The sequence below is a fragment of the Polyodon spathula genome, chromosome 2 (assembly GCF_017654505.1).
Source record: "Polyodon spathula isolate WHYD16114869_AA chromosome 2, ASM1765450v1, whole genome shotgun sequence".
NCBI lineage: Eukaryota > Metazoa > Chordata > Actinopteri > Acipenseriformes > Polyodontidae > Polyodon > Polyodon spathula.
In genome coordinates this window covers 45,651,768-45,872,837 of record NC_054535.1, presented here as the reverse complement: position 1 = coordinate 45,872,837, position 221,070 = coordinate 45,651,768, and the positions used below count along the sequence as shown (strand labels likewise).

Sequence of the window (221,070 nt, the reverse complement as noted above, 5' to 3'; positions counted from 1 at the left end):
GAAAGCCAGTCGTTTCTAGGAATGGTTATTATTGTTTATGTTTGTTTTGTTTCGGCCAATGTGCCCTTTCTCTTGTGTTTTGTATAAGTGTTTTTGTTTTATTCTTTAATAAATATACGGCTGTGGCCGTTTTAGCCCAGTACCACCATCTGTCTATATACTGCTTCCCTGGTCTGACGTCACCACCAACGCCACACAAAGCCATCTTTATGACATCTGTATACAGCACTTTTGACTGTTTGTGGTATATGTGCTCAGCAATAGTTTTTCCACCTCGAACAGACATTTGTGGCATCCACCAATCAGGAAGCTTTATTAGCAGGCAATAGCCCACAGCAGATGGGCTCTAAAACATTAAAACAGCATGCGCTGCCTAAACGATATAACAATTGAATGTGTGCGTGTTGTTTTAGTAACATTTGCTCTGACTGCTGAAGACCTTCCCTCTGGAGCTTTCTCCACTGAAGCAACAGATTTATCACCAAAAAAACACACACCGCATTTGTTCAGTTGACAGTTATTTTTTCAAAGTCTTGCTTTATTAAAGGAGTCTGCTAGATAATGAAATCTCACCTGTGCTTCAGTTACAGCTTGAGAAAGAGTGGAGGAAAGCCAAGCTCAAATTGCTCTGTTGGTAAGTGTGAACTCCCTGGACAGTCAAAGAATTTACATGGACCCGTGGTTGTGGCAGTCTGTTGAGGATGCAGTGTGGGATCTTGTTTGCTCTGCTGCAGCGCTACAATAATCAATCACACAGCAGACCAGAGTCTTTACGACTAAGAGGCTTGTTGCTCTGCAGTCACAGGTTTTGCACCATTGCGTCTGTATTAATCAACCCAACAGCACTCCTCCATACCCTCCTGTGGCAGGATAACAGAGGGCTGACGCTCAGAGACAATGTAAAGTCAAAAATAAAGTTATTTATTAAATAATCAAATAAACAGGCACAAGGGCCAACAAAAAGAGGTTCAAAAATAAATAATCAAAGTGAACTTACAAAATAAATGGTCAGAATCCAAGTCTTTTAAAACAAGGCACGCCTTTCTTCTAAACAAAAATAGAAAAACTCTCCAACATAAAGCAAACTCCCAAACAGAAAAAAACCCTCTCAGCCAGGGCCTCTCCCCTGGCTTTTATCCCCTGTGGCTGGAGCCCAATTAATCAATAATTACTAATCATTCAATTAGAGCTCCAGCCACATTCTCACATGTTTTCCTGGCAGGGAGGAATTTAATCCCCTCCCTGCCAGTTCCAAACACATTCATATAGACGGGGCAGTTCCCTGTCACATCCCCTTACCCCCCTACTCTGGTGTCAAACCGTTTGTGCATGTGTTACATGTAGGTGAACTGAAACGGGACTGTTATTATTTCAGGGACAACCCGCGGATTACAAATCAGCAATACAGGCCGCTGTATTGCTTCATTACCATTGTTATTATTTACTGTTGTTTTGCCATCAGGCCATTGGATTTTAAAACCATTAAACAACCTGGATTATAATTGTCTGTCTGTTTATTAATCACTGCTGCATTACCTTCACCTGCACACAGTTAACCACTTTGCCACACCTGCATATCGATTTGAACCCTAACTAGTCATACTTTCACTCCAACTACATAACCTCTACGCTACACAGATTCACATCTTAACCCTTTCAACAGACCAGGCTACTATTTACATTAATCCTACCCAAACGGCAATACATTGTCTCAATATAGGTTGAACAATTTTGCTATTCCTGTAATGTGTGTGTGTGTGTGCTACTATCCATTAAGTGAAAACAGAAGTGATATCTGAAGCAAAATCACATTGGAAATGTGAAAAAGTGTCAAGTTATCAAAAGTGCCCAGCCATTCAAAATGGAGATATCAAAAACACAAGCTAAGTTAAAAGAAATAATTGGGGCAGCCTTGCCCAGCACAAAGCAGATAGGCACAACTATAAAAGCTGTGGTATGTTGATAGTTGCAGGAGATGTAGTTGAATAAAGAAGGCTTATTAGAAATTGGGGGATTTGTAAAAAAAATTACAATCAACACACGTCAAAGCCATGTGAATGCCGTTCATTCACAATTGAGGCATTTGTGAATACTCTTAAAATAAAGGCAAGCATTCCCAGTACTCTCCAAGGTATCTGCATGGCGACGGCGGCCCGGCTCCCTCTGGTGGCGGAGGCGGACGACGGCGGGCCGGCTCCCTCTGGTGGCGGAGGCGGAAGCAACCAAAAAAAAACCAACCTGCTTCCCCAGCTCCCTCCCTCCAAATGGCCCGGCTGGGCGCTGAATGATCGTTAATCCCTAATCAACTCTGGCGGCGGCGGGAGCCACCACCGGCGGCTGTTATGGGGGTGGGGTTGAGCTCCGGTCTGGTGTCGGAGCCCCCTGCAGCCGGGCGAGGAGGCCCCGAAGCCAGCCTCCGCCGGGCGGCACGGCTACTCTGGGCGGCGGCGAGGGAGAAGGCGCGGCGGCGGCGGCGGCGGCCCGGCTCCCTCTGGCGGCGGAGGCGGCGGCGGCGGCCCGGCTCCCTCTGGCGGCGGAGGCGGCGGCGGCGGCCCGGCTCCCTCTGGCGGCGGAGGCGGCGGCGGCCCGGCTCCCTCTGGCGGCTGAGGCGGCGGCGGCGGCCCGGCTCCCTCTGGCGGCGGAGGCGGCCCCTCCTCCCTCTCGGGCTCTGAGAGCGGCGGCGGCTCCTCCTCCCTCTCTGGCTCTGGGAGTGACGGAGGCTCCTCCTCCCTCTCTGGCTCTGGGAGCGACGGCAGATCCTCCTCCCTCTCTGGCTCTGGGAGCGACGGCAGATCCTCCTCCCTCTCTGGCTCTGGGAGCGACGGCAGATCCTCCTCCCTCTCTGGCTCTGGGAGCGACGGCAGCTCCTCCTCCCTCTCTGGCTCTGGGAGCGACGGCAGCTCCTCCTCCCTCTCTGGCTCTGGGAGCGACGGCAGCTCCTCCTCCCCTCTCTGGCTCTGGGAGCGACGGCAGCTCCTCACCCCTCTCTGGCTCTGGGAGCGACGGCAGCTCCTCACCCCTCTCTGGCTCTGGGCGCGACGGCAGCTCCTCACCCCCTCTCTGGCTCTGGGGAGCGACGGCAGCTCCTCACCCCTCTCTGGCTCTGGGAGCGACGGCAGCTCCTCACCCCTCTCTGGCTCTGGGAGCGACGGCAGATCCTCCTCCCTCTCTGGCTCTGGGGACGACGGCAGCTCCTCACCCCTCTCTGGCTCTGGGGACGACGGCAGCTCCTCACCCCTCTCTGGCTCTGGGGACGACGGCGGCAGCTCCTTCACCCCTTGGAGTGGAGGGTTATCTCCCATGTCTACCGCCAGGTAATTAACCACCATGAGGGCAACCTCTGGGAAGGAGGCCGGGTGGTGTTGTTCCTCCCACTGTTCCCACCTCTCCCCATCTCGACGCCACAGCGTGTTGATAACTATGGGGAGATCGTGGACGAGGTCTGCCTCAGGGTGCATCAACCAGTCCCAGATCTCCTGGGACGGTGGTGAAGGTGGTGGTGCTGGAGGTAGTGGGGTGGCCCCTGATGCCCGGGGTGAACACGACACCTCTTCCTGGGCCTGGTTGTAGGGGCATCCTGCCCAGTTGTGGCCGTCCTCCTCACACCGGCCACACCAGTTTGCCGGTGGCACGTCTGGGCAGGACCGCCAACGATGGTCCTCCTTCCCACACCAGGAACACCAGGGGAAGAGGCTGGCCGGGTCCTCCAGCGGTGGCTGCAGCAGCTTACATTTCTTCAGCTGCTGCTGCTTTTCCTGCCTTTGCCGCTGTCTGCTCTTCTTTCCCATTTTTTTTTTTTTTTTCAAAAAAAAAAAAAAAATTATCCCAAAAATTCCACAAAACAAAAAAAAAAAAAATACTGCTCTGAGCCTCTAGGTGGCGCTATCCCACTTCTGACACCAAATGTGGCAGGCTGGCGAGTGGATAGAGGCCCAGAGACAGACTGCAGTTCAAAAAAAATAACTATTTTATTATAAATAAACAAAAATGAAAGGGCACAAGGGCAAAAACAAAGCAATTTAAACACAAAGAAAGACAAAAAGCAAAACTTTACAAAAATAACAATTTCCAGGCTGGGCAATGCCTTCACTGGATTCAAGTTTTCCAAAACAACCAAAAAAAAAAAACAACCTGCTTCCTCAGCTCCCTCTCTCCAAATGAGAAGCAGAGGCCTCCTTTTATATCAGGTGGCTGGGCGCTGATTGATCGTTAATCAACCTAATCAACTAATCAACCCCAGCCACCTGAACATAATAAACCCAGGCAGGTAGGGGAAGTTAACCCCATCCCTGCCAATTTAAAGGGCAGAGCTTTGCTCTGCCACAGAAACTTTAACAATTTATGCCATTATTTGCATGTGTGTATTGACTAGCATGGTTTGATCATTCAGACTTGTAAAACACATTGTTATGGTACACTGTTTTGTATTATATATTTTCTCCATGTCTTTTTAAAAATAGTGTTTAGTTGCCATTATAAACTTAAAATAACTTTAAACTAAAACTGACAGTTAAAACTTAGAAATCTAAATATAAGACAGTCAAATTAATATAAAAATGATTTACCTTTTTTCCTGAACAACGTAGAACGTAATAAAAATATTCTCTTATTACTTGTGGTCTGTGACTGCTTAATTTTTTTTGCAATTTATAGTGAACTTGGAAAAATCAAGAACCAATCAGATCACAGTTATTGTATAGTCTTATGATTCACATATTGTGAATGATAATTATTCAGTGGGATGCAACAGGTTCATTACAATCATAACAAACCTTGTAAAATCTGAAAATGTGTTGCTTAAACATTACATAGCAATTAGTTTAAATCCACTGATCTATGATATTAGTCAATATCATCTATATATTTCTCAATTACCTACAGGTACATTCATTGATGACAATAACACATTTAGTGAAAGCCTACTTTGAAGATTTCAATTTAGTTTTTCAGCTTCAGAATTCAGCAGTGTCTAGAAGTTGGAATAATGGCAGGATGTACCGTTTCTCCACTGGCTTTTACCATGACAATGGAAGTAATTATTAGGGCATCAAAATGGGTAGTGGGAGGAGAGCGCTTGGCTTCTGGAATGCGACTACCACCAATTCGAGCATACATGGATGACATGACAACAATGACTACAACAGTAGCCTGCACTAATCAGTTATTGGGCAAATTAACCAATAACATTGAATGGGCACGAATGCAGTTCAAGCCCACCAAATCAATAATTAAAGGTAAAGTAGTAGATAAAAGGTTCTACATTAATGGTGAGGCAATACCAACAGTGTCCAAGAAGCCAGTGAAAAGTCTTGGGAGATGGTACGACAGGGATCTAAAGGACACAGTTTGTGTGAGACAAGTTAGACAACAAGCAGTGGAAGGGTTGAAGAGCATAGACAGCAGCGCTTTACCAGGCAAACTGAAACTCTGGTGCTTTCAGTTTGGTCTACTGCCAACACTGATGTGGCCACTGACTGTGTACGAGGTTTCCTTGACAACAGTTGAGAAGCTGGAAGCTTTAATCAGTTCATACATCAGGAAATGATTGGGAGTTCCATGCTGCCTCAGCAGAGTGGGACTTTATGGTAAAGGAATACTGCAGCTACCAGTCTCTGCTCTAATTGAGGAGTTTAAGTGCTCCAGGGTCTGACTGGAAATGAAATTAGTAGATTCACGTGACAGATGTGTAAGGGAGGCAACACCTGTGTTGAAAACTGGAAGGAAGTGGGTGGCAAAGAAAGCTGTGGAAGATGCTAAGTCTGTCTAAGTCTAAGTCTAAGTAAGTCTTAGCTAAGATGCTAAGTCTGAATCGGTGATAGTATGGGGCAAGTTCAGCATGGAAGAGAGTGTCTTGGTCTCAGTTTAGCTCCTCCTACATGGCACAAGGCAACCCCAGCTCAACAGAGGAAGGTGGTAGTCAATGAGGTGCAAAAGCAGGAGGAGAAGATGAGGTGTGTAAAGGCCATTTCCCAGGCCAAGCAGGGAGAATGGATGAGATGGGAAAATGTGGAACAATGCAAGATCGGCCGACAAGACCTATGGACAATGGAACAGAGCAGGATCAGTTTCCTCATCAGATCAACATATGATCTTCTCCCATCACCACAGAACCTAAACCTCTGGGTGGGTGAGGATCCCTCATGCCCTTTGTGTTCATTACCTGAAACATTAAGGCACATTTTGACAGGATGTAAGGTGGGTCTTGGCCAAGGGTGGTTTACGTGGTGCCATGACCAGGTGCTGTGATGTTTGGCCTTAACACTGGAAGATAACCTTAATCGGACCAATAAGTTGCCATCATTTCCATCAAAACATTACACACAAAAGACAATATTCCTCTGTCAAGGAGAGCAACTGCCAAGAAAAGGTGTTAAAACCAAGCCTCACCCAGGACAACTGGAAGCTGCTAGAGACTGGAAAATGCTGGCAAATATTGGTGAACGGCTTATTTTTCCACCTGAGATTGCCACCACTAACCTTCGATCAGACATTGTCTTGTGGTCTGGATCAGCACGCCTTGTTCATATGGTAGAGCTAACAGTGTCATGGGAGGAGGCTGTGGATGAGGCGTATGAGATGAAGAAACTTCGGTATGCTCAACTAGCTGCTTAAGCAGAACAGCGAGGATGGAGAGTCTGGGTTTACCCAGTGGAGGTGAGTTGTCGAGGATTTGTGGCACACTCTACAATCCGGTTTCTCAGAGATGGCCAAGTGTTGCATCACACAGTGAAGAACTTATCTGAAGCAGCAGAAAGGAGCAGCAACTGGCTGTGGTTGAGATGAAATGATTCTGTCTGGGGATCTCAAGCACAATAGGAAGAAAGCTATGCTGATGTACAGGTAAGTAAGCTGGGCTGAGTTGAGTGGGGGATGGAGGGGGGTCATGCAGGGATGCCAGAATCACTGTTAGGCCCTCTTGAGGTGTCATGGGCTAGTCAACGAAACACAGAGGATGGAAGGTGCCCACATGAAGACCCCAGAGATGTACCCTACTTAACTCAATCCAAACGGTTGTCATACTGATGCGGTGGGAAGATCTCACTGGGTTGATTCCCAGAGCCCACATTGTGGCCGTTGTGTGTGCTGATGCGATGGGAAATAAACTGATCCCTGGAGCCAGCATTAAACTTCAGCAATCAAAACCAGACAGATGGAAAGCAACGCAAATGGATGGAGATGCAGATGGATCACATTAATTTACTGTAAAGCTACAGGCTGTATATAAGCCATATAGGCCGTAAGCATGCTCATCGTGTTTGACAGGCGAGTTGCCAAGTCACCCTACATTGAGGGTTCGTTTATGCCAGGTCTCTAGCCAACCCACCCACCGACAGGACCTTAACCAGACCTGTGATGGCGGAGTTTACTGGGGGGAACCCTGCTAGGCCCAGCTTTTCCGCGCCTTCTAGAGAGGCAAGTGGTGTGGCCTGTTTTAGCATGCTAGGGCCTGAGGCCGGACGATACCAGGAGGCATAAACCTCCCCCATGAAGTCCAGGAAGGCCAAGAACTTTTGAGGGCGAGGAGCCATCGCCTGCGTCTGGAAAAAGGACCAGCGTGGTTCTGCCGCTGGCATCCAGAGGACCTGCAAGAAGGCTGCAGTGCGTCCCATCAGTGCCAAAACTGAGCTAGATAACGGGGGAGCACTGGATTCCGAGGCTAACTTGAAGCCAGATTCTTCCTCAGCAGGGGGTTTGAGCTCCCCTCCTACCTGCATGTCAGAGGAGAAGGAGGCCCCATCCCCAGAGGCCGCTATAGAAAGCATGTCCTCTTGCAGCTGGTACTGCAGCTGGGGCTGCAGGTGCCTGTTTCGCCAAGCGCGCCAGGACGTGGTCCATCTGGGCTTTCAGGTCCATAATGTCCCTCGCCTGCCTTGGATGCTTCACCCTTCTTGCCTGCAGAGATGGGGAGTGACTACAGGGGGAGCATCAGGGATGTCTAGCAGGGGGTCCTGGGACGGCTCATGGAGGAATGGCTATGGGGCTCCAAGAGCCACCGTCGGTCCTTCACCCGGGGCTGAAAAGCCGCACAGATGCTGCAGGCCACCTCCCTCTCGAGGGCCAAGGTGGCATGTTGGACGCCCAACCACTGAGTACTGTGGGCACCATGTGCACCGCGTACCATGCAGCACAGTATGGCCATGCAGCACCGTATGCCTTGCATTAGTGTAGAGGTCAGCACTGTGCATCGTGTGCACCATGCGTACCGGGTACCGTAAGCACTGTGTGCACTGGGTACCATGCAGCACCATGCGCTCATGCACTGGCGCTGTCGCAATCAGCTGATCATTGTGTGCAACATGTGCACTGTGCGAACCAAGCACCGTGCACACCGAGTACCGAAGCACTATGTACATTGAGTACCGTGCAGCACGGTGGACTCTTGCAATAGCTCTGTAGCAGCGGGCACCAAGCACAGTGTGCACTGTGACTACCGTGCACCGATTGCCGTGCAGCACTGTGCGTTCCTGCACTAGCACAGTAGCAGTGGGCACCAAGGACCATGTGCACCGTGTACCGTGCGGCGCTGTGTCTGTGCACTGACGTTGTAGTGCTGGGCACCATGTATCGTGTGCAATTGTGTTATGCAATTGTGCCTACCTTCACCGCATGGTCAGCGCATAGTATGCACCAGGGGGACCCAAGGGCCAAAGCTGGGGTGGACGAGTCGGAGCGGACAGAGAAAACTGCGGTGGAATGGATAGGGGTGAGCACACTGTTTACAAGCCTATGCGGCCGGTGTATATACTTAACTTTAAGATTAAACTGGTAATTAGTTAATATCTACTGTTAATCTGCCTTTTGTACACTCACTGTAAAATCCTCGAGAAATTATTGCCACTGTGCCCTAAGATATTCATAATGGATAAGACTGTTTAGCAAAAATTAGCTGGCCTCATTTTTTCACATCTTGCAAGATTGGCGCAAGATTGCACCATGACAAGCCTGCCCTGTAATTAAAAATTGTTACCTAAGCAAATGCTCACAAATGGACTAATACTGAATCAATTATGTTCTGGCCAAAGATTTCCCATTAACTTCTGAAAACCATGTAAACTTTCAGGTTAAACACCCAAAATATATATTGCAAATTGTAAAGTTAAACTAGCTATCAAAAGGGCTTTCGAGTTGATAAAATCCATGTTTTTTTTTTTTATAACAGGTTTTCTGGTTTAGCCTTTGTTTTGTTTGTTTATCTAAACTGTATTTTTTTTTTTTTTGCAACATTTGGAATCCCAGTGAAAACAAATGCCATAGAGATTCCAAAACACTAAAATCGAATGTGACAGACCTGCAACACCCCCCCAAACAGGAGCATACAGAAATGGGTTAAAAGATTGAAGACACAAAGGAATTATTTTTAGTATGTAACCAGACTAAGATCAGTTCAGCGCGATAATGGACAGAACAAAATATTAATTTAATAACATATCAGGTTCTTTATATTTTGAGGGTTCAGCAAGACAGAATGAAAAAATAACTCAACAATGAACTAACTGAAAGTTTACAGCAGTTTATTAAAAAAAAATGGGGGGGGGGGAGTAAAATTTCAAAATATTCATACACTAAGATTAAAACCTTTCAACTAAAACTCCCCTTTAAAGCCTCTACCGCACATTGGAATGGATGAAGGTAAATACGCTACCCCTCCCGCTTAACTTAAGTGCATACTGATTACAAACTGACTACTAACTCAACTGCTAAGGCAACAGGCTTCCAATGCACGTAACATATATATATACACACACCCAGCCCTCCCAACAATGTTTTCCCCCAAAGTCCAGTGATGAGTAGTCTGTTGCAGCAGCTCCAGCGGCAGTTCCGTGCTTTTTCTTTAAATCACTAGCGGTTTGCTGCGGTCAGCTGGACGAAGGGCCCTCAGACTCATTAAGATCATAGTGCTAATAAAATAAAGACAAACAAAAGAGAAATGTAACTACCCAGACACAGCTTGTTTTTACAGAAATCACTAAGCAGCAGACAAGCAGGTTAGATTGCTAATAATAATACCGTAACAGATTCCGGACGTGGAGGAAAGAATGAGTAAGAGTGTAAAAATGAACAGGTGCTTTTACTCAGAATGCACACAGGTCAGGAACTGATGACACACTGTGTGTCGCTCCTGTTGTCTTCTGTCTGGGTCTGTGTGTGCCTCGCTCCTTTTCCTCTGGCTAGCTAGATAACGCCTTGTGACTGGACAGAGGCCCTACACCGTTAAATATGTGTTTTTGTAGCTGGCAGCCATCTTGGCTCAGTAGAGGAACAGCCTGGAGCCAAGATGACCACTCTCTTCACAACCACATGTTAATTAATTTAAATTGATTTGGTGTGGTATCTTTCTGAGGAGGCTAATGGACCGATTGATCAATTAGCCACCTGGAGAAGAAACCACAGTATTTAAGAACAAAAGAATGTGTGTTTGGTTGCTGAGATGGTTCAGGGAAGGCATGCCAGCCCTAAACAGTAAGAGAGGTTAGTTCAGAAGCCGAGATATCCGTGCTTGGGTGCTGTTTTTTCTTAAATTATTTGTTTGTTTAAATTTTTTGTTTTGTTTGTGAAAGAATAAAAGTGCTCAAAGCACTGAACTGCAGCTTTCCGGGTTTGTGTTTTGCTATTGTTGCCCTTGACCAGCCTTGACCGCACACATCTATGCCACATACCTGTTTTATATGCTTGGGTTAAACAATTCCATGTGCAAATGTAGTTAATTCATTGTCAGTCTGATAATTGCAAATGATATACACAGTGAGGAAAGGCAAATGCAAAAGAAAAACAAATCTTATTGATTAAATAAATCAACTCAATACTAAAAACATACACTGGTAACATAATATGAAATAAGTGCAATCAAACAAAAGCTTTAATACATAGTGCAAAATAAGTCAAGTGAATAGTGCACACAAACAATAAGTAACATATAAATCAAATAAATAGTGTATACAAATAAAAAATATAAAACAACATGTGTACAACATCAGCCTGACCACACTGGCACCTGCGTGTTTCCATTAATCGGGAAGGGGGGGGTTAAGCATTTAGTGCCAGAAAACTGCAGCAGGAAAAACGTTACAGGCACTGGAGCACAAGCCTAGATTCATACACTTTTCTATGAGTGGGACACATTCTTGATTTAGTATTTAATTTGTTTGGGCTTGTGGCAAAGTGGTTAACTGTGTGCAGGTGCAGGAATGCAGCAGTGATTAATGAACAGACAGACAACAATAATCCAGGTGCCATGTTATTTTATTTTTAAACCCAATTGTCTGATGACACACAAACACAGTCAATAATAATGGTGATAAGCAATAGTGGCGTGTATTGCTTTATTGTAATCAACATGTTTGTCCCGAAATAATAACAGTTCCGTTCTTAAGCACCCACACGAAACACAAAACAAATACACAAGTCCACAGTGCATGCTAAAGTGCGAATGGTGTAGGTACAGTTCTTTGTGAAACAAAGTGCAGTGATGTCCAGTTAAGTTCTGGCCTGTAGTGACAGCTCCGGATCATGTTAACCGTCTAATACATAACAAACAGTACAATTAGACTTGATAAAACAAACAAACACTAAACACTCCCGGTTATTTTACTTTCGTCCTTCAGCAATTCTCTTAATCATAAATAAAGGAACAGATCACCAAGCTATGTTCCCTATTTGTACCTTCAGTCATGCCCTCTTGGTTAGGGAGTGCAGCTGTTTCTCCTCTAATCCGCAGTTGCCACATCGCTTTCCGTCTGGGGCAATGAGTTAATGTACCGCAGCTGAGCCCGCTTTCTAGATGGACGACTTCCACCTAACCCATGCAGTCCAGGGCACTCTGTTCACTTTACACTGTGTCCTTACAAGTCGTCAGGGAGATGTATCACCAAGAATCATTTTGTCTCTGTTACATATCCCACTGCTCAGAGTGGAGCCAAAGGAACACTCATCTGAATCTACCTTTACCATTACTCCCCCCTACCGGAAAAATAAACCACATTTTGGTGTTCTTTCCCTGCATGGTGAATCATATGGTACATGAAGGGCTGCAATCCCAGATACCACTGAGTTATCTGGGCATTGCTGTCCTTCATTGTGCTTAACCACTTGAGTGGGATGTTTAATGACCAAACACTCATTTTCGAACGTGGAGCAGTTGCGCTCCCAAGGGAGCATCTTTTTGCTGTGGTACAATATCGGGTGTTCTACTCCATCTACCTTTTGGGACAAGAACACACCAAAACCAACATCCGACGCATCGGTGTGGAGGATGAATCTCTTGGTAAAATCTGGTGTGATGAGGGTGGGGCCTGGCAGAGTCTATTCTTAATAGTATCAAACTCCCCCCTGGCATTCTACTGACATCTTAATCGAATTTGGTGAGGTCAACTAAGGGATTGTCCACTTTGGCATACTCGTGGATGAATCTATGCTAATAACCAGCTAATCCCAGAGAGACCTCATCCTACCCTTGGTTTTGGTGATTGCCGTGTCCACCAAAACCTGGACCTTGGTGACAATGGGTTTCACCCTTCCATTCCCATTACAAATCCCAAATATTGTGTCTCTGATTTGGCAAACACACATTTTCTCAAGTTGGCTGTCAGCTGGGCTACCCTTAGAGACTGAAGGACGTTCGTGATCCTAGCCAATGCTCTAGCCAGGTGGAGCTGTAAATAACTACATCATAAATATATGCTGCTGCATATTCACAAAGTGGGTGTAAAACCTAGTCCATCGGTCTCTGAAGGGCAGCACAAACAACATGGTTGTGAAATAGAAGAACCCTTCAGAAGTTTAAAGTATGTTTTTCTATCTAGAAGTACAGGTTAAGGCGATCTGTCAGTATTCCTTCTTCAGGTTCAGAGTGGAGATAAACCTAGCCATTCCCAGTCTATTGAGAAGCTTGTTGAACCGAGGCATGGGGTAGGCATCAAACCTGGCAATAGCGTTTACCTCACAAAAATCAACACAGAAGTGGTTGGTGCCATCCTTTTTGGCCACTATCACAATTGGACTGTACCACTTGCTCCTGGAAGGCTCAATCACCTCAAGTTTGAACATCGCCCATACCACTTTGCTAACACTACTTCGTTGACTTTCTGTGATCCAGTAAGGTCTCTCTTGCATCGTGAGACCTAGGGGAGAGATAATGGCATATTCTACTGGGCAAATCAGAAAAAACATCATTGAACTCCTCAATTAACTTACGCAGCTCTCGTTGCTGATCTGGAAGTAACTGTTCCCCCATCAAAATGGTTTAGTGCTAGAGGTCTCTAGACCGGGGCCTAAATCATCCTGTACTTCACCTAGGGCTATAAATAAGGCCTCCCTTACTTGCCAGGGCTTTAAGAAATTTACATGATAAATTTCTCGTTCATTACGGTGAAAGGGCTGTCTAATTTCCTAATTCATCTTTCCTATAGCCCAAATCACCTCAGGGAAGGAGCAGCATTACTTTGGCTCCTGAGCCGATTTGAGATTTTCCTGGGCCAAACGTCTGACCAAATCCAAAACCTATCTCTCAGTAGGAGCACATGCTACACTACATTTTTGGATGAGCCTTTGTGCTCTTCCCACACCTCTCTCAACAGATTGAGGATGCTGCAAGGCTGTCGGCCGTACAAGAGCTCGAATGGGGAGAACCCTATCGAGCTCTGCGGCACCTCTATCACTGCAAAAGGGAGGTAGGGGAGAACAATGCCCAGTGCTTTTGCTCTTGGTTCACAAATCGTCTCAGCATCTGCTTTAAGGTCTGATTGAAACGTTCCACCAAGCTATCCATCTGTGGATGATAAACAGATATCCTGATGGGACTTGTTTTTAATATTTTTTACACTTGCTGTAACATGTTAGACAAAAAGTTCATTCCATGATCAGTCAGGATTTTCTTGGGTATCCCTACTCTAGCCATAATGCTTCCGGGTATCACATTGGATAATCTACCACCACTAATATATGTGTATACCCAGAATCAGAAGGTAGCAAAGGGACAACTATGTCCATTGCAATGCGTTCAAAGGGGGTGGAAATAATCGGCAGTGGGACCAAAGGGGTTGGGCGCACTCAACCCGGCGCTACTCTCTGGCAGTCTGGGCATTTGGCTACATATTTCGTCACTTCTTTATGAAGCCCTACCCAATACAATCAAGTCAATATCCGTTCCCTTGTTTTATCAGCTCCGAGGTGCCGCGCAAATGGGATATCATGCGACAGTCTCATGATCTCAAGACGACAAGATGGGGGAACCATCAATTGTGTTACAGGCTGTCCTGTGCCCGTGGCTAGGTTTACCTTATACAATAATTGCCTTAATAATGAAGTTTGGAAATACTACCACCCCAGCGCCTTCAACATCCTTACCTTCAATAGACTGGACCTGTCCCCACGTTTGCACGAGCAAGGGGTCATTATTTTGGCCCACACTATGTCCGCACTTGAGTGCCAGATGTCCGGTATATTGAGAGGGACTGGAGTAGCTCCTGCCCTAGATGGCCCAGTAACCTTGCCCTGGTCACACTGCGTTCCAACCTCCCTTGATTGGCATTTGCTACCCTTCGAGACTTCTCCCACCAGACCCCATCCTCATCTCATTGATGCTCCCTTCCATTTTTTGGTCCTTCTCTTTATTTGTTTTTCTAAGACAGAAAACAGAAGAAAACATTTGTAAGCCTGTAAGGGGAAAATATCACCAATCATTTCTCATTTTACATTTTCTGCCACATTTACACACGTGGCTGAGACTGCCATTAATTTCATTAATTCTTTAAGGTGTGGTAACCTTTCCGCCACCCCTACTACTAGGTGACGTTTTATCGGTCCTACTGATAAACATACTTTTAAGGTGGGGTATGCTGCCTTGTCTCCATGAATAAAGGAGATAGCTACCTGACCTTGTGGCTGCCACGACACACCACCCAAGAGAGCTGTCCGAATTAAGGTCTGCTCAAACCCTATGTCCACTAATGCGTGGGCTTTCACTTTCCATAAAACTACATCAACAATACAAGGCCCCTCCCGACCATTTTCGCCTCACTTACCCACTTCTGACGCCAACTTGCATGTCGCCATTTCACACTCCATCACAGATTGGCATGGCTTGGCGTGATGTCCCAGCTGGTGGCATCTAAAACAGGTAGAGGGGAAAGGAGGGAGCAGAGCAAACATCTGTCCCATTACTGTTATGGCAATGGGATAGGAGCAGCAACTCTACCCCAGCTGGGGGTCAATGTTGGCCTCCATGTAGGGGAGTCAAGGTTGCCCATTGGGGTCAGTGGCCTAGGAGGTCTCGGAACTGGTCCCAGTGATGGTGGAGTGAAGCGAGGAGGTGGTACTGGGTGGCTCTGTTGTGCTGGAACGGTGAGTAGGCCGGCCTGGGGAGAAACCAGGGAGTGCTCGAAGTCCTTGGTTAGCTTGACAGCCTCTTCCAGGTTGTCAGATTTGTGACACTGTGTCCACGTCTGGGTTTCGGCGCCAACCACATGACAGAACTGATCAACCACAATCGCCTCGCCCATCTCCAAGCTCATTTTCTGGGCGGGGTTGAGCCAGTGCACCATGTGATTACACAACTTCTGTGCAACAACCCTAGTGCGTGTATCCGGGGACCTCTTGTACTCAAGGAGCCATACAAGGTTTGTTTCCCCCATGATGTTCAGGCGGTGCAGAATCGCTTGCTTTACTAGGTCATACTGAGCAACTTTGGCATCCGTAATGTCCTGGTAGGCTGCCTGAGCCTCCCTGATCAGGCAGGGTCCCAGCTGGCTTGCCCAGAATTCCTTGAGCCATGATGCAGTGGTAGTCAGCCACTCAAAAACGACCAGGTAAGCCTCTGGGTCATCCTCTGCCATCATCTTTTGTGCCCTGGCATTAGGAGCTGTCATCTTGGGTCCTATCAGTGCAGCGGGCAGTATTGCCAGCCTGATGCTTTCAATCAGCACCGTGTACCACTCCTCTCTCCATCTTTCCTCTACCTCCCATCTGCTGTCCAGCGCCTCCAGCAGCGCTGCAAGTGAAACATGATCCATCCCACAGTTCACGCCATGTGTGGCAAAGTGGTTAACTGTGTGCAGATGCAGTAATGCAGCAGTGATTAATGAACAGACAGATAACGATAAACCAGGTGCAATGTTATTTTATTTTTTAAATCCAATTGTCTGATGACTCACAAACACAATCAAGGATGATAAGCAATACAGTGACATGTATTGCTTTATTGTAATCCACGGGTTGGTCCCAAAATAATAACAGTCACGTTCTTAAACATCCAAATGAAACAAAAAACACATACAGAGTCCACAGTGTGTGCTAAAGTGCTTGTGTAAATACAGTGCTTTTTTAAACAAGGTGCAGTGATGTGTGCTGGCCTGTAGTGTCAGCTCTGGATCGTGTGAGCCGTCTAATAAATAACAAACAGGACAGTTAGACTTGACAAAACAAACAAACACTAAACACTCCCGGTTATTTTGCTTTCATCCTTCAGCGTTTCTCTTAACGATAAACAAAGGAACAGATCACCGAGCTACGTCCCCTATTTAAACCTTCAATCAGGCCCCTTGGATAGCAAGTGCAGCGGTTTCTCCTCCAATCTGTGGTTGCCACATCGCTTTCCCTCTGAGGCAATGACTTAATGTACTGCAGCTGAGCCCCTTCCTAGATGGCTGACTTCCACCTAACCCTAGGAATGAATTGTCAGGCCATGCAGTCCAGGGCACTCTGTTCCCTTTACATTTCGTCCTCACAGCTTGGGAGGGAGAGGTATCACTAAGAATCATTTTATCTCTGTCACAGGGTTACATACAGATATCTAATCCATATATTTGATCTTAATGCATAATAGATTTGGTTTGTGTTTTTTTTTTTTTCTAACAGAACTAAATATACTCCCATGTATTGTACCATCCTGTTGACTTTTTATATGGATGATATATCCTCCTACAGTATTTCATCTCGTTACCAACTTGGTGGTGGTGGTGGTGGTGGTTTTGTATGGTGGATTTTAGTAAATTCAATGGCTGAATGTTTCTCTTGTCTTTCATATTGTTACTTTATAAAATAATGATAATTTGTTGTTATTTACTCCAACAAATTATCATGGGTGTAGCTGAATTATATTTTTTGTTAAAGTAAACATGATTATGGAACACTGCAGCTTTAAAATGAGTTTAGTAAATGTTCACCTTCCGCTTCAGTTTTTCGGGTTTTATTAATTGTATTTTTCGATGCTTATTTTTTAGCTATGTTCAAGTTTTATGTAAAGCATTTTTTTTCATGGCTTACATTTTTGATATACTGGATGAAATTAGTGTTTCGAAAATGCTTGAGCATTTTTTTTTTCCTGTCAAAATATGTATAGTATTAACTTGACGGTACTTGCACACTTAAGTTGTACCTTCTTTCCTTTGCTGTCTTCCACAACGAAATCCCTACGGTCACTGGCACATTCTTCTTGGTTTTTGTGTGCAGGCATTTTTGTACATTTCAGCACAATTCTGTTTTTTGAATACTCCATATCTTAACTGTAATACAGCTTTAAATTCTGCTAACAAGCCTCCATCCTGATTGTAATCTCATTTTAAATCTCGCAAGCAGAGTCTATAATAGAAATGTAGGAATGTGTTGTCACTCAGTAGTTGGGGCAGGTTTAAAGTATTCAGAACGAATCAATTATAGATGCAAGTCAGGAAGGTGGGACATTGCCCAGGAGCACTGAGGAATGTATTTAATATTATTTTTGTAGTAGGTTTTATTTTTTAATGGGAAAAGGGTAAAGTCAACGTGAATTGATTAACCTTTTTCCGGTGTTTATTGGCTTTCCACCGATTTAATTTTTTTTGCATCAGGTTTTATCAGGTTTTATCAGTGAAAACCGAAAATTAGAAGCCCTAATCATATATGACATTGCCTAAACTAGTGTTTTCTGTGAGAGACCTTTACACTAGATTACACTGTAAGTGGCCTTTCCAGTGCTATTATACTCATTCAACATTTTCTTTAAAAAAACACCTTAAAACATACAAACATATAAATAGCAATTATTTTTTCATATAGGAAATGTAACACAGAAAGACATAACACAAGGATTTTGCTGTGATAAATGTATTTATTTTAATAAATTGACAGTCTGAACAGAGTCTGTCTTGACAAAATACAATTTAAGATAATTCAAACTGTTCTGATCACGTTAACCTCCTCTTGGAGCTGGAGTGGGGGCTGGAGCGGGGGCTGGAGCAGGAGTCAGAAGAGGAAGCAATCGAAGGAGAGTAAGTAAGGAAATCAGATCATTCCCTTGTGGTGGATTAGATGGATAGGATGGATAGGATGGATAGGATGGAATGGATGGATTGAAAGGAGGTTGGTATGGTCTGAATCTGAAGCTCTGTGGAAGAAAAAGAAGAAATAAGTAGCATGTCATCAACTTTGTAGCAGAAGAAGGAGCAAAGCCATCAGGTGTAAAAGATGAGAATTGGGGAAGGTGGGGTTTGAGGAGGGAGAAAAAGGTGGGAAAAAAGTCAATGGGGTTTGTTAGAGGAGGACAGAATGATAGCTTGATAGTAAGAGTGTTTGGCAGCGGTGAGGGCTGTTGAGAAGGAGGAGAGGAGGGAGCAGTAATGGACTAAATCAGAGGGTAGCTTGGATATTCTGTTATATAGTGAGTGTTCATACATCTGCACTTTCATTCAAAAGAGGAAAAAGGTTGTAATTTGTAAGTTGCTATGTAACTGACTGATACATCAAACCCTTTAAGACTGTTACACTAACCTGGCAAAATAAGCATTCAAACGCATTATTGATAATTCTGTTCTGATCTGTGGACCTAAAATACAGCACTAGGCATAGCTTTGATTAGAACTGTGTCCAATAATAATAAACCTATATCAGAAAATCTACTAGAGTACACATTGTAAAAATTAAAAACATAAAAAAACTAGAAATATGCCCATTTCAGTGTTCTGTATACTGTATTGTGTTTGTGTCTAAAAATGTCAGCACTGTAGACCAACCTAGAGTTCTTACATCTGTGACTGGAAAATGTGATTGATATTTACCACTGTGAGAAGAAAGCAATAACACGTGATATAGTCAATTATTATAGTCCTGTGTATTTTTAACCATCTTTGAACACCCTGAATTGAACACCCCTCCCAAAGTGAATTGGTTGTCACGACAATCAGGCGGAATAGTTCCAGTTCCAAGCTGTACTGGTACGGTGACGCATCTGCACAGGTTGGAGCACATGTTAGCCAATGAGATTGCTACACTGATTATTGCCATTTTCTATTAACCAAAGTGATTATCATGAATTTGTCATACTGAATTCCATTATAATATATCTGTGACAGAGAGATTATTATTAAATGGGTTTTACTGTAAAAAGCCTCTGGTGTGTTGAGTGTAAAACATTGGTAAGAAGTAATACTGTATTGCACTCACTTCATCACTTGCTGACCGCTCTTCAATGTGGTGGTCCTCAGAAACCTTTTAAATAGAAAAAGATCTTCATGAACAGCAATTCACAAGTCATTTCACCATGTCATTGCAATTTGCTGTGGCTGGACTAATCTAGATAACAAACGTCTTTTTAATTTATGCATTAGTAACTTGAATGAAGATATTAAAATGTCTAATTTCTTAATTTTCGGTATGTTGATAGCTGTAGGAAATGTAATTTATAAAGAAGGCTTGTAAAAATGATTGTAAAAAATTACAATCACACTGGTTAAAATCATGTGAATGCCATTCACTTCATTCACAATTGAAGCATTTGTGAATACTCTTAAAATAAAGGCAAGCATTTCCAGTACTGTATATATATATATATATATATTGATATTTTATATATATTATATATATATATATATATATATATATATATATATAGTCCTCATTGTGCAAAACGTTCCTGGAAGACAAACAACAAAGACCCACCAGGCCGATCACCAGAATCAGAGTCCTCATTGTGCAAAACGTTTCTGTTGGATTAAACAAAATTTATAAAAGAAAGTCAGCCCTGGCAATAAACCTGATTATTATGGGATACTGTTTATTATGATATATTTTCTCTATTTTTTTTTAATAACATTTAGTTGCCATTATAAACTTTAAATAACTTTAAACGACAACTGACAGTTAAAAGTTAGAAATCTAAATACAAAACAATCAAATTAATACAAAAATGATTTACCTTTTATCCCGAACAAGGTAGAACGTAATAAAATATTCTCTTACTACTTGTGATCTGTGACTGCTTCAATTTTTTTGTAATTTATACTTAGCTTAGAAAAATCAAGAACCAATCAGATCACAGTTATTGTACAGTCTTGAGTCACATATTGTGAATGATAATTATTCAGTCAGATGCAACAGATTCATTACAATCATAAACCTTATGAAATCTGAAAATGTGTTGCATAAACATTAAATAGCAATTAGTTTAAATCCGCTGATTTGTGATATTAGTCAATATCATCCATATATTTCTCAATTACCTACAGGTACATTCATTGTAATTATCTATTACAAAACATGAAACTTCCCATCTGCACTTCTAAAACAACTAATGGAAAACTCAGCTAAGTCTAATGTTCTCTTCAACCCTCCACATACTGTACTGTACTGTATGTTGTTAAAAGTGAACCATGTTCAACACCATTTATTTGGCCCAAATGAAGTCTTTAGCAAAGTCAGAGTCGCTGGAGAGGTATGAGAGGCCAATGTTGTCTATGCCATCTTTTAAATCACTAAAAAAGGACCTTCCCAGTTATTTCTGCTATGTCCCTGTCCACAAGCTGAGGTCCTGTGACTCAGGCCTGCTGGTTATACCCAAGCAAAAGCGTGCCACACTCGTAGAGCGCTCTTTAACTTCATGACCGACTCTGTGGAACTCTGTCCCAGCTTTAGCGTGTGCAGCTCCCACTATCGCTCGCTTCAAATCAACTCTCAAGACTCACTTGTTCTCTTGCTTTTAATGCTCTCTAAGCCTGGTATCTGTTATTAGCTGTTGTCTAAATTGCTACTTGAGGTTTTTTACTCCATATGATTCTGCTTGACGCACGCATCCACAGTGTTTAGAATTCACATCCTAGCCTTTTATTTAATATGCTATGCCTATATATATTTAATGTATTTGCATTGTTTTTTAATGTTGTATTTAATGTACTATACTCTGTATTTCACTGTATTTAATCTATTTTGCATTGTTCCTCACTATCTTGTAAAGCGCTTTGTGATGGTGGTCCATTATAAAAGACGCTATATAAAATAATTATTGATTGATTGATTGATTGATTTATCATATCTTCACTGATAGATCAGGGGTACATGGTCAATGCTGATCCTGGTGGACCAATCCATTCTAGGATTGGTCTGGATGGAGATATAATTCTTTAAAAAAAATGGGTTTGATTGAATAGAACTGATTGTACAAACAGCTTTCTTGTTGGAAGTGAGGCAGAGAGATCAGCAGAGGGTGAGTTCAGAAGTCCACAGACGTTTATCCAGACGCCAGTGATGACAGAAAGAAGCTCCTACCAGCTGGTACACCAGAGTGTAAGCATTAAACTGTCCCTCTGCAACAAATACATCAATAAGAAACATCACATAGAACTTAATACGGTATTTCTTACATCTATCAGGGGAAGACTGTTGCTGGTTACTTTGAGACCTGTATTGAGGCCATATTGATATTTTAAAAAGTTTTAAAAAGTCACCGGCATGTGGTGACTGAAACAGAAAATGATATACAAAGTGAATATAAATAACAAGCAGGATACCTTAGAAGTGATGCTTTATACTCTTTCCCAACTGCTGTTTTAAAACATGATTGTGGGTTACTGCAGCATTAAGATTAAAATGGTAATTAGTTAATATCCACTGCTAATCTGCCTTTTGTACACTCACCTTAAAAATCTTGAGAAATTACCACCACTGTGAAATATTCATAATGGATAAGACTGTGTTTAGCACAAATTGTCTGGCCTCATTATTTCACATCTTGCAAATTGCACAAGATTGCACCATGACAACCCTGCTCTGTATTTAGAAATAGAAAAACTGTTTGTTACCTAAACAAATGCTCAGAATGGGGCTAATATTTATGTTCTGGCCAAAGATCTGCCATTCACTTGTTAAAACCATGTCAACTTTCAGCTTAGACATAGACTTCTAAAGTTTAACACCCAAAATATATATTGCAAATTGTAAAGTTAAACTAGCTATCAAAGGGGCTTTCGAGTGGATAAAATCCATGGGTTTTTTTTGTATATAACAGCTTTACTGATTGAGCCTTTGTGATGTTTGTTTATTCAAACTGTACTATTTTATTTATTGCAAGATAACGCATTTGGAATCTCAGTGAATACAAATGCCACAGATTCCAAAACTGTAAAATCAAACGTGACAGAATTGCAACACCCCCTCAAACAGGAGCATACAGAAATTAGTTAAAAGATTGACGACACTAAGGAATTATTTTTAATATGTAACCAGACTAAGCTAGTTCAGTGCGATAATGGACAGAACAAAATATTCATTTAATAACATATCAGGTTCATTCTATTTTGAGGGTACAGCAAGACAGAATGAAAAAATAATTAAAGGATGACAAAACTGAAAGTTTAAAGCAATTTATTTAAAAAAAAAAATGGGGGAGTGTAAATTTTCAAAGTATTCAAACACTCAGATTAAAACCTTTCAACTAAAACTCCCCTTTAAAGCCTCTACAGCACATTGGAAATGATGAAGAGAAAGAAATAAGCTCTCCCTTCCCGCTTAACTTAAGTGCATACTGATAACAAACTGACTACTAACTCAACTGCTAAGGCTGCTGCCGTCCAAAGCACGTAACATCTCTGTAATTGTGACGGGGGTGCAATGGGTCGGAGCTGTGCTCGATCCTCCCGATAGCTGGTGGCGTTGAGCAAAACGGGACGAGACCGGCGGAAAGGCAAAGGTCGAGCCACCCGGGAACTCACCCGCCCCGTCCGAACGCGGAAGTCCGCGGCCGCCGCGCTACGTACCCTAGTCAGGGTTACTATGTACGCCGATTGGGTACAGCGGCGACCTGCCCCCTAGAGGCCAGCACAGGAGTGCCAATAGAAAACATTGTTCTTTTATAGTTATTGCTTGAGTGTGTGTGGGCGACTGTTAATTTTTACGTTTTTATTTTCGTCTCCTCCTTTATCATTGTTGATACTGGTGGAGACTTATTTAGATTATTTTCTTTTTTTTTTTTTTTTGTTCAATTTTGGTCGGTGGCCTCCTTCGGCCAGATAAATAAAAAACCCTGCTGCAGGGAAACCATACAAGTCCTGAGTATTTTTTGCCGGTCCCACAACCACCACCTGACTCAGCCCACCAACCTCCCACAGTAAGGTATAAACCACTATGTATATACGATACATATATACAATGCCTATAGAAAGCCTACACCCCTTTCAAAATGTTCATCTTTTGTTGCCTTATAGCCTGGAATTAAAATGCATTAAAATAGTTTTTTTTTTTTTTTTTTTTTTTTTTTTTAATTATCTACAAATCCTACCCCACAACTTCCAAATGAAAATAATATTCTAGAAATTTGTAGAAAATTAATTAAAAATAAAAACTGAAATAGCTTGATTGGATAAGTGCCCACCCATTTTGTAATAGCAATCCTAAATTAGCTCAGGTGTAACCAGTCGCCTTCAAAATCACACACACAGTTAAGTGGCCTCCACCTGTGTTAAATTGTAGTGATTAACATGATTTCAAGATAAATTCATCAGTTCCTGTAAGTTCCCTCTGCTGGGTAGTGCATTTCAAAGCAAAGATTCAACCATGAGCACCAAGGCGCTTTCAAAAGAACTCCGGGACAAAGTTGTTGAAAGTCACAGATCAGGGGATGAGTATAAAAAAATATAAAAGTCCTTGAATATCCCTTGGAGCAGTGTCAAGATGATTATTAAGAAGTGGAAGGTGTATGGCACCATAAAGATCCTGCCTAGATCAGGCTGTCCCTCCAAACTGGATGACAGACCAAGAAGGAGACTGATCAGAAAGGCTATCAAGAGGCCAATAGCAACTTTGCAAGAGCTACAGGCTTTTATGGCCAAGACTGGTCAAAGTGTGCATGTGACAACAATATCCCAAGCACTCCACAAATCTGGCCTGTTTGGTAGGGTGGCAAGAATGAAGCCATTACTCAAGAAAGCCCACCTTGAATACCGTTTGAAGTATGCAAAAAAAAAAAAAAAAAAAAAAACACTCAGGAGATTCTGTAGCCATGTGGCAAAAACTTTGTGGTCTGATGAAACTAAAATGGAAATTTTGGCCTAAATGCAAAGCGTTATGTTTGGCACAAGCCCAACACAACGCATCACCTAAAGAACACCATCCCTACTGTGAAGCATGGTGGTGGCAGCATCATGTTATGGGGATATTACTCATCAGCTGGGACTGGGGCACTTGTCACGATAGAATGAAAAATGTATGGAGCAAAGTACAGAGACGTCCTTGAGGAAAACCTGCTGCCCTCTGCAAGAAAGCTGAAACTGGGACGGAAGTTCACCTTTCAGCATGACAACGACCCAAAGCACACAGCCAAAGCTACACTGGAGTGGCTAAGGAACAAAAAGGTAAATGTCCTTGAGTGGCCCAGTCAGAGCCCCAACCTAAACCCAATCAAAAATATGTGGCATGACTTGAAGATTGCTGTCCATCAAGGCTTCCCAAGGACCTTGACAGAGCTTGAACCGTTTTGTAAAGAAGAATGCTCAAATTTTGCCAAATCTAGGTATAACACAATGAATGAGAACTAACACACTCAGTCCACAGTCCAGGGACAACGCCCACATTCCTGCTGCAGCTGCTGCCTCTGATTGCACAGCACTTAACGGTCCTGCCGCCACTCTGTTACAATACTCACATGCAAACACAGTCAGTAATACTGTTAACACAAAACCCAGCTTCTATGAAGCAGCACAGCTCTCAGTTGTACACCATCTCTGAGCCCTCTCCTTAACCATGCAAACCTGTGCCAATCAGCCTAGGTCTCTGGTCAGTATCTCTCTCTTTTGGGTTGCTTCTGTAATTTGTCCAGTCACCATATCGTCTCCCTGGGGCTAAAACCTCTTTTTACCAACCTTGCTTGCCTTGCTCCCATTACGTCTGGGGCTGTGTGTCTTACTCCATTGTCTTCTGCCTAGGAGCTGTGTGCGTTGCTCCTGTTGTCGTCTGTCTGGGTCTGTGTGTGCATCGCTCCATTTCCTCTGGCTAACTAGATAACACCTTGTGACAGGGCAGAGGCCCTGCACAGTTAAATATGTGTTTTTGCAGCTGGAAGCCATCTTGGCTCAGTAGAGGAACAGCAAGGAGCCAAGATGACCACCCTTTTCACAGCCACATGTTAATTAATTTAAATTGATTTGGTGTGGTGTCTTTCTGGGGAGGCTAATGGACTGACTGATTAGCCACCTAGAGAAGACACCGCAGAATTTAAGAACAAAGGACTGTGTGCTTAGGAGCTGAGATGGTTCAGGGAAGGCATTGCAAGCCCTAAACAGTAAGAGAGGTTAGTTCAGGTGCCGAGATATCCGTGCTTGGGTGTTGTTTTTTCTTAAATTATTTGTTTGTTTAAAGTTGTTGTTTTGTTTATGAAAGAGTAAAAGTGTGCAAAAGCACTGAACTGCAGCTTTCTGGGTCTGTGTTTTGCTATTGTTGCCCTTGACCAGCCTTGACCGCACACCTCTATGCCACATACCTGTTTTATATGCTTGGGCTAAATGATTCCACGTTCAAATGTAGTTTCATTAATTGTCAATCTGATAATTGCAAGTGATATACACAGCAACAAAAGGGGAATGAAAAAGAAAAACAAATCTTAGTAAGTAATCAAATCAGCTCAATACTAAAAACATACACCAGTAACATGATATAAACTAAGTGCAATCAAACTAAAATTTTAAAACGTAGTGGAAAATAAGTCAAGTGAATAGTGCTCACAAACAATACATAGTGTATACAAATAATAAAAATAAAACAACATGTGTACAACATCATCCTGACCACACCGGCACCTGCGTGTTTCTGTTAATCGGGGGGGGGGAGGGGGGGTTAAGAATTTAGCGCCAGAAAGCTGCAGCAGGAAAAAGGTTACAGGCACTGGAGCACAAACCTAGATTCAGACTTTTTTCTCTGAGTGGGACACATTCTTGATTTAGTATTTAATTTGTTTGGGCTTGTGGCAAAGTGGTTAACTGTGTGCAGGTGCAGGAATGCAGCAGTGATTAATGAACAGACAGACAACAATAATCCAGGTGCCATGTTATTTTATTTTTAATCTAATTGTCTGATGACACACAAACATACTCAATAGTAACGCTGATAAGTAATACAGTGGCATGTATTGCTTTATTGTAATCCATGTGTTGGTCCCGAAATAATAACAGTCCCGTTCTTAAACACCCAAACGAAACACAAAACACATACACTTGTCCACAGTGCGTGCTAAAGTGCTCATGGTGTAAGTACAGTTCTTTGTGAAACAAAATGCAGGGATGTCCAGGTAGATGCTGGCCTGTAGTGACAGCTCCGGATCATGTTAACCGTCTAATAAATAACAAACAGTACAATTAGACTTGACAAAACAAACAAACAATAAACACTCATGGTTATTTTACTTTCATCCTTCAGCATTTTTCTTAACCATAAAGAAACAGAGCTACCAAGCTACGTCCCCTATTTGTACCTTCAGTCAGGCCCCCTTGGTTAGCGAGTGCAGCCGTTTCTCCTCCAATCCCCGGTTGCCACATCGCTTTCCCCCTGGGGTAATAACTTAATGTACCGCATCTGAGCCCCCTTTGTAGATGGCCGCCTACTACCTAACCCTGGGAATGAATTGTCAGGCCATCCAGTCCAAAGCACTCTGTTCCTTCTACACTGCATCCTCACAGGTCGGGAGGGAGAGGTATCAGTAAGAATCATTCACAGGGCTACATACAGATATGTAATCCATATATTTTATTTTAATGCATAATAGATTTGGTTTGTGTTTTTTTTTCTGAGCAACAGAACTAAATATACTTCCATGTATTGAACCATGCTGTTGGCTTTCCATATGGATGATATATCCTCCTACCGTATTTCATCTCCATACCAACTTGGTGGTGGTTTTTTATGGCGGATTTTAATAAATTCAATGGCTGAATGGTTCTCTTGTCCTTGATATTGTTACTTTATAAAAGAATGATAATTTACGATACATATATACAATGCCTATAATTTGTTGTTATTTACTACAACAAATTCTCAAAGGGTGTAGCTGAATTATATTTTTGTTAAAGTAAACATGATAGTGGAACACTGGAACTTTAAAATGAGTTGGGTAAATAGTTCTCCTGTATCATGTAGAGCTTCTGTTTTTCGGGTTATATTAATCGTATTTTTCGATGCTTATTTTTTAGCTATTTTCGAGCTTTATGTAAATCGTTTTTTTCGTTGCTTTCATTTTTGATATATTGTATGAAATTAGTGTTTTCACTTATTTCCAAAATGCTTGAGCATTTCTTTTTTCTGTCAAAATATGTATAGTAGTAATTCGACAGTACTTGCACACTTAAGTTGTACCTTCTTTCCTTTGCTGTCTTCCACAGTGAAATCCCTATGGTCATGGGTACATTCTTCTAGGGTTTTTGTGTGTAGGCATTTTTGTACATTTCACCACAATTCTGTTTTAAATCCTCTGTATCTTAACTGTAATACAGCTTTAAATCCCACGAACAAGCCTCCATCTTGATTGTAATCACATTTTAAATCTCACAAGCAGAGTCTCCAATGGAAATGTAGGAATGTGCTGTCATTCAGTAGTTGGGGCGGGTTTAAAGTACTCAGAACGAATCAATGATACAGGCAAGTCAGGAAGGCGGGTCATTACCCAGCAGCACTGGGAAATGTATTTATTGTTTTTTTTGTAGTTGGTTTTATTTTTTAATGGGAAAAGGGAAAGTCAACATGAATTGAGTAACTGTTTCCACATTTTTATTGGTGTTTTCTGGTGTTTATTGGCTATCAACCGATTTAATTTTTTTTGTATCGGGGCTGTTTTATCGGGTTTTATTGGAGAAAACTGAAAATTAGAAGCTCTAATCATATGTAATGCTGCCTAAAACTAGTGTTTTCTGTGAGAGACCTGTTACTCTAGATTACACTGTAAGTGGCCTTTCCAATGCTATCACCCTTGTTCATCATTTTCTTTGAAAAAAACCTTGAAAGATACTAAAATTTATATAGCAATTATTTTTTTCATATAGGAAATGTAATACAGAATAACTTAACATGAGGATTTTGCTGTTGATAGATCTATTTATTTTAATAAATTCACACTCTGAACAGAGTCTAGACAAAACACAATTTAAGATAATTCAGACCGTTCCGATCACGTTAACCTCCTCCTGTAGCTGAAGCGGGGGCTGGGGCAGGAGTCAGAAGAGGAAGCAATCGAAGGAGAGTAAGTAAGGAAATCAGATTATTCCCTTGTGATGGGTTGGATGGATAGAATGGATTGAATGGAATGGATGGATTGTAAGGAGGTGGATATGGTCTGAATCTGAAGCCCTGTGGAAGAAAAATAAGAAATAAGAAGCAGACATGAATAAAATATTATTATTATTATTATTATTATTATTATTATTATTATTATTATTATTATTATTATTTATCATATCTTTACTGATTTATCAGGGTTACATGGTCAATGCTGATCCTGGTGGACCAATCCATTCTAGGATTAATATAAAAAAATACTAAAAAAATGAAAGCTACTTTAGAACATGGATGCAGATTTAATTGTTTTATGAAAAAAAAGGGTTTGATTGAATAGAACTGATTGTACAAACAGCTTTCATGTTGTAAGTGAGGCAGAGAGATCAACAGAATGTGAGTTCAGAAGTTGACAGACATTTATCCAGACACCAGTGATGACAGAAAGAAGCTCCTACCAGCTGGTACACCAGGGTGTAACCATTAAACTGCCCCTCTGCAACAAATATGGAAATTATCAGACTAAAAAAGTATTCATACCCTTTGTAATCGCAAGCCTAAGTTTGCTCAGGTGCAATATATTACCTCAACAAGTCACACAATTTGTTGATGGTCTCCACCTGTGTAAGAAATTAGTAGATCACCTGCTTTAAATTAATCTGTGAGGATAAATACTGCTCTCTCTGTATGGTCCCACAGTATGGTAGAGACTTTCAAAAGAAAGAATCAAAATTAGACGAAAGAGCATTGTAAACAAGTTAGGGATGTGATTATAGAGAAGCACAAACAAACAAAGGCATTGAACATCCCTCTGAGCTCAGTGCAGTCTGTAGTACAGAAGTGGGAAAAATACAAAACTACCATCACACTGCCTAGATCAGGCTGCCCCTCTAAACTTAGTTGCTGGACAAGAAGGGCACCTCTTAGGGAAGCTACTGTGATGCCAACTGTGACTCTGAATGAGTTACAGAAGTCAGTGGCTGCGATGGACGATGATGTTCATGTATCAACAATCTCCAAGGCATTCCACAAAAAGGGCCTTTATGGGAGAGTAGCAAGGAAGAAACCCTGGCTGAAAAAAACCCATATCCTTGCCCGCAAAGAGGTCGCAGAACGTCACCTAGAAGATACTGCAGTTATGTGGCAGAACATCTTGTGGTGTGATAAGACTAAAGTGGAACTTTTTGGCCTGAACGCTAAGTGGTATCAAACACTGCCCACCAGCTAGGTAACACCATCCCCACCGTAAAGTATGGCGGTGGTAGCATCATGTTATGGGGATGCTTTTCAGCAGCAGGGACTGGCAATATTGGCAGGATTGATGGGAGGCTGAATGGCGGACAATACAGAGAAATCCTGCATAAAAACCTGCGCCCCTCTGCCAAATAACTCAAGCTGCGGAAGTTTGTCTTTCAGCAGGACAATGAGTCAAAGCACACTGCCAGAGCAACACTGGTATGGCTTAAAATGAAGAAAATAAAATCCTTGAGTGACCCAGTCAGAGTCCTGACCTTAATCCCATCGAAAATCAGTGGCAAAACCTCAAAATTGCTGTCCATCACTGTTCCCCAACTAACCTGACACAGCTTGAGCAATTTAGCAAGGAGAAATTGGCAAATATTGCTCCATAATGGTGTGCAAAGTTAATAGAGACTTATCCGAAAAGACTACTGGCTGTAACAGCTGCCAGAGGTGGTTCAACCAAGTATTGACCCACGGGGATAAATACTTAAAAAATGATGACATTTCAGTTTTTTAATTTTTATTATTTATTGTTTACTATTTTCTTTCTTTTTGGGTGAGGCTCTGTGAAGAAGAATGTGTGACTAACAAATAAAAATCAATCTAATCTAATGCATCAAAATCCCAGGCTGTGAGACTCTTTAATGAGAAAAAAGGGATGGGGGCTGAATACTTTTTCAAGGCACTGTATATACCATGCCTGGGGTGGTGATAAGGCCCAAGGCGTCACCTCAGAAGTGGTATATATCATCGGAACCACACTGGCGCGAAGTGGTTTATACCTCTTATAACACGGCTACCTGTCATTTGTGGGAAGAAAAATAATAAAAAATAATTAAAACACATTTAAATTAAGACAAAACCAGAAACTTTTATTGTGTATACATTTGCAGTGTAATATAATCCCAAATTTTATAAAATTTAATTATTTGTTCGCTTATTAAAAATAAATTGCACATGTTCGTTTATTGTGAATTTCTGCATCAAAAGTGCCATCTCACTAGAAACTAGAGGGATGAGTACAACTGGATAATGGGCAGTTTCAAATGACACTAAGGAAGTAAGAAGAGCAGCTGCGATGGAGACTGAAGCCGGATCTTGAAGTGAGTTTGTGAACTGGTTATATGCGAGGCACACATATTCTAGTACATTTTCATCCTTTTGGATCAAAAAATATGTTTGTTATTTGTAGGACACCCTCGCATCAAAGTCGTGCCAGATTAAGTTGACGATCGAACCAGACTTTACGCATCAATCCAACCGTGGTGTCACGGGACAGTACTTCAGTTTCCCACAGATGTTTAAAATCCAGGCCAGTAATTCAGGGCGTCATGTCTGGCCTTGTCATTACCTGCTTTTGTAAGAGTTTTCTTGACTGACATGAATATATTATTGCTGTCAGCAGAGATCTTAAAACGTCTGTTAAAATATGTATTTAGTCTAGCTCAGCATTATAAAACTGGAGACTGAATACTGGTCCTCAGTTGAACTTCTGCCACTGGCATAAAATTCCCTTATATTGTTGAGATTTTTTTGATTTATTTCCATAAAATGAATGTCCATATTTTTTTTAATTCAAGTACATTAACCAACCCATGCTGTAGTTTTTTTTTTTTTTTTTAATTGTGTGTTTTTTAATCTTTGTTTTCTTCTATTTCATTTAGCTGTTCCTCATCTACTGTTATGTGTCTACTCTTGCTGGTGCACTTATTTTATTTATTTTTTTATTTATTTCAGATGGACTGCTGTCTTCACTCAGAAAGTTGGTGTTGTACCAGTTATGTGGATTTTCACCAAATATATTAAAGGAAATAGGTGAAACGCCACTCATTTTTGGCAGTTTGTCATGGAATTTAGAATGTAGTGATGTATTCAGCGTGAAGCGGCTCATTAGTATGCAAGCCATCACATACGCTGTAGATACACATGGTCATGTGATGCTGTTTAACGAATCAGAGGTGGTTATTTTTCCAAGCCATGTTTTTTATATATATATATATATATATATATATATAAAAAAAAAAACATCACCCAGCCCTCCCAACAATGTTTTCCCCCAAAGTCCAGTGATGAGTAGTCTGTTGCAGCAGCTCCAGCGGCAGTTCCGTGCTTTTTGTCTGATGACACACAAACGTCTCAATAGTAATGCTGATAAGCAATACAGTGGCATGTATTGCCTTATTGTAATCCATGTGTTGGTCCCGAAATAAAACAGTCCCGTTCACATACACTTGTCCAACACAAAACACATACACTTGTGCTCATGGTGTAAGTACAGTTCTTTGTGAAACAAAATGCAGGGATGTCCAGGTAGATGCTGACCTGTAGTGACAGCTCCGGATCATGTTAACTGTGTAATAAATAACAAACAGTGCAATTAGACTTGGCAAAACAAACAAACACTAAACACTCCCCGTTATTTTACTTTCATCCTTCAGGGTTTCTCTTAACCATAAACAAAGAAACAGATCACCAAGCTACGTTCCCTATTTGTACCTTCAGTCAGGCCCCCTTGGTTAGCGCTGTCAAAGGGCTACATACAAATATGTAATCCATATATTTTATCTTAATGCATAATACATTTGTTTTGTATTTTTTTCTAAGCAACAGAACTAAATATACTCCCTGTATTGTGCCATGCTACTGGCTTTTCATATGGATGATATATCCTCCTATTGTATTTCATCTCCATACAAACTTGGTAGTGGTGGTGGTTTTGTATGGTGGATTTTAGTAAATTCAATGGCTGAATGCTTCTCTTGTCTTTGATAATGATAACACCTTGTAACAATTTTTTTTTTTTTTTGTTCCTGGGTAGTAAGTGTTATTTTCTAATTGCTTATGCCTCAAAAGTATAGAAAATGGCTATTATTCCCCACAAACTTTGCTTTTGTGACCAGGGCAGTGATATTTTGAAATTTACCTATTTTCCAGAACATTGCAGATAGATTCAGTGCTGAGTAAACTTGGAGTAACTTCTAGAACTTTCCAGTAATATAAATAGTAGTATAAATACAGGGGCCTTAAGCCCTCCAGTTCAGTTTAATTCCAGCTGCCTAAGTGGATACATATCTGCATTTTTTTGAGATGGCATAAAGAGGCTGCAAGCATCCGGCAGACGCATTTTGCTATGTCTGCGGCCAATTTATCAAGACAATAGCGAAAAAGTACTCCGTGGAAGCATCTGCTAAGATGTGTGAGGCCTACAAGACATATTTCGGCATGCCTGTCGAGGATCAAGACAAACCCTGGGCACCTCATTTCACCTGCGAGCACTGCAAAAAAACCATGGAAGGTAAGATGGACAATTGTTGTTCGGAATTTTATGTTATAAAATTTGTTAATTTTTAAAATTGTAAAAGTTTTTAATTTTAAAATGTTTTACAATTTTCAATGTTATTGAAAAAATATATCATATATGAAAAATGTTGCGAGAATCTCTTACACATTAGTCAATCTCTTACACATGGGTTAAATAAATGTATTTTTGTAGGATGGTACAGAGGGGAAAAGAGAGCCATGAAGTTCGCTATCCCAAGAATTTGGCGGGAACCCACTGACCACTCAAGCAACTGCTACTTCTGCATGGTGGACCCTTCCAAACGTCAGACTGGCAAGAATGCACCTGCTATCACGTATCCAGACCTTCCTTCATCCATCGCCCCGGTGCCACACTGCCATGAGCTCCCCGTACCCACTCCTCCGGAGAGAGAGCAGCCGTCTTTAGAAGAGAGCAGCAAGTCAGAGAGCGAGGAAGACATTGTAGATCCAGATGACAATTTCAGAGGTGGAGCTGAGGAGAGAAACCCATACTACCTCAACCAAAAATACCTCAACGACTTGATTAGAGATCTTGGTCTCACCAAGTCCAATGCCGAGCTTTTGACATCTAGGCTCAAGCAGTGGAACTTGTTGGATGAAAGTGTGCAAGTCGCAGATCAGAGGAAGCGTCACCAACCTTTTTCCAGCTTCTTCACCCGTCAAGATGGGCTCTGCTTCTGCCACAATGTGACCAGTCTGTTCGAGGCAATCGGAATCGCCTGTAACCAGAATGAGTGGCGCCTCTTCATTGACAGCTCATCCAGGAGCCTCAAAGCCGTGCTGCTCCATAATGGTAACAAGTACCCATCTCTTCCCCTGGCTCACTCGGTGCACCTCAAAGAGGATTACAACAGCATCAAGACCTTGCTGGACGCCTTGAAGTATGATGAGTACGGCTGGGAGGTCATAGGAGACTTCAAAATGGTGGCATTCCTGATGGGTCTCCAAGGCGGTTTTACCAAGTTTCCCTGCTATCTTTGCCTTTGGGACAGCAGGGACACCAAGGCGCACTACCACAGGCGGGACTGGCCACAGCGGACCAAGTTCTCTGTGGGGAGGAACAACGTCAAGTGGGAGCCACTGGTGGACCCCCGGAAGGTGCTGATGCCACCACTGCACATCAAATTGGGCCTTATGAAACAATTTGTCAGAGCTCTAGATAAGGAGTCGGCAGCCTTCAAGTACCTTCAAGACTTCTTCCCTAAGCTGTCTGAGGCAAAGGTCAAAGCCGGTGTCTTTGTCGGACCACAGATAAAGAAGATCCTGGAGTGCAATGAATTCCCCAAGAAGCTCACTAGTAAGGAGAAAGTGGCTTGGAACAGCTTTGTCGCAGTGGTTCGGGGCTTCCTGGGCAATCACAAGGCCAAAAACTATGTGGAGCTGGTTGAGACTCTGGTGAAGAACTATGGCACAATGGGCTGTAGGATGTCCCTCAAAGTCCATATCCTTGATGCTCATCTTGATAAATTCAAGGAGAACATGGGAGCGTACTCGGAGGAGCAAGGCGAGCGCTTCCACCAGGATATACTGGAATTTGAACACCACTGCCAAGGACAGTATAACGAGAACATGATGGGAGACTACATTTGGGGGCTGATTCGTGAAAGTGATTTACAGTATAATCGTAAATCTCGAAAAACTACTCACTTCTAAATCTTTTGTAGTCATTTTTGTATTACTTATTATAAATACATGTTAATTTGGATTCATATGTTGTTTTTTTCTGACTTTATGTGAACGAAAAGACACAAATTCGCTCGTTTTCTCATTGGAAATAGGTAAATTTCAAAATATCACTGTCCTGGTCACAAAAGTAAAGTTTGTGGGGAATAATAGCCATTTTCTATACTTTTGAGGCATAAGCAATTTGGAAATAACACTTACTACCCAGGAACAAAAATTGTGTTACATAGTGTAATTGTTGTTATTCTCTACAACAAATTCTCAAAGGGTGTAGCTGAATTATATTTTTTGTTAAAGTAAACATGATTGTGGAACACTGCAGCTTTAAAATGAGTTTGGTAAATAGTTCACCTTCAGCTTCTGTTTCTCGGGTTTTATTAATGGTATTTCGGTGCTTATTTTTTTTAGCTATTTTCGAGTTTTATGTAAATAATTTTTTTTTTTTTTTTTTTTGTGTGGCTTTTGTTTTTGATATACTGTATGAAATTAATGTTTTTGCTTATTTCCAAAATGCTTGAACGTTTTTTTTTTTCTGTCAAAATATGTATAGTAGCAATTCGACAGTACTTAAATTGTACCTTCTTTCCTTTGCTGTCTTCCACAACGAAATCCCTATGGCCACAGGCTCATTCTTCTGAGGTTTTTGTGTGTAGGCATTTTTGTACATTTTGCCACACTTCTGTTTTAAATCATCCGTATCTTAACTGTAATATAGCTTTAAATCCTGGTAACAAGGCTCCATCTTGCTTATAATCTCGTTTTAAATCTCGCAAGCAGAGTCTCCCATAGACATGGAGGAATGTGCTGTCACTCAGTAGCTGGGGTGGGTTTAGAGTACTCAGAACAAATCAATGATAGATGCAAGTCAGGAAGGTGGGACATTGCCCAGCAGCACTGGGGAATGTGTTTATTATTATTTTTGTAGTAGTTTTTATTTTTTAAAGGGAAAAGGGTAACGTCAACGTGAATTGAGTAAACATTTCCAAAGTTTTTCCGGGTGTTTTATCAGTTTTTATTGGTGAAAAACGAAAATTAGAAGCCCAAATTATATGTAAGGCCGTCTAAAACTAGTGTTTTCTGTGAGAGACCTGTTACACTAGATTACATTGTAAGTGGCCTTTCCAATGCTATTACCCTTGTTCATCATTTTCTTTGAAAAAAAAAACCTTAAAACCCACAAAAACATATATAGGAAATGTAATACAGAATGACTTAACACGAGGATTCTGCTGTTGATAAATGTATTTATTTTAATAAATTGACAGTCTGAACAGAGTCTGTCTTGACAAAACACAATTTAAGATAATTCAAACTGTTCCGATCGCGTTAACCTCCTGCTGGTGTTGGAGCTGGAGCGGGAGCCGGAGCGGGAGCCGGAGCCGGAGCCGGAGCAGGTGCGGGAGTCAGAAGAGGAAGCAATCGAAGGAGAGTAAGTAAAGAAATCAGATCATTCCCTTGTGGTGGATAGGATGGATAAGATGGATAGTACGGAATGGATGGATTGAAAGGAGGTGGATATGGTCTGAATCTGAAGCCCTATGGAAGAAAAATAAGAAGCATATATGCATAAAATATTATTATTATTATTATTATTATTATTATTATTATTATTATTATTATTATTAGATGGTTTGGAGAATAGCTTCTGAATGTCATCTACTTTGTAGCATAAGAAGGAGCAAAGTCATCAGTTGTAAAGGATGAGAATTGGGGAGGGTGGGGTTTGAGGAGGGAGAAAAAGATGGAAAAATAGTCAACGGGGGTTGTTAGAGGAGGACAGGATGATAGATTGATAGTAAGAGTGTTTGGCAGCGGTGAGGGCTGTTGAGAAGGAGGAGAGGAGGGAGCAGTAATGGACTAAATCAGAGGGTGAAAAAGCTTGGATATTCTGTTATATGTGAGTGTTCATACATCTGCACTTTCATTCAAAAGAGGAAAATGGTTGGAATTTGTAAGTTGCTATGTAACTGACTGATACATCAAACCCTTTAAGACTGTTATACTAACCTGGTAAAATAAGCATTCAAACGCACATAAAAACTAAAACCATAAAAAACTAGAAATATGCCCATTCCAGTGTTCTGTATACTGTATTGTGTTTGTGTCTAAACATGTGAACACCAATCTACAGTTCTTACATCTGTGACTGAAAAATGTGATTGATATTAATCACAGTGTGAGAAGAAAGCAAAAACACGAGATATAGTCAATTATTATAGTCCTGTGTATTTTTAACCATCTTTGAACACCCTGAATTGTACTATTGTACTTATAAAACTCCAGCCCCCACCCCTCCCAAAGTGAATTGGTTGTCACGACAATCAGGCGGAATGGTTCCAGTTCCGAGCTGTGCTGTACGGTGACGCTGATCTGCACAGGTTGGAGCACGTGTTAGCCAATGAGATTGCTACATTATTGCTCAAATTTATACATATTAGCCAAAGTGATTATCATGAATTTCCCATATTGAATCCCATTATATTCTGTCTGTGACAGAGAGTATTATTAAGCATGTTTTAAATTAAAAGCCTCTTGTGTGTTGAGTGTAAAGCATTGGTAAGAAGTAATACTGTATTGCACTCACCTCATGACTTGCTGACCGCTCTTCAATGTGGTGGTCCTCAGAAACCTTTTAAACAGAAAACAATGTTCATGAACAGCAAGTCACAAGTCACTTCACCATGTCATTGCAATTTGCTGTGGCTGGACTAATCTAGATAACAAATGTCTTTTTTTTGTATGCATTAGTAACTTGAATGAAGATATTAAAGTGTCTAATTTCTTAATTGTTGGTATCTTGATAACTGCAGGAAATGTAATTGAATAAAGAAGGCTTGTAAAAAGGATTGAACAAAATTACAATCACGCTGGTTAAAACCATGTGAATGCCATTCACTTCATTCACAACTGAAGCATTTGTGAATACTCTTAAAATAAAGGTAAGCATTTCCAGTACTGTCTCTCTCTATCTTATATATATTGAATCTCTCTCTCTCTACCGGAAGACAGGAACAAAGACCCACCAGGCCGATCACCAGAATCAGAGTCCTCATTGTGCAAAACGTTCCTGTAGGATTAAACAAAATTAATAAAAATAAAGTCGGTCCTGCGAACAACATATTACTGTATTGAGTATCTGAAACTTTAACAAGTTAGGCCATTATTTGCATGTGAGTATTGACTAGCATGGTTTGATCGTTCAGACTTTTAAACCTCATTGTTATGGTACACTGTTTTATATTATATATTTTCTCCATGTTTTTTTTTTAATAGTATTTACTTGCCGTTATACACTTTAAATAACTTTAAACAAAAGCTGACAATTAAAACTTAGAAATCTAAATACAAGACAGTCAAATTAATGCAAAAATGATTTACCTTTTATCCCGAACAATGTAGAACGTAATAAAATATTCTCTTATTACTTGTGATCTGTGACTGCTTCAATTTTTTTGCAATTTATACTTGGCTTAGAAAAATAAAGAACCAATCAGATCACAGTTATTGTACAGTCTTGAGTCACATATTGTGAATGATAATTATTCAGTGAGATGCAACAGATTCATTACAATCATAAACCTTATGAAATCTGAAAATGTGTTGCTTAAACAATAAATAACAATTAGTTTAAATCCACTGATCTATGATATTAGTCAATATCATCTATATGTTTCTCAATTACCTACAGGTACATTCATTGTAATTATCTATTACAAAACATGAAACTTCCCATCTGCACTTCTAAAACAACTAATGGCAAACTTAGTTAAGTCTAATGTTCTCGTCAACCCTCCACATACTGTACTGTACTGTATGTTGTTAAAAGTGAACCATATTCAACACCATTTATTTGGCCCAGATGAAGTCTTTAGCAAAGTCAGAGTTGCTGGAGAGGTATGAGAGGCCAGTGTTGTCTATGCCATCTTTTAAATCACTAAAAAAGCACCTTCACAATTATTTCCGCTATGTCCCTGACTGCAAGCTGAGGTCCTGTGACTCAAGCCTGCTGGTTATACCCAAGCAAAAGCGTGCCACACTCGAAGAGCGCTCTTTTAGCTTCATGGCCCCGACTCTCTGGAACTCTCTCCCAGCTTTAGTGCGTGCAGCTCCCACTATCGCTCGCTTCAAATCAACTCTCAAGACCCACTTGTTCTCTCTTGCTTTTAATGCTCTCTAAGCCTGGTATCTGTTATTAGCTGTTGTCTAAATTGCTATTTCAGGATTTTCACTCCATCTTATTGGTATGATTCTGCTTGACACACGCATCCACAATGTTTAGAATTCACATCCTAGCCTTTTATTTAATGTATTATGCCTATATTTAATGTATTTGCATTGTTTTTTTGTTGTATTTAATGTACTATGCCCTGTATTTCACTGTATTTAATGTATTATGCATTGTTCCTCACTATCTTGTAAAGCGCTTTGTGATGGTGGTCCGCTATGAAAGGCGCTATATAAAATAAATATTGATTGATTGATTTATCATATCTTTACTGATAGATCAGGGTTACATGGTTAGCGTTACATGGACCAATCTTTTCTAGGATTAATATGAAAAAAAAAAAAGAGCTATTGCAGGACCTGGATGGAGATATAATTCTTTAAAAAAATGGGTTTGATTGAATAGAACTGATTGTACAAAGAGCTTTCGAGTTGGAAGTGAGGCAGAGAGATCAACAGAGGGTGAGTTCAGAAGTCGACAGACATTTATCCAGGTGCCAGTGATGACAGAAAGAAGCTCCTACCAGCTGGTACACCAGGGTGTAACCATTAAACTGTCCCTCTGCAACAAATACATCAATAAGAAACATAACATAGAACTTAACATGGTATTTCTTACATCTATCAGGGGAAGACTGTTGCTAGTTACTTTGAGACCTGTATTGAGGCCTGTAACAGGGCGAGCAGCCATCTACACTACTTATTTTTAGAACGGGGTCTCCCCCTCCGCCCCTGTGTTATTTTGTATTTGTTTATTTGCTTTTCGTATTGTTTATTGTATTTGTTTATACATAGATGATGGCGAACCACTGTGTGTTTTGTTTATTTATTATTTATTGTATGACAGCATAGCTGTGGGCCCCCACTCTCATCACACCAGATTTCACCAAGAGATTCATCCTCCACACCGATGCGTCGGATGTTGGTTTTGGTGTGTTCTTGTCCCAAAAGGTAGACGGAGTAGAACACCCGATATTGTACCACAGCAAAAAGATGCTCCCTTGGGAGCGCAACTACTCCACGTTCGAAAATGAGTGTTTGGTCATTAAACGTCCCACTCAAGTGGTTAAACACAATGAAGGACAGCAATGCCCAGATAACTCAGTGGTATCTGGCATTGCAGCCTTTCATGTATCATATGATTCACTGTGCAGGGAAAGAACACCAAAATGTGGTTTATTTTTCCGGTAGGGGGGAGTAATGGTAAAGGTAGATTCAGATGAGTGTTCCTTTGGCTCCACTCTGAGCAGTGGGATATGTGACAGAGACAGAATGATTCTTGGTGATACATCTCCCTTCTGACCTGTGAGGGTGCAGTGTAAAGTGAACAGAGTGCCCTGGACTGCATGGGTTAGGTGGAAGTCGTCCATCTAGAAAGCGGGCTCAGCTGCGGTACATTAACTCATTGCCCCAGACGGAAAGCGATGTGGCAACTGCGGATTAGAGGAGAAACAGCTGCACTCCCTAACCAAGAGGGCATGACTGAAGGTACAAATAGGGAACATAGCTTGGTGATCTGTTCCTTTATTTATGATTAAGAGAATTGCTGAAGGACGAAAGTAAAATAACCGGGAGTGTTTAGTGTTTGTTTGTTTTATCAAGTCTAATTGTACTGTTTGTTATGTATTAGATGGCTAACATGATCCGGAGCTGTCACTACAGGCCAGAACTTAACTGGACATCACTGCACTTTGTTTCACAAATAACTGTATCTACACCATTCGCACTTTAGCACGCACTGTGGACTTGTGTATTTGTTTTGTGTTTCGTGTGGGTGCTTAAGAACGGAACTGTTATTATTTCGGGACAAACATGTTGATTACAATAAAGCAATACACGCCACTATTGCTTATCACCATTATTATTGACTGTGTTTGTGTGTCATCAGACAGTTGGGTTTAAAAATAAAATAACATGGCACCTGGATTATTGTTGTCTGTCTGTTCATTAATCACTGCTGCATTCCTGCACCTGCACACAGTTAATCACTTTGCCACAAGCCCAAACAAATTAAATACTAAATCAACAATGTGTCCCACTCAGAGAAAAGTGTATGAATCTAGGCTTGTGCTCCAGTGCCTGTAACGTTTTTCCTGCTGCAGTTTTCTGGCACTAAATGCTTAACCCCCCCCCCCCTTCCCGATTAATGGAAACACGCAGGTGCCAGTGTGGTCAGGCTGATGTTGTACACATGTTGTTTTATATTTTTTATTTGTATACACTATTTATTTGATTTATATGTTACTTATTGTTTGTGTGCACTATTCACTTGACTTATTTTGCACTATGTATTAAAGCTTTTGTTTGATTGCACTTATTTCATATTATGTCACTAGTGTATGTTTTTAGTATTGAGTTGATTTATTTAATCACTAAGATTTGTTTTTCTTTTGCATTTGCCTTTCCTCACTGTGTATATCATTTGCAATTATCAGACTGACAATGAATTAACTACATTTGCACATGGAATTGTTTAACCCAAGCATATAAAACAGGTATGTGGCATAGATGTGTGCGGTCAAGGCTGGTCAAGGGCAACAATAGCAAAACACAAACCCGGAAAGCTGCAGTTCAGTGCTTTGAGCACTTTTATTCTTTCACAAACAAAACAAAAAATTTAAACAAACAAATAATTTAAGAAAAACCAGCACCCAAGCACGGATATCTCGGCTTCTGAATTAACCTCTCTTACTGTTTAGGGCTGGCATGCCTTCCCTGAACCATCTCAGCAACCAAACACACATTCTTTTGTTCTTAAATACTGTGGTTTCTTCTCCAGGTGGCTAATTGATCAATCGGTCCATTAGCCTCCTCAGAAAGATACCACACCAAATCAATTTAAATTAATTAACATGTGGCTGTGAAGAGAGTGGTCATCTTGGCTCCAGGCTGTTCCTCTACTGAGCCAAGATGGCTGCCAGCTACAAAAACACATATTTAACGGTGTAGGGCCTCTGTCCAGTCACAAGGCGTTATCTAGCTAGCCAGATGAAAAGGAGCGAGGCACACACAGACCCAGACAGAAGACAACAGGAGCGACACACAGTGTGTCATCAGTTCCTGACCTGTGTGCATTCCGAGTAAAAGCACCTGTTCATTTTTACACTCTGACTCATTCTTTCCCTCCACGTCCGGAATCTGTTACAGTATTATTATTAGCAATCTAACCTGCTTGTCTGCTGCTTAGTGATTTCTGTAAAAACAAGCTGTGTCTGGGTAGTTACATTTCTCTTTTGTTTGTCTTTATTTTATTAGCACTATGATCTTAATGAGCCTGAGGGCCCTTCGTCCAGCTGACCGCAGCAAACCGCTAGTGATTTAAAGAAAAAGCACGGAACTGCCGCTGGAGCTGCTGCAACAGACTACTCATCACTGGACTTTGGGGGAAAACATTGTTGGGAGGGCTGGGTGTGTGTATATATATATGTTACGTGCATTGGAAGCCTGTTGCCTTAGCAGTTGAGTTAGTAGTCAGTTTGTAATCAGTATGCACTTAAGTTAAGCGGGAGGGGTAGCGTATTTACCTTCATCCATTCCAATGTGCGGTAGAGGCTTTAAAGGGGAGTTTTAGTTGAAAGGTTTTAATCTTAGTGTATGAATATTTTGAAATTTTACCCCCCCCCCCCCATTTTTTTTTAATAAACTGCTGTAAACTTTCAGTTAGTTCATTGTTGAGTTATTTTTTCATTCTGTCTTGCTGAACCCTCAAAATATAAAGAACCTGATATGTTATTAAATTAATATTTTGTTCAGTCCATTATCGCGCTGAACTGATCTTAGTCTGGTTACATACTAAAAATAATTCCTTTGTGTCTTCAATCTTTTAACCCATTTCTGTATGCTCCTGTTTGGGGGGGTGTTGCAGGTCTGTCACATTCGATTTTAGTGTTTTGGAATCTCTATGGTATTTGTTTTCACTGGGATTCCAAATGTTGCAAAAAAAAAAAAAATACAGTTTAGATAAACAAACAAAACAAAGGCTAAACCAGAAAACCTGTTATAAAAAAAAAAACATGGATTTTATCAACTCGAAAGCCCTTTTGATAGCTAGTTTAACTTTACAATTTGCAATATATATTTTGGGTGTTTAACCTGAAAGTTTACATGGTTTTCAGAAGTTAATGGGAAATCTTTGACCAGAACATAATTGATTCAGTATTAGTCCATTTGTGAGCATTTGCTTAGGTAACAATTTTTAATTACAGGGCAGGCTTGTCATGGTGCAATCTTGCGCCAATCTTGCAAGATGTGAAAAAATGAGGCCAGCTAATTTTTGCTAAACAGTCTTATCCATTATGAATATCTTAGGGCACAGTGGCAATAATTTCTCGAGGATTTTACAGTGAGTGTACAAAAGGCAGATTAACAGTAGATATTAACTAATTACCAGTTTAATCTTAAAGTTAAGTATATACACCGGCCGCATAGGCTTGTAAACAGTGTGCTCACCCCTATCCATTCCACCGCAGTTTTCTCTGTCCGCTCCGACTCGCCCACCCCAGCTTTGGCCCTTGGGTCCCCCTGGTGCATACTATGCGCTGACCATGCGGTGAAGGTAGGCACAATTGCATAACACAATTGCACACGATACATGGTGCCCAGCACTACAACGTCAGTGCACAGACACAGCGCCGCACGGTACACGGTGCACATGGTCCTTGGTACCCACTGCTACTGTGCTAGTGCAGGAACGCACAGTGCTGCACGGCAATCGGTGCACGGTAGTCACAGTGCACACTGTGCTTGGTGCCCGCTGCTACAGAGCTATTGCAAGAGTCCACCGTGCTGCACGGTACTCAATGTACATAGTGCTTCGGTACTCGGTGTGCACGGTGCTTGGTTCGCACAGTGCACATGTTGCACACAATGATCAGCTGATTGCGACAGCGCCAGTGCATGAGCGCATGGTGCTGCATGGTACCCAGTGCACACAGTGCTTACGGTACCCGGTACGCATGGTGCACACGATGCACAGTGCTGACCTCTACACTAATGCAAGGCATACGGTGCTGCATGGCCATACTGTGCTGCATGGTACGCGGTGCACATGGTGCCCACAGTACTCAGTGGTTGGGCGTCCAACATGCCACCTTGGCCCTCGAGAGGTGGGTGGCCTGCAGCATCTATGCGGCTTTTCAGCCCCGGGTGAAGGACCGACGGTGGCTCTTGGAGCCCCATAGCCATTCCTCCATGAGCCGTCCCAGGACCCCCTGCTAGACATCCCTGATGCGCCCCCTGTAGTCACTCCCCATCTCTGCAGGCAAGAAGGGTGAAGCATCCAAGGCAGGCGAGGGACATTATGGACCTGAAAGCCCAGATGGACCACGTCCTGGCGCGCTTGGCGAAACAGGCACCTGCAGCCCCAGCTGCAGTACCAGCTCCGTCGCAGCTCCGTGGAGATGGGGCCTCCTTCTCCTCTGACATGCAGGTAGGAGGGGAGCTCAAACCCCCTGCTGAGGAAGAATCTGGCTTCAAGTTAGCCTCGGAATCCAGTGCTCCCCCGTTATCTAGCTCAGTTTTGGCACTGATGGGACGCACTGCAGCCTTCTTGCAGGTCCTCTGGATGCCAGCGGCAGAACCACGCTGGTCCTTTTTCCAGGCGCAGGCGATGGCTCCTCGCCCTCAAAAGTTCTTGGCCTTCCTGGACTTCATGGGGGAGGTTTATGCCTCCTGGTATCGTCCGGCCTCAGGCCCTAGCATGCTAAAACAGGCCACACCACTTGCCTCTCTAGAAGGCGCGGAAAAGCTGGGCCTAGCAGGGTTCCCCCCAGTAAACTCCGCCATCACAGGTCTGGTTAAGGTCCTGTCGGTGGGTGGGTTGGCTAGAGACCTGGCATAAACGAACCCTCAATGTAGTGGGTGGGTGGCATAAACGAACCCTCAATGTGGTGACTTGGCAACTCGCCTGTCAAACACGATGAGCATGCTTACGGCCTATATGGCTTATATACAGCCTGTAGCTTTACAGTAAATTAATGTGATCCATCTGCATCTCCATCCATTTGCGTTGCTTTCCATCTGTCTGGTTTTGATTGCTGAAGTTTAATGCTGGCTCCAGGGATCAGTTTATTTCCCATCGCATCAGCACACACAACGGCCACAATGTGGGCTCTGGGAATCAACCCAGTGAGATCTTCCCACCGCATCAGTATGACAACCGTTTGGATTGAGTTAAGTAGGGTACATCTCTGGGGTCTTCATGTGGGCACCTTCCATCCTCTGTGTTTCGTTGACTAGCCCATGACACCTCAAGAGGGCTCAACAGTGATTCTGGCATCCCTGCATGACCCCCCTCCATCCCCCACTCAACTCAGCCCAGCTTACTTACCTGTACATCAGCATAGCTTTCTTCCTATTGTGCTTGAGATCCCCAGACAGAATCATTTCATCTCAACCACAGCCAGTTGCTGCTCCTTTCTGCTGCTTCAGATAAGTTCTTCACTGTGTGATGCAACACTTGGCCATCTCTGAGAAACCGGATTGTAGAGTGTGCCACAAATCCTCGACAACCCACCTCCACTGGGTAAACCCAGACTCTCCATCCTCGCTGTTCTGCTTAAGCAGCTAGTTGAGCATACCGAAGTTTCTTCATCTCATACGCCTCATCCACAGCCTCCTCCCATGGCACTGTTAACTCTACCATATGAACAAGGCGTGCTGATCCAGACCACAAGACAATGTCTGATCGAAGGTTAGTGGTGGCAATCTCAGGTGGAAAAATAAGCCGTTCACCAATATTTGCCAGCATTTTCCAGTCTCTAGCAGCTTCCAGTTGTCCTGGGTGAGGCTTGGTTTTAACACCTTTTCTTGGCAGTTGCTCTCCTTGACAGAGGAATATTGTCTTTTGTGTGTAATGTTTTGATGGAACTGGTGGCAACTTATTGGTCCGATTAAGGTTGTCTTCCAGTGTTAAGGCCAAACATCACAGCACCTGGTCATGGCGCCAAGTAAACCATCCTTGGCTAAGACCCACCTTACATCCTGTCAAAATGTGCCTTAATGTTGCAGGTGATGAACACAAAGGACATGAGGGATCCTCACCCACCCAGAGGTTTAGGTTCTGTGGTGATGGGAGAAGATCATATGTTGATCTGATGAGGAAACTGATCCTGCTCTGTTCCATTGTCCATAGGACTTGCCGGCTGATCTTGCATTGTTCCACATTTTCCCATCTCATCCATTCTCCCTGCTTGGCCTGGGAAATGGCCTTTACACACCTCATCTTCTCCTCCTGCTTTTGCACCTCATTGACTACCACCTTCCTCTGTTGAGCTGGGGTTGCCTTGTGCCATGTAGGAGGAGCTAAACTGAGACCAAGACACTCTCTTCCATGCTGAACTTGCCCCATACTATCACCGATTCAGACTTAGCATCTTAGCTAAGACTTACTTAGACTTAGACTTAGACAGACTTAGCATCTTCCACAGCTTTCTTTGCCACCCACTTCCTTCCAGTTTTCAACACAGGTGTTGCCTCCCTTACACATCTGTCACGTGAATCTACTAATTTCATTTCCAGTCAGACCCTGGAGCACTTAAACTCCTCAATTAGAGCAGAGACTGGTAGCTGCAGTATTCCTTTACCATAAAGTCCCACTCTGCTGAGGCAGCATGGAACTCCCAATCATTTCCTGATGTATGAACTGATTAAAGCTTCCAGCTTCTCAACTGTTGTCAAGGAAACCTCATACACAGTCAGTGGCCACATCAGTGTTGGCAGTAGACCAAAATGAAAGCACCAGAGTTTCAGTTTTCCCGGTAAAGCGCTGCTGTGTATGCTCTTCAACCCTTCCACTGCTTGTTGTCTAACTTCTCCCACACGAACTGTGTCCTTTAGATCCCCGTCGTACCATCTCCCAAGACTTTTCACTGGCTTCTGGGACACTGTTGGTATTGCCTCACCGTTAATGTAAAACCTTTTATCTACTACTTTACTTTTAATTATTGATTTCGTGGGCTTGAATTGCATTCGTGCTCATTCAATGTTATTGGTTAATTTGCCCAATAACTGATTAGTGCAGGCTACTGTTGTAGTCATGGTTCTCATGTCATCGATGTATGCTGGAATTGGTAGTAGTCGCCTTCCAGAAGCCAAGCGCTCTCCTCCCACTACCCATTTTGATGCCCTAATAATTAATTCCATTGTCAAGGTAAAAGCCAGTGGAGAAACGGTACATCCTGCCATTATTCCAACTTCTAGACACTGCTGAATTCTGAAGCTGAAAAACTAAATTGAAATCTTCAAAGTAGGCTTTCACTAAATGTGTTATTGTCATCAATGAATGTACCTGTAGGTAATTGAGAAATATATAGATGATATTGACTAATATCATAGATCAGTGGATTTAAACTAATTGCTATGTAATGTTTAAGCAACACATTTTCAGATTTTACAAGGTTTGTTATGATTGTAATGAACCTGTTGCATCCCACTGAATAATTATCATTCACAATATGTGAATCATAAGACTATACAATAACTGTGATCTGATTGGTTCTTGATTTTTCCAAGTTCACTATAAATTGCAAAAAAAATTAAGCAGTCACAGACCACAAGTAATAAGAGAATATTTTTATTACGTTCTACGTTGTTCAGGAAAAAAGGTAAATCATTTTTATATTAATTTGACTGTCTTATATTTAGATTTCTAAGTTTTAACTGTCAGTTTTAGTTTAAAGTTATTTTAAGTTTATAATGGCAACTAAACACTATTTTTAAAAAGACATGGAGAAAATATATAATACAAAACAGTGTACCATAACAATGTGTTTTACAAGTCTGAATGATCAAACCATGCTAGTCAATACACACATGCAAATAATGGCATAAATTGTTAAAGTTTCTGTGGCAGAGCAAAGCTCTGCCCTTTAAATTGGCAGGGATGGGGTTAACTTCCCCTACCTGCCTGGGTTTATTATGTTCAGGTGGCTGGGGTTGATTAGTTGATTAGGTTGATTAACGATCAATCAGCGCCCAGCCACCTGATATAAAAGGAGGCCTCTGCTTCTCATTTGGAGAGAGGGAGCTGAGGAAGCAGGTTGGTTTTTTTTGGTTGTTTGGAAAACTTGAATCCAGTGAAGGCATTGCCCAGCCTGGAAACTGTTATTTTTGTAAATTTTGCTTTTTGTCTTTCTTTGTGTTTAAATTGTTTTGTTTTGGCCCTTGTGCCCTTTCATTTTGTGTTTATTTATAATAAAATAGTTATTTTTTTGAACTGCAGTCTGTCTCTGGGCCTCTATCCACTCGCCAGCCTGCCACAGTTTCAAATACTGAATCGGCCTGCTGGGTCTTTGTTCCTGTCTTCCGGTCATTTTAAAAACATTGAAAACAGATACAGTATATAGAGTACTGGGAATGCTTGCCTTTATTTTAAGAGTATTCACAAATGCCTCAATTGTGAATGAACGGCATTCACATGGCTTTGACGTGTGTTGATTGTAATTTTTTTTACAAATCCCCCAATTTCTAATAAGCCTTCTTTATTCAACTACATCTCCTGCAACTATCAACATACCACAGCTTTTATAGTTGTGCCTATCTGCTTTGTGCTGGGCAAGGTTGCCCCAGTGATTTCTTGAAACTTGGCTTGTGTTTTTGATATCTCTACTTTAAATGGCAGGGCACTTTTAATGTATTGCCATTTGGATAGGGTAAATTTAAATAGTAGTTTAGTCTGTTGAAAGGGTTAAGATGTGAATCTGTGTACCGTAGCGGTTGTGCAGTTGGAGTGAAAGTCTACACCCGTTTTCAAAACTTTCACCTTTTGTTGCCTTATAGCCTGGAATTAAAATGCATTAAGATTTTTTTTCATTTATCTACACATCCTACCCCACAACTTCCAAGTGAAAAAAATATACTAGAAATTTTTAGAAAATTAATTAAAAATAAAAGCTGAAATAGCTTGGTTGAATATGTCTCCCCCCCCCCCCCTTGTAATAGCATTCCTAAATTTGCTCAGGTGTAACCAATCGCCTTCAAAATCACACACCAAGTTAAGTGGCCTCCACCAGTGTTATATTGTAGTGATTCACATGATTTCAGGATAAATTCATCAGTTCCTGTAGGTTCCTTCTGTTGGGTAATGCATTTCAAAGCAAAGACTCAACCATGAGCACCAAGGAGCTTTCAAAAAAACTCTGGGACAAAGTTGTTGAAAGGCACAGATCAGGGGATGTGTATAAAAATATCAAAGGCTGTGAATATCCCTGGAGCATGGTCAAGACGGTTATTAAGATGTGAAAGGTGTATGGCACCACCAAAACCCTGCCTAGATCACTCCGTCCCTCTAAACTGGATGACTCAGCAAGAAGGAGACTGATCAGAGAGGCTACCAAGAGGCCAATGACAACTTTACAAGAGCTACAGGCTTTTATGGCCAAGACCGGTCAAAGTGTGCATGTGACAAAAATATCCCAAGCACTCCACAAATCTGGCCTGTATTTTACTCAAGAAAGCCCACCTTGAATCCTGTTTGAAGTATTAAAAAAAACACTCAGGAGATTCTGTAGCCATGTGGCAAAAAGTTTTGTGGTCTGACGAAACTAAAATGAAACTGTTTGGACTAAATGCAAAGCGTTATGTTTGGCGCAAACCCAACACAGTGCATTACCCAAAGAACACCATCCCTGCTGTGAAGCATGGCGGTGGCAGCATCATGTTATTGGGGTGTTTCTCATTGGCAGGGACTGGGGCACTTGTCAGGATAGAAGGGAAAATGAATGGAGCATAGCACTGAGAAGTCCTTGAGGAAAGCCTGCTGTCCTCTGCAAGAAAGCTGGAACTGAGACAGAATTTCATCTTTCAGCATGACAACGACCCAAAGCACACAGCCAAAGCTACACTGGAGTGGCTAAGGAACAAAAAGGTAAATGTCCCTCAGTGGCCCAGTCACAGCCCTTAAATCCAATCAAAAATTTGTGGCATGACTTGAGGATTGTTGTTCATCAACCCTCCCCAGAGCTTGAACAGTTTTGTAAAGAAGATTGGTCAAATATTGCCAAATCTAGGTGTGCAAAGTTGGTAGAGACCTATCCCAACAGACTCACAGCTGTAAGTCTTGCCAAATGTGCTTCCATCTTTAAAAATAATACTTGGCCCAACTAATCGTGTAGTGCTGTTTACACAATATGCTTGCAAACTAAAGATTGTAAGTTCAATTCCCATGTAGACCAGACTTTTTTTATTATTTGTCTTTTTTTGCAGGCAAATATTCCATTTTAAAACAAAAATAAGTCATTAAATATAAATGTTAAAGACGTCACTATAAGTGTGTTCCCTAGTATATTTCCATGTTGACAAAATATGTTAATTGTCATTAAACTTGGATGTCCTGTAATATACATATGTGTGGATAAAAGTGCTTGGGGTCTGCAAAAATCTGCAAAAAAATTACGTCTGGAGAAAAAGGAGATGGACATTTTTACCTTCCTTTGGCAACTTATTTCTCTTACTGTATGACAGGTATTTACTTTTTTTCTACATTTCACATAAGAGTATTGGGAACTATGAATTAAAAGTGAAATGGTGCTTTTGGCTGATTTACTTTTATTGATGTCCCTTGATTGCGACATTTAGGTAGTGAAAAGACTAAGGAACGAATACTGGCTCAATTTTATTGGCTGATGAGGTGATGAAATATGTGGCTGAATGTCCAGAATGTTAACAAGTCATGCCATGGCGGGTTCGCTCGGCCCTGCTGGTCCCACTGCCCCTGATTAATGTCCCCTTTGAGAGAATTGCAATGGACATAGTGAGCCTATTGAGCTCGTCTGACTATAGATGTACACATATTTTAATAGTGTTGGACTACGCGACTAGATATCAAGAAGCAGTACCATTGAGATCCACGAGTGCATTAGCAATTACCAAGAGTTACTCCAGATCATAGTGAGAGTAGGGATCTCCAAAGAAATCCTGACTGATAAGGGAACTAACTTCACGTCCAAATGTTTAAATTAACTGTATAAATTGTTGCAAATTTGGTGCTTTCAGAGCTCCGATTATCACCGCAGACGGACACACTGGTAGAAAGCGTTATTCAGACATTGAAACAAATGCTGAGGTGGTTTGTCAACCAAGAGCAAAAAATTGTGGTAAAACTCCTTCCCTACCTAATGTTTGCAGTGAGAGAAGTGCCTCAGAGTTCAACCATGTTTTTTCCCTTCAAGCTGCTGTAACGGAGGCAACCTCGAGGTATAAAGACCAAACTAAGAAAATATAGTAAAATGTGTAATGATGTTGAGAGACCGTCTGGAATTGGTTGTTTGTTTGGTGCAGTTAAAACTGGCTCAGCATCGGCAGGAGCAACAAACAAGCATGGATTCGGACCTTTTGACCAGGAGATAAGGTACCTTATGAGATGAAATGGAAACTGGTAAAGTAAATTATGAAATTAGACAATCCGATAACCTGAATGACTTGCAAATGTACCATATTAATTGATTAAAACCCTGGAAAGAGTATGTTGATAGACTTTCGGCTGTCCTACAGTCCCTAAGGGACGCGGGGCTGACAGCTAATCTCAGCAAGTGTGCATTTGGCAAACAATATCTTGGCTACATCATGGGTAATGGTCAGGTAAAGCTGGTTGCCTCTAAAGTCCAGGCTCTGGTGGAGACGGCGATCCCAAAAACCAAGTCTGAGGTGAGATTGCTACTGGGGTTAGCAGGCTATTACCGCTGCTGTATCCCCTAGTACTCCACTATAGTTAACCCCTTGGTGGATCTCACCAAGAACCTTAGATAACTCTGTGGTATCTGGCGCTGCAAACCTTCCACTCTGAGGGGTGCGTAAGGTTGGTGGTATGCTTTCCCATAGACAGGGAGACACAATGGTCGGCCATTTTGGAGGAAGAGAGTTTTCTAAACAAATCCATTGAGGGCCAGGCAATGATTGAATAGATCGTGGGGAAGAGTTGGGCAGTACAATGGGGACACAACTACATGAGAACAACATCTTACGCTGGAGTTACTCACGCACCAGAGTGCTGTGTTTTGTTTTGTTTTTGTGAATTGTAGAGTATGAACAAGACGTTAGCTGCAGCCACGAAGCCAGTACACACCCCTGAGCACGACCATCACGGCACAACATAACCAAGCACCACCATCCCCAGTTTTGAAGAGCACAGTTTCGTGCATCAAGGGGATTAGAAAGTGTGTTTTATATTTTCTGTTTGGGATGGTAAACCACCTTTTCCAGCCCCAGCTGCAGCTCCGGTCTCCCCACCTCCAGCACCTGCACAAGATCCTACTGCTGCTGCAGACTCACCAAGAGGGGATGAAGGATAGAGTTGTATACTTTAAAGGCTGTGGAATGAATGCAAAACATCCAGTAGTATTCCACCTCCACTGCACAGCTTCATTATCTGGTTCAGCACAAGGAAGTCCCAAATCTGAGCAGTGACTTTATTTTGAACCACACAGTTAATGCATTAAAATGTGAACTGTTATGAATATTAAGTTAAGGTAATTTTTAAGAAAATTGATATTTTTTAAGAAAATGGATAATAACACGTGAGCTATCACGTGTTATTGCTTTCTTCTCACACTCTGGTTAAATATCAATCACATTTTTCAATCACAGATGTAAGAACTATAGGTTGGTGTACAGTGTTGACATGTTTAGACACAAACACAATACAGTATACAGAACTCTGAAATGGGCACAGTTATAGTTTTTTATGGTTTAATTTTTACAATGAATTGTACTCTAGTAGATTTTCTGGTATAGGTTTATTATTATTGGATCAAAACAGAATTATCAATAATGATGCATTTGAATGCTTATTTTGCCAGGTCAGTGTAACCATCTTCAGGGTTTGACTGAATATGATTAAGATAAAATAATTCATGTAACATGTTATGTACTATATCAGTCAGTTACAGAGCAACTTATCAGAATTCCAACCTTTCCCCTCTTTTGAATGAAAGTGCAGGTGGTCTGTATAAAATAAACACTTCTAGTTGGATTTTGAAACTTGAGTATCAACAATATAACAGTAGATCCAAGCTACCCTCTGATTTCGTCCACTACTGCTCCCTCCTCTCCTCCTTCTCAACAGCCCTCACCGCTGCCAAACATTCTTACTATCAATCTATCATTCTGTCCTCCTCTGATAACCTCCACTGACTATATATAATGTGGGCTCTATCTTTCTCTATCTTTCAGTTCAATTAAAATATGGATTCATTAAGTTAATTCATTGGTGTATCAATCAGCGTTTTCAAGTTACATTTTTACAAAACAACAATGTGTGGGTTGCCATCAGCTTTAGAAAATATGATTGAAATTTCATGTTGTGAAAATAAATATTTTTTAAAAAAATACACCACTCACTCGATATATCGCGGGTGTCGGGGTCCAATATAAATCTGCTATATATCAAGGGCTGCAATATAGTGAGAGACCCATAGAAAAACAAATAGGCTAACAAATAAATACTGTACAACCACTCCCTCATTTTATTGGGAGCGTCAGGCTCCAATATAAATCCTCTACACAAACTGCCTTTTTTGTATAAAAAGCAGCATGCCATTTTAATTTGCACCACGGAGGGTAATTGATTCTCATGAACTTAAGTCTCCAATTAATTTCTCTCCTTTCTCAAATTACCAAACCCTCTGCATTGAATGAATCCATTCCCAACATAGGAGGCTTGTTGCTAGGGAGCTGACATCACTGCCCTGTGACTTTGACAAGAATATTGCTGCCACAAATGAATACCTTGTTAGCTAAAATAAAAAGTCGCTTTAGCAAGTCGATATTTAATTTGCTTTGTGTTATTGTGCAATGTGTGTGCATATGAGAACAGTATGATATTAATGTTTTGTTTCAATTATTTTGTATATTTTGTTTGTGATGTGCAGTACAAAATAAAAAGCAGCAATTCTAAGTGAAATTGCCTATGTATGTATATTGCAGCTAAGGCATGCTCAGTTAGACTAAAATGGGGAGCCAACTCCAGGACCATGATATATCCGAACTACAAGAGAAAACAACTTGACTAATGCATTTGTATTATACAGGAGCTTGTTCATGCAAAAAGTGTATTATGTGCAAGTTATTGTCCATAAAAATTATTAAAACTCTTCAAAACATTTATAATATCGGTAATAGTGTTAATTTCCTCTTTTACAATTATAGGGTCTGTCATGAATATTTGCTGATTAGCTTGATACTTCAGACTAGCCTTTTTAGCAGACTGTTAAGAGGGCAACATTGTTACATTAGTAATCTGTTATAAATCCAAAGGCTTGCTGAACAAATAAAGACTAGGGTTTTTTTTTTTTTGTTTTGTTTTGTTTTTTGTTTTTTTTAGTCAGTGTTACATTTGAGTGAAGGAAAAAATGCAGAAATCTATAAACATTGACTACAAATGGAAATGTAGTTTACTTTGTTTTTCTACTTATCTGAAGAATAAAAACTACAGTTTTAGCAGTTACAGGTCTTGAGATTATGTTTTCTATGATCTTAAAGTGCAATGCCCATAATATACTTGGTGGTTTCTAATTCAGCTCTGATATCTCTCACAACAGAAAAAGCAAGTGTTTGTACAAGAATTAACCTGTATCCAAGTACATTATTTAATATTACATTGTATCAAGTTTGCAACAATTATTTTCACTTTGAAAAGCCAATAAGGTGTTTTTATACAAATGGTGATAGAAAATAACATGTAATTCAAATCATAATTGGTCATAGAAGTGTGTTTTTTTTTTTTTTTTTTTTTTTTTTTTTGTATGAATAACGTATACATGCATTATTCATAATATAGCGATTTATATTGTATCCAATTTTGTACTAGACGTTATCACATTAGAAAGCTTTATCCCCTTGGTCACAGCAACAAGCTTAGTCATTACCTGGTATTTTTTTATTTCTGCTGAGTATTTTTGTCTGCTTTTACCTTCCAGTAAAGATTAAAACATTTGTGTGAGTACTAGACAGGTAGTTAACAAAACCCTAACAAAATTGACCTCTTCACTGAAAAAAGACTTGCTTCGTATGATTACTCCATAGCATGAGCTAAGCTATCCAAAATTTTGTAAATCTAATATTTGTTTTTGTGTAAAAACAGGTTAAAGAAAAGCAATATCCAATGCACATGCTTTACAAGTTGATGCACATTGAAATGCTCCTACAATGAAATTAGATTCAATATCAAGTCAGGTTTTGTCTATGTTATGAACATTGTAATTTGACAGCTTTACATAATGATGTGTTATTTAGCATAATAACACCTACAGTACAGTATTTGTGTCTGGAAAGCTATAATAATACATGTAAAAGTCAACCTGGTCATAAACCGTTGGGAAACTTGGTTCTGATTGGATGCTTTCCAGAAGAAGCACAGTTTAAATTCTTGCAGAAAAAGGTGAAGATTTCAAACAAGTATTAAGAGAAGATACAACTTGTATCCTGAACTTTTTACTTTGTACCTGATTGTTGAAGGTAACTTAAACAAATTAATAATGTCATTTTAAGTTACAAATATATTTTAGGAATTTAACACAGAATGTATTTTGCTGCAGGAATCCTCTTAACATCATGAAGGCTGTAACTCTGCTGATGTGCCTTGTGGGCACCGCTTATACAAGACCAGTAAGTATCTGCCAGCTTGAATCATGGTTAAGAAAGTTATTCATGTTAAGCTTAAGACTTAGTGCACAAAACACAGCCTGATGGCAACTGTATTATTGTTTTCTTTAAGTTGTTTCAAAATGGAAGAATAATAGGATGTATGAGTGCAGTGGTGAAACCCAATATGCTGTTAAACTGTTTGCATGTCTCTTAAAAGACAATGCCAAAGGAAAAAAAAAAAAAAAAAAAAAACCTTAGATAAGTGGTAATGAATTAATCTTTAAAATTCACACAGGCTTAGTTTGTCAGTTCTGTTTCTGTAATTGCAGTCTGCAATCATGTTCTATTTATTGTAAAATGAGATTTCTGGACAGCTATTTAAAACTTCCATAACTCTGCTTCAACAAATAACAGACCTTGTTGGCTGTTCATTTTGCTTACCTTCAATTTGTTATAGTCTCAGGCATGTGCTTTCATCGATCCTAGAAACTTTTAAACCAAGGTCATTCAGTGAAGATATGCATGTTGCAGGAGCCTATTAATGTCATGTTTTTTTTTTTTTTCCAGTATTTCTATCTTGAAACATTATTGGTTACGATGAGTGATAATTAATAGAAGCACTGGAGATGCTTCTCGATCTTCAGAATTCAAATAGACAAAGCATTATAAATATTTGCACAAAGGTTCTTTAAATATGTATTTATTTTTTTTATTTTTATTTTTGGTTTTGATATGTATATTGAATCAAAAATCAGCAGTAACCTTTTGAATAAAAGAAAGTGCACTGTTTACTCAGCTGACCTGGGTAAACTCTTTTGGAATGGCCTCGATGCAGCCTGCATTTCCCATGCGCTATCAAGACCAGCTTGCACAGCAGCCACAACCTCAAATACCACCACAGCTCTACTCACAGGTCAGTCTTTATCTCTCTTTCAGAAAAACCATATTGGTGACTATTGATATATTAATGATGCACTATTTTAATTATAGTGATTATAATTATGTGAAGGGAAATCCACATTGTTTCATTAAATGTTTCAGTAAAACATGTTAAGCGACTGATTCAAATATGTACTGTATTAAATAGGAATCAACTCAAGGTAGGTTGTTAATAGGAAGAGAAAATAGGCACCAGACATCTAGTAGATGTATTATCCTTTTGATTTTAAATGATTTATATAACAGAATGTATTTCTGAAAATTCAACAAAACTATTAAACTGACTTCAACATAGATTTTAGTTTCGTTCATTATTATTATTATTATTATTATTATTATTATTATTATTATTATTATTATTATTATTATTATATAATAATAATAATATAATAATAATAATAATAATAATAATAATAATAATAATAATAATAATAATAATAATAATAATAATAATAATAAAAATTGAACATTACTGAAGTTCTTGCCAATCATATACTGCAATGTATCTTCTTTCTTCTCTGATAGTTTTTCCCAGCAATTAATTATCTACCACCTTCACAAGTAAGTATTGTTACACATTTTGTAATAACATGTATTAATAGAGAGTGAATGTGTACACATTAAATATATGGTTTATAAATTGTATGTATTTATTTTTAACAACTAAAATGTGAGCACATAATACCATTTCAAAGCCTCCAGTGTACAATTAGGATGTTATTATTAACAGTATGTATTGTTTCTATGATGCCACTCAAAACCCAATGTTACTCACTTTAGCAAACTGTACCCTCATACCTTCCTGAATCACAACTGTTAAGTCCGCTGCCTGACACAGATGTTCAACCACAAGTAAGTTAGCACCATTTTTTGTATTCAAAATACGTTATGTATATAACATTTTATTGTGTTATGATCTATTCATTATACTTGTTTCATTATGCTTGTTTCAACTATTTTACAACAAATATTGATTGCCTATTTCTTTAAACAGATGTATGCAGTATTTATTCAACAACCACAAATAGTAAGATTGTATTTTTTATTATGCTTAACATACAAACTTAAATATAATTATTTGTGATAAATGATCAGTAAAAATGTCATCATTTTAACATTTACAACAGCATGGAGACTATAAATAAGAATACTATTACAGCTAATACACTACTACACTGCTACTACTAACCCTTTCTGTTCGCGGACAGCCATCATGGTGTTCAAACGTTGCGTCGAGATTAGCTGCATTGCCTACGTTTCTTTTGGCCCACATGCTGGCAAGCTGGTAGCCATCATTGACGCTATTGACCAAAACAGGGCTCTGATGGATGGTCCCTTCTCTGGTGTAAAGAGACAGGCCATGCCCTTCAAGTGCATGCAGCTTACTGACTTAGTTATTAAGTGCCCACACAGTGTAGGTCAGAAGGCAGTGAGAAAGGCATGGGAAAAGGCAGAAGTTGACAGACTTCGAACGCTACAAGGTTATAAAGGCCAAGAAAGTGAGGAACAAGATCATCAAACGTGAAGTAAAGAAACTCCAAAAAGAGGCTCTCAAAGCATTAAAAAACTGTAAAATGGACAATAAAGTATTGGTTAAAAAAATAAAAAATATATTGCTACTACTAATACTATAATAATAATAATAATAATAATAATAATAATAATAATAATAATAATAATAATAATAATAATATTTTTGTATTACAATAAATATTGTTTGGTATGAATATTTTGTTTTAATGTTGTATTATTTTATTCCCAGGCTGGCTCAGTAAGCTCAGAGGAAGCACAGCAACAAAGGGTAAGTCAAAATATCTGCAAAACAAATATATAAAATGTCATAACCCATGTAATGAAGAAATGTGGGTTCACTGTCTGAGATGCATCAAAAACAAAATAGGGCTGGCTGCTATTAGAAGTATTAAATATATATAGAAGTGAATTTGGACTCACTCTGTGTCTCTTGATGCAGGTCGTGTACACTGGATTTTACCTGCCAGTGGTTCCTGGAGGTACAGGTGTGGGTATCACTCAAAACCAGGGAGGCGGTCTACCTGAAGTTCAAGAGATGCCACTTCCTGAGGGCATTTTACCAAACCTAGGAAATCCTATAAATCCATTCATTTCAGACAATACAGTTGTTCAAAGGGGGGATACTGCTCAAGGAAGCAGCCATCCAATTGAAATGCCAGCAGTCCAACGAGATAATAGACCGATCTTTGAAAGTACAGATCTCCCTGCCAGAGGTACAGACCTAGCTGGAGTACAGCAAGCAACCACAGGTCCTGCTCAGAGCAGTGGAGGAGGAGAAACACCTGCTGGATTTAGCAAAACATCTTCTTTTAACCCACCTTATGTGACCGAAGCCCATTTTGTTGAACCAGTTGCAGAAGCCTTTACAATAAGACCCAAAGACCTCAGAAAAAGGGGCACCAGCAGCAGCTAACGTTAACACATCAATTGAGATTTTATTTACTGGTTTTCAAACGCATGTTATCCATAAACCAAAAGTATGGATGATGTGTTTCTAGCAAATAATCAGGCAGGTCAGATTTTCATTTATTGTACCAGTAAAAGGGGCTTTTGTAAAAATAAAAAAAAAGTAGGGATTGAGTTGTGCTGGGCTATTTAGTAGAGGTCAATAGGAGTAATTGCGTTTTTCTATATTTCAATTATTTTAACATTGCTTTAATTAATTCTGTTTTTTAGATTAATGATTCACTAGTTACATGGAGAGAACTTCAGGATTTAGTAGCACCAGGACTGATTATGTAGTAAATTTTACAGTAAATATTCTAGGTGTCTCTTACCATTATCATGTAATATGTTGGACCACGAGATTGCCATAATGTTAGTGAGCTGTTTTCACTGTTTTACTATAGTGTATCTGCTCATGCTGTTCATACACTGGATCTTGTGAACTGTTTGTGAACTGCAGTTGCAAGGCTATGACTCCTGAAATATATGGGTGGCTGCAGTATTAAGTTGCATCTGAGGCTTGTGTATGAGGCACAATGTCATGGTTATTCACATTTAAAATATACTACCATGGCACACACTAGCCTCTTAGAAATCTACAAAACATTCAAAGGACAAATTTGTACTGTACCATTCCCAGCAATATATATTGCAGCTATGGCAAGTCCTTACCTTATTTTAGTTTCCTTTACTTGTTTTGCATTATTTAAAAATAATGAGTACTCTGAAGAAAAGCTTCTATCTTCAGTAAAATAAACTGTCTGAAAACGTGTGTGCATCTAACAACATGCTAAAAAACATTCACGTTGCAGCATGTATTTTAACCATGGTGTCTACCGCAATTGATGTTTCGATGTAGTAAATTTCAACAGTGTAAAACAGAAAGCTTGCTTTGGGACCTAATCGTCAAGCACCCTTTACAAACTGTGGTAAAAGTCATACTTCAAGTGTACTTCAAATTGTAACATTGTTTTGCATGGTGTGAACCAAAAAAAATCACCTTTGGTAACCATATATGTTATCATGTTTCTAGTATATTGCCTTATTCAAGCAGGTGAAAATCTGTTTGTTTACTTGTAAGTACAACAAATAAATAACTGCAAAAAATCAAAACATCACAATGGGTGAGTTTATAACACAAACTGTGTTGTCTTTAATGTAATAAATAATTTTGATAACAATCATAAATGCAACTTGGCCCCAATTTACTTGTTTTGCAAAGTGTGAGCCATTGTGTTTTCTGAGATAAAAAAACAGCTTGTAACAAAGCTAGCAAGAAACAACCCAACCATATTTTTAGACATGTTGTTTGGAATTCTAAAGCTACTCAACACTGAAAGCAGGTTGACAAGGATTTTCAACAAAAAAGGCGCTTCACACTGTAACATTTATTGAATGGTTGATTTTATTAATATACAGTTTAACCTGTCAAATATCATGCATAATAAAAATGTATTTAATAAAGAGTCACTGACTGTGTTTTTGAACACAATTATCACCTTCTATGACTGCCACGAGACAATACAACACCTGCACATCCCACTAATCAGATACTGTACACATTGATGTTGGAGCTGGGCCCATTCTTGGATAAGGGCATGTTGGAGCTCCTGCAGAGTGCTTGGTTGCACTGGACGGACTGCTATTGCTCTCTTTAGCATGTCCCAAGCATGCTCAATAGGGTTCACATCAGATGATCTCACTGGCCAATTCATCCTCTCTATTGATTCAATTTGAATATGGTGATATTCCCAAGGGGTTGTGACTCTTCTGCAGCCCCACACCATGCTGCCTCCTAACAGTGCCGCTAGTTTGGTATTGACTCCACATACAGGAGACCACACTTTGGGACACATTCAGTAATTTAGCGGCATGACGTTGTCCCTGTCCATGTTGTCCTCATTACTGAACCGATGTCTAATTTGACTCTGAGCCATTACACTTAAATATATGACAGTTTTAACCAAACACTGTCACATGGACCACCTTTTGTGGGTACACCAATCTGCTTTCAGAATTGAAAATGCAGAGTCATGCCATCTATACCTATAGCTCACACACAGAGCAACAAAAAACAGGTGCATTGTGTGCTGACAGGTGAAAAGAATAACTCTCCGTCAATATCAGTCAAACAGGAATTTAATGAACCAGTAATGTTTTCAATTTGACCAAAAAGTTTGACTCTTAGCAAAAGCTGAGTAGTATATTTTAAGTGACACTACATTGTGAAGTTCACATTTTCTTTCACAGAGCAAGCAATAAACCATGTACTTATGTATAAAGCAAGTGGCACAGGGTGAAGCTGATCCAAAAAAGGCTTAGTCACTCTCTAAAGAATTTGGCATTGGACAAATATACATAGTTTTGTTCATTTTCATCAAGACACATTTTTTACCAAAATTCAAAGATGAAACTTGAGTCCTTGCCTCAGTATCTTCCACTTCAATAAGAACGGGCATTTTATGGACTAATTTTGCCACCTTCCACTGATTTTCTTTACAACCTGTAAAAACTTTAGGACAACAGCAACATCTGTTCTATCTGGAAAGTGGACTTGTAAGACACCACTAATGAAAGCAAATCTTCCATGGAAACATACTGTATAATTTGCCTTTCTCGTCTGCCTTGCACAGCTTATTGATTAATAATCCACATTACATAGATTCAATCTACTCTTCGAAATTATTTCTGATAAATACAGTTAAAGAATGAATCAGCCGTTATCCGATGAGAAATGGGAACAGGGTTAGGTCGACCAAAACATTTAATTTGTGTAAAATTTGCCAAATTGTGCTTGGGAATAAAATAAAAGTGACTATTATATTGCACATCACTCAACAGGCAAACATTTTGAAATATTTGCATAGATGCTCCTTTGGCACCATGGCAGAACCACATTAGGTGATGACTGTAAAATTTCAAAGAAAAAGCAAACCATGCCCAAAGAGGTCCCCAATTACACACTTCGACAAATGTGCAACAAAAGGTGCACATTAAAGGACACGTTTCCATACAATAACTGAAATAATTTTACAGAAGACAAAATAATGAGCAAACAGAGTAAATAGGGTAGTCAGTAAGGTTGGCAGTGTTACATTTTTCTACAAATCAATTAATTCAGTGAAAACATCTTTCTAGTCCTGCTTTTCCCTTTTATGTTGTGAAAGAATAGCCAACACAGATTAAATTGAGTGCACTGTATGGACACATGCTATACAGCTATAGAAAAAAATAAACCAATCTCTTCTGTTCCACTTTTGTTAATAGGTGATATACAGGAAGACCCAACAATTGGCAAACTCCTCCAACATGACAAAAGTATACTTCAATAAACTTTGACATGCTTTTCTATAAAACTAGTTTTATTTAATTAACTTTTAACTGTAAAGCTTTATGAATAGAGGGCTGAATGTGTACTAAATGTGGAATATTTTTATATATTGAATATAAATTCCCCATAACAGTAGTTGTTTTCGATTCCATAATATACAATGTGTGTTTGTGTGTGTGTGTGTGTGTGTGTGGTGCTTGGGTTGGGTTGGAGAGAGAATCACATAGGCACCGATATTCTAAGCAATGCACAACCTCCTCGCAAAAATGAGTGCTTTTGCACAAAAACTGATATTTTCCAACACAGCACAAAGCAGTTGTGCGAAGTTGGAAAATAGCAGTTGTTTGCTCAATTCGCAAATGTGTTTGTGCCTAGCAAATCCACCTGAATTAGAATACTACATAATGGACTGTTAACAATACCCTGCCAAGCAGCTGTCATAGGTGTACGTACATATCAATATTTTTATCATTTTGACCAGCCTACATCTCACCAATCTTCAAACAATAATGCACAGTAGACTGCTTATCAGTGCAAATAGTGGGCAGGGATGGAAATAAGACTCCTATTACATAGCAGTGCCACCCATTCCATGTTTTAATTGGTGCTTGATTAGCCTGGGTGTATAGATAACAAGCTCAGGTGTGTTTTACTAATCTCATAGTAAAACCAGGAATGGATCAGACTGCTATGCAATGAGAGTCGTATTTCCACCCCTGCAGTTGGGATGTACAGTAGTATTATACTACATCCAGCAGAAGGAGGTATATACATAAAAAAAAAAAAAACATAAAATGTTTGTCCATTAAACTTTACGCATTCTTTAGCTTTACAAACAGGCATGATTTTACACTGTTGTAGCCTACAAAAAGTTATTCAGTAACATTTCCAGATGTGTCCCAAACAGCCAGGACGACCTGGAGATCAACTTGAGCACCAGACCCAGAACCACTTCAAGGTGTGCAAATGAGCTACGGATTGTCTCTGGAAAGATGCACACTTTCTCGTGTTTTTGCTTCGAGCTTTACCCACAGGACAGTCAATGCTTCAGTTTACCAGCAGGTGGTGCCAACATACTGTTCTTCAATCTACAGTGCAGACAGCTGAAAAACAAAACAGCAACATTACTGAAAAACACTGTAGATTTTTACTGACAACACAAAGCACATCATATTGCATATTTGTTTAAGTTCCCTGGATACAGTTTTCAATACCTGCTCCATTTCCCACAGCAACAGTAGGTATGTTTTAATAAAGCAGCTAATTCATGGTTAATGCACCTATAGGAATTTAAATGCACAATATTGCCCTAATGACTTTAATCTGAAACCTTCTCATTTGTCGTGCAGACGTACCCAAAACTTGTTTACTTACAGCTTCAGCGTGGAATGGAGGTAAATGTTGCATTTTGTATTTTTATAGTGTAGTACACAGTAACCAAACTGCATGGATGTACATTTACAAAAATACTATAATTATTAATGATAATGTGGCAATAAAGTAATTGTTGTAAGGAGCCCAATAATGAAAATACTGACACCAGTCCTGGGTTATAAATAATTTTTATCCATCCTTTAAAGGATATTAATTAGTTAAGCTGTTTATGTTGGTTCATTTTTAGCAAATAAAATAACTGCAAGCTCTGAAAAGTTACAGGAATTAAAATACAAAATCTATTGTTTGTCAATTTAAACAAGGAATATCTTTATGAAAGCTTGGGATGCAAGAACATGTCAGAGTGTAATCTCATATCAATTCTAAATAACAGGCCAGTCATCCCAGCAGGCCAGGGCAGAGGCCCCACTATCCCTAAGGTTATTCCTACAGGAGGCAGGCAACCAGCCAGCCCCTCAGTCCAGACTGCCTACTGTGGATTGACTACACTAGCTGACGTTAGATTGCTAACACCAGGCAACTCACCAGCTGCAGCAAGGAACCACACAAGCTTCTGCAGAGAAAGAAGTGCCAACCACAGCAGCTGCAGAGCCTTCAGAAAATAAACAGCATGCACCCCTAAGAATTAAACTTTTGTAATCTGCACACCAACACTGCTGCAGTCTTCAAAGTGTGGGGCTTGAAACAGGCCATATAATAATAATAATAATAATAATAATAATAATAATAATAATAATAATAATAATAATAATAATAATAATAATATATATTTATGTATTTAGTATAGTGCATTTCATTAAAATACATAAATATACATTTAAAGAAATACATCAAATACATAAATATACATAAAACAATACAATAAAAACTATGCAGTGCAGTAAGCCAATGTATAAAAGTCTCTGAAAGACCTTGGAAGGGAGTTCCAGAGACAAGGGGACAAAGAGAAAAAGGCACCATCTCCCATAGTTAATAATGTTGTTTTTGGCACGGAAAGGTCACTTTTAGCATCGGGAAATGTTATTCAAGTGTGCAGATATTAAATTACTAGACATCTCAGCACTTAGCAATATTTTCATATTTTCTGTAACATGGTGAAGCTGGTATCTATTAGATGTTAACTTTTACTGATGTGTAATTAAAGTTATTTGTATATCTATGTTAACCTACAGTATGTTACTGTGCTCTTTTTGTATGCATGTAACAGAATTTACCTTGTTTTTTTTAATTTATTTAAATACAATTTCCTGAAAGCACAACTTGATGTGTCATGTTTTGAATTTATTTTCTTCATCAAATAAATAATATTTCACATTATAATAAACTCTAGAAGATGAAAGAACGCATGGAAGCACAAATAATGGTTGGGTTATGTCTTTGCAATAACACATAAGACACAATTCACAGATGACATCATTTTTTTGTTTACACTAGGCCAACTAATGTCATCACTATAATAGCCTTCAATCAGTAAGTATGTAATTGATATTCAATTAACAATTCATTGAAGTTCACATTACGTATTAATAACCCACAGTATGCATGAACCAGCATACAGGTACCAGGATTTACATATTCAGTGGGTTTAAGCTATGGACATTAAAATGTTTATTTAGCTGTATTTACCAATACAGTGCCTAAAGAAAGTCTACACCCCCTTTCAAAATTTTCACCTTTTCTTGCCTTATAGCCTGGAATTAAAATGCATTAAAATGGTTGTTTTATTATTATTATTTATCTACACATCCTACCCCACATCTTCGAAGTGAAAAAAATATTCTAGAAATTTGTAGAAAATTAATTAAAAATAAAAACTGAAATAGCTTGGTTGGATAAGTGTCCACCCCCCTTGTAATAGGGGAGACTTATCCAATTTTGATATTACCTCTGAAAGTTATTCAACCTTAAAAAAAAAAAAAAAAAAAATCCTAAGTAGGGAACACATGCATATAATTATCTGCAATCTCTTGCCATTCCTCTGTTTCAACACCTTGCTGATCCTGATATCAAGACTACAAACGCAGTCGTACTCATCGTATTGCGTGATCCCATCTCTATAAGCCTGTACACAAACGCATTCTACACTAATTCTCTACATACCTAGAGATCAGCCCTTTACAGCACACACAGGTCGTGGGTCACCACTGTTAGCAGTACAGATGGGAAAGAGACAGTGTTTGGTCCAGGTCCAATTATGTAGTGTATGGTAGCAGGCTGTAACATTTATTTGAAGTCTCCTAGGCAACGATGTGTTCTTACCAGTTTGCCAAAATGTTCTGTGACAGATATTGTGTTAAAATGGAAGACCACTGGTTGCAATGATATAGTGCAGGGGTGTCAAACTCCAGTCCTCGAGGGCTGCAGGGTCTTTTGGTTTTCATTCCAACTTAAGCTCTCTATTAACATACTTGATCTAATTATTTGTTCATTTGGACATATTTCATATTTTTTCATAAAGGTCTTTTACAGTTGATGGTTTTAAAAATGCACTTGATTCAAGGTACATGACCTATGAAACATTTTGAGGCTTGACAAGAAGTGTTAAATGTGTCCAGTTAATCAAATAATTAGACCAGTTAAGTAATTGAGAGCTCGGGTGGAACGAAAGCCAGAAGACACTACGGCCCTCCAGGAACTGAGTTTGACAACCCTGCTCTAATGGAAGTGTGGGAGTTTCTAAGCCAAATGGGAGATGTTACACCTACTGACATCATAAACTTATCTTAATAATTGTTTCTTGGGCTGCTGCAGGAGAACCATAAATAATGAGTTCCAGGAATAGGGAAACAAACTAGGTTTTTCTGGAATAAGAGTACTGAAATTGGAATTTCTACTTTCCTTGTAGTAAGTACTATTTATTAATTAAAGTATGTCATTAACGTAATGGTGTGTGTGTGTGGGGGTGTGTGTCTGTGTCTATATATCTATATATATCTATATATATATAGATATATATACACACACACACACACACACACACACATTGTATGATACATGCCTGGTCAGGTATGTAGACAGTGGTGAAACCTTTTTTTTTTTTTTCAGCATGCTGTCACTTTTGTAAATTCATTAATACAAATCTTTAGTAATAAAAATGATAAAGACATCTGTAGTTCATATTCATCGTAAATTATCAAAGTTCTTATAATAATTCCAGATCTGGAATTGTGATTTCTAATGCTGCATTGTGGGAAATGTGTTATTAATATCTTTGCACAGTTCAAGATTATCTTATTAGCCTGAACAGAAATATATTTTTGAGTGTGGTAATGGTGTAATAGCTTTTAAAGAGAAACAATAATACAAAAGAAAATCCTAAAAAGAACTTTGATAAATTCATACTTTTACGATACCCTGTTACATCATCTAGGAAAGATAAGGGCAGCAGCTATAATCTATAATCATTAAAATGTGCATTAATGTGTAACTGGTGTGACTTTGTTATGTACCACCATTTGAAAACAGTGCCATATGTAGCACCTACAAACATCCTTTATGGTGTTTGCGATATTTCATACTCATGTAAATGTCCACAGAAAAAAAGGTGGCATTAGAACTGTGAAACAGTATCTGATTAAATGTATAAGAAGGCTCAATTAAAATTTCAAGCTGTGACCTGATTGGCGCAGACATTTTGAATGGTGTGCGATCTGTGAAAAATGGCAGTTGTATAATTTCGTAATCTAATCAGATTGCAACTTTAATCTCACTGGATATAACGATTGGCTGCCAAAGTAAAACAGTGATGTGGACCAAAAATGCGATCGGCAAAGTTGTAAAACTTCAGCTGTCAACAAACGTCAATAAAAGACCATAAACATATCTCCAATGTTTTGATTTGCCTAATTGAATCTAATGAAAAACATAATTGTTTTACGATTTCTCTTTACAGTGTTGGACAAATAATTCCCAGTACATTTTAGACAGGAAGATTTATGTACTGTGTAAAATGCATGATCATTTGTATAACATGTGTGCTATACATGTATATTCGTTTGTCTAACCCCTGTTTTCAAGTCTGATAGAATATAAGGAAAGAAGATTCTCTTTTTTGCTAACATTAGTGGTATGTTTAAAGCAGGTCCTCCTATGTCTGAACTTTTGATAAAATAGCACCAAAGACTAGGAAAAAGCACAAGTCATGCTTTTGAATCAATCCAGCCAGTTGTCCACCGTCTCAAAATGTAAAAATATATTTGACGCAATTTGCTAAACACTGCAAATAGAATTATAATATCTACTTTGTATTGCAGGATTAACCATTTTAAGATGAAGATTTGGGGTTTATTTATTTTACTTTTGTCCATCCATTTCTCTGTTTCTGTAAGTATTGTAAATTAGTCCTACCATATTGAAATGATGATGAGTTGGATTTTCCATTTCCCCTTAGTAAGTTATGTTAAAAGTGACCCATTGTTTAAGTTTATATATATATATATATATATATATATATATATATATATATATATATATATACACACACACACACACACACACACACACACACACACACACATCAATTTAAGGGACATCCAATTTGAAAATATTGTAATTTAAAAGTAAAAGGAAAATATGACACTGGTGTAATTACAAAAAGTCTGCTTATGGATGCTATTAAAATAAATAAACCATAACTTATTAGACCCTATTCACCAAACGTTAAAAGTCAGTGTTGATTATTAAAATCCAGTTTGCCATTCATGAATCATTTTCAGCTGTTTAAGTGGTTGGAATTGTATTCCCATTTCTAATGCACTGTTTAATCAAAGACAGTATTAAATAAATACAACTTAAAAGAGTCCCCAATTTTGTAAACAATCAAACCACACAAGGTTGACCTATCAAGGTCGACAATATCAGTAGGCATAGCTTTACCCATGGCTTTGCTCCATCACAGAACACACTTTTATTTGTGACATTCAAAATCTACTTTTAATATTGCATTTACCATTACCTAAACTCCTTGAATACATGGTATGTGATTTAATTATGTGAGTCACTACAGTGATAGTCTTTAAATGGTTGAGTACCAAACCCAATTTGTACCCTTAGGCAAATTCCAATTAACCTCTCAAGTCTGGTTGCAAGTACATCGGTGTCAAATATTGTATATCTGTGATTCTTTGTTATACAGTTTGAGCTTGATCATGATTTTAGATTAACTATAATCCAATGTCACAGTTGTTGTTTTTTTAAAGGTATGTAACCATTTTAAAAATGTGTTTGTTATTCTTCTGACATTTTTTTTTTTCTTTTTCAGAATTACTATTATGGAGCAGGGCCAGACAGCTCAAGTGATGAATCTGGGGTAGGTCGTGGTTTGTTACAGACACAGAAATAACACAGAATCCGGTTCACAAAGCAATAGAATGTTTTTCTGGTTATTTTGAGAATAACAAGGACTTGGAAAAAGTTTGAATCAAATTAGTCATTTTGTTTTATTTGAGATACATAAATTCAACAGACTAACTCTTACTGTCAATATACTGCCCCCTACTGGCTTTGTGAAGCATTCAACACCGTTACAGTGCCAGGGCACACAACAGAACAACCACCCTTATTCCTCAGAACACACAACATCCACACCCTGTATTGACCACATAGTGGTCTTAGGGTACCACACAGGTCGATAGCAAACTGTAAATAATGCTTAGGACATTTTCTGTCTGGTTTTGGTTTAACAGATTAGTCAGGAAAAAATATCCATGCAGTACAAACATCTTACAAAATAACTCTGTCCTTTATTGTTTTGCATTTGAAAAATATGTCTAAACACTAATTGTACACTGGTATTCTACCATTTTGACAGATATTACTCACCTACAGGCAACCATACTATGCATACAGGCAAAGACCACAAGTAAGTAAAAACCTCTCGATGTACCCTGTTTGCAAAACTTTAAGGATTATTTTAAGGAATGTTTTTTCAGCTGTTTTAGAGAGGGTTAGGATTGTTTTTTCAAAGCTTTATTTAACCTAAAAGAACAGTCTGTAAAGTTTTGTGAACAGGACCCACATTTCAAATACTGTTAAAAAACGTAATTTATAAAATCATCAAATAATATGTTATTTACCAAAATTATTGCGTGAGTTAATATCAAGTTTTTAATTGTAAATACCTTTTATTTATTTAAAATTATTTATTAACGTACGCTGTGTAATTACCTACATTGTTTGAAAATATATAGCTGATGACTCATACTAAATAACAAATAACCTGTCATAAAAAATACCATACCTCTGAAACAGTGAGTTTCTTATGGTAACTGAAAAATATTAGATATCTAAAGGCAGCAAGGCCTAGATTTCGTACCCAAAATACTGATGGAAATATTAACAAAGCCCGTGCAAATGAAGTTTAAAGTACCACTATTCTTACTATAAAAAGAAAAAAATACCAGTATTTCCAATTAATTTCTGTTCAAGTTCTATAACATAGCATACCGGTATTTGTTTTACATATTTAAATATATGTTTCTTAAAATTTAAAGACACTTAATCTACCTTTATCCAGTATTTTCTTTCTCCTATTTGGCCTCAAACATTGTATCATCCACATAATTTTAGAAATTATCTTAAATAAAGACGCGTTCAAAAAACATCAAAACAAAAATGTAATGATTTATCCCCAACCTTAAAACCACTTCATTCTGGGAACTCATTTGAATACTTTCAGCTTGAGGGAAAACATACTTCCGTACTAGTCACTACTAATCCTATAATGTTGAGCATGTCTTCAAGATTTATTGGATTTCATCTTAGTTTAACTGGACAAACATATACATGAACATACATGAATAAAGTGTCACTGTTTCTTCCATGTACAGATGAGGGACTATCATCCTCTAAATTACTTGATCTGGCTCCGATATTGGCAGCTGTTGGTAGGTTCACCTTAATTTTATAAACTCAAAGTTTTTTTTTAAACATATATATATATATATATATATATATATATATATATATATATATATATATATATATATATATATAGATAGATATAGATAGATAGATAGATAGATAGATAATGGACCTCCTGTTTTGTGAAGAATTGCTTTATAGCAATAATGCAAAATAGTAATATTAAAAGAAACATACATATACAAGCATTGAATGTTTTATAGTTAGGAAGCCATGATAATGCAACACTTACATCAGTATGCTATTTTTTAGGCTTTTAAAGTTCATTACTTTTTTTTTTTAAGTTTTTTTAAAAGTTTTTCCTTAACCTTATCTGGATTAGTTCCCACAGCAGGACTTTGGGGTAAATTCAATAAATGTGAAGTGTCACATGACATGTCCTATTACTGTTTTCACATACAGCTTAACAGAATGAAAACTACAACTGCAGCAACCAGACCTGTTACTATAGCAACATCCACAACTAAAACCACAACCCCCAGAGGAGACAACATTATTCAGGCCACATCCAAAGCAAAAAAGATCACTATTACACAACAAAGAGGAGATAACAACATTGAGCATGGTACACAATTTGAGGGGAAAACCAAAGTCTCAACTACAACTGACCGCTGGGATGAAGGTAACTTTGTGGACGGTCAAGTGGTAACCCAAACAGAAGAGAGGAATGAAGGGCCTGAATCTTGGGAGCATCCTACTCTTGATGGCCAGGCTATTAGTCAAAGTAAAATACTGACTGCAGAATTTATAAAGAAAGGTGATGGTAATGGTGCAGTTAGAGTAGACCCTACAACCACAATGCCATCGGGCCAATGTTTTTATTTCACTCTTACACCTGGGAGAACTCTTGTAAGACCTACTGCTAAAAGGACTGTAGAAGTCAGAGACGATAACTATGCTGAAGTCAAATTTTCCAGAAGCCAATACATTCCTAACAACTTTTTTGACGAAAGTAGAAAAAGATATTTGCACAAATTCTCCACTGTGTTGCCAAAGGTTAGTAACAGTGACATTTATCCCATGCTATAAATTTGTAGCTATGCCAGAAGTTTTGCATTACCCTATAGAATAAATAAAAATTAAACCTGCTGAATAATGTTAAGTTAGCATATTGAATTACATACCGCTTTATAGTTTGTTTGTTTTTTTCCAAAATACCGTACTTAACAAAAAACAGAAAATAATTGAAAAATGTGACATTTCGAAATCTATCATGAAATACTGTCCTACTATTATGGCTTCCAGTAGACCTTTGCATTATCTTTTGTAGTTTCTTTGATTACATGATGTTAACTAAAATTTCTAAATTATATTCATATATGTTCATTTAAAAAAAAAAAAAAAGATGTTTCAATCCTAAAATTCTAGGCGATGCAAAACTTTTGGCCATAACTGTAAAGTGTGTTCATCATAAATGAATGTGTGATTCTATAGATATAAAAATGTGTGACATTTGGACAGACTCCAATCTCCAATAACTTGAGGAGATGCAGTTAAAGTAATGCTGAATATCATATGAATTTGACTAATATTAAATCAGGGGTGCAAACTGGGTGCCATTGCGATAGATTCTAGCGCTAGGTACCTCATGTAGAGCCAACAACATTCAATTCGGACTCTAGTAGATATGTTAAATTTCTTTTTTCTCAGCAACCATAGATGCTGAAAGTTTCTCATTGGGTCTGGACTATTCACATGACCACTGGCTCCTGCAGCTGTATGCACGTTAAGCACTTTGTGTATCATTGGTTTGCAAAATTTCATCTTCATAATTTGGACTTGCATTTAGTCTTGTGTAATCGGTTGGCATAAAACAGAAATTGTAGGCTTATTGAATTGTACTGTTTATGAGTGGTAGTAATAAGCAAACAGAAGCAGATAAGTTTGGCTCAGCCCTTTAAAAATAGTGTCTCTTCTGATGAGCCAGAAAGAATGTCGGGAAAAATAAGTAAAAGCACAGAATCGTGTTTCAGGCACAAATGGCAGTCGAGTTTTAAGGACCAAAAATACCTTGAATGTTAGTACAGTACTACTGCATGATCTGAATTCTGCTGCTCTTCCAGGATTGAGCAGGGTAAGTGCACATTTAAAGTTTCAATTGTATTTTTATTTTATCAGGGTCTTTCTTATACTCAAATTAAATTTAATGTAGCATGTCGGCATGGCAGAAGACAGTGGAGATGCTCTTGGGAAAATGATGCTCTTTCACTGATGCCCCTGTCACATGGCAGATTCCTATCACAGTTCCTCAGAGAATAAATGATTCTTTCTGGTTATTCACCAACAATAGTGAAATAACAATACAGCAAACAATATATAACGTGTTTAGTTATGTGCAGAATCGGTTATAAAATGGTAGGATTGTGGCTCCCGTTTGCTCCATAATGCCATTACAGTAGCCATTACTCTATAAGGCGGAACACAAATAGCACAGTCTTGTAACTATGGCTCACCACTATAGCGTTATAAAGGGTGAGCTATAGATATATATATATATATAATAGCTTAATTCTGAAGAAAGAATGGCAGCTACAACCCAAGGGGCAAGTAAAAAGCAGACTAGGATTCCGAAAACAGGCAGTGCACATTTTGAAAATGCCATGTTTTTTGGATACATTCCTGCAGGATGAATCAACGAGCAAAGACATGTTCATACTGCGTCACAAGATGGAAACTGTTCAGCCACTTCATTCAGATTCAAACAGAAGGGACATATTGAGCAGAAATGGGGCTCTGATAGAATATCTTAAAACCACAGAATCCTTGGAGAGTTCAAACATTAAAGTGGTATGTATTTAATACATTCAGTTATTTTTCCATTTGACCTGTGTGTGGTTATACACTAACCTTCAGTACTCCAGCATTAAGCCCACAGTGAAAAAATATATTTCCCATGGTCCATCACTGAAATGTAGTGTTCTGGAAATTTTAAATGTGTTATTGTTTTTTGCAGTTTGTTTTGTAGTCTCACAACCTATATAGAGTATTATATGCATTGTTTTCTTTCACCTCACACACAGGATCAAGACTATAAAGAGGCTGGTAACCCACGAGAGGAAGATAATGCTGAGGATTCTTGGGAACAACATTTTAATGATCATAATGAGTATCCAGTGGACGAGTATATAGGTATTTTTAATACTCCTTTTAAAAATATTGGATATCTGTACAAACCATAAGTCTGGAATTAGTTTGTGGTATTAAACATGGATGAAACCTAAAACCTTTTGATATATAATATATATATATATATATATATATATATATATATATATATATATATATATATATATATATATACATGCATACTTTTATAAACAGAAACTTCAGGAAAAAAAAAACTGTATACAAATCACAAAGGCTACAACAAGCACGTATAAGAAACATATACTGACTTGAACAAATCACCTAGAAACAAATACTGTACCTGCAATCATACCTAGATGTTTATTTCTTAGTACCATTGTTTTATTTCTTTTACATTCGTTTTGTTTTGTCTAGGGTGTCCTGTGTTCAATTATCATTGTAGTCGTTGTGAATTTGACCCTTTGTGGTCGTTATCTGCATCAGTGATTCATGATTATAAGCAGTGAATATTCACATTTTCCATTGTGCCTGATACAGCAGTCATAGTAAAAAAGAATCTTCAAATCAGCATTTAATATTCATTTGTCTTCAGGGTTAGTAACAGGGGAGTTCAGTTACTGTGTGGGTATCCAGGGTTTGGAGTTGAAAACGCAATTCAGGCATCCAGGTTTTATTAGTTACAGGCAGTCAGGCGCAGTAGTACATGGTCACCACTAGGGTACCAATAATGGTCTCCCATGTGCAGGAGATTATACAGTATACATAATGCAAAAAACAAAAAAAGCAAAATAAAACACAATGAGAGAAAACAGCCATCAAACAAAAGGTGGCCAAGCTCGGGCTGAGCGCTGCTCCCACTAAAATGGAGGTCCTGCTTCAGGAACCTTCTTGCACAAACTATATATATTTATTTGGGGTTAATATCCCTAAAGTAATCCCTACCTATGGTGCTAAGGATCCCAGTTAAACCTATGGTGGGCCTCAGGTTTGGTTCGCTGGTTCACTCTCCATAGTTCCACGCAGGCCTGAATCTTCATGCTGGTACACAAGAACAAGAACAAACAAAGGACTGGCTTTCCAGCCTCTTTTTAAGGCATGTGGCCAGAGTTAACTGATCATTAATTCTAACTAACACAGCAATGCTATTCACAGGGGCAGGCCTCAGCCTTGTCACAGGTTTTTTTGATCAACTTTTCCCTCAGGCGAGATTTTCATATAGTGTTTTATAGTACTGAGGAATCACCTTGGATTTCACCATCCAACTTAGAGGTGACAGTAGGATAGCAAATGTCAGGTGTCTGACACAGTCCCGAGTGATTCCCCAGACCTGTAAAATTCTCCAATAAAATGCAGCAGCAGCTTATCTGGGCGGGGCATAGATTGATGAAATCAGTTAGTCTAAGGATGTTAATTTTGTAAATATCTTAAATGCGTTATGCTAGACCCCTGTGAAAACCACCACTGCCCACGTGGAAAGGTGTGCAATGTCAACACAGAGAATAAGCCAAGGTGTGTTTGCCAGGATCCCAACTCATGTCCTTCAAGCATTGGCAAATCTGACATGGTGAGGTTTATATTTATTTATTTATTTATTTTATATATCATGGTTGTTCTATGTCATTTTATGAGGGCTATAATTTAAGCATTAAGTAATGTAAACTAGATTTATTCTGTGGGTACATAATATGTTTTTTTTTATAAACATATTTGCTGAAATTTATATGTGCTCTTTGCATAACTTGCTAACCAACTTAATTTCTTTCAAAAATAAGGTGAAATGTTGGTGCTGATCCTGATGTATTTGTATTCTTTAGGTTTGTGGCACAGACAACAAAACATATGAAAATTCCTGTCATCTCTTCGCAGCAAAGTGTACTTTTAAAGACGTTTCTCCGGGACAGCGCCTTCATCTGGATTATACTGGAGCCTGCAAATGTAAGTCTTCCATGTTTTGCACAGTTTGAGTTGAAAGATAAGTGTCACTAAATTTCTACATTCACTTTTTTTGGGCCAAGATATCCCTTTAAATCAGGGGTCGGTAACCTTGGCTCTTCCAATCCATTCCATTGCAGGACTTTGTTCCAACCAGATCCTTAATTATTTAATTGACCCTGTTGGAGGTCAATTAAATAATTAAAGGTCTGGTTGGAGCAAAGTCCTGCAGTGGAATTGATTGGAAGAGCCAAGGTTACCTACCCCTGATTTAAAGGGATAAGCTGGTCACACTTGAGTGTTGCCAAACACTGTTTAATACACTAATAAAAACACTGTTTCATACAAACCACACCAGGAGGTTATGTAAAGGCTCTTTTTAAATGTATTTTAGGTTCCAGCACCTAAAAACCTAGTTTATGATTTATACAGAAAATTCAAACATCAATTTTAGTGGATACACGGACTGAGGAGGTTAAAATGTTAGTGGTTTCAAATGTGATTTTAATAGATTTTACATTTCCCTTATTTTGTATTTACCTGGCTTCCTTTGGGCTTGTCTGAATCTTAATTAAATATTAACCCTGAACAGCCTTCATCATTCAATTGAAGTAATTTGACTTTTAGCTGTGCCATCCACACCTACTCTCATTGTGCTTTGAATGGAGTGAAGAAGTCTGGTCAGTGCCGGCCATTAAGACTCTCAGACAAGCTCAAAGCAAAATAAATCATGTGCATGAGAAAAAGAATAATGTCAATACTTCATCAACTTGAAATGATTGAAAACATCAGATAAACCTTTTAAAATCCACTCAAATTATATCTGATGCTAACTTGATCTTTAAGGGTTTTAATACAAATGGGGACAATTATTAAGGTGAATTTTTTTAAATAGCTTAAAAGAAAAGGGTTATTGGCTACAACAAATAAATATTAAGTTAATTATTATAATCATCTGTTCAACGTAATAAAAGGGCATGAATTTTAAATTGACCTTTTTGTTTCATGTAGACGTTGCACCATGTCTAGATAATGAGTTGTCTCAGTTCTCTCTTCTTATTCGGAAGTGGCTGAAAGATGTTCTGGTGCATCTGTATGAATACGATTTAAAGAACCCAGGATTATTGACAAAGAAACAGAAAATAATTGTAAGTATAACAGTTATAAATGAGGTTATTCTGCAAGTAGGCCGGTTTTGTTTTACTTACTTATGAAACAAAAAAGAACTCACTAGAGATGTTTTTTTTTTTTTTGCTTTTAATAATTTAAACAAATTTAACATTGAAATCTACCACTGTTGTTTGTTAACATATAAAAGCGTTATATAACATTTTGCCATAGGTTAAGAAAATCTACAACCTTCAGGCACAAATCAAAGCTAGTGTCTATGGTCGGCAAAGATGCAACTTTAATTACCTCATGAACATATATCCAGTTCACTGGCAGTTTGGTCAACTTGATCGAAAGCCAGCTGATGGGTAAGCAGAAAAAAAATTAATGGTTTTGCTAATATGAACTTTTGAGGCTTAATACCTCTTCCTCCATTTTCTATTTTGTGCACACCAAAGAATGCCATTCCAGTAGAGAAGTCGTTTATGTTAAATTTTGTCCAAATCAACTATTAGCCATATTTGAAATAATTTCTTCCCAGGTATCTCCTTGTAATTACCTAGGGAGTTACTCCAAAAGTTAAATGAATGCTCTGTATTTCAGGTACCTGAGTCACTCTGAGCTTGCTCCTCTTCGGGCTTCAATAATTCCCATGGGTCACTGCACATCTCGTTTCTTTAAACAGTGCGACACCAGCCGAGACAAAAGAGTCTCCCTCAAAGAGTGGTGTTCCTGTTTTGGCATAAAAAATGGTAAGGAGCATTTTCTGTCACCCAAGTGTATTTTTATTTTTATGTAGTAACACAGAAGGCTGGTCTAAAGTCAACTGGGATATACCTAGTTGATAAAAAGGCCACGAGGAGCCACTATGGGGGAACACATGGTGCCATAAAGGATACAATGCTGAATGAATAAGCTGAGTCCACAAACATGCGTACAGCTTTATAGGCAGGTGAGATGGGCTTTCACTGCTTCTCCATATATACATTTTTTTTTTAATTACATCATGTTTCCCATAGCTTGTTCTTTGCCAGTACCAAAATTCAACACTCTATATCGGTTAGAAAAACCACCTTATGTGTGGATAAATCAAAGCTAAGAAATTGTAAACCAGCCCAGAAATAACCTCTTCAGAACACCTGTAGTAACCATATATCTACCCTCCCTTATTGAAAAATGCTTGATGTTTTATTCAAAGAGAACAGAAAAAGAATAACATGTTGTAAATACTACACAGATGTATGACTACCAATTAAAAAATATGTGGTGTATGCTTGGCAAGGGCTCGAAATACATTTTAAAGGTTAACCAGTTGATAAATGTGTTTTTTTCCAGGTGGGATCAATCTTTAATATTGCAACCAACTTGGATTGTAGCGCCAGTGACAGTTTGCTCTGGTTTGAAGACATTGACAGCTTTGCTTATAAAATACACTACCAATACAAAGTTATGTAAACTTGCAGATTGCGAACTGTTTTCCTCCGATATTTATACAAACCACCAGGACAATGTACTGAATATGTAATAGTAGCACCTGAGATCACTTTATATTGGGTCAATTTCTATAGAGCCCTGATTCTACACCCACAAGACAAATATACAATAGAGACAAATAGACAAAGCTGTAGAAACATATGTTGACAGTAATAATATGTGCATTCCTTCTAGTAATATCAACTATGATCTAGATTCAGAGGGCAATATCTTTAGAAATTCGCTAGCTTTTTTATATGTAGATACTTATCGGCTCTAATATTTAATTGTTTCTTTTGGCAACAATATTGCAAAAAAGTTGGAAAATAGGCTAGTGTCTGTATACCTTAGTCTGCCATGTACAATTATTAGTTTATACATTATTTTTCTGAGTGTGACACTGTTAATATCTTTACCACATACCTGGTTTAGTCAAATGGAATGTCACGTGTAAATTAACTGTATATGTTTTGTTATTGGCTCATTTCTGGTTTCATTTTAGGCTCTTTATTGTCTGTTTACAGAAAATAACAGGTCATCATTCTAAATGGCTTATATTGGGATGACACACATTACAAACACCTTCTTAAGCTGTACCTAGATTTCAATTAAACACTTGTGATTTAATTCCTAGACTTGAGTGGTTTCAAAGCATTTTTGATGACTCTGGGAAGAATTACATTAATCAAGGGCATATTTCAACATTTATAACAAATAATACCTTAATACACAGCTTGAGCACAAAACAGACAGTAAGAACATACTTGTGGTTTGAAAACAAAAGCAATGTGCTTGTGTCTAGACGAAGGTTTGTTACCTAATGTAATCAGGAGGGAGCACCTTCCTCCAGTCCAGTGAATCAGCTGGGGAGGATTGTTTGTCAAATATCTATTTTAAAGGATGATTGAAAGTTTGTTATATTTATAGCACAATTCTTGCAGTATAAACAATTCAAATTTAAATCAATGGCAGGTTTATGCCTGTTAAGACTGCAACTTGTGATACTGTTGTTACTTACTTGTTAAACTGTAAAAAAGGGGGCGTATTTTTAAAACATGATTTTGAATACATTTACAGCACTGTTTTGTCATTTTGTAATCTGTAACTGCTTTTATTTAGTATTTTAATTTATAAGTTATTTAGGATGGTTTTTTGGGGGGTTTTTTAAGTAAAGAGGGAGTGGGGGTAGTTTTATTTGTATGTTTTAATGCAGTACACCAGGCAATATCAGTAAGCTGTACAACTTCCTTGTCTGTTCAGTATATCATTATACAAATCTACTGTACCTTGCATGCTGCAAATGATATACCTCGTTTCCATGTCCTACACATTGTGAGGTTTACAAATATTTTAATCAATGAAAGTCCAGCCTCATTTAAAACTGCTTCAGCTAATAATATTTAGAAGGTTGTTTTCAAAAGATACTCATTTTAACAAGATACTCGACTCTGCTGATTTTCAATGGAGACTTCCGTCTCACTGTGCGCAAAGCATTGTGGTATATAGAGAGTTAGGCAAAAAAATTCCATGGAAAGTCAATGCAGGCTTACAAAATGTTGATGGTTTTCGCCATGTTAAAAAAAAATGGCGGTGGTTTGTTTACTGTACTATATTGCTGTGTCTTGATAATATTTTATGTTGTAATGTTATGTATTTCTAGAGTAACCGGTGTTACACTATACTCTTCTTTAGAGCGATGTTTCTGCGCATGCGGCAACTAATGGGACCGTGCTCAGAAAATAGCATTTTTCATAATAACTACATATTGTCATAATTTGCTAATATTGCCGTTTTCTTCAAAAGGCCTTGGGCAAATGTGAAATCTACTTCAAAAGTTTTATGCATTTTTTTTTAACATGGCAAAAACATTTCACACGCCTTCATTGACTCTCCACAAAATTTAATTTCCTAACCCATCTAGCTGTGGGTGAGATTGTGACCAATGCAGTAGATTTTGAATGTTGGCAGACCAATAGTAAAATTGAAAGGAGTCATACCCCCCATTGGTTTTATTCTTTGGAGAAATTCTTTGTTGATTCAGGGAGATTTCTTGTTCTAGATAAAATGAAGAAACTATGCGATCTAGGGTGTTGAAAAACTTTCTGGTAATAAAAACAGGGACATGTTGAAAAATGTAGAGTAACAAGGAGTGTGTTCATCTTGACTGAGTTGATGCAACCTAATTGATATTCCCAGATAGGTGAAACTATTGGACGCAATTTTGAAAGGGAAATTATCAAGAGGACAAAGGAGGACAGTCGAATTAATAGGGAACAGTTCGCTCTTGTGTGGGTTGAATTTATATCCAGAAAACTGGCTAAATTGCTCCAATACAGCTATGGCATGGGGTAGAGAAGAGCTAGGATCAGAAATATATAACAAGGCCATCAGCATAGAGAGATACCTTCTGCTCTCGACTGCCCCGAATTACTCCCCATACATCTTGATTTCCACCCCGGTATTGGAAGAGGTTCAATGGCAATTTCAAAAAGGTTTGGAGAGGGCAACCTTGTCTTGTACTCCAGTGGATAGGGAAGTACTTAGATTGCATGTTATTTGTGCAAATTGAGGCTGATTGGGAGGGATAGAACGGCTTGATCCATGAAATAAAATTAAATTGGGACCAAAGCCAAAGAGTAACACATAGGTAATCCCACTCAACAAGTCAAAAGCCTTTTTCCACATCGAGTGAAACAACTACAGGCAAGGGAGAAGGAGTATATACGATATTGAAGAGACGGGGAAGATTAAAGTAAGAATGTCTGCCCTGCACAAACCCTGTCTGGTCAGAGGAGGTTATGGAGAAGAGAACCGATTAAAGTCTGTGTTAAGAAGCAATATCAGTTGGTACGATGCAGTCAATAACAGTGATGTAGAGGCGTGGTGCAACCGTTGGGGGTAGGGACAGAGAACTAAAAGATTCAGAGAACATAACACTCAACAAGGGTGATAAACAGGAGCTACATTTCTTGTAAAATTTTATGGGAAACCCATCTGGGCCAGGAGATTTTCCACTCGACATTGACCTAATTGCTTAGGTTATTTCATCTGGAGCAAAAGGCTCCTCTAGACAGGCTTTAGATTCTGGGTGAACAGCCAGAACTGGGAGGCTCCCAAAAAAATATTCAATTAAGAAGGGATCCGCGGGCGATTCAGATTTATAAAGAGTGGAATAAAATGTTTTAAATTGAGCAGGATTAAATGTGATGCAGCAGACTGACACAGCTGATGTGCTAAAACGTTGCTTGCTTTGCTACTGTGTTGATTCATTGTATGCTGTGATCTAATTATTAATTGCTCCACCTGTTTAGTGGAGAGAAGGTCAAATTCAAGCGAATTCAATTTGTGAAGTCAAATGTCGTTTGTAGAGATCCAGTTAATTCCGACAGCCGTCCCGGTCGGAGTCTGTTAATTTTAGTGCTGTAGGAGATTATGCTTTTAGGGTTTCCAATAATGGGTTTCCTAGGGTTTCCTGGAATCTAGTTGGTATCAAGAAAAAGGTCGATTTGGGAAGAAATAATCTGGATAAAGTTATGATTTGATACCCCTTCTTCACTGGCACATCAGACCTGTGAGGGCTCAGTATGGTACAGATCCAGGTAATTCTCCACTGGATATCTGTCGAGCCCAGTGAAAACCAACCATGCAACTGTGGCCTCACAAGACATCTGAATCCAGCTGCGAGCCGAGCCAAGCCAGGGGCAGGGTTAAGGATTTTCGTCATTACATTGCATCAGACAGACTCACAGCTGTAATTGCTGCCAAAGGTGTTTGAATTAGCAAATCCCTATATAAAACCTCTGCGTCACAACTCAAGTCATCGCTATGTATCCCGGGGGATGTAGTCCAGAAGCTGATGTCAGCAAAGCACAGGTAACTCCCGTTCATCAGTAAGCGCCTCAAAAGTAGAAAGTAGAATAGTACACAATAATCTGGTTACACATAATGCTTCACTATAAGACTATGCAAATAAGGAAAATAAATAACAGTAAGCATGTAATTAATGTTTTTGGACAGCTTCATATGCCATATTCATCCTGAACAAACAAATGAAGAACTGTGTTTTTATTGAACTTCCTAAATCCTTTAACCTAACCAGAAACTGGAACCTAAGGAAGGTAGTCCAAGATTAGTGCTAAATCTGGGTATGTGAAACCAGATGTTAAACAATCATCAATAAAAAAATAAAAAAAACCCTGATACTACTCAACCAAATTAAACATCTCAGCATTTATTTCTAAAACATTTAATCAATGCCTTAATATTCACATTTGTTTAAGTACAAGTGTATTTTTTTATTTTTGTATTCCTTTTGGCATACAAGCCGATATATTACATAAATGATACAGATTTCTTACTTGGAGACATCTGAGCTGCTATAATAACTTGCAAAAATATTACTCTTGTTTGTAGAATTTCAAACGGAGGCATATCAAAGTTCAGCAGGTAGTTGCAGGCTAGCACACTTCTGTGTATGTTGGCTTTTGACATTATGAGTTAGGCATTGTACAGCCAACTATGTAATGCAGCTTTTTTAAAAGGTGGCACACTTTTTGTACATATTCTCCCAAGAACAGGCAGTGATCTTTATTTTCAATGAGACTGTCAATTCAAGGATCTGGTATAGCCACAGTTACAAATAAAGAATATGTGCTTACAAGCTTTAAAATACTCTTTTCTTGATAGCATTATTTTCATCCAGATTTGCCTTCAAAGTAATTTATTACTGTTGCATTTTAATACCTGTGACATATGCCAAAAAAGAGACATTTTTTTCCAGACAAACATAAAACATCAAATGAGATCTGTAAACAATTTGCTAAAATAAAGGGCAATGGAAAATATTTAGCAGTCGTGCTTTTCCAATCTCATAATAAATGGCTAGATAATTTCTTTCTATTTTGCAAGGTTGTCTAACTCTTATTAAAATAAAATTAAAATAGTGTATTAATGTTGAAGTGGATAACGTGGTGTATTTTGCAACCATTCAACAACTTCAGCTCAAGAACCACCCCTTGATTTTCCTCTTCTTTACTGTGATGGAGTTGTCATTTTTATAAGAATGTATTTCTCTTCTCACACATGCCCTTTTCTTAGAAAGAAATATTAATCATCCTCTTCATCTTCATCGTCATCATATTGGTCTCTACAGTCTAGGTCGTCATCCTCCTCAATCTGTGTACAATAAAAATACTACTCAGGTACACGTAATACCAAATAAATACTCTTCAATATAGCACACTGTTGTTTTTTGTTCGTCACTGGGCAATTCCTGAAAGTCAGCCTGAAATTTGCCTCTTAACTTACTGACAAATTATAACAAATAATTTGCAAAAACAGAAACAAGAAACAAGCTTGTCAAACTGTCACAGGTAAGCACCCTTATAAAACTTGGTAAATGCATAGCAAAATGTAATAAAACCAAAAGTATGGTAAAGCACTGTTTTTAAAAAAACAAAAAAACACCAACACAACTTGTTTAATCATGTTAAAGTATGGTAAACTCTAAAATCTCTCTCTAAATTTACTGAGGGCAATTCTGAATGTAACAGGTGAATCACCTGCATTGTAAATGCTGTGTGTTATTTGTAATTGGTTTGCATTCTTCCCTTCCCCAGGACACTGATCAAGTCATGAAAACCACTCTATTGGAATTGATCCTGGAACCAGGATTTTTTTAACAATGGGAACGAGTTTAAAGCTCCAGCTAAAAGAAAACGTATTTCATCCTTATAAATGCCCTAACTTATCAGGCGTGTGCTGGCAGTCAACTATAGTAAGTTTCGAGACATGAGGGATTAAAAAAAAAAAATTAAATTAGAATTAGAATAAAAAAATTAAATAAAAACACAATAGCATCATACCGGTTCTCCCAATTCTTTTAGCTTTTCCTTTAGTGTTAGAATTTTCTGGTCTTGGTCTGCGAGCAGCATAAGAAGGTCGTCTTGCTCCTTTTTAGATTCTGCTACTTCTTGCTGAAGTTTGCTCTTCTCATTCTGTAGAATAGCTACTGAACGGTTTGCTGTGGCTACTTGCTGCTCCAAAGCCGCTTTTGAGTCAGACCACATCTTTCCTTCATCCTATATGAAAACAGGCATGACAGTATAAATGGAAGTTACTGGAAATGTTGAATATTATTCAAAACCAAATTTAGTTAGCAACAAAAACGTAAAGATTCCTAATGAAATTAAGACAAAGCTCCAAATGAACAAACTGGTTTCATAATCTCAAAATATATTTAAATGATCCTGGAAAATATCCTAAAAATGTTTTTAAAAACACTTTCTCAGATCATTTTGATGAACAAAAAAGTTGGATTCTCATGATAATGTATCTAGACTGTTGTTGGTTTGCATACCGCAAAAAAATGCATTTATGCTTTGTGAAAAGGGCCACATTTGACCCATGTTTAAATGTGTTCTTTGTCAATCCTTTGTTTAGTTCTAAAACAAAGCACAAGTGATTTCACTAGAACCTCTGCATACAAGTCTTACTTAGACAGTTTTCTGCGAGTTATTGTGAACTAACCTTTATTTTTTCTGTCTCGACTGTGACTTCTGAGAGCCTTTTCTCCAGTTCTGTAATTCTGGCTGTTGCTGCAGCACTGTCTGTGTTTCCTGGTGCTGATACTGCCTGAAAAACAATATTGCAACAACGAAACAAATTAAACCTTTAGTCCAGAAATAACCCCAAAATCATAGCAAATACTTTTTTTTTTTTTTTTTTTTTAATTAGTTATTAGATGGTCAATTGCAGGGTCAGACTACATAATACAACAATGGATGAAGCAACAGATAGCAGTCTTGCTTCCTGTATTTAACATTGCACACAGGAAACAAGATTGTTCCAGTCAGGTCACATATTGCTTGAATTGTATGCCCCTGAAGTTTAGGAGTACCAGTTGTTAGAATAGTATACTTGGAATTACAAGAACATATTGGTAACTACTGTCCACACAAACTGCTACTAAAAAAGTGGCTTACCAAAGTTGCTGCCTTTTTCAAAAGCTCCTCTCTCTCAGCTTGCAACTGGCTAATCTCTGCAGACTGGAACTGCACTTGGGCCCTCAAAGTTTCCAGTTCCTGTGGGGTGGGACGGGGGAACGACACGAGGTTTTCAGTACATGGCTCGAGTTTGAATTTAAAAACAAGTTTATCAGAATTTATGCAAATGTGCTGCATCTTTGATTAATTAAATTAATTTGCAGTTTATAAAATAGTTCATGAAATCATTTCAACTGTGTTAGAATGGGTTTGGAGTTTAAAAGCAATGTTTAACCCATGAGGATGTCTACAGATGTTTTTAAAAAGGTATTTAAAGTGAAACTGTAAAGTGTGCAGGTTAAAAAAAATCCTTGGTCAGCACCCCAGACCCCTTCAACAGTTTCTTTCCTGTCATTAACCAATCATGCTATCAGCCACAAGTACTCTTTGATCCAGAAGACACTGCAATGACCTCGGAGGTGCAATATATTCCCTGAGAGTCAGGCATGAAAACTTTCTTTAACTTTAGCTGTGCAGTGCAAGAAATTAAGTTTTTATATCTATGTTTGTGTTTCAAGACTGCCCATTTGAGAGGTATGCGACTAATGAAGGGTAAAACAAGTAAATCTAAGGAACTGTCAGCTACAAACACCTTAAAACATATGGCTCTATAAACCAAGTATGAAATCTAATTTTAGTACTACCGATAAAAGTTTAAAATATTATTTTGTTCTTCCAGTATACGGGTGTTCAAATATGTTGCACCTCAAAAGAAAGCAACTATTAACTAATGAACCTTTCAGCATTTGTTTAAACATTCATCCAACCTCAGGAAACACAACATAATTCACAATCTGAAGAGCTCGGTACCTCCTGTAGCTCTGCATTGTTTTCAGAAGTCCCAGCTATTCTCTCCACAGGGTATGCGCCTTCTGACTTCTATAATAAAACATTTTTATGATTAAAATCCAAAGCCACTTCCTTCATACCTGCTAAAACAGGTAACAAGGAATGCTTGATACTTTAAATGGTATATTCACACACACACACACACACACACACCACACACACACACACACACACACACACACACACATATATAATTTACATCAATGCATACACATGTGTATTCACACACGTAAATGTGTGTGTATATATATATATACACACACACACACACACACACACACACACACACACACACACACAGTTGGATCAATAATCAGGAAGCGGAAGTTGTATCACACCACCCAGGCACTGCCAAGAAAAGGCCGTCCCTTAAAACTCAGCGCTCAAACAAGGAGGAGACTTGTGAGAGAAGCCACAGAGAGGCCAATAATCACTTTGAAGGAGCTACAGAGTTCAGTGGCTGGGAGTGGAGTAATGGTGCACCAGTCAACCATATCAAGAGCTCTGCATAACACTGGCCTGTATGGGAGGGTGGCAAGAAAGGAGCCGTTACTCAAAAAGTACCATCTGAAAGCACGTCTGGAGTTAGCCAGAAAACATGAGAGTGACCCAGCTGCGATGTGGGAAAAAGTTTTGTGGTCAGATGAGACCAAGATAGAGATTTTTGGCCACTGAAAACTGAAGCTTGGGAGGAAATTCACCTTTTCAGCAGGACAATGATCCCAAGCACAAGGCCAAAGCAACATTGGAATGGCTCAAGAACAAAAAGGTGAATGTCCTACAGTGGCCCAGTCAAAGTCCTGATCTCAATCCCATTGAGAATCTGTGGCACTATTTGAAAATTGCGGTCCACAAGCGTCGTCCAACCAACCTGAACAACCTGGAGCAAATCTGCCAAGAAGAATGGGCCAAAATCACTCGACACTGTGTGCAAAGCTGGTACTTACTTATGCAAGCAAGATATTTCAGTTTTTTATTTTTCTTAAAAATATTTCCCCAACATAAAACCAATGTCACCTTACAATAACTGATTTTGAGTTTAAGTGTTTCAAAATAAAATATCAAACAGAACGAAATTTCAATGTACCATATGTAATTCAGTAATATGAGAAAATTGGTCAGGGGTCTGAATACTTTTGCAAGCCACTGTATATATATATATATTCACATACATACATACATACATACATATATTCACATACATCTATTTTTTATTATTATATTTTATTTTTTTCAAATATTGTCGTTACTTCTTGTTACACTTACAAAAATAAAATAGACTTAAGAGTAAATGGCAGGGTTCTAAAAAATACAGCGTTACACGTCCCCACAAGTTGCTAAAACTGTTTAAATAACGTACCTGTAATTTTTATTTTTATTGTTAACATCCTGACGACTGGGGTGTGAGATATGTCCTCTAAAATCACTGCAGGTAGAGCGTCCAAAAAACATAACAAGTGTTCGGGCTTTTCTGTCCTGTGCCACATCATAGATAGCAATTGCTGTGTTACCTGTCTGACAGTGTGGGCATTAATCCTTACACTGTCAGAGCACTAGAGTAGAAATTTTGAAATTATCTTTGAAACAGGCTTTAAAGTTAAGCATAAAAAGTTATCAGGATGTTAACAATGAAAAGAAAAATTACAGGTATGTTATTGAAATAGTTGTAGCAACATGTGGAGATGTGTAACACTATATTTTTTGGAATCCCACTACTTACTCTAAAAAGGGGTCTTTTTAAATAACCTATCTGGTTATCCTGGGATAATGGAATCACAGAGGATTCCTAGATGCTCTAACAAAATCCAGTGGTGGCTTATCCAGTAACATACTGTTTTAACCCTCCTATTATGTTCAGAACTTAGGTACATCTCTTATGTTTTGGGTCATATTAACCTGATGCAATTTCAAACTAATTTAAAACAGCCTTAAATTGATTAAATGTCTTTTATTTGCAAAGATTTTACTCTTTTAGTCCAGGAGCTGTGATAAAACTTCTTTGACTTCCAACCTGGTAGCTCCTCATTTTGGAGTGTCTTTACCAGCGAGATGCTGTTGCAATACTGACAGAGAAAATTAGGCTCTGCCTTGTAGAGATATATGCATATAGATAGATAGATGGATTATATATATATATATATATATATATATATATATATATATATATATAGATATATAGATAGATAGATAGATAGATAGATAGATAGATAGATAGACAGACACACACACACACACAGTGCCTTGCAAAAGTCTCTCATATTACTGAATTACAATTGGTACATTGAAAATTCGTTCTGTTTGATATTTTATTTTGAAACGCTTAAACTCAAAATCAATTATTGTAAGGTGACACTGGTTTTATGTTGGGAAATATTTAAGAAAAATAAAAAACTGAAATATCTTGCTTGCATAAGTATTCAACCCCCACACATTAATATTTGGTAGAGCCATCTTTCGCTGCAATAACAGCTTTAAGTCTTTTGGGGTAAATAAGTACCAGCTTTGCACACAGCGTCGGAGTGATTTTGGCCCATTTTTCTTGGCAGATTTACTCCAGGTTGTTTACTCCAGGTTGGTTGGATGATGCTTGTGGACCACAATTTTCAAATAGTGCCACATATTCTCAATGGGACAGAGATCAGGACTTTGACTGGGTCACTGTAGGACATTCACCTTTTTGTTCTTGAGCCACTCCAATGTTGCTTTGGCATTGCGCTTGGGATCACTGTCCTGCTGAAAGGCAAATTTCCTCCCAAGCTTCAGTTTCTTAGCGGACTGAAGCAGATTCTCTTGCGGTATTTTCCTGTATTTTGCTCCATCCATTCTTCCTTCAATTGTAACAAGATGCCCAGTCCCTGCTTCTAAGAAGCATCCCCACAGCATGATGCTGCCACCACCATACTTCACTGTCTTGAGGTATGGACAGTGTTAGGTTTGCACCACATATAGCGCTTTGAGTTTTGGCCAAAAAGCTCTATCTTGGTCTCATCTGACCACAAAATTTTCCCACATCGCAGCTGGATCACTCTCATGCTTTCTGGCTAACTCCAGACGTGCTTTCAGATGGTACTTTTTGAGTAACGGCTTCTTTCTTGCCACCCTCCCATACAGGCCAGTGTTATGCAGAGCTCTTGATATGGTTGACTGGTGCACCATTACTCCACTCCCAGCCACTGAACTCTGTAGCTCCTTCAAAGTGATTATTGGCCTCTCTGTGGCTTCTCTCACAAGTCTCCTCCTTGTTTGAGCGCTGAGTTTTGAGGGACGGCCTTTTCTTGGCAGTGCCTGGGTGGTGTGATGCAGCTTCCACTTCCTGATTATTGATCCAGCTGTGCTCACTGGGATATTCAAACACTTGGATATTATTTTGTACCCTTTCCCTGATATATGCATTTGTATTACTTTATCTCTAACTTCTGTAGAATGCTCTTTGGTCTTCATTTTCCTTCAGATTCACAGCCTTACCAATGATCCTTCAACAGTGGGGTTTTTATCCAGAAAATGTGACAGCAACTTTTATGGTTCACAGGTGGAGGCCAATGGTAAGGTAATTGTGTCCTCGTTAGGGCAATTTCTTTCATCGGTGCAAACTGGGAGCTTCCACAGCACAGGGGTTGAATACTTATGCAAGCAAAATTTCAGTTTTTTATTTTTCTTAATAAATAAAAAAATATTTCCCAACATAAAACCAATGTCACCTTACAATAATTGATTCTGAGTTTGTGTTTAAAAATAAAATATCAAACAGAGCGAAATTTCAATGTACTAGTTGTAATTCAGTAATATGAGAGAATTGGTCAGGGGTCTGAATGCTTTTGCACCATCCATCTATCCATCCATCCATCCAGAGTTTGTTTTTTGTTTATAAATATCTCCAGACAGGTGCAGCCCTTTCCAGAGATAACAATACAAATATAATAATAATAAAAGAAAAAATTGAAGAAGTTTGTTTTATTCCTGCACACAAATCTACACACATAAATGCCATGGGTCACAGTGACCCGAAACATCTTATTTGTACACATGACCTGTTCTAAAAAAAGAAATAAACATCTTAAAAGGTTCTGTTTTCTGTGTATAAGTTCATGTTCAAGTTCAAGACTCCAACTTAGAAAAAAATCATAAAATATTATACAGAAAATGAAAAGAAAAATAGCATTTAAGCTAATTGGAAACCTAATAGGAGGGTTAACACTTACCATTTTTTCAATGAGAGAGTCCTTCTCTGTCAGCTGGCCTTGTAACAGCCCATGCTGCTTCTTCAACTCTTCTAGCTCTTCCTGCAGCCTGCTCAACTCCTCTGACTGAACCCCATTCACCTGAGCTTCCTCACCAAGGGCATCATGTTGTTGGCTATCCTTCCCTGGAGATCAGGCAGAAAAAAAACTACTTTATACACCTGAATACTAGTCTTTCATTCATATAAGCTGTGTAGATCTCTAAAATCCATTCAACAGACTGCACAACCTTACATCCACACTTCTATTTAGAAATCAGCAAGCCAGCAATACGATGAACAAATTATTAATAAATCCCCATTCATTTAGGCCTGTTTTGTTTTATTTTATGAGATGGGGGTGGGGGGGTAGTTTTTTTTTATTTATTTTTTAAATAAATTATAAATAACATAATTTTCATAAAAAAAACTTGATGTTTTTTGAAGAAAAAAGGAAGTATATGTACTGTACCTAGCTTTATTTTGAGTACATTGTATTGGTCCTTATGCTGTTGTATCTGTGATAACTGCTGTGTCAGTGAAGCTTGCAGCTGTTCATTCTGGGTTTTCATAGAAGAGACCTGCGTCTTGAGCTCATTTATTTGTGCATCCTGTGGGAGGAAAAGAGGTGGTCAACTACTATTCATTGTAAAACACTTCCGTAATTAAAAGGTGTCTCTAATTCTGTATGTAATTCAATATGCTAACATAACATTATTCAGCAGGTTATATTTGACTTGAAGCAAAATCATTCTATAGGGTGATGCAAAACTTTTGGTCATATCTGTACATGTATTTCATTTGGTGAGAGACACTTGGGATTTTATATTACATGTTCATTGTAGTAGACAAAAACTGTACTTCAAAAGAGACCATAAAAAACACATGGTAATTCCAACACAGCCATTTGATTTACAGTACCTGTTCTCTAATGAGTTCCTTGTACTGTGTCACTATACTGTCATGCTGCTCCAGTGTCTTCTTTACTTCTTCCTCTTTCTTCTCCTCCTCACTGGACTTATGCACAGCTTTTGTTATAACAGCTGCAAGCAAATTAATTGCTACGTTTTTGATAATATAAATCAGAAAACCCACAAGAAAATATACACTGATGTGCAGTGCAAGATCAGATGTATGCTAAAATAAGGCTTTATATGCTAATGTATAAAGGAAAACATCTATAACAAACTGTATATTGGGAGGGTAAACCACTAAAAAAGTGTTTAATAATATAAAATACAATATAAAAACGCTTGCAACAATTATAACTTTGGTGTTGTGACACAAAGGTTTTTTTGTAGGTTTCGGGTAAGAGTGCTTCTAGAAATGCTTATCTTTGAAAACTCACCTTCTAGTTCTTTTACCAGTTTGGTAAATTCATGGTCAAACAGCATTTGCTCCGGACTGGAAAAGATTGGCTGTGGCTTCTGAGCTGCCCGCGAATACAGTTCATGCTTGCAGTTGGACCCCAACTTCTCAACAAAGTTCTCCTTCCCGATCCTTTTCTGAATCAGCTGTTTCAGTTTTTCTCTGTGGGGGTTTAGGCAAACATGTACCAATCAATTATCACAAAAATTTATTGATATTAGATGTAAAACACTGTGAAGTAACTTAATTTAAAAACCTTTTGAGTTGTACTACTGTCACACTGAGTTACATAAGCCAATCTTCACCATACTTATATTGCATAGCATTTCCATATTTTTGCCATGTTTCACTATATATATATATATATATATATATATATATATATATATATATATATATATATATATATATATATATATATATATATATATATATACATACATACATACATACATACACATATGACAGGTATAATTCCATATCATATCAGTTTTCTAACATTGGTTATAGAATAAGGAAGCACATACTTGGTATAGTTTTCCAATGAGTTGTCATTGTAGTAGACACAGATGCCCAGCAAGAGAGCACACAAGCCCTGGACCAGCTGTTCATCTTCCCCAAGGTTCTCTGAAATCTGACCGGTTAGCTGAGAAATGCTGTTAAGGAGACACCTCAATTCTAAATCAATACAAAAATACTTTCTGTTAAATTGAAAAGGCTTAATGAACAACAATTACAGTGCGTGAAAGGATACAAAAGGAATATTAGCTTGGTTTAGCAAGAAGTGAGTGACGGCAATTGGGCAGTTATTTATCCAGGTGCAAAGCAGCATAAGCAAACCAATTCTTGTCTGAACCTTGCTGCCCTGAAAAAAAAAAAAAAAAAAAAAAAAACACAATATCAATCTTTGTTTTGTGACCAACATTCGGAATTTCTGGAGACACAGTATTTTAAAAAGGTAAATAAACAAACTATTACATGTTACAAATGAGATTAGATGGACCACTACAATTAGCCTGAGGAATGTATGTATGTGCTATGTCATATTCAAGACACAGAAGAAAGAACTGAGTTTTTAAATTGCATGTAAAACTAATCCCTTGAAAAATGAACGCACCACAAGACATTCGATTTGCTTCGAAAGGAGCAAATCGAATTTAATTTATTAAATTTATATTTAATTTATAGCTAATGAAGTATGCATTAAACAAATACACAAAAAGCATGGCGATAAACCAGATTTGTCTCTGTGGCATACTGCAGCCTTGACAATATACAGTACTTTTAGCTTATCTTTCACTTAATAAACATACATCACATACACATTCAATACAGATCTTTTTGGTGAAATAGTATACTATTTAAAAAGAAAAATCTGGTTCATACTGAAAAACACATTATTAACACCCCATCACACCAGCAGTTGTGCAAGTTATTTTAGAACAACAAATTAGTAGTTAACATGATAAATGTCCTAGTGTGACAAACATGGTGTTCATGTTCGAACATCCGCACAAAATTCAGACAAGTATTCGAATATTCGTTCACTTGCAACTTCATTAAATCCCAGAAGAAAGAACAGGTCTTACTTTACACCACTGAATTAACAAAAAAACATAGGATGCCATATAGTAGTTTTAGTTAAATGTTTTTCTTGTGCGTTTTTTTGATTTACTTTTCCCTGCCATTGCCATTTCTTCGTAAAAAACAGGGACCAATAGGGATGCAAGTTGGTTACGATCGGTTTGATTTTTTTATCAATTCTTTCAGCGGTTTTTGACATCCAATTGGTTTTCTTGCAAATTGTGACAAGGTGGTAAATTGGTATATGCAAAACACATTGTTATACATGTTTTTCATTTATGTAATTTCTGGGAGACATACATAGATGTTTGCCTTCAAGTGCCTAACTGCAGGTACAAATAGGGGACGTAGCTTGGTGATCTGTTCCTTTGTTCATGGTTACGCGAAACACTGAAGGACGAAAGTAAAAAAAACGTGTTTAGCTTTTGTTTGTTTTGACAAGTCTAACTGTACTGTTTATTATTTATTAGATAACACGATCCAGAGCTGTCGCTACAGTCCAGCACTTACCGGACACTGCTGCACTTTGTTTCACAAAGAACTGTATTTACACCATGAGCACTTTAGCATGCACTGTGGACAAGTGTACGTGTTTTGTGTTTCGTTTGGGTGTTTAAGAACAGGCCTGTTATTTCGGGACCAACCCGTGGATTACAATAAAGCAATACATGCCACTGTATTGCTTCTCCCCATTATTATTGACTGTGTTTGTGTGTCATCAGAAAATTGGATTTAAAAAATAAAATAACATGGCACCTGGATTACTGTTGTCTGTCTGTTCATTAATCACTGCTGCATTCCTGCACCTGAACAGTTAACCACTTTGCCACAATCCCCTATTAATGCTGTTTCGTCAGCCCAGGTAGTTTAATCAGTGTAGAAATCAGACAGTTAGATTAAGGTAACATTTTGGTAACATTTATAATTGCATTCGATGACGATTGCAAATAACTTTTCTTCAGTGAGATGTACAAAAGTATAATAAGTATTGTATATAATATATCACAATCTTAACACACAACCTCCCTCATTATTTGAAAGAATATATCTGTAATGTTAATAAAAAACAACATCAATCACATCAACAACATCAAAGGTAAATCACTATCAATTAATTTTTACTGAAATAATAAAAAATAAAAAACACAGGACCAGTTTTCATTTCATATCCATGCCCACTTTTTTTTTGTGCTAAACGGCAATATTTCTGATCTGAAGTAAGATTATTTGTAAGAAAATGTTCTCATGCATCACTGTTGCAAAGCTGTTTCCAGCCAGCCACCTCAGAGGGACATGGCCAGGCCCATAAATGTTATTAAAAGAGAAGTGTTGGTTATTTCAAAAGTATTTTAGATGACAATTAATCTGTTTGGTACAAAGATTATAGGCACCAAAGACTGAAAGACTGGTTGTCAGCCCATCCACAAACACACCAATATCATCTGCTCCAGCAGTACGGAGGTCAGTTCATAGAATGTAAAACAGTCCAAATGTCCTGTAATGCTTAAAATAAAACAGGCTTACTGCGATAAAAGTTTTTCAAATAAAGCCGTATACTTCTCTTTTAATTATGCTAAGCCCATGGAATATAAATGAAACTAAAATATGAAGCTAAACATATATTCCACAATGTTTTAATGGTTTAACCTTGGTGTTCAACTTCTGAATTTATATACGAAAACAGGACTCGATCAAAGCAATAAAACAATGGGAAACACAGGAGCATACAGTCAGCACTCGGATATACGACACTCAGATACACGTCAATTGCGTTTTACCGTCCTTATATTAAGAAACAAATCTAATCCCCATTATATATATATATATATATATATATATATATATATATATATATATATATATATATATATATATATATATATATATATATATAAAAAAACAAAACTTACGTGCATAGTCAGTGTACATGCAAACCACCAGTTTTCTGATACAAAGCCCATCTCTTCAATGTTACAATTTATTTGTCTATCCATCACGGCCCGCATTTAATTATTTTTTTGTTTGTTTGTTTTTTCTCGCATGCCAAATCAGTCTGCCTTTACTGTGCAGTTAAGTGCTTCCTCCAATTTCACATGACGAAAATGAAGCAAAAACAAAGCGAACGAGACAAGCTACGGTAATGTAAAAAAGTTTATCATTAAACAGTGTTGGATATTGTGACGCTTTTTTTTTTTTTTTTTAAATCTGATTTTTTAATTGCTTTTGTGCATTTTCATTTGCAAGTGAACTGTCACATCAGGACCTTATCGAGCACTATAATCTGCGATTTTGAATACTGACTTCAGATATTGCTAATTCTGGAAACTTAAAAAAATAAAATTAATCTTTTGCTAAATGCATTGCCTTTTACATTTGACACATGGATAACATTTAGATTTAAATTTTGCTGATGCGTTGTTAAATCAGAATATTACATACTGCTACAATACATACCAGATTTAAAAGTATGTACTGTATTACAGTACACGTGTCATCTGTTTTGGCAAGTGATATTTTCAAATCATCGTTCTGAATTAAAATATTTCTGTTGAAAGCATAGTATTGTACCAACAAAACCAACTACAGTACATCCAAACGGAAGCCTTCTTATTTTAAAACAAAGACCTTTCAGTCATGTATTTTTGACAATGTATCTTGAAAAAACAGAAAAAATAGACAAGGGTTGGAACGGGCCAAAATTAAATAATCAGATATGCGTCACACTCGTTCAACCGTCACCAGGGTCGGAATACATGAGTGCTAACCGTATATGAGTTAAAGCTTTTTTTCCTCTTTTGCCATAGATTTATAAAGGAAAACGTTTTATAATAACACAGTGCCACCCGATGGCAAGCAGGAAAATACCATTGAGCATTCAGATTCCTCTCCCACTACCCAATGTGCCAATGTGTAAGGATTGAACCAAGTTTGCCTTATCCCCTTGAAGATAAGCCCACAGAGCAGATCAGGTTAGAGTTGAAACCAACTACTGGTAAAAAAAAAAAAAAAAACACAATGAATGAAATCAGTGGACGCACAAAACAACAAAGAAGCCAGAACCAAAACAAAAACAAAGAAAGCAGTGGGCTGATGGCAAGCGAACGTTCACTGTGCTGTCCAAACAATTACTTACCCTCCGGTCAATCTTATCCCCCTGTAAATCATATAGTAAAAAGTTTGAAATTCACAATGCGTTTCATTGATTTATTTCATTTGAATTTAATTGTATTTATTCATTGCTATTTGTCAACTAATTTGAGCTCATGCAAAAGTCAGCAAGTATAAAAAAATAATCTTTAACATATTCAATATCGTGTTTCCTTTTTATTCATATCCAGTTTGGTATACTACATTGGACAATCTACTACTGATGCTTCAACATTGATGTGTAGTCATGATGTCTAAGTCTGCAAATGGCAGATGTGAAAAAAAGTTTCCATGAAATATGATGAAAAATACAACTCAACTTTGTGCTGTAGTCATATTCTGGATCTAGGTAATACTGCAGTCTGCTCTGCCTGACCCCCCCCCCCTTTAAACACAATAAATGCATGTTTCAGGGTAAAAATCTTGTAAACCCCTTTTTCATATTGCATCTGTAAAGCTTTAACATGGTTCTTACTATATTTTAAATCACTGTTCTGAACAAGGTTCAATTGCAGAGGACTACATTCTTTACGAATGTGTTATGATAAACATATGTGGTGTGGTTTTTGCATTAAAGACTATTAAAAAAAAAAATTCTAAATAACATTTACAGTTAAAGAAATAGAACTAGGTTGTAAAATAGTTTTTAAAATCTGTCATGACGTGAATATGCAATGGACAGTGGTCTAAATTATATTTAAAAAATGAGTCACCTATTTTGCCCATGGATACGTGTCGAAACAAGGTATTACAACTCAGTGGATCTCTTCCTGGCTGAACAGCTAACAAACAAGCACTGAAACCACATACAGCTGAGGCACTAGAGAACAGACGGGTAGAAAAGGCATCACTGATGGCGCTGGCTTCTCCCATTGGATGCCAGGTTGCTAAAGCTGGAGCTCAAACTATAATAACTGTTTTGGTAAGAGATTAATGACTTTGGGTGGCTGCTGTGCTAGAATTAAAAGCCACATTCAGCCTTAAGGCAGAAAGGCAGACATTAGGATCAGAATGCAAGTTATAGCAATGATAATTTAACAAAATGCTGCTGGCTCAACATTTGCAGTCTGCCAAGAATTAGCTCACTATAGCGAAAATGCTTTTTGTTAACCAACTTTTTATTTGACACACTTCATAGATAATTCAGCTTTTGCGTGTGTTACACATTTTGCATGGATTAAAATGTCCATCCCCTCCCACCCAAACCCAAGTTTTGGTTTCAAAGTATTAAATGCCCACATGTGAAAGCAGCTAGACATGCACTAATTAACATACATTAATATATACTGTAGGAACTTATGCCATATGTAGCATACACACATTTGCACACATGGGCTACTCCTTCACGTGAAACTCAAGGGCACATTTTTGAAAACACATGGTCGTAGATTTCTACACCCTCATTTCCTGGAAGGAATTGGAGACTGTAAAAACTGAGTAAAAGCAGGTGTTTACTTGTAAGTAGGGCCCACTGTTATGCGTGAAATACAGGTTTAAACCCAGCAAGTCGGGCAAAGGCAGAAATGCAACTTAACTGCCTGCAAATATAATTCATTTAATTTCATTAAAACATCAATCTCTCTTTCCTACTTTCACCTGATGAAGAGACCTTTGAGGTCTTGAAAGCTTATGATTAATTATGGTTTAGCTAGTCCAATAAAATGTATCACCTCTCCTTCTCTTTGTCGATCCTCTGAACTGATACAGCTACCATTTCATCTATCAACTTCGTTTCATTGAAAGAGTTCTGTTTGTATGTGTTTATATTTAGGTCAAAGTTATGCTTTTTCAGTCACATACCTGCGAGAGAATGTTGGTACACTGCTGCAGCAGGGAGACTGGAGGGTTGCCCAGGCTTGTTGCTAGCTGTACCCTCAGCAGCTGTTCTTTCTGTGTCAGGTTGTCCTGCAGAGCATGGGCCAGAGCTACAGCCGCACACCAGTTAGACACCGAGTCGGTGGAAAACAGACCACCACACAGCAGCTGGCCCGCAGATATGGAGTTGGCTTTAAAACAAATTTCAAAAAGGTAAAAGCTCAGTTTTTAATTTGATAGCACACTCCAATAATTTATTTAACTGCCGCAGTTTAAAAGATTAGAAAGATTAAAATCTAATAATGGACTTTAAACATATGGCAAGAGTATGAAGATGCAGATTTTGGTGATATTAGGTAGGTGGTTATCATACTATAGCGTTAAGGTGAAGGGCAGTGGACCCAGACGAATCTAACGATGTTCCACTTCCAGGGGCCCGAGCATTTTAATTAATAATTGGTAGTAACCCCATTTGCTTTAGTTGTTTTTTTTTTTTTTTTTTTCCCCAAGACTGCTTAATAAACTACTTTATATAAACTGATAATGAGATGGACAATAGACTTGTAAAATAAAAGGACTGACTGTTAACATTTTTCAAAGCAGTTACCTACCATCTATAGTTGATGGCAGTAGAGTTGCAACAATCTCTCCTTGTCCCTTCTGATTCTTGTACAAGAAGCACTGGAAGCAGTAGAGAACAGCACAGCGCAGAACAAACGGTTGTTTTTCATTCACCATGGACATTAACAGAACTACTATGGCAGGTCTGTTAAAAAAAAAAAAAAGTTCAAACAATTGATTGATCACTTTGTCTAATACTGGGGTATCAATTGGTTATTTTACAGAAACAATAATAAAAATGGGTCAAAACATTTATTAATTCTCTAAATGGGAATAAACCCATTGCGACTATGGCCTTGTTTAAAATATGGAATTTCAAAAAGAAAGGATATAATTACATTACAGGATATAATGTTTTTTAAAAGAATAAGCAAACCATCCTAGTTATACCTGACATTATAGAAATGAAGCACTGGATTAACATAGTAGCTTCTGTCTGGTGCACATGAGTGTGCGAATATACATTTGTTTGTAAACGAATGACACACTGCACTGTTTTATTTCCAAACACAGAAAGCAATGCCTCACCGTGGGGGGTTGGAAGGAGCGTTTACTGAAGCAAAGTAGTCCTGGTTCACCTGGGAGCCTCGGATGACCTCAGACACAGTGTTAATTGTCTGCAAGGGAAAAGATTTTAATGGTCTAGTGGAAAAATGTTGTGTGTTAAAAGATTCCCCTTCACTACAGATAATATTTGCCAGTAAGTCTAGAATAAACATTGAATATATACCATTAACTCATTCACTCCGTTGCCCCAGATACTGCTGTGAGGCATCCTCTGAGCAGTGACATTCGTCCTGAAGGACGCCTACAGGTTTCTGCACATTTGTGCCGTTTCTCAAGGGCAAAATGTAAAATAAAGAAATAAAAAATACACTTTATTGCACCATGTATAACTAGACTACAAAGACCACACACTAGAAAAACAAAAGAAATACTAAAGTATTACATAAGGTTTTTTATTTTTGTTTTATTTTTTGGAAATAAAATAAAATATTTTGGAAATTAAAAAATTAAACCTTATATCTATAACCTGATTAATTCATTTTGATTATGGTCATGAATTATAATTTTTCTAACAACAAGTGGATAAATCTGGCATCATCCTAAACAAGCCGTCTCACTGCACTAGGTAGACATTTTGATTTCAGTCCGTTCTGTATACATGTCTGAAAATATTGAAAACGACCTCCAGAATTACTTTCATTATTTATAGCATATACCAAGAATGTGATTTTGACTTTCTGTGTACTATAAGTAGTGTTCTGTGTTTCCGGTTTATTACGAATTGTACCCGAAAAATTACAGGATTTCTTGCTGTATATCCTAGGATATAGCAGACGTTTAGATGTCAGATGATCAAATAACATTCAAAACGTGGTTCTCTGACACTTCACAAACATATTAATCACCTGATTATGTTGGCCAAGCAAAGTCCAATTATTGTGGCAATTGCTGGGTGTAGCAACTACAATCTTGATCAAAAAATAAATTGAAATACACGAAAATACAATATTTTAAGTGCATGAATTTATGAATATTCAAAAGAAAACAAATGTTTCGAAGTATGCAAAAACCAAAAATAGCAGGAGTGGGTTAGATGAGGCAGAAGCTGCATATACTGCTGCACTGAGGTACACGTTTGCGCTGACAATAAAAGAACATACTGAAAAAGGTAAGCAACACATTAAACTAAAACAAGAAAGTGAACTGAGAGACAATCAATACATTTATCCTGCTTTTACATGTGCTTTAATTAAAAAAAATGCAGAATGACTGTGTTAATACGTTTGTCAGAGCGCTGTGTTTTGCTGGACAGCCAAGGTTTATTGCATTGAGGGATGTATTGGTGACTTCAAGGCAAATAAACCTGGCTTGTTTGTGCTGAATCATGTTCATACCTTCTGTAGATACTATTTCCAACAGCACAGCGATTGCCCAAATTACCAGCTAACTTGGGAAAATGTAGCTTCGACTTGCACAGATTCTGTTTCATAATACATGCCAGGGATATTAATCAGAAACTTATCATATTCCACATGTAGTGTTTTTTCCTGAGATTTATTCCCCCAATTTTTACCTATGTTTCAATTAAAAACTATTTTGTACCAATTTTATCCCTATTTTAATATATGTATGGTACAATAAAGTTACCTCTGGTTTCAAATTGAAAGAAAACTTCACGGTTGTTTAAAAAACTGAGATACTTTAACATTGTATCTTAAGCTGAGCCACTTCTCTACTGGTGTACTTTATGTTTCTAAAGGTTTCAATGATAAACGAGGGATGATCGTGTGTACAGCCCTTAATATAAAAAACATACCAGCTTTACTTAAGTTAGTTGGGGATTTATCCACTTTAGGCAAGAATGGAAAGCGCGATCTGTGCTCAGAACTGTTCTGTTCATGGTTTTTCTGTAGTGTAAATGCTTCTTTAGATATACTGAGGTAAATAGGATGAGTTCTGCATTGCTCTACACAATTAGAATGTTTAACCGGGAAGCCCATTGAAATGGTATTGGCAGCAACGCTGGCACTCTAAACCCATGTTGCCGGGCTGAAGGAGTTGATAAAGAATACTACTAATAAAATAATTAGGAGTACCTAAAAATACAAAAGAGATTAGTCTTGCCAATAAACTTATTCACTTAATTATGATCATATTTTCCTTATTTCTACTCCAGATATTATTCACCAATCAATTTGTCAGCTTTCCATGGCCCAAGCAATGAAGAAAAGGCACAGTGAAGTGTTTAGCTCACAGTCCAAAATAAAAGCACGGGCATGTTGACTGCACTAAGTTTGGGACCTGAACTAATGTAAATATATATCAGCAGACAATAATAAATAAAACCCTCCTACCTCAGTAAGAATGTCAGCTGGTACACCAGTGGCCATCAGAATGCCACAAAGCTGCTGCAAAAGGCCGCAATGGTACATCGACTTCTGACAGCTGCTTGTAGCACCAGGCGGGTTAACGGGAGAAACCATCACTCGAACAAGCTTAAAAAAAAAAAAAAGACACAGCGATGCAAGTTGTTGTGCATCTTTATCGTAAGACACTAAGTTGCCTGCCTGTATTTATTCATGTTTTATTTTTAAATGTGTTTATAGGGTTTAATTAAAATTTCTTTAAGTTTTTTTTTTTTTTTTTTTTTTTTTTTTTAATAATTACTTCACAATTCAGAGGAAAAAGATGCAGTGTTATGTATCATCCACAAAAGTCAATCAATCTTTTACCTGCAACATCAGATGGAGATTGGTTACTTTCTGTGCCGACCAGCCAGAGTTTTCATCTCCTACTTCAAACCAGGGCTTCATGCGCTGTATGTAGGAGCCCTCCTTGAAGAAGTTCTGATTAGAACTGTTGTTCTTCAACAGATTCAACAACAGTAGAAGACAGTCCTCAACGACAATGCCTATATAGACAAAAAAAAAAACCCTGGAACTTAACTTACATTAAATTTACTTAATTACTCTCGAAATAACATATAATATTAACTCGATATTGGTCCCCTGGGGCAAAGTGCAAGACACCTCTTAAAATATCATATCAAAATAGTTCTATAGCCAGAGTTGGCAACCTTAGCTCGTTTTTGATCAAACCAGGCCATTCAAGTTTTAATTTATATTCAGCATGGCCATTTCAACATTTAAAGAAATGGTTACATTTAAGTCCTGCAATGGAGTGGACTGGGAGAGCCAAGGTTTCCTACCACTGTCAGAGTAGCAAGAAATAACTAAGGTACAGGAAGGAGCTTTTAATTAACCTCATGGATTATCAGTTTGGAGTTTCAAGGTTTTGTTTTCTTATCACTGGGATGAATCACTGATAAACGCCTCTGTCTCATCAAGGTCTGCTCACCTCCATCACTATTCCCTTCTTCTGTAACGATATCTAGCAGTCGCTCAAATGCATTTTCAAAAGCTACTATTTTCTGAATGGCTGCATTGCCTTTAGTCAGATGCTGCAACAATAGCAGACCCTGGGGAGAAGAAAAAACAAGTAGCCTGTGCAATTATTTATTGTTTTCTTAATTAAACGTTATTGTAGCAAAATGTTACTAAACTTGAATTAGGTATTTGTTAAACTTCATTCAGATTTTTTCAGCACTTTGAACTGTTTTATAAACACTTACATCATTACGGATAACTTCTCTGGAGTCTGCTAACAAATCCATCAACCTCGACACACCTGGAAGAGAACGTAGATCCATGAATGGGTAAAGTTCCAGCAGCAACATGGTATTTAATAAAGGCATTTATTGCTACAATTAAGTGACTATGGAATGTACTGTCAGGGATAGCTTGTTATTTCCATACTAAAATAACTAAAAGTTAAAAGAAAAGATATCTCAAAATCTAGAGCATTCCAATTATTTGTTTTTAATTTTGTTTTTCCCCATCAAAGCATATCACACTTGGTTACATAACTGACATGCAAAATAGCATTTCATAACCTTTGTGCTTCTGCAGTGCCTCATTGTAATGTTTGTAATGACAGTGTTTGAAAACAATTAACAAAATTGAGGCAAGACAAATGACTGCGTGCCAAATGCCCTGTTTTACATTAGGTTTATTAATTACCCATTGGGCTCACAAGAATGACTGCCTGGACCTGAGAGCATTGGTTCTTTAAGAGGGCTGTCAGAAGTTTCACTCCTGGCCAACGGACATGGAAATCGAACTCCTGAAATGAAAATGTTCACTTTGTGAATGTGTATTCTTACTTCAGGATGGAAGTAAATCTCCAAATTCTTTAGGGTGGGTTGATAGACTGTTTTAAAATATCGGATGCAATGCCATGGCACCTCACATTAGTTTCTTTGCTACAGAATCAGGTCCCTTTTAATGAATCAATGATTTTGTGTTGAACTTCTCTTTAAATGGCACCACCAAAAACATCTGTGCTGCTACTACTAAAAAATAAAATATCAGCATCTGCCTAAAACGTTGGTTTGTTTACATTAATGCGTCATTTAGCAGATGCTTTTATCCATAGCGACTTACAGAGACTGGGGGTGAACTATGAACCGCCGCATCAGCAGCAGTTGCAAAGTCACTTACAATAGGTCCTCAGTTTTAAGTCTCACCCGAATATTATCTTCTAGAAAACGGTTAATGCTGTGTATACTAAAACAAAATTGGTAAAGAAATTGACTCAGTATGTCCCTCAGGAAAAGTTTAAAGAATCAGGCTGAAGTTAGATTTACACTGTGTGTGTGTCATGGATGCTAGAACGACAGGATGGCATAACAAAAAATAAATAAATAAATGTAGCGCGAGCCAAAAAACTGAAGTGCCTGCTAGTGGCGTGATTTGTAAAATGTATATGAAGATTATCTGTGGGTTCTGCCAGAACTGCATAACAATGAATGGCAGGTATTAAGACTCACCTCTAAAAGACTCAACAGGAGGGTCACATTTTCTTGTTCTTTAATAAAAATCCCTGTAAACTGACAACCTAGGTCATCAGCTTGCTTCTGTCCATTCTCATCTGGAAAAAAGACAGCAAAGAGTCATTACAAACCTGAAGTAATCAATAAGCATACTCAAAAAGTGTTTGACAACTTAAAAACAACAGAATGTCAACCAAAAATAGAAAGGGTTAGTTTGTAAGCAGAACGAACAGCTGAAAACAGTCTGCACCGCATTATAAATGGTGATTAGTTTTGTACACAAGCATGCTTTCAAATGAAAATAAAGAATTTAGAATGTGCCTGACAGAACTGACAGTAACTCTTCACTGTGTGTATACATTTGTTTTAATGTAAACAAAACATCTGTTAGATTTCATTAAAAAAAAAATTAACGTTTTCATCGGTTTTGTAAGTTAATGTTTTCAATCAAAGAAAAGCCAGCTGAGGCAAAATAACAACCAGAGCACTCAGTGCAAATGTCTTTGGTTTTTAATCTGCCAGCCTATATCAGATTTAAAAAGTAGTGTTAATTTGTTTTTGTTTTTTCTTTTGGAGTTAACAGGTGGCGAGGACTGGAGACTGAAACCCTCTTTCAATCTACTGACCATGTGCAGGTTTACTGCTTTGCTTTCCAGAGCTGGAAGGTCCACTATCTGTCAGGATAAAGAAGGATGTTCAGTCCAGGATGGATCTCTTCTGATCCAAGACTGACTTTGCATAAAAACAACTGGACTCCGTGTTGGTGACACCCGAATCATGCTGAAACTGCTAAACCCAGTCACAATAAAACTGGGTCTTTCAGCACTAAAGAAGAGAGTTCAGTTTCCAAATACCCTTGAATGTCAGTCCGAACAAAGGACATTTTCAAAATCTCAATTGAAATAATATTACTTTAAAAAAGCAAAACTTGTGTTACCCTAATCTATTGGAAAAAGTAAAGTGTGTAGAGGCATGCATGCTAGTTTATTATTTTTTAAGCATACATTACCACACTACCTTACTCCCAATCTGATAAAGGGCAAATCTTCCTGAAAAGCCGTACGTTTTAAAGAAATAAATATTGAATTATCACTACAGGTTTGCTACGACTTATTGAATAAGTAAATACTTTCTGGTAAAAAATAAAAATAAAAGTGTATATCCATATTAAAAGAGGACACTTACAATTCTAAGTGGATGTAATACATAAAAAGGTGCCCATAACAGTCACAAAGACACAGACTAACAGGTAGAGGAAAACATGCTTAGCCAAAAAAAATGCAAGTGACAAACTGAAAAGTACTCTCCCCATATATTAATGTATGACAGGTGTTTGTAATTTTATTTTTTTATTTATTTATTTATTTTTTTAAGTGCAACTAGACAAGAAACTGTGGTTATAAAGCATCATGCACAATTAAATGTTTTACCTTCAGATTCATCTGCAAAATTATACATGGAAGAGAAGAAAGAGCAGAGCATAATTGGTCATAAAGAACAAATCAATTTCAGTGGGTTAACAGGTTTAGTAGCTTTTAGCACTAAACCTGTTAACCTGTTAATTATTATATATTGTAACCTACTGTAAAGATTAAAGTCTCAATAAATCAATTTTTTTTTTTTTTCATTTGTAAAAGTCTTCTAGTGGTTCTAGGACAGTTTTAGGGTGGTTTATTGATCACAGGGTTTAACGGCACACATTAGATGTGCAATACTTGATACAAGGGGGATCAGTTAGCATCAATTATAGGGCTGTCACTCGATTACAAATTTTGATCGGTTAATTTGTGGGCATTAGTTGATTAATCAGTAGATTATCCATGCACATTTAAGCGGCTATTCTGCATAATACTTAAATCAATAATATACCCAATGGGAATGTTGTCTTTTTAAAACAATTTTTATTATTATTTTAATTTCAGTAAATGTATCAAATGTTACCTTTCCGTCCTATTACCCTAATAAAACAGCTTTAGGGGCCTCTGATAACTCAAATTATACAAGCCCCAAGCACCTGAGTTATGTGTACTGTTCTGGGGTAACCCCTAAACATCAAAATAATTAACAATGCACAAACTCAGAAACAAAAAACACTCCAAGGTCAAGGTCAAAATCAACAGTTTATGTTATAGTCAGCACTCGGGTATCCAACCCCATAAAATGTTGACTTCAGAAGGTTAAACAAGTGTGATGCGTATCTGATTATTTCATCTGATTTGACGTGTATGTAGGTGAGCACATTGTAACCTGCCCCCTCCCGCCCAAACGACCACATGCCCTGTATACACAGAAACACACATTTCCAACAGAAAGAAAAAATATGACTTGGGTTTAAGGAACTGTATAGGGGAACTTATATCTGACATATCACAAAAGATGGATCATGAGGATGGTAGATCATTCATCGAAGATTTGATTCAGCGGGGTCAAGGAAGGATATTTACAGAAATCTGTCTCAAATGTTTAACAATTTGAAGACAATCCTCCTGTTAGTTTTGTTTCATCTTAAGGGGTCTTGCACTGATTCTTTCATTGAAATTTGTTAGCGCACGAGTTGGGGGAATAACACAGCAATAAAAGACAAATGTATCTTTTTTCAGGGAACACAAATCTGTTCACTTCCAAATGAAAATGCACAAAAGCAACTAAAGATTTTCAAAAATGCATCAGTATCAAAAACTGTTTAATGATTAATTTTACGTTATCATAGCTTGTCTCATTTGCCTTTTGTTTTGGTCCTAATCAATTAAAAGATTTGTTAGGAATCTACAATTCTAACCAATAATCAATACATAGTCAATACTATTGTTGCAACAATAAGTGATTTAATGCATAACAGAGAAATGCAAATACCTTGTTCCTCCTCTTCATCATTAGAGATGATGTTATACAGAGTGTCCAAGGCATAGCCAATTATTTCAGAGTCTGAGCTACAATAAGGGACAGAAAAATATAGTAAACCAATAGCAGTAAACCTTCACTGTTGAAAAAGATCACAGAGCACTGAAAAAGTAGCTGACCTGCAGAAAATGGTGGACCTCACATTACAAGTATCATTTTATTTTTATTATTATACAGAAAAATGTGCATATATATATATTTTTGTTACTTTTTTTTTTTTTTTTTTTTTTTAAATCAGAGCTGTACAGACCTCTGTCCCAATAACACAAGTCTTCCAACCAAAACATAAGGGACCCTTATGCACAGATTGTGTCAAAATCCACAGAGCTAGAATCCAACCTCTATGCAAAAACTGTTGCAATAGTTGACTTTTTTCCTTACCTGTCTGTCTGCAATATATGAATTAAATGACCCATGGCCTGACTGGCAACTTCCAAACGATATTTCTGCAGAAAATTAAATGCAATTAATTTTTTAAAATATAATAATAATAATAATAATAATAATAATAATAATAATAATAGCATTTCGTAAGACAAGTTTGATCTACTTTAGGAAGTCTAAGACATGAAGAAACTGCTGTCATTCTTGGACAGAAAACAATCTGTCATTCTTAATTGCTGCTTTGAAAGTTGTTTCAAAATTGGTATGCAAACGAGGTCTAGTGAGCAGCCTTATTAGAAAGTTACTACAGTTCGAACAACTTAAAAGCTTGTGACTCTTGCAAAAAATATTGTACAAATGTGTGTAAAAAAAAAAAAAAAGTACCATATGAGCCTTCATAATGGTGAGGGAATGGAACATGCGCAATTGCAGACTGCTATAATAAAGCACACCCCCTCTAAAATAATGAAAACTATTAATAAAAGACTGATGATCATAATCAATTTCTTAATGCACATTGCTGCGATTTGCGTAGCAACCACCTCTTTTGTTATTGCAGTCAGCATGGGCACTACAGTCTCTTCTGCTTTTGTCCCGGGAGCCTCCTCTACAGGCAGTTAACAATACTATGGTATTCGAAGGACAGCCATGGAGATAAATACAAATGGCCACAGAATGAACCCCAAGCTTTCCGATGCTACAGGAGAATTACTGCTTATTTCAATAAGGTACATATGTGTCCATAACAGTACTGCTGAACAATTAAAATGTAAGTTGATACTCAAAGCTCCAGGTACTTAGACAAACAAATTAGATCGGCAATGGGTTACTAAGAGTTTACTAAGACTTCTTACAGACATGACGATTAGCTTAAAGACATGTGAATGCTGAGAAACTCAGTTCTTAACTTCCCCTTACTGATTGACGCATAAGCATGTGCAATCTTTGGGGAGACTGGTTTTAAAAAAAAAAAAAAAACACTGTCCATTCAATTTAGAAAGCTGCACCTGTTGTCAGCCAGCACCAGCAGTTTATCAAGTTGGACCCCACTTTGCAGTACTAGTGCAATGCCAGTAGCAAAAGGATTCCTTTAGGAAAGCAGAGAGCAGACGCACATTGTTTTCTCATTCGTTCAGGAATCTTAAGGAATGTAATCCCGATTGAGTGGAATTAACATCTAGCAGTTGGCAGCTTCCTGAAGGTTTGAAGAACAAGGTCAATTCAAGAGCATGTTAATAAAAAATTAAATTAAAAACTGCATATATATTGTTCTTCTCAACATCTTTCCTTACCATGTTGGTCATTAATGGAAAATGTCAAAATGCCCTGTGCATGTTCCTAATGCATGTAAGGCGTTGCTCCTGCAAAGTATGATGGTACACAGAAGCAACAGAAAGATCTCTAAAGCACTGCAGCAAAAAACAGACACATTACTACAACTGCAAAGGAAAGGCAATACAGTAATCCATCGTGTATCCGCCATGATCAACCTCTTCAGCACTGCTAGTTTATTATTGAACAGAGAAGATTAGTTCAGATATTGCAGATACTATGAAAGTGTTTGTACACTGTGTTGTATGTGCTCCTTGCACTGCCATTGCTGGTAGTGTCACATGAGCTGTTCAGTGTGTTGATATGTAAATAAATCCTGTTTGCCTGCGGAGTGTATTGACTTTAACGATCTCAATCTCCTGCCTGTCACTCAGCAGCAAATGCACGCACCCACACGACTACCCTGTCACAAGCATTAATAACGTGTATCTTTGTAAAGAAGGGATTTAGGGTAGCTCCCTAATAAAAGCTAAATCTCAAAACAATAATTGTGTGAATATAGTAATTGTTACAGCTGTGTATAATGGTATTTAAAATAGGATTCATGTATCTGTCTTTTTACATATCCGCCCTTACTCTGGTCCCACTGCAGTCGGATATGCAACTGATTATTGTCTTACCCAGCGAAGCGGTACAATTAACTAAGGAGAAAACTAATAGTTTATTTTTTGTGTGTGTTTCCTAAAAACACCAAGTTAATTCAGCGCTGCACTATAGTACCTATTAAAAACAACATACCTTGGATAAGGCCTTAAGGGCCCGGACTGCATCCCGCCGGTCTTCCAGTAAGGTCGAGGAAGCTACTCTGTCACATAGCTTCTGAATCTGTCAAATCAAGCAGGGAAAAAAAAAGTGAATTGAAAACTGATCTAAAATTCTCCTTTTAGGTATCTTACCCCTCTCCTTGAAACCTTTTAAAAACAGCCATTTCCCATCATGAATATAATAGAAAAGTGTAAACACACAGTTAAAGGAAGTAAAAACTTCAAGCTTAGTATTTCATTTTTTGTTTAAATCAAACATGCCCTGTTTTATGAGGATCTTGCATGGACTTTCATCAATTGCAGTGTCTTGATACACTGTAAACTACTGTAAATAAATGCTCTATGTGTAAAATCAAAATGTCAATACATACAAAAGTAAGTTCTCAAAATCAAGTCTACTTTGTTAATTTACATGATAGTTTAAAAGATAAGGAATTGTAATTTATTATCTAGACTTGCAGCTTTTGAACAGCATGAGGCTAGCATGAAAAACAATCTTATTTACTGTTAATTTAATCTTTTGATAGCTATTTTAGAAGAAGTCTTAAGGCTGGTTTGCAGTGCTGCAATAAATCATATTTGTAGGACTTCTTTTTTAATCAAGTATAGCGCAACCATGAAGTGAAGCAATACTGTATGCAGGGTCTGTCTTTTGCCAGAAACTTAAAATACTGTGTTTGGTTTCCAAGAATTAATAAAGCTTTTAATACAAATAATAGAATTACTAGTTAGTCAATTCCTGGCAGAGCAAGACTTCTAAATAATGTCTATGTGTCTTAAAATGTGCAATTTACAAGGTCGTGACTTCCACATTATCCTTCTATACACAAACAAAATCGTACTCCCGTGTTTACTTTGGGAGATGGTCTAAGATTACAAGTGTACTCTAGGGTTTAAGCATTTAGCAATCACTTGATACTCATTTTTGGCTTGGCTTGAATGTGGCAATGTGCTTTTCAATCTAGAAAGCGACACTATGGATTTTGAAATAATGCGCCGAGAAGATAAGACATATCACCAGCAATTTCCAAAGGAAGCACAACCACTGAAAGAGTTGTCCTTGTACTTTCCAACAGTATGTGTGGTCCTATCTACCGCAGGGACTAAAGTGCCTTAACTTCTGTTCAACAGATATGACATTTGGGTCAAGTCAAGCTGGATAAATAACTGTCAGAAATCTATTTTGTCCTCATATTGAACATTTTTTGTGTTATTACCGCCCTGTCATTTTTTAAAGTAGAAATATGCACTTCTAAATCCAACATGCAAAAAACAAACTACATTTCTGCACTGGACAAGGGTTAACAATGGCAGGCAACTATAACCAGCTCTGTATTCTCCAGCCAAAGAAACAGCTGGCAACTGGAAATAAATGTGCTGCACATTATCTTTCAGATCTTTTTTTTTTTTTTGCTGTAGTCTAAAGAAATCAATTCCAGTGATCAACAACATACATAATGTAAATAAGTATTGTACAAAATAGAGGGGGAAGGAGGTCTAAATTATGGAGTACCAATATCTTTTTTTTTTTTTTTTTTTTAAGCCAATGTAAACACAATTTATGTGCAATATAACAAAATTATGTGCACAAGACTAGCAACCTATTGATCATCCTGCAAACTAATGCTGCAACAATTGTAACATATTCAGCATCCAGTCTGTTTGCCACCTGCTGCAAGTTGTGTCACATATTGGCCGGCAGCTACAAACACAGCTGCAGTCTTAACATGAAATCCTGTTAATATATTTAAATACAGATACTTACTTTAGTCTGGCTCACACTAAGCCAATCAACACACATCGGAATAATTAAAATGCCAGTAGTTTTGATATGTTAAAGATTATACCGTTGTGGCAGAAAAGACAATAGTCCCTTCATTCCAATTTTCACCTTTCCTTACTTCCTTGTAATGTTGGGTGAAAGCTCAACATTGTATATCTAACAATTGCATGGGGGTGTTTGTTTTGTTTTTTTTCCATAGAAATCCGCACGTTGCCAAGCTAGAGAAGAAAGCGTACTTTACGAATTAATTTGAAGCAAACGTCACACATTTTTGTGCAACGTCAACTAGGTGTTAAATCACTATTTCATGGCATGATGAGAATAATACACAGTATGCCATTGACTTTACCATCACATATTTGAATAAGGCAGAAAACACATTAGGGATATCCTACTTTAAAATAAAAGTGCATCTTCTAGCAACACATAAACGCTAGCTGGCCGAGATGCACTCCCATCCCAATATATAATTCCCCAACCCCCTTCTCGGCTCTGTGTCAAGGCAGTGGTCTTAAAAAAACACCCTCCCCTTTCGACTCCTTGAACGAACTGCGTCCCATCCCGTTTTGAAACGCAGGTCACCAGCTACATTAGAATTAGATCGAATCCACTGATAAATCATTCGATACATAAGTTGGGGTTCTTTCAAATACTGTAAAGGTATCCAAGTTAACTAGCCTGCTTGCAAATACTGAATTTGTCAGATACGTTCTCAGCGAGATCGCTCGCCAGTCTTGTTATGAAATGAAAGCTCACCGTCTCTGTTCCAGAGGGTTGTGGCCCCGCGGGCTGCCCTTTCATCACTCCTCTCAGGAAATTCATCTTGCTTTGAGGCTTCTTTTAGTTAATAGAATGTAGTTTGGATACTTATTTGCAATTAGTGATTTCGGTGTTGTTATAATGTGTTCTCCCCTTCCCCTGATCCGACTTTGTTATTGGGCTGTCTGAAGACTCCTGCATCGGCCCCGGAACAGCGCTGTCACTGCGCATGAGCAGAAACGTGGCGCAACGTGGCTGCTCAAAGAGCGAGAAGGCTGTTTTAAAGTGACAGTATAGCAAATAACTTGCATAGTTTTAATCAGGTGTTTAAAAAATAACTACACTATACTATTTCTAAGCAATACATTTAAAAAAAAAAAAAAAAAAAAAAAAAAAAAAAAACAAGGAGCTGTTCTACATAATTTTGTTTCAGCTTACAAATTGACACAGAGTTTACATTTCGTGAGCTTTGTTGATTTAATTTTTTAATACTTCTATGTTGGAGAAAAAAAGCTTTGAAAAATCATGAACCAATGGCGCTTCTGGCTTCTGCATTGTGACAATAGTGGCTCCAGGAAAGTGAAATACATAAAGGTATTGCGTGCCCCAGTTATTACACTGATGGCGACACTAGCTGAAACATTTGTCTTCTTGACAGCTGGATTTTATTGGAGCATTTTACAGCACTGAGAAATCAGGCTGGATTGCATCACCACCTGTCACAGGGTTATCTTTTAAAATAGATGGGCCATTCAATCAAGGGTGTTTCACCAGAGCTGTAAAATGTTCCAGCTATGGCTTATCCTGACAGTGTATAGGCTGGTCAAATTCCCCCATTATTTTTGTATATTTTTAAAGTTTTGAATGTATAGACTGAGTGAAATGATATGCAGTGTAACCAGAAACTGTGATTTTTGATTTGTACTTCTGTGCTTTATTTCATTATGTAAAACAATAGTTTCTGTTAGTTTCTCATGGCTTAACTCTAAAATCTTTTGGCCAAATTGAAGATGGCAAAGTCATTGGATGTTGTTGCCAATTTATTTGTCATTCACTGCAATAACTCATTAGTGACAAATAGTATTCATATGGATCAAGCCCATTCAATCCACTGTTAAAAGTTGTTCATGTAAAATAACACTGTGATGATATTTATTAAGTGAATTATTGTTTTTAATAATAATCATCATCATAAAAAAAGAAAACAATATGTGGATCTACCAGACTGAGATTAATTCTTTGGCAATAGTAGTTTCCATTCAAGTGGTTTTTAATAGCTAAATTTGTCATTTTTTTTTTTTTTTTGTTAACCAGCACTGTGCCTCTACTCTGGATATACCCGAATACAAGGAATGGGTAATACTTTCAGGAAGCATATTGGCAAAGAAACTAATTTTGTGTCTGGAAAAAATCAAAACCCTTCCTTTGTTTCTGATAGAATAAGATAAGAACAAAAAAAAAAAAAGATATGGTAGCAGTCGCCATGTATAAAAAAAAAAAAAAAACTGAGAAGATACTGAGCAAAATGTTTGTGGGTTTTTTCACCGGGCTCAGAGCAGCTCAGTGACTTAACGCACCCAATATACTAAGCAAAAATGCATTGTGATGTCATTGCATTCAACTCACAAGACTTATATTCAAATTACAAGTCCCTGAATCAAGTTCAGCTCATAGCAGCATGCAATGGTGCAGTGACGCTGTAACTGTGGTGTTAGAATGATGTGACGCCATACATTTCATCACAATTGGAAGAGGATTCCCATAGCTAACAGTGGAACATATGTACAATGGCTGTCAAAAGTATTCACCCAGTTTGACTTTTCCACATTTTAATGTGTTACAACCTGGAATCAAAATGGGTTTAATTCGGAGTTTTTGCCACTGATCAACACAAAAAAAGTCCATAATGTCAAAGTGAAAAATAAAATCTACAAATTGTTCCAAATTAATTACAAATATAAAACAGAAAATAATTAATTGCATAAGTATTCACCCCCTTTGCTATGACACATCTAAATAAGCTCTGGTGCAACAATTCTCTTTAGAAGTCACATAATTAGTTGAATGGAGTCCTCCTGTGTGCAATTAAGGTGCTTCACATGATTTCAGGTTAAATACATCTATCTCTGGGAGGTCCCACAGATGGTTAGTACATTTCCTAACAAAAACTACATCATGAAGACGAAGGAACATTCAAAGCAAATCCGGAATAAGGTTCTTCAAAAGCACCAATCAGGGGTAGGATGTAAAAACATTTCCAAGGCATTGACTGTCTCCCAGAGCAAAGTAAAGTCCATTATTAAGAAATGGAGAGAATATGACACAACTGTTAATCTATCTAGAACAGGCCATCCTCAAAAATTGAGTATTCGGGCGAGAAGGGCCAAGAGGTCTATGGCAACTCTAAAGGAGTTACAGTCTTCCACAGCTGAGCTGGGAGACACTGTGCATACGGCAAAAATAGCCCGGGTGTTTCACAAAACTGGCCTTTATGGGAGAGTGGCAAAAAGAAAGACAATGTTGAAAAAAACTCACCTCAAATCAGCTAGAGTTTGCCAGAAAGCATGTGGGAGACTATGAGACTAAGTGGAAGAAGATTCTGTGTTCTGATGAGACCAAAATAGAGCTTTATGGCCTCAACGCTAAGCGATATGTTTGGCGCAAGCCTAACACCGCACATCATCCTGAGAACACCATCCCTACCATGAAGCATGGTGGTGGCAGCATCGTGCTATGGGGATGCTTCTCTGCGTCAGGGCCTGGAAAGCTTGTGAAGATAGAGGGCAAAATGGATCCTGCAAAGTACAGAGAAATCCTAGAGGAAAACCTGATGAAGTCTGCAAGAGACCTGGGACTTGGGAGAAGATTTATTTTCCCAAACATATAGCCAAAGCCACACTGGAGTAGCTTAAAAACAAAAAGGTCAATTTAATAATTGTATTCTAATTGTAATGTTATGAGCTATTTCATGGGCCTTTCTGCACTTTCTCACCTTTCTGCACCTCTCCTATCTCTTTCTGATAATTAAACTCTACATAAGAGCACCGCTAAATCTGGAGTATGTACACCATATGATCCAGGATAACTTGCTGATGCTAGGGGGAATCTGGCTCTAGCTGGGCCACTCACTCAAAAACAACAATAACTTATCCGTCAGACCTGGGGAGACTTATAGAGAAAGTTGATACAGCAATGATATATTGATCGATTAATCATCTACAAAGCAACAAGCAATTAATCACACCTGTTTGGTAGTGATATGAAATTGTATTGAAAGACAATTACAACTAATACAAAGTATTAACATAGCAGAGTTCACTGTAGCACGATGAGAAGAAGCATCCCCTGTCAGTTTTGCCTCCCTAATCCATAGGAGCAGCCTAGCCAATGCAATGCTCCCTTCAGAATCCGCAGCGAAGACCAGCGACTCGGCACAGCCAGGACATGAACCTGCACAACACTTGTCTGTGCTTTTACCAGGTGAGCTGCAAACAACTAATTCAAAGTTAGCCAAAATAAGTAATTTAAAATATTAATTTGTTAATATTAAGTTTCAGACTAAGAACGATAACTTACTGAGTGCTATTTTATTTAGGCTAGCTGAAGAGAAATTTATTCAGTGCTATTTTATTATAGTTATCTGAAGAAAAAGTACAATATAGCTGTTAATTTTCTGATACTGTTTGAAAGTAATGTCGTGAATAATAAGAAAAGAAAAAAAGAAAATCAACTTACTCTTCCTAATCTACATTAATGACTTAGATTCTGGTATAGTAAGCAAACTTGTTAAATTTGCAGACGACACAAAAATAGGAGGGGCAAACAAACACTGTTGCAACAGCAAAGGTCATTAAAAATGATCTCGACAGCATTCAGAACTGGGCAAACACATAGCAAATGACATTTAATATAGAAAAGTTAAGGTATTGCACCCAGGCAATAAAAATGTCCATTATAAATACCATATGGGAGACACTTACAATGCATTAGTAAGACCTCATCTAGAATATTGTGTTCAGTTCTGGTCACCTTGCTACAAAAAGGATATTGCTGCTCTAAAAAGACTGCAAAGAAGAGTGGCCAGAATTATTCCTGGTAAAAGGCATGTCATATGCAGACAGGCTAAAATAATTGCATCCATTCAGAAGCCTACATGGCAATCTGATTGAAGCATTCAAAATTCTAAAAGGTATTGACAATGTCGACACAGAGGACTTTTTTGACCTGAAAAAAGCAACAAGGACCAGAGATCACAAATGGACATTAGAGCTGGTACCCTGGAATCATTCAAGCAGCTGCATGATGAGATTCTGGGATCAATAAGCTACGAACAACCAAACAAGCAAGATGAGCCGAGTGGCCTCCTCTCTTTTGTAACCTTTCTTATGTTCTTATGATAAACTTGTAGTAGCACTGCCATGAAAGGAAAGCACCGATGAGCAAATGTTGCAAGTTGCATTCTTGCTTTCTTCAATCTGAGATATTGTGAAATATTGAGTATATATTTTCAATATTTTGCAACTAGAACCGTAACTGAAATAAGAACCTGCATTTTAAAATGTCATAGAAAGATAAGGTGACCGTGAAACTATAGAAATAAATAAATAAACAAATAAATAAATAAAACCTCTGAAAATCTAATTTGAAGCTACTTCATTATAGTAACACTGTGGAATCTGATTGACAGCCAATTGTGGTCAGCCACTGCAGTATTGGACAAAAACAGAATCAGTGTGATGCTACCGTATTAGGACCACTGTGAAATCCTCATTAATGGTAGTGAGTTGGTCTGTTAATTGTTCTTCTGGGAGTTGATAAAGGTAATCCCAGCAGTCCCAATGTTGTCTGTAAGAGTAGAAACAGGCAAATTAGCATAACCTCCTGTGGCAAAGTGGCTGCTGATTGTGAACAGGTGCAGAGGTGATGCAGTGGAAGAACAAACACAGACAGGAAACTGTAATCCACTTAGGAAGGGGGTCTTTTATTTATACTCCTGGTCTGGTGACCAAACAATAAATCTCTGGCAATAAATACCAATGTATAATGCATGGAGGGTATAACAAAGGATTGCAGCCCAAATAATAAATATACGCTATCCACCCCACAATTGTACTGAACACAATCACCAGTCTGGGTGAGTGCAGCAGTGCTCGTGGTGGGTGATAACTATTTATTAGTGACTGTAGTGAAGTGCGGTTCCAGCTTTGTGCTGGCCCAAGGCGACAGCTTCGGAAAGTATTAGCAGTCTGGTGATTCACAACACAGACAATTACTAACAAGCACAAACAAATAAAACACTCACGAATATCTCTATTAACAGTGGTTACTGCGTCTCTCACGGTCCTTCAAGTTCAAGTGCAAACCAAGCGAAGGAGTAGATTGCGATTCTCCGTTTCCTTTTATGCAGTCACTCATGACCCCTTGGTAAACAAGTGCAGCTGTTTGTACAATCTGCAGCTGCTACGCCGTTTTCTTTCCAGGTCAATACATTCTTGCAACGAAGTCTGGCCTTCTTCCAGATTGACCGACTTCCCAACCCTGGAAATGCACTGTCGGGCCAGCCTGTCCAAAGGACCCTACTTTTGCTGCTTAGCGCCCTCACAGGTAGGGAGGGAGATTTACTACCAAGATTCATTATATTTCTGTCACACCTCCAAACTTAAAACTGGTATAATATACAATCAATTAAGACTTTAATGTTCTTGGTTCATTGGAGGAGTTCAAGGCACATTATTGCTCTGCCTAATCCCCGGACCATGCTGCTGAATACTGTATTTCTGACCCCTCTGTTCTGGGACATATGAAACAGCATACTGCAAAGTGCAATAAATAAAAACTAATAACTGATGGCATATTATTGGCCATTATGGTCTCTTCAGCTTTACATATCTCGCACAACCATAAAATAAAATATTATTATAATTAGTAGCAGTAGTGTTCATATTATTATTATAATAGAATTCTACTCTGCAAAGTTCTGAATTTTTGATTAGAATTATCTGCAATGTATAGATAATTTAATATTGTTAATAATATTGATATTGTAAGCTCTCTATCTCAGTCTCTCTTGATGCTTATCAATCTTTCTCCTTCTGCTAGAAACCTAGTTTGCTTGTTTCTTAGCAACATCCCTTTTCTACCTACTTATTCCACTCAACTGTTCTTGTTCTTTTTAGATTGAATTATTGTAACTCTCTCCTCCTGGTATTCTCCCAACCCTGCTACTATCACACTACCCCTCTGCTTTGCACTCTCCACTGGGTACCTTTCTCTGCTCGTATCCAATTAAGACCCCTTGCTCTTGCCTATTGCTCTATTCATTGTACTGCCTCTTCCTAACTCCAATCACTCATGTCTCATTCCCTCTCTCCTCAACCTCTACTAACCGACTTGTTATGCCTTCTCTTCACCATCCTTCCTCCTGTGCTCGCTCCTTCTCTTCCCTTGCTACAGGTGCAGTGTTAGAAAGTGGTACATCATCAAAATGTGTTACGTGCACCAAAACTTGACCTGTGTAATGTCAGAATGTGATACTTTGTCACATTGAAAGTGGTATGCTGTTAATCAATTGCGATCTGATGGAGGTGTTCAAATTGTAAAACAGAGGTACATTTACCATGAATTATACTTTTTTTTTTTGCAAACAAACTGGAAACAGACAGTCAATTTCTCTAAAATGAAAAAAAAATTCATGACGAACAAGACAAAATGAGAAGTCCTCCGCAAAACTGCACAAGTAAAAAAATGTATTGCATATGATATTTGCATACTATTTTCTTAATGTGATAAATTACATTAACAATGATGTAAAAGACTGGAAAATATGATAAATTCAAGACTGAAAGCAGCATAGTGTACCAGATCTGAATGGGCACTTCACCGCATACCTGAAAACAACACTACACCGGATTATCCTCAGGACTGTTCAGTCTTTACTGCTTTGCCTTCTCAAAACCCATTTATTCAACCTTTATTTGTAAATTCCTATTTATATATGTTTGTGTATGTTCTTTTATTCATATTTAATTTGCTGTATTTGCTTGCTTTGCATTTTATTGCCTGTAACATATAATTTTTATATTTTGTTTATTTTCTGTACGTCGCTTTGGATAAAAGCTGCTAAATAATTAATTATATTAAATGAATAAGCCTGACACCTGTAAAATGTACCTTGAAAACGAGATATCCCCACAAAAGTCGACTAACTGATAACACTGCACTGCCCAAATCCTCCTTGACTCACTAAACAAGTAATACTTCATTATAAATTCGTCTCCGCCTCTGCCTCGTCGCGGTCGTGCAGTGTGGTTTGAAGTGTAGTGAGAGGATATCAGTCAAACAAGCTCAAGAACACTCGCTATGTTAATACATTTATATTTTTGACAAGTTTGTGTTTGTGATGCCATAATCACTGTGGAAACAAAAGCACCGGGCCGGCTCAGGAGGCCGGCGCGGGAAAGGAGTAGCATTGACATCACAATAGGTATTGTCCGATCTCGGGTTGTGATTGGCTATTGTTGTCTGACGGGGATTCCCTACCCTGAAGAGCAGGGGTGAAACAATAAGACTGAATCTATCTCTTTAAATCCCAATCTCTGGTAAAGCAGAGATCACAGAGTCCCAGTGCAAGGTGGGAAAATTTAGAAGTTAAGTCTTTGTAAAGCTGTATGATAGAAAATAGCTAAAGCGTTGCAATTTATGAATATATTGACGTCCCCCTTTTAGAACCGTGTTTGAATAATTTAGGTAGGTATTTTAAACGGTGAGAGTTGCGTTCTTGGTTTTCAATTCTGATAATATGTTGTTACTATCAGATTCTACTATTTTGTATTTATTTGGCTGCAAGGATATACTGTAGGCCTGCGCGTACAGTGTTGTGGTGGTGAGTTTTATTAAGTATTGCTTTGCATATTGATGTTATTATTTTGTCAAGACAGTTAGTAGATTAGCGAAAATGTAGCAACTTTACTAATTGTCACGGCTGTATTGTGTTCTAATATGAAAGGCACGTTTCCTACGTGTGTTATATATATATATATATATATATCTATATATATATATATATATATATATATCATCATCTCCGGTAGTTGCTTGGAAAAAGGCCTTTGTCACTGACTGGTGATGTGATTAAAAAAGAAAATACGACAATTTCTATTGTATTTGCAATTGTGAGGCGCGTTTTTAAAAAATGTAACTGCATTGTCAAATACCAGATTAAAGAATTACAGGTACGTAGTTTATCTTAATAAAATTTTTTAAAAAAATAAGAAAGAAAGAAACGACGCCATAGGAACCTCACTGCCACCCGCACCTTAGTTTCACTATCGCTTTGGTGTTATCTAAACAAAATATATTTGATACAAGTCTGGTGCCTTTTATACATAAATACGTGTACTAAGTAACATAACTTGGTTAAATAAACCCAGGCTGGTTTATTTGAAATACGTGAGTATTGTCATTTTTTGCGAGTAAAAAAAAATCATATTGCGTACTCGCAGTATCTTGTAGTTGGGCCTCTCGGTGATTTTAAAATACCGCGATGTGTCATCCATTTAAAGTAAAATAATAATAAAAAATACGCATCTGTCTCAGTATTCGTACTTTATGTGCAAGTTCATGTAATTGATAAACAGTGCGTTGATAAAGAAAGGCCTTCCGTTGTTATACAACGTCATGTGCTGTTTTGATACTTGGTTACATTTTTACCAAATCAACAATGATTACATAACTTCAAAATGGCTGGAATTTAACACGTGTGTATGTGTGTGTGTATATATATATATATATATATATATATATATATATATATATATATATATAATTTCAGACACCCGCTGAATTGTCACGCTTACTTAAAAAAATAAATAAATCACATTTGGCCGTCGTAGTCGATTTATTTCAATTGGATAAATTACATTACTTGGTGAACGTGCATTAATTTGAGCTAAATGAAAATAATGTAGATTTCGACAAACGTTTGCCTTTAATATAGTATACAGACTATGTTAACACATGTTCCTCCTTTTTATGTAGTAACTGATCTCTGAGAATGACCTAATGGGAGATTACAGTTGGGTAACTAGAAAAATTTGATGCAAGGTTTTATTTTGTAACAAATTTTATAATCCTAATTCAACAGAACCGCCCAACCTTTAGCTTTGTGCACACTTGTTGCTAAAATATTTGACAATGTTATAGTTCAGCTTTTAATTGATGTACACAGTGCTGTAAAGTGTGGGGAAAATAATAACTTTGTCTCATATATAATATAAAATTTAATGTACACGAGAAGGCATTCTGCAAAAAGTTTAGCTGTGTCTGTTTTTTTGTTTTTGTAATCTGGTGGACTAGAAAAAAAACTAATTCTGCAATCTGATGTGTTTGGCATTGCTGGTTAACTACAGAACTGTTAAATTAAGGATTGCCCCTGCACAAATTAATTTATTTTCTTGACATGTTTGATAATACCAAAGCTTATTTGTGTATGTTTCAGCATTTGAAATTGTTTACCAAAGAAATGGTGATGGAGAAGCCAAGTTCCCTGCTTGTAGGGCGGGAGTTTGTGAGGCAGTATTACACCCTGTTAAACAAGGCACCAGACTTTCTGCACAGGTAATGACCAAACCTCCACTCTAATAATAAATACTGAACCAAGGTTAGAGCACAACAAAATTATTTTTTAGCCTTTGTTCTGTATTTGGTTTGTTGCTTTAAGCAGGGGTTCTCAAACTTGGTCCTGAGGACCCCCCTGTGTCTGTTGGTTTTTATTCCGACTGAGCTCTCAATTACTTAACTAGACCCTTCATTAACTAAATTTTCTTAAATTGGACATTTTTTTTTTTTGCTTGTTTTCAGCTCTTAAATAGTTGCAGTTCAAGATACTTATCAAATGTTACTGTTCAAGAGCTGAAAACAACTAAAATGGTCTAATGAAGCAAATGATCAGTTAAATTAAGGGTATAGTTAAGTAACTGAGAGCTCGGTTGGAATGAAAACCAGCAGCCTCAGGGGGTCCCCAGGACAGAGTTTGAGAAGCCCTGCTTTAGAGGACGCTACTATAAAACTATTTTCAGCACATGCTTAAATATGGCGACCTTCTGAAAAATGTAAGCCCATTATTAAAACCTCAATGGGTACTAGACTAGATTCTTTTTTTTTTTTTTTTTTTTTTTTTTTTAAACAAAGAAATTAAAATTACTTCATCCTTACTCTGCATGAGACCATATTTTGGCTGGTTAAGATTGTGTTTGTAAAATAGTTTGAGCAAGGGAATCCAGCATGCAAATTTGTATAAAACACATTCCAAGTTGTCTTGGTAGGCAGTTCAGATTTGTGTTTTTTTTTTCTGTCCCTGTATTTGTCTATTTCGTAAGTAACACACCTGAGATGTTCCCTCATAACTTCTGCATGCGCTTGTCCCTTCAGGTTTTATGGCAGAAACTCCTCTTATGTTCATGGTGGATTAGACACAAGTGGAAAACCAGTGGAAGCTGTGTGTGGTCAAGCTGTAAGTATCAGAATTTAACATGCATGTTCTCACTGAAGCTTGAATATCTACAGTGGCAGTATAATGTCCTTGCCTTAATTAGATAAGAATTTGGATACTGCGTGGTTGGACTTACTTAACAGGTATCTAGTAAGTGCAATGCAAAGCTTTCTGTCTGATACTGCTTTTTGTTTTTAAATCTTGCAGCTGAACTTTATGGTTTGTTGCAGATTTCATTGTTAAATTTGGAAATTTAATTTCAAACTTGTTTAGCGCTTGACCCAGTCCACAATGAAACATGGGCACATTTTCAGTGTGTTTTAAACAGAATCTCCTTCGTTGAACAGATGCAACTTCTGAAGCTCGTTGATGCTGAACTTCTCACCACTCCCAGTTTAGAGATCCCAGAATGGTTATGTAGGGCGAGAATCGGAGCACGTGAGCGGAGTGGAGCTCTCAAACTCGGCTCCTTGCTCTCTTCCTCTTAGAAACCGCTCGCTCCAAGGCGTTTATTTCCCCAGTCTGCTCTGCTCGTGCTCCTGCTTCTGCAGCCAGCTCCGCTCCACTGCTAGTGTAAATCGCTTTCAAAACATAGAAATGTGCAAACCGATTCCTTTGAAATTGGGTAACTGGTTCCTGCTTTTGTACCGACGAACCAGATACAAATATCAGGGTTCCGGTTCCAGTGAGTACTGTTATCTTTTTAGTAAAACAGATTATTAAAACATTAAATTCTGTAAAATACAATTGATAACTATAATTGACACTTTCACACTTGGGGGGGGGGGGGGGGGGGTTGTCTGCAAAAATGTTTATTACAGCAATAAGTTTTTTTTTTTTTTTTTTAAATTATAATATTTATTTCCCTGGAGAAATAAAATTTCACAATTACATGAAGTGATGAAAAATGCTTTGGGTCAAGTGAATCTTCTGCACCTCCTGAGGTCATTCGCAAGACAACCCCAAGCTGAACACAACACAATTTCAGCTATCTAAAAAAGCAATTTAACCCCAAGCCGATGGGGTCGTATTTCGGTTTGGGAGTCTAACATACACTGAACCTTTTGCACTTACCATGTGGTTAAATATTTTTATAGTTATATAAGCTTTGTGAAATTTACAGTTAACATGGTTCATATACAAGCACACAGTGGCTTTCGCTGTTGTAATAACTCTTACTGTGCAAATTAGATATTGATTATTTTAACTTTAATTATCAGGTTTGGCTCATTTAAGTCAGGTCTATTTTAAATAGCTTGATTTTATAAAAAAATATATATATATTTAATTAATTTACTACCTGTTGTGTGTAGTCTTTCAAGGAGAACACATGAAAAGTATTTTTTAAAAACATTAACACAAGCATCTTAAACTCTTAACTGTCTAAACTGAAACGGCTCTTGCCTCCGATTCTGTGGTGCATCAATGGAGCGAACACTAAGGATGTCACGGTATACCGGTTTTACAGTAAACCGTGGTATAAACTGCCACAGTTTTGAAACTGCTACTATTTTTCTATAGTATAATTAAAGTTCACACGGTTTAATGTGATATGGGCGCTTTTTTTTATTCAGTTTCTCCATCAGTGAGACACTGTTCATTAGAACTAACTAATGTTGAACACTGACATCTCAAGTTCTGAAAACTGCCATGCATGAGTATCAGAGTAGACTATTAAATAAGTGACCTCATATTTAATATAAACCGATCTACTAAACAATGATCGCTAGCAAACATAATTGTCAGTAAATGAAACGCAAATACTCAAATATCAGCAAGAACAAGGCACTAACTTTTCATCGCTGCCTTTCTGTTAATTTACCAAACCAGAGTAGTAACAGCAGCTATTGTTTATCGTATCAGTCAAGAGAAACGCAGTAAGCACACACCAGTGCAGATAATCAGTGTATATTTACTACTATAGAACCAAGTCTAAAGATGCTACATGCATTTGTATTTTATTTTAAACAGTATTGTAAAGATGTTGCTGTCTTCTGGAGTTGATAGTGTTGTAGGGATTTTGGTTTTATATATTCAAAAGTTAGTACAATTGTATATCATTAAAAAAAAAAAAAGTCCCCTAGATGCTGCTTAATTTAGCAATGGTGTCATACCCATCTTAACACTACTTCTTTCCTTTATGCTTGTTGCTGTTAACATGCAGTCAAAAAAAAACAAACTTCGCAGGCGCAGTCTCCTCTCTACTGAGAGATCAGTGGGCGGGCACTGCATGTCTTAAAATGCACTCGATTGGCTATTGCTTGGTAACACTTTGCTTCTCTTAACTCAGGGGTTTTTAACCTTTTTTTTGAAACTGTACCTTCTGTCGGGAGGTTTCAGCTAAACTACCCTTTACATTTTTCGTTCAATGAATGGTACCACAGTTGCAATAAAAGGCAGAATAATCTGGTTAACACATTCTTTTTTTTTTTCTCCCGTTTATTTAATATGTGATTTTACACAAGTCTGGGACTGTCAAATTGCTGAGACAGAAAACCAAACAGTAGGCTTCATTCTTAAAACTTAGATGCAAAGTATTAAAAGGTAGTATTTAGGAATCTTTTGCTTTCTATTGGGAAAAGTCATTACACAATACAGAAGTCTGCACTAAGTGTTTGTCACGTTACTATTTACTTCCCACCTCAGCATGATTGTGTGTGCCGTTTAAAATGTTTACAATGTAAAACATTAACCAAGAAAAAAACTAATTACTGACTAAAAATGATCCAAAGGGACACTGTATAACTTTGTCACTTTGCACTTTCTGACTTGTGTTTTCCTTTGTTTTTCTATTGCAAGTAAGAAATGTATCAAACGCCGAACATATATTCAACCAGCCGCTATTGCTGTTTATTACAGCGGCTGCATTTTATTAACAAAAACTGTCAAAGTATGATGACTATTTGTTTACCAGAGCATTTATACTTCTAAAAAATGCAGAAACACTGTGCGTCACTGATACGACAAGTTGAAAACAGCAAAGATCACGAGCAGCACAATCGGCAGACATCTGCTTCACCTATATAGGAAATCCATGCAGTCGAAACCGCGCATGCGTACAGGTGGAAAATGTGGACGTGATTGAGTTTTTTTTTTCCCTCCCTTAGCGATTCACTTTGACCTGCTAAACAAAGGTTAAATAAGTATACATCGTGGATTAGAGAATATATAATACCATTAAATTCAAGAGCATTTATTTCTCTTACTTTCATTTTTATTTGTGCATTTCTGAGTCGTCCTGCGTACCCCTTATGAACCTTAGAAGTACCCCCAGGGGTACGCGTACCCCCGGTTAAAAACCCTTGTCTTAACTAATAGGATGCCGTCCAAACTGATAAAGATGAAGCGGGTATTCAGTTGCAGTGGTCATATCTTTACCCCCTATTGTTCCAGATTGAGCCCAGAAAATGTTAATATGTTGGTGTTTCTCCACAGTAATTTGAAATAAAAAGCAGCATTATTTTGCTGAGCCTGTGTGAGCTGGAGTGAACACTACTTCCAGTTTGGTAGTGCCTGATAGAAGTAGTACCAGTGTGTTGTATTTGTTTTAAACTTTTTTAAATTAGTTATTTTTCTTGTTAAAGAAGTGTGGTATTTTTTGACGGCTGTCATGCCGTCAATTTGATACCGTGACATCCCTAGTGAAGACTTAAAAAAAAAAAAAAATTTAAATGCACTGAAATGGTATTCTGAAGACATGTCTTGCTCCGTTATAGTGTGCCAGCCCCATCATTATGTTTGCCAACGCGATTCAAATGAGAGTGCGGTAGGGTCCCATCCCTAGTGAAGACTTAAAAAAAAAAAAATAAATAAATAAATAAAAAATTTAAATGCACTGAAATCGTATTCTGAAGACATGTCTTGCTCCGTTATAGTGTGCCAGCCCCATCATTATTATGTTTGCCAATGCGATTCTAATGACAGGGTCCCAAATAGACAATTGAGCACTGCGTTAAGACCTGCTGAAACCAGGTTTATGTAGTGGTGCAATCAGGAACTTGGTAAGATTTAAAGTTTCATATATAAAAAAAACGTAATCATTAAATACCCTCTCACCGAGTAGCTTTGTAGACTGGGAGAGCAGGACAAGATTGGGTTCCATTGTAGTTCAAAGGACCCTTTCGTTTTGCCAGTGTTAACAAAGGGTTTATCACACCCAATGAAAGACCAGTTATCGCAAACAAACAACTGGGACAGGGGCCTGCTTCTATCACATATACAAGATAACAAACTGGTTTATTTTATGGCATAGAGAGCGGTTGTTACCTTGAACTGTTGACCCTTGATTATGTATGAATGGCTTAGCTAATTAAAATACTGATTACGATCACAGGTACAAGTAAGTCTCAAGCCTGGGCTGACATGATCTTCAAAGACTTCAGCTGGGTGACTTCCAAGAAGGGGGGCTGGTTTTGCTTTTTATTTAAACCTATGTATTTTCATTTTCAGTATTCTGGATTTTCATCAAGCTCACCTGACAACGCTATAGGGTTCTGTAGGGTCAAACCTACAGTATTGTTTTATTTGAAGATTTGTCTCTGCAGTTTTTATGTCGTTACCTTCTGTACTCTGTATCATTGGTTTTTCCTCTGTTCTGGAATTAAACAGTTTTTATTGAAAATCGCATCAAGAGGACTGGAATTATTATTTTTGAGAAACAAACCTATTCTTACAACTTTAATGAACACAATATAAAAAGCAAAGTAACAACTGTGTGGGTTTGGACTGATACAGAAAAGAAATTGAAGTAAAAAAAAAAAAATGAATGACTGGAATGAGTGAGGGGTATTTTTATGTATTCATTTGAGATTTAGTTTGGTATGTAACTTTATATTTCCAACATCCTTAAATTTTACAGTTTGGAGGTACTGTAGAGCTACAACTATGGTACTACAAAAAAATTCATAATAAAGAAATCTCATTTAAATCAAATCTGATTTGTTTTTTTATCAAATCGCCAACCCTGTTAATTGTACAAGGTGATTTCATAGACTGCACAGTATTGTCGGAACATAGTAAAAGCTGCATCGTTTATGGATCATATCTTACATATGGTGGCATATTACTCCTTTGAAAAATATCTTTTGGAGTGGGTGTGGTGCTAGAGGCTTTTCATGCTCGCACTCCGGCACTTTACCCACTCCACTCCATGCTCCTAGCAAAATGGTCCCGTTCCACTCTGCTCACATGCTCTGGTGAGAATGTGGACTGAGTATATCTTGAACCTGCTACATGTAAATTGAGAGGAGCCTATGTTTAGGTGTGTAAAATGTGTTCTAATTTTACTGGTGTATCAAATTCCCAATGTCACTGGCAATAGCAACTTGTGTGTGTGTGGTTTATATATATATATATATATATATATATATACACACACATACACAATTTATGAACAAACAATTAAGTTAAACTTCCTTTTATTTTGTAGGAAATCCATAAGAAAGTAATGTCCTTACAGTTCAGCGAATGCCATACCAAGATCTGCCATGTGGATGCTCATGCCACCTTGAATGATGGGGTTGTGGTGCAGGTGATGGGTGAGCTTTCCAACAATGGCCAGCCAATGAGGAGGTTTATGCAGACCTTTGTACTCGCTCCTGAAGTAAGCCTCTCCTGGTTAATGGATTCTTTTTAGCAGAGCAGGCCATAGGGTATTTGCAACTGCTACTGTGCCTGATGCATGTTTTTGATTTTTCTGCTGTAAAGCAGATTTGGGCAAAAATTACAGAAACCACATTGACAGTTACATTGTATATGCCCTTGTTTTATAGCAGGTAATTTCTGCTACCAGTCATTTAGTGCCACAGGTGGGTTTCCGTTTTAAGCAGTGCATGGGCTAGTACCTTTTTAAATGGTAGCTATAAAATTGGTGGGGAAAAAACAAGCACATGAAAGTGTTAAGATAAAACAATTGACTGGCCAAATATATTAAAAAAAAAAAAGTGATTATGCAATAAATTCAAAGTCCCATAGCAGCAGGCAGGACAGCTCGTCACTTGAGAAACTATACATATCGAGTTTTCCCAGTAACCACAGTGGCAAATTAGTTTACATGGAGCAAGCACAGTTTGAAACAAGAGAGTAGCATTTGAAACTTAGAATAAAATCATCGGGGGTGGGTATGTCCTGGCTACTTTTGAATCTGATCAGTTTTGTAGATCTGCTTTAATATCAAAACTGTAATTTTCATTTGAGTAACAATAAAAGGAATGACATGAGCTGCTGGTCTAATGCCATTATCAATAGTTAACAATTTGAAGATAAGATTGCCTGGCTGGTGCTTGGTTAATACATACAAAATTATTGTATTTTTTAGGCCTATTATATTTTTCCACTGCAGACCTAACATTTCTGTTGTCCAATGAGAAAAGCTCAGATACATACATTTTTCTGTTAAGTTTTCCAGATATAGTCCTACCGCCCAGCTACAGAAAATTCCAGTGGAGAACCCTTAATGTGCCCTAATAGTGCCAGAAACCATTTGCATTCAGAAATGTTGTGTAAATATTTTATTTACATTTCAATTCAGTATTTTGCGCACAGTCAAATTCATTCCCATTAATTTTGGGCTTCAATATAGTAAATGCTGCAAAAAAAGAAAAAATCTTGCTTTACCTTTTTTTTTTTTTTTTTACCCTCCATAGGGCTCGGTGGCAAATAAATTCTATGTCCACAATGATATCTTCCGTTATGAAGATGAGGTTTTTGGAGATTCTGAAGCTGAGCTTGATGACGGTAAAACGCTGGTTTCAAGGCCCTGATTAGTTTTAATATTCTACCTAATTCTACCTCGTGTAAGATGATCAAATATGTAATGCTAGTCAGAGAAACCAGCTGTAAAACTGTCCAATCTGTTGACCTTGACTCGTGGCTGCCATATTGAGTTCAGATACTTGTTTTTCGAGATGGGACACAGTTATTCTCGTTATATTTGGTACACAACTAGTTATTTAATTTGTTGTCCAGGAAAATGTAACGTTTGCATATTTTAACCTCTTGGTGATGCAGATCACACACTTTGTGTCTTTACAATTGGTGCGCAGCTGTTTTATAGCAGTCTGTCATGCTCCATTACCTGTAAAAACGCATACCTTTTCACTTCCTGGCTATATTAAAAATGCTAAGATTTTTTTTTTGGATATGTATTGTTTAACTTATAAATTATTAGTTCAGATATGCCATTCCTCTGAGATGCTTTGTTGTTCATAAACTCCACTTCTAGATTCTGTTTTCTAAGCAGTGTTTAAATGCATTTCTTTAAGAATCTGAAGAGGAAGTGGAGGAAGAACAGGAAGAAAGACAGCCCTCCCCTGAACCTGCACAAGAGAGTCCTAGTAGCGCCTACTATGAGTCACATCCTGTAATGTGAGTATCTGGAAACACACCATGGATTGCTTCCAGCTGCATCAAACCTAGATTAAGATCATTGTGTGTGTTTTGGTTAATGAAGAAAATGCTCTTTCAAGCAAGGAACAGTTTGGCTACAACTATGTGCTACTTCCACAGCTAGTGATGGAAGAAGAGAAGGATGGGCCCTAGGTTAGGACCTTATTGTGAGGGCCCCCCCCCCCCTAGACTTTAAGACTTGTTTATAAATAGAAAACATGCAAGGTGTTCAATATTTGAATTCTCAGAATGTTGGTATATATGACGTAGCATACAACTGCATCCAATATAAAAGTTTTCTGCTCCTCTACTTGAATTGTATTTTGCATGCTTCTTTACATCCAGCACTGCACTGGTTTTTAATCGCAAGCTAACAAGTTTTATCACCAGTCCTGCACAAGGATGAAGAATTCTGTGCATAGATTCGCAGATATTTTCTCGTAGAAATTTTTTGTTCAATGTTTTAAAATCGGAAATACAGGCATGTTAATTTGCGTTTAGTTTATTTCGGTACCCAGCAGCACCCATTAACAGCTTCTGCCCAAACTACAAGATGAACTGTGCTGCATCCGGAATATAACTGCAAAAAAACAAAGCTCAACAGTACCCGAAAACATGCCATGAAAACAGTGAGAAACTGTCAAGGAGTTTGTAAAAGAGACTCTGATAAAACAGTGCCTAGTACTAGCCTCTCTGCAAAGATAGTTGATGGGGAAGGAAAAAAAAGCTAGAAAACTTAAACTTAAATTCAGTTTAAAAAAAAAAAAAAAAAGTGATGATACCTGTTGAAATGAGGGAGGATAAAAACTGAATTACTAGCACCGGTAGCTAGAATGATACAAATATGAAGGTTGTAACATCTGCACATGTAAATGTGAAGGAAATCGTTAATTTAATCCCCCCCCGTTTGCAAATGCAGCAATGGTTTAGAAGAGCCCCTGGAGGAACCAGAGCCCGAGCCTGAGCCAGAACCAGAACCAGAGCAAAAGAGCGAGGAGCTGCAGCCAGAGATCGAAGAGAAGGTCCTTGAAGAGCTGGAGGAGAAGTCCCCCTCCCCAGTTCCTGTTGAGTCTGCATCCAACACACAGGAACCACCGAAGGTCTGCCACAGGCTTTGTAAATCATTAGTTATACTGGGGCATATAGGCATTTAGTTTTATCAAGGCAACTCCTATATTAAACTATTTTAAATGCAGTTACATATGTAGAAAATATTTCGGTAGCACTCATGCATTTGGTTGACCCCAAAGTTTCTTGCTGTGATCATGACATTTTTGGCTATAACTATCACAGACTTTTAATCAAAGACCTGCCCAATTAGGTAGTATTTGTCTCGGAATGCTGGTACAAGACCGTGCATACAGTGGATGTGTGCTTTTTGGATTAACTAAGCCATTTTATTGAGTGATCTATAGCAGAGAAAAATAATTGTGTGACTTAAAGTCCTTTAAAACAGAAAACTTGTTCCTTGGTATTTGAGGCATGCATTGATTAAGGAAGATTGAGACCTGTGTTCTGCCAACTTTTGCCAAACATTCACCACACTTATGCTTATGTCTTAATTGTCAAAGGTAAAAGCCTTCTCTACAGCATTAATAACTAAGCAGTAATTGTTTACTATTTTACTGAAATCAGTAGTTTAAGGATAATGGTGCTGCTGCATTCAATACTTTTTGCCCATTTTTGAGCAGTATTGATTTTATTAAATATGGTGTTTCAGCTGCACCCATAAAACCAACAAAATACAAAATCTGAACTATTTTCAATTTAAGTGTGAACGGCATGATCTATATTGAGGCAGGAAATGAAATGTCTTGATCTGTAGCAGTTTGTTGCATTTCCTGCAGGCTTTCTCCTGGGCCTCAGTGACCAGTAAAAACTTGCCTCCTAGTGGTACTGTCCCTTCCTCTGGAATTCCACCCCATGTTGTTAAAGCACCAGCCTCACAGGTAATCAATCTGTGAATGGATTGGCCATTTCTATCTGTCTTTTTATTTATTTATTTATTTATTTATTTCCCCACCACCACCACCACATATAGAGTAAATGGTAATTGTTGGTTTGCTTTTTATGAATCTAGCAGTATACATTCTCTTCCAGGGGGCTGCCTTTTAGTTAGAACCTGGAGACTGACGCTGGATGACTCACTTTATTCCAAGGCATGTCTTAATTTAGGGCACAGAGGTGGTGGTTTATTAACCAACAAAAAAAATAAGCTGCTTTCTTTAAGGTAGTTGCTTTCTAAATGGCCATAGTCTGTAATTAACTAGCCTCCCCTTAGTCTTGAAACAGACTGCTGCACCGTTACTGGTTAAGGTGCAGATGTCTAAAATTTCTGGTCACACTGGCGTCTTGTTGCAGCTAGAGACATGCATGCGGTCGACCGGCTGGCAACAATGACATGCAAACCAATCATGATGCACGTTTTTGTCATGAGACGTAAACATGCTGCGAAGGAAGGCTGCTGCCACTGCTTTAATTTTCCTTCTCTCCTCCTCTTCTTTGCTATTAAAGTAGTTTTGGGTTTGACCCTGGGTTATGAATGAAAATATTGTTGTATCACTTTTTAAATTTGCACAAAAAACAAACCTTATGACTTTTTTCCTAAAATGTGAAGTAGGTTTTTTTTTTAAACTGTTACAAAAATGTAACCATTACAATCTTGATTTTTTTCTCGATCGAAAGAGTGTTTTTTATTGGGGGGGGGGGTTGGGGTTTCATTTATTGTTTTTAAAAAAAATAAATTGAAACAAAGGAAACACGAAGTAAGATGGCCTCCATGGGAACCTTTTTATTTTCTTATGTAAATATTTCTCAGACCAAATCATGTGTCCCCATTGCCATTTTATTGTTATGTGACACAACTATTGAATGTGATTGGCTGGTATCGAAAGTGTTGCTCTCGTGTCGCCTGAAAAAGATTGCCCTAAGTAGGGGACTTTGCTGTTGTGTCGACCAGGGTGGTCACACGAGGCAACAAGCCGGCAACAGCTGTCGTCCCCTTGTTGCTGTCAACAAGTTGCCCGTGTGACCAGGCCTTAAGGATGAGTTCAGGTCTGCATTGTCAGATTTTCCTGTACTTATCATGTTAATACTTTCTTCCACTGTGCTGTTTCAGACCAGAATGGAGAACAAATCAGAGGTACAGGGTCAGCCCCCCAGAGTCCGTGATCAGCGTGCCAGAGAGAGACCAGGGTTTGTTCCCAGAGGGCCCAGGCCTGGTAAGTTACCTCCACATATTGAGACTTCAAACCCACAAGTTAATTTCTTTCTTTTTTTTTTTTGTATGGTTGAGCCTGGTATAACCTACAGCTTTATTGGACAGTGGAAACACTACATAACTGGCTTATGTTTTTTGCGGTTTTTTTTAAAGGTGTTTAGGGCTCTAGAGAGGTCATAATTAACCTGGTGATTCTCTCGCTCTCATTGAATTTGTAGGACGAGGAGAGTCTGAGCCGAGTGACATGGAGAACCGAAGAACAGTGCGCTATCCAGATAGCCACCAGCTCTTTGTTGGCAATCTGCCTCATGATATTGATGAGAATGAGCTCAAAGACTTTTTCATGAGTAAGTTGTTTCAATTTTCCCCCCCAGTTGTCTTGTCTTTTTAAAGCCATTGCCTGTTGTGTGTGTTTTTTTGTTTTGTTTTTTAATAACCCTGGCTACACATGTAACTAAGTGAATATGGCAAAATATTGGCTTTATTTTTTTATTTTTTTGTATTTGGTTAATGTGTGTGCATGGAAAAATAAATGAGGTGTGGATGTATATAAAGTCTGAGAAAGGAAGACTGCTGTGTACCAAAATGATCAATTAGAAGTAAAAAACAAAGTATTTTAGGTACTTAACAGTAGAATAGTTGAATACAAGTCATTTATAGGTAGTCAAATGTCCTGAATTGATTTGTAATCAACTTTTCTACTGTTAAGTACCTAAAATAATTATTTTTAATGTGTGTGTATATACACAATATATTAAAATAAAATGAGGAATAGGTCAGTGTAGTCGAATGCACAAAAATAAACTCTTTGAATAGCATATTCCATATTTGAGGTACACGAGAAAAGCCTTATTGGCTACTAGTAAAGCAAATACATCCTTAACGAAGTGTGAATAGCAAGATACTTGGGAAAGGGTTTTTTTTTGTTTTTGTTTTTAAATACTGGACTGTGCAGTTCAATGTAAAACATGTACTGTTGACTTTGTGAATGGATGGTGATGTCAACATTTGCACTGACCATTAAGTACAACCAGGTATGTTCCAGGTTGTTGAATAAACAAAGTAACTTGACTGGTTCATCTGATGTTAGTACTTAATGGCTAGTAGTAATGTTAAAATATTGTACTGTTGAAATGTATTTTCTATCTTGACCAGGTTACAATATTTGCACAATTCAGATTACTTAATGATATTATTTGTTAGAATTAAACAGATGTAGAATATTTACGTTGCAAAAGGAAAAACCTGTGCTTAAGGAATTGGAGTATTGAACAAAAATCTCTTCCTAGATATTGTTTGTACACTTTCTGAACCTGGCTGGCTGCTCTGAAGAGTAAACTTAAGTCCCCATATCAAGTTGCTAACAACTTTTAACAAAATGATAATATAATGTATTTTAGTGCTTTGCTCATTTAAAATGTTCATTTTCAATGTGTAGTTTCTGCAAAATATAATTTTGAATGTCCCTCCGAACGTTAGCAGGAAGACATTTTCCGGCTGTATGACAGTAAGCCGTGTGATGTCATCGGAGGTAGTGGAATCTCACTGTACATTAAGTACAGCAATAGATGTATTTGTGCGAACAATTTAAAGAGATTTAAAGGTTAAGTTCAGCTATGCCTAAACGTTGTATTGCGGCAGGTTGTTCTAATATAGCCGCTGACAGTATAAGCCTCCAGGCGAGAAACTTCGGGCTGAATGGGTTAGGTAAGTCCAACTCTGTACGTTGTGGTGCACATTTCACAGAGTATTGTTTTGACAATCGGCCGGCTGTTAATACGTCATTTGGAATTAATGTGCAACACAAACAGAAACTTAAACTTCAAAGAAAGCGAGTAAGTTCTGTTTATTTACTATTTGTACATATCCTGTAGAAGAATTAAGCCTTCTGTGCATAAGTCATTAACTCTAGGGCCTATAGCAATTAACAGCCAAGGCACAGCTAGTCACTTCATTTAAAGTTCAGTTCGCCAGCGCATCGAAATGCGTTCTTATTAATAATAATAAAAAAACAACTTAAATGTTAGATTCTGAACAGGACAGTTAAACTAAACTCGCCGTCGCTCTCCATTGTTTTCCATACAGTAAAAGAGATACTGCCGACAGCTTACCTCCACTGATGTCATCAGAAATCACTGGGGTTTTGTCAGACGAAGTGTTTACACTGTAATGCCTGATTTGACAGGGATTAAACATTTGAAATGTATTTTTGCATGTCTATCATGACTTGGAATAACACAAAGATCACTTTTCATGAATAGAAAGTGGGGGTCAAATTTGCTATTGGGTCTTTAAACTTTACCGGCTTACCCTGTCTTGCGGTCTGTTTGTGGTACACATATTTGTCTTGGGAGCATAAGAGCAGGGACTAGTTCAGGTAATCAAATACACACATGTTGGACTCCGTTTGAATAGGAAACTATTTGAAACAGCCATCCTATTTATCTCTCTCCCAAATCTAAGTTAATGTGTTTTTAAAGGTTATTGTTATTAGCTTGAAAGAATTAAATACTGTGTCTTTTCCTCCATTTTAGCATTTGGCAATGTGGTTGAACTGCGCATCAACACCAAGGGAGTTAGTGGCAAGCTACCTAACTTTGGGTTTGTGGTTTTTGATGACTCCGATCCTGTACAGAGAATCTTGGGTGCAAAGGTAGGGGGGGCAAGTATTAATGTTTTTTTTCCCTCATCCACGGGTAATAAGGTGGTGACTTAAATAATGCACTATTAGAAAATGGTTCAGATTTCCTTTAGCCGGATTGGTCAGTATGAGGTCCCTAATCTCTGGCAAATGTTCTCTTTCAAACTGTGTAATCACTGTTGCAAATCAAGCTGCTGGAAAATGCATCCATACAGTATTCATGCAATGTTTAGCTTTTGTCTCCACCTTTTAATTAAATGCCCTCTTACATCACACAAATCAAGCAATTCAAACCCCAAAAGAATAACCCAGATTCTTCCCCAAGCTGTCGCAACAATTGAAATTCACGTAGTAACAGTTGCCGTGCTATCTTGGAATGTGATTCTACGAGCAGCTTACACCTACCCCAAGGTATGTGTAAAATTTAAGTAACAACCAAGTCTTACGTTATAACTCTTACCTGGTGCAACCTCTGTAAATTTAGTAGTATGTAAAACCAGTTAGTAAAGACTGCTGAGGTGTAAGATCACGGGAAGAACTTTTTTTTTCAAATTGTATGTTTGAAAAGAAGAGGAAAAGACTGAGAACAGGCTGAAAGGGAACAAAAAAAGATACCAAATGATAAACATTCTTGAACGTTGTTTGTTCCAGAACGTAATAAATTGTTTGGCTTGTTTCTGTTCCATGAGTATTTTATTTATTTTTTTTGTTGGTTCTGTTTTGGAATCCCTGTTTATAAATACAGAATTTTAACCCTTTTGCGACCGTGTCGAACCACATCCGTTACAGTTTTTCTTCATCATAAACGTCACACAGGTCCCTATTTCTTCTTCAATGGCCGAGGAGAGGCCAAGAGATGCTGAGAGAAGCCAAAGAGGCAGATATGAGCAAGAGGCGTAGTTCACCACAGACATAAACAAGATAGCTGCTTCTGCATCCAGTGCTCAGATGATCGTAGACATTTGCCAAGCTTTTTGATATGTTGTAGTAGTAAAATGTCTTGGATAGCATTATTGAGGAGTTTGGTGATAAAACGAGTGATCAGAAGGTCATTTATCAGTATGCACGTCTATAAAGACGTATGTAAAAAAAAAAAAAAAAACTTGTGTGCTACATTACCCAGTTCGACTGTGTGTTTTTATAAATTGCATTACAAATGCTAACTAAAAAAAAAAAGCACATTTTACCTAAATTGGTAAAACAAATTTAATGAAACAAAAAATCACTTAACGAGGCATTTTACATTTTTCAAATAGTTTGTTTTAAAACTGTGATATGTCCAAGATATCTTCTTTACAACACACAATAATGCTCACATAAGCTTTCTCCTACTCCCACCCCTGACCGTAGTGTGCACAAGGTTTGTTGTCTGTGCCCTGAAGATTTGACATCCTGTAACCACATTAGAACCGTCGATAGTGTGCTTGTATGTGTCTCAACCCAACCCCTGAAAAAAAGAACACAATTATAATAATGCTTCATAAGTCTTAAATATCTTTTTTTCTCTTCCTGCCGAGTAGCTTAGTGAGTGAAATACTTACGTATTGTGAACGTTAATTAAACTGCAGAAAGAAATTGTTTGTTTAAAAAAATAATAATAATAATTCCTTTCACTTTCTCTTTAGCCCATAATGTTCCGTGGAGAGGTACGTCTAAATGTGGAAGAAAAGAAAACGCGTGTGTTCAGGGAGAGGGACATGCGAGGCAGTGATGACCGCAGGGACATGCGAGGCAGTGATGACCGCAGGGACATGCGGCGCAATGACAGAGGCCCGGGGGGACCTCGCGGCATCATGGGAGGCGGCATGATGCGAGATCGGGATGGAAGAGGACCGCCACCCAGGGGAGGCATGGCTCAGAAACCAGGGCTTGGCTCAGGAAGAGGAGCTGGCCAGGGAGAGAGCCGCTTTACAGCACTGCGCCGTTGAGAGCGCAACCTGCAGTTTGGAAGTAGTACCATGTTCATCTTTGCGTTCTTGTTAACGAATTCCACATATATAATATATATATATATATTTTTTTTTTGGGGGGGGCTTTGGAATGTGACACAGCCTGTCAACCATTTCTTTTGATGTGAAAAACTGCATTCGTTTACCAACTCTAAGAGCATTAACATTCTTGCCTGTGTTCAACAGGGTTAAAAAAACAATTTATAGTTCAAAGATAAAATTAATCTGAAACATGAAAGGGACTGAAAGACTTAATTTCAATAGTACAGCCCATTTGGAGAAGATATTTAAAAAAAAACAAAAAAACAAATGCTTCAAGTTAAAGGGGAGCTTGTCTTTTGAATCCCTCTACTGCACATTTTGTATAATCGTGATCTGCCCATTACTGTTGGAAACAAATGGTGAAAACGTGCAATTGGAAAACTTGCTTTTTTTTTTTTTTTTTGTTAAAACAAAAACTTGCATTTATGCACTCATCAATATGCACTAATGGGTACTCTTGTAGTTTTACATAGATATCTGTGGAATGAGGCTGGAGAACACCCTACAGTTAGAGCAAGTCAAATTACACAATGGCAGGTCTTAAATCCTGCTTGTTGTGACGAATACACTTTTTTTTTTTTACATATTTAACCCTATCATTGCTTCAATTACAATTGGATAACAAAGTCTTTATTTTCTTGTAAACTAAGAATAATCCTGGACTTCAAAGAAAGAAGGAAAAACAAATACCAACCTGAACAGTAGGAGAGTTTGTGTTTTTTTTTTTTTTCTTAAAAACAAAATTTACCCAAATGCAGTATCAGGATTGGTCCTCCTCGCAGCCCTTCTACTGAAAGTACTGGACAATGCAAATATACAGCAAAAATCATAGCTTACTGTATGCTCTTGTTGTTTTTTTTGTAATGTAAAAAAGCATGATGGTGCCTTCTGTTAAATCATTCCAGTCTCTAGCAACTGCAGTGCGATGCTCTTGTGTCGAACGCCAAAAATGCTGAAAAGTGGTTGCTCTGAAGTTTTGTAAATAGAAGTTGCAGTATCCTTGTAGGAGGAAGGGTATATATATATATATATATATATATATATAATATATATATATATATATATATATATATATAATCTGTTTTCTGATCCATTTGCATCTGTTGATCAGTTTAGGCAGAGTTAAATGAATGTTTACTATGATTTGTCTAATTGGATCCAAAGTCCATTAATTGGATTTCTGCTTTGAAAGGCAACATTGTGTTAAAGCATCTAGCTCAGTAAAAGGTGCCTACAAGTTTATATTCAATTTGTTTGGATGTTTTAATATGTTAAAGTATGAAGTTTTATTTTTTAGGTTTCTTAATTTTGTTTGTAGCATCACAGCCTGGCAAGGATACTGCACCTTTTAATACAAGTAACAGTGGCTTTAAATAGTTATGATTTTACTGAAATACCTAATTTATGATGTATATGGTTACCCAGTCCTCAGTGCAACAGTGTTATAAAGCAGTTCTAGAGGTTTATAAATCAGCACTTCAGACCAAGTGGTTAGGCAGAGGGGGAAAAAAAGGCAGAGTGTAAAAGCGTTGATGTTTTTGAAGCACTGATACAGGGGTCATTGTCTCTACATTCATGGAGTGACCCAGTAGAACATAAGCCGAACAGTTCTAGGGTGAATAAATCAAATGACAAAAAAAAGTTCTAGTCAATCCTGTCACAGACTGAATATCATCATAGCACTTCATGTTACGGACTGGAGTACTTATTTCTGATTCCAAGAGTGAAAGGTGCTGTGGATTTTTTTTTTTTTTTTAATCTCTGAACACTTCACTACTGGTAAAGAACTTTTTTTACTTTTTGCCATCATTTTTTAAATGTTCAAATGCTGTGGCAGCCCTTTTTGTAGTTCTTTGTACAGTTTTACAGAAGGTTATGGCCTTTGTGGGGGGGCCCCCACCATTTATTTTTCCTTTCCCCATTCATGTTTTTCATGCTGATATTCAGCATGCTTAACTGCATTATCTGTCATCCTAGTTTTGAGGCAACTGTCAATTGAACAGATTCTTCTAGTGGTCTGCCAATAAGTATGGAAGCATCTTAAAGCGAGTCTTGGTAACGGAAGACCTGAATAACCTGCAGCTCCTAGGGGATGAAAAAATGCACAAGTAATTTGTTTACACACTGAACTGCAGCTGTTGTTTACCAACCGGTCTTGTGAAGTTTACAGGGAAGTCTACTCTTTTTTTTTTTTTTTTTTTTTTTTTTTTCTTTAATATGGGTCCTTTGTAAATTAGTTTTGAGGTCTTCCTTGTTTTGATGGTAGTCTTGCACTATTTCCAACATTTCTGGGACACGGACATGACTTTGTTTTTTTCATCACGTGAATTATTTTCTTTTATAACTTCATTACTGTTTTGGCCTAGAAGTAAACCTAATTGAAGTTTCCATCGGGCAAGGAAGGTTTTAAGGTGGGAGTCTGAAACTCACTCTCCCCCCCACCCCCCACCCCGATATTTGTTGGTTAGGGACCCTTCAGTTATTTTAAATCATTTTTGGCTGGTCAGTTTAACCAGTTTGTTTGGTCAAACACAGGGGGGGGGAGACCTAATAGTTTGAAAACTTCGACTTGCTGTGACTCCTGTTCACGCTTTTTTTTATTTTAATTCTTTTTTTTTTTTTTTTTTTTTTCCTTAACAAATCATCCTGGACTAAAGACCTAACTAATAAAAACTGAAATAGAGGGGGAGAAAATAGAGCTCTGGCTTGCTTCCGAGATGAATGCTATGAATGAAACTTTACATCAAAGAAGTTTGCGTGATGTTTTGTTTTTTCTCCTTATTTACTATGGTCTCTACTGTTTTCAACCCCCCCCCCCTTTTTAAGTTTTAAGGTACCTCCTAAAGCAAAGTCAGTAAACCTTTCCACTATGGCGAGTGCAGTAGGTGGTTTGTACAAAAGTTGAGAGCAATATGTGTATCATTCCAGTCCTTTTATTTTGTTTTCAAGGGAATTGACTTACCTTCTTGGCTTTGGCAGGTATGGTAAACAGTGGTTTGCCATCTTAATTTTTCTGTGTTAAAGCATCTTTATGCTAGTAGGAAACTAGTTAACGTGTTGAGTATTTTTTTTGGTTTTTTTCCATTTTGAATGTGTTGGACTTGACATACAATAAACTACTGATGTCTGCAAATTCACTGTCCTGTTCTCTTCCAAAGTTGCAGTCTCATGTTGGAAACCACTCTTGGCTGTTAAAAAAAAAAAAAAAAAAAATGTATGGTGCTTATGTAATTTCATCTGAAGTCATTATGGGAATGTTAATTTAAATACAGTGGGGGTGCTGCAAAGCTGAAACTTGGTCAGGTCTGGCCTTTAGGCAAGGCCGCTACCCGGGACCCCCACCCTTTAGGGTGCCCCATGCTCAGCCGGACTGCCGTGAGAGTTAACGTGTTCATTATGTGCACTCAAAACGCTCTGGTGCAGATTTGGGATACCTTGTATAGCGCCAGCAACATTAAAGTCTGGCGCCAGTGGACAAGTTTACTTTTTTATTTTATTATATATTATTCCTTAGCAACCATAGGTGATGGTTTCTCATTTGGTCTGGACTACTCCACATACGCAGGAGGAAATACTAGCATTTGCTGTGGAACTAGCTTTACAATTTTAGTCACCTGCATCTGAAAATCTAAAGATGGCCATGCAGTTGGCAGAAGAAAAAATACAGAAAAAGTTCAACTGCAATCAGCATGTGACACCATTGATACTAACTCTAGAGCTGTGTCAAATGTCATCTCTGCAAGACAGTGTGTTCAAATGAAAACATCATCTCTGAGGACACCCAGACAAAAAAATTAGATATGCCCTTTCCGGGGGCTCTTTATTTGGCACCAGCCTGAAAGATTCCCTGTCTAACTGGTTTGTTTTTATTTTTTTCCAATAGACAAAGGTCATTCATAAACCAGCCACCTCTGCCATGGTTCAACAAGCAGGGCCGTTTTCAGTGTGGCCAGGCGTTCAGACCATTTAGAACCGTACGTGACTTATAAAGAGGGAGACAGACCCCCCCCCCCCCCCCCCCCCCCTGTTCTCTATTAAAGTTCATGTTGCTGCAATCTCCAGTATGTTACCTGGCTGGGATAATCAAAACTTTGGTAATCGGATTGCCACGTTTGATCTGGATTATATTGTGCAATTATGTTTTTCAGAACATAGAAATGTGATCGGAATTACTGTGGTCCGGATTTCGTTTTGGTAATCCGATTGCACTTTTAATCACTTTTTAAATGTTGGATTTTTCAGATTTTAAACAGATCAGGATTACTTTGATCCAAAATACCAGGATTATTGTGATCCTACAGAGGAGGTGGATTTAGCTTTTAAATGATCATAAAACATCAATATTTTGTTAGACTTGTCATAGCAAACACACGCTGTATGTCCAGATAGTGTTAGAATAGAATATTTAAGTTGTGTATCCATGCAAGCAAAAGGAAAACTTATTTAGTTGTGTAGCGTTAATTTAGCTGTACCGATGAGGAAGACGATGAAGATATCCAAAAACACAGATCCTTTTTTTCAAAAAAGTTTTATTTTTATTCAATTTAGATTTAGTTAATTAATTTCTGCTACCTGGGCATAAATAAAATAACTTATTTGCATGTGTTGTGTGCAGTAACATTAAAAGTGGTTTAGATTTAAAAAATAAACAAGGTGTATGAATCATTATTACTACAATCTTATTTCTTTTGTTAAATGAGGTTATACCATAAAAACCCTCCTTTTAAAAAATAAATATATAGTAAGAACTAGCCTACTTCAAAAACTTGATTTTGTCATTGTGATTATTTGTTATCTGGATAAAAGTAATCCAACAGTGAACTTTTCTGAAAAAAACTGATCAAAACGATCCAGATAAAAGTAATCTTGATCACAGAATATAAGATTGCAAAATCACAAAGTGAAAAACCAGCCCCAGATGGGCTCCCATCCGCTGGTTACCAGATTTATCAAGGGAGTGAATCACCTAAAACCCCCAAGGAAACATGGTATTCCACATTGGCGCCTCAGTCTGGTACTTGGTAAACTCTTAATACCACCATGTGAGCCCATGGGAACCTGTGACATGAAGTACTTGACATAGAAAAGGTCATTCCTGATGGCAGTGACATCAACAAGAAGGGTAAGCAAGCTCCAAGCACTGGTTATTGATGCACTGTATTTTCAGTCCTTTAAGGACAGGATTTTTTTCAGAACTAATCCTCAATTCTTGCCAAAGGTGGTAACTGAATTCCATATAAATCAAACCATAACATTTCCAGATTTCTATCCAAAACCTCACAAATAAAAAGATGCTAGACTTCTAATAAATGTTTGAAGAGCCCAAAACTTCTACATCCACAAGACCATCAGTAGCAGACCATCAGGGCAACTTTTTATCTCCTTCAACTCACCAGACAACAGGAAACATGTCTCTAAACAGACGATTTTGCGCTGGATAACATGCATTGAGTTCTGTTAGTCTTGACAGCAAAACAGTTCCAAACCCATCAAAGCCCACTCAGTAAGGGGAGTGACTACTAATTGGGCAAAATTTAAATCTGTTTCGATTCAGGACATCTTCAGGGACGTCACTTGATCATCGTTTGATATTTTTTATCAAACTATAACTGCAATGTGTCTTGCTCTCAACGTAGCTGTGCTCGTTCAGTTTTATCTCTGGTTTCTTCTACCAGCATCTAACCTACCACACTTTAGTCAACATACTTTGGTATAGTTCACGTTGTGTGGAGTATATCAGACTAGGTAAAATGACGAAGATTACCTGGAATATGGTTTCTTCCGTTAGTTAAAAAGAACAGAGCAGAAGCGAGAACAGACTCCCCGTCACCCCCCCCCCGACCCCGACCCCCCCCCCCCCCCCCCCCCGTCACCCCCGTCACTCAACGACGGGGTGGTAAGCTGAGGAACGATGTGCTCCCTGAAGGTGTAGGTTGAAAGACAGCAAATGCACACACCAGTACTGCACAGGCATTCACACTCATACGACGGACAGCCGACAAAAGAGAAAACAAGCGAAGCAGACCGTAAGAAGGAAAATGACTCAAAATTGAGCCGCTGATTCCACGAGAGCGGCAAGCCGGCCCTCAGCACAAATGCAAGGGAATTACAGTCAACTCAGAAGAGCTCTTTTTGAAAACACACTCTGGTTAGTGACACAGAAGCTTACCGTACCAAGGTGAGAGGCAATTTTGTTATGTTAGCCATCGTGCTGGTCTCAATTGCTCCGTAACACGAGTGAATAATTTAGAAGTCACTGCAGTCAAATGGGAGTATCCACACCAGCAACGAGCGACATAGCTTTGAGAAAATTCTGCAAGTGGAATGAGACTGGCCAATCAGAAGCAGGGTTAACACCCTTGACACATGTCAAACACGCACCTCAAAACATGTTATGCCTCAGAACAAGTTAATCGTGGATGGCAAAATGTTGATTTATGAGATGCAGCTGTATCTGTTATTATATGATTGCAAATTGAACGACTGCAAAGGCATCCAGAAGAAAGATAATGCCTGGGTGGCTTGCAGCTGGTGCAGTATGTTAATGCAGTACACGAAAACTCCCATGTAACAAATACATTTTAGACACTCCAAAACTATATATGACAGAGAGTTTAAGACATTTTTGTAACTTGGAGATTTTTTATATCTATACACTGTCTTCCTGCATCTATAGCTTGCTGCTATTTTTGCTGCTAGTATGCTAATGCTTCCTTTCCGTAATTATGTAACCTTTGCTCGGACCACCTGAAAGGAGCCAGAGGACCACCAGTGGTCTGTGAACCACTGAGTTACAATATACTAAATGAACAGATCAAGCTTATTGTGTGTGTCTGTTCATTGATCGGTCTAAAGCTTTTGATACAGTTGATCATTTACTACTTATCAAAAGGTTACTAAATGCTGGTATTGGATCACAAGCGGCTCGGTGGTTTCAAAATTACCTTACTAATTAGTCACAGATTGTTAAATATGGAAATTTGATGCCAAACCCTGTTTTGTTAAACAAGGGTGTTCCTCAAGGATCAATTCTTGGTCCATTACACTGTAACAATTATTTTTTTTTTGTTCCTGGGTAGTAAATGTTATTTCCTAATTGCTTATGCCTCAAAAGTATAGAAAATGGCTATTATTCCCCACAAACTTTGCTTTTGTGACCAGGACAGTGATATTTCAAAATATCACTATTTTCAATGGGAAAACGGGCAAATGTGTGTCTTTTTGTTCACATAAAGTCAGAAAAAAACAACATATGAATCCAAATTAACATGTATTTATACTAAAGTAATACAAAAATGACTACAAAATATTTAGAAGTGAGTAGTTTTTCGAGATTTACGATTATACTGTATTTACAGATAGGAATCTGGATTATAAGGCTCATAATGAACATCTTGCAAAAAAACTGAAATTTAAGTTGGGTTTTTTGTACAGACTGAAATCTTGTTTTTCTATGGAAAAAAAAAGAGGCTTATTGCTTGTATGTTTTTGCTGCAAATTGACTATGGTGATGCAGTATATATGTTTGCATCACCATCAACTTTAAGTAAACTGGACTAGCTATATCATGCAGCATTGAGGTACATTACAAATACAAGATTTAATACTCCTCATTGTATATTGTACGATTTGGTAGGCTGGACTTCTTTGACTTTACGTAGGTTGAAGCACTGGCATATTCTGGTATATAAGGCTATTCAATGTAAATTACCCTCTTATTTAAATGAATACCTTATAGCTTCCCATAGTAGCCATAGCCTCAGATCTCATTCTTTTTTGCATTTTAAAATCCCAAATGTGTGTACTGAGGCTGGTGAAGGATCCTTATTATGCTTGTTATGCCCCATGGTCCTGGAATGAGTTCCAGTCCAAACTAAAGCTGCAGACCCAGATATCTTTATTGCAATTTAAGATTAGACTGCATGATTTCGTGACTGAAAGTTGTAATTGTTTTAAATAGTTGACTACTTTTGTGTATTTTGATTATTGTCTTAGATGTGATTTGCCTGTGTCTTGATTGTATTTTATTGTGTACTTGTTCTTGTTGTCCGATTGACTTGATGCTACCTGCTTGGCTAGGTCTCACTCATAAAAGGGGTTTTAATCTCAATGTGGCTACCTAGTTAAATAAAGGATAATAAATAAATAAATATGATAGTTTGATAAACCAGATGAAAGCTGTCAATACAATCAGGATAATACATAATCATTACTTACAAAATCTTGTTCGCCTTGCTACTTGTTAATAAAAACTATACCTTTACTGCTATATTACTTGCAAATGTTGTGAAATGGAAGTACAAACTTTGTGGTGTGGAAGCTAGAGTGTCTACATGGCAAGCTACATTAGAAGTGTGACTTAGATTCGATTCCCACACAGGGTTTATATTGCAAACTTATAGAAAAAAATAACATATTTTATTCATGTGTAACAAATACATTTTTTATGTGAGAAAAATGTATTTGATATGAATGACACTTTCATTGAACATACATACTTTTGCACACATAACTTTAGAGTGCATATATATATATAAACAGTTGTAGTCAAAAGTTTATATACTCCAATGGAAATTTATAATTTCCCAAAAACAAATAATTATAGGAAAAGTCTTTTATAGCAAAAGTTACAAGAAATAGATGATCTACACATTGTACCCCACAACTTCCAACCGAAAAAAATATTCTAGAAATTTGTAGAAAATTAATTAAAAACAAAAACTGAAATAGCTTGGTTGGATAAGTGTCCACCCCCCTTATAATAGCAATCCTAAATTGGCTCAGATGTAACCAATCACCTTCAAAATCACACACCAAGTGGTCTCCATCGGTGTTAAATTGTAGAGATTCACATGATTTCAGGATAAATTCAGCAGCTACCATGAGTCCAATGGCAACTTTGCAAGAGCTACAGACTTTTATGGCCAAAACTGGTCAGTGTGTTTGTGACAACAATATCCCAAGCACTCCACAAATCTGGCCTATATACAGTGCTTATAGAAAGTCTACACCCCCTTGAACTTTTTTCACATTTTGTTGTGTCAGTGCCTCAGAGTTTCATGCATTTAAATTAGGATTTTTTTTCCACTTATCTACACACCATACTCCACACTGTTAAGGGGAAAAACAGTTTTATTGAGAAAAAAATTATATATTAGAAATATAAAATTGAAAGATCATTGTCTTGTGGGTCGTTGTCATGCTGAAAGGTGAACTTCCGTCCCAATTTCAGCTTTCTTGCAGAGGGAAGCAGGTTTTCCTCAAGGACTTCTCTGTACTTTGCTCCATTCATTTTCCCTTCTATGCTGACAAGTGCCCCAGTCCCTGCCAATGAAAAACATCCCCATAACATGATGCTGCCACCACCATGCTTCACAGTAGGGATGGTGTTCCTTGGGTGATGCACTGTGTTGGGTTTGTGCCAAACATAACGCTTTGCATTTAGGCCAAAAAGTTCAATTTTAGTTTCGTCAGACCACAAAACTTTTTGCCACATGGCTACAGAATCTCCTGAGGGTTTCTTTTGCATACTTCAAACGGGATTCAAGGTGGGCTTTCTTGAATAATGGTTTCCTTCTTGCCACCCTACCATACAGGCCAGATTTGTGGAGTGCTTGGGATATTGTTGTCACATGTACACTTTGACCAGTCATGGTCATAAAAGCCTGTAGCTCTTGTAAAGTTGTCCTTGGCCTCTTGGTAGCCTCTCTGATCAGTCTCCTTCTTGCTTGGTCATCCCGTTTGGAGGGACGGCCTGATCTAGACAGGGTTTTGGTGGTGCCATACACCTTCCACTTCTTAATAATCGTCTTGACCATGCTCCAAGGGATATTCAAGGTCTTTGATATTTTTTTATACCCATCCCCTGATCTGTGCCTTTCAACAACTTTGTCCCGGAGTTCTTTTGAAAGCACTTTGGTGCTCATGGTTAAGTCTTTGCTTTGAAATGCCCTACCCAGCAGAGGGAACCTACAGGAACTGCTGAATTTATCCTGAAATCATGTGATTCACTACAATTTAACACAGGTAGAGCCCACTTAACTTGGTGTGTGATTTTGAAGGCAATTGGTTACACCTGAGCTAATTGATCTATTACAAGGGGGGTGGACTCTTATCCAACCAAGCTATTTCAGTTTTTATTTTTAATTAATTCTCTACAAATTTCTAGAATATTTTTTTCAGAAGGAAGTTGTGGGGTAGGATGTGTAGATAAATGAAAAAAAAAGCTATTTTAATGCATTTTAATTCAAGGCTAGAAGGCAACAAAAGGTGACAATTCTGAAAGGAGGTGTAGACTTTCTATAGATACTGTGTGTGTGTGTATGTGTGTGTGTGTGTGTGTGTGTGTATATATATATATACACACAGTACTGTGCAAAAGTTTTAGGCAGGTGTGAAAAAATGCTGTTAAGTAAGAATGCTTTCAAAAATAGACATGTTAATAGATTATATTTATCAATTAACAAAATGCAAAGTGAGTGAACAGAAGAAAAATCTACATCAAATCCATATTTGGTGTGACCACCCTTTGCCTTCAAAACAGCATCAATTCTTCTAGGTACACTTGCACACAGTTTTTGAAGGAACTCGGCAGGTAGGTTGGCCCAAACATCTTGGAGAACTAACCATAGTTCCTCTGTGGATTTAGGCAGCCTCAGTTGCTTCTCTCTCTTCATGTAATCCCAGACAGACTCGATAAATGTTGAGATCAGGGCTCTGTGGGGGCCATACCATCACTTCCAGGACTCCTTGTTCTTCTTTACGCTGAAGATAGTTCTTAATGACTTTCGCTGTATGTTTGGGGTCGTTGTGATGCTGCAGAATAAATTCAGGGCCAATCAGATGCCTCCCTGATGGTATTGCTTGATGGATAAGTATCTGCCTGTACTTCTCAGCATTGAGGAGACCATTAATTCTGACCAAATCCCCAACTCCATTTTCAGAAATGCAGCCCCAAACTTGCAAAGAACCTCCACCATGCTCCACTGTTGCCTGCAGTCACTCATTCGTGTACCGCTCTCCAGCCCTTTGGCGAACAAACTGCCTTCTGCAACTGCCAAATATTTCAAATTTTGACTCATCAGTTCAGAGCTCCTGCTGCCATTTTTCTGCATCCCAGTTCCTGTGTTTTCGTGCATAGTTGAGTCGCTTGGCCTTGTCTCTACGTCAGAGGTATGGCTTTTTGGCCGCAAGTCTTCCATGAAGGCCACTTCTGACCAGACTTCTCCGGACAGTAGATGGGTGTACCAGGGTCCCACTGTTTTCTCCCAATTCTGAGCTGATGGCATTGCGAAGGGAAGTAAGCATGATGTGTCTTTCATCTGCTGCAGTAAGTTTCCTTGGCTGACCACTGCATCTACAGTCCTCAACGTTGCCCGTTTCTTTGTGCTTCTTCAAAAGAGCTTGGACAGCACATCTGGAAACCCCTGTCTGCCTTGAAATTTCTGCCTGGGAGAGACCTTGCTGAGGCAGTATAACTACCTTGTGTCTTGTTGCTGTGCTCAGTCTTGCCATGGTATATGACTTTTGACAGTAAACTGTCTTCAGCAACCTCACCTTGTTAGCTGAGTTTGGCTGTTCCTCACCCAGTTTTATTCCCCCTACACAGCTGTTTCTGTTTCAGTTAATGATTGTGTTTCAACCTACATATTAAATTGATGATCATTAGCACCTGTTTGGTATAATTGTTTAATCATACACCAGACTATATGCCTACAAAATCCTTGATTTTATGCAAGTGTACCTAGAAGAATTGATGCTGTTTTGAAGGCAAAGGGTGGTCATACCAAATATTGATTTGATGTAGATTTTTCTTCTGTTCACTTACTTTGCATTTTGTTAATTGATAAATATAATCTATTAACATTTCTATTTTTGAAAGCATTCTTACTTTACAGCATTTTTTCACACCTGCCTAACGAGCTGTAAGTATGTTCATATAACCTTTATTTAATCGAAAAGAAAGACACTCAAGACTCATTCATTTTAAGTTTTACGAATCAGAGCAATGCTCTTTCGCTTTATTAAAATGCTTTTAATATTTGGAAAAAGGTAGGTTGATCAGGCCTCCAAATTCCAACACATGAGGTCTACAAGCACCCACTCCTATATTTCAGTTTCATTCAATATAACACTCTCTTAATACCAAAACATAGTATATTTTATAGCAATACAACCAATACATGTAAGACATAATAATGTTAGTAATATGCTTACCTCCTATTATAAGGAAAAGCAGCGTGAACAAAGGAATCAGTCTTGTGGAGATCTGCAAGTGATGGACCACTTCACCCTGTCAAGCAAAAGTCTTAAATGTGGTACCCTTTTGCAAAAAGTGTGAGTTTTTATAGGATTCTTCTCCATAGGAATACATGGAGAATCTTTATCAAGTCCAATTCTTATCTCTTTGGCACACAACAGCCTAAAAATTTAGACCCTTGTGCCAACAATTAATAAAAATATAACACCTGGTCTGCACATCCAATCATGATCTCACCCACTCATTTCTCGACCCCTCCTCTATCTAAAAAGCTAGGTGAAACAAAGAAAATAATATTATTTTGAATATGAGTGTTGTCTGAAATATATACAACACTATTAGTTATGATTATATTGATTATATGTATTAATGTCTAATAATATATTCCCTAATGCCATTCTATTCTTCAAATTAGTTTTCCTTCTCTCTTTACAGGCGTGTGCTTAAAGATATTATAGGGAACTTCCATCTTATGTTTTTCCCAATATAGAGTTTCTCTCCATGGATAATCTATTTGTTTTTTATTTAAGTGTAAGATTGTAATGTCTCTGTCCTATGAGTTTCCTAACAGCACGAATTCAGCTGAACTGCGGACGACCTCCTATTTTTTTCAGCTGCACAAAAACCAGCTAAAACCAGTTTTCTAGTTGTGCGCTTAGCTTTCCAATTTCCAGCGATAATCAAGGTTTTTTCCAATTTTTCTATGGTGAGAAGATACTCTCTAACCTTGACGCTGTTCGATAAGAGAACTCCGCTCTTCGTGCCAACTATCCCTCCACTTCAAGACAGGCTCACAGCAAGTTATAAAGTTTTTACTTTCTTAAAACCCATCTTCTATTCTTTTTCTTAAAATTACTTTTTAAGCTTCTTATTTTATATTTCAAACAATATCCCTTTATGTTGCATCATCTTTTAACTCAGAGTCAAACTAGACAGTTTACTCCCTATAGAACACGATTACTAACTATTTTAAATGCAAACCTATCTTGATGAGAAACAATTTCATGTATATTATTATAACAGGCAGTGTTAAGCATATGGTCTCACACGCACAAATAGTTTATAGTAAAAAGCAAGCATATTAAACATTATTTCAACATTTAACAACATTTTCTTAGGCTAAAAAGGGTGCTGCAGAAACTTAGCATTCAATTCTGGGAATCAAGCCCATCTTGATAAGAAACTGCCTAAAAACTGGCCACTTGTATCAAACTATACCAGCTTCTACTGCATGATTTTATATAAAGAAAATACATAAGTTTCACAATTAAGAATTAAAACAGCATTACGCGTTACTTTTGATTACACACTTACACAATTTTCCAAACTAAAGATTATACAAACAAGACAAAGGATTATAACACATATTATTGCATTAATACATTTCATTTTAAATTCTCCAATCCATGTCCGGGGTTTCAGCTCACTCCCAGCAAGACTCAACTTCGGTCTCAGGTTCCACTCGGGTAGGCTCAGTGAACTTGACAATAGGCTCTCAAATCCATCGTCTCGCATCACAGGTGTGAGTCGCCATGGCCTTGACTTCGTACCTACAAGACACTTGTACACACTTAGTAGGGACACCTTCCTCACATTCTAATTTTCCCAGATGCGCCCATTTTACTAAGTGACCCTTTCACAACTCATGCATTCAATCCTCTTAATATCTTTTTGGATTTACATTTAAATGAGAGAAAGAAACACCTACAGAATCATTGCATTCAAACAAGATTCTACAGTGTTTAGCCAAATGACTGCATGCCAGACAAAGTCTGAGCCCAGTCACTGATGACTTGCTTTGGCACATATTACATGCACAATTAACAAGAGGATTATGTTTTAATTTATGTGTCAGGGTTACTTCTGCACCATGTACAATAGTTCTGGATCTGTACACATTGTTACTATACACTTCTTTCTGCTCACATGGAGATACTTTAGAAGGGATGCCATTCATCCAGAATACAGTAGGGGGCCAAAACTTACTGTTTTTCATATCAGCAGGCACCTAACTTGTAGTTTGTTTATTATCATTAGTGGGCAAATTCAATACAACTGTATCTGAATCAGTTGATGAACCACGAGCCTTAGCTACCGAGATTCTCCATACAAAAGGATTCAATGTTTTACTAACCAGCCTAGCTGATTCAGCGTTACTTTTGCATATATATATATATATATATATATATATATATATATATATATATATTTAGTTTTTTTTTTTTTTTTTTTAATCTGAAAAGATTGCTTACACCTGAGTATCTATTTCCTTATTGGCTTTTGTTAAGTTGATAAATACAGTATTGGTTTTCTCTCCACCCTGATAATGATGGTGATCTCTCCTCCCCTGCACCACCAAATTCAGAGTTGCCTTTTTCATTAAAAATTCTATACCTTCAAGCAGATTCAGTTTTGTGATTTTTAGGCAGAAGGGGGATTCTGCAGATTTCTGACCAATCTGCAACTCATGTGGAGAATGTTACTTCACTCATAAATGTGAATGAACGGCTTACTCTGTTGTCCCTAAACCAATAAGAATGTGCATTTGTGTAACTTTAAGTGTTATTATTATTATTAGTATTATTATTATTATTATTATTATTATTATTATTATTATTATTATTATTATTATTATTATTAAATTAATCTGGCCAATAATCCAATGAAATGCTGAAGATAGACAAAAGTTTTCAAGAACGTAATCCTCTGATAACACTAGTGGGTGCTCAACACAAGATATTCAAGTATGTAACAATTTACAGTTGTATACCTGATTATACTATATCCAATACTGAGTTATAATTTTTGATCTGCTTTGAACAAATCATATGACACTGTGACCTTTTAACTCTGCCAGCCCAACCTACTCAACATTTATATAGATAGAAAAGGGAAAATCAAAGCCTGGCTATTCCCTCAAGATCGGAGCAAAATCAACCAGAACCTCTCGCAATGGTTGCAGAAATTCCATAATATAGAATTCAAGGGAAGTTTCCTTCATGCGGGAGATTACAGCAATGACCAGCGTTGGTGATTTGCAGTTTCAGGAGTCTTGGTATTGGTTAAGGAGCTGACTAAATCATTTACTTTAAAGTTCACGTCAGCAGTCTGTCTTACTTACTCGGTGCCCAGTAAGAGGAGTGAATATTTGTTCCAATTTCCAACTGTTCATCAAATAGTAGTAGCTACAATTTTCAGCAGTTTACTTTTTTTTTTTTTAAGAAGGCTATATTTGAACGAGTTATGTGTTTTAAAACGTTAATATATAGTCTATATTAAATAGTAAGCCACATGTGACACTTCTGTTTCCCAAAGTTAAACATGTTGAACGCCAGCTATCTCGGTCGTTAGGGTTAACTCCAAAAGTGTGTAAATTGCAAATATGATGTATTATATTGCAGGTTACGGAAACCTTATTTCAATACTGAGATGTGGGAGCTACAGTATCTGTATATATGTATCTGTACATATCTTCTTTTAGGTGCGTGGGGCAATGATGCAATGTTAAACAGAGTGATTTAAATTAAATAAGATTTACCTCTCGCCGCGTCTGCTTATGAATGTGATACTAGTGTAACTAACTGAGTTTGCCCTCACTCTTGTATCAACAGCATGACTGCAGCGGTGACGTTTTTTTTTTCTGTTTACTGAATATGAGATCAGTTGCTATTGGTAACGCTTCTATTGCCCAGTGACTCCTACTTCATTCTTTTTGTGAAAAACAAACAACCGAACATAATCGTAAATCATCCCTCGATTTACACAACACATGCACGCTGCTTCTAAACACACTTGTTGTTTCTGGTAAAATTTAAGGTTATATACAAAGTCTAAACAAGACATTTTATTTTTTCTTCAAACGTATGTAAAGAGGCAATTGGAGTTTGTATTGTTTTGTTTATTGTTTTATTTCGTAGTTTCATTAAACTGTGAAGAACACAAAGGCACATGTTTGAGTATTGTTGATGGAGTAAAGTTAATCTGACGGAAGACAAAGGTAGTATAATTAAGGTAAGTCAATGCAAACATCGTGACTTGTTTGTAGTAGTTTATATACTCAATAATATTATTAATATGTCGTGTTTTTTTTTTTTTTTTTTTTTGTCCGAGTTCTGTCAGTGGGTTGGCCTGGAATTAGTTTTGAGTTCATTTTAAAACAAATGAATGGAATAACAGTGATTCCAGTATGTCTTTTAAATTTTATGCGCTCATTTGAAAAGATACCTACAGTGCCAGTTAATTAGTTTCTGTTTGCTGCTGCTGCGGCTTGACTCACTGAGAGAATTGTTAAGTTGCTCTTTTAGTTTAACAAAAAGTACCAGTAGCAGGATTCTAGATTAATGACGACGTGCCGTTAATATATTAATATGAAGTAAGTAAGTAATAATAATAATAATAATAATAATAATAATAATAATAATAATAATGTATTTTCAAATGATACAAATCAGTTGTAAAATGTATATTTTTAAACTGGTTATAGTTCATGAAATCATTGTATTTTAGGTCAAACATTTGAATGTGGCCCCTTTCCATCCGCAGTAGTCTGAATCAGGTTTTTATAAAATGACATACTGTAGTAACATTTTGCCCCCACCGTCGTTCACTGGCAGCTTCCAGATAGCTGCTGGGCTATCCTCTGGGCAAACATGGACAAATATGAGAACCTGGGGCTTGTCGGAGAAGGGAGCTATGGAATGGTGATGAAATGCAGGAACAAAGAAAATGGAAGGATAGTTGCAATAAAGAAATTTCTGGAAAGTGATGATGACAAAATGGTGAAGAAAATTGCCATGAGAGAAATAAAGTTGTTAAAGGTGAGTGGTTTGTTGAGGTGTTTTTAAAAAAATAAAATAATGAACACTGCAAATTGTCATACATTTAACAACTAATATCTAGAGACTATGAGCTCTATTTTCTACCATGGGCAAAGTTACCTACAGTGAGGAAAATACAAGACTCTCCAAAAAAATATATTCCTCCACTAAGAAAATGTCTGCATTTTTGGAACTTAAAAGAACTGTACCCCAGAATGATTGGCACATTGGGTAGCCAATCTAAGACATAAAACTATATAGTTCCACTGTCATGTGACATTTTACACTCACATCACATGTTCCCCAACAGCCTGACACTGATCTGCTTTGACAGCAAACAAAGTACAATTTATAGAATATTTTAATTTCACTGTTATCTCTGTTTATGTGAAATGGCTGACTGTAAAAGTTGGAAGTGACACTGGTAATGATACTTTGGTAAAAGGGGGTGAACCCTATAAGACCTACTCAACAAAAGAAAAAAAGTAAGCACCTGTGCAAATTCAGAGTTTTTTCTACATTTTGTAGAAAACATTTTAGAATTGGATACTGAGGTGAAAACGATATTAAGCAGCATTCAAAATTGATAAGTTAATATTTAATTTTGAAATACTGTTATTAAATATAGAGTATAAAATATGTTCATATAAAATACCCCACTGCCCCTAAAAAAATGGCAGGTGTCATGTTTTTGTATTTTGAAAAGATGGTCACCCTACTCACCGAATACATACATACACAAATGCAACAACATTCTGAAATCTTGTTTCAGTGATGTGCTAAGGGACACCTTTGTTATGACCTGTTGTGTAATCTATATTTAAAACAAGACTATCCTGTTTCACATATTCGAGCACCTAGCTGTCAAGATTTAATATTTTATGTTCAAGGAGACTATGAACAACAAAGTAAGTTCTTCTTGGGCGGGGGCTTCCTTGTTGGGGGAGATGTCTGTAAAAATGCATTTCATGATACATCACTAGAGCAGGTTTCATACAACTGTGTGGTGTGTTGGATCTCTTGAGAAGCACCTGTGGTACTTTTCTGTGCCACCGGGAGTTTAGGGGGGCTGGCTTTACCAGACATATATGGTACGCATTAAAGTGTTTTTGTCTTTTTTTGATCATTTGTTGGAGTCCCCCCTCCCTTTTCAAAGTGTCAACTATATACAAATGATATGATTTACGTTTGCCACATCTTCTTGACCTACTAATTTGTATTAATGATGAACCACATACAATTATTGCTGAACATTTAATGATTACAGTTTGGCGGGATTCTTGTACATAGAACTAGTGTTCTTTTGTTCAGTTACTGAAAAGATAAGGTATTTTCTGGTTAATGTTTTATATATAAATGTAATCTATTCATTAACACTTCAGTTAATGAGTAGATGAAAGAATGTTTGTTCATTATCCTGAAGTAAGCCCCCGTGCATGGAAGGACAAGCCCAGGCAGTCTCTAATGCTGCCGACTGGAATGTTTTTGATATCGCTATGCACAATACATTATAATCCTGCTGTTTCAAATGTGTAAACTCTTGAGGACAGTTTTTCAGGTGTAAATAGGAAGCCCTTCAGACTGCATTTATTGCAAAACAGAAGCCTTAATGAACAACAATTGAGCTGGTTTAATCACCAATAGAAGGACAAATAATTGGCTGTTTATGTGTGGGTCCACAAGCTGTTTTGGCCTCAACTGTTTCATAGTCGGGTCTTTCAAAGCATATGGAGGTCTGGATTGTATTAATGATAATTAGAAAATGATTCAGTATCATCAGCCAATCAGCTTTAAAAGCAAATTTAAACTCAATCAGCGCAAGTACTATATTTTTCATGGGGGGGGATTTTTAGCAGACCAGTTCCTAATATATATTTTCTTTAGATAAGTTCAGTTCTATTGATGAGTTAAAACTATCAAACACACAGTAAATTTGCTGTAGTCGCTCAAACAAAACTAATTGCTGTTCTTTACAAGCCCTACTGACGGTAATGGAAGTTGGTGATTAACTTTTATTATACCCCTTTGTTCCCCTGGAATCACAAAGCTAACAAGTCAATACAAATGGCTGACATAATTTGCGGTGGCCAAACAATTCATATGCACAGGCTGTCTTTTGCAGATAATTTCTACATGATTTAAAATGACTCAACAAACTTAAATGGTAAACAGGCCTGTAACTGAAAATATGTACTGTATGATTATGGTCATTTTGGACAACTCAATTATTGTGATTTATTATATTTTATTTCTTTAACTGGTTTTGAACTTTCTTGCCGGTCTTTTCTGGTAATACATTTTTATTCCTGATTCTACAGAAGTCATGCAATTTCATGCAGTTTCATGTTCGTGGGGGAAAGAAATATGTGAATTTTGCCCTTTTTTTTGGTAATTGTTCACTGCCATTTTCTCTTTGTTACAGCAACTCAGACATGAGAATTTGGTCAATCTTCTTGAAGTGTGCAAGAAAAAGAGACGCTGGTATCTTGTGTTTGAGTTTGTGGACCGTACTCTATTAGATGATCTGGAACAGTTTCCAAACGGACTTGACTACAATAAAGTTAAAAAGTATCTCTTCCAGATTCTGAGGGCCATCACTTTTTGCCATCATCATAGCGTGAGTGTTTCCAAATGGTCTGAGATGAAGCCTGTTTTGTTGGCAATTGTTTAAAAGACCTATTACACCAGTAAATATAGCGTGCACTTATTGGTATGTTAATTATTTGAGGCATGCTGATATTGCTGTGGTGTGTATTAATGGAACTCTGGAGTCAAACCTTGAGACCAGAGATAGAGGTCATTATTTCATGCCACACCATCACCATTATACTACAACTTTTTAAAGTTATTTATTTACCTTTGCTTGTTTTAAATAAAACATTATAGTCCACTGAAATGAGTAATCTTTTTGAGAAAAGGTGTGCTTTGTTTGCCATTTGGTTATTGAGTAGTAAAAGAACAGCTCACCACCTCCATAGAAATCAATGGGAGAGCAGTGTCCTGTTGTGTAATTATGAATATAGCTCAATGTATGTATGTATTTATTTATTTTTTAATGGTTCTTCATGTTGACCTGCTTTTCCATTACTTGTATGTATCATGTATACTGTATTTACACTTTACAACCTGGATATTGTGTATCGGAGCACAGTATAATTTTGTATGTAATTTTTTGTTGCAGATTATACACCGTGATATAAAGCCTGAGAACATACTGATATCTCAGTATGGGGTTGTCAAATTGTGTGATTTTGGATTTGCCAGAACGATGGCAGCCCCTGGTGAGGTATATACTGACTACGTGGCCACACGCTGGTACAGAGCTCCAGAACTACTCGTAGGAGACACAAAGTATGGCAAGTATGTACACTGAAAAGGGCGTGTGATCAAAGTAGAATATGTCCATTAAAGTAAACTTCTATGTTTTAAAGCTGAAGTTACCACTACAGAAAACAGATCCACTGGTTAGTTAAAGAGTTATAAGATTTTTAAATGGGCTTGAAAAGTATGGAGGATTTGAAGGGACAGAAATCATATGATATGGATGACAAAGGTAAATGCATACTTTTCCGCTATTGTATATTACAGTGTGGCATAATATCACAGGACCTACCATCAGAAAGAGACAATGGACACTTAAGTGGAAGTCCTTTTCTTGACCCAAACTACATTTCCCAGGTTTCATGAACTGAAACATGATTCCTGTGCTGTGCATGGTGTGCACTCTTTCTGTGTACTGTTATACAATGATCGTTATTTTTCAGAGCCGTAGATGTATGGGCTGTTGGCTGTTTGATTGTTGAGATGCTTACAGGAGAACCTCTTTTCCCAGGAGATTCTGATATTGATCAGGTGTATCATGTCATGAGGTGTTTTGGTGAGTTTGCTGTCATATAAACAGATTGTCAATTCTCCGTCAGAGATGACCAACCGTCATTTTTCTTTCAATAGGTCACCAAAACAAATATGACAATTTAAATTATATGATTTTTTTTTTTGGCAGGTAATTTAACCCCAAGGCATCAAGAACTATTCTACAAAAACCCAACTTTTGCAGGAGTGAGACTCCCTGAAATAAAAGAAATGGAACCTCTGGAAAGACATTTTCCAAAACAATCATCAGTTGTTTTAGATTTGGTAAAGGTAACCGTCTTTTCTTGTTTGGTTTTACTGTCGGGTAACTATTTGCCAGCCCGCCTCTGCACATACTACTGCTAATAGCTCATAAACCACTTCAGATGGTCACTTTTTTTATAGGAACTCTTGCACATCTAATTGCACCATTCACTTTGCCTATGACCTAATATGTCTGCCATATTTTGGTAATATGACTTTTTGGTTTCCAGGGGCTGGTTTTTCAAAACTTTTAATCTGGATCAAAGTGATCTGGATTTTGTAATCCTATATTTTGTGACCGAGATTACTTTTTTTATCTGGATCATTTTGATCCTGGTTTTTAGAAAATTTCACTGCTGGATTACATTTATCCAGATAACAAACAATTTTTTTGAATAGGCTAGTTCTTCTTCTTCTTCTTCTTCTTCTTCTTCTTCTTCTTCTTCTTCTTCTTCTTCTTCTTCTTCTTCTTCTTCTTCTTTAAGGAGGCCTTATTTATTATATAAATAAGATCATAGTAATAATAATTAAAACACAACTTTATTTGGTTTTATATATTTTTTTTAACAAAATCTAATCACTTTTAATGTTAGTGCACATATAATGCATGCAAGTAATGGTTATTTTATTTTAGCAGAAAGTAAATAACTAAATCTAAATTGAATAAAAATAAAACTTTTGAAAAAAGGATCTGTGTTTTTGGATATCTTCATCATCTTCCTTGTCGGTCGGGAGTCCAGCATCTAGACGAGCTTTAAGAAGGCGTATGTGTGTATGCTTTTTTTTATTAAAACTATACCACCAAATATGTGTTTTCATTTTACTTGCATAGATACAAAACTTAAATACATATGTAAATCTTATATTCTAATACTCTATTTGGACATATAGTGTATGTTTGCTATGGCAACCAAACAAAATAAGGGTAGAACCAACCTGAATTGATTAACCATTTCCTCAGTTTTTCCGGTGTTTTCTGGTGTTTTTTGGCTGTCCACCAGTTTCATTTATTTTTATTTTTGTATCAAGGGTGTTTTATTGGTTAAAACTGAAAAACAGAAGCCCTAAATATAATCCAAACACGGAAATTCGATTACCAAAGTTTTGAAAAACCGGCCCCTGATGATAAAGACCTAATTCTGCGCACAATGTTGGCTCTGACTGTTTTTTTTTAAAGAGAAGTAATTAGTAAAATCCTTATTTCCAATGTTTTAGGCTAATGTTTATACAGAAAGTATATTTATAAAATTGTAAATTGTAAAAAAGAATTATATATTTACATATTACATTCTGAAATGCACTTGTGGCTAGTTTCACAGACCCTGGTACACCTAAGGCTGCATTTGGTAATATAACATGAGCTTTATAGGGTAGATGAAACCAGCTGGTTGCGCTGTTATTGAAAAGTAGATATAGAAAAATTTAAAAGATTGAAGTACATTTAATGTAGGACTGTTAAAAGTGAATGATTAGTTGCACCATCATGGGAACTTGTTTTTATTTTGTTCTGTACAGAAATGTTTACAGATTGATCCAGACAATAGGCTGTCCTGCAGTGAGCTGCTGCAACATGAGTATTTTAACAAAGATGGCTTTGCTGAAAGGTGAGAAGAGTTATTTCTCCATTAAAACTGCTCTTAAAAGTGCCCTGTTAACTAATTTATCCAGTTTTACCCTTAATCTATACCAGGGGGTTCTACATTTCTACAGTTTTAATCGAGATGCAATGTACTGCTGCTGCAATCACTTAAAAAAAATAAAATATATATATGACTGTATTTCAACATATATGACAATAAAGCATACATTCCAGGCTTATCCAGTGCCTTTGACATTGACTCTCATATATTACCTTTCAAATCTGTATGTTTATAATTACAATGATCTTTGTCATAAAACTCCCCCGTCTTTTTGGATACCGTGTTACCCTGCTGGACCACGTGTATTGAAACTGTTCTCTGATTGGTCAATTCTCTAGTCGCACGACAAATAGCAAAAAAATAGGATTCAGTCCTATTTATTTAGTGTCGCCCCCGCGTCGCCTGTAGTGTGAAAGATACTTATCAAAAGTATAGGTTCTATTCATTTTGTCGCATCACTGCACAGTTTCACTTGTCGCATCGTATCTGTTATGAAGCAGCCGTTACACAATGTAATGTAAAAAGGACTTGAGTAAGTTTATTACTTTTTGTGTTTTCTAAGAGAAATGTACAAAAACATTGTATTCTAAATTTGAAATTTTGGCAAAATACAAAATAGTCTTTCACCTGAGTGATTTTATGAATTTAGAGCCTTTTCTTAAAAAACAAGCGCAACACATGGTTTTAGGACAGAACATTTATTTAAAAAAAATAATAATACACCAACATTATATAAACTGAATAACTGTCAGAAAATTCTGATTCACAAGAATCAGGTGCCAGTATTTCTGCCAACAGTGATTCATCTAATCGTCTTGCCATCTTGAAATGAAATTCTGTAGTAAGTAATGTTTAAATTATTGTGTGCATATCAATTTCTGTACATAAACAGTAAACATACACAGCTAATGTTTCTTGAACAAAATGTTATCAGTTATGTTTTTTTCATTATCACTGATAAAGGAATTAACTATTTCTTTGTATTTATTTTGAGAAAAAAAAGAGAGTAATGCCCATTATTGCTTTTAAAGATCCAGAGATTAAACGTTTATTATGGCATTGCAATTACTGTAACGCCATAAATATTTGTCAGCTTTTTATTATGCGTTTTTCGCATATGAAAAAAAAATATGCTGAAACATTTTGGGTTTGAATATCGGTTAGTATTTTTCTTGTGTAAACAACAAGGGGGAGTATTCTGCCACATCTGTTTTAATGCACTTTTTTATATTATCAAATTAGTAACAGTTGGAGCCAATATCTGTCCTAGAGTCTCTGGGGAAAGCACTGTGTTCTTACCCAGTATTTCTATACAGAAAGCCCAAGCTAGAGTGGTGTGTGAAGTTGTACGAATGGCAACCCCTCACCAGAAAAAAAATAGCCAACCATCTGTTTTTGCTGACTATCTCCAGTCACCCGATAAATGAGATACAGTAGGTTTGTTTTTACAGGCAAGCCCTTCTAATGCAGTCCACCACCGCCCCCACCAGGCTTTTTACATTTTTTATATTTTATTTTATTGACAAGTGTTTCAGGTAGTTGTAAAAGTGGCACATTTTTCAGAAATTCAAAGTCCTATAGACAGAATGAAGATAATGCACTCCTACAGTACAACAAGGTGTAATTATTTCACTATAATTTGTTGGTTCCAGTGTTCCCCTTTGTGACCTGGAGAAATGTGATTTTCTTATGCACTGTATTAAATCCTCCCTCAACCCCTGCTCCTCACAAAATGTTGTATTTTTTTATTTATTTGTTTTACAATAAGGTCATAAGTTTGTGTATTTGAAAACATTTAATTTGATTGTATTTACCAGATTCACACAAGAGCTTAATACTAAAATCCAGAAGGGCCTGAAAGAGAACACTTCTGTACCCAAAAAGTCAAAAATGACAAAAAGGGATAAAGAAGATTCTTTAGTGGAGGATAAGAAACTAAGAAGCCAGGTTAGTGGCCTCTAAAATATCTACGAAAGAAAAGATTAAATGTGCATTCATCTGATCAGTGCAGTGATCATACATACATGGAGCCCTCTGCTTCTTTTTTTGCTAGTTGTTGTTGTGATATATATTATATATAATATATTATATATATATATATATATATATATATATATATATTATCTATCTATTATCTAAGATAATCTATCTAGATATATCTATATGGTTTTGTTTTTGTTTTTTTGTTTTTAGGACTCTAATGCAGATATAAAAAACAAAGATAATAAACCCAATGTCAAAATAAAGTCAAAAGAGTTGACAGCTGAGGCTGAAAAGGTTGACAGATCAGCTTCTACAAATGGGAATGAGATCCTGGACAAGACTACTGAAAGCAGGGCAAGCCTCAGCAAGGCTGTGCCTCCATCTCTTAAAGATGTAAATGGCAACCATGACCGTCCTAAGTCTCCAGCGGGAACCCTCATTCCTCCCATCTCACACTATCCCCTGGCCATCACGACCAGCTGCATGAACCTGAATGCTGGGTCTGGGACTGTTCCAGGACCTCACAGCTTCAGGTACAACACCACCTAAAGTACCAATGAAACTGCAACCAGCGCAAACACATTGTCAAAGTAAAGTTAGTAGTTTTGGTAGTTTTGTTACTCTTAATGTTTTTAAATTCCTTTAAAAAATGTTTGCTCTTTTCAAATACGTAGTAAAACACACACAACATGATCAGTTATAAAGTTACACCTGTCTGTTGGTTTTTCTTTGTGAACAATTACTCATTGTGTATTTCTTTGCCATTTTTAGATGGCTTGTGAAACCTAATGATGGCAGTGAAGTTGACAGGTAAGTTAAATAAGTAAATAATCAAGGTTGCCAGTATCCTGAACTTTTCTTTTTTTTAATCGGTCTTCTAGTGTTAACCTGTGAATAAGGAAATCTAATACTGACAGGCAATTTTGTTGTACTTTTGTGCTGCTTGAAACAACCAAAAATGAAAAATGTCAAAGGGTCTTGCTTTTAAAAAGAATATTGTCACTAAAAGACCTACTGCCTTTTGTAACTTTACTAATTTCATATATCCATAACATATATTTTCTTTTTCTTAAAGGGCAAACGAGAAGATGAAGAAACATATGCCCCTTTTTAAAAAACAAAGCCAACAACCCATGTCGAGTCACTACAATGTAAGCCTTGCTGCCCGGGTAGGTTATTCGAAATAAGTAAACCACTACATTCTGTAAGAGGTTTGTGCTGCCTCCTAATATGTCTCCAGTGAGAAGATATATTCCAGTGCTGTAAGCCACGATTAGTAATATTAATAATATTTGTGATCTAGAGAGGAAGCACAACGTTTGTCAATAGTCTTAGTCAACATGTAGTTACTCACCAGTGAATTATCAGGTTTTTGAAGGGTACATACAGCTCTGTCATATTTTTTTAATTTATTAAGTTGCAATAGTACAGTGTTTAGCTTTGTTGCTCTTATATATATATATATATATATATATATATATATATATATATATATATATATATATATATATATAGATATGATCGATATTAAGTGTATTGATTATAACAAATATTTTAATCACTCCAGTTCCCAAATGAAAGGAGTGGTATTCATGAGTGGTCAATTCATACTGATCGAATGGGGAATGCAATCAAGAAAAAATGGGAATTCTGCAAATCAGATGTTCATCTGCCAGAACTGAACAGTAATCATCTGCCTGAGCTAAAAGGAGTCGAAGGTGCATTTTGTTGCTTTAGTTGAGGCTTAGCACAGCAGAGCAGTCATTTCATAACATCCGTCATGCTCCACCAGCTTAACAGCTGCTTATAGTTTAAGGTACAGCAGGTTTAAATGTAAAATTGTCCTATTCAGAATACCTAAATAATGCACGATAATTGCGTATTGAAAATGTGACAGTGAATGGTGTTGATCATTAATTATTTAGGTTGTGTGAATAATGAAATTGTATACATAATGTTTCAGGTAAACCATTCCAACTTAGACACTTCTCTATTAGAGTAAGGCTTATTTTCCATGTGTTTGTCACACTTCAAAAAAATTCTGTGATGTCAATCTTTTTGATTGATTCCTGCTACGAATATGCTGACTAAAAGTGACTAAGTGGCTATGAATCCACAGGAAATTGTTTATTAGTCAACTAAACCAGTCAGAACAATTCAACAGAAAAGCTAAATCCATTTTATTAAGTAACAATCATTTAAACAACTAATTAATTATAGTTAAGGATACGATTTTGTCACGGATGGTCATGGAAATTGTGAATTTGAACAAAAGTCTGTGAAATCTTGGAAATTAATGTAAAAACACATTTGGTTTTTAGAATAAAGTAAAACCTACTGTTTATCGCTTGTGATTAGACTGTTTCTGACAAGTCTAATACCATACAATATAACTTGTTACTAAAGTGTGAATCAATTGTGGTTAACGTGCATTCGAGTATCAGTTGCAGCACAGCACGTACCTGATTTTAGATAATTTATTTTTGTACACTTCACTGGTACAGTATTTATTATTGAATACTAAAGAAATAACATATCAATACTGCAGTAAACATTTTAACAAAGCTAAGTACCGAACACACACACACACACACACACACACACACACACACACACACATATTAAAAGTACTATATTCCCATTTAGGCAAAAATTCAAAGATATTAAAGAAAGAAAACAGGAGAGTTCCAGAATCCCGTATACCTTCTCTAGCTGCAATGGACCTTCACTCCAGCGTGCCTTCGCAACAGGTACTGTAGTAGGATAAAGATTTCTAAAAGAATGTACATTTCTTATACAATAAGATATTCAACTATAAAATCCCTCTCTTTTGAACACCACTACCATGTCCTCTTTCTTTTTAGATATCTGGAAGCTCATTTCACGAACACACAGACGCAAACTTCCCCCGTGTTGAGTACTAAACCTTTAAACCTTGGTGCTTTTAGAGCATTACTCTGTACAAAGTTACTCCTATCTGCAGAATCCATTTGTATACAGTAATGGAAATTATATATATATATATATATATATATATATATATATATATATATATATATATATATATATATATATATATATATATATAATATATGATAACATGTATTGTGTCCTAAACGTAGGAATACTTTAATAAATTAATAAATTTAATAAATATCTAGTGTATTTCTGAAATACTATGTATCATGGTCTTTATTTCATTTTTTACATACTGTGTAAAAAAAAAGTAAACTTTACATACTGTATAAAACAACCCTATTTAAAATGGTTACATTGTAAAGATTTTTTATTTTATTTTATTTGATCTTTTTTGTAGTTCATTTGTGAATCCTGTCAAATGGAGATTACCAATTTCTGTGTGGTCTTTGTTTTTCTTCCCCTATTTATACTGTGATTCAAACACAAATTATGTGATGTATTAGTTATAGCCATGACTGTACTTTTTAACAATACTTTATAATAATGCTGTTATTACTAGCAAAACACTCCTTTGCATTCTGTAATACCAATAGGACATCCAGTTTGTACAGTACTGTATTACCATTATTTTAAACTTGATTATCTGGTACCTACATTTTTATAAAAATTCAAAATGAATGCAACTAACTGTTTGGTATAAGATTGTATGCATTCAGTTGTGGGTTTCATTATAAATGTAATACTGTATATTCAATATTATTAAGAAAGGGAGTTTCCATCCAATGAAGCACAGTTACTGTAACCATTTTTCGACTAGGACAGAATATTTGTTTTATTTCATGTCACTGCTGTGTTTTACCAAGTCTTCGCTGGCTCCAACATTTCAACCTCGTGCTGAAGCTTCGAAGTCAGGAACAGAACTGTGCAATGACGTGAGGCATATCTCCAGGGAGTGCCCCACCATGGATTGCCATTTTGCCCAGTCAGCTCGGCCCATCCAGCAAGCGAAACCACTTCAGCTCAAGGGTTTTGTACTTGACAGTGGAAGGTACACAAATCCGAGCCCTTCTTGATTCACGGGCACATGCAACTAAAGGGACGGGTAACGGTACGTCCATATCTATCCAAAGGTGAGTATGATGGTTAGAGACCGTATTGACAAGGAGGAAGTCACTGGAGATGTCTTTCCCTTTTGCAACCCGGCTTGGTTTTGCAATGATTTCAAACCCTGTAAAATGAAAAGATAAGGCAGGCTGCTGTGAGGGGTGACAGTGGAGGCAATCTGGTTCAGTGCAATTGGGGGCGGTTGAAGGTTCCATGGTCGCTCCCTTGGCGATCTCACCCTGAAGGTTACCCCAAATACGTATTGAATATGTATATTGAGTGGTTTTGTCCAGAATCAGCTGGAGATGTGTAAGGCCACAGGTACCCTTTATTTGCTTGTTGCGATTGAGTTTTATCTTTTAAATGAATGTTTAGCTTATTTTATCTACATTATTTTTTATATATGGGTCTAAAAATAAGAACTGTTCCCATTATTACATCTAATTGTAAACCGCTGACACGTCAGCACAGCGTTAATACAGGATCCCTCCACCTCTCTACATTAGTCACACCTGTTCCAGACCAGGCCGTTTTTTACGTTTATTGTATTCTTTGCTTATTTGTATGGGTTATACACATGCAAATCTCTATATATTAATAGCAGGAAAACAGTTAAATATTCTGTGTGTGAAGTATGGAAGTGGTGCACTCCCTGCCCAAGAGAGATGGGGATATATTGTTAATTATCCCCCTTTGAGGATGACATCTCCGAAGAGGATATAGAGGATGGGGTTCAACAAGTGACCCTTAACAGAGTTCTCCTTAAAATCTGGAAATGTATATTAAAACTATTTAGTATAAATTATTAAGAATATCAGATTCTGGGGATCTAGAGAGGGTGTCAGTCTGGCTGTCCACCTCACACCTACATTTTTGCAAATATCTCGAGAACCGTGTATCCAGTTGTCATGAAACTTAGTATTAAGAACTATTGAGATTATCTGATTCTGGGGAGATATCGCTTTGTTTATCTGTCTGTATGTAATATTTTGAATATATCGGGATAATCACTTATCGGATTGTCATGAAACTTGGTACCTGAATGCCTATTCTATAGTGTTCTGTACACACTGTTGATGTATGTCATGGGTGCACACTTGTTTGGATTGTTAAAATATAATGCGAGTCTGGCAGGTGTGTATGCATTGTAAAATAGGACTGTAATAAATAAGAGTACCCCCAGTAGCACTTTATTTATTTATTTATTTTACTCGTCTGCTTGAGTGAAGAGCAGCATCTGTTTTTATTTGTATTTACTAAAGTTTCAAAGATACAGTTGCTCAATTGCTGACTTAGGTCCCTCTGTGACATTAGGTGTCCTGACTCAAGAATCCACAGGAATCAAATTACAGTCATTATTTCATTTGAAACGTTTAAATAATTAAAGAAAAATAATACAAAAAGTAATTAAATGTGAATGTACCCAAATATGGATACTACTTGCCAAGTGAAATTGTTGCACCTGGTAAGTTCTGCACAGGTATGCAGTCTTAATTATAAGTCAATTACACTCACTTGTAATTGGGATTAGTAAAGTTTTTTTTTTTTATTTCTTGGAAAGATTGAGTGAGGTTTTTTGCTGTTAAATCTGAAACACACAGGTGTAACAAACTTAATCCAAATGGATGTCTTCCTTTTGAATACCTGTTACAAAATGTGAGTGTTGGCAAGGTTGCTTTGCATTTACAATTTTTGCAAGATTTCCTCAATAATGTCATATGTACAGAACATCCAGTGCTTTATGGTAAACAATGCTTACAGTAATTAACATGTTTTTTATGATGCCACAGAACATTTTGAGAACTCTTGTTTAAAATCTAGTAAGCATGCAACCATGTTTACAGAAATTGGTGCCTTTCTCAAACTGATGCCCTTAGAGTATGTATTTATATATATATATATATATATATATATATATATATATATATATATATATATATATATATATATATAAATAAATCAAAAAAGTGATGCATGCTAGAAAAAGTGATGCATATTTAAGTCACAGAATTTTCATTATGGTTATTTTATGCAACTAACAATAATCAAATTATTTTTGGTTTTATATAACAAAAGCAGTAATGTTACCTCACTAATCAACAAACCTTTTGAGAGAAAACTAAATCAGACAGACCTTTTCTTCACCCTGCATACACAACAGTGAACACCATTTAGCCATGCATTGACAGCAAATTAATGTGTGTGCAAGAATCCATCGGAGATCCATGAATACTTTATAAAAATATATATATATATATATATATATATATATATATATATATATATATATATATATAGATATATATATATATAGTCATAAGGGCTTCAATATACAATCTAAAACAATAATGTCAAACATGTCATACAAATGTGCTTATGTAGACCTGTAGGTTACATTCACATATAACACAACAATACAAACATAAATGTTTAAATTAACACTATTAAAAATGAATAAAAAAATCTGAGGATCAGAAACTATTGCACTGATAATGTGCTCTTTGTTAATTGATTATGTTCTGCTTTCTCTTTTATCTCAGATAGGTATGTTGATAAGGAGCTATAGCCCACACTTATGTCATTCATGTCTGTGTTTGTTGCTGTTGGCATTTCAGAATGGAGGACCTTAGCAGTAGAATTAATGTTTACTGTTTCCTGTGTGTCAGGCTTTATGTCAGCTGCCTTCCTTGACAAAATGTTCTGAGCTTTATAGTGGAGCGAGAACAAAATGCCTGTTTCGCCATCACTGATGGCATTGTCGTCTTGTGGGTGGGTTTCCCTTTTCCCTCTTTTATATTCTTCAGAAGATTCTGAGGCAAATCCCCAGCCAAAGCTACGCATTGGATAGGCCAAACCAGGCCCATTGGGCACAAGGCCGTTTCTGGGATATAATCCATTGGTGGAAACAAAGATATTTGGTAAAACCTGTGTCTTTGTTGGAACTAACCCGTTTTTGGGTGCAATACTATTTATTGGTACCAATCTGTTTGTGGGAATAATGCCATTTCTTGGAAATGACCCAACTGTTATAACTCCGCCATTTTTGGGAATGAAGCCATTCGCTGGCACCCTTCTGTTTACAGGAATGAAACCATTGTCTGGTGCCAATCTGTTTGAGGGAATAACACCATTATATGGAACTAAACCAATAGTGGGAACAATAAAGCGGCCATTGGTATCATACGTGAATGCTCCATATACAGGGACATGTGGAATAATTTCACCACCAAAAGGGTTATAAGGCCTGTTTTGCACCTGTTGGTCTTTAGGATAAACAGGATGTGTTGGAGGTATTTTGGGAGTTGTTTTTGTTGTAATTGTGGTTGTGGTTGGAGGAGGATTGTTGGTGATTGGAAAAATCTGGCAGGGTGTCCGTGTTGGCTCTCTGTCTATATCAATGGGCTCATTTCCATTTAATGATGTATCGTAATAGTCTGCACGCTTCTGCAGGCCTGTTAGGAGGTAAAGGATGGAAGAACTACATCAGGTAACTGTGCTTTAATGTAATATAAAAGTAAAAGTGTAATAAATTATTACTAACAGTTGCTTCATGTTGCTAGTGTTTGAAGTGAACATTGCAATGAAGCTGTTAAGATGTTGCATCAGCAAGGTAGTAATTGTACAATTCACTGCTTTTCTATTTTAAAGTGCCATTTTATACTGGAGATGAAGACTCAACTGCTGCAAAGTAAATAAGAGGTTGAACTGGTATCATTAAGTAAATCTTGTTGCCCATATGTGCAACTGCCATTGGTTTCTATGCAACTATAAAACTAGTGGAATATCCTGTAGGTGCATTTTACTAAAATACAGATTGCAGAAAAATGTTATCTAAAACAATTTCAGAATGGACAATTCTGGATTAAGTTTTTGATATTGATAGTAATCCAAAATATAATAAAAGTAATCAGATTACTTGTGATTTTAGTATGTAATCCATTCATTTAAGCAAGCAAATATCTATTAATGTTTGTTCATTTCTTTACATGGATTTTAACAACATATAAAAATGTAATTCAAGTAACTACATGTAATTTCATGTAATTAATGATAGTTATTAGTCATTTTCAGGTAATTTTATTTAGTAACAAATAATAATTATATTTTTAGTATCTCGATGGAAAGTATCATAGAATTCTTAAAACTGTGTTAAAGGCACAATTTTGGGCATTCAGTCATTTGCTGCAGAGGTTTACATTTTTATTTGTTATATAAAGTACTTACTGTGTTTGCACTTCTGCGCTCCCTTCTCCTCCTGATGTACATCTGATGCAATCTCAGGGACATCAATAGGGTCACTAATTGTATCTGGGGTGGCAGGAAAATTATTGTCACCTGAAATAAAAAGAAAAAGGTGTTTGACTGATACAATTCGTCTCATGGTATATTTTCTGTATCCCAATACATTGTATTAGAAGGTGAAAATAAAGAACATTCTTTACAGCATGTCTTCATAATACCTAAAAAGTAATGGTTCTGTTTCTTAATCCAACAACGTGTCAAACACAATCTGAAAACATCATTACAAACAAAAGACTTGTACTCATTAATTTGCAATAAACAGGATTTTTGTTGACTGACCAGTAGGGGACTTCATGTGCAAACACAATCTCTTATCACTTGTAATACTAGTGGGAAACCACTGGTAGTTTTATGTTGCTTGAGTGGTTTTATATTGAGTTGAATACACTGGTAATGGAAACACGCTTTAGTTAAGCAAAGAAAAGTGCAATAGAAAATGGACCATATCAATGATATGGGATTTCATAAAATTGAGCTAGTTTTTTGATTGGGCTAAACAAAAGTTTTTTCATTTAAAAGACAAGTATGTCCATTCAAGTTTCTTGTGGCTAAACCTGGTCCTGTGCATGCTGGGATCCGCAGAGGAGAAATCTGCTGAAATGAATTTGCAAGATGCAACGGTTGACAGTCACACCTAGATTACTAGTGCCCATGAACTATAATTATACATTGATTATAGTCTTTTGCACTTGTGTGACCCACAAACAAAACATACATGCAACTGTTTCTCTTTACGTGGCATCTTAAAAGGTAGATTTCCTCTACTGCATTTGTACATGACATATATATATATATATTATATATATATATATATATATCGATATATATTATATATATATATAGTATATATATATTATATATATATACATGTACGTTATCTCCTTTTCATTATGACGACATTCCCTAATGGTCAGGGTTAGATGTTTACTGTTAGTTTTAGAGTTTCTAAAAAGCAGCTAATGTGTCTGCATGGCTTCCACTGACAAAACCACATTATGAGAGCCTAATGTTTTTAATACCAAAGTAGGCTATTAAAAGTGTATTTTCTGACAATCTTCACCAATGTTTTGGGACTGTTTATGCAATTTTACAAAGTTGGTAGTCAACATTTACTGCCAAAGATTGTAAACAGGTATCCTTGTTTAACTTATGAACCAAGCTATCTATATAAACTATACTCTGTATTTATGTACTACAATATTCACACTTACCTGCATCTACAGTTGATGCAGACACTTGAAAGACGAATAGAAGACAGTACGCAACAGCTTGTCGGATGCCCATGGTAAGAACAAACTGAGATGACTGCAGGATGAGACAGAAGTCTTTTAAAAAGAGGGTGCAGATGAGCCATATATACCACTCCTTAATTCATTTTTACCTCTTTCTCTAAATAGTTTCATGGTTTTTGTTTTATCCAAGTCCATTTTTGTCCCAGACATCTGACATGATTTCAAGATTTTAGAAAAGAAGCAATCCCCTGAGCTGTTGGGCTAGAGTCTGGAAGGAATGGGCTTGAGTTATAAAGATTGCAGCTTCTCTGCAGGTGAGGTCTAACAGTCAAGAAGCTGTCTGGCATTCACTCTCAAACTATTATTTTTGCCTAACCTAAAATCATCATTGCATTTTTATAATATACAACTTCTTACTGGCTTCATACCCTAATATGTTCTTTTTAAATAAATAATCTGAATATTTAGATAGTAATCAATTATCCCTTTAAGTAGTTTTCTTAATATACATCCTTCCAGATTCACCAGTTTTATATTTATTTATACAGTTGTCACCAGATACACTTTTATTTCAAGGTTTTGTCACTGCTGTAAGAGAAGTCTGTTTTTAGAATCTACCCACCCTGTAGAAAATTGTTAAAACAGAACTTACCCATTTCCCTCTTACTCATGAGTTTAGTACAGAGAATAGGTAAAACACTTCACAAAATAGCATCGTTCAGAAACAGCAGAAAAAAAACTATTTACACTGCCCTGACAATAAATTACTCTAATTAAGGACTTGACGCTAGAGGTGAGTTGACAGACCCTCCTTCCTTTATTGTTTTACCCCAATTGTTAATCCGGGACATATCTCTTACCTGTCATTAAATTTCTTTCCTCCTCCTCCCCTCTGCCTCCTTTGCAGCTGGATCTCCCTTTGGGGTCGATTCGTCCCTTCCCCTGGCCGTGGTTGACTGACTGCTTTCAGAAGTTTCACCTCATATGAGGGTGGCTCATTTCAAGCCAAAATGACACCACCTATCCCGTCATTCCCAGAAATAAACACTGCCTCCTTGCTTACAGATTCAAAATAGATTAAGGCAAGTTGCAGTGTTGTGTGTTTGTTTATTTATTTATTTTTATAAGTAACACACAGAATCTCCAACAGTCAGTAACAGTACAGTACCAATGTGAGACAGAGTCCGGGTTTGCATACTTGATATTGTTTTGGTTGTCTGTGTTTAATTAATGTTTTCCATCAAACCCATTGTGGGTGACCACATATTTTTCCATCAAGTTTGCTGGTGTTTGTACTCAAATGTGTGTGTTGCCATGGGTGTGGGCATGGAGGCTGCCTGCCTTTAGCCCTGACTGTCTGTCTATAACGGCTCATTGCTCATATTTATTTTTTGATGAATCTGTGCTTCTGTTGTTCTGCTGCAGTTCAGCCTCGTTCTGCAGGTTCTTAATAATTTTCTTTGGTAGTAAATTTTTTCAAGTTTTTTGTCTGGGACAAAGTTTATAAAAGGTACACCTTTTTCAAGAGTCAAAATTAAAGACAATCAATTAAAGTGATAAAGGAAATACAGCCTTGTATTGCAATATTAAACTTGTCGCACAAATCATTACTATGGCAGGGACAGCAAAAGAATACCATTGCCAAACTCCAACGCCCAGTACCGTCTGCAATGCAGTGTGCCAACTACACCACAGAGTGATTAAACAGGTCACTTGGACCCCTAACCCAGTAGCAATTTGAGCTGACAGAATATTGAAAGAAAGAATCCTTATTGCAGGTTTGAACTGATTGCCCTTCCTGCAGGAGGAAAGACACACTGACTTATTTCAAAGAATGCTTTTATTCCTCAAACAGTTTTTAAAAAAGGCCAAATAAAACTCCACCAATTATAACTAGGAGTTTGTGTCAATGGAACAAAAACCAGTGGTACTCCCTCCTTTAACCAGAAGTAACAGTAACAAAAGAAAATAAAAAAATACAATAAACAGTCCCAAGCAAATCCTTCGAGTAATCCAACATGCAATTTCAATCACCTCAGAGTCCTACAAGTACAGTGGAATATAATTGTCCCAATGAATGTGTTCGGGTTCGAAAAACCAAACAAAAACTTGTGACAATAAAATCAAATTATTTCCCAATTAAAGGACTAACCCCCTTACTCTTAGTAGCTATATCAGGGAAAATATGATTTATAAATGATAAAATTTGGCCACTAGTTTAAAACAGTCACTATGCACAAGCACAAAGACTTAAACTAGGAGAACTTATTTCAGGAAAGTGGCTGCAAAGACCCCCGATAGCGAGTGCGCTGCTGACAGAGCACAGTCATCCTGTGGCAGCGCATTGTACATTAATGAAACTGTTCTGCACTCTGTTGGTTTCCAAATGAATTTTATTTTATTTATTCTTTATTTAAAATTTTAACTGCTTTTTTACTGTTTTTGTTTGTATTTTTCACACACACACATTTTTTTTACCAAGATGACCCCAGCATAACATTTTTTTCTGTTGTCTTTAGCCCTTTAAAGTGCATATCCTTTAGATATGAATTCAATAGATTCCTATCCTGAATGAGATTAATTAAACACTGTACTTCAAGAACTACAGTTGACCAAAGTTGAAAGAAAGTGTTGCATTAAGTGTTGCATTGCTATTTGCAGATAATTCCAAATATACACTGTGGGGCCTAAATCCACAAACGCAGACATAAAATGCTTTTATAAATATAAAAAATTGAAAAGTAGTGTGAGCATGGAGAGGGTCAGATTCCTTCCCGCCTAAAAATATACGCTTTAATATATTATTTAATTGTATTGGTAGTTGTTTTATTGTTAATTATCCCCTGCACTTGGAGGTAATTTTAAATTAGAACCAGGTGCAGGGTATTTAAGAGGTGCAGCCAGTCTGTTTAGGGCTGCTGCTGTAGATATGAGCCTGGTTGTTACTGTGTGCAAGCATGAAGGTAAAACCTACATTTCGTTTATAAGTGTTTGGTCAGAATTGTGTTTTGTTTGGCAGGTAAACAGTTTAACTGTCTTGCAAATTAGTCAGAGACCTGCCAGTGTTTAGTCAGTGCTCAAATAGAGCTAGGTTATGTTTGTTGGTTTTTGTTTATTTTCATTTTGTGTATTAAAAAAATATAGCGTGACAGTGCTTCAAAACATCAAGTTTCTGTGTCCTGGGTCACTTTTAAAGGGGCAACGAACCTGAATGAGTTGAGCTCGGCTACAGTAGTTTAAAATAATAACTTTATTTAGCCTGCTTATGTTTAACTTAGGCAAAGGCTAAATCGATTAGCGTTGGAAGTCGTCATCATCATGCCATGCCCCCGCTAAAAGGTAATAACAATGTCAACCCAAGGCACTGTTTCGACCTGAAAAAGGAAACAAGGACCAGGGGTTACAAATGGAGATTAAAGGATAGATAGATAGATATGGGTGTGTTTAACGTTAAATACAAAGACAATCCTGCTGATGTAAATTTGTACTAAATGTCTGGCATTACTGTTGTTATAAACAAGCCAGAAGATCTAAAGACTGTAGTTTAATCAAAACCCCTTTATATACTTGAAATCAGATTGATTGAAACCAACTTGTTTACTTGGAAAACACATGCATATGTAAACTAATAAGGTATAGGCATATAAATATACAAAGCTTTGGACTGATAATTGTACCTTGTGCAGTAGCTGAAAGTGGTATTAAAATAGCCACAACAGATAGCAGTTGAACAGTTGCTTTGTTATCCATGTCTGCAGATGAACTGAAGACCCTGCAGGAATCTATGCTTTTAATGTGTTTAAAGTAAATCATGCCCTTTTCTATTTAAACATTTGCAGAAAAAAGTGTGCTATAGCTATTTCATTATGAGTTTTGGATGTCTGGGTATAATCAAGCTGGGCAATTATATGCAGATAATTACATTAGATGTGATTTCATTAGTGTCTGGCTTCAAGTTTAACATGAACACCATTTAATTGACACATTTTCATTATCAACGAGGTTTAAACTGATACTTGACAAGTATTGAAAATGACCCTTCATTTAAGTTAAATATCCCATTATAATGGGAATATAATTAGAAAATAAATGTAATACACAGAAATGTAAAAAAGTGTAATTATAGAAAATGTGAACATCATATTTTGACCTTACTAAATTAAATGTCATGTCTGATGATTATAGAACTGTGGAAGCTAGAACTATATGGCACTTGAATCAACTGTCAGTGTAGAGGATATTTATACAGCCATACTGTCTCTACGTGCTGCTTCTGCAGAGCAAGAGAGACACTTAAAACATAGGAACAGGTATGCACACTGTAGCTACAAATGATCTAATACTGATCGCATTTTGCAATCAATCGTGTAATTTGTTAAAATAAAACTCCACACATTAACAAATGTAATTAATTATGCTGCAAGTACATGTATTAAATAATGTAACAAAGTTAAGCCCTCTGTGACAAAAAATGGCCATTTTAGGCACTTAATCCTGTGACAGTTATACAGCTACGCCCTTTCTCCAAGATGGCTGACTTCCGGTTCTGTCCTACGATCAAGTCGACCCATCCCTGTGAAGGCGTACCACTAACCTTACTTGGCGCCCTGGCGGGGAGGTAGATTTGCAACTCGGATTCCTTCTCTCCCTGTCGCAGTAGTGTTTTGTCACTTTGTCACAAATCTGGGCAGCTTTGAGTTTGACTCTCTGCTACTGTTTGTGTGTACTTTTAAATTTGCAGTAGTACCCTACAACTGGTCTTATATCTTCCCATACAAATGAAAATGAATGCCTTCACGCATATACTTCCAAATGTTTCTCCAGATTATAAAAACTCCTGTACAGTATGTGTCTACACTGGTTTTGTTTTCAATCACTCAATTGATTTCTTATTTATAGAGCATTTTTCTCTTCTCCCACATGATGCTTTAGAAAGCTTATACTGTAGAAATAAGCTTATTTAGTATGTTGCTTTTAAAATGTACTATTATTCAGAATTACAAGAATGATAGCAGAACACTATGGGGAAGTTTTTATTTTGCATGCCCATATCAATAAGAATGTACCCTCTTAATAATGGGTTTACCACCCTTTAATCGAAAGGCATTGGTGATGCCCTGTATGTTGTAAGGTTTCATTTGCTAATTGATTTGATAATATCAAACAAAAGGTGTGTTTTATCGAGGGTAAAAAAATAATTTAGCATGTCTTATGGTTTCAATTATATGCCAGTAAGTTAATACACAATGTGAATTCAGGGGGTGTGATGTTTTCCTGAACTGTTATCAAAAGAGGTGATACCAGTACAATGTGTGACTTGGTACACATTTCTACACAGTGAAAAAGAAATAGTGACATCCTTGTCATGTTTGAAATCACTTCAAGCTAAAATAAGTCACAGGAATAATACAATAATTCTCTCAATTTGGGGGGAAAAAGCACTAGTCTGGGAACCATGAATACAGTAGGTAGAGGAATAATCATTGGAGGGTGTGCTTGCTTTTGAATATGTTCCATTCATCCATCTATTCACCTATGTATTACTGCTAGACTATCTATCGAATTTACCTTGAATACAAGTTTAACCACAACAGTGTTATCCCTGATAACAAATACATTTTGATTTAACTAAATTGGGATTTATGAAAAAGAACATGTGTTGGATGCCCAGTATTTACTTTGTCACTGTTTGATAGTCAGAGGAGGACCCTTGAAGAAAAGTGAATATCTCCATTGAAACAAACCAGCCTAACACCATACAAGTATGCCACAGTGCCCACTAAAATGGCAACACACCCCACCAAAGGAATACAGTGCTCCTATAAAACAAAGTTAAGCAATAAATGCAGAGATGTCGACAACAGCTCAGGCAAGGTGTTCCGTATTAACACTACCTGACTATAAAGAATGCTTTCTGTTTAAGGGACTTTGACAGTTATGTGTGATCTTTCTCCTACCTGGATTCACTACTTAAGTTTTGATGGTTCACTCCTAATCAGAGTCTAATAATTGGTGCAGTACTACTTTAAGAAGGCTAACATTTTTTTTTTGTAAAAAATGCTGATGAAGAATACATCAAAAGTGCATCCTATTCTATGACTGCATCCATTGGCTTAAAGCTGCTTTATCTTTCGGTTAGTGCAGAGACCCAGGGTTTGGAATCAATGACTGACCTTGCTTTTAAGAGTTAATATATTATAACGTTGAACAAGTGGGGTGAGAGAAACAAGACCTGGGAGACCAGATGGGATTCGAACTTGCTGCTTTTAATAACTGAACTTAAAATAAAAACAAACAGCGAATCCCTGTTTGGGCCAGGGTTCACGCCAAATTAATCAAATAAACTAATGCCCTCACACACTGCTCTTTCCCTCATTTTTATCTTCTCTCACTCATGCTCACTGCTTCTCTTCTCTCATACACTCTCAGACACACTTCGGGTTCGTCTCACTGCTTCTCAGGTGAGGCCCGCACTTCCAGCCTCACACTGTACCTCACAGTCAGAACAACCACTCCAGTCTCAGTCTGTGTGCCTTCTCCCCCTCGCGGCTTGGCCCCCCTCTACTTATAGCCTTGGGGGAGGGTTCCGCCCACCATGCACACACACACACACTAACGATATGCCTCTTATAATACACATAACACTAAACGAGACATTACAAACAAGACAAACACGTTGTCCAGGTCAATGTCATCACCAGGGTCATTACATAGGCCCCCCCCTCCTTAGTCCCTCGTCCCTGAGGGAAAGACAAAGTCTTAAAAACGACCCAGAGGCCGATGGTGTCACTGTGGCCGTGGTCACCCCACATGTGTTGGTCCCCTGTCAACCATAGGGGACGGACGGACAGATCCCAGCCGTGTGGAGCCCCCAGGCAAGGGGCTCTCAGGAACAGGGGTCAAAAGGGAGGAATTGTCAGGGCAGGGTGAACTGTCAGGGGTCGTCTGGTCAGTCTGCGTTGGGTAGGAAGCCAGACGATCCCGGTGCAGGGTCACCTTGCGTCCTCTATGTGGCAGATGCACTCGGTACACTACCTCCACAAGTCGCTCCAGGACCTGGCAGGGCTTGAGTCAGTGGCTGTCCAGCTTGGGGCAATGGCCCCTCTTTCTCTTGTGGCTGTAGACCCATACCAGCGCTCCGGTGTTAAAGTGGCGCTGAGTCTGGGGATCGTAGTTCCGCTTCTGCCTGGCACCAGCAGCCTGCAGTTGATCCCGAGTCCTGCACAGCGGAACAACAGGCCAGCTGCACCAGAGAAGGTGGGCGTCCCAGTACCTTTGTTGGTTGACGGTGGCCAAAGCCAGCCGTACGGCCAGCATGAGGTTAAACCGTTCCACCAATCCGTCACGCTGTGTGAGTGGTATGGGGTTGTCCTGGAACCCCAGGCACCGGCACATCTCCACAAAGACCTGGGACTTGAAATTGCACCACTGGTTTGAATGCAGCTTTTGCGGGATCCCCAACTGACTGAAGAACCCATCCTGCGGTGCTTCATCAACCGTCTCTGCCTCCCGGTCTGGCACAGCGTATGCCTCCGGCCACTTGGTGAAATCTTGTAGCGTTGGACCCGTCAAGAGGCTGCGTTGTCCTTGGCAATGCTGATGGCTGACAGGGCTGGTGGCCCAGTGCGTGGTGATGCCTGTAGCAGGGCTGAGGTCCCTCGGGGGTGGGCAGGGGATTGCAAAGGTGCAGGATGAATCCCCCTGTGGTGTTGGGCTCGTCGAGAAGCTGCCATTGTCCTTGGTGCAGGACGGGGCTGGTGGCCTGGTGCATGGTGGAACCCAGGGGAGGGCTGATGTCCGTCCAGCTACTTCAATAGCGAGGTTGCCATTCCCTTGAATTGGCGCTAGCTCGCCTGATATAGTGCGTAAATGTATGGTGGTGGGTTCCAGCTGGACCCCGAATGGGACCACATCAGGGCGGATGGGAGTCATAGTTGAGCCAGTATCCACTAGAGCAGTGCACGGAACCCCCTTGACTCCGACGGGGACGTGGCAGAAGTCCCTTGCAGTGGTCCTCCCAACCACTACAGCCCCTCGTGCTGTCTGCGGTCCGCAGCTTCTGGGGAAAGTGAGGCCCCACTCTCCCAGATACACTGGTGGGTCCTGGTGGCAGGTGCTGCAGCTTGGTGCTCCATGGTGAAAGGGACCATACGGATGGCCTTCCATTTTATGTATCCTGATTATAGAAGGCCATCCAGGTCAAAAATGCATACCTAGTACACATAATTCATTTGGACCAATCAGGATACATAAGATACTATCAGTTCTAAATAAATGTAAATTAATTTTGCATTTTCTACGTAGTGGCTGTCATACTACAGTAGTACCGACATAGTGGCTGGTCATTTTACAGTCAGGCAGTGTAATTACAAGAGTAGCCAGTCACCTTCGTGATAATTTTTTTTAAATGTTTATTTCAGACATGAAAGAATTGCACTTTTTAAATATTAGACACAATATTTACAGAATAGTTAACTGCTGATACAACCATGATAAATGTATTATTAACAGCGTTTTAATTAAATTATACCAAATCACGTTCTTATTTACAATGAAGGGCACATACACTGTCGCCCAAATGCTTATAATGAAAACATTACGTTTTCCCTTCATTGTTAATAAAAACGTGATTAATAATACATTTAAAATCACATATTAGTTATAGGTTACCACTGAATGAAACCAATTTCTAAGGCTCTGAAACCGCCAGTTTATATCTCAGAGGTTCCAGGTCTATCAATTTTTCAATACACTTTACCCAATGCCAAGTCCATATATACCACCAAGAATTGGGGAGGAATGGCGGATGCAAGGCGACTTTTAATTCGATCATTTATTACACATACTATTTTCTTTAAATTCATTGGTTCTCATTTCATTTCTAAAGAACTGATTGGCCCAAATTTGCACGTGTAGTAAAAATAGTACGCGTAGTTAACAACATAGAACGCGTAGTGTATCGCAGTACTACAGATAGTAATTTATCTGAAACGTGTACTAACAGCACACGTTTTTGGTACAGATGGCCTTCCATATAGTAAATACTTGAAATGCGTAAATAACGCGTTTTTTCTCCCGGATGGCCTCCCATACACATTGTCCAGGACGAAGCCATCGTCAGGGTCATTACGATATATTACAAAAGCATAAATAAATGATACACATTTATTAAAAAAATAAATAAAAAAAAATACTGGCAAGTAAATTTATAAACTATTTATTTATCTGTTTTGTTTGTCTTTTTCTCACAACTTACAATAGCAGAACCACTATTTTTGTTTGATGAGATCAAATGCGGTAGGTCCAAGGGGGAAAAAAAGATATTCAGATGAATTACATTGTCCAGAACTGCTGGCAGATAGTCTTTAAAATAATTGTAAAAACAATTAAAATTGCACTGATACAGTTCTTAAATTGGTGACGAATTAAAAATAATTGAGCGTTTGTGTAATTCGTAATTGTATTGAATGCAGAGTTCCAGAAAAAAAAAAAACAAAAAAAAAACAGTTTTTAGATGTTATTTGTTAAGATATCAAATTGAATGTATACTGTGAATTAAATTCAATTAAATTATTATTTTTTTTTAATTCAGAAAAAGCAATATTATTTGACAGCCACCATGTTTTTTGTTCTTAAATATGTTGCATAAGACTATCTCACCCTGTTGCAATATTAATTCACCACTCACTGGTCAAACCTTTCAGCTGAACAATAATACAAATACTCTGTCAAGCAGCCCCACCCTGTGGAAATAATACACAGCCAAGTCTGAATAATCAGCTAAATAAACTGGAGACAGCTGCAAAAACAAAGGATCAGCCATAATATAATCATAAGAAACAAAAATGAGAAGAAAGAAAAGTCATTCATCTGTCCAGTCAGTAGTTAACTCCTATTGTTAAAAAGAGAAAAACACATTCAAATGTACAAAAGTGGAACCAGTAATACTTAAATACTTACGTAAGGTTTCGTGGGCCATGTAGCATGAATTTTCCTAGAAACAGGAGCTTTGAATACATGCGCCTATTATCGAGATTCAAATTAAATTAGTGCATCGTTTACAGCATTTCTTAAAAGGCAAAAGCCAGCTGGTAATGTTACACATGCAGCAAAAACAAACACTAAAGTTGCATATAGGGGCCCCTGAATTACCACACTAAATTATTCATTTTAAGTTTTGGAACATTACCAGTTCGTATTTTAATTCAGAAATAAAATGCTGCAAACACAACACTAGAGAAAACGTTCACTACATCTGAGCATTGAGTCATACCATTTATTTCCAATGGTGTTCTAATGGGACAAAAGCAACACAAGATAAATCAGCAGCAGTATATAAATGAAATAAATCAGAAACTGAAATAAATTGGAAAATCATTTCAGAACTGTGTCCATTTAAACAGCAGTTCTGAGGATGTACAGGTTCAATGATGTCATTTATTTCTGCAAAGAGGGAATCTAAAAATGGACCAGTTCCCCTGAAACCATGTGATGTTTTTAAAGTCCTTGCTGGAACACTTACTGCAGCCTCTCTGTTATTAATTGTTTGAATGGTCAGTGTCAGTGAGCTTTCCATGCCTCTATTGAAATAATGTATTAACTACTATACATCACATATTCTCTTCTTCTTTCATGTTGTTACTAGATTTGTTAAATTCCTTGTTTATGCTTGCATTTCTTTTACCAGTCCATCAGTTACTGATTGGATTAATCGTGTCAGTCACAGATATAGCTAGCCTCTTGCATCAATTTTTACAGAAAGATTAAAATGGAGATGTAAGGTTGCCTAGCAACAAAGTCAAACATGCATAAATAGTTACCTAGCGCTGCTGTATTAGTGTGGGAACATGATTGTATGTTAGCCACTAAAGCTGCTGGATTTCCAGTCTGACTATTACTGGGAGTTACTGGGTAAAAGTGTTTTTTTAAATGTTTTTGTAAAAACAAACAAACAAAAAAATCGTCTTGTCACTGGTGTTAACAGGCTTTAACATGAAGTAGGAAACATTATTTACTAGGTGTAATGCTTGTGACGAGCGTCCCGCTGAACAGTTTCTAAATGTTGGCAAGTATATTACATTGATTTTATTACAAAACGTTTTTATTTAGGACATTAAGTGCCCGAGTAACTTGTTTTTTGCAACACCACTTCTTTTTTTTTTTACCAAAGGAGAGCCGGTTTGAGAAATATTTACCAAGAAAAAGTATTTAAAGTTAATCATAAAATAGACATAGTTTACATTTAGTAGACTACCATAAAACATTTTGGGGATATTTTCTGCCATATAGAATGTTGTGTCTACCACCAGATAATAGCTAATTTACGAACAACTTAAATGTGCATTGTTTTAATTTAACCCTACCAAATCCATGTTAGCTGAGCAATAAATTAAGAAAATAAATTTAAAAAAAAACTTGCAAAGTATAATATGAAAAGAAAAAAAAACATTACACGAAGAAATAAACACCCATAGATAACACATGTAAATGTAGAAACTTTGAGATATATCTATATATTTATTTATATATATATATATTATTCAATATATATATATAGTATATATCTATATACTGTGTATCATATATATTACACATTAAACTGTGTACTGTTTGATTATATTATTACAACACGGCAGTTTTGAGCATGAGTTTTGCCCCATTCTATGTTGCTGTCAAAAATATTTATATAGGATTTTGCCAGTATTTAAACTGTGGCAATTTATTGTGGAAAAAACTATTCGTGCAGCTCCTGAAGCCAAATGGGTTTGTGATGACGCTACAACGACCCTGAATGTAACCCGATTCCAACAAGTGAGATTCCTAGATTTTGAGAAACAAGGAGGGACAAGATGGCTGGCTTTGGCATAAGTGGTTTTCTTTAGTTTTAATTTGTTACGTATACTCAGCAATTTATGGAATAGGCTTAGAAAAATGAAAATAGATACTTATTTTTGTTACACTGGGCAATGCAAGGGACTAGTTTGACGTGTTAAGGAAGTGTAGTTGCAGATGGGTCTCTAATTGTAAAGTTGCTTTTTTTTTAGTTCGTTGCTGTGATGATCTAGCCTACTGTGAAAAGAGACGAACACTTTAAAAAAAAAAAAAAAAAAAAATCGCGTTTTATTTGGTCTGCGTGCGAATTACTGTACTTTGGTGAAAGTTTTCACCATACAAAAAAAAAAAAAAAAACATAATTGCTACTTTAGTAAGTCCATTTTTAAAAATTAGAATATATTAATGTGTTTCCTGCATGTTAGACTTAAAATCAAAGTAAGTAAATGCGACCAACATTCCTTGCATTGAACTTGAACGGGTGCAATGAGCTCAAGTCGTGTAAGACCTCAGCAGCGGCAGCCCCTGCCTGGTCACAACTCCTCTGGCGCAACTAGTCTGACATTGGGCACTACACGAGACCCAAGCGATCGCGGGATGGATATAGAAATGATTCACCACCCGGACCGTGGTCCTGGGAGCACCACCGGCACACCACCCTCTTCTTCCTGCTCTAGACAGGCCTGGAGCCGGGTAAATCCTGGATTCGAGCCTGAGGAAGAAATGCTGGAGGCGGGCTGGCCTCCTGCGAGTCCTGGGAGGAGGTCGGTGTCCACAGCATCCAGCAGTACAAGCAGCGGGAGTATAGGTTACAACAGAGGTGGTGGTACACGGGGGAATAGGGATCTGACCCCCACTGTGGAAATACCACACCGCCAAGATAGAACTGAACACAGTGGGTGTGGGAAAAGGTTACTGCAAAAACTTCGAGGTAAGTCTTGATTAGTGTTTTTGGGGAATTATGTACAGGACAAAAAAATATAATAACTGCTGCAACGGATACTTTATAAAATGTCATCACGTAACACATGATAAAATGTAGCCATTTATTTCCAATAAGCTGCATAACAGCACATTATGTCCAAAAGGAAGATGCTAACGAGGGGGGGGGTTCATCCACAGACAATGTTTATACTTGAAGCTTCATCCAGTAGTTTGACTTCGTGTAATATTAAATTTTTTTGTGTTCGTTTTCAGTCTTGTGGGGAACGCGGTTGATGGAGGATAGCAGTGCAAGCAGAGAGAAGTATCTGAAGAATGTACTGCGAGAGCTGATTACTTACATCATCTTCCTGGTGATACTGTGTTTTTGTAAGTGCAGCACTGTCATTTACTATGGGGAGCTTGTAAAATGTGCAGGGTCAATGGCTGACTGAAAAGCTCTTTGTGTATATGTATATAGGGTTCAGAATGTATCTCTTCCTCCATCTGTACCCATTCATTCATTGTACAGAAAGTGTCTGAAAAGGAATCATTGATGGGTGCACAATGAATAATTTGTGATATGGACAAGGTGGGATCAGATCAATTGATCTAAACTGTGGCAGATTAAAAAAAAAAAAAAAAAAAAAACAGTTTAATTCTGTAACGATAGGGCCTAGTATTATTATTATTATTATTATTATTGTTGTTATTATTATGTAGATTTCCCGCTGTTTTGATCAATTGAATGGACACTCATACATGCTGACCAGGCTGGCAGTATGAGATGGAACCAAAGATTACACTGCCTGTATATGGCTGAACTTCGGTTGCATGATTATGGGAGCATTTAGATGCTTAAAATTGACCATTTAGAAATTGAAAACTTTTTGGTAGGATTACATTGGGTATGTTAATTATACAGCATGCCCATGTCTCCTTACTTAATCTTCTAATGTTAATGTAATAAATACATCATTGTGCTGGTATCAGTTATGAGACAAAATAGAGTAGTGCATTGTATAGGAATTCCTTTTCTGCTCATGTTAATGAGATGTACTGAATGTTTTTCAGAACTTTGCATTTCCACCTGACTTATGTTAAAATTCTTATAAATATGCAGGTGCATACCAGATTAGAATGCCATTTGGCGGGATGGTGCGCAGAATGTTACCAGTCCGGTCTAGCCTTTCATAGTTACAGATGTTTGGAGAGAAAGTAAGAGAGGCGGGTTACCCGTGCCAGAAAATGCTTCTTGGGTGGATCGAGAAAAGTATTTCCTGACAGACTGGATAAGTGTCTTTCTGAGCCAGGATTGTGTTATACAGAGGCGTTTTTATGTTGTATTTGAGGTTTTTGCTGGAAAACTAATTAAAGGCAATGAAGAAATGAGAGGCTTTAAAGAGGTTAAAATCGCAAACATTCTGCCTGTGCCTGTATGTTTTTTAACGTCTTTGTTTGGTCATTATTAATTCACTTTTTATCATAGTCAGTATTGTGGTTTTGTTTTGTGGTAATCCTCTAGAATTGAAGAAATTTGTTAGTAGTTGCAGTGTTTTTCACACAAAAGAAGCATTGCTTGTCTTCTATATTACATTAGATACAGTTTGATACTAAGAACCATATTTGTGTTTTTAAATTTGCACTATACTACTGTATACTATACTTCCCTAATGCATTAATCTTTCTATATGATTATGTGTGACTTCTATTATATGCAAAGTTAAGGAAACTATAATAAGATCCAAAATGGAAAATGACCTATATGGTAACAGTATGCTGGGAGACAGTCAACATGGTTTTAGGAAAGGGAGATCGTGTCTAACTAACCTGTTGATTTTTTTGAGGATGCAACATTGATAATGGATAATTGCAAAGCATATGACATGATTTATTTAGATTTCCAGAAAGCTTTTGAGGTACCAGTGGAGTACCACAGGGATCAGTATTAGGCCCTCTGTTATTCCTAATCTACATTAATGATTTAGATTCTGGTATAGTAAGCAAACTTGTTAAATTTGCAGACGACACAAAAATAGGAGTGGCAAACAAGATTTAGAAGTGAGTAGCTTTTCGAGATTTACGATTATACTGTATTTACAATAAGTCTCTAAATCTTTTGTAGTCATTTTTGTATTACTTTAGTTTAAATGCATGTTAATTTGGATTCATATGTTGTTTTTTTCTGACTTTATGTGAACGAAAAGACACACATTTTCCTGTTTTCCCATTGGAAATAGTGATATTTTGAAATATCACTGTCCTGGTCACAAAAGCAAAGTTTGTGGGGAATAATAGCCATTTTCTATACTTTTGAGGCATAAGCAATTAGGAAATAACACTTACTACCCAGGAACAAAAATTGTGTTACATAGTGTTATTAAGACCTCATCTTGAATGTTGTGTTCCGTTCTGGTCACCTCGCTACAAAAAGGATATTGCTGCTCTAGAAAGAGTGCAAAGAAGAGCGACCAGAATTATTCCGGGTTTAAAAGGCATGTCATATGCAGACAGACTTAAATAACTGACTCTATTCAGTCTTGAACAAAGAAGACTACGTGGCAACATGATTCAAGAATTCAAAATTCTAAAAGGTATTGACAGTGTCGACCCAAGGGACATTTTCGACCTGAAAAAAGAAACAAGGACCAGGGGTCACAAATGGAGATTAGACGAAGGGACATTCAAAACAGTAAACAGGAGGCACTTTTTTACACAGAGAATTGTGAAGGTCTGGAACCAACTCCCCAGTAATGTTGGAGCTGACACCCTGGGATCATCATCCTTCAAGAAGTTACTTGATGAGATTCTGGTACTAATAAGCTACTAACAACCAAACGAGCAAGATAGGCTGAATGGCCTCCTCTCGTTTGTAAACTTTTTTATGTTCTTATGTGTGACATCAGTGACATGCTTTTTACTGTACAGTGTCTATTTCGGAATTTAAAGAATGCTTCTCTTCTCCACAGTCAACCCCCTGCAGTGTAGAGTCATTGTGGAAGCAAAAGTAAATATTAACAAACCAGTAAACTGTATAACTTGGGCGAGTTGACTAGGAATTGATCTTTTTGTATCTACTGGCCTTAGAAGAGAATGATTAAAACAGTTGTTGAAGCCAAAGGAAAGCCAGCGTTGTTGCTCATTTAGAACCCTATTGTATAGTATATTACAGGAAACAGTGTAAAACTGTTAATATTATGACATCCACATCCACCATAATGTTTGTGTGGTGAATAAAATCAGCAATGTAGCTTTTTGTGGTGTTTGAAAATTGCCATGTTATGTTGTGTGACGCACTCACAGCCAGCTTCAGTTTAGAGTTAGTTTTGTGTACATTTTCCAAATTAAACAAATTAAATAAAGAATTGTCATAGCTTTTCTCAAGATTCATTCCAGGTGAATACTGTGTTGGTTGCAGATCTATGGGTAATTATCTTTTCACTGCTTTTTTAAAATTAATACTGTGAATAAAGCTTGTTTTTTTTTTTAAAACTATAAGCATGCAGTAAAGCACCTAACTTCTGGGACACATCTTAAGTGCTGGTGTTAAGATTGGGGTTTTGATAGATCTATCTTTATTTTTAAACTTTGTTTTAATGTCTTGCAGTGACATATGGAATGGTGAGCTCCAGCATGTATTATTACACAAAGGTCATGTCACAGCTGTTCCTGGACACTCCTATATCAAATGGGGAGAAGACAAATTTCAAAACTTTGGCGAGCATGAGTGACTTCTGGAAGGTACTGACTGTTTCAGATCTGTGAGATTCTGGTATTATGCAGGTCTGCTTCCTGACAGCAGCAAGAGGAAGTGACACGTGTAGACAATGGTTTTTCAAATTAACCCTTCCTGTCCTCCTGATGATGCAGACTATCTAATGTGACTGTGTTCTTGGATTAGTATGTGGGACATTTCACAGCCTCCAAAGAAGGTTTTTGCTATGCAGGTATTAACTAGACAGCAAATGTAAAACAGTACAGTATTCCTTTATTGAGAAATAAGTCTGGATGAAAGTCTCTAAAGCATGGAGAGAAGGATTTTTTTTGTTGGGGGGGGGGGGGGGGGGGGGGGGGGAAACCCTGGGGGGGGGGGGGGGGGGGGGGGGGGGGGGGTGGTGGGGGGGGGGGGGGTGGGGGGGGGGGGGGGGGGGGGGGGGGGGGGGTGGGGGTGGGGGGGGGGGGTTGGGGGGTGGGGGGGGGGGGGGGGGTGGGGGGGGGGGGGGGGGGGGGGGGGGGGGGGGGGGGGGGGGGGGGAGGGGGGGGGGGGGGGGGGGGGGGGGGGGGGGGGGGGGGGGGGGGGGGGGGGGGGGGGGGGGGGGGGGGGGGGGGGGGGGGGGGGGGGGGGGGGGGGGGAACCCTGTTTAAAAAAGAAACCCTGTAAATTTTTCAAAAGCCAAACTGATTTTTTTGTTTTGTTTTTGTTTTTTTTTACATTTATGAGGGAGAAAAAACAACCTTAAAATTGAACTGTATTGCTCATTGTGCTTTCCTTCCAGTTCACAGAAGGTCCTTTAGTGGGTGGCCTGTATTGGGATGTCTGGTATAACAACAAAACCCTGCCTGAGAACCAGAGTTTAATTTACTATGAGAACCTGCTTCTGGGTGTACCTCGCTTAAGACAGCTAAAAGTGAGGAACGAGTCATGTGCAATCCATGAAGACTTGAGGGATGAAATCCAGGATTGTTACAACATGTATTCAGCGGGAAATGAGGACACCTCTCCATTTGGTCTTTTAAATGGAACTGCGTGAGTACCTGTTTTTAGGACTGCAAAAACATCTGGAAGTCTGACCTCTAGTCGCTTGTTTGAACTGTTTCACAACATTGCACTGTTTATTGTAAGCAATATCATGTATTATGGTTTCTCTAATCATTGAAGCATTGTGGAAAAAAATGTATTTGTTGCAAGACATAATTTACTGCACTTAGTTGTTTTTCCACAGTGCTTTCATAATTAGGGGTAGCAGCAGTAAGACTAACAATAAATCTTAGATCTGAATGATGATTTTTTTTAAAAGGCCTTTAGCATAATTCACACTTGACTAAAACAGTAAACAGTGAACCAGGTGTGAATAACTAATTTCGTTGTACCTTCTTTTCCAAAGGCTAGAATAACCATTTCGGTCAGCAATTACATTTTGTATTTTCGCCCGTCCCCAGTTTGGTTGTGCACAATTGTAGCTTTTTACTGAACTGGAGAATCTCAGGACAGAGCATACTAATTTTAATATAATGTTATGGTTTATTATTCAAACCGCTGCTGCTCGTCTTGACTTTTCCCTTCCTCATTTCTGCCATGCTACACCGCTGCTCCGCTGTCTGCACTGGCTTCCTATCACCGCTCGCATCCAATTCAAAGCTCTTGTACTGGCCTATCACTGTGTTCTGTTCCCTCCTATCTCCAGACTATCATTTCTCCCTACACCCCCTCCGCTCATCCACCTCCGGCAGGCTAGCTGTACCCTCCCTCCGCTCCACCCCCCCAGTGTAAACACTTTATTTTTAATTATTATTTTTTTAACTCAACAGCTGGACTTACGCTAAAGAAGAGGATTTAAATGGAAGCCGTCACTGGGGTCTCATCACTACCTATAGCGGCGGGGGCTACTATCTGGACCTGTCACGGACCAGAGAAAAGACGGCTGCAAAAGTGAAAACACTTAAGGAGAACCTGTGGCTGGACAGAGGAACCCGCGTGGTGTTCATTGATTTCTCGGTTTACAATGCCAATATCAATCTGTTTTGTGTTGTCAGGTAGAGTGTATATTAAAAGTAAGAATTTGGTACCGTTGTGTGCATAAGTGTGTTCTTGAAAAAAGGGTGGCAAAAAAAGGAAATAGTAAAGCCATTTTCATAATTAATTACTCATCCTGTTTGATGGCTTTTTTTCATTATATATTTTTAATGAGACAGATCTGATACTATGTTTTAGTTCTGATGTTTTTAGAATTATTATTTTTTTATTTAGCAGATGCCTTTATCCAAGGCGACTTACAGAGACTAGGGTGTGTGAACTATGCATCAGCCGCAGAGTCACTAACAACAACGTATCAATGAAAGACAGAGCACAAAGAGGTTAAGTGTCTTGCTCAGGGTCACAAAGTCAGTGAGGTGGGATTTGAACCGGGGACCTCCTCGTTACAAGCCCATTTCTTTAAGCAGTGGACCACACAGCCTCCTGAAATGGCTATGGTATACCAATTTAGGTATCAGCTTTTAAAGAGACATTAATGTGCAAGTATCCTAAGGTGCAATACAAAATCATCTTCAATACGAATAGTCCCTTGTGGTCAGGATTCATACTTAATATAATGTTATTAATCTTTTTATAGGTTGGTGGTGGAGTTTCCTGCCACAGGTGGCACCGTTACCTCTTGGCACTTTCAGACCGTTAAACTGATCCGCTACGTATCCAACTTTGACTACTTCTTAGCTGCCTGTGAGATCGCTTTCTGTCTTTTTATCCTCTACTATGTGGTGGAGGAGATCCTGGAAATACGCATTCATAGACTCCATTACTTCAGGAGCCTCTGGAACTGCCTGGACATTCTTATCATTGTGGTGAGTGGTGTAGCTGCAATCAGACCATGTGACCTACAGAACAGGTATCAGGATGCAGAGATCTTATTTAACATTGTATTTGGAATATTATAAACTGATTTAAAAAAAGACTAGTGGAGATCCAGAAAAACAAGGGGAACCAGTAAAATGAAATTACATAATTTATTGATGCTTTTAAAGAATTGCACTGGATAAAAAGGGCTGATTGAATGGCTGTTGAAACTTGCAAATATTAAGAAAAATTAAAATGTTAAAGATACTATTTTTTTTTTTTTTTTTTTTTTTACAGCTATCTCTTGCGGCTGTTGTTATTAATATATACCGGACCACTACTGTGAAAGCTGTTCTGAAGTACCTTTTGGAAAATCAGGAGACTTTTTCAAACTTCGAGCAGCTTGCCTACTTGCAGATTCAGTTTAACAACCTGGCAGCAGTGATTGTGTTCTTCTCCTGGATTAAAGTATGTATTTGGTTTTCCTGTCTAATACATATTGCATAATATTGTTGCCTCTGAGGGAACACTATTTGGTTTCCTCTTTCTTTTAAATTTTACCACGTTGCCACAAAACCCGGGTATGTGCTCAAGTCCCCCCCCCCCCACCGTTTCCATGTTTTTAAATTACTCAGGTTGGCTCCCAGTTCGGGCGGGAGCCCAAATTCTCTGGTCCAATTGCAGAAATGTTGTATGGGGCAGGAACATACCGTATAATGGGACATTTTGGTTGGTATTAAATTTGGCAGATTTGCTACCTTGTGCATGCAGTGAATGTAGCTTATGGTAATGTACATTTTTTACTTAGCACGGACACCAAAAAAAATGCAACGCAGTTTTGCATTTATACTCTTAATTCCAAAAAGATTGAAATATATATTTACTTAATGAAGTATGTCTACTAAAACAGTATCTCACTTGTTATACTAGCATTTACAATGTCACTGCACAACTTGGAGAACAGAAAAGGCCTTCTAATCAGTTAGACTAGCAAACACTGGAAAAATCAGCTCAGTTTTGTATAGTGCAGAACTATTTTATTTTAGACAATAACAATTAATCAGTTTGTTGCAAACTTTCTAACTAGACTGGCATAAACAATTTTGGCTGTTACTTAATTACACCCTTGTTAAAAAAAAAAAAAACAATAAAAATGCTTAACATGAAAAAAGCACAGTCCTACTACAGTAGCAGGCGCAGTTTACAATGCCTCTGGGTTTCTGATCACATCAGATCAATTCCAGATTGTATTAATCCTTTGATGGAAATGTCCAGTCTGCTTTCAGTGTTTTCAAGCAAATTGGCTTAATCACTGCCATTCTCATATCCACTTTGACATCTGACACATTATTTCCCTTGTCCACCGATTCTTTCCCTGTTCTGCATACCAGTCTGCCAGAGGTATATGTACTGCATGAAACAAATACGAAAGAATATCTATATGGATTTATCTTTTTAAATCACTGACAATTTGACTGTAATACCATCTGCAGCGAATGCACGTCTTGACCTTTAACTCGCAAGTATTTCCTGCCCAACTCGTGTGATAGTGGATTTTGCCGAGTCAGCGCCCCGGGGGTGTAGCGTTGATGTTCAGGCAAAAGTGAGGGAGGGGCGTTGACTTAAGACAGGGGCGAAATAACAAGCAACATTACTGTATTATTTTTAACACTAGCTAGATAGATTACCTTCAGAATTAGGCATGTTTAAAATTCAGAAGGCACAGCACACAGTTACGCTAAAGAATCAAGTAACAGAGTTAACATTTATTAAATGGCGAACTACAAAGTAAACGGTTTGCCTGAAAAAAGAGGATTGTAGCCGACCAGGAAAACGTAATCAGTCAGACTCAGAGTCTGTGTTGTCGGATCCAAAATGAAAAATGCTTACTGTTTATTCAATCAGCGGACAGAGCAGCTACTGTACTGCTCAGCTTGTTCTACACGCTTGAAGTGCAAGATTTGAAATCTCAACCATTAGTTGCACGTGTTTGTTTACTTATTTATTTATTTATTTTTTGCGTGTGGTTATTAGAAACGGTGAAAAATTGACATTCAACTAAAATTGAGGGCGGCGTGATAGTTCAAACATGGGCGCTGACTCGGCAGAATCCGGTAACTCGGAAAAGCATGGAAACGTTTCCTTTTTCACCAACCTCAGTTGTCCATCAACTCGAGTTCTGGGAGAATTCAGACCAATTGAAACACACTCGAGTCGACTCAGGTTGGCTGCCCATGGAAACAAGGTATTTGAGGGAGTTGAGCAATCTCTCCAGGATGTGGCCCTCTAGAGCTGCAATGACCTGGATTTCATTGCAGCTGAAGTGTAAAACAAATTCCATTCCTTCTACGGTAAGTGAAAAGCTCAAATATCCACCTCCTAAGGCTTTACTGTAATTGGTGTTTAATCAATTTTACAATTGCAACTTACCATGTTGTTTCTATACTTGGTCATACTTAAGCTTGCTACTATTAATTTTTTAAATTATTATTTTTTTTGCCAAATCGACGATTAATATCAACTTTTATTTTAGAATTTACAGGTTTTTTTCGATCCTTAGTTTTCAGTTCAAGCAGAGAATGGGTGAAATCAACCTCTATGCTTTAAAAAAATAATAAAACAGACTTTTTATCCCATTAAGAAGCCTCTCATTTAGCCAAAATTCAACATGCAACAAAACCATGGTTACCAACATTCTAATTGAAGTAATGTTTGGTCACAACGGAGCTATATCTTGTAAAGATAAAGAGCCTTCACACATTAAAAAATTGTCTCAAATAAACCGTAGAAAACACAGCATATAAAAGTGTATTACATAGCATATATGTACGAGTAAAAATAATATGCACAGAACAAACACTGGGTTGTTGAACAGAACTAACTTGCAATTGTTATTCAGTCTGAGCTCCGCCCCTCCTGCTTCTGCACAGCTGGACTGCCGCGGAGACTTCAGCTGTCAGTTAGGGCTATTGTGCACAATACTCATTGTGTTTTCGTCTTGCACCCCATTTTCAAATAAAACTAGTAACTGTCACTGTATACCTGTAGCAAAAGCTTCCCTACACCTTAATCCGGCAATTTCAAAGTAGGTGCTTTGAGTGACAGCAGCGGTAGCTGGCAAAAGAAAGTGCAGTCGGTGCAAGTCTTGATGATTGACAGTCATTTAAACAAGTTAGAGCATTCTAGCACTGCTTCAGTCATCTGTCAGCACAGGATGAAATGACTGACAGTGAAACTACAGTAGCCTACTAAGGGACTATTGAGATGACTGACAGCGACCCCTAGCCACTCAGAGTGAAACAGGGACGGGACAGACAGCAAGTATAAAAACTGCACAAACTAGAGATGATTTCTAAATTATTATTTCTGGTAAGAAAATAAAATAGCTTATGGTTTTACCGACATTTATCCTATGTAAATGTAATTGTCGAACTCATATTTTTGGAATTCGACGTTTAACTAGTTTTACCAATTTAAAATCGAAAGGTAGCAAGCCTAATACTGTAGATGCATGGGCTTATTTAAACTTTAAACTTATATTAATCCAAATCAGAAATTACATTCTAATAGTAAAAGTCTTATCTGCTAATTTTTGCATGTTTGTACGGTTGCAAATTAACTGCTTTTAAAGAGCTTTTATCACAAAAAAAATGTGAAATGAAATACTGTGCAACTTACAAAAAAATAAATAAAATGATCTTACTGTTTTCTTAAATGTTCTGTGTCCACAGCTCTTTAAATTCATCAACTTTAACAAAACAATGAGTCAGTTATCTTCCACCCTGTCTCGTTGTGCCAAGGATGTCATTGGCTTTGCCATCATGTTCTTCATCATATTCTTGGCTTATGCCCAGCTGGCATATCTTGTGTTTGGAACCCAAGTTGATGACTTCAGTACATTCCAGGCCTGTATGTAAGTAGCTGTGACAAGAGAGAGTTGCCTAGGGACTCCCAGGGATAACTTTTTACATGTTTTACTGAAAAGCTATGTTTTCGTATCTTATAAAAACTGAAATTATATATTGGCAGTTTTTTTACAGGGTATAATTTAAGACTTGCATTACGCAGCAATTAAAGCTTGTAGTGTTACTTCATTAGACACACCTGAGCTTAATTTGGCATGCACCTGACCTTGTAACAATTTAAGGTGACTTAAATGATTTCCTTTTTTATGTTGGTATGCACTGTATGTCACTTAAAGATATTTGCATGTGAATGTAGCTCATGGCAATGTACTTTTTTATTATACTGATGGCTCAAGTCTTGTATTTAGTATTGTGACAGGGGATGGATAATACTAACATACTTTGTATGTTTAATATGTGTTTACAGTAGTCTTGTTGATATTATAATAATGTTAAGAAAAAATCTAAATGATTTTCTGGTTCTAAATGATATGGTATAAAATGGTTGCTCCGTATGTCTTGTCCTTTATTTCAGCTTCACACAGTTCCGTATTATTCTGGGTGATTTTGATTTTGCTGTAATTGAAGAAGCAAACAGAATTCTGGGGCCAATTTACTTCACAACATTTGTCTTCTTCATTTTCTTTATTCTTCTGGTGAGCATTTCAATTTTCATCCCTCTGTTTGGAATACATCTTGTGCCTTCACACATTTGCTCGTGTTCTTGTGTCTTCTAAATGTTTTGTGGTTTTTTTTCAGCTGTCCTTGTTTTGAGATTCCGTGGGACACTGCAGAAGTACCGCATTTGTGTAACCGGTCTCAGTGAAAATATATTAAAGACTCTCTTTGTTTTTTTCGGCAGAACATGTTTTTGGCTATTATTAATGACACCTATTCAGAAGTAAAAGCTGACATGGCCCAACAGAAATCAGAAATGGAACTTGCTGATCTCATTAAAAAGGTATTTCAGGCACTAACAGTGTTCACCACCACTATGCTTTTTTCATGAAACTGCATATTCTAAAGTAAATGTCATTTTTAGCCACCTGGATATAAAGGCTTCATGAAACAGCTTTCTGTTTTGTATTAAAAATACGTAATACAGTAAATAACCTTGAGGTTACATTATCTAATAAATCTACTGTAGTAGTAATAATAATAATAATAATAATAATAATAATGCTTCTAGGTAGAAGTAAAGGTTCCTATTATTCCACAGTTGCTTCTGTTTTGAAAGGTCTGTGTATTGTTCTTTAATTAGGGATGTAACAAGGCCATGGTTAAACTCCGGCTCAAGAAAACCACAGTTGATGACATTTCAGAGAGCCTTCGCCAGGCGGGAGGAAAGCTCAACTTCGATGAACTGCGCCAGGATCTTAAAGGGTATGTGCGTAAGGATTAATTTTACAGAAAGACTGCGCTGGGATTACTGATTTTAAATAGTTTAAAAAAATCATGAATAAAAATATAAATACTAAAATAGATAACTTTACTGATCTGCTACTTTGAGTGGAGTTATCTTTCCCGTATAAAACTGTGTATTGAGAGAGAAGGGTAAATTCTGATCTATTTATCTTACAATTCTTTCCCAGCAATTTAAACGGTTTACACGCAGAGGTTTAAGTTTAAGGCATTGCTGAAGTATTAAGGCACGACAGGGGCTGGGTTGACATGAAATAACCGCACAATTACATCAGTGTTATTAATTAAACCCTTAAGTGTGTGGTTGTATCATGTCAACCCACCCCATGAGTGCCTTAGTGCTATTGTAAAACGATTATAAAATTATTAAGTGCATTTACTTTTTAATTGAACACAGCAAATTAAATAAATCTTTCCAATAACAGTAAATATCCCTACGCACAGAAAATAGTTCCAGTGAAAAGACATTTGTTTAAAAGTGTTTTATTTTAATACAGGAACAACAGTTTTTTTTCATATATATTGATTAAAATGTGTATTAAGTAATTTCTGTATATCAATTATATTAAAATATTGCTTGCTTATTTACTGTTTCACTAATGGACATACACATTTAAACGTAAATTACATAAATAAACACTTTCTCAATTCCTGTGAAATGTTTTGGTAGACTTTATCGTTTTGGACAGTACAACCTTGTGATCCATTCTCAAAACAAATCCACACCACTCCTCTGGGTGCCTGTGTGCACTGAATTTGACGTCACGTTCCACAGTGCAGCTTCTACTTTGAACAGTAGTGTGAACACACCCGAGCCGCACTGGGTGTGCTCGGCTTGGTTCCGGCTTGGCTCTGCTCGGGTGTGCAAGTGTGAAAATGCTATTAGTGGGCGGAGTTGTACCGCATATATAGCACAGTGGTTTAGACATTTAGTGGGAGTTTGTTTGGAGGTGCTCAGGTTATCAGCTCATCAGGAGCGGTGATTTGTGCAGTTCAGACTTCTTAACTTGTTGGACCATTTAGAGGGCATACATGTTCCGAAGCCAGTGTGACACAGTGAATAAGTGCCAGCAACAGTAGTACTACGGCAGAGGAAAGTGAAACCGATAGTTTGTACATCTGAGCCTGAAGTGGTTTGCCTGCAGTTTGTATCCTTTGAAACTGTGTGATGAACTGTTTGTATCTTGTGCTGCAGAATAAACATTCTGTTCATCTACTTGTAACACCAATGGTTTTCAGCCTCGAGTTGACGTGATTGTGGTGGATAGCAGATTGCAGGCTTTTCCACTTCTTCATAATGTGATCATATTGTGTCAGGAATGAGAAATTCAAAAAAGGGTTTTAAAGACGTATTTGTTTGTTTGTGTAATGTGCAGAAAAGGCCACACAGATGCTGAGATTGAAGCCATTTTTGCTAAATATGATCAAGATGGAGATCAAGAGCTGACGGAACAAGAACACCAACAAATGAGAGATGACTTGGAGAAGGAGCGAGTGAGTCATCTCCACTTGCATGTGTTATAATGTGTATTATTTACACTGGACACTGTACATTGTGTTTTAATTCTTTAAATCTAAAATAACTGTGTCTGGTTGATCAATACACAGTTGTCATTTGATTTATTTGTTTTGTTTGTTTTTTAAGTGTGAAAGTATCTGTTATGTTGCCATTCTAAACTTTATAAACTGCTTTCTACTCGGTGGGGAAAAAAATGAGCTCTGTGTCACTGGACAATGCTGTGGTAGTTAAAGTGGTATAACTCGTTAGATCAGGCTTGACTGCCGCCCTCCCCTGTGCAGGAGGATCTGGACCTGGAAAGGAGCTCATTGCCTCGGCCAGTCAGTGGACGCAGCTTTACCCGCAGCCTGGAAGACTCCGAGGAGGACGATGATGAGGACAGCGGCCACAGCTCCCGCAGGAGAGGCAGCAGCTCCAGTGGAGTCTCCTATGAGGAATTCCAGGTGTAAGTTCAGCTTCAGTTCTTCTGTATCCTCTTGTCAACGGGTACAATGCTTTTCTTGTGAATACATAGATCAGCGAGTGTTTGAAGCGCTTTTGTTTTCCTCGTGCAAATTCATTTAACTTTAACACACAATTCTGAATGATTTAATGCTGGACTCTGCTTTGCCAATGTGCAGTTATGATATTTGTTTGTTAGAAAGTCAGTGCTTGAAACAGAAAGTATGTATTCCTGCTTTCATCCTCTTCATTAGGCTGGTTAGACGCGTGGATCGTATGGAGCATTCGATTGGAAGCATTGTGTCTAAAATAGATGCTGTGATTGTAAAGCTTGAAGCAATGGAGCGAGCCAAACTGAAGAGAAGGGATGTGCTTGGCAGACTTCTGGATGGGGTCATTGAGGTAATCCTGTGTCACAACATGAAGAGAAAAGCCTGTACCTTTTGTCTTGCTGTCCCCCACCAGAACATAAGAATGTCACACTTTACAGTCGTATATACATGTAGAGAACTTCTGATTCGTTTGCCATGACGTTTCGGTAAGACATTCTTAAACACAAGTTATTGAGAGTATCGGTATCTGTCTTTATGTATGAACATGTGTCCCTTTTTACTTTTAACCCTTACATGCATGGATTATTGAAACACATAATCGATATTTTTTGCGGCATCCTCAGGAGGTCATCATGCTTTTGTATCTTCCGTAGCTGTCTGGCTGAAACGTTGTTGTTTTTAACTTGGTTATTTTAAATAATTAATAAAGAAAAGAAATTTGTGATCTATTAGTATGGTGTTGCATCAGTCATCTTCCATTTGTCCTCGTATAAAGACGAGAAGTGTTTTTATTCATCCCCGTATGAGGTCACGGTACATATAAGGGTTAAAAGAACTGCTTTTCCAAATGTGGTAAAACTTGGTTATGATATTCCTTACCACTAATTATTAAGAGTATCATAATCTAAGGATATATGGAGGATCCTCTGTGTCACGTTTGCACGGAAGATGTTCAGTAGGTTATTTTGACCTACTTTTTCAGAGCTGTTTTTGTATTTGCAGACGTGGCAGGATTCTCTGCATGTTGTCCACATGCTTTTTGCAAGATCATCCTGAAAATAATGTTTCTGTCATCTGTCACTGAAAATATGTACTAGTCCAAATGGATAATCCATTAGTCACAACCTGTCAGCAGGTATGTGCTGTAAGACCAGTTTGTCAATAAAAACTGTAATTCAGTGCAATAACATGCCATCTCAAGTCTCCAAAGTTAAATAGTATGCTTAAAAATTAATGTGTCAGGGTATCAAACCATTCTGAACAAAAATGTATGTACGTCTATCACAGCTTATGGAAACTACTGTCACACGTCAGTTTTATGTATATCTAGAGTACTGTACCACTTACTCAGTTTTGATAAAGCCTCTATGTCCATCTGTCTTGCTCACATTTTTACATATACTCAATATCTAGTGAATTGCTTATCCAATTGTGAAGAAACTTGCTAAGGACATTCTACCATGTTATTGACAGTGTCATAATTTGGGGGTATGTCTGTGTTAACAGTCATGGTGGGGGTGTGAGTACAGTACAACCTTGCTGTAACAAACCTGTTGGGGTCCAAGCATTTTGTTTGTTATATTGAGGGGTTCGTTATAGTGAAAGGACAATCAAAATTAAGGATAAACTGTTGGAGTAAGTTAATTAGTCCCCTCGGAAATCCACAGTAAAATTTCCTAAAATCTGCAACGAGAAGAGTGTTTTTTGCAAAATTCTGTGCCAATGACTTTTTAATGAAAAACATTGTTCATGAGTATAAATAAATAAGAAAAAGTAAGTCAGTTAGTTAAATTCATTTTTTCATTGTCACATTACTAAAATCTGAAAAAAAAACCCAGAACAAACATTTGCCATATTTTATGGAAATCAAAGAAAAAAAAAGACATACACTAAAGCAAAGAGTTCGCTTTTTTTTTTTTTTTTCTAAACTCTTACAGCACTGACTATTGGATGCCATTTCTTAAAATATACATAAAACACAATAATTCTTAAAAATGAAATTAAATACAGTTATGGCCAAAACATATGACTATATTTAATCACATTAGTAATAATAACATTTTTCTAGCAGAATAAGATTGTAGTGGTGCACTGGGATTCAGGTTAGTATTGGTACATTTTAAACTAGCATTTGTGTTTCTTTGGCCAAGGCTACAGTGTGAAAGTGCTACCATTATATACCACAAAACAAACGGGAAAGTAATGATTTAAATAAAAAAAGAAAAGGATTTTCACAAAAATGTTAAGTCATCCCCAGTAATCGCATAATATCTAATATAGTTCGTTGCCCCCTTCCTTTTTGAACATTCATGTTGCTATACCATGTACCAAAAACGTATGTATTTCAGTCTATAATTAGGAGGACCTGCAACATAGGGAGTACAAGCAAGGTCCTAATTGTTTTTCTCTGACCTTTCACATAGGAGTAGCAGAGCAGAGCAATGCTTTGCTTTGAACTTTTAGTCTAAACTATGAAATCCTTTTGTAAAATAATAATAATAATAATCTGGCCTTATTTCGTTCTTCAGTAGCCATTGTTTGTCTAGCCATGGTCGTTGTCACGGTCTTCTGCTGTTTTAACAGAAGCTATGGCGATGACTTATTGGAAATACTGGACTTGCATTTTGGATTTGTACCCTGTCTTTTGCCGTTATATTTGGTGCTAATTCAGATTTGTTTCCGGAGCTCACCGATGGCCTTAGGAATCTCTCCATGGCTGAACTAAAGCTTGCGCTGAAACCCCACCACACTTCTCAGTAAAGTAGCATATATACGCTTCAGTGACATGCGTACTGATAGTAGGGAGCAGATGTTTGGGTTTTCGTTTTTTTGCAAAAAATATATATATGCAGTATTCAGCCTTTGCTTTATCCTGTTCGTTAAAGAATTAAAATGCAGTACAGAAAGCACAAATCCTGAATTGAAGCTGAACATTTATTCAAAATCAGTCTGACACGAATCGTTTCAAAGTGCACCAAATCCTAATCTAACATGCAAGAATGCCAAACTGATCTTTTATTCCAAATCATCCCAACATGAAAAGTTTGACTCAAAGTTCATCAGTTCTTCAAGTTTTATTTATTTATTTAAATCAATTTTGCTTTGTTGCATCATTGGTGAACAAGCCAAAAAAGTGCTTTTTGACAACCTAATATTCACAACATAGATATTCCTGCGTTTCTCCTTTTTTTCAAACGATCAGTATATATTCCAGCTTTGTTGCAACATGAAATGATTTTCATTTCGGAGGGAGTTGCACAACCTTGTGCTTATTATAAGACAAAAGAGTTAGTTGACTTCACTGCGGAGGTGGCATCCCCTGCGTTCAGACCGGGATGTTGACAGTGTGATTATATTATAATCTTGTTTTAGTTTTTTTTATATGGGGTCCAGAGGTCAGGTTCGTTATAGTGAGGATGTACTGTATGTCACTGATATGCTTGTTGTAATAGCAGGACTACGAATACCTGTAGCTTGGATTGATAGCATAAAGCCTGTTGTCTTTTGGTCCTTATTCCCTTTCTCTTGGGCTCTGTAACAGTACCACAGTCTACTACCAGAACTGAGCACATCTCCTTTCCTAATTTTTAATTTGTTCACAGGACGAGCGTCTGGGGCGTGACAATGAGCTCCACAGGGAGCAGATGGAGCGACTGGTACGAGAGGAGCTGGAGCGCTGGGAGTCTGACGACACTGTATCCCAGGTGAGCCACCGGCTGGGGACCCCGCAGGGAGGGAATGGACAACCTCGTTCGCGCAGCTCCCGACCCTCCTCCTCACAGTCCACAGAGGGTCTGGAGGGAGCAGGAAGTGCGGGCAGCCATGTGTAACCTAGCAACCCAATAAGAACCTCAAGAAGGTGCTGTTGAATTAGCCTGGGGAGTGAGCCGGTGAGAGTGGTGAAAAGAAGAAAGGATATAAAAAAGCAGACTAAGCTTTCCTGTGGAAATCAGAAAAGTTAACAGGTGGTGTGCAGACTGGCAAAAGGTAACAGTGTAGACTGGCAAAGCTGGAAAGGAAAAATGATAGTTCATTAGGCTTATGAAAATGCTTGCAGAACAAGAAAAATAAAGATTACATTTTAGTTAAACTAAGTCACAGCAATTCTTTTTCCTTTTCATTGTGTACGTTTCACCACTGTGTTTTTATTTTTATTTTGCTTCTCACTCTCCAAGCTGATGTAGAATCCCCCCTTTTATTTAGGAAGGAATTCGGTGATTTTAATATTTTTCAGCCTGTTATTTAGGGCCTGGGGGACATTTCTTAAGGATTCTAAAGCTCATTTTTGGTTTAGAAGTAAACAAATCAACCATTTATGGTACCGACAAACAATATGAGGGAATGATGAAAACAGTGTTTATTACATATAAATGGTTGACATGGTACAGTAGCAATTGTTAGTTAATACCCCTTTTTAATTGTGTAGTAATTTATAAACCTTTGGTTGACATTGCCCCATGTCTCATTTTGCGATGTTTTGAACTATATGTGCCACCGCATGGTATGAAAATGTAGTTTTATTTTTTTCAAATGTTGTAACCATACTATTGGTTTTCAACCAACTGCCTGTTTTGTAAAATTATAAGCCATGTTTTTTGTTTTGTTATTTTTAAACCAAAAGAAAAACCATAACCTCATATCCCAAACATAAAAGGGGCAAGTTAATAATTCAAGTTCATAATTCAATTTCTTCAAGCTTTTCCTAGAATTTTCAGAGCAGCAATGTGGTTGTAGAGAAAGAGCTAAACCATTGTCAATTCTAAAGCGGAACTCTGAAACCAATAGTAATGCATTAATTAGGATTGTATTCAGATCATAAGAAAATACCAGAACTCGATGCGAGTTTTATCAGCATTTGAAACTACTGGTTTCTTGAACAATTACTGGAACAGTTCCCTGCATACAAAATGTCATTTAATCTATCAAAAACTACTGTAAATAGCTGCCCCTACAGAAAGATTTTTTGTATAGGGTCCAGGGTTTCTAGAATCTTTTTTTCCTAAATGTGTTCTGTTGCGTAAGTACTATACTTTTTTGTTACACTCTTCATTGCACATACATTGAAGGTAAATTACGTCTTTTAGTTTTTTAGCTTAAAAACATCAGATATTGTACATTTTAATGAACCCTTTTGGTCAGTTAATAGACATGTTATGTGTATGATTTTTGCATTACAGAAGCAGATGGAAAGCCTAATTAATGTGGCTTGCTTATTATTTTCAGTTTATGAAAGCAAAATTGCCTTGACCAAACTTTTTGCAAAGCTTCAACATTTTAAAGTAAATTTGTTGTTTTGTGGCTGTTTGCTAATACAATGTTATGTGATGTATTGCACTGCTTTTATGTACCAAACTGTATATGCCTAATTATATATGCCTGTAATGCTGTGTGACTTTCAACAAACTTCATTTTGAAGTGCATCTAGTTTCATGGGATATCCATGTGTGTTTGACACCGTGTGTGCCATACCTTCAAAATATGGTATTTTGTAGTCCTTTTTGTAAAAGCATTTTACATTGTGATTTGTATCTACATATTGTTGAGATTGTGGGGAAAAAAAAAAATACTCTTATTATTTGTAGCATTGGACAAACCATGAACGATAAAGCTCGTCACAGTCTCACTTACGCTTTTGGTTATTAGGAAAGTTCATTGTATATTGTGTTAGTCTTCCACTAGGTGATTTGAGAATATAAGCACTTTATATCCTAATAAAGACTCTTTCTTGTACAAATAATTAGCCTCAGTCTTTTATGTAGTAATACTGCCCACTTTGTGATTCAAACCAACTTGGTACTAAAACCCAGCACCTCATTTCTGTCTGTCTGTTCTTTTCAATCTGAGGATCTCTATCTCTATAGAGATGGTTTTACTTTGTCCCTCTGGGGATGATTCCACTGTACCGGACACTGATACAATGATTCAGCTAATAATGCAAAGCACTTGGCATCGCTGCAAAATTGTACACGGGTGGGAATAAACACAAATGAGATGTTTTTATTCACGCATGAGACAAAGAAGCATCCTTTTGGTGAATCACAGTATCAAAATCTGTTTTTTTAAATTTCCACTCACACTTGGAGTGAAAGCTAGTTTCTTGTGTATCCTGTTTAATCTTAAGTCTTCAAATCTTGTATCACTATTACATTGATTAACACAAGAAAAAACAGTAGCAAATTAGCAGTACTGTCAACAGTAGCAAACTAATGTTTTACAACATGTCCATGTGTGTTACTGGGCTAAAACCTAAATTTAAAGTGGGGCTCCAGCACAAAAAAAGTTTTAAAACTGCTGGCCTAAGATTTTTGTGTATAAATTGTTATATTTTAATATCCTCCTAAAACCATACACAAACTTTTCTCTTGATCCACAAAAGGGTAAACGTGTTAAAATTAACATTTAAAGTAATCCATATACTGTCACTACTAATTTTACAGGTAACATGTTCGTTCTAGCTAACAAAAGGTATGCAATTATCATGAACCATTTTGTTTTCAACAGTAAATTGTTAATACAGAAAAACTGAACTATCAACAGTTTACTGAAGGAGTGAACCTAAAATAGACAACAAAAAATAAAATAATAACATAAGCCTTGTTCTACTTCATAAACTACTTCATAAAGCTGAGTTTTAAATATGCAATAGTCAGGAAGATTAAGGTCATTATTGCCAAAGCTAAGTGGTTCTCCCACAGACCCCATTCTGCTGCTTCAATGCCTTGCCTCTTTAAGAAATGTTGCCCAGTACACCTGGAATTGAAACATCAGACATCAGATTCCATATGAATGAAAATAAATTAACAAGCTGAGAACCAATAGATCTCCACCTAATATGAATTTTAAAATGTTTATTACTAATGGGCTCAAATGAGATCACTGACTGCAGTAAATGTACTACCAATACTTCCAATGGCTGGATGTTTGTATAATTTTGATTACTATTTATGTCTGCTCTCAACATGTATTTGGTTTGAGTTGTTGGTGATAACTGAGAAATGTTTAAATGCTAACACTGCACAAACATGATCAGTTACAGTATCGTTATCACATTTGTTGTTTGTTTAGTTTTTTTGGTATTTTTTTAAAAAAGCTCTTATATGGGTAACAACACCTTTATTAAAATGTAATCCTAGGACTGGCTTTAATAAAATACAAAAAGTAAGACCCACATAATTACCTTTTTCTACAGTAATTATACAGGGATAAATAAGTACCAGAATTCTACTGAACCAACTCCCTAGGAGAAGTAAACCCCACATGTACTACTGCCAGTCAATGCCTACCATACTAAAGACAAATACCCAGTTCTACTCACATGCCAGAAATCGCTTTCAGCCAAACTAAACATACTCTGTCCTAAAAAATATATTTAAATGAATAATGTTTTCAGTTAGATGAGAAATCCAAGACCGAAAAGCCAACTTAAAAAAAATGCCATTTCAAATAAGGAAGCTTTTAGTCTATATTTAAAAATGTCAGAGACACCTTTATATGGCCCAAAGGTTTAACAAAGTAATTAACCTTGCTGTTTAAAAACTAGTGTCAGGTTCCCAGGGTGAAAGGATTTGTGAAGGTCAACTGCATTAACACTCTTCAGCAGGATTTCCTCGTTTGGGAGTTCAGCAAGGGTCATAAGGGCATCATGTGATTGTCTACAAGAGTGCCAGGGCTTTACCAGTCTCCCTGAGATATGATATCATTTAAAATGCAAGGTCACAGCAGCCAAAGCTGCTTAACTGGGGGATTGGGACCGATTAGGAGCTAATATTTCATCAAGCGAGTCCCCTTTATGGCATTTTATTGAAGTTAATCACTAATGAGACCTTAAGTTTTAACACAGCAAAGTGTATTGACAAAATAAAAAACCTGCAGTTAAAACCCAGATTACTTTAAGTCACTGATGTGGGTTTGTACTGTCATAAGGTCATTACTTGTTACAATAGAGTTAATTATTGAAAACAAAGTGTAAATCAGACGAACGACTGATGCATGTGATTGAAGGCAAACTCAAACCTAAATTTAACAAAGTCTGGCTGAGGAGCTGTGGAAAAAAGGAAACACCTAGCAATGTAATTCTGTAATTACCTGAGCAACGGAGGTCTCGGGGTTTAACATAAGATTCCTGAATGTCCTTTTTGACACCCACTTGAGCTGGTGGAAGAAAGACGCTGAATAGGTGATCTTCCTGGATATATATGGGCCTATATATTGTACTGTTTTCCTTGGGTGATCTTTTCCAGATCTGTTTTGGTGTTTTTGTAGTATGTGGAGTTGCAGTACGCCTTAGCCAGCTGTCCCTCAGTATTCTGAACGCTAGCCTTGCACTCCACAGGGTTGAAATCTATAAGATTACAAACCAGAAGACATGTGGAACATCATCCCAATGACAGTCAGTTGTTTTTTAAAAAATCTGCTGTACATCTCTGGTTGATTCTTTTCATGATTTTCTAACTTTACTATTTTTAAAAGACTCAACACTGGTCTATTTTTTCAGCAGGAATGCTGTCCAACTTGAAAAAAGAGTGGTTTGAGCATAGCAGCGACAACGATGTCTAAGTGCTGACGTTTTAAAAACGTGTGTTCTGTTGAGTCTTATTGGCTGACTCCCCCTCGCTGGTTCTTGGTGTCTATGGGGTCGAAAGTGCTGAGAAACACAATTATGTGCGGTTGCTGGAAAACAGCCCATAGAGACACAGTGCACTGAACGAGATGAAGCATACATGTATTTGTGCATCAATATCATCTGTATAAATTACATTTTCCAACAAAAATACATAGTAAAACATTGTTAACTAAAAATGCACAGCCCTCCCCATGTCAAATCATTCAAATGGTGTGTTTTTTTTATATATATATATATATATATATATATATATATATATATATATATATATATATATATATATATATATATATATATATGTGGTGTGTGTGTGTGTGTGTGTTCAAGGTGCTTTGGCTTGGGTTCCATTCTCGTTACTAGTCACAGACATAGTAGTGTAACATCTGCCAAAGTGTACTATGTTAGTAAGCCCCAGGACCATCTAGTAAACACCTACATTAAAAAAGTAAACTTTACAAATTGTTTCCACTAGATGGCACTGGTGTTTAGTTACATAAAGACACTCAGGCTGGTATAGCCTATGTAATACACGGTTTACCCATGGAAGCCCATTACTGACAACCTGAACTGAAGAACACATTTTGAAAGCCAAACAATGATTGCAAACATCTTAAAAAGGCGAGGGACAGTAAAAAATATCAAAAGTTTTCTCATTTTAGCAATGCTCACATGGTAGGCTGTGACGCCTTACTGAAAACCACAGACAACTTCTCATAACATTCAGTCAAGTGGAATCATTTATTACAGTGAGGGCTTCAGACAAAAAGGTTCAATTCGCAGCCATGGTTAGTTCACCGTGACAAGTTTAAAACTAGCGACTGGCTACTTGCCTTGTGGGAATATATTATTTTACTGATTGTCTAAGCTTTTATGTTGTTTCTGTAGAAAAGGACAAACATACAGACCATGTGGCCCTTGGATCAATCAGTTTGCTTGATTAGAGTACATAGCAGTTAGTTTAGATGCTGTTTTTAAAAGACTGAAAAGCTTGGCATCCTCCAAGCCCTATAACTGTATTAAAAATAAGGTCCCTATTCACACATTTTTATGGAATGTTCCAAAGAAAGTTTTGCATTGGACTGTTTTGAATAATTGAATCAGCTCATGAAGCCTATTTCAAATGTTTATTCTTATTGTCCAAATCACAAAAAAAAAAAAAAAATGCCCAATTCAAATATTTGAATTTCACGATTATCTATAAATACAGAGGGGCTGGGATTTACAGCCATGCAGATTGTGCAATTCTTTACAAAAATACAGTGTCCAAATCCTGTGATTCTCATTTTTTCCCCCAAAAATTATAAATAAATAAATAAATAAAAATAACAATACCTTTGTTTCATTCATTCTGTTCATTGTCACAGCAGTTGAAGCTTCACTGATGACATCCAGAAAGAAATCTGCAGGGCTGTATGGGTCACATGCATATTCTGCACACCCAAACAGTACAATAAAAACACAAGTACAGTTAATTTGTAAATTCACAAATATCATTTAGAGAACATGCTAAATCATGATCTAGTGCGTTTTAATTAGTTTGCTCGGTATGTAATTTTCCAGCAGTCTTGAGATCCCACAAGTGTGTAAACAAATATTTAATTTAATATTATGTGATAATAGCAGAGTCACCTCACTAACCTTGTCTGACTAATCTAATCAGAAATAATAAGTTTAACACTTTTTTTAAGTGTGACTTTGAACTGCAAAGACACTGTCACTGACCCTCAGAGCTGCGAAAGCACCATAATAAGAAATTAGTTCTTACCAATATTTTCAGAGTAGCCGAGTGCATTCTGAGCAGGTCCGTGGTAAACAAGGTTTCCACTGGACAGCGGTCTCAGGATGTCAAAAAGCCGATAGATGGAATACCAGGGCTGATGGATAGACTAAATGATTGTTCATCCACTATTGTACATCCTAAGGACAATAAATAAAAAAACTATACTATTTGAACCGCTGTTAATACAGGTCTTCGAAGCGAAACCTTTAGTTCTTGGAGCATGTTCTTTTCTTACCCCTATATTCAATTTCTACACTGTGGTAGCTCTTTCAGATTTATTGAAGCCTCAAGTACTTCTAGAATTCCCATAGAATATTGATTGTTCAGCTATGCAGTCGATACAAATTTGAAAAGGACACATGAAATTAGCTGGAAAGAACCACTTTCATGCAGTATTGAGGCAATGCTTCACATCCCCATTCCCTCTTCAGCAAGGCCACAGCACCCTTGCTCAGTATCAGCCATACACAGACACCACAACCGTGAAATGCAGCAATGCGTCTTGCTTGAACCAGAATGGTACTTAAGCATAACACGAAAAGATTTGTATTTAAATGAATATTGTTTTTTTTTTAATTAATATAACTAATTAAACACACTGTCAATTAAATATATTTAAAACGCGTATTTCATTACTTTTTATAAGAAGGTCTTGATATATTGAAGGTAATTCTACAACTTTAAAAACACTAAATTTCAGATTGCAAGGTAAAGTGCAGAAGAAACTACTGTACATAAAGTTGACAAATGTTAGAGTATTTACCACAGTGGAGTCACATATGTTTCTTTATGCAAACAGAACACTGTGGCAGTAATAATAAAGTTAACTTATTAATGAGTTCATGTCTACAGCTATATTTGTTGGAAATATGATATATACACTGAACAAAAATATAAACGCAACATGTAAAGTGTTAGTCCCATGTGCTGAAATAAAAGATCCCAGAAATTTTCCATATGCACAAAAAGCTTATTTCTCTCAAATTTTGTGCACAAATTTGTTTACATCCTTGTTAGTGAGCATTTCTCCTTTGCCAAGATAATCCATTCACCTGACAGGTGTGGAATATCAAGAAGCTGATTAAACAGCATGATCATTACACAGGTGCACCTTGTCCTGACTGCAGGAATGTCCACCAGCGATGTTGCCAGAGAATTTAATGTTCATTTCTCTACCATAAGCCGCCTCCAACGTCGTTTTAGAGAATTTGGCAGTATGTCCAACTGGCTTCACAACCGCAGACCACGTGTAACCACACCAGCCCAGGACCTCCACATCTGGCTTCTTCACCTGCGGGATCATCTGAGACCAGCCACGCGGACAGCTGATGAAACTGTGGGTTTGCACAACCGAAGAACTTCTGCACAAACTGTCAGAAACCGTCTCAGGGAAGCTCATCTGCGTGCTCGTCGTCCTCACCAGGGTCTTGACCTGACTGCAGTTCGGCATCGTAACCGACTTCAGTGGGCAAATGCTCACCTTCGATGGCCACTGGCACGCTGGAGAAGTGTGCTCTTCACAAATGAATCCTGGTTTCAACGGGCAGATGGCAGACAGCGTGTATGGCGTCGCGTGGGCGAGCAGTTTGCTGATGTCAGCATTGTGAACAGAGTGCCCCATGGTGACGGTGGGGTTATGGTATGGGCAGGAATAAGCGACAGACAACAAACACAATTGCATTTTATCGACGGCAATTTGAACGCACAGAGATACCATGACGAGATCCTGAGGCCCATTGTCGTGCCATTCATCCGCCGCCATCACCTTCCGTGGCCTGCATACTCGCCAGACATGTCACCCATTGAGCATGTTTGGGATGCTCTGGATTGAAGTGTATGACAGCGTGTTCCAGTTCCCGCCAATATCCAGCAACTTTGCACAGCCATTGAAGAGGAGTGGGACAACATTCCACAGGCCATAATCAACAGCCTGATCAATTCTATGCGAAGGAGATATGTCGCGCTGCATGGTGGTCACACCAGATACTGACTGGTTTTCTGATCCTACCTTTTTTTATAAGGTATCTGTGACCAACAGATGCATATCTGTATTCCCAGTCATGTGAAATCCATAGATTAGGGCCTAATGAATTTATTTCAATTGACTGATTTCCTTATATGAACTGTAACTGTAAATTGTTGCATGTTGCGTTTATATTTTTGTTCAGTGTGTGTGTGTGTGTGTGTATATATATATATATATATATATATATATATATATATATATATATATATATATATATATATATATATATATATCACAGAAGTAACGTCAAAACTCAAGTTCATTTTAGGGCGATATCAAGAGACAACCATGGATTTTGTTATATCTACTTATGCACAGTAGAGGGCGCTGGAGAGCAGGAGACTGCTGAGTGCAATACAGTATTTAATTGGTATTTTCAGTATCATGCCACTAGAAATGTTGTGTGAACAAAAACAATGCATCCCCAGAAAGGAATCTCTAATCAAATGATTTGCAAACATGAACTAAAATGGATATGGACAAATGTTGCCAGTGGCTAAAACAAGGTGGTAATTAGTTCATAGTAACAACTCGAATAATAGAACCTCTATCAAAAGGTCACATTTACTTCAAGTATAAAAATGTACATCTTTATTTTAGTGCAGATACTTACAATGAAGTGTTTTATAGTTACAGATGATGAACACCACATTTAGCGTGTAGTATTTATATAACCCTGCAAGTATGACGTCACTTCCTCAAGGGATCTCTGGAATATGAAGCTTTTGATAGTGCTGCAGCGACAGCCGAATTAAGTCAAAGATCAAATTAAAGGGCAAGGTTTTTACCAGAGGAACATTGAAAATATTGTATGAAGTCAGCATAACAAGTGGTTTATAATATATTAGCATTTTTAAAAGGAAGTGTGGGGGACTCCCGAGTGGCGCATCCAATAAAGGCGCTCTGCGTGGAGTGCAGGATGTACCCTATAGCCTGGAGATCGAGGCTACATCGTTGCTGACTGTGACCAGGGGTTCCTAGGGGCGGCGCACACTTTGGCCAAGCGCCACCCAGGTAGAGAGGGATTAGGTCGGCAGAGAAATCCACAGTCCACCACAGAAAACAAGGCTTAACACGGGTTTTATTTATTTCCTCTTCATATACACTCACATAATTTATATCATATATGGTAGTCTTTGTGGGCTAATATTGTGCCAAATTGTGCCAGTTTAGCTGCATTCTTTAGTACATTAAGCAACGTTAGGCATTTTCCACGTTAAACGTTTTAGAATGTCCACGCTGTGTGGCTCACTTACTTAACGTGCACACTGGCTTTTGATTGCTTTAGTGTATGAAACTGAATAAAAATACATTCCATTATTACCATGCAGACTGCCACAGAAGTCAAGAAAATAAAAAGCCAAAATGTAACAATAAAAAGGGTAGTTTTCATGTAAAGTAATGGTTTATGATAGTGATGATTTGTGCATTTAAGATTTCCTTGGTGTTGGTTTTCCTTTTGCACAGAAGTCCGCTCTTGAGTTGCACCTTGTAGGATATATTATGGAAGCTGACTGTGGCTCCTTGAGGGTGGTTGTTCTTATCCTTCCCTATGGAGCTTCCATTCATATCCTCCGTCATTTGGATGCTGGCACGGCCAACTTTACCAGTCATTTCTGAGGGGTACACTTTCTGTTCATATTTGAGAAAACGAATCCATTACAACAGTGAATTACCATACAATTAAATACTGTAAATAGTACTGTTAGAAACACTAAGACATGGGTTAATACCATCGTTTTACTGTTATAATATACTGTTTTCTGGTTTATTAAGGATATGTCAAAGGGTAGGCTATATGACAATATGGGTACAGATGAACAGTGCATAAACACTTTTCTAAAGTGCTGTACATTACAAAAAGCGACACTATGTGTACGTACCTACGTTTTTCACATGATTTGAAATACTGGAAAGCTAATGGCAACGATCATTGCCTACAAACTATAACCCTAATACATACAATGAATGAACCCTGTCACCTTCTAGCATTGTATACATACAGTGGCTGAGTTTCTCAAAAGTATTCACACCCCCCCCCCCCCCCCCCTTGGACTTTTCCACATTTTATTGTGTTACAACATGGAATCAAAATGGATTTAATTAGGTGTTTTTGCCACTGATCAACACAAAAAAAGTCCATATGTCAAAGTGAAAAATAAAATCTACAAATTCTTCTAAATTAATTACAACTAAAAAGCAGAAAATAATTGATTGCATAAGTATTCACCCCCTTTGCTATGACACACCTAAATAAGCTCTGGTGCAACCAATTGTTTTTAGAAGTCACATAATTAGTTGAATGGAGTCCACCTGTGTGCAATTAAGGTGTTTCACATGATTTCAGGTTAAATACACCTGTCTCTGGGAGGTCCCACAGTTGGTTAATACATTTCCTAACAAAAACTACATCATGAAGACGAAGGAACATTCAAAGCAAATCCAGAATAAGTTTCTTCAAAAGCACCAATCAGGGGTAGGATATAAGAACATTTCCAAGGCATTGAATATTTCCCGGAGCACAGTAAAGTCCATTATTAAGAAATGGAGAGAATATGGCACAACTGTGAATCTGTCTAGAACAGGCAGTCAAAAACTGAAAAACTGAAAAACTCAAAAACTGAGTATTCGGGCGAGAAGGGCACTAGTCAGGGAGGCCACCAAGAGGCCTATGACAACTCAAAAGGAGTTACAGTCTTCCACGGCTGAGCTGGGAGACACTGCATACGGCAACAATAGCCCGGGTGCTTCACAAAACTGGCCTTTATGGGAGAGTGGCAAAAAGAAAGCCATTGTTGAAAAAAACTCACATTAAATCTCAGCTAGAGTTTGCCAGAAGACTTGTGGGAGACTCTGACAAAGTGGAAGAAGATTCTATGGTCTGGGAGACCAAAATAGAGCTTTTTGGTCTCAACCCTAAGCGCTATGTTTGGCGCAAGCCTAACACCGCACATCATCCTAAGAACACCATCTCTACCGTGAAGCATGGTAGTGGCAGCATCATGCTATGGGGATGCTTCTCTGCGTCAGGGCCTGGAAAGCTTGTGAAGATAGAGGGCAAAATGGATCCTGCAAAGTACAGAGAAATCCTGGAGGAAAACCTGCTGCAAGAGATCTGGAACTTGGGAGAAGATTCATCTTCCAGCAGGACAATGACCCCAAACATACAGCATTAGCCACACTGGAGCGGCTTAAAAACAAAAAGGTCAATGTTCTGGAGTGGCCCAGTCAAAGCCTGGACCTCAATCCAATTGAGAATATGTGTAAAGAGTTGAAAATTCACCAAAGGTCCCCGTCCAACTTGAACACAAACGGTTTTCCATCCAGACTGAAGCGTTTTTACCGGTCCAGATCTTACACGTGTTAAGTATAAATCTTGTGTTTTAAACTCTAATCTCAAAAAATGAGAGTCATGGCTGTAATTGCTGCCAAAGGTGCCTCTACCAAATATTGACTCAAGGGGGTGAATACTTAGGCAATCAATTACTTTCTGTTTTGTATTTGTAATTAATTTAGAACAATTTGTAGATTTTATTTTTCACTTTGACATTATGGACTTTTTTTGTGTTGCTCAGTGGCAAAAACTCCTAATTAAATCCATTTTGATTCCATGTTGTAACACAATAAAATGTGGAAAAGTCTAAGAGGGGGTGAATACTTTTGAGAGCCACTGTATTATAGCGTTATTCAAACTATATTACTGTACTCTTATTTAAAAAAATAAATAAATAAAAAATGTTAAAAAAATAAATAAATAAATAAAATATGTTAAATTGCCGGTACTTACCAACGTCAGTAAAAAGAAAAAGAGTAATGGTCTTGGATAGCAACTGTATTGAAACAGCTGTGTACGTTTTAAGAATTAAGTGCGTGACCATGTGGCGCTTCAGTTGTATTTCTGTAAGGTAAGGAGGGGGCTGTTTAGAATAGACTCTGGAATCAGAAGCACGTGAAGTGGGCACAGCTTATTCTGACCTCAAAGTAACTGACAGGCTACATTACTGACCCCCTCCCCCCCAATTTCCATACCATTTATTTATTTATTTATTTAAGTTGGACTTAAGATAAGCAAGGCAATGGTTAAAGTCTAACAATAAACAATTATGAAGCGTACTGTTTGTACAGCGTATGCAGCAGTACGCTGGTGCCATAGCATACACTGATTGAGTATTTTTTTTAAAGAATCTATTGCGTTGGCGTCTTTGAAGCTTTTCAGTATTATTTATACTGCTTTCGTCGTGCATTAGCTTTTGTGAAAGAAAAAAAATAAATATGCAATTAAAAATACAGTACCACAGATTTAAAGAGTCTGTGTTGTGTCGCTTGTCTGAATTATCATACCATCTATTGTACCTGTTGGAAATTCCAGAAATGACCAGCGCTGGTCTATGTCAACTGTACAACTGGTAATTATGGCTTAAGAGAAAGTAGATTTAAAGTGCCTTTACTGTAAATAAATACATAAGACGTCAGTTGGTTGGTATCCACATTCCTAAATTAACCTTAGTGCTGTAATTTGGTATAGCTTTTTACAGTATTTACCTGCAGCCAGGAAATCTAGTTGGAAACTAGTAAATATTGAGTAGAAAGAGTGAAAGCAACAACATCAAAACATTTGATTAACTTGGTGAAAATGTTTCAATCACCTATGTGCTTCAGCAATTGCCAGAAAAATGTTTTCTGAGTGACCTTGTGTTCCATGTGCATAGGGCCCAAAGCAGCCCCTCACAGTAGACCCAGCTGATCCAGTTAATAGGCCTTCTATTTTAAAGAATTGTTAGGATCGTCTCTAGGTGCTCAGAGAAAACCATCCTAGATTACAAGGACCTCGGTAAAGTGTACAAGCGAAGCAGGCACTGCTACCATAGAAATACTGAGATAGCACTCAGAGGGGGTGGGACAGGCTGGCAAGTAGATAGACGCCCAGAGACAGACTGCAGTTCAAAAAAAATATACTTTTATTATAAACAAACACAAAAATAAAAGGGCACAAGGGCCAAAATAAAGATGTTTAAACACAAATAACCAAACAAAAATGCAAAACTTACAAAATAAAGGTTTCCAGGCTGGGCAATGCCTTCACTGGATTACAAAACCCACCAACTTGCTTCTTCAGCTCTCTCCCCCTTAATGGCAAGCAGAGGCCTCCTTTTAAGTCAGGTGGCTGGGCACTGATTGATCATTAATTAAGTTAATCATCTAATCAACTGATCAACCCCAGCCACCTGAACATAATAAACCCAGGCAGGTAGGGGAAATTAACCCCATCCCTGCCAATTTAAAAAGGGCAGAGCTTTTCTCTGCCACAGGGGGCTATTATTTTTCTGAAGCCACTTGTATTTGCTCATAATCCTGAATTAAAAGGCTATATAAGGTTGCAGGTTGTGAATATTGTAATAGCAGTACAGTTCTGTACAGTATTTCATAAAAGACACATGTAGCGTTTAGTTACATATAGCCTATATACAATAAAATATGCAAGTTTGCACAAGTTCATGTTAGTTTTGTGTATTTAATACCTTAGCTGTTTGAACTCAAAAAGATAAATGTTTTTCATTGCAATTCACGGAGACAATTGTGCTACACATGAATGCTTGTTTCTGACATTCATGTAATCTTGGACATAATCAGCAAATATGGAAAACAAAACCAGACAGAGATCTGTTCACCCAGTTCCCCACTACATAATTATAAATATTATAGGGTTTTTTAAAACTTTGATCTGAAAATGAATTTGACTGTTTAGTCTTCTGTTTAGGTGGAAAATGAGCACGGCAGATCATGTTTAAAAAAAATCAAGTTTCTACAGTCTTTTTTATGCATCCATAAAACTAAATCCATTTGTACTGCATAAATATACTAGGTCACGTGGTTTGACTTTAAACCATTGGAGTTCATTGGAAGAGGTATAAGGAATCAGCAGCAACCTTTAATTCCTGTATGAAAAAAAAGTGCATATCTCCATTAAAATAAAATCAACAAGGAAACAATCATTCATACTTTTCACAAGTTTTGCAAACATTCATGTGAATTGTGATTAATCATCTTGTGACAAAAGATATGAGCATTGAGATATTCCAATTTTCTTTCAAATGGGAAAGAAAATAAAAGGCTGCACATTCTTAGTAGAGGGGCTTGGAAACAACATCACAAAGCAGTTTACTTAGAAAAAGATGCAATTATGATTTTGTTGATATGAGTCCAAACAACACAGTTTGTTTGAGCATAATTATATAAATACAATAAACGGTGCAAGTTACAATACACACACACAAAAATTATTCTTTGTCTCTATAAATGGTCAAATTATATATATATATATATATATATATATATATATATATATATATATATATATATATATATATATATATATATATATATATCATAATACACAGCATTCATTTTAGGGATTTTCAACCAAATCATTTCGGAAATTAGACGTCTCAATTCCTTCCCATGTTTGATAGGACATTCTTGTGTAACATAGTACTTCTGTAAGGCATTGAATGTTGTCAATAGCCACAATAGAGAACACAGACACTTCCGAGCCTTTGTAAAGTTTGAAACACAAGCATTTAACAACTACCCAATGTGGTAAATTAATATTACCTTAACTGGCCATTAGATGTCGCTAAACGGCTTGTTTTCCAATACATTGTTGCTTTTTCTCCAAGTTTAAACTAAAATACAGTATTCTATACATGCAGTATGTGGTGGGTCATTTTCTACAGCTTAGAGTTCACCACAAGAGGGCCACCTATGAGCATGAAAAATGATATTGCCTTACCCTGCTTAATACTAATAATACATCTAATAGTAAATCATATAATGGTAATATATATATATATATATATATATATATATATATATATATATATATATATATATATATATATATATATATATATATTAGTGCCTAGTTTGTTTTTTTTTAAAGTGTAACAATTTTTAAAATATTATTCGCCATTTTTTCATAACATTACTGTGACCCAAAGGGACGATGCAAAGATCACGAGTGATCTTTTAATCGTAATGCAAATAACAACTAAAACTACTGCTGCCACCTTGTTAGCGGAGGCGAACAACATTTTATCATTATACAATGAAGCCATGAACAACGCTATGTTAAATAAATAAATCAATTATTTAAACAAACATGATGTATTAAATCTATTAGTGATATATATTTTTTACAATAAAGTTAATGTTAATCAATTACATTAAACTGACTGTTGATAATCCCCACAAATGTAAACACAGCACGTTGAAAATGTAATCTGTGCTGCAAGGTTTGGAGAAGGCGTTTCTCTAAAAGCTGCGTGTGATGTCAAAAAGACAGCAGAAAAGAGCAGCCAGCGTGGCAAGCTCTGGGTAACAGAACCCAGCAATTTAAACGTTTATTCTATGTTGTTGATCGTTTCCTTCAAAACCATTACCAAAATACAATATCAGTTCACAAAAAGATCTTCCTCAGACAACACAGTGATGTTTTTTCTGTAACACAGTGATGTTTTTTCTGTAACACAAACACAGCTGCATAGAAATTCTTCACATTTTTGAGTTGTGCAGGCCTCAGGGAACTAATGCCAGCAGTTGAATGAAGCTGATTGCTTAAATGCATTTCACTATAAATGCTAGTTAGAATATTGTTTGCATCCAAATAACATTTTAATTTGCTGCTAACCAATGCTTCCAATATTTTTGCCAAAATTGACAGTCAGCTGTGTCTAAAATGTTTTGTGATGATAACGTTTGATCTGTAACAACCAAAGCGCATAAATTTCACAATGACTGCTTGGAAGTAAAGTTGCTTTCAACTCTAGTTATAAGTTGTATTCAGTGATATTATCAATATATTGCTTTTCTAGTTCACAACCCAGATAAAACCTAATTATTATTTTTAAATAAAAATGAATGGTAAATGGCCTGCCTATAGTCTTTGCAGAGTTTTGAATAAACCAGGAGTTAGCTCTTAATGTTGTCTGCAAGTCTGCACATTAGGAAGGTGTGCCTGAAGATTAAAAATCCCAGATGCAAATATACACTAAAGCAGCTGGATAGGTAATTATCCAAAACACCCACATTGTAAAAGTTACAAGTGTTGTACAGCATTTAATCCTTTATCCTCTGCCAGTAATTCATTACTCTTTGGAACCGAGTAAGGTTTCAGAGAAATCAAATTATATTCTTTACAAAGTTTCTCACGCATAACACAATAAAGCACAAATCAGCAACTTTGAGAGAACACTAAAAGTTCCTACAGAAAATAGCTAGAGAAAACAATACATGATCTGACTCAACCCAACACTGTCTCGTTTAATACATTTATAACAGTAAAAATATCCATAGAAAACAAACAATACAAAATGAAATGGCCATATAGGAACCCAGTCTGCTATGGAATAGTTATTTCTAAACTTAATCAGAATAAATCTATTTTAAAAAGCAACAGTACCTGCTGTCAAAATCTTTTTTATTCAGGCTGTGCTTTGGCTTTATCGCAGAAGCATATCATTGTTGATTTAAAGACAAGACACAGCACAGGTCTTACAAATGCTCCCACGTGCACCTTTACTGTATTTGCAAAAGCAGCTCATTTGAGATGTTATGAAGGGGCCACTCAGCAGGTCCAGTATCCAGTTCAAGTCACATGGATCCTTAATACCAGAGATATTTGACAATTATTATTTTTAGACACAGCGTACGCAGTGGAATGGCAATTGTAACTCAACGTCGATACAAACCGTTTGACAGACTACTTTACTGCAACGGATTCAACGGCTTTCTTTCTTTGTTTCAGCAGTGAAACAACAGCATCATTCATTGCTGTATTCTGCACTTACTTCAGCTGCTAGGGTTAATGCCACAAAACCTGCCATCCAGTTGCCTGAGGTGATTTGTAAAATTGAATAATACCAGTGTTTGATGATGTACAGGTTTTATCTTGCATGTTAGCTGGCATGTGGAAGCGTGTATACATTCCAGCAGCGTGTCAGAGTGTTCTTGTGCATGTTTACTTTAGCTTTGTGAGTATTTTAAATGCACTGCTTCACTCATAAGCAATGGCAGTTCTGAGTACCAGTAAATAGTAACAGGGCAGTTTCCATGGACAAGCCTAACATTCACAAGGTGATACACAGTGCACCACTATTGGGTTTAAACTTCACTGCACTGGTGTATGCTGCTACTGCACTCTACAATTATAAGTTTCTGTGTTAAGATCAGTTGAGGGGTTCTACATTGTGACAGTTCACTGGGTCAAATGATTAGACCTTTATACAACCAAATCAGTGCACCTACACTTGTTTCAGTTTCCAACAATTTGGAAATTTGTGTTGAAATTTGTTTATTTGTGTTTGAAGGAATATATTGATGGTATGTTGCTTGTTTGAGGTTAGAGCACGGTGGACAAATACTCAAAGCTCCAGCTACAGTACACCATCACACGGGTTCACACCCACAGTGCCAAAAAAACAAACAAAAAATTTTTTTTTACATTTTTTATAACAATACACACATTTCTTTGTATTTTTCACAATTCTCCTAGTGAAGGCATACCTTCGGTACAGAATGCCACCGTGGATCATGTCACATCACTGTTATGCTCAGAATAGCCAGCTCCAAGTGGAAAATCTTGTGCAACAAAGTTATCAAGGAAGCCATTTTGCGACACCTCCACCACCAGACACTGAAAACTGGATGTTACAAATTAATATACAACTTC

General features: G+C 37.6%; 8 protein-coding genes across 21 annotated transcripts; 5 read left to right on the top strand and 3 right to left on the bottom strand.

Moving 5' to 3' along the window:
* Nucleotides 1-35,967: 35,967 nt before the first annotated feature.
* On the bottom strand, nt 35,968-38,150 carry LOC121297243 (myrosinase-binding protein 2-like). Its single transcript, XM_041223423.1, has 4 exons — nt 38,116-38,150; nt 37,737-37,804; nt 37,322-37,366; nt 35,968-36,273 (listed from the first exon to the last, which is right to left on the bottom strand). The coding sequence occupies exons 2-4, from the start codon at nt 37,788-37,790 to the stop codon at nt 36,064-36,066; spliced, it is 309 nt and encodes a 102-aa protein (XP_041079357.1). The 5' UTR covers nt 37,791-37,804; nt 38,116-38,150; the 3' UTR covers nt 35,968-36,063.
* On the top strand, nt 36,092-60,388 carry LOC121297231. Of its 2 annotated transcripts, none has more exons than XM_041223401.1 (8): nt 36,092-36,166; nt 55,491-55,560; nt 56,336-56,452; nt 57,004-57,039; nt 57,259-57,330; nt 57,473-57,505; nt 58,241-58,279; nt 58,451-60,388. In XM_041223401.1, the coding sequence occupies exons 2-8, from the start codon at nt 55,507-55,509 to the stop codon at nt 58,922-58,924; spliced, it is 825 nt and encodes a 274-aa protein (XP_041079335.1). In that variant the 5' UTR covers nt 36,092-36,166; nt 55,491-55,506; the 3' UTR covers nt 58,925-60,388. The 2 variants fall into 2 exon arrangements, with proteins under 2 accessions (XP_041079335.1, XP_041079343.1); XM_041223409.1 differs by lacking the exon at nt 36,092-36,166 and adding an exon at nt 55,359-55,410.
* A 10,777-nt stretch (nt 60,389-71,165) lies between these two features.
* Nucleotides 71,166-77,695, top strand: LOC121326671 (SPARC-like). The gene is made up of 8 exons (XM_041270027.1): nt 71,166-71,225; nt 73,229-73,390; nt 73,624-73,732; nt 75,133-75,254; nt 75,505-75,625; nt 76,634-76,770; nt 76,964-77,100; nt 77,336-77,695. Exons 1-8 carry the CDS (start codon nt 71,166-71,168, stop codon nt 77,529-77,531), a joined length of 1,044 nt encoding a protein of 347 aa, XP_041125961.1. The 3' UTR covers nt 77,532-77,695.
* A 5,213-nt stretch (nt 77,696-82,908) lies between these two features.
* Nucleotides 82,909-112,399, bottom strand: LOC121297203 (general vesicular transport factor p115-like). Of its 6 annotated transcripts, XM_041223345.1 has the most exons (27): nt 112,167-112,399; nt 109,602-109,688; nt 107,529-107,593; nt 107,100-107,176; nt 105,677-105,688; nt 104,873-104,920; nt 104,244-104,344; nt 103,435-103,537; nt 102,987-103,042; nt 102,713-102,833; nt 102,088-102,266; nt 101,710-101,850; nt 99,377-99,465; nt 98,839-98,993; nt 98,213-98,418; nt 96,399-96,419; nt 92,436-92,546; nt 92,209-92,327; nt 91,662-91,843; nt 91,235-91,356; nt 90,786-90,924; nt 90,297-90,460; nt 86,059-86,127; nt 85,189-85,287; nt 84,734-84,838; nt 84,070-84,285; nt 82,909-83,380 (listed from the first exon to the last, which is right to left on the bottom strand). In XM_041223345.1, the coding sequence occupies exons 1-27, from the start codon at nt 112,230-112,232 to the stop codon at nt 83,312-83,314; spliced, it is 2,922 nt and encodes a 973-aa protein (XP_041079279.1). In that variant the 5' UTR covers nt 112,233-112,399; the 3' UTR covers nt 82,909-83,311. The 6 variants fall into 6 exon arrangements, with proteins under 6 accessions (XP_041079279.1, XP_041079296.1, XP_041079302.1 ...); XM_041223362.1 differs by lacking the exon at nt 96,399-96,419; XM_041223368.1 differs by lacking the exon at nt 104,873-104,920.
* Nucleotides 112,400-119,700: 7,301 nt separating this feature from the next.
* LOC121297177 (ras GTPase-activating protein-binding protein 2-like) lies at nt 119,701-140,365 on the top strand. Of its 6 annotated transcripts, none has more exons than XM_041223295.1 (12): nt 119,701-119,799; nt 121,666-121,784; nt 122,598-122,679; nt 128,087-128,260; nt 129,303-129,393; nt 129,921-130,023; nt 130,964-131,144; nt 131,892-131,993; nt 133,163-133,265; nt 133,483-133,611; nt 135,799-135,926; nt 137,531-140,365. In XM_041223295.1, exons 2-12 carry the CDS (start codon nt 121,690-121,692, stop codon nt 137,831-137,833), a joined length of 1,491 nt encoding a protein of 496 aa, XP_041079229.1. In that variant the 5' UTR covers nt 119,701-119,799; nt 121,666-121,689; the 3' UTR covers nt 137,834-140,365. The 6 variants fall into 6 exon arrangements, with proteins under 6 accessions (XP_041079229.1, XP_041079257.1, XP_041079266.1 ...); XM_041223314.1 differs by having other exon boundaries at nt 119,742-119,915; nt 135,799-135,917; XM_041223286.1 differs by having other exon boundaries at nt 119,742-119,915.
* Nucleotides 140,366-153,872: 13,507 nt separating this feature from the next.
* LOC121297164 (cyclin-dependent kinase-like 2) lies at nt 153,873-165,688 on the top strand. Of its 3 annotated transcripts, none has more exons than XM_041223265.1 (14): nt 153,873-154,166; nt 154,769-154,972; nt 157,395-157,589; nt 158,154-158,332; nt 158,737-158,849; nt 158,976-159,109; nt 160,604-160,692; nt 162,546-162,675; nt 162,922-163,244; nt 163,483-163,521; nt 163,787-163,880; nt 164,279-164,429; nt 165,358-165,461; nt 165,576-165,688. In XM_041223265.1, exons 2-14 carry the CDS (start codon nt 154,805-154,807, stop codon nt 165,633-165,635), a joined length of 1,779 nt encoding a protein of 592 aa, XP_041079199.1. In that variant the 5' UTR covers nt 153,873-154,166; nt 154,769-154,804; the 3' UTR covers nt 165,636-165,688. The 3 variants fall into 3 exon arrangements, with proteins under 3 accessions (XP_041079199.1, XP_041079208.1, XP_041079192.1); XM_041223274.1 differs by having other exon boundaries at nt 158,976-159,115; nt 163,787-163,862; XM_041223258.1 differs by having other exon boundaries at nt 158,976-159,115.
* A 3,375-nt stretch (nt 165,689-169,063) lies between these two features.
* LOC121326664 lies at nt 169,064-172,320 on the bottom strand. The gene is made up of 3 exons (XM_041270015.1): nt 172,248-172,320; nt 170,959-171,069; nt 169,064-170,186 (listed from the first exon to the last, which is right to left on the bottom strand). The coding sequence occupies exons 1-3, from the start codon at nt 172,318-172,320 to the stop codon at nt 169,213-169,215; spliced, it is 1,158 nt and encodes a 385-aa protein (XP_041125949.1). The 3' UTR covers nt 169,064-169,212.
* Nucleotides 172,321-184,081: 11,761 nt separating this feature from the next.
* Nucleotides 184,082-204,648, top strand: LOC121297158 (polycystin-2-like). The gene is made up of 15 exons (XM_041223245.1): nt 184,082-185,031; nt 185,298-185,411; nt 188,629-188,762; nt 189,518-189,768; nt 190,551-190,775; nt 191,354-191,582; nt 191,872-192,042; nt 195,306-195,487; nt 196,015-196,135; nt 196,342-196,440; nt 196,741-196,862; nt 198,278-198,395; nt 198,702-198,865; nt 199,116-199,263; nt 202,517-204,648. Exons 1-15 carry the CDS (start codon nt 184,587-184,589, stop codon nt 202,742-202,744), a joined length of 2,751 nt encoding a protein of 916 aa, XP_041079179.1. The 5' UTR covers nt 184,082-184,586; the 3' UTR covers nt 202,745-204,648.
* Nucleotides 204,649-221,070: the final 16,422 nt, after the last annotated feature.

Coding starts and splice junctions, on each gene's coding strand:
- LOC121297243 (XM_041223423.1), bottom strand. CDS start 37,790: ATGAGGACTCTGATTCTGGTGATCGGCCTGGTGGGTCTTTGTTCCTGT. Junction 37,367..37,736: donor GTCTTTGTTCCTGTCTTCCG/GTAGAGAGAGAG, acceptor TCTGTTTAAAAG/GTTTCTGAGGACCACCACAT. Junction 36,274..37,321: donor AGCGGTCAGCAAGTCATGAG/GTGAGTGCAATA, acceptor TTTCTTCCATAG/GGCTTCAGATTCAGACCATA.
- LOC121297231 (XM_041223401.1), top strand. CDS start 55,507: ATGAAGGCTGTAACTCTGCTGATGTGCCTTGTGGGCACCGCTTATACA. Junction 57,040..57,258: donor ATTATCTACCACCTTCACAA/GTAAGTATTGTT, acceptor TACTCACTTTAG/CAAACTGTACCCTCATACCT. Junction 57,506..58,240: donor TTATTCAACAACCACAAATA/GTAAGATTGTAT, acceptor TTTTATTCCCAG/GCTGGCTCAGTAAGCTCAGA.
- LOC121326671 (XM_041270027.1), top strand. CDS start 71,166: ATGGTACACAATTTGAGGGGAAAACCAAAGTCTCAACTACAACTGACC. Junction 75,255..75,504: donor GCATTGGCAAATCTGACATG/GTGAGGTTTATA, acceptor TGTATTCTTTAG/GTTTGTGGCACAGACAACAA. Junction 77,101..77,335: donor GATCGAAAGCCAGCTGATGG/GTAAGCAGAAAA, acceptor TCTGTATTTCAG/GTACCTGAGTCACTCTGAGC.
- LOC121297203 (XM_041223345.1), bottom strand. CDS start 112,232: ATGAATTTCCTGAGAGGAGTGATGAAAGGGCAGCCCGCGGGGCCACAA. Junction 98,994..99,376: donor GCTCCTTCCAACCCCCCACG/GTGAGGCATTGC, acceptor TTTTTTTAACAG/ACCTGCCATAGTAGTTCTGT. Junction 85,288..86,058: donor ACAATGCAGAGCTACAGGAG/GTACCGAGCTCT, acceptor CCCACCCCACAG/GAACTGGAAACTTTGAGGGC.
- LOC121297177 (XM_041223295.1), top strand. CDS start 121,690: ATGGTGATGGAGAAGCCAAGTTCCCTGCTTGTAGGGCGGGAGTTTGTG. Junction 131,145..131,891: donor ACACACAGGAACCACCGAAG/GTCTGCCACAGG, acceptor CATTTCCTGCAG/GCTTTCTCCTGGGCCTCAGT. Junction 135,927..137,530: donor TGGGTGCAAAGGTAGGGGGG/GCAAGTATTAAT, acceptor CTTTCTCTTTAG/CCCATAATGTTCCGTGGAGA.
- LOC121297164 (XM_041223258.1), top strand. CDS start 154,805: ATGGACAAATATGAGAACCTGGGGCTTGTCGGAGAAGGGAGCTATGGA. Junction 163,245..163,482: donor CCAGGACCTCACAGCTTCAG/GTACAACACCAC, acceptor TGCCATTTTTAG/ATGGCTTGTGAAACCTAATG. Junction 163,881..164,278: donor ATGTAAGCCTTGCTGCCCGG/GTAGGTTATTCG, acceptor TAATCACTCCAG/TTCCCAAATGAAAGGAGTGG.
- LOC121326664 (XM_041270015.1), bottom strand. CDS start 172,320: ATGGGCATCCGACAAGCTGTTGCGTACTGTCTTCTATTCGTCTTTCAA. Junction 171,070..172,247: donor TGCATCAACTGTAGATGCAG/GTAAGTGTGAAT, acceptor TTTTTATTTCAG/GTGACAATAATTTTCCTGCC. Junction 170,187..170,958: donor AGCGCAGAAGTGCAAACACA/GTAAGTACTTTA, acceptor ACCTCCTAACAG/GCCTGCAGAAGCGTGCAGAC.
- LOC121297158 (XM_041223245.1), top strand. CDS start 184,587: ATGAGCTCAAGTCGTGTAAGACCTCAGCAGCGGCAGCCCCTGCCTGGT. Junction 196,441..196,740: donor TTGCTGATCTCATTAAAAAG/GTATTTCAGGCA, acceptor TTCTTTAATTAG/GGATGTAACAAGGCCATGGT. Junction 198,396..198,701: donor ATGACTTGGAGAAGGAGCGA/GTGAGTCATCTC, acceptor TCCCCTGTGCAG/GAGGATCTGGACCTGGAAAG.